Here is a 238,656-nt window from a genome sequence, read left to right as displayed (position 1 = left end):
TATTTGATTATTCTCATGCCATTGAAAAATTTTCAGTGATTCTAGCAATAGTGAATATTTTCTTTTAACCATGAAAATTTTTTTGATTGTCCGGTATTTTCATATATTTTAATGTTATTCGAAAATTAGGATGAACTTCTGGGTAATTTTTGCTGCCATCTAATGTTCATCAAAAGAAATTTCATTGTTCTATGACACTGCAGATAGATGGCAGCACATTCATTTTTAGTAATCACTGAATGTGCTCAAAAATAATGCCTAAGGTGAGCAAAACTGCCTATTCCTATTATGAATAAAAATAACTAAAAAATTGCTAAATGGAGTGGGGAAATGAAACGCTATATATACTGCAAATTGCAGAGGATCAAAATGCAATTGAGAAAAACTTGAGCATGACAAATATTTGAAAGATGAATATATTTTTGGTCATAATTAATACGATATAATTTCATGGCCCCTAGGCTGGAATCTTTGGCAGGCCCGCAAACCAGACTTTTCACGAGGCCCCTCAAAAGAGAATTTATAGCGTAAAAAAACAGAAAATGATGATAACTGTCCCGGGCCCCAGGGCTGGAGTGCTATCAGCCCCACTCTTACGGGGGCCATGTATAATTTATATGGTGGGGAAAATAATTTCGGTCCTAGATTTCAGTAAATAAGGGGTCTTCAAACACATGACTCACGGACCAGTTGGCGTAGATTGGCTTCCAGATTCGAAAACTGAAACGAGGACGCCTGTGGGCTTACCTTTTTAACGTCACTTTTCACAACGGATAGCGTCTTGAACCACTTAACGATCAAGGACGTACTATTGCGTCCAAACGCCAGTGGGAATAAATTCAAAAAGTTCTCTATGTTTTCTTTCCTCTCTCGTCATCACCGTGAAGCTTTGTTGCCACCCTACGAAAAAAAAAAGTAGTTCTTTTTACTTCAGTGATGTATCCGTCTACTATATACATCTAAGAGCAAAATAGAACAGGTTGGTGAGTGTGTGGAAAGAGAAATCTATTTCGTACCTACTATAATGTATTACAGATGAGAGGGGTGTGGAGATAAGAGTGTAATAGGTAAGTATATTTCATCTCTCTCTCTCTCTCTCTCTCTCTTATACTTATTATGTATTATACTGTTTTCCTTTCATTTGTTTTTTATTACTATTCTACTTTTTTTTCCTTCCTTTTTCTAACATGCGAGGTTAGGACAAGGTTACCATATTTATCAACGATTCGTCAAACAAAGATCATCCGTATTTTTTGTCGATCACTTGTAAGCGAAGCGGCTAAGAAACAGCATCGAGTTTTGTTGCATCCTGATTTCTTTGTTTTTAAATGGAAGAGGTAACACCTTCCTTCCCCTTCCCCTTCAGGACATGGCATTAAATGTTGGTGAGCAAACAATGGTACTCTTAAAACTGATGTTGGGGGTTTTCTTCTTCCGGAGCGGTTTCTCGGACTGTCATATCATCCTGAAGTAGGGCAGGGCCGCAACTATGGGGGGGGGGAGGGAGAGCAGATGGGGCCGTGTCCTTGACGCGTTCCCAGAGGGGGGGGGCACAAATTTCAACCTGACCTTCAGCATTACAAGGGGGGCTCCAAAATGTGTACTTGACCCAGATGACTAAGCATTTAGTTGCGTCGCTGTCCTGGAGCAAGTGTGGCCGAGCTGGTCATAGGCACCGGAACGTAGGGGCTGAGGCCATGTTTGAGCTTCCCCTCCCTAATAAATTTTGTAAGGGGGCTGAGCACCTCCAATAATTTCTGATAAAAGAATTCAATGCAGAATTAGTGAAAAAAAACCTGATAAATCAATGAGACGTAATTTCTGGTAGAATTTATTTCGAAATCAATAAAATAGTGATTGAACAGTTATTGAGAAAAATTCTTCCAATATATAGTGAAAAGAAGAGTGACTTCGAAATTACCGAAATAAATGATTAAAGAATCATTTAAAGTGATTTCAGATTAAAATTAATCTCAGAGTTAATTAATTTAATCAGTAATTAATCAAAAACTTTTCAGAATTACTAAAAAAATTATTTCAGAACTAATTGAAATTGATAATTAATAAAAGAAATTATTTCAGAATAAATACATGTCTGCAATTATTTTTGTTCTTTTTCAGTACGGTGTTCCCTGTTGAGATGTCACTAGGTGGCCCGCGAGCTTCGTGGAAAGTTTCAGTTTAGCTCACTGTGTCCGAAAGATTTAAGAACCCTGCAGTAAAAAAGCAAAATTCAAATAGGCTGTGTTGGAAATTCGTGAAAACACGGGACATTTTTTTAAAAATGACGAGAGAGTCAAAATTACTGGAACGTCCCAGGAAATAGGGGTCATATGGTAACCCAATCGTTTGGTGACTTTTTCCTGCCATTTAACCATCAACAAAAGGAACGAAAAATAATTTGGATTATCAAACAAGAATGGGAGATTTCTTCCAAAAATGTCCTGTCACAGGTCACACAGTGAAAGCTCTGCGAAAAATTCACTCACAAAATTATGAAAAAAAAGCATCCACTCACTGTTGAGAACTGGTTATGTGAATGGTGATGCAAAGCTTTGGTGAAAATGCTTAGTGAATTAATGCTTTGCGAAAGATCTGAAAGCCAGAATTCTGTTTAAAATGTGTTGAAATCTGAATTTTGGTGAAGATCTTATTAGAGTCAATGCTTTCTGGAAAATACGTAGAGAATCATACCTTTGTGGAAGATCTGGTTTTGCATGGGCGGAGATACTGGGGGGGGGGATGTACAGTGTCGCCTTAAGGCATGGGCACACCCTGACACGGCCTCAGGACATCAAGAGAAGAGAGGGCCTCACAAAAATTAGATCTGGTTGAAATTTTCGAGAATTTGCCTTGTAAGGCCTCAGAAAAATCACTTGGCCCTATGATGCTGTTAAGACGGCTTGTAATCGTGTCTGCCCCCCCCCCCCAACCTCTCAAGTCTCCGCGAATGATGGTTAGAGCCAAAACTTTGTGGAAGATCTGATTAAAATCAAAACTTTGCGGAAGATGGGTAGAAAATCAGACTCTAGTGGAAGATCTGTAGGATAACAGTGTTTGAGAACATCCACGCACATAAAAAAATAGAGAGAGAGAGAGAGAAATTAAACTCTTTGAGGAACATCACAAACATTTCAAGGTCGTTATCCCGCACCGACTCGGTTTTAATTATGAACCGTATCCCCTCAGTAAATAAATACCTTGTTGTACCACTGTACAGCAATACCCCTACCGAAGTACAATGGTTTTTATTATTTCGGATCATGAAAGAAAAGGAAGCCACATGAAGTTCTCGCTGTTTTATGAGGAGGCATACGCAATAACATTGCCAGCACGTCAATCAACAATACAGTAGTTACTGCTCTGACAGTACTCCTTGCGAATAGACGTATATTCTCTGTCTTTCTGCTGATTTTATGATTTGTTGTAGCTCTCTCTCTCAGAGCTTTCTCTGAACCTAACTTATGACTAGGAATTACGAAACCCGGGAAAATAATTTTTTTCCTTTATCATTGGATAGTTATTATGGTCTCCCCGTGGAGTGAAAAAGGAATAAAGCATGTGTCGTAAGAATATAGATGCAGAAGAGAAAAAAGAAACATGCAAATAATATGTATCATAAAATCTGGGACATGCGCGCAAAATCAGTCTCATAAAACAGCAATTTTTTTTCCTCCCTTTCACTCCTATAAAGTTTTTTTTAGTGATAATAAATTATAATTAAATTCAACCATAAATAATGATGATAAAAATGGTATTCAGTATTGAAAAAAAAAATCAAAACGCAAGAACAACACGTGTATTGTATTCTACGCATTAATGATTCATACAAAATGACTTCTGTACAAATTTGAGCAAATCATAAAGTCCGGGGGAAAAAAGCATCAACAAACTGAATTTCGAGAATTTGTGAACGCTATTAAAATATACATAAATGATTTTCTCCGAGTTGGTTTGAATCCACGGAAGGAGGGGGAATCGCCCTTCCCGAGAACTGGGTGTTCTTGGAAAAATCAGTCTGGCCCGTAAAATATGGGATGACCCTCCGAACCTGCACAATAAATCACTTCTTCCTATCTGCTTCCGATGCATCTCCCTGGTTACGTGTCTGTCTCAGATAACAGGAGCGGCTTAAGCGAGGGTGCAATGGGTACAGTGCACCAGGGATGGCAGCTTAGACTTTAGTTAGACATCAAAATTTTTAAAAATTTCTTACAGTAAAAATTCAATGACATCAATAATTTCAGCCGTTCCTTAACGACGGATATGTTGAGAAAACTTGAGGGGAACAGACAGGGTCTTTAACCATTACATCAAAAATAAGAATGTGCTCTGTCACAAGGGGCAAATATGCGTTTTGGTGCTCCCATCCAGTAATTTTTCTGGAACGGTCAAATGAAGGCAAAGGAAAAAAGTTCGGTTTCTCAAATGGCTGGTCCCTGAAGCACCAGGAACGCCTTTGAGAGAGAGAAATAATTTTTAAATAAAATTCGCCTCGTTGTATAGGATAAGTGTGTAAGTAATAATCAATAATCAAGACATCAATAATAACTGTAACGTGGACAAAGTTATCTGTAGGATTAAGAATGATAAAATAACTCTGGACCAAAGAGCGAGACAGTTTCTCTAAAAGCGGGACGTATGGTCATGCACATTTTGAGGAGTTAATTGTGTACAGTTCTGAATTAAAAAAATCGGGGTTATCCATTACCTCTCCTAGACGACTAAACTAAATTGAGCACTTAATGAACTCCATTAAATGTAAATTTTATGTTTAATTTTTGAGCGAAAATTCGGTCGGGAGAATGGGAACGTCTAAGGGTAAAATAGATTACGTAGGCTGTATGGGTACTGCAAGGAAGAAACCTTTTTCAAAACGATAAGATACACGCCTAACTTAGTGACGTCACAGATACCCGTTCTTGAACCTCCCCCATACTTAAACCTCCAAGAGGTAATGGTTCATCCAATACCACACCAGAAATAGTCTTCTTTAGTGTGGTGTTGGTTTATCCCATGGTCCCCGTAGCCTAAAGCTCTACTACTAAACCACATCTGCACGTCGTCCATATTCCTCTGGGGATCCTCTAACGAATTGGTGCATGTAATGATACCTGACGTGAAGTTTGTTTCAGTGTAATGCTTGATATGTGTAGTGCTGCCATTTGCCATCAATTTTTCTAACTATGAGTGAAGTGTAATATTTGATGATTTTACCGTTGTAGGCCTGTTGCTCGTTGCGCCAAGACTTTTTTAATGGGAAGATCGGCTCACATTTGCGCCTCGAAGTTGGGAACCACAGGAAACCAACTTCAGCCGACCACCACTGCGGTGACGGTGGGGTCCCGGATCCTCGCGATGCGAGTCCGTGATTATGACCACTCGACCACCACAACGGCAGCCTAAAGCTCTGCTAGTATCCTTCACGAGTCGTCTTTAGGGGCGGCATTCGAGGTTTTGTACACTGGTGGCAGGCCCGTAACCGAAAAGCACGGCCCGGGGGCTCTCAAGAGAACAGGTAGTTCTCACAGGAATGAGATCTGGTTGAAATTTTCGAGATTTAGCATACCAATTTGGTAGGGCCTCAGAAAAATCGCTTGTCCCTGAGGCTACGATACTCTGACTTCGTGGTCCTGTGTAAAACAGCCGAGGCTTCCTTCATCTACCGGGTGACAGCAACAATGTTATTCAACAAATGGATATCTCATTCTCAATCTTGAGTTAAATCTTGCAATGCGCTTCTGTAGAGTTGAAACATCTGTTTGATGTTGAATATCATTCGAATTGCAGATTTCACTCCGGTAAGACGCGTTCACGTCTGGCCTCCAGGAAGGGCTTCTCTTTGAGGTCTAACCTAGACTGAAGTAAGTATAACAGTTTCTTGGGCTTTGGGACTGACATGGTTAGGTAGCTTTAGGAGGATTTCCCAATAATGTTTTCGTTTGACGTTCTTGTGGCTCGTTGTCCTCCCTGTCAGATAGGGCTCAGCTCTGTGGATCAGCGAGGTACCGGGTTTCTTGACCTCCTGGCTGGTTGAGTCGAGAACCCTTTGTGTTCTAGGATATCTCTCGCATCATTGGAGGTCAGTTGCTCAGCTACTTACACTTAACATCGTGGCAATGGTAACACTGGCTACAGGGGCGTAGCCAGAAATTTCGTTCGGGGGGGGGGGACCAAAGTGACAGAACAATGGATTTGGCCATCTTTTTCCCTTTTTTCGGTCATTTTCTCACATTTCGGGGGGGGGGGACCAGACCCCCCAAGTCCCCCCCCCCCGGCTACGCCCTTGACTGGCTAGTGTCTTCTAGTTACTGTGCCAGTTGGTGCCGGGTTTTGAGGTGGTGGGTTTACTGGCCCAGAGCTGAGCATAAATTATTTACTTCAAAACTATACAAAAATTGTACAAGTTTAAAATACGGGATTCCATAGCTAAGGCCGATTACGCATTCGCTGAATGTACCGGAAGACTCTTGCCCTGGGCCCGTGATACGGTTTAGACAAGTGGTTATCGACATTTGGAAGCCTGCGGCTTGGTTTATTTTCTCTTGTGAGTGGAAAGCTCGGTCATACACGTAACTGATGGGGATATAAACGGAAAAATAAAATAAAACGGTGGGACCTGGCAGTCGGCTAAAGTTGGTTTTCTGCGGTTCCCAACTTCGAGGCACGAATGAGAGCCGATCTACCCGTTAAAAAGTCTGGCTAGCCGCAGAGAGCAACAGACCTACAAACAGTACATATTGTAATTCAATCATAACACATCACTCCCTTCAGTTCCGAAATATAGATGGCAGCACTGAAAAATCAAACAGAACATACATGTGCACTCAGACCGTTACACTTCAGGTACAGTACCTTACTGACTGTCAGGTACACACAGTTACACTTCCAGCACAACTCACTAGGTAGTAAATCGCCCACATAGATGGAGATAGACCTGTGTTGTACTCGGTTTGAAAGAAAGTGTGTCACAAAAAAAACCCTATTTTTATACGGACACTCTATCCTAAAAAACGCAATTAGATAAAGTTGTTGCCCTGTCTCTTCTGAGGGTAACGGAAAAAAATTTCATGTTTTTAAGTGAATAATTTATTCACATTTGAGTTCAAAATCGGAGAAAAGTTGGGAAGAACAGCATAAACTAACAGATAATGCTCCTTTCCCTCATTCATGTTATTCTTTCCAAACTTTTCTCTGATTTTGGAACTTAAATACCTTGGTGGGTATTCGCTAAGAAACAATAATTTTTTTTTTTTTTTTTGGCTTCAGAAAAGACAAATTAACACCTTTCTAATATCTGGGGTTTTTTTCGCCACCTAGTGGCCATATGGAAATTTAGATATTTCATTTTGTGGCACATTGTATTTGAACTTCCAAAACTGGTACGGTGATTTTTGAACACAAGTCTGAGCATTTTTTAAACTGGAACTTCTACGTCGGATGATTGGTGAGATAAAGGCCGAATCAGGACTTAGAGAACATCCTGTATAAACTGGTCTAATTAACGCTCGTCGTATGCATAAAATAAAATGTGATTTCATTCAAACTGAAGTTATTTCATATTTTAATTGCGACCAAAGTCGTACGGATTGTTGTCGAATGCGGAAATGGTAGACCAGGGTCTTCAACGCAAGGCCCGCGGGCCTTGTCGAGCTTTTTGTGTGGTTCGCGGATCATTTTCCGAAAATGGTTGAAGACATTGAAAAACGATTAATTCTAGAATTGAAAGAAATAATCTCGGAGTTGATGTAAGAAATAAAAATTACGTCAACGGGCTTCATGTATTTTTCTATCTATTAACGGTCACTCCCCGTTAGCGGACACTTTTTTCGGTCCTAAGGATGTCCGCTATGCAGAAGTTCTGTTGTACATGGAAATGTGATTTGTACTTGTGACGTCGAATTGTACAATGTTGTCGGATAGGGATTTTCTATAAATCAGGGCTCCTCCCTCTTAACGTATGCCTCCAAACTTTGGTCACGTGGACATGGACTTAGGATATATGGGTCATACATATCCACTTAGAGCCAGGGTATGGGTCACGACCTACAATTTATTAGCAGGGGCTTTCGAGATGAGTCGTACAAATCCACTTAGTGGCCCGTCCAAGATCTGTGGGCTCAGCCCCAGGACGTGGTGGCCATGGCCCGTGGCTAGTAGACAGCTCCCGTTAGCAGCAGATCTCTCATGGCAAACCTCCAACGCTTCTGCCGCTGACAGCTCAAGTTAGCGGCAGGGGCGTTGGAGGTGCTCATACTGTGTCCACTCAGTATTCTTTTAGAGCAAAGCGCGGGACTGAGTATCCCCAGAACAGTGGTCATGGGGACAATGCCACCCCCCCCCCCGTTTTCGTAGCCGACCAATCTAATGTATATGTATGTGCAGTATATGAATTGACATCATTATCATGCTCCACCCCCAGCTTTCATTATCGTCCCCCCCCCCAGCCTGTCATGTCTATCTTCGCCTATGAAGGGGGTCTCATGATAATGAGATTTGGTGCTATGATTTTCAAGAGTAAGTGTAAAAATTTGTAATAAGGTACTTTTTGTAAATTAGGAGCAGCAGAATATCAATCTACCCAGAGGCCCATGGTGCTGTTGAGACGGCCCTGTCCTAGAACCAGAGTGGGCGTGTGACAGGTGCGGCCGCACCGGGCCCAGCGTTTTTGGAGGTCCTGCACTTACGGTAATGATAATTTGTTTCGCAAATTCTGAGTTTTGATCAATTGTAGAAGTACAGTATTTCTTTCATTTATTTTGGAGTTATTTCTTTCATTCGTTCATAATTTTCATCAATTCTATAGAAGTATTTTATTTATTCTTCTTTATTCTGAAGCTTCATCATTTTGGAAATTCTGAATTTTCATCAATTCTGGAATTATAATCCAGAGTGCTGGGAATATCTCTGTTAATTATTTTTCTCATTTTTGATTCATCGATTCTGAACTTACATTGTCCCAATTTTATTTGATTTTGAAATTATTTCTTTCATCAATTTTTATTAAATTTTTTTAATCGTGCAAATTTATGTCTATATTTTTTTGTATAGAAATTTCCCAACATTTTCCTATATATTTTGTTATAATGTATGAATTTTTGAATGTGCCGATTCCTCCCTTTCACACAAAAATACAATAAAACCCCTCTTTACGGACACCCTTCCGATGCGTTCACCCCTCTTTTACTATTTCCCGTTGTATAATAAAAGTATGCATTTCAAATCCATGATCAAAGGTCACCCCTCTTTTACGTAAGAATTTTTTTGTTCCGCCGGTGACCGCAAAAGAGAGATTTTATGTATATAAAATCAGGGCTGACAGAGACAGAGAGAGATAAAGAGGGCCCCCGAAAGAATTATGGTGATTGTCGCCTCGCTATTATTTCTGCATCGGCCCCGCGTCCCTACCTAGAGCTAATTTAGAAATCGAAATTTCCTACACAAGACTTAAAGCAGGAGCATCCGCAGGTCTAAGCCTGTGAACATTAAAGAATATGAAAAGAATAAGTGAACATTATTTTTGAGCCCCCCCCCCCATTCGGCTAAGGGACCCCGGGGCAGCGCCCCGGTTGCCCCGTCCTAGTTGGTTAGTCGTTTTTTTTGCACCCCCCCCGGAAAAAGTTTAAATAACGGGCCCATGGAAAGTTTGTGAAAATTTCAACCAGCTCGCATTTTTGTGAGGTTCCTCTTCTCCTGAGGCCATGGGCTGTGTTCGAGTGGGCCCGTGCATTAAGACGGCGCTGTCCATGGGCCCCAAAAGAGTAGAGTTGACAGGGCCTCGGACAATTTTAGCATTTTTTTTGTTTTTTCCCCGCTATAAATTCACTATAGAGGTACCCCCAGGGCCGTCTTTAGAGTATCATGGGCCCTGGACCACGTGGTTTTTCGGAGGCCCTACTTGGTAAATCGTGGAAAATTTCAACCGGATCTCATTTTTGTGAGGCTCTTTTTTTACTGCAGGGCCGTCATTTCAACTTATTCCAGGGGGTGGGGGCAAAGCACATGTACTCAATGTATGTATATATATATATACCATTTTTAGGGTATTTTCAAAAGCAGGACCCCCCCTGCCCGACCCCCTAAATGACGAGCCTTGCCCGGGTGGGCCCATGCGCTAAGACGGCACTGGGGACCCGTGGAAAGTCTGGCCTCTGTGGGCCCGCCAAAGATCCCAACATAGGGTTCCTACTTTGGGAGTTGGGGGGCGACCATGCTACTGCCTTCCGCATATGGTCCGCGGATCATAGGCTGAGAAATGCTGATCTATGACACAGAAAAAAAAGGGAAAAAAAATATTTTACATAGCAATATAATAAATAGAGGGCGCCAGAAAACTAAAAGAAAAGAAAACAGAGAAGAGGAGAGGAGGTCACGTGGCCGTTCGAGAACAGGAGGAGGAGCAGACGAGAGAGAGAGAGAGAGAGGGTCGCTAGGCGCGGGGCGCATGCGCGTCCACAACACAGTGTCAAAAAAGTTAGCAAAGCAAAAGCATGATGTGAGCGCCATTGCGAGTATTTTTTTAAAATAAAATTTGTTATTGGGGGAAATTTCGTAAGTTTTTTGTCGGTGGAGACGTATTTGATGGACAGTTTTAAGCCGGACACAAATCGAAGGGTTACGGCGGCGTCCGAAGAGAAGGACGGCTAAATGGACAGTGCGTCCATTATTACCCAAGCAAGCCGCGAAGAGGAACAACTCACCAACTTTCCACCAGATAGAGGTTAGTGTACGTACGTACGTTCAAAATGGCGAATCATCATCATCCTTGTTTTGGCCACTCTCTCTCATTTCGCCTCCTCTCCCTTCCTCTCTCAACCCAACCTACTATAACACGTAACATCAAATAATAATTAAAAACAATTATTCCCGAATTATTGTGACGATCAGTTTTTTTTATGTCGCTACTGGTGTTTGATTGGCTTAAAAAAAAAAAAAAAATCCTCATGCTCCTTTACACTCTTGGTGTTTGTTTGTAAATAATATCTCGATTGTTGATGGCGCATGTGTTGTTGTTGTTGCCCTGAGTAACAATCGTTATATAATATTGTTATGTGGTGAGGCGTCAAGAATGTCATAAATGAACATGGATGTGGATCTCATTAAATGTTTTTCTTCAGTGATTAGTCAATATGTTTTCTTGGAGGGAGGATCCTAATGTTGAGAAGATGAGAGTGGTTAAACAGGTTGATTTTTTTAAAATTGAATATGGATTACATATTAAAGCATTACAATTTGTTGAAATTGCAATGCAAACCTCACAAAGTGCATATGCAAGTGGTTCTTAATGCACAACATCCTCACACTTGCCCTCCCCCCCCCCCCCCCCCCAATCTCCTTGAATGTACACCCACAAAAAAAGCATTATCTATCATCCCTGTAGCTTAGACTTGGTGATATACTGGTATGGTATCGCCAATAGTTGTACTTTGGCATCCTATAAAGCAGATTTACTGGCAAACAGCTCACCTGCAAACTGATGGTGAGTGAGTGGGATCCCCAAAGCAGAATATTTAGCACTGTTCTGCGACAAGCCCTCAGCTAACTGGAAATGTTCTGCGGTAAAAATCCCCATTCATGTAATAGTGTTTTTTGCACTTTTTCTTAAAATTCTTCCAAATTGTTCTGCAACGTATGTCCCAGATTTTGGCACATTCTGCTTTGGGGGGAGTGGATCAGCAGTCAAGTGAGTCACAAGGTAGGGAGTGAACAAAGTTTATAGTCATCCACTCGTCACTCATGGTTACTGACAGTTGGTAATTCACCCACTCAATTTCTAATACAGTTACTGTCTCTTGCCCAATCACTTGGCCTCATATAGTTGCTCACTTACTTGGTTGTTCACTCTTTATAACTTTTTTGCCAGCTGATCCACTGATTCTGTCACTCGCATATGCATTCACTTGCTCAATCACTGTCACTTACTCACTAATGATGAACTATCTACTAATGAATTTTGCTATCGGTGAATATCTGGATTGTAACAATCATTTTGCAGTATTATGTGGTGATACATTACAAACACCATTATGAAACATGGTTTTGGATTTCATTAATGTTTTTCGGTAAAAATTAGTCATTGTGTTCTTGCAGTTGGGTCCCTAATGTTGATTCAGAGTAGTTGAACAGTTTGGTGGTTTTTTTTAAAATTATGGGTGGGTTCAGGGTTAAAGCTGCGGTCGCATTTTTCGCAAAATGCGAAAGAAAATCGCAGAATGCGAAAAAAGTAGTAGCCACTTTTGCAAAAATGTGTACATGAGATACACAATGAGTAGACATCCGACCATCAATCATTACATTAGGGGTCATTCAAGTATTACGTCAGCATCGGGGGGGGGGGTTCGGATTTGCTGACTTTTGATGACAAGGGGGAGGGGTTTGAAGGTTGCTGACGTCATCAACCACCCTTTTTGAAGGTATGAAATATTCTAAGCTGCTGACGAAATTTTGCTGACAAGGGGTGGAGGGGTCAAAAATGGCTAAAAATCTGCTGATGTAATACTTGAATGGCCCCTTAGCATTGTAGCATTTGCTAAAGCTTTTCCCCTCATTTTCGCTTTTTTTGCGAAAGGAATTTTTTATCCAGCTTAAACCCTGGGTGGGTTGCATATTAAAGCATTAGAATTGAATTTCATCTCATCATTTGTAGAATTAATTTGAAATTGTTTGGTCGAAATGTATCAAAATTGCACGATGCTATGTACCAATGCGACCCTAACAAAACGCATACACAAGTGGTTCTTGATGCTCAACATTCTCCAGCACTGCCTTCTCTTTAAATGAACACCCACAAAAGAAGACAATTGAATGAATAATGTTGTTTGAACCCAAAATAGCAAAAAGAACCACGGCTGTACACGTTTCGGAACTATAGGAAGTTCCTTCATTATCTTTTTTTTTTCCTACCCACAAAATAGCATTACTGATCATGCTTATAGCTTTGATTCGGTAGATGGCAGCACTGAAAAATCATACACAACACTAGATACGCACTCAGACTGTTAGGTATACACACACACTTACACTTCTGGCACAACTCGCTAGGTAGTAAATTGCCCATGGCGATAGACCTGAGTTGTGCTCGGCTTGAAAAAAAAAAAAAAGAAGCTTTGATTCGGTGGTATACTGGTGTGATGTCGTCAGCAGTTCTACCTTGGCATCCTACACCAGATAATGGTGTAGGATGCATCCCTCCACTGCTAGGGAAATTCACAGGTGAACAATTCATCTGCAAACTGACATAGTGAGCGGATGAGCAGGGGAATGATTGATCCTCCTAAGTAGAATGTTTTGCATTGTTCTGCAACGAGTCCTCAGCTGACTGAAAATTTTCTTGTGGTAAAGATTCCCATAATAGAGTTTTCTATACTTTTCTTAAAATTCTTCCAGATTGTTTTGCAGCAGCACTAATTGTTCTGTGACATATATTGCACATTTCGGCATATTCTGATTTGGGGATTGATCAAGTGTCTCTTGGAGTTTGTGAGTAAGCCATTTATATGGTCACTCACTTATGCTCATTGATTTGCACTCTATCCCCCAAAGCAGAATGTTCTGCGACGAGCTCTCAGCTGACTGGAAATATTCTGCATTAAAAATCCCCATACATGTAATAGGTTTTTTTTGCACTTTTCTTAAAATTCTTCCAAATTGTTCTGCAGTAGTGCTAATTAATTACGTCACAGATTTTGGCACATTTTCTGCTTTGGGGACTCTATCATTTACTTATGCGGTTGCTCATTTACCTAATTACTTGATCACTCATATGGTTGCTTACTCACCCACAGGGTTGGCAAAAACCCAACCCACTGAGTTTTTCAGGTTTATTCAGGTTTTTTGGTGGTTTTTTTTTTTTTTTTTGTGTTTACTGGGTGACACTGGGGCATCAGGAAAGCAATTTATATATTCTGTAGCCCACGTAAATATAATAGACCTAGTAAATATATGGCAATTATTTATGTAATTATATAGAGTGGTGGCTCATTACAGAAAATGGTGGGGGGGGGGGCAAATTGTTTTACATCGTATTATGATAATGGATTTATAAAATCGGTTTTTCTTTCATGCTTATTTGGTGATATACTGGTATGGCATTGCTAACAGTTTTACCTTGGCGCCCTGAAGCAAATACCACTTTCAACCATTCATGCATCTTGTAAAGCAGATATCACTACTTTTACTTAACCATTCATGCACCTTGCGAACATTCCTGTATGGAATTTCTAATGAATTGGTGCATGCTGGATATTGTATGTGTGGCCTTAATCCAGGGGGCTTGATAAGTCCTAGTTGCAGAGTCACCATGGCAATCTAGAAAATCTGTATTAGCACCTAAAATTTTCTATATGTAATTAGTAAGTGCATCTTACAACATGGAAACAGAACATTAGGTCTCAAAGTCAAATAAACATAATTCACTGTTGTTTTTGGGGTGGGGAGACCCCCTACTTGGGACTCAGATTTGTCAGTTCCAAAGCTTAGAATATTTTAAACATTCCTATATGAAATTATATGTAATTTCTAATGAATTGGTGCATACTGGAACCTATTGTGTGTATGTTTGGCCCTAACTCAGGGCTTGATAAGTCCTAGGTGCCGAGTTGCCATAAAGAACTGAAAAATCTGTATTGCAGCTTAAAAATGTCTACATGCAATTGGTAAGTGCATCTTTCAATATGCAGATCTTGTCTTGAAAATCAAATAAGCACAATTCAGGACCATTCTTTTTGAGAGAAAAACCATGCTTGGCACCCAAATTTGTTTCAAATTTGTGTATTCCTTCCCTAACTTTATTTATGATGTTAGGGGTTATTTTCTGTAAAGCAGAATACATTGGAAACTGACATACATGCAGGTGCAGATCCAGGAGTGAGGTGATCACTCTCCCCTAAGAGCCTGATAATATAAAAAGATGTCTGGTCGTGTAAAATGCTGGACAACAGTGATCAATACACTATATTAGGGCTTGGCAAAAACCAGGTCACTATGGCAGATTTTCATGTTGGGAAAATTTTAGTCACCCAAGCACTTGTTGCAAAACATTCTGCTGTGTTGATGAAATTTGTATCTTTTATTCGATTGTGGTACATCATGGCTTCACATAGGTAAATTGACACAGACAGTTTGATGGGAGGGGGGAATTAAGCAAGTGAAATTTCTTTGCAGCCAAGCAAATTATTACTATAAGAACTGTCAAATATAATCTATTTTTCTGGGATTTTCCTTTCTATGTTTGAAGAAGACAATTGGTATAAATTCTGAAATTTTGTGTCACACTCCAATCTAGCAATCGTACATAAAAAAAAAAAATTTAGATGCCAATATCAAATTTTTAGTCACCTGTACCCAATATTTTAATTGCATGGTGACCCGGCACCTTAGATTTGTCAAGCCCTGCTCTAGCTTGGAATCATTTCAAGTATGTGAGTGACCTTAAATGTGTGAATGGCATCACTAGGCCCAGGGCCAGACTTGGTCATTTGGCAGCCCAGTGCAAGAACAGTTTTGTAAATTCCTTTTACCCTTGTAAATTCCATATATTCTTGCACTTCCTCTGATGCAAAAATACTTAAAAATCTAAAAGTAATGATATCATCCAACACGTGGGAAATTTGCTCACAGAATTTTTTTATTATTTTTATTTATTCAATATTGATTGGCCGAGGCCTATACAAGAGGATGCGGAATTATATATGGCAAAAATGACGATTAATGGTAGGAGAGAATTCGGAAATCGTGGTGCAATCTACAATATTTGATGGTAGGTTGTTCCAGTCGATAATAGTTCTTGGGAAAAAGCTAAATTTGTGACAATCTGAAGAGGCAAAGATGGGCTGTAATTGTTTGGAATGATTGAGCCTAACAGAGAAATGAGAAGGTTTGATTAGAATATTGGAGGTTTCAATATTAAAAAACCCATGGAGGATTTTGTAAAGAAAAGTTAAACAAGAGATAAGTCGAAGAGAGGAGAGCGGTTGGATATTGAGTTGTCACTTGAGTTCTGTTATGGAGACAGATGAAGACCAACAGTTAAAAATGAGACAAGTGGAGTTACTTTGGATAGATTCTAATTTGTCTATGTTGGTTTGGGTGTGGGGATCCCAGGCTTCACAGGCGTAGGAGAGGGCAGGGAGAATATATGTTTGGTAGCACAAGTGACGAACATGACGGGTGGAGTATTTTATGTTACGGCGAAGGAAAAATAGTTTTTGGAGACATTTATTAAAGATATAATCAACGTGAAGGTTCCAGCGGAGATCGGTAGAGATTATAATGCCCAGATATTTATAATGAGAACATCAGAAGTCAAAGAGTCGTTTATAGAATAGGGGAATTCGTGGGAAATTCCTTTATAGGTAACTTTCATAAAAACAGTTTTTGAGAAATTGAGGGGTAATTCCCAGGTTGAGCACCATTTGGAAATAATGTTAAGGTTGTGTTGGAGAGATTCTTGGTCAGAAAGATTGGACACTGTTTTATAGATGACACAGTCATGAGCGAAGAGTCTGATGCGGCAGTTTATGGAGTCGGGTAGATCATTTATGTAAATTAGAAATAATGGCGAGAGGACCGAGCCCTGGGGTGTGCCAGATTTGACATGAAGGAAAGGGGAGTTTTGGTTCTTGTATGAGACAAACTGGCTACGGTTAATAAGGACACCCATTTCAGCAGTTGAACATTTAGTCCAAGGTTAGAAAGTTTTAGTAGAAGTTTATTATGGTGCACCCTGTCAAATGCTTTGGAAAAATCTAGGAAAATGATATCGGATTGGAGGTTTTTGTCAATGGAGTCTGTTAAGTTATGTATGAAAAGTGTTAATTGGGTACATACAAATAACGATGATCGAAATCCATGTTGGTTAGGGGAGGAAAAGTTAATCGAATCGAGGTGGGTACGGATATTCTTGGCAATTATGTGTTCTAAGAGCTTGCAGCAAGAGGAGGTGATTGCAATAGGTCTAAAATTGAGAGGGTGGGACAGTGAACCAGATTTATGGATGGGAATTATCTTATTAATTTTCCAGTGATTGGGTAGATTAGAAGTATTCAGTGAGACATTGAATATAATGTGGAGATAGTTGCAAATTTCATCCGCGCAGAATTTTAGGATATGATTCAGGATAAGATTCAGGAGACCAGCTTTAGAAAAGGAGATGGGACAGAAGTTATGAAGTGAATCAAAAAAGACGTATTGTGGGGGGGGGGGGTGTAGGATTAGAGGAAAAAACAGATGAGAAGGCCCGGTTAAATACGGAGGCAATATCAAGGAGAGAGGTTAGGTCCGAGTTGGAAGTTTTGAGCGAGGAAGTACCTGCTGATTTGGGATGGAGAAAATTCCAAAATTTTGAGGGATTTGTTTTGAGATAGGAAGGCAATGAGTGGGACAGGTAATTGGATTTGTGGCGAGAAATAAGGTCTTCAAGGTTACCAGTGGAGATCGAGATTTTGTTTCTGAGCGTAGAGGAGTCATTAAATTTGAGTTTAGAGACGTCACGTCGAATTCTTCTTTTGAGATGGATAATGTCACGGTTGATCCAAGGGTTAAAGAAACTTTTAGAGGAGGAGCACTTGGTAGGAACAGTGGCTTTGCATTTATCGATAACAGTTTTGAATTTAATCCAGAGAAGTTGAATATCGTTAGAAGAGGAGATGAAGTCTGGAAAGTGGGTATGAAGGATATTTTGCATGAGAGGGTAGTTGGCCTTGTTAAAGTTGAGTTTTCTGGCTCGATAAAAAGGAGGGATAATATGATGAAGAAAGAAATCTAAAAAAGCGATTTTGTGGTTGGAACAGCCATCAAAAACTGAAAAATGGGAAACTGGAATTTTGTTGGAAACTGCACTTAGGTCTAATGTGGAGTTTGAGTGATTGGATATTCTTGTGGGTTCCAAGATGGTTTGGACGAGGTTAAATTTTAGGAAAATGTCGAGAACTCTATTGTTAATACCATGGTTTCCCGAGAGGGACTGCATTTTATTCCAATCTATACCGGGTAGATTCCAATCACCGGCTATAATTAGATGAGAATTATGAAATCGGTCCAGTATTGTTTCAAGTTCAATGAAGTAGTGAGGGTCCGAGGCAGGGGGTATGTAAAGGGAGAAAATTGCAATAAGAGTGCAGTTGTGATGATGCCATTTGGCACCGACAATTTCAATATTTGATTCAAGAGGGATTTCAATTAGGGGTATAGAACTGTTGAAAACAAGGGCTACGCCTCCTCCTCGTGTGTTTCTATCTTTACGAAAGGCAGAGAAATTCGGTATTGCTGATATTACTATGCAACCAAGTTTCTGTAACCGCAAGACATTTGGGATTATGAGCCAGTAGGATGGATTCGAAGGAAGATATTTTATTAATTATGCTTCTTGTATTAACTGTTCCGATTCTGAAGAGATTATTTTGGGGAGGAGAATGGGAGATTAAGGAGGAGGAAGGGTTCGAGAAGTGGAGACTAAAGGCAGAGGAGGTGAAGGTCAGAAGGAGGAGTAATACTAGGAGGGGTTTGGGAAAGCAGGATAATATCATTAAGGCTGGTATCCCAGAATGGAAACAATAGCCAGTCATGGCAAAATGATAACTTAATTATAGCATTACACGATTTCATAATTCATGGAACATCACAAAAAAGTGAAGTAATTGAACAAATAACTATAACATACTCAAGAAATGTTAAATATGTTGTCCACCGTGTTCTGGCTATGAGGTGAAAGCACAAAAATTCTTGTTCAACAGATCGGAGTATGTCATGATGTGGATGCGCTTGCAATTCACCTTTATTAAACCAAACACGTCCCCATGTTAATATTCCTGAGGAACTTCTAACACATAGGGGATGCGTTGAAGCTTGCAATTCACCAAAGTTTGCAATCTGACCACTGTTCATAACCATACATGAACAATAAGATGTGAAGTAGAAACAATATTTACAACAAACTAAAAAATTGAAAACAGTGTTTAAATAAACAGTTATATGAGTGATATTAATTTACTATCAGATTTCCAGCCTAAAACCATAAATTTGGTGAAACAATTAACTTAAAAAAAAACCAAATGACACCTTTTGAAATATTTTTTGATTTAGTTAGTTTTATTTTCTGCTTGTATTTTTTTTAATACGTTAGTATCATGAAAAAAACCAAAGGTTTCCACATAACATTTTGAAACTTGGAGGTTTTGGATAGTTTCAGATACTTTTGGGCAGTTTTAGACAGTTTTTCCCACATGTCCTGCCCTGGTTATAACATGTTCTAGTCCGTAAGACAATAAAATATTATTGTAATCTGAACAAACTCTGTTATTAGCTAATGAATTTATGTTGATATTACCACAAACTAATATTTTGGTAGACTTTGTGGACAGCGAGTTTAAGACAGAATCAAGTGACTAAAAATCTGTTCACATTAGAGCTAGAAGGTCGATAATTGATCCAACTATTAAGCTGTCCTTTGAATTATTATAATTTACTTCAATCCATATTGATTCACATTCATCGATAGCTATTTCTGATTTTCATTTGTAATTCAACTTATTATGCACATACATTCCAGAGTCACCATGTGAGCTATCTTTTCTAGATGAAATTAAGAGTTCAAAATCTTTAATACCCAAGTAATTACATTCTACTTTATTAGTGACCGTGATTTCACTTAACGCGATAATTTTAAAAGGTGTTTTACAGCACGTCAAAATTTCAGATGAATCAAAGTTCTTTTTAAGGCTTTGTATATTTGCATGAAACAATGATCAATTTGAAGCATTTGTTGTATAATGGATAAATTTCCTCAATGCTAAAATTTCTACAATTGCGAAGAGTTTGTACTATCCATTTTTTTAAATTACGTTTTAAATTTAACTGAAAAAATTCTGGATAATACTTATCTTTCAAAAACCTTGTCTTTCATAGACCTCCTTTATATCGTATTTGGAGCATAGCTGGAACACTCTGCTCTCCTAGTCCTTTCGGGTGTAGATAGCTCCATTCTTCGTCCATAGAAAGCGCTAATCGTAAGTCGTTTTTGCTGCCAGGGACAGGGTGTAGATCTCTTACATCCTAGGTGTCAGTTGTTCACCAAAATAGATCCTTGTTGCTTCTCCTGGAAATCCAAGATCCTTGGGTGTAGACTGCCTCTTTTTCGCCTTAGTATCTGCTCCTTGTGCCGACGGTTTACAAAACGAACTATAATTGGTCGCCTTTTGCTTTTGTCTTTTCTGCTTCCGAGACGATGACTTGCTTCGATGTTGCTTTTTTTCCACTGCCACTTCCATCTTCTCCGCAAGTTTCAAAACGGTCTCATCCGTATCCTCTCCTTTTCCTTCAGGAACATTTCGGATGATGAGGTTATTTCTTCGTGCATAGGTATCCATGTGTTCAAGCCTATCTTCCAGCAGTTGGTTTTGGCGCCACATTTCGTTCTCCTCCCGAAGTTTCCTATTCTCATCTTGTAATTTTGCTCATGGTTGGTTTCAGCTCCTCGAATTTCTTGCTCATGAATTTGACACTTTCTGATAGATTACTCAGTGAATTCAAGCATTCCAGTTTTCCAAGTGGTATCCAACGCAGTCAGCTTAGCCTCAATTCAGTCGACTGCAGACAGCCTATTCTCCATAGTGGAAATCCGCTTATCAAGTTCGGCGCAGGTGGTTGCCATTTCTTCAATCGGTGCAAAAGAATGGAGAAGAAAAGCATACGTCTTATCTCAATGAAATCTCAGTAGAAAGTCTAAAGTGTGTGAATAGCTGGGCTGGACAAATTCCAGATGCCAGGGCAACTGGAAAATTGGTTTTGGCACCTAAAATTTTATATGCATCATTGCTAAAATGAAGTGTAAGTATGCGACAAATTTTTTTTTTGATTTCGTAAGAATGTGTCTTCCAACATGAGAATTTTTTTTGGTCGTAAAGTCCTGGAAAAGTAAAAAAAAAAAAACACTACTCAGGACTGTTTTTCTTAGGGGAAAAACATGCTTTGCTCAAAATGAATTTGTCCGGCCCTGGTGGATAGCACAACTTTTATCAAGATGCACATTGCAACATCAGTGAAGCAGCTGCTGAAGAGCCATTTATATCAAGATGACACAACACTTAGCTCACAGGTGAATGCTACTTGCAACTTTTGGTTTTGGGGATACCCCAAAATGTTATGTGCAGTGGTCGGATTGCAAACTTTGGTTAATTGAAAGCACATCCACATCATTACCATGGCATGGGCCTACTTTGATCTGTTGTTGAACAAGCATTTTTGTTCTTCCACCTGACAGTCAGAGCACTGTGGATAACATATTTAACATTTCTTGTAGAGGTTGTAGTTGGGGGCCATTCAAGTATTACGTAAGCAGATTTTTAGCCATTATTTTTGGGCCCCCCCCCCCCCCCGTCAGCAGCTTAGAATATTTCATATCTTCAAAAAGGGTGGTTGGTGGTTGATGACGTAAGCAACCTTCAACCCCCCCCCCTCGATGCTGACGTAATACTTGAATGATCCCTTGTTTGTTGTTTGTTTTTCAACTTTTTTGTTGTCAAATAGTTTTTTAACCCAATAGATATGCTAAATAAAAAAACACGTACTTTTATGTAGATTAAAGGGTTTTATATTCAGAATTATAATTACTGAGAATTTATTTTGATATTTTAAATTTTCTGATCTGCCCAAAATTTTATTTCATGTAAAAATTCTCACACAGAATCTGTTAATACACTAATTGAACTCATTTATTTTCATCTAAAAATTTCTTACCGCTCAGGTTATATAAATTCAGAGTTTTAAAGAGTACTTTGAACTAAAGCAGAGCTGACAGGACTTGATACCCAAAGCATTTGTTTTGCACATTTAAATACAGCTTCAATTGGAAAACCATTGCATTATAAATGCTAGTAAATATACTATATCATAATGCAGAAGTAAGAATAACTAAGTTTGACTAAGGATAAGTTACAGGAGTTTCTTAAGCTTCATGTACAAGCTAAAGCTAGCATTGCCAAATTAAATGACATTTTAGTTCTACAATTTAGTATTTTGATTGCTAGATATATTTTAATGTTATGCACAATAAGAGTATCTCAGTGATTATCTAGGTAATATAATAACAGAAATCAACATCACATAAATGATGTAATAAACTTTTTTAAACACCTATCTGTTGTAAAAAAGAGTACAGCAGTTGGTTTATATTAATGCACACATATATAAGCAGTTAAAGAAATTTTGGAAGGTCAAGAATCATCTTGAGTCAGAGAATGTCAAATCATTCCATACTTTTCCTTCCAGTGTTTATGCTATGCTTTATTCAAATTGTATATTCTATAAGAAAAAACCATATATATTTTTTTTGTCCACAATAATTCTGTAGAGTGTAGAAAATTATTTTAGAATCACATATTAAATATTTATTCTTTGCATAACATAGTCACTCTAAACATTACATGCAATTAACGTGTCCATTTCCAATGGTAATTTTTATATTGAAAAGCAATATTTGAGGTTTTTTACAGTTTTTGACATTTCATCATGAAAAAAAATGCCATGTATCAATGAAATTTTGCTGGCTCAAAATGTGGTAGACAGATGGCAGCACCAATGTAATACAAAACAAGAGTAACTCTGACAACATAAATACATTAAGGCCACAAAATCCCTAGAGCAGCGGTTCTCAACCTTTTTTGATTCGCGGAGCCCTTTCTGGTATATAATTTCTGTGGAGGAGCCCCTTAGGCCTATTTTTCATTCATTCATCAAAGTTACTGATTTTAATATTATTCAAAAATACTTATAATTATTTTTTTCTGAATTTAGTTTTTTGTATTTTTCTCGAGTTGCCGCGGAGCCCCTTGGAAGTTCACACAGAGCACCGGTTGAGAACCGCTGCCCTAGAGGAATGTTTATGAGTGCATGTACAGTTAAAAGTCTGACACTACGATAGGCTTTGGTTTCAAAACAAAGTTGCCATAATCCTTTTTGAGATGCAGTTGGTGTATTCCAATTTAAACCATTTGGAGTTAAAAAATAAATATGATTACAGATTAGAACTCTCAAGTTGTGTGGAATACAGATTTCTGCCTTCATCATTATTCACCGTCACATGTGAACAGGGTTGGGTTTCTTTCAGGACAGTGGAAGAAACTGGAAAAATGAAAAACTGAAAAAATGTGCATTAATTACAGTTTAGTTGAAGTACACATAATTAATGCCTGTTATTTCACCTCATTGGTTGTGAAATATCAAATATGTTTTAAAAATAATATTTTTTTAACATTTAATTATAAATATTTCCAAGGTGTGCAATATAAAAAAAAGTATGAAGTATCAGTTTTGATTGTTGGAAAAAACTTATTGCCAGAACATTTTTTGCTGCATTGTTTTCCAGCAATGGCAAAAACTCACCAACTCAAAAATTTATTGATTCTTATAGTAAAGTTCAGCGAGAAATGTATGTTTGTATTCAAAACTACCTTATTTACATTAAAAAAATAAACAAATGCATAGTAATGCCTCACATGCATAAATGGGGAAAAATCAATTTTTGTCAGGACAGTTTTTACCGGTTTTTACTACCTATAGCAAAAACTCGCTAACCCTGCAAAGCTTTAATTGTGTTGAAATGGTTCTAAGTTATTCTGCAAATGCAGCAGGTTTAAAAATAATATATATGTTGTTGGATTCATCCACTCCACTTTGGAACAGCCTAATGGCTGCCATAACAAAGGTGGTTTTGTTACGCCATGTTACACTGAAGGATGAAAATGAACAATTCATTTTAAAATGGTTATATTTCTTGTCAAAAGTAATTTGAAGTTCATGAATAAATAAAGGACTTTTTATTCAAATATACAACTAATAAAACCTTTCAAAATTGATACTATGTTAACATTACAGTTGATAAAAATCCTCCTGCAACAGCAGTAAATTAAGCTTATGATTGCGTGAATGTGAAAGGAAGTAATTTTTTAGAAATCAGTTTCTTCCACACATTTCTTCCTCTTGTTTTATTCAAACTCAGAAGGAGCTTCCTAATCTTGGCAGTGACATACCTGATGAACTTGGTAGGTACTTCTAAGAAATGTATGTGCAAGCAAAGCACCAGGACCAGATGATATCTATCCCAGGGTCCTCAGGGAATGTGCTAATGAATTGTTGGGGCCAGTCGCACAAATATACAAGAGTAGTGTTGTTGAGGGTATCGTCCCAAGAGATTGGAAACTTGCTAACGTTGTTCCGATATTTAAGAAGGGTAGTAGAGAAGCGGTGTCAAATTAACGCCCAGTGAGTTTGATGAGCTCCCTCTCGAAAATTTTGGAAATTATCATCAAAAGGTAGTTTGTGAAGTGAATAGAGAATAATGTATTGTCGGATAATCAGCATGGGTTCAGGAAGGGGAAGTAATGTATAACTAACCTCCTTTGCTTCTATGATCATGTAACTATGGCTTTGGGTAAGAGCAAAAATGTAGACGTTGTTTACCTTGATATTCAGAAGGCATTCGATCGGGTCCAACATGGCAAACTCTTGAAGCGTTTACACGATATTGGAATTGGGGGCAACTTGCTGAATTGGATGAATTGTGGTTAAGAGATAGGTCGCAACGAGTTATGGTGAACGGGGAATTCTCTGGTTGGACAGACGTCACAAGTGGAGTTCCTCAGGGAAGTGTCCTTGGCCCCATACTTTTTTCACTTTTTATCGATAAACTCGATCAGGGTATCGATGGGATTATTAGCAAATTCGCAGATGATGGGAAACTAATGGGGGTAATCGGCAATGAAAGCGATAGGGAGTTGCTCCAGACCAACTTAATCGGGATTGCAGCATGGGCAAATGAATGGAGCATGACGTTTAGCGTTGATAAGTGCATGGTCGCTCATTTTGGTTCAAACAATCCACGGTTCTCTTACGAGTTGAATGGTGTCACTATCCCGGATGCAACTAGGGTCACTGATACTTTCTCATTGACGAGCGACTTAGGTTTTCTGAACATTGTTCAGCGGTGGTCAAAAAAGTGAATAGAGTGCTTGGTCTCATTTTCAAAAAGGTCTCTTCGCGTTCTCCTAAAGTCATTCTTCCGCTTTTTCGAGGCTTAGTTCGTCCTGGACTGGAGTATGCTGTAAGGTTTTGGAGACTATACCTACAGAGAGACATAGACTTGGTTGAAGGGGTGCAGAGAAGAGCTACGCATGTCCTTATTGGCACACAGGGCTTGAGTTATGAAGAGAGACTTCATTTTTTGAATATGTTTACATTGGATGAACGTAGGTGTCGAGGAGATATGATCGAAGTGTTCAAAATTTTCAATGGGATGGATAGGATGGACCATGAACTTTTAGTACACCGCCAATCGACTGCTTTTACAAGGGGACACCAGTATCGGTTGGTGAGGGACAATGCAAGGTTATGGTGTCGCAGGGAATTTTTCTCTAATAGGGTTGTTAATAAATGGAATAGCTTACCCCCTGAGGTAGTAAATTGTAACACAATTGACACATTTAAAAAGAAATACGATAAACATGTTGGGGTAAATCGAGAAGCTATCCATTCTTAGAATAAGACAACTATACGTATTATTTATGGGCGTTGTATAATATTTTATCATGTGTATATATTGTTTATAATTTGTGTTAATTGCATTTTTAATTGGGTTGCTGTATTTTTGAAATATATGACATCCATATTTTTATGGGCATCTTTTTATCAGCCACCTCATTGGGCATTTTGCCTGTTGTGGCGTTGTATTTGTATGTCAAAATGCTTTTAAGCACCCTTTCAAGTTCTGCTGAATTAAAAAAAATTTCCTCGTCTTTTGCATTTATTCTAAGCTGAGAAATCGATTGCAGTATACAACTGCTAAAAACACTTTTGTTTTTCAATGTTGCACTGCAGTGAGGAAAATAGGGATTTTTATCATATTTTCTGTTGAGATATAAAATTTGATAATTTTTTTAAAGATATTCTTCCTCCTAAGAATAATCTTTAGAATATTCTGTGGAAGGACTATATTATTAATAACTTGAGAATATTCTCTAGAAGGACTATTTTTATAAATTACTGGGGAATATATTCTCTTATCAAAAACGATAAGAATTATTCTCAAGTTATATATATTAATAATCGTCCTTCCAGAGAGTATTCTCAAGAATATTTGTAATAACATGTATTATAATAAATGACTTGAGAATAATTCTTATTATTTAAGCATGCATATACTTGCACGCACTGTTTTTGTTTATTCCCCCAAGAATCGTATAGGCCTACACAGAAAAAAAACAATCCCCAGTTTATCATTAGGTAAATTTTTTCATTCAAATTCTTTTAAAACTTTCGTACTATATGTTTCCTCATGGTTTGCTAAATTATTTCACTCAGCTTTTGTAATGGATGATTCAGAATTTTTGAGCAATTAATACTAAGATTTTCAAAAGAATGTTGATTTATTGCAAAACATTCTCTTCACAATTGCAATGTCCCCACTTGATTCTTGGTGTTTTTTTTCGTTTGTGCAATACTTTGAACTAGTTTTTGTGAATGGAGTTTAAAATTATATATATATATATATATATATAATTTTAATCTTCAATATGCCCCATGAAATTCTCATGCAAAAAGGGGAAAATCGATGATGAAATCAGTCAATACTAGCCCTATTTATTTACTTGGGACCACTCTTCCTAAAATGTCTGAATGGAGGGTGGGGGAAGTTATCAGGAAAACCCTACTTAATTCAGCAACCCCACAAGACAACTGTAATATCACGTAAGAAATTAGAAGAAATTATGGATTTTGTGTGTGTGGATATTTCTCTGAAGAAATTGGGGAGGGCGAATCTTTTTTCCGATTAACGATTTTTTCTTTTTCCGCCTTCCCAGATTTTATCAGCTCGCTAGTTCACGCTTTTTTTTAGAGATAAAATTTATCATAAGATTGGCTACAAGTTGAATCCTATCTTTGTTGCTTGAATGTTCTTGTTATTCCGCCCACTTTTAATATTTCATTTATTAAATTTTTTTTTTCAAATATTGAAAAAAAAAAATTGTAGTGCTAACCGTGTGTTGAGTGCTCCCATTGGTTTTTCTGATGGTCTTGCTGGGGTTTTGTGTGTGATAAAACCAAGCGTGTGTATATTTCATTTACATCTTATCTCTCTCTCTCACATGTACTTCATCAGTTCTCTTACTGATAAGATTTCTGATGGGATCTTTTTTTTTTATCTCGATGGTTTTAATGTAAGGAGCTTGTGAGTGTGCATCCTTTTATTCTGTTTCTGTTTATCATCTTGTTTTATTACCATCTCTTCTATCCAAATTCCAACCAAAATACATCTATGCGGGGATAATGTTGGAACATTTTGCAAATACCCCTTAAAATTAGCATTTAGAGACTGCTTTCTTAAATGTTCATTGCTCTACCCACAACTCATGATTTGAAATCTGTAAAACAGGAAGCTCTCGTTACTATTTGTCCACTTCTATTCCGTGGAAGCGAATGTTTTTCTCCTATATCTCGTTCTCTCTCTATTCAATCAAAACCTCTGAACATGAAATGTATTTATTTGCAGATAGAAAAACATTGTGCGCTAATGTACGAAAACATTAAGAAATTGCTAAAGAAACTTGACTTATGTAACTAAATAGATTTACCGATTATGAAATGAAATAGGGCTATTTAGAAACGAAAATGACACAATTTATTATAGACATTGATTTGTGATTGCAACGCATGCTTTCTTGTCGAATTGTTTTCCTGTTTTATCCGAATCACTAACGTTGAAAATGCATTCAACAATTCTTTCCACCATTCGTTTTTGATACTGAATGAATCTCGATGATTCTAACTAGCTTGCTTGGTTTAATGAGCTCTTTCTCGGAACACTTGAAAATAAAAAACACTATTCTGTAACAGGTGTGAAACACTGAAAAGTTACCGTGTGTTTGCGCGCCTCCAGAATAATAATAAATGATGAATGATAATAACGATGGAGCTCTTAACAGTGAAAACTCTGTAAGACACGAAACAAACTTGATGCGCAGTCTGTTTAATGGAACGTCCTTCAAGAGAAAGAGAGTTGAATACGAGAAGTTGTGCAATGGGCCTCTTTCCCCGCCCACGACATTGTTTTAACAATTCGGTCTCCAGATGAAGAGAAATGGTGGTATCGCGCCACTCTCCCTACGATTTTTATCAACTTCGACGTCATTTTCTAATGAACAACCTAGAATGACAGCGTATGTTATTATGTGCTTGTGTTGCGTGATGGCATCATGGATCGAAATGTTCGCTACCTTCCCTTTCCTTCCATTTAGCCTCCATCCATCACTCAACCGGTGGTCCTCTTTATTTTTAGTAGAACGTTGTACATAATTGCTTTTGCCATTTTTGCATGACTTTTGTTCCGCTGCCTGAGATTCTACGTTTTCATAATAGAGGAAAAGAAATGACATTACTATTAATCATTTACTTTTTTGTTCTTCAGCTTGAAAAAGGGGGAAAAGAATCAAAAAATGAAATTATTCTCTTTCCTTTGGTGCCTGGAATCATCTTTAATAGCCCATTAAGAAGAAAGTTGTAATACACTAATTGCGTGCATATGACCATGTAGATATCATTCATTTAATGACCCCTCCTGTTATATACTCCTCGGGGTGCATCCATTATTGCACAGAAAAAATTTTCTGCTCCGGTTCGATTTCCTACCAATTTTTTTCTATGTCGTGCTTGTTTCCGAGCTCAGGAAGTTTCGCCCCCTCGTGAACGTTGGTAAACAATATGGTGAATGCATGAAAGGCTCACCACATGAAACTTTTTTTGTTCGTCTTTTTTAAAAAATGTTCTCCACATATGACTGGAAGTCTAGCTAAGTGGCCTACCTCATTGGAAAAGAAGGAGAAAAACCCTCGATAAAAATTAATTTGTCATTTCCTAGTTGTGATGACTTTCATGGATATCGTAACATATTCCCTCAATGATAAATATTATTAGCTTCCATAGTTATTAATAGCCATCGTTTTTCATGAGTGTGTGTATGCATGTGTGCGCTTGATAAAGAAATATAACACGTGGTTTCATACAGGGATGCATTGATACAGTTTATTTTTGTAATTATCTCTGTCTTTTGGAGGAAATTAAATTTGTTGAAGCTGAAACGCCTTATTTTCAAGTTCTTTCTGTTGCTGTCTGTCGAACGAATTTATTCCTGGATTTTTCCAGCTGCATTCTTTCTCATCTTTCCTCTTAGTTTTCGAGTGGATGGATGTGACGCAGCTGTCTGTCTCCCATCCCGAACCTTGATATATTAGTGATATTTTTTTTAATATATTTTTCCGCAAAGAAGAAAACTTATATCAAAAATAACTCACCTGGTTCAGATTTTTTTTCCCTACCCGAAACGTTTGAAAACTGAAGTGAGAAAATCAACTTTTGATCATTCGTACACATTCCGGTAATATACTGCCAGATTCTCAGTACGTACTAGATAATTATATTTTTAAAAAAATGAAAATATTCCCGGGAATAAAAATGTTCTAGTTTTGATGTTATTCGACGTATGTATCAATTAGCACCACTTTTCTTGACGTCGTTAAATTATGAGTAGATCGTATTGTTATTACGCGAAAATGTAAATAATTTATTTTTATTCAATTCAATTAATGAAAGGGATTAGATCGTGATCCATTTGTTGAAGTTGTTTTAAATCTAGATTTTTATCGAAGTACTTCAAGTAAGAGGGTCGTTTATGTTTTCCGAGTCTCGAAAATTAATTAAAGACCACTCCTCGGTTCGGATAAAGTACAAAAAGAATAAAATGATGACAGTTTTTTCAAGGTGTCGCAGGCAGTGAGCATATATATTTTTAAAGGTCTCCGTCTTGAACTTATTTCCCGCTGCACCGGTCGGAACGAGTTTTGGTTTTTGAGTAACGTCCAAGGAATATATATATATATATATATATATATATTTTTTTTTTTTCTTTTCCAACATTTGATTTCTTGCGACTGGGTTCTGCTTCGTCTTCACGGCGTCTCCAAGTCTGTCTCGCTGAGTCACTCGCCGCACTCAGAGTTTGAAGTGAGGAGGACTGGGCTATTTCTAAATTAAGTTTTAATTAATTAAAGAAAACTACGCCCTTCAGTTCTTTTAGAAAATTTATCCTTCAAAAAAATTGAATTTTCACTTTCGTGGAGGAGAAATAAACGCCGATAAAACTAGCCTATATTAGTTTTTTAACGATCGAATTTAGTTCCCAAACTTTTTTTAGGTGTGACCCCCCCCCCTTTTTACAGGAATTTTATCGGTGACCCCCCCCCCCTTTTTTTTTAACAAAAGTTTTATGGGACCCTCCGCCGCTCCTGGTGTATCATTCAAATTAAAACACCGCTATACAACCAAAATATTGTCTTCATTTCTTTCTTATCGTTTTTAAATATGGGGGGGGGGGGTGTCCTATAAATTCCTTAATACTGTAGTTTAAAATTTCATAAAAATTGAAAGAATTGGTGTTTTTTTGGAATACGGTTCACGAAAAATTTATTCACAAGAAGTGGGGAGGGTTTGGGTACAAGGGGAAAATCAAATTTCTGTCGATAGAAGGCGCTGCGCGAAAGCAAACCACTGTAAATATGCAAATCAGGGTCCTATAAAATGTAGGGTGTACGGCTAACAGCTCATTTCTTAATTTTCTCTGTTACTGGCGCTTATATAAGGTTTTCATTGTGATGTTGGCATTAGTGGATAAATATTGATGAAATAGTTTTACCTCAGCTACGAATCGCCGGCTGAAGCTTTGTGAACGTTTCGGACACAGAGGAGAATAGAGAAAGGTTCAGGCCCAGAATTCTGTGATGTGCTCGCTATCGACTAAAGTTTGAAATAATTTTTGTTCCTTTCCCCCCAAAAAAAATCCCCAACTTTTTCGCAAACCGTGTACCAATTCCTTCAATTTTTATGAATTTTTAAACCATGTATTTTCAAATTTACGGGACACCCTGTATATTGCTTACTATAGGTGTAAAATTTTATTACACTATAGGATACATCCAAGTATGTTGAATACTTTAGTCAAAAGATAAAGCATTATATATTGGTTTGATATACAATTATCCCTCACTTATGCGCTTGTTCAAAGCACAAGGAAAAAACGCATCAGTGAGAGGGTATATAAGTGACAGGTCACTATATTCTTATTTTCATTGAAAGAAATGAAAAATTTCTTATCGATGGTCTTATTTTGGAAATTTTCTTGCACCCCCTCTCCCCGTTCATTAACGTGGCCTTCTGAAAGGGGTCGTGACCCGCAGTTTAAGAACCACTGAATGGCTTTTCTTTGATGGCCAAATTATGTCATTGGTTTTGGTCTAAATCAAGATCCTCAGTGACCTAGAAAAATGAGAAATGGTCGGGTAAAGTGTAAAATATCTGTGTGTGTATTTGGTTGAAGTCCGGGGAAATATGTGATAAAAGTCAGGGTGGGAGAATCTTGTAAAAATAAATAAATTTCAAATAAATTTGAAAACATTTGAAGATTTGAAAGCTTAAGATTTAAAATTATATATTTTTTCAGAAATTTTTATCAGGGAAATGATCAAGCAGATTTTGCTTGGAACCCTGCAATCGATTTTTTTTTTAAATCATTAAAACTGTTTTTTTTCCTTCTAAATTTTTAAGTTGGAAAAGTTTGCATGTTGAATTCAGAAACTAGTGATTTTTTTCTTTTGGACAGAATTTAATCAGTAATTTATTGCGTTTTTCTGGAAATTTAATGTATCTGATGAATGAAATAATATCGGAGACAGACATGGGTAGTATATCAGAAATAAAGTTTTTAAAACATTAAGGACATATGTTTTTAAAATAATACAAGTAAAATAAAAGATAATGAATTGTTTGATAATTGTAAGAAATAAACATAGTTTATTTAATTTTGTTTCAAAGTAATTGCAGCTTTTACTCTTGCAGTATTGATGAAGCTGGGAGATAAATATAAAAATGACGTCAACTAAAACAAAAAAAATATGCATTAAAAATCTCTCTGAAGAATAAACATACTGAATTTGACTTTTGAGTTTTTATTATTATGAGACTTATTTGAGTTTTATTTCTTAACGTGTTTTAAAAATACGACACTGTCTTTAGACTTATTTTTAAAAAAAATCAGGAGGGGGAATCGTGCATGTTGAAGAAAAAAAAAATTAAAATTCGATGAAAATATCATGGAGATAGCAACTCTTATCGGAAGACCGATTTCTACTTTCTACGATGAACAGAGATGTGGCACACTCTAATTTACTCGAGTCCCGAAACCCAGGTCATTGGCCAAATCTAGGTCCTTTTTGAGGGAAAGTGAATCCCTCTAAAAAAATTAAAGTATGTCCCGCCCTTCACCACCACCATCCACTGGTATCCCTGTGAATCAAATAATTCATTTCTAAAAACATGTACAATCCAAAGGTTGATCGAAAAAAAAGAAAAGAGATTTACTTACCAGCTTATAACTAGGTTCTTTTATTTTCATTGTCCACTGCTAGGGAACGCGCCCTATGGAACAAGTGAACCAAGTTTGTATGGGTCCTTTCCGAAATTCCGGGTATTTGACGCACATAGCGTGTCAGTGGCATCTGTGGATGAAGATCAAAATCATAGCTTAAAATAGAGAAATGAATGTGAGTAATGGAGATCCTAATAGTTGAGATTTAAATAATTTAACATGTGGATAATTTTCATATTCACGCTTTTAATATTCTCCCTGAAATCTGGCGAGACTTGGTCTGTGGTTACCCGGTTTAATTTGTTTGCATTTCGACAAATTTTATAATTTTTTTTTTTTCATTGTTATGAGAAGTATGATTTTGTTTTCATATGCGTACTTACGTCACCAAGTTATAAGTTCTATGTGCCCTTGACATGTCATGCTGAACTATGCTGGTGCGTATAAACATTTGGAAACATTAATATCAACGCAAGTTATTTTGAATGATTGAATAGCTCTACAAAGAGGAAGTTCATCACTGTGTCAATTTTCCAAAGAGATTCCGGTAGGAGAAGCCTACCATTTATTGTTTACATTGTGTTTTTGTTTACCTGTCCTCTTTGTTTTTTTAATATTCTTTTTATACATATATGAAAACAAGTGAACTAGGAGAAACAATTTGTTTTTTCTCGTGATATGGGCGTTATTTTTATTTTTTTCGTTTGCGTTTTCTTCGATAAGATGAAGTTCCATCTCTCCAAGTAATCCTCACTGCTAGCTTCGAATGTGAAAGTTGGCTTGTAGCCAATAGCCCCGAAGGTTTTTCTTACCACCTCCCAGACAGCTGTTGGCTTTGCTTCTGATGATCTTTTGCACTTTTCCTCTTGGTTGGGCGAAGTGCGTCTGTTCGGTTTCCATCAGCCAAGATTTTTAATACACGGCTCTTGAAAACGTTACCAAGTTTTTGGTATTAACTTGATTTTTTTACATAAACATTTATCAAGGAAACATTTTATTTTCTGGATATTATGCTGAGGTGAACTCGGAAAGAAACGTCATCTTGTCTCCGCCGTGACACGAACTCAGGCCCTCTTGCATACCGGGCAAGCATGCTTTTTTTTTCCGAGTTCTCCTCAGCATAATATCCAGAAAATAAAATGTTTCCTTGATATATTGGGCTGAGAAAAAGCTATTTATCTTATAAAAATTTATTATTATACATATTTTTATTATTTATTTATTTATTGGTTTTGTCGAATTGCTTTCGATCTGCGTAGTATCCGTGATCCATTTTTCAAAACAGTGTACATAATTTACCTTCTATATTTCAAGACACGTTTTGGAAATTAGATGTTGATGGAAATTTTTTAAATCAAGTTGTTTGAGGAGTAGGTCTCGTTTTATTTTTGTGATACTGTATATCGACGGCCCAGTTTAAAAAGAAAACAACTCAGAATTCTGTTTTGAAGATATCTGCATTTAAAAGATTCACTTTGTAACTGAATGGGAATTAACTCAAGATTTCATTACAGTAGGTAGCGTATAACCAGAGTTGTTACTGTTTAGAGGTATTTTCCACCGTTCTCATGGTGTGCATAACTCAGAATTGCTATTTTCTGAGTTGTTGCCTTTTTTTGAACTGAGCCGTCGATATGATTATTTGTGGGGAACAAAAATCTATTCGTTAATAGTTGGTTCCTCGGCGAATTTCTATTTTTGCTGTTTTGCAAGCACTTTAACCGTTAGCAATCCTGCCTTGCCCTTTCTTTCTATTGTAATGACGTACAATAGAACGTATGAAGACTTATTTTTTCCGTGAAACACTGGCTGTCATCACGTCTTGCTCGTTTGAGATCTTAACAATATTTGTGCTGGGGCTATTGCGAGGTAGATGCTCAAATGCTATTCGATTGAGGTGGAGAAACGACTATCTATCTATCCAGTCGGTCGATAGGAATTCGCTCTCGTTGTTCCGAAACGCTGGATCCGCCGCTTCTCAAGAGGAAGAGCGGCGGCAACAGCATATGACGCACTTTCGGGATTAAGCTCATCCTAGGAACATGGTTAGTCGTAAAAACATGCTCAAACGTCTTTGGTATCTCTTCGGGTTTTTTGGGAGGAGGAGGGAAAGAAGCAATGGTCTGTTGGCGTGAGAAACTATACGAAATATACGAGAACCAGGAAGCGACGTGACGTGTTTTCAAAAATGAAGTTCGCGTTGTCGTTTTCTTTTACTTTTTTTTTTTGGTCGTCTTGCGCGAAAGAGTGCGTTTTCTGGAGTGAGGCTGCTTATGACTAACTCTGTTTTAGCTAGCAATAAAAATAGCTAATAAGAAATGAGCCTCTTCGTTTTCAGGGGAGGATACTTTTTTGTTACCTTCTCATTCACTTAGTCTTAGATTTTTTTTCCTCTTTTTATTTTGTTCCAATGTTTAGTTACAGGGTAAGGCGATGGTGTGGGTCCGTCCGATAAGGCTTCAACAACGGCGACCTGCCTACGCAAGGCGTACCTTCACTTAGTTCATAGCTGATGAGCAGGTGGCTTTGGCCTCCATTCAGGGAAGGATACTTCAGCTGTGTTTGTGCACAGTTGTGCATACATATTATCTGGTATCTCTCGTTTGCTGGGTCGCGTGTGTGGAATTCCAAGCATTCGTAAGCTTTAAATGCGGAATGGATGTGTAGACCTACCGCCTTTATGTAAAAACAAATGGCAGTAGCTGAATTTCACGTTTGTCAAACGTTTTCAAACTTAACGAAATTATTGCAACGTGTGCTTTCGAAACGTTTTGTTGATGCGGTTATAGTAGTTTTTAAAACTGGAGGAACCGATCAACTTCGATGAAAGTGAAACATGTTATTGTGGATTTTTTTTTGAAAAATGAATCTCAACATTACTAATGATGGACAAAAATTTCTTATAGAAATTCCACAGCTGGCATATTGTCCAACGAGGTGGCTGAAAAAAAATGCATATAAAAAAATATGGATGCCAAATACAACTAAATTACAGCAACCCTATAAGAACATATATCACGAAAAAAATTAATATGTAGAATATTTCGTTGTTTAGAATCTCTTCTGGTGAATAATCGTTAAAAAAATATTGATATCAACTGGACTTGCTGTATTATTATTTTAATACCAAGTACTCAACATATCTATTCTTTTACGTAGGTATCATATTTTATGTATCGTGACTGCTGTCCCAAAATAGGCCGTTGACTGTCGGAAAGTTCAAAGAATTTGTTTATCTTTTTAAACATAGGAAAAATTTAATGAGAAACTTCATATTCAGATTTTCCGAGAAGCCTGTTTGTTATTTTTGCGAAAAAAAATGAAAATAAGAGATGATATGAATAATAATTTATTCAGAACAGATTTTTAGTATTGTAGTCGATTGTCCTGTGAAAAATGTGACTTTTTTTCATGTTTGACGAAAACGATTTTTAGAAATTCTCAGAATCTTCTATGCAGATTTTGTTTACCCCATTTCTACGTTTCTCTTTCTGTGGCGTAACTTTGACTGCAGTGATTATAATTCTTGAATACGTGACAACTGTGTGTGTGTGTACCTCCTTGTTTTACAAGTGTGCATGATATACAATATTTTGTTCGGTTGAAAAGGGAAAAAGTAGAATGTATTTTTATTTCCTTGAAAATTAAATATGTCTTATTGTTTTGTTTTCGAAATTTTTTATTATTTTTAGTAAAAAAAATGACCAAATATACGTATCGTACGGTACATAAAGTACAAATAAAATTTCTTTTACAGGAATTGCATAAAATCTCAATTTGGTGGTTATTTTAATTTATCATATGTTCCCATCCTATTTGTTTTCAGAAATCCTTTTGCCGACACTTAAAAAAAAAAACCGTGTTAATGCGAGTTTTAGTTAATACTCATCAGCGGTTCTCAACCTTTTTTGACTCGCGGAGCCCTTTCTGGTATATAATTTCTGTGGAGGAGCCCCGTAGGCCTATTTTTCATTCATTCATCAAACAGTTACTGATTTAATATTATTCAAAAATACTTATAATTATTTTTTCCGAATTTATACTGTTTTTTGTATTTTTCTCGAGCTGCCGTGGAGCCCCTTGGGAGTTCACACGGAGCACTGGTTGAGAACCACTGGTTAACATGAAATGGTGTGTTGTGAAACTAATAAAACAACTAATGGCAGTAACATGGATGCAATTATCACGAAAAAAATACGCCAACACGACAATGATCCCGAATCATCTCTGTCGTTATCGGACTTTATGTATGCCAGGGATAACCGGCCACTTCACGAACTGACCCGCCATTCGGACATTGGCCGGGTCAATATTTGACGAAATTGGCCAATTCAATTTCGGGCTTTGGCAGTAACCATACATACCTCAGATGGAATTCCTTTAAGGTATTTTAGTAAAAACACATGAAAAAGTCGAGTCTTTAATGAAGATGATGTCCAAATTCAATTTTTATACATTGTTCAGCAAAATTTGAATATTGGGGGGGGGGCGTGCTTGTGTGTGTGGTTTTTTTTTCCAGTTCCTGCAGGCAATTACTACGTAGTGCTTGCTTTCCTTTGTTTCCATTTTTTTTTTCGTCATTGTTTTCGCCAGTAATAATAATCTGCTCGCGTGCCTGGCGCATTCCACACATGTCAAGGTCATAGAAAGACAATACTTCACGATCAGCGGCGTATGAATAGAAGCGGGAAGGACCACCCTTATCACTCGCCACATCGCTGCTGTTTTTTTCATATTACGGAGTTGTTCTTTCTCTTCTACTCTTTTTTTCATGTCGGTGGTGGTATGTGTAGAAGCACGTAAAAAAAATTTGGATAATTTATCATTATTTTTTCATCTGCACAGTTTTTCTTGAACGTTCTTACACATATTTTTTTCTCTGTTTCATGCGCTTGGTACATATGTGTAGGCCTATATATTTTTGTTTTCACATGCTATTTTAAAGCTTTTCCTGGATTTTGATGTTCTTGAAGAAGGCAAACAATTGGGGGTGACTAGTGTGTTATTTGCCACGTGATATGGTTAAGATTTTCAGGCGATAGATAGATATTATATTCCCATAAAATTTTTGCAATGTACTCTTCATCAAGGCTCTTTTGTTTCGTGCGTTTTTTTTGCAAAAATTCGAAAGAACGTCGTTAAGCCATATAACAGTGACAGCCATTTTATTCCCTCTAGAGTACGTTCCACTTTTCGTGAAGCTCTCGTGATGCTGCAGACGTGTTAACGACCAGATGCCGACTAATCAAGAACTAACAAAACAGTATGCAAGACTGTCGTTCATATTTTTGCTCGTTTTTTCTCGGGTTTGGAATTTATTATCTACCAGCATCTATAGACCATCGAAGTACTTTTATTATTTTTGGCTACTTCTGCTACTTAACAGTACATGCACCTCGTAAACATTCCTCTGAGGAATTTCTAACGAATTGGTACATACCGGAACGCGTGTATTTGCGTGGTCTTGAAGTACTTATGTTCTCCGAGTTGTGCTTGTTTCGTGTTATACCGATGCTGCTTACTATTTTAGTTGTTCGGCAGCATTCGATCATTTAGGATTACTTGTGTTCATTTTGCCGCAAAATATTTTCTAAAACGTCAGTGATACAACGTATTTTTTAATGCTTCCAATATCTTTGTGATAAATTTATACATATATAATTGATTTTCTGTCTTCTCTATACAAATCTACAATTTGTAAAGAGCGATCGTTGCCAAATTATGCTTATATAGTCGAATCCCTTTATAACGAACTCCAAGAGACCGAAGAAATCACTTCGGTGTAACGAAATTTTGTCATAAAGGAATTCCAGGTTTTTGCATTGTTCCTATGTAAACTTACTGGGAGGATTGGAAACGTGTTCATTAAAACGAGATTTTCGCTATGACGGTAGTCATCTGTATATACGCAACAGGACAAGACTCAAACGATAGGCTACTTTAAAAATTCGTTAGAATTTTTAAAGTAGAATTTAGAATATGCCTTTACAATGGTTTGTCACTTCTTCAATGCTCCCAGTATATTGAGAATTGATTATCGCTTCTCGGCCTTTTGGCTAAGATCAAAGTGATATTGAGAAAACCCGGGTAGCGCCGGGTTATTATAGCTATTAATAAATAATAAGAGAAGGGATTGTTGTTTTTTTTTTGTTGTTGTTTTTGTTTTTTTTTTATCATTTCTTTCTTTAATATTGTTTTAATCTTTTTTTTCTTTGTTGAATATCGATGAAAATGGTTGCTCTTCCTAATATTGTTTCTCTTTTTTTCCCTTTGTGGAATATCAATGAAAATGGTTGCTTTTTGTTTCTTTTCTGCATTTTTTTACGTATTGCTGGATGTCATGTTGTTCCGTGCAAATAGATGGAGCATAGAGTAAGCACATCACATCATTATCGTATATGTACGTTTTCCTTTCTTTTGAGGAAGAAAATGTTTCACGATAGGCTGATCAACCGTTTCTGAGGCAGTTTTTTTTTAAAAAAAAAGTCGTGAGATATCACATAGTCATCTTGCGTCTGCATAATGCCAAGAGATTTTTTTTAATGCTACCGACGGAAATTCCTAACAACGTGCTCCGGCAATGTTTTACCTCGTGTTTCGACGAGCAGTCTTCCATCCTACCGTTGATATAGAACCCAGACAAGCTGCTGGTAAATTTGACTTTCATAATTTGAATTTAGTCGTGTTTTAGTAATAATTTTTGTTCCGATGTAATATCTTAAAAACATTAAGTTGTACCCTAAAATTTCGGTCCAAGTTTTTGTCAGAATTGCTTTGTGACTTGTGATTCTCTCCTGTGTGGCTATATCCTCTTCTGGCTTGTGTCCAGGAACAAGTGTTTTCATATGGTTTTCTTCCTTTTTGTGGTGATTAGAGATTCTTAAAAATCTGGATCTAAAGAATTGATTCCGAAATAATCGAATAATTTTAAAGTCAAGAATTGATGTCGAATCCAAATATCACGTGTTTGGAAAAATTGACAGTCAACCTAAAAATATTTTAACTACAACTTTTTGCGAAACTGATATTCGAACGAGGAGAAAAATATTCAGGAAAAGAACATTTTTTTTTATTTGAAATGCGACCGTAAAGTTTTTCCCTTTCTTGAAAAATATTTTGTCTTTCGAATTTATTACGGCTGGCATGCAGTTTCGCCGAAGTGTATTGTGCAAGAAAACAATGTAGAAATATAACTATAGCCCTCTCTTTCTCCTGCCATTATGTCCACAACTAATGGTCTCGTTGTCCACCCACCTGAGATATAACGATGGTGGTGGTCCACCTGCCGCTACATAACGAGAATTAGAAAAGTTCCCTTCTCTTACATTTTTATTTCCAGTCGTATAAGTTTTACTTTATTTTTCTGTTAGGACAGCTGTTTCATTCGGGCTATTTATGGTCTTTTTTTAAAAAAAAACGTAGTCCAGAAAAATTTTTAACCACTTTGTCACTATTCGATATTACGTAGAGATGCGTGCGAGGGTGGGCCAAGTGAGTATCACGAATTGATCCATTCCGCGGTCTCTCTATACGTATGTCTCTCTCTCTCGTTACTACTTCTATTCGTCCTTGGCTGAATTGTATGTTTCCGGCAATTGGAATTTGACGACTTGTAACCCGCTGGCTGTAGTTTGTTTTTTTTTCTTTCAATTATTTTTGATTTGTGTTACCATCCGTCTTTGGTACTTTAAGACTTTTTCCCCCGTGTCGGAGACAATTTGAAAAAGTGTCAACCGATGTGTTTTTTGCACTGTGCCTCTTTACACATTAGAAATTTTTGGTTTGTGTCTGTACGCGTATGGCTCATTGATATTGTGTCCTCTCGATTGAATGTGTTGACGTTTTCTTTGAAGTTTCACTTGCTGGTATAGCACATACCGTCAACTTTGATCTCGTAATTTAATGGTGTAGTTCACACTCTATCTATGCGTTTCAGTTTAATTAGTTTTTCACCAAAGCAATATTGAATAGTAGTTTTTTTAGTTTTTGTTCGTTCCATAAGAGTATGCCTATTGGTTTACGACCACGGGTCATCAACATTGACTGACCCAATTTTTACCCTATTGAGATATGAAGCAGGGGGTATATACACATGCAAAACGTTCAGGGACTTTCAGATACTCGAAAATGCCATACTCGATCCTTATGCGAGAGACGAAGGATTATTCTTTGTGGCAATAAAGGCAAATGATGTAGGTGGTGGAGGTAGACTTCCCGAAATTCAAAAGACGGGGGGGGGGGTGAGATAGTTGCTGGTATTCCGTGGTAAGTTGATATAGAATTTCACTATTTACCGAAATGTTCCGGAATCTAGCTGTTTTTTCCTTGAATTCTGCGGTAGTCTTGAATGTATATTGAATGGAATACGACGTGTTCAAGATCCAGTCTTATAATTGTTATTGACTTCATGACGTGTGATGTGGCTATCGGTGAGGGAAATCTAGTCGTAAAATCAGTGAATTCTCTGCTTGTGCTCAGGGAAGTCATTGGCTTGCTGGGTACTATGAATTTCATTAAAGGACGTTTAAAAATTTAATCCACGTATTCCACAAGCACTTCTGCTCCTAGAGGTGAAAAACGTAGGTTCCAGAGTGACTTCACTGCTGTTAGTTGATCAGGTGGTCATAGGCTTGAAGACCATTTATTGAGATGCCGTGCCTTTCACGGTGGGTTAGCTCAAGACATTGTTCCCTGTCCCATGACAGCCCGAAAGGACGTCCAACAACCTCTATAAGCCTTATGATGAATGCATTATCCGTCATGGGATGGAAGAAGCGAACACACCCCTTTAGAAAATCCATTAGTGTGGGTAGCACAGCTTCCGCTTAAGATGGCCAGAAGTGCATCAAGAAAAAAAATCGAGCATACAAAACGTATTAATTTATTCCTTGAAGGGATGGTAGAGAGTGCCCCTTTGAGAATGGGCGGCCATCGATCGCCATTCGATATTCCTTATCTGCCTCCTAGTTGAAAAAGAAATAAAACGTGCACACCTTCGAAACAACTTGCTTATTAGATGATATGCAGCAACATAATTACTTTTCGAGACCCAACTTTATTGAAAATTCCAACATCCTGGATACGCATGGAAAGCATCTGAGAAAAGGTCGATATCTCCCTGCTTACAGCGAAAAATTTGTTTGTCACATTATTTAGTAACTTAACGGTCTATATATTAGATGAGGTTAAACATTGTGTAGCTAGTCTTTCAGGCTTTTAAAATCCTTTCCCGTTTTTTCTTGTTTTCAAGGACCGAAAAATCCGTATCATAAAGAAGCTATCGTTATAGATGGAATAAATTTACATAATGAAAAGTACATTGGGACCAGAGATTAATATCGTTATAGAAGGTACCGGTATACAATATAGGATTTTCACTATATCGTATCAGATCTAAACGTAAAACAGCATGCCCTACTCTTCCACTTTCATTGATAATGCTGGTCAAACATATATGGTAGCTAAAAAGTTAGCTCACCGAATAATTTATGGTTATTTGTGTTGATGGGATGGTGCCATTATATGATTATTATAATTTAATGATACAAATCGCCTTAAAACGTTCTCATTAAACCATTCTATTGCTCTTTTTTTGTGTGTGCCGGGTTTTTGGCCCACAAAAAGTGACAAACGTGAATCGTTATGAATCTACGTGACTGATGATTAACTTCTAGTAGATACGAACTTCAGTCCTACGTTTTCCGAATCTCTGATCCCATCCTTTACTTCTTTTTCTTTAAGTCTTTACCCCTGGCGAATTTTTTTATCTTTGGTTTCGAGTATTCCTCGCCGTGATGAACTCACTCGGATCTTGGGGGAAGGGGGGGGGGGAAAGGGTCTTTTCAGCTGTATAACCTACTATACAAGCTGCTATAGTATAGGAAATGATAATGTTGTGCCCGAGGCAAGGGCGGAAATTAAAAAAAAGGCCGACCAGCTTGATAAGGCATAGCCTACTAGGCCGGTTCGGTTTGGTGTCCGCGTTGCCTGTTGCTATTCGATTTTCAAGATCTCTTGTGAAATAGACTGAAAGTGGGGGGGGGGGGGTCGAACACGTTAAAATCTTGATTGTAGCTATATTCCAAGCAAGCCTTTTGAGTTTCCACGTATAGTATTCGTATTTTCCAGTCGTGTGCAAGTTTTTTTATCTCGCGTGGCTTGCTAGGTACTAGATCATCATACTGCTAGGTATGACCATCCATACGGTCAAGGTGTCAGAGGGTAGAGCATGTTAATTTAAGACTTCATTTTTTCTTTGAGCCACTGAATAGTGTGCTTGACAAATCGGGAAACATTTAGGGACCAGTCAAATTTCTTAAGAGCAGAGGATATTTTCCCCCAGGAGTTTATCCAGAGGCCCCAAAACAGAATATGCCAAAAACTACCAGCGCGATCTGGGAAAGAACTCAAGGGAATGAATAGAAAATGCACAGTATATGGGAATGTTTACCGCAGAACATTTTTCCAGTCAGCTGAGAGCTCGTTGGAAAAAATTCTGCTTTGGGGATCCAGAGCAGAAAGGAATGTGTTCATGCAGAGAATTATTTAATGTGTGGGAGAAATAAATTAAACTGAGAAAATATCGCGTGATGATGAGGTTGAAAAAAAAAGTTTCCAGTTTTCACATGTAGAAACGACTCGAAGGAAGAGGTCAGTTTGTTATGTATTCATTCATTCACCCACCCACAACACTTCTCGTGATGCTGTTTTCCACTCTTCCCTTATGCCTGCTCACGGAACTGCCGTTAAGTATGTAGAATAAATGTGATTTTTTTTTCTCTCTCTGTCACGTGTGTATTTCCCAATGCGTTCTTTTTAAAAATAGTCTTGGGATCATGTTTCATTGTGGCTTTACGTATTTTATTTATTTTTTGGAATTTTTTTTATCAGCTATTTATGTTAAGAGCCAGTCAGGTCAGGAATAATGAAATACATCGATATATCATGCATATAAATAGTTTCATAGATGGGTCTATAAAACTACTTGAAACTGACGCAATAACTAATGTGACTACAGTAAAACGTTTATGGGCTAACTGTTTATATTCCTGATACATAATCATATTACCGTGGCTTGATGAATTCCAGGCACCAGGTCGCCAATGCGATTAGAAAATCGGTTTTGGCGCTAGAAATTTTTTTGGTATTTCTGAATTGGAGTCTAAGGGTGTCAACATAGTGCTCCCGTATTTCCCACTGGTTAAAAACCCGAATTTAAACTTTTTTTAGCTTGAAATTCGGGTTTTTAACCAATCGGAGACGACGCGGGTTTCCAGAATCGGAAATACGGACGCACTATGTTCACACTCTAAAGGTGCGAACACAGTGCGCAGTTTTTGATTATGCAAGGCAGCGCCCTTTGCTGATTGGTTAAAAACTTGAATTTCAGGTTTTTTAACCAATCCGTAACGGCGCCGACTCGCAGAATCGGAAGCCAATGTGAACTATGTTCATACACTGTCACGAGATAGAATTTTTTTTAGGGTATCTTCTAAGACTGTGGTTTCTTAACCTTTTTCGCTCATGCCCCCCCCCCTCTGGGAATTACATTTTCTTTGTGCCCCCCTTCCCCGTCTTAATCAGGGCCCCCACTTTTTTTTTTTATTCAGGAGCGAGATTCTTTTCTGCGTATCGAATTTTTTGAGTATACTTATTGTGAACAAAACTTTTATAAATAATGTCGGCCTGTAGACCCCCCAGAGTAGAAGTTCAGAGAGCTTCTCCTCCTGTCATATTTCTATGCAGTGCAGTGCCATTTTAAGATCTCTCTGGTCATGCCCGGATGAGCATGGGCTCATAAGACCCCGGAGTCTTAGAGGTTTATAGGTATGTTTAAATTGGTCTTATGGGCAGTTCTGCTGGATTCTGAAAGTGGTCACACTTTTTCCCCCACCATGTTTCACTTAAATGCTTTATTTCTTCACATCAGAATTTTTTTTTTCAGAGCTTTCTATGCCCTCCCCCCCCCCCCCCCCCCCGATTCCCTTTCCACTCGAATTTCATCCGTCGTCCTCCCTCGAAATGTCCCATTACTACAAGGTTGTAAATCACAGAAGATACCGTTTTGGATCGCAAGGAATTCTGGCATCTTAATTCTTTAGAACCCGAACTTTTTTTTTAGTAAAACGGTGCAAAATATTTTTTTCCCGACTTTCTTTAGGCCGGTATTATACTATAAAATTTTGATAAAATCCCTTTTATAAAACTTGAAAAATCTAACCAATAAGGTTATTTGTTACATTCTAGAAAATGTAACCGTTGGCCTTATTGGCTGCATTTTTCAAGTTTTGTAATAGGACTTTTATCAAACTTTTATAGTGTAATACCGGCCTTAGACATGATGTTAGTAGACAAATTTATACATGAATTCCAAAACTTTTATGCTATCCTCAGACTCAGGTTCCGTAATCACACACAGACAATTTATGCTGCCAGTACCGATGTTTTGTTTTCGCTTTTAAAATATATTTCTGAACATTAACATTGGATATGTTATATAATATAATATGTTATATAATATAATATGTTATATAATATAATATGTTATATAATATAATATGTTATATAATATAATATGTTATATAATATAATATGTTATTATAATTATTATAAATATGTTATATATACTACACTCTCTGGAAATAGATTACTAAATCTGAATATTTAACTTTTTTTAACTTTAATATTTTTTCAATGTTAAATTATTCAGTACATGGCCCACGGAATGACGCTTTTGAAAAATTGTGATGTATTGCAGGAAGTGATGGATGTGGCTAGAGTTCCGGTGACCTCTCTGAATGGTTGGGATGGAGTAGTCGCAAAAAGGCACCTATCTCCATAAACCTATATTTGCTAATTATAGTTTTTTTCCCTTTCAAACGTGCATTACCTGTATATATAGAGAGTGTGTCAGTCAGATGTGTTTCCTATTAACATCACTCCACCCAGTTTCGTTCGGACTCAATTAGGTAAAGGCGAGTTTTTTCGCAATACTGTATTTTTTTGAAGGCCATGGCCCGACTGACCGTGGCCTCATGGGAAGGGGTGGACGGACTAACTTTTCTTTCTTCCCCTCATTTTTTTTTTCGAACTCGAGCTTTACCATTGGAATAGTCGGTCATAACCTCCGTGATAAGTCGTGCCGTGAAAGTTCATTCTGCTGCTCCAAAGTTTATGAAGTTGCCAGACTTTGATAGATGTGAAAGTATTTTTATTTATTTTTTTTTCACTGGGCAACTACCATGGAAGGGGGAAAAACACAGATACATTACTCTTATTTCTGTGTTGTTGCAACTCGAGTGCTTTCTCCGGGAACTAGTAAAGTGCTGGTATGTAAGGAGAGGGTTATACGTGGAAAAAAGAAAAGTAAAAGAGCCTCGTCAGCTATTTTGTTATTTTACGAAACGGGGCTAACAGGCAATTCAGATTCATTGGTCAGGAATGAAGAATGAGTCTTGTTGCGTTTAAGGGGTGTTATAGCCTCGTACAAGTGAGCGTATGTGTTTCAGCTTGATAAAACTGTTGAGCGAACACCAAGCGTACATCTCGGGTTTTTTTTTTTTCGTCGGGCTGTTTTTAGGCGACCTACTTGAGGAAAAATTGGACGTTTGGCTCACTAATTGAAATCCTTGGTAGGAGGTCCGTTAGCCTGCCGTGCCGCCCTCTTCTCCATAGACAGGGAAATCGCATCCCACGCGACTGTTTCGTTTGCGGTTTCCTATATGAAAGGTTTTTGTATTTGAATATATATATATTTTAGGAGGTAGTGGAGTACGTCGCTCTGATTCCGTCGATATATTATTCACACCTTTCACGCACGTAAAAGATGAAAAATTTCGTATTGCCTGGGCTATCTCCGCAGTGAAGGCGGAGATGGAAAAAGTACGCCACTGCACCGGAACATTCCTGAGTGGTGCTGATTGGTGATGAATTACGTATGGGAAAGGCATGAAAAAATTATTAGCCTACACGTATGCTTGAGAGCCCTGATTTGCCTCCCTTTCTCTTTCAAGCGATAAACACTTTTTTGAATATTTATAAGGAAATCAGCTCCCCATACACATAATTTAGGTTCTTATTCGCCGATTTTTCGTTCGTTTTAATGGTTTTTTTACGCTCTTTTGAAGGTTGATCAGATTTCATGGTTTGATGACTTTTTCAAGCTTAAGGATCTATTTTCGGAACACTCAGACTTAGTCAAACTGTATTTTTTACATGAAGTTTTGACGCATTGACGGGAGTGCTCTTCCTAAATAAATTGCACTTGCTATTTTATGAATTATATGGAAGCACAGATATGTGTTGAACAATCTAACTTGTACATGAAAGTGATCGTCAATCGTCACAAGATATGTTTCCACCTGTTTTTTGTGGTGTATTTATGCAGATTGTATAGATTTTTCTTGTCTATATTTAGCTAGTGGGAAAACTTGAATGCAATGAACGTGGAAATTGAGAAAGCTGCATGGAGAACTAGATTTTTCTTTATGTGCATGATTGTATTTAATTTTTGTTGTGGTATTAAAATATACTCGTATGGTATTTATCGTTTACACACTAGTACGTGTGCGAGTTGACCTTTACCGATCTCGATTACTTTGACGAGATTTTTTTTTTTTAATTATCCCCCAGTTTTATTGAAACCGCACTCGTTTGATTTCTGTGGGTTTTTTAATGCAGGTTTTCTTTTTCTTTATTTTAAATCATTCATCTCTGGCAGGTTTGCTGGGACGTCTTGGTTTTCGAGAAGCTGCGGTAATTTTTTTTCTCCTTATTAGGTCTTTTTGAGAGGTCTTTCACCTTCTAGTTTTGATTATCAATTTTAACCCTCATCAACCACAGATTACATGATTTTTTTCTGATGCAGATGTTTGATCCACGAACGTGCGCTTCGTGTGTTGTGACGGCTTTTTTTTTTTTTTTTTTAATTATCCTTACATAGATATTTTAAGTTTCACTTCGCATAGTAAAATCTCCCATGTTTCCAGTTATGTAATAGTGGAGGGTAAGTTTTCTTCAAGTGATCGAAAAGTTGGATCAATGAACCCGTGCTGTTTTGAATGAAAGCTTACGTGCACGTGTCTCTTCAGTTTGTGTGAAAATTAATCTGAAATGTCAGCGCACAAGCTCTTTTTTTTTTCTCGTAAGTTTAAGAATCATTGCTAGCGGATAGATGACATGGTGATTTTTAGGATCTGAGTATTATTACATCTTTTACTATACTGAATGAAGAATTTTCTTCTGTCTTGACCGTGAATTTAATGACGCAAAACTCTTCACGCATCAACGAGAATTTTTTATTTAACGATCGTATCTCATGATTTGACCATGCTATTAACTTACTCATGTGGTGACGTCATCCTTCAGTCATGTTCTGTCGGCACCATTAGTCATTATTTTTTTCCAGGAATGCCGGCGCCATGCAATGAATGCCAATAGTTCGCATGATCTTGGTGCAGTAAAATGGATCAATTTTCCTCAGACACGTCTATGTGTTTTGTATTTTTCGCATAACACCCGCAGACAATCGCTCTGTAGTGGGTGTCGAAACTCCTTTAAATGTTGTTGGGAGAGTGGAAGACTATTTTTATAAAGAATGGAATCTTATATTATGTCTCAAGATAACGTTGCTGGAAAATGGGATTTTTTTTCACCTATAAATTCCCGTGAGTATGAAGTTACTCCCAACTTGGTAAATATGAATTTCTTAGATCAGCTGTGACTGCAGTGTGCTGTGGAATTTTTTTGAGCTTGCCATTTATTCTGCGATTTTTATTTTTTAAATATGTGCGGTTATCGTGTAAAACTACTTCCATCAGTGTAGTTTGATAATCCCTGTATTGGTTTCGTTATTCCCGAGGGAATGCTTTGAACTGATTTAGAAAGCAGTATGATGATAGGCGTACGTGTGCCTGGTTGTGAATTCTTTACCATGCGAAATCAGCCCACAGGGAAAATGAGTGAAAGAAAATTTCAAAAAAAAAAACTTCCGTGGAGATAGAATGGCTGGTTGTTTCAGAGTTGCTGCGGTGTTTTTTTCTTCTCTTTTCAGGCAGGTAGGGAAAGAGAAGAGAAAACCAGAATAGCGAGTTTAACGTAGTTTGTCGTCTCCCGTGTAGTTTGGTGGCCCTCTGGGCGTCCCCCCCCCCCCCAAATAAATAAACCATCCGAAGGGAACTAATACCCTGAAATGCTTCTTTCACCTGCGATCTATGACTTTTGAATACTTCTTATGAGAATAATTTCTTCCTCCCTTATCCTTCCATGGGAACAAATACTTGGGAATTAGACTTCAACCATGGAATTGAACCATTAAATGGAGTAATCTCATTTCCCCACCCTCCTCCCAATGCTTCTATGAAATTTTTAAATCGAGATGGGGAGAATAAAACTATTACCACTAAGAATTTTTAAAAGATTTTTTTTAACGAAAACCACAATTGTCATTCCCATCGCGTTTTTTTAATTTTTTATTTCAAATCTTTTGATCATTGGAATAATGACAACAAAAACAGCGTGTTTACTAATTTGCTATCAACATGTGTATGAAAATCTTAATCATTGTTTAGTAAAATTGAATCAATTGTTAATGGGCTGGATGAATGATATTTATATGTACAGTCGAACCCCGATATAACGAACTTCGATTCAACGAATTCCTCGATTTAACGATTTTTGTCCGAAATTCTGGAAAAAACAAAGGTCAGATCTCTATTTCACAAATAAAAAACCTGTATGGCCTTAGGGCTGCGTCAGGGATGCATACCTATGTATTAACAAATAAAAACCCTTGATATAACAATTTTTTTTTGAACTATCCTTAATTTTTTATTTCTTGTCACTCAAAACCACAATCCAAAGATTTTACTACCCAGGATTTGACTTTCAGCTCTTTAGAGATAAATAAAAAAAAAATGAGAGGAGGAATCTGTACCTTTTTGAGTAAAGGAGACACATAAAGCCATTTAGAGTTGTTCATGAAGGTGGTTTCAGATGAACTGGAACATCTTTTCTCGTCTGCTAAATTATTTGGTTTTCGACCCCTAAGATATAAAAAACAAGCCTGCCATTCGGAACTGGCAATAAATTGTAGGTCCCTTGTAATCAGAAAATGAGGGTGATGCGACAACCCCTGAGAAAATAATTCATATTTGAACTATGCCACACTAGTCAAAAAGGAAGTAGCTCCAGTTTTATAATAAAAAAAAATCAAAGAACAATTTCAAGTTTCACTAACAAATTTTTTCCACTTATTTCCTTTCAAGCTAACGATTGAAGATACAGTAAAACCTTTCTTTTGCAGACACTGATGAAACAAAAAAAAATTGTCTGTAAACGATGGGTGACTGTGACATCATGAGTTAGAAAAGCATAGTTTTATTATACAAATACAACGCCACAACGGGCAAAATGCCCAAGGACGTGACTGAGAAAATACGTGGAAATTATTTTGCGCCATATAAAAGAGGAATGACTGCATTTGAGGGGGGGGGGTGTCCATTAAGAGGGGTTTTACTGTGCTATCTCACACACACACACACATCATACCTTCTTGCTTCCTTTTTATTGAAAGATGTTTTGTTAAAAGAAAATACATTTCGTGTTTTCACTATAATTATAACTCAAATATATAATCAAATTGGGGGGGAGGAAATAGTGCTACCTTTTTTTTGCAGCAACCCCACCCCAATTAATACACAAAATATTCACAAAATCATCAAACTTTTATAGAATACAACCCTAAAGCAAAATAAGCAGAAAAGAAACAGCAGAACAATCTCTGTAAGAATTTTTAAAAAAAACTGTCTTCTCTGTAGAAAAACCAGCTATTATATGGGAACTTTTATCACAGAACATTTTCAGTCATTTGAGAGTTTGTTTCAGAACAATGCAAAACATTCTGCTTTAGGGGAGTATAGTATATAATGTATGTGAGATCAGGGTTGCATTTCTGGCATATGCAGCTGCGCCAGGGTTTAAGCTAGATAAAAAAATTGCTTTAGCAAAAAATTGAAAATGGAAAAAAAAGCTTTAGCAAACTGCTACAATGCTAATGATTGATGGATGGATGTCTACTCGTTTCATACCTCCTGTACGCGTTTTTTTGCAAAAGTGGCTGCTGCTTTCGCATTTTGCAAAAAATGCAACCGTAGCTCAAACCCTTAGCTTCACAAAGTAGAACATTTTTGAATGACAATACGTGTATTGCTATTGTTTTTGATATGTAGTTGGGCTGTGCGTCACATAAATATTTGAATGCACAGGGACATAACCCTAAATTACAGACCTGACTTAACTACATTTTACTTTTGCTATCATTTCACCCTTGTGCAAGATTTTTTCAAGGTTCGGGGAGGGGAAGTTTGACTTCCCCCACCCTCTGGTGTGGGGGGGGGGTTTATGTTTTTTTACTGCAAAAATATACTATGATCTTTGCTTCGGGGGGGGGGGGGGGGCTATTTGTATACGCCAAGGGCATTACATTAATCATTTGGCTAATAAATATGACTTTAATATCTCTTATCCTTAGTGTTCCATTTTTAGATGCTGAGTTATTTAGGTCCAAACAGATATTTAAAAATTCATGAGAAAAATATTTTGCACGAGTTTAATTTGCCATTGTATATTATTTATTCGTCTTTTTTTTCTGTTTCTCTCAGCATTGACTGTCAAGAAACCGAGGCATAAGGGTTTCCTTCATTCATTGTTGTGTTGTTTTGGAGCAAAATCCAGCCAACCTAATCCTCCAATTCATGCAGAGGAAAATGGACAGTATGTATCAAAGGTAAACAAATACTCATTTGTTTAAAAATTTCCATGTTCATTTAAATCAACCACAGGTGTATTTGGAGATGATTTATGTTAATTCATTTTCATATTGATCGTATTGCATATATAGGTGGTAGAGTTTGTGGTGGAGTTTACGCTACACTTTCTTTTGCATAAAAATTTGTTACAGTAGCGCACCTACATTTACATTCCCAAAAGGGGGAGGTTGCAGCTGGTACAAAATACAAAATATCATTACATGCTTTCAGAAGAATAAAACTAGGTGTTTAAAAATAGAATGAAGAAAGTTTCCAGCAGAACATTGTTGTAGTGGTAGCGTAGGTGTCAAACTTGGGAGCCTTTGATTTTTTAGCTTTATTAAAATCTTGTTGAAAACATAATCATTTTGATTTTCCATATATTTATGGAAAAGTTCCTGAAAATCCTCAAATTGCACTTTGCAAAAATAAAAAATTCCTAGAGAAATTTTTCAGTTGTAGCATTCCTAGGGTGACCATGTTTCCTCAACCAAAATGCAAAAATGAAATTAGGATTTCAGAAGCTGAAAAGATTATTGCCAAAAATGGGCAAAGTTCCCAATTATTGCTAAAATTGACAATGGCGGGACATAAAGCGCTGCTACCAAATTACAGTGCATTAAAATCAATTTCTCTAAAAAGAACAGTTTAGCTAGACAAATGTGATAAATATTTAATCATAATTATCATAATATAATTTATAAGTCGCAAATAATTTTAATCTTTGGTTTTGGTGAAAAATTAAAATTTAAGTGGGTTTAATTGCAAATACAGAAAAAACAATGCACCTGAAAAAAAAGTTGAAACGACCATATTTAGGGAATATGGGAATTTCCCAGAAAAATAGATCACCCTATACTGTCCCTAAAAGTACTCTATTTTTCCCTCGTGTTTGTAAGACTTTTTGGCAGCAAAATATTTTACCACATGCAGAGTTACCAACTGCTACAGATGGCCACAATCAAATACGAAGGTACAAGAGATATTCTCAATATTGTGGAAATTGTTTTTTTTCTTCAAATTGTATATTATATATTTTTTTTTTTTTCCAAAAAATTCAGGTCCTTTTGTTTCGTGTTATATTTTACTCATTATTATTTTATTTTTTCTGAAATTGCATTGATTTTTGCAGTAACAATAAATTCTTATATACATGTGAGAGTTCAAGCTCAGACTTTAAAAGGGTCGGTGATAAAATTTGTCCTTTCAGCTTGTATCTTTTTTCCTTTGTATATATCCTACATACATGCTCTTGCTGGAAGTTTAGAGAAATACAATGACAAGCTTGCGATCCAGGCTGGCATCATATTATGATGATAGGGTGAATAACAAGCATCATCATAATGATATACAACATCAGACTTCAAAAAATCTGAAAAGTGTAAAAAAATATGTGAAATCTGTCTACCAGAAGGGCTTGTGATTGGTCTCCACATCCGGTAAAGGGGATTTTGGATCCACCCAAGGCGCTACTGTATTCCCAATCGCTCCAAAAATTGTTTTCACAATCAAAATCACCTTGCTGTGAGCTAAAAACAACTTTTTGAGCAGTTTAGCATGGTGGGTCTGGACCCTGGTTTATTTGCACTGATCAAGTGCCCGATCAAGCCCGTGGAACCTGTTAAGGGGAGGATATTCTGCTGTAGGTGCTCTGACACGTTAGGTTCACAATGCATGCTCGCACATTCCAACACGTACCAATTTGTTAGAAGTTCCACGGAGGAATATGGATGAGGTACATGTGTGGTGTAATAGTAATAGGTACTCTGATATGAATGAAGAAAACTGAACACTCAGTGTTGCAAGACGTATATATATGGCCCACAAAGGGCGTATGAAGGGTAGGATTGCATTGAATCTTCCTGAATTAGTAAAGAACTGGGTGACCTCACAAAATTGTTTTGGGAGGGGGTGCTCATACACCTAACCCCTAGGTCTATGAGGAGCTGCATGTAAATGAACATTCAATTGCAATTTTTTTTAATCAATTTTTTTCATTGGACTATGATTATGTTGTCCGGGGGGGGGGGGGGGAGTTGAGCTTTGCCCTTCCCCCATGGCAAAGCTCAACATTCATCACTACTGAGAGGCTTCATGCCAGTTGCCAATATTAGCATGTCTGCACATGACAAACTTATGGGTGGGCAATGCCCCCCCCCCCCCAGTGTCAATAGCAGAGCCATCTGATCTAATGTTATGCATATATGTGAATTGGCAGGATCATCATCATGCTCCCCGCCTCAGCCTTCTATGTCTATCTCCACCTATGTGCAAACTACAGATTTTTAAAGTCTAGGAATTTGCACCTATGCAGTAGGGTTTACGGAAAATTCCCCCGCTAGGAAAATTCACAGACAACAGTTCGATGCGAGTCAGAAAGCCAGGGAGTGAGCGATTGAGTGAGTGAGTGATTCAGTAAGCGAGTGAGCTACTGAGTCCATGAGCGAGTAAGTGAGGGAGTGAATCAATCATTTGTGACACTACTAGGTTAAAACTAACTAATTCACTCACTCCCTCACTCCTAGGTCACTCACTCACATACTCATTAGGTCACTCGCTCCTCACTCACTCCCATGCTAACTGACTTGCATCAAACTGTTGTCTGTGAATTTTCCAGACACGATGCAGTTGTTTCAGTCTTTTAAATATGTTACTGCAGAGGATTTTTTTAGTAAAGGATAGAGAGGAGCTAAATATTAGATGCCAAATCCGAACAAGGTGTGGAAAAAATATGCTTTTGTAGAGAGACTTGTCGTGTAATAGAGTATCTTTGTAGCGAGATTTTTACAGTGTCTAAAAAAATTCATGCATGGATATCAGGATACTTGTGTGAATCAATCATTTGTGACACTACTAGGTTAAAACTAACTAATTCACTCACTCCCTCACTTTGAACGTTGAAACTTCCACTTATTTTTTGAGAAAAACAGAAGTTTTTGTAAGCAATGCATCTGTAATCCCATGCTCGTAATTTAGCCTACTGTTGTATTTTGACTTGGAGTTTATGGTTTTCTTTTTTATTTTAGGGCAAACACCTGTTGCCTCAGATTAAACACCAGGACTTTCACAAGATATGTCTGGTCATTGACCTTGATGAAACACTCGTTCATAGCTCATTCAAGGTTAGTATTTGTGAGACTTTTATTGATATTAATAAAGAGATGACTTTGTTCTCCTTCTCTTTTAAAATTTTGATTATCAGGTATAGTGAGCATGTGTGTGTGGTCTCGTCAAATGTCCAGTATGGTACTTATTCAGTAAAAGTTAAATATTCAGTGATATCGATTATTTTTATACTTAACTTTTTTAAAGTGTTTTCTTTTAACACTAAAACATATATATCTTTAAAAAAAGGTATCAATCATTTGTGCAGTGATGCTTTTTTGACATATTAGACATTTCATGAATATATACAACCTCTACTCTGTGTGAGGTTATGATAATAAACAAAGACTTAAATTTTCAATAATTTGATATAAGTTTATTTGATGTTGCTTATAGAAAAGATTTCTTGAATTTGGAATAATGATTCCTGCTACTCTTTTCCCCTCAAGATTTTAGAAAAAATGAGATTTAATAATGGAATGTAAATAAATAGGAAAGAGGGAATTGATGAACAAATTTAATTCTTTTGGTCGAATTACATTTTTAAATGAATAATATTTAAACCTTTTGGCACTTTTATATTTTGAAATTAATTGATATGAAGCAGGGTTGTTTGGGTTTAACCAAGTGGTTGTTTTGAAATGCAGTGTGACTTTTTTTTTCCAAAATCATATAAAAAGTGGCCCATCATCTTGGTTTATTATTATCCAAAAAAGTTTCCATTCTCTTATTACATTTTCTATTCTTGGGATGCATTTTGATGGTACATCTTCAAATGGTATAAGATGGGATGAGTGTTTTTTTCCCGCAAAAAATCTCATAAAAGTGACCTGAATATTTATATATTTTTTTTCATATAAAGTATCTTAGTTGCTTTTTTAAAGCTATATACTTATACAATCCAAAATTTCTTATTACATTTTCTAACCTTGGGCTATATTCTGATGCTTTATCTTTAGCAAATTCATGAATGAGGATTGCATCACACATCTAAATGTAGTGGTGCATTATCTCACAGGTTTTTTTTTTTTTTAAATTTACAAAGAATCATTAACTTTACCATCATGCTAAAGGCAGGTGGTCTTATTAACCAATGAAGACACCAGCTGCCCCTAAATCACAAAGACCAGTGTACTAGTAGTGTGCCCCAAGTGGTGTGGTGGTAAGATGCTCGTCTACCTCTGTGAAGGTTGCTGTCATGGTTCTGTGTTTGAACCCAAAAGAGGATATAGATATTTTCCCTAATGAACTTGAGCCGACCACCAATAGACAGCGCTTTCGCTTCCAACACATCTCATTAATGGCTGTAAATTGCAATATAGCGATATGGCCAGAGTTGGTGTTTGGTGATGTAGTACAGTGTTTCTTAACCTTTTTTTTTTTGTGCGATGGCACGGATGATACTAAGTAGCCAAGGAATGTCCTCTACGTCTTTGCACCGACTTAACGCACTGACGAAATGTTCGCAGCTACCCTTGACTTGGAAACCCTAGTGGTTTTTCTTACAGCACGTGGCGTCCTTGGCCGGGCAGGAATTATTTGTCATGAAACTTTGCTCGTCTGCACCAAAAACAAGAAGCTTCATTACTACTGCGGGCCTCCTGACTGGAATCTTTCGAGTCCCGGTGCATCGAACTTGAACGTCAAGGGAATGTTCGAGTGCCAGCTAACTTGCAAGTCAGCCTCTACGTCTGCAAAAGTCTATGTGATTAAAGGACCCGATCATCGAAGGCCCTGCTTTTCCTTCGTTGATTGCTCTTGTTTCTTGGACTCTGAGCCATGGCTTCTCCGTGGATTCCTATGACCCTGGCCGGGTTCCTGGTTAGCTCTGAGGTTTAACGCAGGGTTATGTAACTCCTGCTGCTTCTTGACCGATTCGTATTTTCTTGCTATGGTCGTAGCTTTCTCCAGCGGTAGACCTTGCTCCCGCTGAAGCTCTTCAGTCTCTGACACCCACGACGATGTAGTTGCGGATCGTCTTTTCTCGGAGAGCTTGATACTAGCATGGAGAGCAGGGATGAACTCTACTGGTTCTACAGAGTGTTGAACACGGTTGTTGAACTTGGCCCGCTCGTATGACATTTTTCCTGGGCAAGAAATGTCCATCAAATGCTAAATCGTACTTCTCCTGGTCCGCTGATGGCAGGTGAAAAGAGGTGGAAATATCCTCCACTTGACCACCCAACAGGTAGAGAAGCATGTTGACTTGGTCTTTCTCGCCCTTCTTCGCTAGCTCTGACGCAGCGCAAAATCTTTCGAAGCGTTTTTTTTATTTTGGCCATTTGGATGGCATTCAAAATGAAAACGGTTCAGGACACGGCACTTGAAATGTCTACAACATGTTCTTAGCACTAACCATAGACTTATGTAAAGCGGCGATTTAGGCTTAGTTATTCTAACATTAATCAAGCTAAGACTTACTCAACGACATTCGAAAAGTGGATTGGTGGATCTTTCTGGGTCCTGCAGCTGCCACCATGCTTTCCTTGGCCTCCTAGACATATTACGATTTAAGTATACGCTAGAGACAACGAGAAAAACTTATATTCATATTTATTTACATAGACGCCTAAACCAGAGTGTTCGACATACTCTCATGTCCAACAGTCAACAACCTATCCTCTTCGGCTCCATGGCCTTTTTACCCGATCCGATTATTATACATAATTTCATTTCACTTCCGACACAATAATCACCCTGTATATTGTGAATTATCACTAATTAATCTGCATTAATTATGCTTTATTAAACATTGTATTTACCTAGTTTTTGTGCAAAATAACTTCCTAATTAAGCATGTCTAAAGTAACTGGAGAAAACATCTTTATTATATGATTAATAATACCATTAAGAATTTTCAAACATGGAATAATTCCTCAAGTTAAGCTGCAAAATAAGTAAATTACAAAGTCGGTTTTTGTCAAAATGTAAGAAATATTTATAAATTAATATGGGGATAGTGTTAATTATATTAATAAACTTTTTATTTTAATTAAAAGAAATTTGAATGGTGTTTTTCAGAAATTTTATTGTTTTCAGTGTAAATGCTATTCAAGCCAAAAAAAAACATTATTTTGTTTGTTTAAAAAAAAAATTTTTACCAACCCTGATGTGGTTGAAAAAAATCAGACACACACACTCTACATTAAGGGAAAATAAATATCAAATAACTGATGTGCTTTTATTTATTTTTTTATTTTTTCAAACAGCCCATTAGCAATGCTGATTTTATAGTTCCTTTAGAAATAGATGGAGCCATTCATCCAGTAAGTACTACTTACTATATAAGTATTTTTCATGTGTATGTGCAGTCAAACCCCTTTGAGCGGAGAGAAACATGCATGTGAGCAAATGTTCATCTTTTTACGCAAAATATAGTGAAATTTCCTTTTTATAAAATATTACTTTTGGTAAAAATTTAATCTAAATAATATATAATAACAATTCAATTTTAAATTTATCGTGAAGTGAGAGGTGGCCATGATGAAGGGAAATGGGTATATCCAAACTACCTAGGTTCACTGAAAACACAAAATATCAAAGAAAAGTTTGAAGGCACCATGTGTGAGATTGGTACACCATGAGACATAGAAAACAACATTTTTGAACGATAATGTAAGCCATTTTTTATCATAACACTCTTGAGCTTGATTATTTCATTATTATTTATTTGGGGTCCCTTAAGATCATATTTCAAGCACTTTGTTGGAATAACACTATTCAGTCACACATAAAAAAATTATTTTAAGTTGTGCAATTTTAGTCAGTTATTGTGAACAGTTCATGAGTCATTAAGAACATTGCAGGAGCATCTTCCTATTGGCTGACCAATGATCACAAGAAAGAAAAATTTTCTGTTGGGCTACAAGTGTCTGCTCGTCTGTTCACATTGTGGGCAGGTAATCACCAATGATATAGACAGAACCACATGCACCGGAATATCTCACAATATTGAGAATGTATGTGTTGCGAGGCTGAGAAACAGCCCGGCTTTGTCCAGGCAAGGATAGGGGAAAAAAACTTGATGTCACGATAGCTGCTTAGAACTACGAGCACATCTACTTGACCTATATTGAAGATAACCATCACTTCCTTTCGAGAAATTCACTGAAAACTTGAACTGATGAACAAATTAACAGCAGATGCTGTGCAGAGAGTATGATATTTCACTTGAACAAGGCTAGTATAGTCATAGCTGCACCACATGAATTGGAACTCTAAACGTCATTCATAAACCCTCTTGAATAATTAATATAACAAACAAACTGCGAGCAAAAAAATAAAAATAAAACTCAAAATTCAGTCATTAACTGGCTCCTGAAGGAGCTATATTCGTTAGCAACTACATCTTACATGCAAAAATACTGAACAAAGACTTACAAGCAAGAGACTGAGACAAAAAAGGACGTTCAAAAGTTGAGAGAATTTAGGGGAAAATAGATTTGTTAAAAAGGGTGTGCATAGGTCTGTATAGAGGAGTACAAAGTACCTATATGCCAAGATTAAAGCTTAAGCGAAGGAGGAAGAGCGAAAAAGAAAAAAAACACCCAAAGATGGCATGTAGTATTATTATTATACAGTAGAATCCCATTATAACAAACTCCAAGAGACCGGAGAAATCACTTCATTATAACAAAATTTTGTTGTAAAAAAATTCGTTTTTTTTGTATTGCTTCTATGTAAACATATCTGGGGGATTAGAAACGTGTTCGTTAAAATGAGGTTTTCGCTATGTTGGTATTCGTTAAAACGGGATTCGACTGTATATCACCATGTATAGAACTGAATTTTAAAAATTACAGAAAATTCTATTAATGAGTGGTAAATGTAGTGTGAATTAGTATGGGACAAACATTTTGATGTTTAATTTAATGTTATAATAGGCGAATATGGGAATTCATAATAACAATAATAATAAATGCTTCAACATTATATATTGAAATAATACACCTCAATATTTCAAATTTTTAACAAATCCCCATGTATATTCATAATATTGTTCACAACTTTAATTTTTCAAATTCTCTGTAACACTTTGAAAATATGCATATATATATAGCTTTTTAATGGCAAATTTCTACTACCAACACTTTCTGAACGTTTTGTGCTAACAGGCAAAAAATAATAGCAATATAAAATTTTATTTCCACTTAGGCAGTGTTATTTACCTTGTAATTTTGAAGATCTTTGAACCCAAAACAGACATTTAGTTAAACAGCTTTTATCCAGTAAAGCAATTTTTACTTTACCCGGCGCTGCCCAGGTTTTCTTCAATGAGACTTTTTAGATCATGTATCTTTCTTTGAGGGACATGCAAACTGTGTCTAACTAGGAGAGAGGGAGTGGGGTCAGAGAAAAAAGCCTGATTAAATGCTGTGGCGATATCAAGGTGAGAAGTCAGATCAATGTTATCAATTTTAAGGGAAGAATTGCCAGCTGATTTAGGGCGAAGAAAATTCCAAAATTTTGAGGGGTTAGTTTTAAGGTATTGAGGCAAGGATTTAGGAAGGAGGCAATTTCAAGAAGAGGGATGGAGCTATTAAAGACGTGGAGGAGGCGCCCCCCCCCCCCCCTCACAGGTATCTTTACGAAATGCAAGGTGGTAAGAATTTGTAATTGCTGATTTTAAAATATCAAAGTTTAACTCTAGAAAATTGTATAATTTATTGACGGGAGTTAAAGATATGCTTTCATTTTATGTTTCAAGGAAAACTTGTCTGGCTAGAAAAAAATTAAATACATAATACAGTATGTACATTGTACTTACAAAAATACTGTATATGGTTTAAACCTATATTTATTTTCTTATTACATGCAGCAAAATAATAGGTTCATTTGCCTGTTTTTCTGCCATTGAGAAATTAAGTAAAATTGTGCAATAAAATTTAGAATAAGATAAAAAATCAACCATGTGGGAAGTGGGTGCGAGTCTCACCATGTGAGATTATAGCAGAATGGAATAAGGAAATGGGGAAGATGGGAGAAAAACCACCATCCAGTCGACTCGTGCGACTGCAGTGCACCTTTGGTTTGTCCCGTTTCTAGATATAGCATTAGTTAACCACCAGGTTTTCCATAGAAGTGGCAACGCTTCATCTTTAAACTATTTATGTTTCATACTCTTTCTTCGTCAAGCATCAAAGGTCAAGGTTACACTCAATGAAGGATTTTGACAACTTCTTTGGGGAAAAAAACAGGTGGAGTTGAGTTCAGTTGTTGTAATGAATTGAATGTCATTAACCAGTCATTATATTGGATAAAAATGACATAGTGGAAATAGAAAAATGTTTGGGACTTGTTATGTTGGTCATTATAACGGAATAGTCGTTATAACAGACATTATAACTAGCATCGACTGTATCTTGCAAACATGTTATACACTCAAACCTGTTTTTGTGCGGTATATGAAAACTTCAATCAAATTACAACATAATTGACAAAGTTATCAATAAAAAAAATTTAGTAGGTTTGATCGGCCATTTAGTGTTTTTGATATTTCATCATATCGTTATGCTAGCACATGGCATCGGCAGAGGTTTAATACTTTCAGTGAAAATGATCTTGTCAAAATGATTCAGGATGAAATCGTAAGGGATGATGACATTATAAATTATGTAACAGATGTTACTGATGGGCAAGAAGAACCCGATTATATGACAGCAGATAAAATCTATGCAGGACTCTTTCCTTCTCCAACTTTGCAGTAAATTAGAAGGTAATTTTCTTGCAATCGATGTTAATTCCGAAGGAACTTCAAAATTCCAAAAGACATATACAAGCTTCTAGTGAAACAACAGTCGTCACAAAAACTGATCACTGACTACATGGTAACTGAAAAAAAGTCAACTCAAAACGAGTGTGAGGTAGTATCTTCAAGTGACGAAAGTGATTTTGAACCAATTTACCACAAGAAAATTTGCGTATTATCAGATTACGAAGGATAATGGTTATACATTTTTAAAAGTTTTGTATGTGTAAAATAAGTACATATGTAAACAAAATATTTAAAAATGTTCGCATGTGTATTTTCTAAATCAGATTCCAAAAGGTTTGGCGAGATTCCAAGTAGCTACCAAGCCTCATGTCTTGATTTCATTTAAAAAAGCAATTTCTAGTTATTTCATAAGGTTTTGAGTTATTTTCTACGTGAGACTTTTTTTTTATGCGGCCCCTATCCACCGCATAAAAAAAATACTTTTTAAATGTGTTGCGAAAAATATTTTTTATGGCTACTCGTGAAGTTTTGTGCGATTTTTTTTTTTTTTTTTTTTTTATGCGGCTCCTATCCACCCAACAAAAACAGGTTTGAGTGTATATAAAATGTTATAGGCCATGCCATACAAGCTTGCAGGTTTGAACAGATTAGAAAATGTTCCACACACACACAAGCGCTAATTTATTTATTCAATATTGCTTGGCCGAGGCTAAGCAATATTGAATAACAAATCAAAAAATCTAGACGCCAACCAAATTTTTTAGGAATCACCTTTTTTTTTAAATTTTCAAAATACATGTTTCTAAATAATGTGTTTGTTTTCTAACTTTTTAACGATTTAATGGTCCTTTTTCTATTTTGGTAGACACGCTAACATAATTTCTAAAACTTCAGCATTTTCGTCAAAATAATATTAAAAAGCTAAACTAAAACTAGGTTAGAGTTTTAACTTCAGATCAGTGTTTCCGAAGGGGACAATATCGCCCCCCTGAATAATTCCATAGTCCCCAGGGGGTGATAGAAGCTATGGATATAACATAGGATCCTATGGGTTTTCTTTTGACTTGGGCAAGATGAGAATTTTCTGAAGAAGTTGTGTCTGTGGCGATGGAACAGAAAGTTTGTAAAACTATGCTTTAGATTGAAGCCAAGTTATCAGTATTAGACTACCGTGCACAGACATATTGTTCCTTGTTCTCGTATAGAGCCTGTCTGAAAATGCTGGGTTGCTTGATAGGTCAAAGTAGCCCACAGCCGGTTTATAGAGTTTACCATGCCATAAGTGCAACTTTTAAAAGTTTTCCCTGCCCAACATTACAGCTGATTATTCTATAAGATTCTTATTTCAATGTAAAATTTCTAATTTTACTGAAATGTTTTACTTAAAACAGGTTTATGTTCTCAAGAGGCCTTATGTGGATGAATTTTTACAAAAGATGGGTGAGCTCTATGAATGCGTTCTTTTTACAGCAAGCCTTGCAAAAGTGAGTTGAATTGTATTGAGTTTATTTTCTATTTGTTATATGCTTATCAATATTGTTAGGTAGATGTTTTTTTCATATGAACCTTTTTCTTTTTTATTATGCTCATGTGTGTATATGAAGTTTTGTGACTGATCTTTGGAAAATCTCACTAATTCCTTTATAATTTTTTTATACAATTTTTTGGTAAAATAATTTATAATTTTAAGACAAAAAAAAAACGTCCCATTTATAAAAAATATTTACTTGAACATTAAACAAAAACTAAGTATGCGAATAGGATTTTTTGTACAGAAAATGTTTGTTCGAATTTTTGGGTAATCTGAGGCACTGAAAATTTTAAGATTTCCTTCTCTAGACCCTTTTTTTCCCCCTTCCAAGAACCCAACTTCTTTTTTTTCCAAGAATGCTATGTAGTAATTTCAGTTGGAAAGAGACTAGGCAGCCCTATAACGGTAACGTATAATAAAATAGACTCCCTTGAATGGATGCATAGACTATTTCAACTTTTGAGGGGGGGGGGGCTGAGTTTGACCATTTTCTTTGCAAATGGTGGACAATGCCATTGTCCCTAATTGCTAACATTAAATCATTGGAAAGGCAGTTGAAGGCTATCAATCAGTGTCTCAGCGCCGTTCACCATTAATCCCATCCCCAACTCTTCTTAATGACTTTAATCTTTTCACCTTTTTCACATTCTTCATTTTTTGAACCACATCGTGCAGCTAAGATCTATACTCTGTGTTGTTTGTAATCGTCGTGAAATGATGCAAAATGACTTTGAAAAACACAAGTAAAAAAAAGTTTGTCTCAATGCTATAAAAAGACTGGATAGAGGTCTAACCAATTAAAAATTTTGCTAATACGGTAAGTATGGTAGTCTTTTTTTTAAAGTAAAACCAACATTTTAATTTTTTTTATTGTCTTTTTGGATAATTCAAGTTTTTAATGATCCGAGGTGGCCTCGACCCCCCCCCCCAATCCACCTTGGATTATCGAGACTCTGCTTTAATTGTGATACAATTTCATTAAAAAACTGCCTACAAAAAGTTTCTTGATTTAATCTTGTCATATTTTTCAGTCTCAGATGCATCATTGATTTGTGTAATTTTTTTACCTCATTTAACAGTATGCTGATCCAGTAGCTGACTTGTTAGACAAATGGGGTGTTTTTCGCTCACGTCTTTTTAGAGAATCTTGTGTCTATTACAGAGGCAATTATGTGAAGGTAAAATTTACCCTTTTTTAAGTTTGTCATTGAATTTAGTGATGTTGGCAGCTCCTTGTGTTTTCTGTATTCACTTTTTTAAAATCGTAATTTATTTTTGTCACTTTCTCAGTTTCACTCACTGACATTTGTATGTTGAATAGACTGAATAATATTTACTTATGGTGGTTAAGATGTTTTCCCAGTCATCTGATCAGCTGTTGTGCGGTCGTATGGGCATTGTATTGGACTCTCATAGTGAGGATCCAGGTTCCAACTCAGTTGATGCCATTGTGGTGGTCAGCTGAAGTTGGTTTTCTGCAGTTTTCCAACTTCGAGGTGCAAATGCAAGCTGTCTCCCATTTGAAAAAGTCTCAGCAGAGAGCGAGCAGACCTTTAACATAATACTTACATAACATGTAAATTCAAGCGTTTACCATCTTTACTTCAAAATATGAAAGACAGATTGCAGCACCAGCAAGAACACGAAACAAACAATTCTAACAACAAAAATATATTAGGGTCATGCATATCAGGGTTTAAGCTACGGTCGCATTTTTCGCAAAATGCGAAATAAAATCGTAGAAGGCAAAAAAAGTAGTAACCACTTTTGCCGAAATGCGTACAGGAGGTACGCAACGAGTAGACATCCAACCATCAATCATTACATTAGCATTGTAGCATTTTGCTAAAGCTTTTTCCCCCATTTTTGCTTTTTAGCGAAAGGAATTTTTTATCCATCTTAAACCCTTATGCATACTCGCACAACACATTCTGACATGTACTGATTCGTTAGAAATTCTACAGAGGAATGTGTACCAGGTGCATATATGGTTAAGTAGTCATTTGCGGTAGTGGTTATTTGATCAACATACTAGTCTAAACATTGAATTTTTTGCATATTTTGTAGACATTTTGAATCATACATACATGAGTAATTTTTCTTTTTCTCTCGTGCTTTTATAATGTTAAAGCAAAAGAAGTACAGTCGGCCCTCCGTATTCTCAATTCCCGTGTTCGCTGTTTCTGTATTCACTTTTTTTTTTTTTACCACTCAGCAATCGACATTCACATGTTTTGTTCAAAAAATTTGAGTTGTGCATGTTTAGGATGGCTCATTTGTCTAGTGCTACTGATAATGCTTCAAAAAGACCAAAAAAAGGTGAAAACTTTACAAGAATAATTAGATATATTGACTATGCTTGGCGAAAGTAAGTCAATTACTGCTGTGGCCTGCCATTACGAAATCAATGAATGAGATATATCAGTGAGATATATCAAGAAAAAGGATCTGAAATTCAATCAGCTATAGCTGATTTCATGCATTGCTATGTGAAACTGGCTGAAAGGGTGCTCTTCTTTTGATTTGGGCAGACAGTGCTCGCAAAATAGAAAATGGTGGAAGATTTCTGATATAGGAAATCGTGATTTCGGAACAACGACGCTTGGCAGTTGAGTGATTAGGGTGCTAACTTTTAACTATGCAGGTTTGGGTTTGAATCCCGGTTCGGGCGTGGATGTGTGTGTTTACCAGGGCCGTCTTAAGAACATCGTGGGCTCCCAAGCCAAGAGATTTTTCTGAGACCCTACCTGGAAAATTCTCAAAAAATTCAACTACTACTCATTTTTCTGAGGGCCCCGGGCTGTGCCTAGGTGGGCCCCATGCGTTAAAATGGCACTGGTGTTTACGTATATTAACAAAGTTCCCGGAATGTCCCGAAAACTTTGCATCGCCTATGAAATCCATGTGTTTCTCGTATAAAAAAATGTAGGTTTTTTTTGTTGTTGTAGGTACAAGACTGCTACAAAAAAGGTATTCCAATTGATTGTAATATTTTAATGGGAAAAGGCGAAAATATTTTACTCTTGTAAAGGGAAGTGCTGGTGAATCATCTATTTCATCAGAATTTTATGCAAGTAAAAGTTGGTTTCATAGGTTTAAAAAACTCAGATTACGCAATGAGAAAATCACCAGCGATCAAGTCGCTGCTGACCAGGAGGCACCTAGAAAATTTCCAAAGACTGTGCGGAAAATTATTGAAAAGAAGTGTTTTGCACCTCAGCAGGTGTTTAACGCTGACGAAACTGCACTATTTTGGAAGAAAATGCAGCAAAGAACACTGCACAAAGAACCTCACCCAAGAAGAAAAGCAAATCCCTGGTTATAAGGCAAATAAAGATATAGACTGACTGATGTTTTGTACAAAAGCGTATGGGTAAATGATAAATTCCACCATCATTTTCAAATCCGCGAGCATTGAAGGGAAAGGATAAGTCAAAGCTCCCAAACAGTATTTTGGATGAACAATAAAAAAAAAAGCTTGAACTACGAAAACACTTTTCCTGAATTGGTTAATTGCTACCGCAGGGAGTCTCCCGACGAGTATAAAAAACAAAGCTGCTGTTCGGAATCGGCAATAAATTGTAGGTCCCGGTCTAATTAGCCCTCGTGTGCAGAAAATGACCGTGGTGCGACAAAAATGATCAAATGACCTGAATTGGTTTAAACGGGGCTTCATTCCAAAAGTCGGGAGATACCTTGAGAGAGAGTGAAAACATTCCATTCAAAATTCTTCTGATACTGGATTAAACCCTTGGACACCTAGATGTCGATGAGTTTAATGGCATTACTGATGAAGAAGAAACAACAAAACAGAAATCACGATGTTCTTTCAGAAAACATCACCAACAATTGCCGCACCCCTCTTTTACATTCCTTTATACCTCTAAGTCACCCTGCTCTTCTCATGATGTTCAATAAACGAGATAAACAAAAAAACCTATGGTTTCGATTATTCATGGATTTCCCGTATTTGCAGCAACCCCCAGAATGTAACCCCAGTGAATACGGAGGGCTGACTGTATTGCAGTTATGTTTAGTTTATTCTTTTTTTTTTCCCTACATCTTTGAATGTTTGGACTAGGACTTCATTGTATCTAATTTTAAAAAACCTAATTTTTTTCTTTAGGATCTTGGAAGGTTAGGGCGTGAGTTACACAAAGTTGTTATAGTGGACAATTCACCGGGCTCCTATATCTTCCATCCAAATAATGCAGTGAGTTATTTTGACTTGACTATTCTGGTTACTCAACATTTATTATTCTAATGGTTGGCACAGTACTAAATTCAATTGAAAGAAACCTCAAACTCGACATAAGATGACTAAACCCACTTAAGTAAACTACAATTTGTACTATATTATCACAACTAATTTTTTGAAATTGCCCGTGATTCAAGCGAATAGCTAGTTGAGAAATTTTTACGCCATTGCTGCCATATATTTCAACAATTCTTTGTTTCATTGTTTTTTATGTTTGTTGGTCAAAAATAGTTTTCACACTTTGGGAGGGGGGAAGGTCACCATCCACTGTTTGAGACTTGAAAACTCAACCAGGGGTGGGAACTCTGCGCCGCACTGCGCCAAAACTGCTCCAATAGCGTATTTTCGCATTTTTCTGCGCCAAATAGTGAATTTCGCTTCAGTATGCCCGGAATTTCGGAAAGGATGCCAAAAGTTTTTTTGTTCCTGCTAGCCACGAAACGTTTCTTTACGAAAAGAGCGTGTTTTATTCCACTATACTTAAACTATCAGCCCCTGATCAGGCTTTCCATTGCGAAACCCCGATATTGTCCGTGATCGTGGAACTGAAGATGACTTGCAGTGCCTTTCAGCTTTAAAGTGCAAATTCGAGTGTTTCCGTTTAAAAGAAAGTCATCACTGGAAGCAGCAGAAATTACTGTAGTCGATTGTCATTGCGTTAAATCCTGATGTTTCGTGAAAAAAATTGTCATTCCGGGAGTAAAAAGTGCATGTCTGCCGAATTACGAATGTTAGTTTAGAAACTTTGCCGAATAACGAGTGTTAAATCGACAATGTTGCCGAATAACGAGCGCTAAATCGACAATGTTGCAGAATAACGAGGGTTAAATCGCCAATGACGCCGAATAACGAGCGTTAAATCGCCAATCTCGCCAGATAATGAGTGCTGAATCGCCAAACATCGAGTTGATACTTCAGAAATTTTCTCCCATTTTGCAACAATTTCTTTCCAAGTATAAAAAAATTAAAAACTTATAAAAAATTTTTTAGCTCATTTGAAGTGCTGCTGTTCAAGGCAGCAAATAGTGTCCTCAGTAAGCAAAAAATCATCTTAAATAGACGGGTGCAAAAAATTTTATGACAGCCGCTCTTTCAAACAAGGTGTCAAAAGCCTAAAACACCAAAAACAAAAATCAAGCTGATGAAGAGATGTTTCATAACAAAAGACAGTGCAGTTTTATTTTGAAAGGGGTTGAGGGTTAATGAAAATATTCTTGTTAATTTCACTGCTCCAATTTATAAATATCTGCTCCGAATCCCACATTTTGCTGCTCCAAAATTGCTCCAAATCCAGAATCTGCTGCTCCAAAATTGCTCCAAATCCAGAATTTGCTGCTCCAAAACTGCTCAGAATCCTGAATTTTGCTGCTCCAAAGCTGCTCCGAAATGGACTTAGTCACTTCCCACCCCTGCTCAACCCATGGACTATGAAAGTTAAAGATAAATATGAATGATATCTAAAATTTTTGAGTGAGAGTGTTATTATAGTGGAGTGAGCTAGATCTAAAATTTTAAGTAAGAATGGAAAACTTTCCTAATTTTCAACAATTGCACTGCTCATTCACAAATAACAAATATTTTGGGGTATTCTCCCCCCCCCCCTCCCCAATTCAAGATTATTTGGCAAATTTTTATTTAAAAAGTTACAGGCAAATTTTTTTTTTTTAATAATTTGATGATGACATTGGGGTATTCAACTATGTATGGGTGCATAAATGGTCATTTAAAATTATGAGGTTGAGTGAAATTTAACCTTTCTACCTTGACAAATACTTGAGTCAACATTTTTATTCATATCTTTGGGATGTCGAGTTATTGATTTTCCACTGTATTTTGACTTTTATAATATACTAGCTATAATAACCGGCGCTGCCCGGGTTTTCTTCAATGAGGCTTTTTTGGATCACATGATATCTCCCTCTCTTTTTCTTGAGGGACATACAAACCGTGTCCAAGTTAACCAATATGGCGACCTGTGCGATTCATGAAATAAACATATCTAGATTTACACAGAAACATAGAAATGAATATATATTTTTCTTTTTTTAAGGGGGCGCTAGGTATTTCGATCCCCCCCCCCCTGAACTTCAAGTTATCCATCTGTCTGTTCCAGCTTCCAAAAATCCTTAGTTAAAGCTGTGGAATTTTTTCGATGCACTTTTCACGGGCTCATAACTAATTTTAAAATATCCTAACCCACATGAATTTATGCAAATAAATATCAAAAGAGACAATATGGAGACATTAATTTTCATACTTGAGAAGATATAAATGAAATCAATGATATTGCTCGAATATCCAACTCAAAAGTATAGGTTTGGCTAATTACTTCGTATTTAATCTCCTGGGCTTCGTATATCTTTAAGCGAACTGAATATTTCAAAAAAAATCGAGAATTCAATACAATTTTTAAAATTATTGATGGGGTGCAAAATAGCACTAATTTCCGCATTTCTGCAGTAAAATCGACAATTTTAGCACTGATTTCTATGAGGATCACCCTTTTCCTGACTCTCAAAGCGATGCTGATGATGATTATGACGTCTATTCAAAAAGCCTCATTACTGAGAGTATATTGAAAATGTGGCAAACCATTATAAAGGCATAAACTATTATACATATACTAACAGGATTAAAGAAGTGACAAACCGTTGTAAAGGCATATACACGTCTGAAACGCATTGCTAGGGAACCACGGTAACCAAAGTAAACGTTCGGAAAGTGATTGTTGAGGCCCAAAAACCATTGTTGCCGGACAGTTTTTTGCCCATTTGGGGCATTTGCCCTGGACTGACGAAATTTTAAAGTAGCCTATCGTTCAAGTCGGGTCCCATTTGGTATATATGCAAGATTTGGCGACGATCGATCTAAAATTGTAGATTTGTATAGAGAACATACACACACAGACAGACAGAAAATCAATTTTATATATATAGACTAGCTATAATACCCGGGTTTTCTACCATGAGGCTTTTTTTATCACATTATATCTCTTTCTTTGAGGTCGTGTCCAAGGTAACCAATATTGCGACTTCCTGTGTAACTCATGAAAGAAACAAATCTGTATTTAAAGAAACGTAGAAATGAATCTATTTTTTCCCCCGTTTTTTAAGAGGCACTTGGTATTTTTATTTCTCCCCCCCCCCCCAACTTCAAGTTATGCATCTGCCTGTTTCTGCTTCAAAAAGTGCTTAATTAAAGCTGTGAAATTTCTCTGATGTACTTTATGGGCCCATAATTAATTTTAAAACATCCTAAACCATATAGATTTATGCAGATGAATATTAAAAGACAATATGGAGACATTAATTTTCATGCTTGAGACGATATAAATAAATGGTTGAAATCAATGTTATTGTATGGATATCCAACTCAAAAGTAGGTCCGGCTAATTGCTTCATATTTAATTTTCTTGGCTTTGTATCTCTAAGTGTATCTCCGTATTCCTCAAAATGATGCTGATGATGATTAATGATGTCTATTCAAAAAGCCTCATTACTGGCCAGATCAAGAAAGTGGCAAACCATTATGAGGGCATATACATGTTTGAAACGCATTGCTAGGGAACCACAGTAACCAAAGTAAACATTCCAAAAGTTATTGTTGAGGCCCAGGAATCATAATTGCCTGACAGTTTTTGCCCATTTCGGGCATTTGCCCTGCTCTGACGAATGTTTAAGGGGTCTCATACCTTTTAACATGGTGAAAAACTAGCGTCTGATAGAAATATCATTAAAAATACTATTTAACCATCAATTTATTCCAAATGTTTTTCACGTGTTCTTGATTGTATGTGCTATCCTATGCTGGTATAAAGTTTTACGTATCTTAGATACTTAATATTTTGTAAATTTCCAAAAAAGGCATTAAAAACAGCTTCTGTGCATGATGAAATACCATGACATCAATGTAATTGAATAAAAAATGATTAAAAATAAAGGAAACTGTTTAATTCATGAAGTGAAGCAAAGGGTTGAGATTTCATTAACTCAATCCTATTTAAAATTTCATTTTAAATGAGTCAATGAAATCTCAACAAAGATATGAGATCCCCTTAAAGTAGCCTATCTTTCAAGCTGGGTCCAGTTTGGTATATAGGCAAAATTTAGCGACGATTGATCTAAAATTGTAGATTTGTATAAAGAACACACACACACACAGAAAATCAATTTTATATAGATAGATCTTGGCCCCTCATGCTTGAAGCATGAATGTGGAATGTCTTAGGAAAAAGAAGTGTGGGAAATGACGTTTGAATGTTTACTCTACTCATGTTACTTATTTTCTTAAAATATTTGTAACTTGTTTCAATAGGGATACACATTCGTATTTCAGGCAAAACTTACATAGCAGAATATGGTATCCAACCAGCTGATAAAAATAAAGTGAACATTTTCACATTCGTGCTTCTAATCGGGGGATCGATATGGCATCCTTTTTTAATATGTAACATATGACAAACCTTATATTAATGTTATACATTATTTTTATTGTAATTGATGTTTCTTCGATTATTCAAAAAGGTTTTCTGGATGTTAATTCAGATATTTCCTAATAATATACATTATTTTTTTTCATTTCTAAAAAGGTGCCTGTTAATTCTTGGTTTGATGACATGTCCGACACAGAGCTCAGAGACCTCATACCATTCTTCGAGCAGCTGAGCAAGCTCGATGACGTATATTCTATCCTCAGAAATTCAAATCCTTCGACTGGAGCAGGCCCTCTCTCACCAAGCACATTAAACGGATCCCATTTCATGTCGCCACCGCCTTTAACACCACTGCAGCACATGAATGGCTCAATGCATACATCTTAGCAGCAGTTTTTTTGTTTTGGTGAATGTGTCGGCATTTATCATGGTTTTTTTTTGTATGTGTGTAAAAGAAATCTGTTGAGAGAAAGAGGGAAGAGTTTAATGAGTTTAGTAGCTGATCGAGCCAACAGCTCCCATGTTCTTGCCATGGCAACAAGTTTTATATATATACATGGTTTTTTTTCTTCCTGCCATAAGAATGTTCTGGTGCAATTTGAAAAGGTTTTCCGCTAGCGGATTTGTCTTAAAAAACCTTTTTTTGTGTTTTAATATGTATAATTTCAATACGCTCCCATAACATTATACTTAAAGGTACCTGATTATGGGATTTAAAGAAAAATCTTGTCTTCAAGGCAGATGGACAGCTTTTTTTGTGAAATTGTAATTACTGTACATTTTATGTGTGAACTGTGCCTTATTTTTATGTATATTTTTGTTGTAGAAGTTTGACCTTGTACATAGGTTTACCCTCCGTTTTATTATTTTTTTTCAAGTCCCGCATGATTTATATTGTTGCTAGACTAATGCTTTTCTTTTCCCTTTCCGGTATTTTCATCATGAATTAATGAATCTAAAAAAAACATATCATAATTATTAATTATTTGTGGTTTCTTGCTACCAGTGATAATTATGTACAAATTTCATACTTAGAGCTGTTCAAATATTTTTCCATACATTGCGTCTGGGAACACAATACTTTCAAATTATTTTAAAAAAAATTAAATTTTCTAAACCTTTTTTCTCTAATATGAGATTATTTTTTATGCATGAACTTTCCTGTAAATAAATAAATATTTATATAATTTTATATGTATCTAGAGATTGCCTGATTTTTTTTTTTCGTTGAAAATCAAAATAAGAAGTTGATTGGGGGAAATAAATAAGGATTTCGCTGGATTTGCTTCTCACACTTTAATTTGTATCAAAGAAATGTGATGGGAGTATGATATAGGTTGAAGTGGGCTTAAAAACGCTGTTTTAGTATTGCATAATAGATGATTCATCTATAATCAGAGAAAAACTCATGGCAGTTTTATTAAATGAACATATTTTACTTTGAATCTGAATTACTCTGCTGTAATTATCTATTTTGTTGGTGGTGTCAGGGATTCAATGTGGTAACTAGAAATATTTTGATCTTAATTTGTCTTAATATAATTTTGTCGAGAACTAGACAGTCAGTACAACTGATTAATCTTTTCAATATTTTTTGAACTGTGTCCCAATGATTTTAATATACGTATACATATAATTTAAGAGGGTTATGTGTGTCTTGTGTGTAGCTCCTTTACTGAAGCATACAACTGTGACCATGTCTTGTTATTTATAACAGCAATGGGTTTTATATAAGATGATTATTGATTAGTGAAATTAATCATGAATTAATTTAATGGATTCATTCTGTTGATGAAATGATGTTTTGGTTTTTATTGTCATTGTGTAATATTTATCAAATTTGCCAACAAACTTCAATAGGGCTAGTTCCTTTTTTTTAATGAATGTACACACCAATTGCTGAAGGTGTTTTACTTAACATTTTTTCTTAAGTGCTTTTACAAAAATTTGCTTTGTTATAATGTGTATGAAAAGTTTTAATTCTTTTTTGATTGTTGCCATGGCAAAACAGAATAAAATTATTTAAATGACGTGGAGATGAAAAACCTTTTATTGGCCTCCAACTCAATTTGTGCTCACAATCGCTATGCATATCTTTAAAAAAAAGTTTCATCACTGTTGTCATCATTGTTGACATTGTTTTATTTGTGGATGTTTTTTTTTAGAAGTAAAAAGAAAAAGAAGCATTGAATCGTGGAAAGCAATCAGCCGGTAAAATCTAATGCATCCAGCACGTTTATTGTGTATAACTGCTGCTATTTACTTTTATTTCCCCTGTTGGTTGAAATCACAAAAATCAAGACTTCCAATGTGAAAATGTGGTTGTTGATCCAGTGTGTGTGATAATTCAGCAGATTGCAAAATCCATAGTGGTCGAACGTGTGTGTGTGTTTGTGTGTGCACGCATCACATTTTCCTTTTTTAGTTTTGTTTTTTTTCCCCCATGGACACCAATATAGTGTGCGCTAACATCTATAATCCCCACTTTAGTCTTTTTTTTTGAAGCAATTATTGTTCCTCCTTCAAAAATCGATGAACTTGCGTGGGGGGAAATTGCTTCAGCAGAGAGCAAATTTTAGTTTTAGCTTGTTGTTAAATTTGTTGACATTATTATATATGTACTGATTCTATACATGGAAATCTTTTTGTTCATCCTCTCCTTTGTTTTCTTTTTTTATTGTGGTTATGTTTTTTGATGCATGATGTTTCTTGTGCATAGGAATAAGTATCAGAAGGCAAAAAAAAACGGTGATTTTAATTGGTCGACAGTAATAACATGGGCCCAAAAAAAGTTTTTTGTGACTGTGTATTTGGGTGTGCATCATTCAAGGCAGTTTTTACTTTCATTAGAATTATGTGTTCAAAGAAATAGATTTTCCTTCACAGCCTCAAAATATTTTTTTCTCCTTTACTAGGTTTTCAAAGGTCAATTGAGAAAATAATTTTTAAGCTGTTCGAATAGTAATTTTTTTGTCAAATTTAAACATTTGTAACAATTTATACTGTTTTGACATAGAAACAAAAAAAATCTGTGTTTAATATGACAATTATGTTTTTCCGTAATGTTTGTCAAAATGGGTTTTCCAATTCTGTTACGCAAACATATTTTTGTCATTTTCCTTTAGCTTTTTTATTGAAATGAAATTATTTCTTTGCGCTTCATGATGATCAATAATGAGTTTTAAATTTTTTTTTAAGTTTGAACAATTAGAAAAAAGTTATTTATAACAAATTTGATTTTATATATATTACAATAATTGGTTATAGTCAGGCAACATTTTTTTTTCACAAACTTATATGGACTTGAACAACTAGATCGTAAAATCAAAAGTATGTAAATGAGAAAGACATTGAAAGAAATGGCATATTTGCAGTGTTGTTTTATAACATTGGGTGTTGACTTTACTTGGATATGAATATTTATTCTCTATATAATACATAGGAATGGCTTTTTGTAAGTTTCATTCAATAACGGCTGAAAATTTAAAAATTAAGCAGCATAGTAATCCATAATAAATATCTCTTTTGTAACTCCAGCAGAACCTGTCTAAATTGACAAACCAATCATCGCTATGTAAAAATGAATTCAGGAAAGAAAATACAACTGCCATAACATTAGCTGAGTTAGGTCTGACTGTCCATGTACAGTCCCATTCAACACATATAAGCTCTAAAAAAAGAAGCTTGTGCTGCTTCTGTAATATAGTGGTCTAGCACTGCATGTAAGAGGACGTGTTTGATTCCTTGTTGAGGGAAGTGAATTTTCTTTCCTGAAATTCATTTTTGCATCTATGGTGTTATAGTTCCCTCTCATTATTTTTTCATCTTTATGAGCCTGTTTTTTGTGGCATGAAACAGCAATATGGCATATATATCAATGGTCTATTTAGTTATCTTTCATGCACTGAAACAGTTATTTCGTACAGCGATCATGCAAGTAGGCAGCTTATATAAAACATTGCTGGTCACTATAGATGAGAAATCTGGTATGGTAGCCCAGGGCAATTAAGATACTCGCCTAAAGCATCAAAGGATGTTCAGAGGTATCGTGGATATTAAACCTTGGTTCATGTGGATTATCAGCATCTCATGTATTTTATGATTTTGATAACACATGTATACATAATTATTCATTTATGTATATTATGAATACAGCATGCATATATGATGTGTATAGGACTCAATTAGTTGTTGGAAGGAATGTTAATCATTCAATCTTCTGAGATAGCATAGCTGCCAAGTCTCCCGATTTTTTCGGGAATCTCCCGAATTTTAGCTTCATCGCTCGACATCCCGAAAAGTTCTTAAATCTCCCGAATTTTTACGAAAATCACAAAAATCCCTAGTTGTCCCTTAAAATTCCCTACTTCATTAAAAAAAATCCCCGCTTATGAAAACAATCCCTAAGGAATTTCTTGTGGGGCATCTTTTTTTCCCTTTCGGAATGACGTCACACGTCGTAAATGGGGAAATTCCCTTTTTAAGGAAGTTTTACAAACCCTCTGATGGTAACAAGAAAGTTTTGTCTTATCGTGCAGGGAAATGGCTTAGCAGCCAATAGTCCTGGATAATAATTGAAGGTTATAGTCACGCGCATGTGGTCAAAATTTCTTTTGTTATAACGTGCCATATAACAAAACACGAATACTGATAAGCAAAAACATATTTAATCAATTTTAAAGATACTTATTCCGATGAATTTCCTTTCATCAAACGTTCCAGAAGAGGACGACTTTTCCTTTTTGTACAAGTTGTGTTACGGACATAAACATCGGTCATGGAAAGACTGCCATCATCAGTCGTGAAGTGAAAAAAAAACATCAAGCAAGTGTCACAAAAAGTCAGTGTTCTTCAAAAATTGACGGTGTTTTCCTTCATCTTCCGATGATTTTGGGGTCATTCGCTCAGAATGTTTGTTCACAGCGTTTCTGATTGAACACTATTTATTTTTACATCATTGAAGTTTTGGCCTCCAATTTCACTTGTTTTTTTGCGTAGGAATTTTATTCCCAAGGGTTTAACTTCCATGTGTGTAAAATCCCTATTTTAATTTGACTTCAGTTTTTGAGTAGGTATTTTATTCCCTACGCTCTAACTTTTATATTTGGAAAATCCCTATTTTATTTGGAAAAATCCCTATTGTATTTATTAGGGAGTGGTTTTAGCATAAAATACGGGTTTGCGCGAAAATCTCCCGAATTTTCATTTTCAAAAGTTGGCAGCTATGAGGTAGCATTAACCTGGTGAAACTGCTTCCATCATAAACAGATTGACAGCCAAGTTCAAAATGAAAACTCAAAAACAAATTGCATTTATGAGTTATGCACACCATGGGAACGGTGGAAAATGACTCTACATATCCCTGACACCAAACTCTGCTTATACACTTCCTACTGCAATGTTAAATCTGAGCAGGCTCCCATTGAGTTCCATCCAAAGTGAATCTTTAAAACGCAGGTATCTCAAAACAGAATTTTGAGTTGTTGCTGTTTCGAACTGGGCCATCGAGACACCAAGAGAAGAATGTTTTGCATTGTTCTGCAACGAGCCCCCAAGATTTTTCAGTGGCATACATCAGCTTTTTTGTATATTCTGCTTAGGGGTAGATGATGAATTGAGTAGGCTGCCGAATCACTTATAGATTATTTGCAGTAAATGGTGGGATGAAGGGAAATTTTTTTCTTGCATACAGAAAATATATTTTCATATAATTCAAGGGTTAAAATCTATATCTGTACAAATCTATTTGTCCAAATGTGAACATTTTGATCAGGCGTGTATTTTTTTTCAACCACATGGCCTGACACTAGCGTATAGGCCTGGGCATGCATTGTTCTAAATTGGGTATGTAAGAATATCTAATAATGCCTAGTCTAAGAATGAATAATGTGTTAAACATCTTGCAAGAGACAAAAATTATCTTTGGACCCCTTTTTTTCAAACATAATTTCGCTCGAGCTTATCTCTTGTTATTCAGGATTCAAATAATTTTTTTCCAGTCAAGTAATATGTTTCATAAAAATGTGATGAAATGTTATTTTTCTGCAAATGTTATGTGATTGCTGTAATATCAGTTGTTAAAGAAGTAAACAAACTATGCAAAACAGCATTGATCCAATTTCTGAGTGGTCCTTGAATGATGCACACTATACAGTTGTTGTTATTGTAAATATCTTTGATAATTAACTGCCCTTCTTTCCCCCATTATTGTTATAATCGATAAATGAAATTGTATTAAAGGCAAATATGGCAGAGAGTGTGTGGGTTTACCTTTCCTTTTTCATTACCCTTAATTATCGAAGGGAACTGTTTTTTTCTTCGAAAGTGACAGTGATGACTTTGGTGACTAACATACCATGTATTGTGGCCTTAAATAGCCTCACGAATATGTGTGTGTGTGTGTATGTCCTTTTACCTTTTTTTCCTTACTCTTCACGAACACTTTTTGAATCACTTGTTTTTTTAGCTGTTAATTTTTAGGTGATACAGGTGGCTCTCTCAATCAATCACAGCTAACGTTTTATTTGATTCATTTTTCAAAAAATCAAGCAAAGTTATATCATTTTGGTTTTTAAATGGTCGTAAATACATGAAGTAGTATAGATCTAGTTTGTTAATAATTAATGAGGAAGATTATAACGTCAAATTTTTTATGATAGCCATCTATACTATTTTTACTTTTGGTTTTTTACAAGCATGGATTGTGTAGGAAAAGTTTTTGTTCGTATCATCTGGATTTCTTCAATCTATTGTATGTGTATATATAAAAGAAGAAAAAGCAATAATTTACTGCCATGTGATACTATGCTCATCTCAGTGCGTGCGTGAATGCATAATTGTTTTTAGATGTCCTTATGGGGTAAAAGGAAAAAAAAAATTGAGATTCATGTGTAGCTATTTTGATCCAAAGCAAATATAGTCAAAGCCTGTTTTAGTGGATCAGACAGATTTGTTCGGTGAATTGTTGAGATCATGAATATACATGTAAGGACTTTGTTAGATCAGGGTTCCATTGTATTTATATGTCTGTAAAGCTGGGTCCAGACCAACCTTACCAAACTAGAGCGCATAAACAAGCCAATTTATTTGATGTATCAACACTGGAATTCAAAATTCATTCTTGTTCAGCTGAGTAAGATGAGCAAAGCTTATCATCCTAATCACCCACACTAAGGCACCTGTAAAGTAGAGTATACTCATTGTCCATCTTTGAAGAAAAATATAGGTTTGCTGTTCCAAGTGATGTCTCAGACACTGTTGCGAAAAGAAAATGGTGTAGTGAACAGCAATTGGCTGCCTTTAAAAAAGGGGGGGAAGGTGCAGCAATGGCGCCTTTTAAGTAGAGTGGACTTATTGTTCTCTATCTTAAAACAAAATGGTTGGCTGCTCCAAGTGACTTCTAATCATTAAAAAAAGAGTAGTATAGGTAATGGAGCGATTGGCTGTGGCAAGATTATTGTGTTACACTTTTGCTCCAAGATGGCGAATGAGTCAGCCTGGTATTGCAAGGAGTTCTAGCCAGCATTGGGCTGAGCTTCTCTTCCAAACATATTTCTGTCTGATTCTGTGCTGCATGACCTTGTCAGTTCGGACCCGGCTTAATGTAAGAGCAATAGTTTTAGGAGGAAGCTGCTCAATGTAAACAATTCTCCTTTATAAAACAAGTGCCAAATGAGTTTTGGTAAGCACGCTTTGTAAGACTCGAAAGGTCTTCCATCATATATATCGAATACTTCGGTAATAATTAGATCAGAGTGGGAAATTTATTTTGATAGTTTCTTGTACCGTATTGCAATGCATTTCCGTTAATCTCTTCACAGACCGAATTAGAGTGTATTTTGATTTGAAAATACTTTTAGATGCCTGACTACGGATCAATATTAGCCATACATAGCAAATATAACTTGGAACAAAAAAAATGAAGTTTTTTTTTATTCAGAACCATTCCGTCATCGATGAACGAGTTTTATTAAATTTAAATTAGGTTTATGGTTGCGTTGACATAATTACAATCATGCAATGGTGTTGATTGATAGAGAGCCATCTGGTAGTGAATATCACAGTTTGTTGATTGTAGAATATTCCCAATTTCCCGAATGTTACGTTTTTTATTATTATTTTTCTGTCGCTTGATTCCAGCATTAGCACTGCTGTTGTACATTTGGAGGAAGAAAAAGATGTAGGAGGACTACTTAAAACGATCACTTAGGTCCAGGCCCGTGCCTTTCGTTTCTATAAGAGTTTTGTAGCTTGGACTAAGTGCAGCATTGTATGAAATTTTTATACCATAGCTTTGTCTTTGAAAATCTACGCCATTTTTGTGATGAAGGGTAACTGTGTAGCATTAAAAAAAATACCTGGGCAGACTAATCGTTTGCTTGTTTTTTGTATCGCTCTCATGTTTTTCTCTTTGTCATTTCTTTCTCTCTTGCTTGATCTTTTTTTTTCTTCTCATACTGATCAAATTTCCATAAGCCAACTATTGAGAAGTAGTTTGTGATTCGAACTAAATTATCGCCCTTTGAAAGCAGTGATTCCCAAATACAGTAGACTCTAGATTATCTGGCGGCCAAAGTTCTACAAAATGCTCACTTCTCCTGCCTCCAAACACACAATCAAAAAACCACCCTTTTTATACCAAAATCTGTTCCTATTCATATTTTCTGACCTCTAAGTGCAGGCAAGTACTTAATATATGTTTATTATGTACTGAACATCACTTTTTAAATATTTATTACAGAAGTAATAGTTCAAGATTAAAAATATTGGACACATTTTAAGTTATAGGATAAATTTTTCCGTCTATCTTGATTGCATGGATGCATAATATTATACAGGGTGTCCTGTAAGTCCTAATTCGACCTTTATCGCATCAACCGTTTGTCGCAGAGGTATGGTTACAATTTTAAAAATGCTCAGTGTGTTGAAAAAATCACCCTGCACCAGTTTTGAAAAATCGGAGAAAAACTGCAAAAGGAGCGTTGTCCATTAGTTTATGCTGTTCTTTCCCAACTTTTCTCCGATTTTTGAACTCGAATGTCGCGGCGAATATTGCAATTAAAATGGGTTTCTTTTGTTGGTTTCAGGAGACAGGGCAACAGCTTTGGGGCCGTTCAAGTATTACGTAAGCAAATTTTTAGCCATTTTTGACCCCCCCCCCTTTTTCAGCAAAATTTCGTCATCACTGCCCTCTGCATCCTAACGCATATTGGTGGGATCAGGAACGTACGCGGGAAAGGGGCATAGGGGGCTCATGCACCCCCTCTCCCAGACGAAAAAAAAATGTTTTAATGCAAAAAAATATTTTTAAAAATTAAAATTTCGAAAGAAAATACCCTTTATATGTTATAATCGACTTCTGTCAATATCAATGTTATTTGAAGTGTCATAACTAGAGCCCGGATTATATGCACTTGCATATTTTGGCCTTTTTCAGCATTAATGCATATAAATGCATAAAATCAAGGTATTTTCAGAATAAGTGAATATTTGTGAAGGTTTATTGAAGTTCAATCACTTTCATAGTTTTTCAAATGAATATTGCTCTCACTATTATCATAACATCGGTTTTTTCCCTCGCAGGTAGGACCTTTTTTTTTTCGTTCAAATATCAACTGTTTCAGCGTTAGCGTCAAAAATGTTCAATTCTTTTAGAAATAGCCTCGAAATGTTTTTTACTGGTATTTCGTTACTAAACACAGCCAGACTAACTAGAAATTAAAAATGCTTAAATAAAAAGTTATTTGCATATGAAGTTCTGAGGATAGTTTTTTGTAAATGAATATGCACTATAGAAAATATGCATTTTAAAACATTTGCTCTTTTTTTTGCATAGTGATTTTTTAACGCATATTTTCTCATTTTTGGTACATATTTTGGAATTTTTAATTTTTTAAATAATTTTTTGAATACAAAGGCCACAACAGGCAAATTGTCTAACGAGGCGGCTGAAAAAAGATACCCATAAAAAATATGGATGCGTGTAAAGATAGTATACATTTCGGCATTTTTAAGTGCATATAATCCGGGCTCTAGTCATAACTCAAAATTTCTCTAAAAATTCATTGCGGACCAAATGTGGCCCTGAAGGTTATCGGATGTAGCTTGGCCCCCACCCCCCAAACCTAATTTTGTAAAAATGAATTAAGCGGCACATTTATAGATCTGTTAAATGACCCGCGGCGTAATTCCAGAGCATTTAAGTGGCCCATGGCGCATTTTCAGATCACTGAAGTAGGCCTCAAAGATCACCTAAGTAACCCGCGACGCAGTTACAGAACACTTAAACGATCCGCGGCACATTTAGAGATCTCTTGAGTGACGTGACACAGTTTTAGAGCACTTAAGTGCCACATCACTAAAGTTATTCCCAGAATACTTAAGTGATCCGTGACATAATTACGGATCACTTGAGTGATGCGTGACAGTTCCAGAGCACTTAAACGGCCCGGAAACATTTCCAGATAACTTGAAGGATCCGTGAAACATTTAGCGATCACTAAAGTGGCTCTGTAGGCGACTTATCAATAGGGAGAATGTTAGTTCAGGTGCCCAATAGCTATCCAAAGGGTTTTTTTTTTTCAATTTTTGGCGCACCGAATAAGATGCCATTAAGAATATTTCATATCTTCAAAAAGGGTGGTTGATGACGTACCTTGTCATCGAAAGTCAGCAAATCGGAACCCCCCTCCCCCATTGATGCTGACGTAATACTTGAATGACCCCTTTCTAATTGGAAGTTTGAAAACACGAGCACCATGTGAAAATTTTTATTTTGTGCCACACTGTATTTTCACTCTAAAAATTGTTACAGGCTGATTTTTGAACACATTCTGAGCAGTTTTTAAACACTTCGACGAACGGTTGATGCGATAAAGGCTGAATTAGGGCTTTCTGGACACTTTATATACATTGTACACTATGAACACGCATCGTACGCTTTTAAAACAAACAAAACCTTAACGTAAGTTTAATTCTCACAAAAATTATTTAAATCTATTTCACTCTTTATTGATAAATGATAACGCAAATGTCAAAAGGTAGACCTAAGGTGAAAGAGTCAAAACTGTTTTTGATTTTTCAGAAGTCCTTGATGTAGATGACTGTGGGCTTCTCCCTTTAACGGCCGTATTCGCCAACTCAGTTTAAACTGCAATTGCAGGCAGGTGAAAGGATTGAAGATCGAAACGGATTGGTTAAATTGAGAATTTTAACCAATCCGTATCTCGCAAATCCTTTAACCTGCGATTGTAGTTTAAACTGTTGGTGAATACGGCTGTTAGTCATCTTCCGCGACTCAATGTCCCCTCCACTCGAGCAATAACCAGCCCGGTTTTGAAGGTGCTAGCACAGCCATTACCTCCTAGAGGTTCCACCTGTATCTAGGAGGTAGTGGTACAGCGGGGAAGATTTTAATGGCGGATTTTGCGTAGTCACACCCCAAAACCTGTGTTTGTGGAGCTTTGAATCACGGAGAATTATGTATTGATTAAGCCGGATAGTGTTGGTGTTCGGGGAACAACGAACCTCAATCATCCCTTCTAGAGCTCGTGTGCGCTGAATGGGACAGCATGATGGTGGTCAGACCTGAGGGAGTGAACTCTGGTTTTCGATTCTGTCCGCTCGTTACGGGTTGGTTAGAAAACCTGAAATTCAAGTTTTTAATCAATCCTTGTTGGGAATGTAATTTTATTTAACATTCCCATAAAATATTTTCCGTCTTGTTTTTAACAAAGTCAATGTAATAGATACCGATCCATATTTCGTCACGGACTTACAGAATCGGAAACCAGCGTGCATTATGCTTGCACCTTAACTCGGGCCAAAGCTCGCAATTGCTGACGCTGCCATCAGATGGCGACTTATCCATGGATGATATTACTCTTCAATATGGGTGGAGATACAGGGGAGGGCCCTTCTCCTGCGTCGAAGGCGGTGCCTATTGATCTAATGTATATGCTTATACATGAATTGACATCAGTATGCCGCCTTCCCAGACTCACGTCTATCTCCGCTATCCATACGAGGGTTTCAATAGCTGGCTGGTGCGAGGATATTTCGTAGTGATCTAACTACGAATATGATTGCAGATCGACGAACTTAATATGAATGGAGCATGACTTTCAGCCTTGACAAGTGTATAATAGCTCCTTTTGATTCGAACAGCTGACGTTTTAAGAGTTGAATGGTAAAACTAACACAATTCCTTGCAACATGAATGACGTGACTGCAGGGCCGTCTTAAGAGTATCATGGGCCCCTGGGGCCAATTGATTTTTCTAAGGTCCTACCAAACAAATTTTCGAAAATTTCAACCAGATCTCATTTTTGTGAGGCCCCCCCGGGGTGGGCCCATGCCTTAAGACGGCACTGCGTGACTGATTTCTATACGTGATTTCGATTTTTTAATTGGAAATATGCCTCTAGAATCAACGGTAAATGCAGCAAGGATAATTAGTTATGGAGGAAAGAACAATTAAAATTTTCACTTATTGTATCACTGCTGAATGGACTAAATATAGCTTTATGGACTCGTCAACAGTTTCCTGCTAATCGTTATGTTTTTTGTACCCCCCCCCCCCCCTCGGTGCTGACGTAATACTTGAAGGACCCCTTAGCACAGAGGATGTACCAACAGCTATATCCGATGAGTCGTCGCCTGCACCACACTCCCTTCGCCACAATCGATCGACTACTACTGAACCCGTTGATTGGCCTCCACGTTCGCCGGATCTCTATCCGTGTAACTTTTTCCTATGGGGTCACCTTAAATCCACTCGTTTATGCAATGCGACGCCTTTCGACACACCGGAGGATATCAAAGCGCGGATTGTCGTCGCTGCGACAGACCTCAAAATCGTGCCCGAGTGGCATGGTGGTAAGATGTTCGTCTACCATCGTGAAAGTTGTTGTCAGGGTCCCGGGTTCGAACCCAAGGGAGGATATCGATAAGATATTTTCCCTAACGAACTCGAGGCGACCACCGATAGACAGTGCCTTCACTTCCAACCCATCTCACTAATGGCAGTAAATTGCAATATAGCGATATGGCCAGAGTTGGTGTTTGGTGAAGTAGTAGACATCAAAATCATTCCTGGTATCTTCGAGCGCGTCCGGGAATCGTTTTTATGTCGTTGTAGACTGCAATGACGTCTCAGCGGTCACCACTTCCAACAACTTGTAACTTCAATTTTCTTGAACAATTAACGTTATATTTTTTTTCCGTCTCACCCCCAGTTAAGAACCACTGCTTTAAGCGGTATTTAAAATTTCCCCGATCGTATTTTAACTACTACAGTGCAAATCACAAAATCGCCACCTATATATGCTCAAGAATATATATTTTTTTCGATTAGGCTTGTAAATGTAAGCTTCCCCAACACCGAAAATAAAAAACAAGAGGAAAAACTATCGTTTTGTGTTACTTATGCTGTGCGCATAATCCTATACTGCCTAGAAGGGAAAAGAAAAACATCCGTCTCTCTTCTGTAATCAGACTGAATGAGGCTTTTTGGATCACGTGATATTTTGAAGGAAATACAAGACAACCATATATGGCGACTGCCTGTGCGATTCATGAACGAAACAAATCTAAATTGAAGAAACATAGAAATTAATCGTTTTTTCTTCTTTTTAATGGGAGTTAGAAATTTCGAATTTTTTTTGTAAGTTCAAGGTATAGATCTGTTTTCCCTTCAAAAAAATGCTTGATTAAAGCTGCGGTTCTTCGATGTAATTTATATGGACCTATAATTAATTTAAAAACATCCTAAACTATATGGATTGATGCAATTGTATATAAGAACATGGAGACATTCTTCATTTTCCCGCTTGAGAAGATATAAATAACAATTTGAAATCAATGTTATTGCATGAATGTCCACCTCAAAAGTGGGTCTGGCTCATTATTTTATATTTAATTTTCTAGGCTCTAAACGAGCTCAATATTTCGAAAACCAAAGATTCAATTTTTAAAATTATTGATGTGGCCACAGGTTGGGGGGAGATTTGGAAAACACGTTCGCGAACAAAGCCTGCCTTACAGAAACAGCTGGGCTCGTCATTGCTGCAATGAGAGGTTTCCGCCGCGACGGAAGCAACATCGAATATAAGGATATCACGTGACCTGTTTAATACACAGATCCCGCCAGTTAACATGGAAATGTACTGTTCAATCTAGATATAATTCTCTTCTATAAAAAAAAAACGAGAACTTCTAGAGATAAAAAAGATGAAATTATCTCTAACATTAATGCAGGCATTATTTTTTTCATTTATTCCGGATTAATTTCTTTCACTAGTTCTGAAATAACAATTGCAAATCTTAGAAATAAACAGTCCCGTTTTCCCTCGTTTTATTTCGAACTCCTATGCATGGCATAAGAAAATAACGGGAATTGCGTTGATATCTCGTCATTGCCGGTGTAAGGTGAAAGAAAGCGTCAACCTCGGGTGTAACGACAAAATTTCAAGAAATCTACTATGTCGTGAAACCCGAGTTTGGCAGTGATAACATGCTCTCTTTCCTAATATTATTACATTGTAATGCAATTTTATATCCCAAAAACATTCCTTATATATATTTTTTAAGAATGAGATATTTATTTAAACAGAAAATTACAGACACAAATAAGCAAATAAATAAATAACAGACACAAGTAAATAAATAATAAATGCAGAAACACACATGATTATAGAATACAAATATTATGTTATGAGTGCAGTCTTACCCATACTGGCCACCAGAATAAAATTAGCCTAAATAAAATTATTATGCCTTAACAAATACTTTAAAGTAAATTGTTAATCAAAATACAGTGGCAAACAAGACTATATGGATAATAAATTTATTACATCACGATTTTATTGCTTGCATTAAGATACTCGAGCGAGGGGTGAAGAGAAAGAACAAAGTCATTTGGTGACAACAATTTCAGTTGAAAATAAATAAATAAATTTGTACTATATATCAAAGAAACCGAAAAAAAGAGAAGTTTCTTTTACGCTAGTGGTACGTTATTTGAGTGGCGAGTGTAAATATGAAGCTTCAAATGTTGCTTCAATGAGAACTTCTTTTGGCACAAGTGACATTTGTGGGCTCTTACGCCGGTATGAACCAATGAATGTCTGGTGAGGTTCGACTTGAATTTCGTCTGATAATCACAGAAGTTGCACTTGAACGGGAAAGGATCATCCTCCCCATAAATCAGAGATTCTATCATTCTTTGCTTCTGCATTTCATTTGGCTGCGCAAGGAAATCTGTATTGGTTGAATCCATTTCTTGGAGAGACCACAGCTCTGATGTATTATCTTGAGACAAAAGAGGGCGCTTGACATCACACCTGAAAACTGTTAGTTTGGCTTTAATAAAATAAGTTTTAAAAGGAAAAAACAATGCAATACAAACTAATGCAAGGTGATAAGCTTCAGGTATATTTATATTACCTGCAATACAGAAAAATAAAAAAAACCAAGAACTTAACTACAGCTGATGAGCAGAAAATTACGAAATGGTGTGAATATACTCAGATTTGCTATAATTACATTAAAAAAAACATCAATTTCAACTTCATTTCATATTTAAAAATGGCTATCAACATTCTCATATCTTATTGATATACAGGGTGTTCATAAACTGAAAAAAAATTGCAGTGACAATAGTGCCCATCAATTGTTTCAACAGTAAAAAAAGATGTAACAAATCATAATCCTGTACAGATTAATGAAAGACTCAAAGTGATACCCAAGGGTGTAGTTGCACAGTTCATATCACTGCAGAGAGCAACAGGCCTACAATGATACAATTATTCGATCATCACACTTCATTCATAGTTAGAAAAATTGATGGCAGCATTACACATAACAAGCTTCACGGTATAGCTTCACAACATGTACCAATTCTTCAGAAGTTATGCAGAGGAATATCTGCGATGAGTATGTGTAGGTTTAGTAGTAGTTCATATCAGTGAATGAAAGACGGGAGCACTGATTTTTGTAGACCCCGGTGTCATATTAATCTTGTCCATTGCAATAAGGATTATTAAGACGAGATCTACAGATGACCAAAGTCTACAGATGTCTCACACCAATACTTTAATGTGCTCCCACAAGAAAAGTCCTACAGATTTAGGTCCGGTAAGTGTGGAGGCATGGGCAGAGACATGGGGGGGGGGGCAGCTTCAACGACCGATTTAATGTATATGCATATATATGAATTGACATCATCATCGTGCATCCCCAGCCTTTCTCTGCCTATGTATTAAATGGAGGCCAGCCACATTCAATCTGTCATTTGGGATGTCTGACATTCAGGACATATCATGCAGTTGTGCTGAAGCATGTGAAAACCACACGACTCTCTATGTGATGAGTGGAACAAGCTGCAACAATCAGAAGCACGTCTCCAGGAAAACACGGTAAGCTGCACCACTCAGACGTTCTGGCATAGGTAAGGTCCCACCAGCCAATTGCCAAAGAGAACCTGCCCAGGTGTACATGACAAATCTCAGCTGGTGTTTACGAAAGGCAGTGGCATCAGTGAAGACTTGCATTTATTGGCACTGTTTCTAAGTTTCACTTTTTCTGACACTCTGAGTGGATTGCAACCATTGTAAATATTGTTTGTCTTGATGGGTATTATCACTACTACATTTTTTACTAAGCAGTTTACGAACACTCTGAATTCGGGCCATTTCTATACTTTGAAACAGCATGCCCCCATCCCAACCTTTACATGCCTTGGCAGGTGTCTTCAACCTTTCACTTAAAGTGGGTCAACTGACATTTTAATGAAGCCAGCAGAACCCCCCTCCTGCTTCAGAAATGCTCTAATGTCTGTATTGAATGGGAAGTGGGATGTCTGGTAACAAAAGTAAAAAAAGACCCCCTTCCAAAGAAACACACAAGTAATTTTTTCACAATTATAGCAGGAGCAACTTTAACATAGCAGCTTGTTGATTGTTCCTGGCCACCAGGGTGTGGGACCATTGCTTTGAAACGTTTTCAACTGACAATTGATGCCACCAATGTGCAGTGAAATCGAAGCTAAATGTACCAATGAAATCTATATTGTTAACCCTTGCCTGTGTGTGAATTCCAAGACACGGTTATTATAAAAACAATTCTGTATAAATATTACATCTTATGAATAAAAGTTTGTCCACTATGCATTGGATCCCCACATTGAGAAGAATGAAGCCTTCAACCCTCTTCAGTCGAAAGCCCCAAGAGTAAAATGATGCAACTCCATCCCAACTGACCAATGGGAGCATTCCTGACAGACGACGAACTTCATCAGTGAACAGTAGCTATTCTGAAAAGAGCAATCCAATCCAAACTGAGTCGATGCACAAATATGAGCTAAGACTTACTGATGATGCCAATCACTGATGGGTATTATGAGTGCAAACTACTACTAGGTAGCGTGAACCTACGCTACTAATTTACTCTCTTCTGTATGATAATTCTAATCAAATTATAGAATGCTCAATCATATTTTTTGCCAGTTTGTTACATATAATGGAGAATGATATGTTCAATTATATCAGTCTACATTATATAAAGAACTGGCGGTTGAAACCTTTTTGGATCCGAGGTCATCTCGGTGTGATCCAAATGTAATAAAGTTGCTCACGTAAATACAATGACTTTCATTTTAAAAATGTTCTAATATCAATGAAAACTGACATATAATTGAAATAACATGATCTGATCAATAAATTGCAAATTCTTCACGATGACTGCACGTGACACTGTGCTGGACAAGTCACATTTGTAATGTGCACTTCACATGTATATTTTCATGTTGCTAAATTTTTGTTTCGATATTAAGCAAACTCTGTAGTTCAGCTGTTTTATATCTTCCGAAAAACAAATATCATCAAGGACGTCAAGACTTGAAAAGAGCAAAGGAGACAGAAAACAGCAATTCTTGCTCTCGTGGTGCAACCCGGTTAACACTAAATCCACCTGGTCTTTGTAGAGCCCAGTCTTGAATTATTTTGCTACTAGCATGTTTTTTGCCCTATTTTATGAATTTATCTAGTAACGTTTAGAATTATTACTCAAATATACAAGCGATGGCCTTATAGTTGCATAATAAAGCCTCGCATAAACTAAAGATAGAGAGAATACAAGCAATTCTTGGGATCACTTCACACAACATTGTCTCCTGTTCTCTTTTAAACCTCAAAATGAGGAAAAGGATTCTCCCCCGTAATTATTCTGGGGTTCCTGGATATTGTATTGGGGGGGGGGGGATAAGAAACTTTTGCAAGAGCATCTGAACAGCTTTGTAAGCTCCCTGGGCAGAGAGATGCTGTAAGAGTTCTCTTACCTGAAAAGTGTCAGCTAACCCAATTTAGAATATTGCATAATAGAATGAGGGGTCCTCTTGCATCCAGAGGTGGCCCATGTGTTAAGACAACCCTGGCAATTAGTCTAGTTTTAGCCCACACGATGATTACTGATTCACCTTGATTCGAACAACACCTGGGACCATTCTTACATCAGGGAAAGAGGCCACTATGGCAGCTGACCAATGATTGGCAGTGAAGGTATCAGGGTCCTGCAGGCACCATATTAGATTGCTGCATGCTACCTAGCTATTTTGAGGTACATAGAGAGAGAAGAGAAGAGAAAGAGATAATTTGAGTGGAAGTTGCATTTATTTTTTTATAGGATGACAATGCTTGTCCACTTACAACTGAAACAGCAGACGAATATGTTCGAAAAGGGAGGCTGGCAAATCCATCCACCCGATATATATATACAGGGTACATAGCTAACAGCACGAACTGAAAATTACTGGCGGACTGCTGACCCTAGAGGAATACTTCTAATTAGAAAAAGTATCCAAATGACATGTAACTGTCAGATAACTCATTCGTATTGCGAGGGGTTGTATAGTAATTAACAAAAAAAAAAAAACTTTTTATGTGGACACCCTGTGCTTAAAACCCAATTAGAAAGTTGTTACCCTGTCTGTCCTGAGACCAACAAAAGCAATTCCATGTTTCCAAGTGCAACATCTGCTGAGATATTTGAACTTACAAAAAAAGGAGGAAAGATGAGAAAAAAAACAGGATAAAAATGAGGATAAAACACATTTTAAAACTTTTTCTAATTTGAAGTATGCCTGAAGGATCAACAGTTCGCCAGTAATTTTTGGTTCATGCTGTTGGCTATGCACCCTGTATGTGACAGATGAATTTGCCAGCTACAGACCTGAATCAAACTTAACATAACTCTTCGTTCGGCAACCAACAAGCACTTCAAAAAGTATCACGAGCAGGCTGGAAGTATATCAACCCAATAATTTTCATACTCAACACATTGCAAGAGGAGGACAGATCTCGGTCCAATCTCATCTGACTGGAATTTAAAACTTATTCTTCAGCTGCAGGAAGTTGCCGAGCCTGAGAAACCTTTGTCGAATTTTAAAAACGGGGCGAAAGAAATGGTGCTTGAATGCGACAGAGTCCCCCAAAGCTATAAGTGCTTTGGAGGTAGTTAAAGTTGCACGGAAGTCTGTTTCTGAAGGTGTTCGACCAAGGGGAGACTTGACAACATCTATCAGGATTAAAATTAAACGTTTTTATATAGTTTTGCAATCACAAAGAACTAATACATGAGAACATCATCTGGAAGTAGAAATACAGCTCATAATAAAAACATTAATCAAATCAAGCAGTCATTTTAGTAGAATGAAATATTTTCCACGTTAAAAAAAAAATGACAAAAACTTCAGGATTTGCTAAAGAAAAAAAAGGGTTTTTTCAAACCACTTAACACTATATTAAAGAAATTTTCTTTATTCAAAATTTAATTATAATCAATTAATGATATAACAATAAGAAATCCACAACAAGGAAAAATATTTTAAAATATCGTTTCTGAATGGGGAAGAAGGAATAAGGTAAAATTGTTCAAACAAAAAACTCCAATCATCACACAAATGTTCTCTTATTTATCAAAGGATAATTATATAATGAATATTCAGTAACACAGATTATAATGTTCCAAAACCATAATATTCTTTGATTCATTCAATAGATAAGGCACTTACGATAAATACACCTCGAAATACAAATGCAATAAATAATTTTCAAGTATATCTCAAAAACAAGCACAATCGAATACAGCAGATTGCAGAACATTAAATACACAATGAGCGAAAACTTTGTTCACAGTTTTCGAACCAAACCATGGGAATTTAAATAGAATTGGGAGGTGAGCGTAATAACTTGAAATGCAACAAATGTGTAAGCTCTTGAGAATAACAACCACAGCAGTACCTTGACTCACAAGCAAAGCCGTAGTGAGAGGGAAGACGTAGGGGCTCTGGTCCCAACCCCTGAAGTGAGAAAATGATGGGGAAAAAAAGGGGGGGGGGGAAGATGGCCAAATCGAATGTTCTATCACTTCCCCCCCCCCTCCCCGAACGAAATTTCTGGTTACGGGCCTGCTCACGAGAGTGATTTAGTTGGGAAAACACCTCACTTCACGAAAAATCATTTATTCTGAATCAGTTTTGTCCCCAAATTAATTCCTATGCCATTAAATAGTTCAACATCACTAAGATACTTGTAATGTGTGTGTAGGTGTATTTCTAAACATAATGGAAATATTTTTTGCTTTCCAAGAAAAACACAGTTCCAATGCTCTCACACTTCCAACTCGTTCAAAGTTGTCGAAACTTTTGAGTCCTGAAAGAGATTGTCCTTGTGATATCAACTTTTAAGTTAAATATTCACTTGCACCTTGAAGAATTTTTGGCTTTGAGATGAGTGCAACTCTCAAGGCATCACCGTATTTATATTAAAAATGCAACAAAATGTCTCTTAAGAGGGTAATTCTTTGTTTTACAGAAAACTCGTCTTTTGTAAGGAGTAGACCCTCAATAGAGGCAAACCAATATTTAGGAAGGGGAGACAGATAATGCTATCAGTCAGCTACAGCTTGCTCAAAGCAAATTTTCTTGTGCCGAATGAAGTCTTTTACGTTTCATGCTTGTTTCTCAACTATTTGCTTGGAAGCTGGTACACCCCACTACAAGCATTACTCAGAAACAAACTTCATGGAAGGTTCACTATACATACACACACAAATATGTACCAATTTGTTAGAGGTTCCGCTGAGGAATATGGATGAGGTGCATGTCTGGTTTAGTAGTAGTAGTGGTACACCCTCACTCATAAATTGCATGACTCGTAGGTCAAGGTACTGTTGTAATATGGCAAGGCACATATATTAAAACAAAATTTGAGATTATATTAAAACAAATGAGAAAGAACGCAAATAAACCAAAAATATGAAGAGGACAACAACTAGACACGTTTCAGATCTATATCAAGTTCCTTCTTCAGTAGCCAATAAAAATAGAAAGATGGTGAAAAGGCCACAAAGGCTCCTCCATATAGCGTGGGAAGGTATTTGCTATTCAAGACAAAAAATCAAAATGAAAATAACTTTTTTTTTTGTCTTCAACAGTGAGCAACTCCCACTATGTGAAGTCTTTGCCTTTTCGCTATTTTTCTATTTTTATTGGCTACTGAAGAAGGAACTTGATGTAGTTCTGAAATGCATTCACAGTTGTTGTTCTCTTCATATTTTGGGTTTATTTACATTTTTTTTTTCTCATGTGTATTATCTTACCCAAAAGGTAAGTTATTTCTAAAATTTGATCCATTCACTTTGCTTCAGCTCTATTTAGAAAACGATATGGTCATCACAAGAACAATAATTTTTCATTAGTTCAAGAGGATGAAAATACTTATTTTATATAGAGAGCTAAAGACACCAGTTATCTGGTAGCAAGAGCTCTGCAAATTGCCCAAAGGTGATATACTGGGTTGTTGTCAGCAATAAGATAAGGTTTTTGGAGCTGGCGCAACACAGAGCGCTGTATACTAAGAATGATGGAGAAAAATCTCTGGAAGCTAGATGTTTCAAAATTGAGATTTAGAGGCACAAGCTGGATTATACATTCAAGAACTATTGGGAGTGGTTCAAGTGACATGAACCCGCCTGGGATCCTGTGCCTATAGCTGGTGAAATATTGAGAAAGATCTAAAGTGTGCATTATCCCCATCATCCGACACAACAAAATCATACAAAAAAAAAAACCCCACTGTACAACACAGTTTCACATCAGTCCAAAAAATTAAAAAAAAAAAAAGTTCTATGATAAACTTGCTATATTATTACGATTAATGACTCTACCTTGCCAAATATTTTGAACATTAATTCCGGCAAAAACAAAACAAAAAAAGCCTCATGAATGCAAATGTTTTTGAAGTGCTCAAAATGATAAAAAATTGGATTTGCGTCAAACTCAATGAATAAAAATACACTATTATGACCTTGAGTATCCAGACATCCTTGAAATTTGGATGAATCTCAGAGAAAAAAACAGTTCACTTGCATCATTTTGAAACTTGAATTGGATGGAACATGCGAGGTATCTGCCTTTGAGATGATGATTGGTTGTCATCGCTGTGACAAACCAGTTTGCCAGGTTTCCAGCTCTTAAACATTTAACTATGCAGGAAGCTATCATACAATGGAATTGAGGGAAGGGGCAACTACTTAGGTGAATACAGAGGTGGGGAAGGGGCAGTACCCCCCTGTTCAGTAAAACAATTATATTATTAACATAAACAGAAAGGCAGAGGTAGATTTCGCCCCCCTCAACCCACCAGTATACCACATACCCTCAGTTATTTGCTATCTCCATTCCCTGTAATGAGTAAGTACCCATTCTAGCAAACTTCAATACAACCCTGATCAAGTGGACTGATCATCACTGTGGCAAATCAGTTTGCTAGATTTCAAGCTCTTAAATATGTAGCTATGGACCATGCTGTCATGTAATGGAACCGGAAAAGGGGGTAACTTTGGAGGTGGATACAGAGGGAGGAGCTATAGTAGAATAATAAGAATAGCAAAACAATTGTATTATTGACATGGGCAGGAAAGCAAAGGTAGACATTTGCTTCCACCCACTATACTACTAAACCACCCATGTACCTTGTCCACATTCCTCTGTGGAATTTATAACAAATTGGTACATGCTGGAATGTGCATGTATGTGTTGTGAATCTAACGTGAAATCTGTTACTGTGAAATGCTTGTTATGTGTAGTGCTGCCATCAATTTTTCTTACTATGAGTGAAGTGCAATGATTGAACAATTGTGGGGCTGTTGTTCTCTGTGGTGAAACTTTACAGAGGGGAAAGCGGCTTGCACTTGCGCCTTAAAGTTGGGAATCAAACTATACCAAAACACCACTATACTACATACCCTCAGTTATTTACCCTCCCCCTTCGAGGAGTCAAAACAAGTACTTCAAACACCAACTCTGGCCATATCGCTATATTGCAATTTACTGCCATTAGTGAGATGGGTTGAAAGTGAAGGTGCTGTCTATTGGTGGTCGCCTCGAGTTCGTTAGGGAAAATATCTATATCCTCCCTTGGGTTCAAACCTGAGACCCTGACAACAACCTTCACGATGGTAGACGAGCATCTTACCACCATGCCACTCAGGCACAGTGTTTCCTTCGAGGAGTCTGTATCCGCTAATTGTGAAGTCCAATGACCTGAACAACCCTGACCATGTAGACCAAATATGCCGTCAGAAAAAAAATTCCGAAGAGGACTGGGCAAAACACAGGAAATTATAGTATTTGATGGGGGAAACTTAGAATTTTTGGATTCAATTGCTGAGTTGCCACCTATAAGCCTCAAATTAGCATCAAGAATGGCAAGTGCAGCCTTATGACCACAGCGCCATATTCTGAAATTTTAAATGACTCTGATCTGTCCACAGTGTGGCAACAGTTCAGCCAAGGCATGTTTCAACATGATTGGGCACCAACTTCAACTGCTCATGGCATATGCAGCTAGGTTTCTTGAAACGGGTGTTCAGAAATTAGACTGACCTGCTCAGAGCTGGAATCAGTCCTGGTCCCCTTACAAGAATGGCAAGCAACTACCAGTGCCGTAACTAACTATTCTTGTGCTCCGTGCAAGAATTTACATTTAGGGCCCTTCCTGGTCCCCTCCTAAGTGGGCCCCTGTGCAGGTGCACCTGCCTAGTTACAGCACTGGCTACTACAATCAAAACATTCCAAAAATAGGTGGATAGCTTCCTGAGAGAGTGACAGTGAAAAGGATGAATCTACTGGCTATTCGTTCCTGCAGCACGTCCTATTAACCTAGAACCTTGAGATGTCCAGATACTCATGATCAGATAGCGTAGCAACTAATGAACAATCATGAAATAAAATTACTTTTAAAATATACGCTAAATAATAAATATATAAAAGCATAATATAAAACCAAAACTTCATATTCAAGAGTCGTCTAGCTTTGCATGCCGAATGACATGGCGCTTAAAATGCCCCTTGTGATTTGTCTTATATTGGCAGTAAATGCATACGAAACGGCATGGCTTTGATGTCGAGCTCACTTGATTTGATCGCTGGCATGATGAGAGCACTGCAAGCAAACCCACTCTTTCGAGACCTAAAAGTTGAAAAATAAATAATATTTCAGACACATTATACATATTTGAAAAATAGCATACATAATGGCTACACAATCGTCAATGACAATGTTAAAAAAAATTAAGAAAGTCGATAAGAGTGAAAATTATGCAAAAGGGCAATAATAATAATAATCATATATATAGAGATGTCGCGCGACTGTGCATATTATAGGGAAAAAGAAGTCAGTGTCTCGATGGTATGGTGGTTATTGCTCTAGAACGAATATCAAGGCTACAAGGTAGGCCACCATAGCAGTGTAGTCTGAAAAAGTAATTTTGAATGAGTATTCCCACTCCTCAATGAAATTTGCACGAGTAAAATTGAATTTGGATGTGTATTGGCGAACACTGCACAGGAGACTACCGACTTTTCTTTCCAAAGCTTGTATCTCAGCATTAATATCAAGTCTCTTTCCACTAGTAATATGATTATGCATTTCAATACTTTTTATTACAATAATGATGAAAAAAAACTTGTTTAAAAACAAAACAGGGAAAATAATAAATTTAATAATAAGATTTGTCTGTGACAGCAGTGAACACGAGATTTCATTGAATGTTAGAAAGTTCTGGAAATAAGTCCCAAAGTGAATTCAGGACTTGTTAATTACTGTATTTACTCAGATACATTATAATGCTCATCTTCTTCTGGCTGAAATTAATCTTATTAACCCAGGAGTGCATTAGAACTGGTAACGATATTAAGCGAAAACTATTAGCTGAAAAAATAAGGTGTGTGTTAGATTTAAGTAAATGGGGTATTCATTTTATTTTTATACTTTTATAGTACTGAGAAGATATCTCTTTTTCAGAAGATTTTTATTTCTGCAACAATGAGCCTAAATACATATACACACGGCCACCTCCCCCACTGAATCGGATAAATGAATACTCTGTTAAAATGGACGAAATCCCTTCGACACACGTCAACTGTTAATACACAAAATGTTTTCATTGAAACATTTGGAATTAATGGAAAATATATTACTAAGATTAAAAAAAACCAAAAAAAAAAAATTTGAGGAGTTACTGGCCTCCAAGTATTCAAGTCACCTTCAATATGTACATTATTTTACTTTTGTTCTCCGTTGAGCCAATAGAGGGTGCTAACTTTTCTAATGAAATATAAAAACCTTATGTATTGTAATTGAAAAATTTTCACATTTCATTTTTGTCTGATTTATCCGAGAAACTTCATTAATATTAATCCTTTCTCTCTCAGTTTTCAAAATATACAAACTATACCAACATTGTAAAATGACAATTGAATTGTTTCCTGGATATTGTATGCTGGAACTGTTGATATTCGATTAAGTGGGGGCCGACTGTATGTGGTAAAGCTGATTTGTTAGTGGAACATATCCTATCCTTCCCCTTAACTTCCCATTTGCTGAATATTGGAGACAAGCCTATTCTATGAAAGGAATGCTGCAGCATTCTAAAGAGACTTAAGTTGATTTATTGTTCTACAAGGTTTTTAATACAGGCTCGTGAAACAAATCATGCCAGAAAAAAGGGTAGAACATCAGTAATCCTAAGATTCCCAAATGCATTATGAGTGCAGCATCCCAACAAATCTTGAAGCACTCTTCAGCGGTACCCTAAGTTATTCGTACACTGGTAGGGCATCAGTGTCTAAGGCAGAGCTTGTCAAATTGAAGAAAATAATTTAACAGGAATTTTTTTTAAGAGCCATGTCCTTTTCTCATTTTTTTAAATAAAATATAACATTTTTTTAGCTTTTCTGGACTTAGTGACCTTTACCAAAGTTGGGCAACGTGCTGACATAAATTTTGAAAATTTTCTATAGTTTTTAGTTCAGAAGTCTCACCTAAAAAATTAAGGCTCAGAACTTAACCAATTTATGATCAAGGACATAATATTACATCCAAACACCTGTGGAATAAAGTCAAAAAGCTCTCTTTGGTTTCTTTTCTTTCTTCTCAGCACCATCAAGCCTTGCTGTAACCCTCGGAAGTTGTTCTTTTTACCTTCCTTTTCATTACTATACAATTATTAGTGATTTTTCCCTCACATATGATGTATCCTTCTACTATATGCGCATAAGAGCAAAAAAGAACCAGTTGGGTGAGGGTGAAAAGAGAAATCTACTTTGTTTAACTATACTTCCCCTTATCTCTATCTTTTACTTGCACTTATGCATTATACTGTTTTCCTTTCATTTGTTATTTTCCCTTCCAACTTCACCTTTCTTTAACGTGTGGTTGTTAGGACAAGGTTTTATCACCCATTCATCAAATAGAGATCTGAATTTCTCACCGAAAACTTGTAAGAAAAGCGGTTAAAGGGACAGCTTTATTTTCAGAACTCTCATAACACACACACACACACAAAAAATAAAAATATCACATGTGTAAAACAATTTTCCCCCCCAAAGAATCTACAGTAGAATTTTCATTTTCGAGATGAATACATTTTTCAAATCAATATCCAAGCCTTCGCTTGATCTTCATTGCTTCGAAGAAAAAAAAAAAGTGTCTTGAGGCTAGAAGTTACAAATCAGACAACGATAAACGATATCGTAAGAAACCATTCTATCCTTGATGAAAATTTTGATGTATTTTTGTGTAGATATCATGCCACTCTTACTCGCACTTTAACAACCTAAAATAAATGGAAATATGAATATTAGTTTGAGTAGGTTTAGGAATCAGCCCAGTTACAAGAGAAAAATAAAAAAAACAATATTGACTACGCTTGCAGGGTTCCCAGCAAAATCGGCTTGATAATTTCCCTGACCAAAACTCTAAAAAAATAATTAATAAATAAGAGTGACTGAATTCCCAAAAAATTATATAGCAGACTCTCGCTAATCAACCACGTATCAGACCAGGGCTTGGCAGATTATCGAAACCGCCGGAAGTTCATTGAAAAAGTCTATTTAAAGAATACAAACTTCTGTGAACTGACCAGGCTCGTCATTTGAACTTTTTCTGGGGATGGGGTTGGGGTGGCAAAAGAGGATATATATATTTCACTTTGTTTGCCTCCATTTCTATAGTATTTTTAAAATTTTTTGTGAAAACCGGGAGGGGGAGGTAATCAAATTGCCTAAAATGCCGGATTACTGGGCAGGCCAGACTATCAAGTCTACTGTAATTCAAAATCTAAACTTGCCAATTTTTTTTTGTTTTTTTTTAGTTCCCCCCCCCCCCCCCCCCCGGAATTTCATCAAATATTTGCATATTTCCCCAACTTTTGTGAAATATTGCACATTTTCCATGACTTCTTCCCATGGATTTCCCTGACTTTCCAAGTCGCTAGGAACCCTGGCTTGAATATTTTTCATTTAAAATATTATTGTTAAATTGTAACAATGTTGATCTATGAAAGAAAAAAAGATGGGTAAATAATCAAATTAATAACATACAAAAACAATAAACACAACACATGGGATAATTTGCTGAATCATCAATCACGGAAAACAAGCACAACGAGAGATTTACACATAAACAAACACATCACACAGAAACACAAATCTCACTTATACTAAAAATGAAACAATAATAATTACGTATAACAAAAGCTCATAAAACAACTAAAATTTCAAAACAACAATCAAAATTTCAAAAAGATATGCATAAAATTAAACAAAAAAAAAAAACCCCTACTGTAAATAGCAGGTTTACACACAAACATTGAAGAAAACAAATTTTGCAACTGGATGGTGAAAGATAGTATATAAAAAAATAACAATAATTATAATGAAACACACTGGCATAAACAAAACTAAAAATACATACAGTAGAGCAGTGTTTCTTAACCTGGGGCCATATGCCCCCCCCCCCTGCGGTCCTGAGATATCCAGGACCGCTGGGGGGGGGGGGGAGGGGCACCAGTGAAAATCAAATGCAAGCGGAGTCATGACAAGTGGTGAAGGGAGCCCGCAGAGAGATATGAAATCATTTTCAAGTGAAATATGTTGGGGAGAAAATGTGACTAAACTTTCAGAATTCAGCAGAACTGTCCATGAAGCAGGAGCCATCTAAACCTAGGGCGCCCCAGAATATCATTTTGCCCGGGGAGCCATGATAGTGAGACGGCCATGCAAAGAACCCCCAAAAGAAGGAAGTTCACTGAAACTCCAGTAAGGTGCGATGTCAGTAGGGGCGATTTATTGTGTAGGTTTGTTGGATCGTCCAGCATTTCGCACATACCTATTATTCCCATATAATTTGTCCCTTGAGAAAGGTGGCAATCTCCCCTTCCCCCCCCCCCCTTTAAGTGATCTTATCTATAAAATTTTTGTTCATTATCAATTTAGTTTGGACTAAACTAAATTCAGTAAGTAGAAAAAGTGTTTCGCTCCTTCATGAGGGTGGGGACCCTAGGTGCCACGAGAAGAAAATGTGGTTCAAAGTGAGCCATAAGCTAAAAAAGGTTGAGAACCACTGCAGTAGAGTCTTGCTTATCTGACATAAACGGACTGGCAGAACGTTGGATAAGTGAAAATGACGGATAATACAGAGGTGTTAAGAAAAAGCCTATTAAACGTCAAACTGTGTTGTAATTTTACACATTATGAACCTAATAACTTGTTTACAACAACACAATAGAAAAAATGAACTTATGAATGAGTTCAGAATATTCTGAAGTTTAGAACTTAAAAAGTTCAGTAACGTGATGATTTAAAGAATTTTTTTATCGTAGTCTGCTTTCCTGACGAGTACCATTTCTTCGCTGCGAAGTCTCACCATCCTTGCAGCATAATTATTTTGATTCCTGTAGCTTCTTCTTGTTACTCAATGTATTTTATTGCACTTTCTACAGCTTTAACTCCGTTGTTATGCGAAATTCTGAGAGGTTCAACAGTTGGTGCTTGGTCTTTTATTTTTGCAATGGAATGTCGGATAAACGAGACTCTACTGTAGTTCTCTTGTTTAAAAAATGTCCTCACTCAAGACATTTTCCCAGAATTATAGAATTTATTTCCCCCATTACTAATATAGAATTTATTTCCGAGTTGAGTCAGCGCTGCAGGAAAAAAAAATCGTAATAAGGTGACACCATTTCTATATTATATCCTGGATTTGATAGCGAGCCACAAGCATGCGCTGAGAGATTGGCGAAGTGCAAAAATTGAATTGCCACCAAAATCTGTAACCACCAATTCTGTATGCTTTATGAATGTCCATTTTCAAGAAATGTTGATTTCAGCGATGTTTTGCAAACAAAAGGCTTAATTTCTCCTGAACTAAAAATACCAATATGGTTTTTATTGTAGGTTCTTTCAGAAGCTGGTATAATGGACAAGTTTTTCGTATATTTGACTGATTGAGCTGGAAAGGTGTTTGCGAATCAGAGATTAAAAATTGCAGGCAACAACTTGATTTTGCACTTCTGGATTGGATTTTAAATTTGTTGGCGCAAGGAGATTTTGCACTTCTCTCTCAAGATCTCTCATTTTCGCTGTTTTTCTTTCCTGGTCTGCAATTTTCTTCTATCAAAATTTATTTATTGGCTAATAGTGTTATTTTTTCTGTTCTTTATGTGACTATTTATTATTATTTTTTGTTATTGTCTGAAGGCGGCTACCCCTAGAGGTCACTAGTAATAATAGGCTTTTCAATAGAGTGCAGCGTTTGAATCAATTAAGCTATTACTATATTTTGAAGTTTATTTTATTTTTTTGCTCATTTATATCAGGGGTTTTTAACCTACGGGCCGCAGCAGTTTCTGAGAAGAGTTGTACCAATACACTTACAGCTAGGGATTCTTAGTCTACTACTACTAAACCATACATGCACCTTGTCCATATTCCCCTGTGGAATTTTGGAGCTATGGCTCACAAGCCAAACTTGATTCTCAGGGGATTTTCCTAGAAGGGTCACACAAAGCCACTTACAGTCAGGAATCCCTGACCTATAGGTCATGACCCAAATTTGATTAGCACAGGCTTCCGAGGTTGGTCGTACAAATTCACTTTCCGTCAGCTTCTTTAGCTACTCTTACTACTGAACCAGATACACCTTGTCCATATGATTGTTGCACTATAATGTTGTACCACCTTGTCCAATGGGATTTCTGAGCTATCGATTTTTGAATCACCGCTGAAAAAGGTTAAGAACCCCTGGTTTTTATGTTGTATCATACACTCGCTTCCAAAAGTTAAGCATGCAATGGTTTATATAACATTGTGACACCACTTTCATCTTGCCCCTTTAGATTGCACGGTTAGTGGAACACAAATGCATGGTATTCACACATACAGTTTCTTCATGTGGAGCCGTCGAGTACTTAGTGTACCAGCAGATAGTGTCTTATCAAGTGTTATTGCAACCCTTGAAGTAACGGTTGTGGAGGATTCCACTTAGATACTCTAGCAATATATCAATTACGAAAACAATTCCCAAGCAAGTCAAACAGCTGACCGGAGACGTGGGTCCAGTCAACCAGGATTATCACTCCCATCTGATGATCGGTATATTGCTATAGTACCCAAGCGGAATCCTCGAGTGACTTTCACCACTGTTACATCCATTGTTGCAGCATCACTTGATAAGACAATATTTGCCAGTACTGTGTGCAGGAAGTTCCACATGAAGAGACTATGCGGCCGAGTACCATGCATTTGTCTTCCATTAACTGTCCAATCCAGGACATGGTTGAAGTAGTGCATTGTTATGTTACATAAGCCATCGCATGCTTAACTTTCGGAAGCGAGTGCATATATCATTTTTTGAATATGTTACACTGTTTTTCTTATTAGAATATTACTCTTTTTTAGGTTGTATATTCTTATTTCTATTTTTTTTATCATGTTTTTATTGAACCCAGAGCATTTTTTCTCCTCTGCTCTTAAAGTTATATTATTTAAAAGAAAGAGGCCTGGTTCTTATTATTTTCAGTCCCGTATCTGGTCAAAGAATGTAATATTTTTAATCTCGGTCCCTTATTTTAAGTCCCTCGGTCCCTTTGTTTAAGAATGCTATTTTGTTTATCGTCATTCTTTCATTTTAACAGCCATGGTATTATCCCTCTTTTAGCAATGTGTTGGCGACTTTTTTATTTCGCAAGAAAGACGTCCAGAAGCACGACTTCTTGTCATGTTTTTCTAACTGAAGAAAAACAAATCTGACACATCATTGTCCTTCCTGGTGCTAAAACATGATATTTGTGCATTTCTATTATCTTGTCTACAACCATAGGCCTAGTAAATAGCTCAAATCGTGGGAACAACCTATAGGATATAATCAGTTTTTTTTTTTCGTTGGCGATTTCCTCTCTTGCCTGTTGGCACTTTTCTTTCTGGTATAGGATGTCATATTTTTAATCTTGATCCTTTATTTAGTCTACAAATATTGCTTTGTTCATTATTGTCATTCATTTTTTATTACTTTTTTGTTTCAACAGGTTTTGGTTTATCCCTTTCAAGCGATCAATTGGCGATTTTTTTTCTTTGGCAAGAAAGACGTCGGAAAACACAACTTTTCATTCTGGGTGACTTCTCATCATGCTGTCTGGCATTTTTCTAGACAAATTGAAAATATTGCAAACACATCGTCAGAAAGGGATTATACTATAGCTGTTACCCAATTCACACACATATCACATTTACTCTGACATTTTCATAGCAGCAATAATTGAAACAAAATAAGGCTAATACCCAATGGCAGGGCCGTAACTGGGGGTGGGGATAACTGCCCCGGGCAGCAAAAACTCTAATTACGGCACTGCCAATGGGCTATATCAGGCATCTTCAACCTGGTGCCCCCTAAATCACCCAGAGTGCTCGATGTTTGTGTTCGATTTCGTGCTCACGAGCACTTTATCAACATTCCCAACTGTGATCAAGTTTGAAGTCAATGATTCCCATTTGTACTCCCCATACAAATTGCATTGAAGTCAAGCATTGGTATGTCAAACTTATTTCAAGGGCGTTCTTCTTTAGATGATGGGTACAGGATGTGCTTGTGAGTACGAAAATATTGAAGACCTCTGGGCTGGCTTTACTGGACATTTCTTTACACCACGTTTTAGATTAAGCCAAAACATTGATATGTCGCAAACTTCACTCTTATCCCTGGTGCTAAAACATACATATTTTGGGTGGGGTGTTGCTATCATCCAACCTTAAAACCCTAGTAAATAGCGCCAAATCGGGTCTGGTTTGAAAAAAAAAATCGCCAAATAGCGGTCTCCTACATACTGGGAATTCATCCAATATAATTATAATCACAATTATATAAATATTATATGAGTAATGAGAGGGGATATTCGTGCATAGACACATTTAGGATTTAAATCAATATTTTCATTATGAGTTTTAAAGTTTCATGTACATGTATTATTATACATAATGAGTTGAATATAGTTATGTTGCACGATTGTGATTGGAGACATTTTTTTTTCATTGATATTGAAGACAATGGCAAGGAGTGGACAACAACAAATTATACAAAAAGAAAGCACATTATTAACTCATTAATAAACAAATGTAAACAATGCTTTTTCAATGAATACAAATACACAAATGAATTCAATTAAACGGTAAATAAAAGACGCTTAAGTATTTAAAAAAAAAAACGGTAATTGTTTTCCACGTATGGGAGACGGATGTAAACAAAACCACGCCTCATATTTAGATAGCTAGTTGCTAGACCTAAAATTACTTCTTATACCTGAATACAATACTAAAATATTGCGCTATTTCGTTTCCTGTTTTTATTTATTCCGCCATATTAAGAAGTTTTTTAAATTAATCAATTATAATTTAATCACTTGGCAATGAAATGTTCACCACCAATTGCAAGTCTATTTGAGGGCAAAAAATACTTCCATTTATGGAATGGGTGCTGGTATCTAGCGGAAGACAGATGAAGTAGAAATCAGAGTCTTTTTGATTTCTTGTACGATTTTGATACAGTAGATGGCGGTACTAGTATCGTCCCAGAAATAAACTGCCAGCTTTCATACTTCCGATATTTATCCAATAGATGGCGATAGAGGTCTCATACTTGAATTTAAATGGTGAAGATGGGGCGCGAATTTCGAATTATTTTTGATTCTTAAATTCTTCTCTTAATGATTTGTTTATCAATTATTTTATTTGTTTTCTGCAAATGCGTCTGATTTTCCCCCCCGCCTCTAAATTTCAAATTAATTTTTTTTGCCTCATAATGCAGTCCACGCAGGGGCGGCTCGAGGAAAAAGATTTCTACCCGTGCGGGACGTTTTTGTCGCCCCTCCCTGACCAAGTGTGTTTGGTCGATAAAGCTTTTTTTTCCGTCCTTCCAACTCGGACTTGGCACCCCTCTTACATCGGCCAAACAGCCGCCCTGGGTTTACATAGGAAGGAGCGCGGGGGACGGGACCACGGAAACGATAAAAAAATTCAAAGTATTTTCCAAATTGTTTGGAAAATATTTAAAATTTCTAAAGGAAATGTCTGTGTGTTAATGCTACCTTAATCAATAAATTAATTTAACACATTTTTTGAAGGTTTGTAATACAAAGTTTTTCTATATTTTTCTCATTTATGTCTATGCAGAGGCGTATTTACGGGGGAAGGAAGCTAGGTGGCGATAGACATGCCCCCCACCCCCCTCTCAACATCCTGGAGCAGGGTCCCTAGGCTGAGAACTTTGGTGGGTCCCAGGAAAGACTTTTTACGGGGCCCAATATTAATGAATCTATTATAGCGTGGTAAAACAAAAAAATGATGAGAGTCGTCCACGGCCACCCCCCGGAGCTGGAGCCCTGTCAGCCCAATCCTTGTTGGGGATGGCCATGGCTATAGCTCAGGACGGTAAGTTCGGGGAGATAGCATGGGCGGAGATACGTGGGGGGAGGGCGTGGGGAGTCGACTGATCTAATGTATATATGAATTGACATTATCATCATCGTTCCCCCCCCAGCAATAATGACCGTGACCCCTCAGACTTCTCCGTCTATGAGAGACAGAAAACTATATTAATTGGTGGTCAAGAACACGGAATTAGAACGAGCAGTGACATCAGAGCTGGGGATGTTACGGTTCCTTGAGCACCCACGGTAATTTGTGACAGGTTTTAGCACCTACAGCATTGATTCAAAAAACGAAATTTCCTACGAAAAGACGAGCACTTACAAATTCCAACTACTTCTGACGCCCCCTGAGATGCAAAAAATTCATAAATTCATCGCTGCGTCCATGTTTTTATGACTTCGTCCAACGTTAATAAAGCAATTTTTCGCTATTTTTTTCTTCCGAATTCCTGCTCCCTTTTACACTCTTAAGTGAATGGGGGGGGGGGGGGTAAAGGCAGAATGGTGTAAGTCGATTGATCCTCATTTTCAGAAAAAGAGGGTTTCACTAGAATTTGTTGCCATAGGTTTCCATGTTGAAAATTTTGTGGTTTCACAATCTAAGGGGCGACCTATTGAAGCTGAGATTTAGTTCATTTTTCCTTTCAACAGATAAGCACTTCTATAGTCCGTTTCAGGTTAACTTTGCAGTGAAGAGGAAGCTACGAGGGAACCTCATCACTCGTTGCTATGGCAACAAAAGCCTCTTAACCAATGTATCGATGCGCGGCCTGGGTAAGGTATGGACGATTTCTAGGATACCGCGAAAATGTCGTTGTGGTTGCTATAGATTTTTGGATAATGGTAAACAATATTTTTTTCTAATTTAAAAATTTCAAACGAAGAAACATCGGTTCAAAACGATATTTTTCCTTTGTTTTTCACAAAATCATTAAAAAAATTGAAATATTCTGTATAAATGATCATCATAAAACTCCGATTTATGGGAACTTTATTTTGCGGCGGAGGAGTTCACTCTCTACCTTTCTCTCCACTGCAAAGTTAACCTGAAACGAACTATAGATTGCATTTCTGGAATTTAGTCAGAATTGTACAAAATGTGACTTACACTACTGTGTGACTTTAACCCCCCCCCCCCCAATTGTATTAGCGATTTCGACTTTGGAATGAATCCTGTGGGCAGGATAGTACCTAGTTGGTTGGGCAGCATGAGCACCACCTCTAATCAGCTGGGGCAAGCATTAATTTTGGTGCCCCGCTTATATGTTGGAAGAGAGGTCAAAGGGTGGAATTTTCGTCCTCTCCGGTTTGGCGCCTGGGGCACTAGATCCACCTTCTCTCCTCTGCCTGTGGGGCACTCAAGCATCCAGTGCATCCCCCAAATAGACGTCACCGCTTTTACTTGAATTTCTGCCCGAAAAACGGCAACACTTATCCAAATTTTTTTTTTTACCCTTTTTTGAATTTTCGTTCTCCTGTTCTGAAAATATATAGTATTAAATTCCTCACGTATGGAAATATCTTTATAGAAAATATTCAATCAGTCATATGAACACAGAGGGTGAAACATTACGCTAAAAAACAGAGAGAAAAATCTACACAATATATAGCTGTACTTAGCTTTTTATTTCCACATGAACTGAAATTAAAGCTACAAATCTGCACATGTTAGCATGCGTTTTTTCTATAATCCTGATTGCTCAGAAAATGGAGGGGGGGGGGGAAGAAGAAGAGGAATCATGGTCTCTCTCTACAAGGTAGTGCCGTCTTAACGCATGGGCTTATCCGGGCACGGCACGGTGGCCTTAAGTACAAGGGGGCTCGAGGTACTGAGATCTAGTTACAATTTTCGATAGTAAGCTGATTGGTTGACAGGCATTTATAGCCTGGTTGTGGCCTCCAGAAATCCACTTCGCCCGGGGACCCATGATGCACTAAAAACGGCCCTGCTAGAAGAAGGAGGCTGAGAAGACTCTATCAATCAAACAATACTTTGATCAATGCGGCACCTAATTATTTACCGAGCTGAAAGAGTATAACTCCGTAAGATACCATCACACCCATCGTAGTCAGGATAAAACTTCTGTTGACGTTGAACATCCTCCATCCAGTGAATGTTATGCTGGAACTATTTATGACGGCGGCCATCGTAAGGTAGGCCAGTATGTTAGAATCTCCACCGAAGTACGAGCCGACGTGACCGTCAACGCCGACAGATATCAGCCCGTCTTTCCTCGGCAAGTCGTAAGCGATTCGTGTCAACGCTCGTTTCAAGTCGTCGGAATTCTCCGAGACCCTAGATGCCATCATCGTCATGGTCAGGAAAGCGCCGGTGGTCACCGTAAACACGGTGACGTTGGTTAGTATGGTCGCGATGCTCTTCAGCTCGACCTCATTCGAAATCAAGACGCTCAGCGTGTAGAACTGACCGCTTATAATGAGACAGTACAGCAGGAACACGCACGGGCACAGCACCCGGTCCATGTCGGCGACCGTAGCGCACAGTCGGGTGAAAAATCGAGCGTACAGAAAAATCGAACTGGCGGTCGCGGCCGACTTCCTGGCGGCCGAACCCGTGATCCTGAGCACGAGTTCGTTCGTGATTCTCTTGAAAATGTTGTACATCGTGCAGCAAAATGTCAGGGTGAGGATCGGCACGCAGTAAGCGAAGTACGTCTTGATGGGTAGGATCAGCAGCAGGATCACATTGGACCAACACTGACGGGCGGTCGCGCTGTTCCAGCTGAACAGCAGCTGTTTCCCCGCCCCTCTTGTTCTTTGTGTCTTCAACAGGTTGTAGAACTCCAGAGCGGAAGCGAAAACCGTCACCACGATGACCAGGGAACTAGTGAACATCAGGTACAGTTTGTGTGGCCTGTAGACGTTCACCGAGTGACGGGTGACGTCATCGTACAACCTGACCAGCCTCCTGACGACGATCGGTATCTGCCGCCGGTTGAAGTAAACGACGAAACGCACCGTGACGGCCACGAACATCGATATCGTGGTGGTGATGTGCAGCGCCAGGGACCTGTACTTCTTCTGCCAGACGAAGACGTGCAGGATCAGGACGACGCAGGCGATGACGTTGATCACGACCTGGAAGGTGTTTTTGCAAGAGAACCCGCCGATCCTCTTCACCTTATTAGGTTTCTTGTCACTCGTGTTATCGGGATCGAGCCGATCGAAACATATTCCGCCGATTAGAAATATCTTGAAGAGGAAGTTTATGTCGTCGACTAACCTCTGAGACGGCGATTCCGATTCCCGATACTGGTGATCGACGGCCAAAGGACGTACCATCATTCGTAGAATAAAAGTTGGCGAGTTCAAAATGCGTCTTCCAAGTGAAAGTCTCATCTAACCTGGTTTGAAGTCTCAGAGCTCAAGCACGAGAGTGTGCGATATGACCGATCCCGTCTGTGTGTCTAAGCTTCCTAATCTTCTCAGTTTCTCTCTCTTTCATCCACTTGAACCATCACTGATCGATCGATGGCGGACTTTCATTGGTTTCTACTGAAACGTAATTATTCTCCTGTCCTATGAAATAACAAAAACCTCACAAAACATACATTAGTCTGATGCAACAATGGAAGCGTCAAAGTACATGATTGAATGCTCAACCAAATATACTGCCGAGATTTTGTTGTGGGAGGGAGGGATCAGGAGGGTGATTCAAAGGCTTTTCCAGATTTTAGCGATCGCTCTCGATCAAATGAAGCTATTTCGGGGATGAGAAAAATAAAACTTCATTATGAATGCATGATAAAAGACCACATCGTAGGGCATTGGCGCTGAATCGCTTCTCTGTGGGTGACTGCCGATCAAAACAAAACATAACGATCGATTAGTTTATGAGTGTACATAGCTGAATGGAAATTTATGCTAGATACAAAATGGACATCGGGAATGAATTGAAATGTCTGTAAGTTGTCAAACATACGCCGCCGATCACTAATGGACTGGGTCCCTGCTCCAATTTAACGAATGAAACGACTAAAAACCTGTCATCTGCAAGAAAATCTGCGGGGTTCTCAAAGTTTCCTGTAAGGTTCCCTAAAAATTATCGAGCCTGGAAATAGGATAGTAACGCCAGTTTTGGCGATTTAGCTGTTTTGTCTAAGCTTGATGACAACCTTATGGGTTCCCGCAGGATTCTTGTTAAATTGCAGAAAAAAAAAAAATTCGACTCTTCGGACAAAAAGATTTGTTGCCAAATGGGGGAAAAAGCTGGCTAAATCAAGGTGGTTTATGCAGGGCCTGTTCCTCATAAGTTCAAATATGAATGTCAAATGTCAATACAAATGTCAAATATGAATTTTTGGGGAGCCCTCCCCTCCTCCCCATATGCACAGGGTGTCCCATAAATTCGTTGTTAGTTCAAAATTCATAAAAATTGAAGGAATTGGTATATTTGAATGCGGTTTGCGAAAAAAAGTTATTCTCAAGGCGAAAAAATAAAAGGCGTCAAAGGTTAAATACGTAGACTGGTCCGCTTCCTGGAGCAGCACCTAATAAATGGTTAGGTTCCCCGGAGGCACCCAAGTCTTTCGGGACAATGTACTTACCTCACCTAGCGAGAGAGCCTGTGCGTTTCTTGGTTTCTATCACTATCCTATCACTGTCGACAGGGCCAAAGGGGAAACTAGTCCGACAGCAGTGACTGGACTTGAACTTTTTTTCAATCTCTTCTGTGTCCGGAACGTTCGTAAAGCTTCATCCTGAGATTCGTGGCTGAGTTAAAACAACTTCACCAATAGTGCTTTATCCACCGTCACAATGGAAACCTTATGTAAGCACCAGTAACAGGGAAATTCCGAAATGAGCTGTTAATCGTATATACCCTGCAAGATACCATTTATTACTATTTTATTTATTTCTATTTGGATTAACTAATTTGATTTGCATAGTTCCAGTGATTTGTGCTTCTGTTCAGCACCTTCTATCGACAAAAATTTGAACTAAATTTTTTTCCTGAAACCAAAAAAACAAATATCTTCATGAAAATTAACCTTTTTGCAAACGTATGCAATTCCTTCAATTTTTATGAATTATTGCACTATTTACGAATTTATGGGACGTGAATTGCTCTTTGAGGCCGGGGGGGGGGGGGTATCGGCTCGTACGCCGAAGGCATCCTTTAATCAGTTCTGGATTTGTTTCTTTCATTAATGCTGAAATTATTTCTTTCATTGATTCTGAAATTATATCTCATTAATTCTGGCATTATCACTTTTTCTTTAATGCTGGAATTATTTCTTTCATTAATTTTGGAATTATCTTTTACTTTAATTCTGGAATTACCACTTTCATTAATTTTGGAATTATCACTTTATTATGCTGAAATTACTTCTTTCATCGATTTTGGAATTATCTCTTCCATTAATTCTATAATTTTTTCTTTCATTAATTTTGGAATTATCCCTTTTTCTTAATTCTGGAATTATTTCTTTCATTATTAATGCTGAAATTACCGCTTTCATTTATTTTGGAACTGAAATTCTCTGTTTCATTAAAACTAGAATTTTTCTTTCATTTCTTTTGGAATCATCTTTCATTAATGATGGAATTATAACTTTCATTTGTTTTGGAACTGAAATTATCTCTTTCATTAATTCTGTAATTATCACTTTCATTAATTCTGTAATTATCCCTTACATTAATTCTGGAATTATCACTTCCATTAATTTTGAAATTATCAATTTCGTCAATGCTGAAAGTATCTGTTTCATTAATTCTGGAATTATCTTTAATTACTCTCATGAAAGGAACAAATCTAAATGAAAGAAACATAGAAATGAATCGATCTGCCTGTTTTTGCTCCAAAAAATGCTTGATTAAAGCTGCGGAATTTAATTTATATGGGGCCCATAATTAATTTCAAAACATCCTAAACTATATGGATTGATGCATTTGGATAATGTAAGACAACACGGAGACATTAATTCTCATTTTTGTGCTTGAGAAGATATAAATAAAAATCTGAAATCAATGTTATTGCATTAATATCCACCTCAAAAGTGGGTCTGGCTCATTATTTGATATTTAATTTTCTGGGCTTTGTATCTCTAAGCGAACTCAATATTTCGAAAATCGAGAATTCAATTCAATTTTTAAAATTATTGGTGTGGCGGAAAACTCCACTAAATTTCCGCATTTCTATGCTAAAACCATAGACTTAAGATATAAATAGACCGCGCACGCTATTCATAAAACTTGTCGAACGTGAAGAAAAGATGAGCAGTATTGTCGGGGAAAGAACAGGTTCTGCGCTATTACATTTGGCGCGTTTTCGCAGAAGCTACGATGTTGCTGTAACGAAATTTGACTCAATTCGATCAAGTTGATGAAAACTTTCCTTTATTTTTTCAATGAATTTCACTCATTTTTATGTGAAATATTTAGGGAGTATCAGATTTGAAAAAATAAATTCTATAAAATAAACAAATATTGGAAAACCGAATTTTTTTATTTTCCATTAAGGGATAATTCTTAATAATTTCTTAACACATGGGTTTTTAAATTTTAATTGAATATATAATATTTGAAGGAAGTGAATATAAACAGTATAAATTTCATGAAATAAATTTTTTTGGCACAGTTTTTAATAGCTTTCTAAATATCTATACACACACAGGAAACAAAATATTGTATACAACAAATATATAATGTTTATGTTACTGTAAATTTGATACATTATACATAACATGTTGGAGTAAAAATAAATGCTAGAAAATCGTATATGTTGTAAAGCCTAATTCATTTATATTTTTAAATATTCTCTTCATTCACTTTGTCGCTTTTAATTTCGAAAATTTATTTATACTAGGGGTTATTGAAACAAAAATATATCTTTCCAGAACATTACAATTACTCTATATACTCATGATTAATGTATAATTAACTATAATGCATCATATTATGTTATGTAATGTAACACATTCACACTCATGCCATATTCAGTCATGAAATAATATTCAAACAATAAGAAAAAGTTTCATTTCTAACATTCCTGAAAAACCTTTTATAACCTCATCACACAAAACTGTAAACACTTACATAATATTTCAGGATTAAAATAGATTTTACTCAAGAAAATTACAGAATCTCATCATCAATTTCTCTAAATTATAAGAATTAAAATTCCATGTAGAATTAAAATTCCATATATATATATATATACACACTTTAAATTATTACATATATACTCTACATGGAATTTTAATTCTTATAATTTAGAGAAATTGATGATGAGATTCTGTAATTTTATATATATATATATATATATAATATTTTAGGATATAATATTTCATATATATAACATAATATTTACACATGCCACACATATATATATATATAAATGTGACATATGTAATCTCTTCGCTCCAAAAGTATGCATATGTTAATCTTAATTTAAGGTATTAAATCGTTTTTAGAATGATTCTTTTTCAAGATAACATCTGAGGTACACAATATATGACTTCAGGTCTTAGTACAGATATTGACTCAAAAAATCAATTGAATAATTAATTTTCTTGTTTGAAGAGGCAATTTCACATACAACAAACATAAATTAATGAATAAAAATATTTCTTTTCTGTAATAGTTTTATCTCAGGTGTGAAGAGGGGTAAAAATACTATTATTTTTAGAGGTTGTTATGCATTTTTATGCCAAACTGCAATTGTCTAGAGGGGGGGGGGAAGTTTTCCTCCCATTCTATTTAAATAGAATATTTTTCATAAATTTCTCCTTCTGAAAAGCATATTTTCTTCCAAGTTGAGCAAAACTCGAATGAACTCACTAGCTCGCCAAATCTCGCCAAATCTTGCGGAGACGTATATTTCAGTTAAAACTTCATAAAACTCACAATTTCAATCATTTATTGCCAAAAATTGTATTAAAACATTTAATAATGATTCATGACATTTGAATTTTACCAAAACTTGGAACTTTAATTGAATTAAATCCAAAATGGAGTTGTTAAAAACTGAGATTACGTCAGAAATCCATTGCATCGTCAATTTAATATTCCAATTTTTAATTTATAAGAAGGGGAATAAGCAAAAAAGTATTCCCTTGTGAAAGGATAATGTTCCTCCTTTCCTAAACCGTTCAGAACATCCGAAAGCTGCACACGTGGTGACCATTCTAATGAAAAATAAGACAGCACGTGTAGATCGTCATACGAGTAGCCATAAGGAAAGCATTGCCAGCGAGATTCCCTGACCAGCCTTTCGACCGGAGTCACGTGACTCCGGATCTTTGCTTCACATTGTAACCCCTCGCGCGCACTCTATAGTATTATTACTCTGTGGCTAAAACCGACAATTTTAATGTTGGTCTCTTTGGGGAATCATGCTGGTTTTCACGAGTCACGTGTTCTTACGACGAAAGATGTTGGGGGACACTGTTCTCAGCACTGCCAATACCTTCTAGAGCTGCTCTAGAAGGTATTGGCACTGCCAAGGCAGAGACCGATGACGTCAGGCTCCCTCCAGTAATATAAGCTCGATGGTCCTTTGTGATCTCCTAAAGCAATCCTTCCACTTTTCCGGGGCCTAGTTCGTCCTGTAGGCCATCAGGTTTTGGAGAACATACTTATAGAGGGACTTGGTTGACGGGGGAGGGGGGGGTGCAGCGGAGAGCCACGCGTGATATTGATGGCACACGAGGCTTAAGGTATGAAGAGATTTTTTATTAAGCTTTTAATTTTTTGAAAATGTGCAGGAAGAGTGCAGGTGTCCGGGGGATATGATCGAAGTGCTTAAAATTTGGGGGGGGGGGTGGCTGACAAGTGGGGTCCGGGACAGTTCTCATCATTTTTTGCTTTTGCACTCTATAAATTAACTACAGAAGGGGCCCGTGAAAAGTATAACCGGGGGGGGGGCAGCAATTAGATCCCACCCTAGGGACCCCACTTCAAGATGTGGGGGCCATGGGACCATGAGTGTTATTAATGCATCGTCAATCAACTGCTTTGACAATGGGGAACCAGTATCGATTGGTAAGGGTAATTCTAGGTTGGGGTGTCGCAGGGAGTTTTTCTTTAATAAGGTTGTGAATAAATGGAATAGCTCACCCCCAATGGTAGTAAATTATAACACAATTGACATGTTTGAAAATAAACACGATAAACATATTTGGATAAATCGAAAAGCTCTATCCATACTTGGATGAGACAACCATGATTTTTTATAGGCAGTATATTTATATTTTATCATAATTATTGGTTTTTTATTGCTCTTTTTTGGGTCACGGTATATATTTGACATCCATACGTTTTGTTAGGCACCTTTTTCAGCTATCTCATTGGCAGTGGCGTCAGCACCGTGAGTGCTCGACCCACGGAAGTATTTAGAATGGGTCCGAGCACCCACAGAATTGAATTAGAAATCGAAATTTCCTACCTGAAACTCAAGAAACCAAAGGTTCGAAACACTTCCGACGCCCCGGCATATTGGGCATTTTGCCTGTTGGGACTTTTGTATTTGTATCTTACTTATTCGCCTAGTGAAGTAATTTGCGAGATTTTGCGAGATAAAGGCCCGTTTGCATTGAAAAAAGGGGGGGAAAAGCCTGTTTGAAACCGAGCTCAAGGATTTTTGCTAAAATCCGTTTTCATAGACCGCATTTCAACCCCACTTTATTAAAGTCGTCAGAGATTCGAGGAAAGGGATTATGGAAAAGGAGGTTACAACCCTCAATGATTCGCAAGAAATAAGGGGGCAATGCCTGATCCCCATTTCCTCCCTACGAAGGAAAAGAAGTCAATTATCGGATGCCAAAACTTCCAATGCTACCGCAAAATTGCACATGTATATCCGACACATCGTTCCGGATCCACGGCTGTGGCTGATGCGAAGATAAATCCAGTACCGAAAATTAAACTGCCATTGCGGGGAATTGAGCCCACGTTCTCTTACTTGCCGGGCGAGCGCTCTAGAGCACTAGGCTACAGAAGCAACGAATCCTCTCTCCCTAGAGCTCGCGTGCGCTGAACGGGGCACTAGCCAGACCTCACTGTTAAAACACTCACTATCCATTCAAACTAAAGCCCACTATTTCTGACACTGCACCAATCACCAATTTTGGTGGCAGTGTCAGAAATAATGGGCCTTTGGCCTGAGTTAGTTCTGGCTGTCCATGTACGACCCAGTTCAGTGCTCCATCGTGGTCACCGACAAACAGATCTCTGAGCTCACGAAGCAATGTGTTTCAATGGGTCTTTCACATCCAAAACCAGGGATATATGGTTTGGATCATTTCCATCTTTCATGTCCATTGCTTTGAACATTCGCAAGCGATCGACACCAACGAAAAAGTCCCGCGTCTACCCACAAAATATCTTTTCTTTGCGTTTTTAATATTCAGAAACACGTTTTTATTTGAAAAATGACTCGATAAAATGTCAATCGTGTAATTTGACAGCCGCGTGGTTTCCGAAACATTATCTTTGATGTCCTTAATTAGTATTCAAGGTACGATCGATGACAAGAGAAGAGGAGAGATAACTTAATCTGGATCGTGTCGATCCATTCTCATTTCGCCTTATTGGATTCATCATTCCACGTGGAATGCGGAGGTGTAGTTGTAGACATACGCACGTCTCTCTCTCTCTCGAAGGAACGTGCCTACCCTGGAGGTTGTTTCATGGTCAAGGTTCTCTCTCTGGTAGGCAAATGACCTCTGAGGAACCATGCACTGTGTAATTAAGCTTATTTAGGGCACAATGTACAAGTACGTGAGAGCTTGCCTCGTGTTCACAGTGTTATTAAAAATAGCCGGGGTTGATATTCAATAAATTTTTAATCCGAAATTTCACTTCTCATTACTGACTTTTCTTCTAAATTTAATTGAATTTTTGAAATTATTTTTCCAGTATTTTTAATTATTTTTTTAATATTCAAACTATAATTTTCAAAAATTACAAAAATCAAAATTTCGATTACTGCAAATCACCGTCTTTTTTTTTTTTACTGAAAATGTGTTTCCAGTATATATTCAAATTTTCTGATTCTTATAATTAACTTTTATTTTAAATTTTATGATTATAGTTTTTGTTTCATGAGTATTTGATTTTTATGAGTTTTTTTTTTCAATTTTATAATTGATTTTTTCCCCAATTTTATGTGATCAATTTCTTGTTTTCACCTTTGTGATAAAATTTGTGTTTCAAGTTTATGATGGTAATTCTTGTTTTCAATTTGAGATAACTTTTTTGGTTCCACCTTATGATTAATTTTACAATTTTAAAATTACTTATTGTTTTCACAATTTTATGATTAATTTTTGTTTTCAATTTTATCAATTTTTGTTTTCAATTTTATCAATTTTTGTCATCAATTTTATGATCGATTTTTACTCTCAGTTTCACGAGTAATTTTTGTATTCAATTGCATGACAAGTATTTGTTTTTAATTTTATCATTATCATTTGCGTTAAATTTTATGATCGTTATTTGTCTTCAATTTTGATTTTTATGAAATTCTGTTTTCACTTGATTCGATTGCCGCAGTAATTAATTTTTGATTTTCATTCAGATGTTTGTTATTTTTAATTATTCAAAGTTTTGAAATTTTATAAATGGCAAAAAAAAATTGAAATTATAAAAAAAATTAGTCTAATTCTAGATTATTATCCTAATCGCGAGGATCCGGATTCAAACCCCACCGTCGCCGCAGTGGTGGTCTGCTGAAGTTGGTTTTAAGCGGTTCCCAACTTCGAGGCGCGAATGCGACCCCATCTCCCTGTTAAAAAGTCTCGCGGCAGAGAGCACAACAGGCCTACAACGGTACAATTATTCATTCAGTACACTTCACTCACTATGAATTGAGAAAAAACTCATAGTTTAGAAAAAAAATTGATTGCAGATGGCAGCACTACACATAACAAGAAACTACACATTACACAGAAACAAATTTAACAGAAGGTTCACTATACGTACACACACACATTCCACCATGCACCAGTTCGTTAGAAGTTCCGCAGAGCAATATGGATGAGGTGCATGTCTAGTTTAATAGTCGTCTAAAATTCTAGAAATTTTTCAATTTTTTCTAAAATTTACCTTCTCAAATTTTCAAAAACATTTTTTCATATAAATTTGATTTAAAAAACTCAACAGGGTTCAATCTTATGACTAATTCTTTTATGATTTATTTTTGTTTTAACAGTTTCAACATAATTTTAACTACATAACTTAACAATAAACATAATTTTTGTGTTTTCACAATTTTATGATTAATTTTTGTTTCAATTTATGACTTTTTTTTTGCTTCCAATAATATGATTTTTTTTAACTTTATGATCAATTTTTCTTTTCAAATTTTTGTGGTAAATTTTTTGTTCTTAATTGCATGTGATTATTATAATTTTTTTAATTTTATGATTATTTTTCCCTTTAAATTTACAATTGATTTTTTTGCTTAAAATTTCAACAACTTTTCGTTCTTGATTTTGTGATAAATTTTTGTTTTCAATTTTACGATCAATTTCTGTTTTGAATTTTATGATAAATTTTTTGTTTTTAATTATGCTACCAATTTTGTTTCTTAATCAGTTTTCGTTTATAATCTTTTTTATTAAACAATTTCATTTATAATTTTTTTTATTAATCATTTTCATTTACAGATTTTTTTTTATTAATTAATTTTCCTAATTTTTTGTCTTGTGAACACTCTCTATAGGTTAATTTTTATGTATATATTTCTGTTTTTCAATTTTTATAAATCTTTTTAATTTTCGAAACAAAATTTATACATAAATTTAATTTTTACAAAAAAAAAAAAAAAAACTAACAAGGAAGTCCCAGGGTCCCCGGACGAGAACGAGCAATTGTTGATTACGCGGAAAGGGATGATACTCCAAGAAAAATGGATGAGCATCAATTCGTGCAATAACTTCTTCCTCTTAAGAGTAAAAAAAACTCTCGTATCATTTGGCCAATCAACAAAACAGAAAATGTGATGATTAATTTCTATTTTCACAATTTTATGATTAATATCTGTTTTCACAATTTTATGATTAATTTCTTTTTTCACAATTTTATGATTAATTTCTGTTTTCACAATTTTATGATTAATATCTGTTTTCACAATTTTATGATTAATTTCTGTTTTCACAATTTTATGATTAATATCTGTTTTCACAATTTTATGATTAATATCTGTTTTCACAATTTTATGATTAATTTCTGTTTTCAGTTCTATGATCAATATTTGTTTTCAATTTTATATCTAATATTTGTTTTCAATTTTATATCTAATATTTGTTTTCAATTTTATATCTAATATTTGTTTTCAATTTTATATCTAATATTTGTTTTCAATTTTATATCTAATTTTTGTTTTCACAACTTCATGATTAATTTTTGTTTTTGATATTTTAGGAATTTTTTTTCCGCTTCCACTATTTTATGAATTTTCTTCGATTCCAATTTTATATGATCAATTTTTACCTTTTTACAATTTTTGCTTTCAGTTTTATGTGATCAATTTGAAAGAATTGAATCAAATTTTGAATCAATTTTCCCTTTTAAATTTTATGTTTTTTTGATTTAATTTGTTAAATTTGATTTACTTTTGTTTCATCAATTTCATGATCGCAATTCCACGACTAATTTCTGTTTGCAATTCTATGATTATAATTTCAATTCAATACGATTATTTATGAATGACAAAAAAAAAAAAAAAAATTCAATTATTATTTATTCATTTCTGTGGAACTTCAAAATAAAAAATTGAATTACATATTTTTCATATAAATTTGATTAAACACAACTCAACAAGGAAGTCCCAGGGTAACGGACGAAAGTGAGCAATGGCTGATTACGCGGAAGGATTTCCCTCCTAGAAAAATGGATGAGCATCAATTCGTGTAATAACTTCTTCCTCTTAATGAAAGTAAAAAAAAAAAAACTCTTTCGTATCATTTAGCCAATCAACAAAAAAGAAAATGCTTTCTTATATCATTTCCATAATTTTTCCCTTTCCTTTTTTCTTTGTCAAGTGCAGACGTAAGTGCCCTCTGGTGTTGAAAAGTTTTGCGGCCGAGACAGAGAAAGAAAAAATTCTTCACTCTTTCTAACTTCAGTAAGAAAAGATTCTTCTCACTTTTTGCTTGTTATTTCTTAACCGGCTTCTCTTCTAATGTTGATGAGTTCGTCCAAGAAACTATCACAATAATGCTTGGATGCCTCCTATTTTTCGTCATTACAGGTAAGACGTTACTCTTTAAATTTAGAATAATTAATGATCAATTAAATTACTCGTAATTATTTTGTCGCATTTGCGAACACGTGGAATTTGCATTTTATTCTGTCAGTCTTGAATAATTTTGTTTCAGTGATAAATTTTAATTTACGTGTTTTTTGCCCCTCGTTGAATCGTTTGTTTTCCAGGCACGGCCGGGACCCCCCCCCCCCTATGATTTTTATCTGGTGCTGGGGCCCGTTGATGCTATTGAGGCACCACTGGGCGTATTTGAATAAATCGTACACCATTTGCGGTGTTAGGAGATTTATGTTAGAGCTATATCAAGCATCTAATATATCCAAATATACCCAATGATGTTTTTGAATTTTGTTTGAATTTGTGTCGAATATAATTCTGTACGTTTTCAAGAAATTTGAAAATGTACATGTTCGGCCCGCAATTAATGCGAATTTATCCGTTTGAGTTCATGGGGGTTTTTTTATTTCGGACGTTCAAACCGGATTAATTACCCTTATTTTAAAAATTCAAACAATGGGTATTTGTAATGTATTCCCTCCACACACACATTAGGCGACATACCGTAAAACAGGAGACCGATAGACCGGGAATACCCGTGTTTTCCGGCATGTTGGGAAGTTAGTCAAATTCTGGAAAATTCTTGAACACATGCATTCTAAGAATCGATTGAATTGGCTAAATCTATACTATGATCCTTAGTAGACCTTGCTTTTCCCGGTATGCCGGAGAATGCAGTAGTTTTTTGAAAACTGAATGAATAGTTTCACTGCAGCCAGGGTCCGTTTCTAACAAGTTTGGGCCCCTGGACAGACATGAATATTTAGGTCCCATTAAGCATTCTGAGGAATCACGAAGTATTATGCGACAATTGTACACATGAGCAGGTTCGTCTTCATAGATGTCTTGGGTGGGGGGGGGGGGAATGTCAATTCACATATACGCATATACATTAGATCAGCCGGTTGTTCCCATGGTCTTCATAAGAGCATTATGGGCTCCCAGGAAATTGATTTTTCTGAGATTCTCACTTGCTTAAAAATGCCTACTTACCAATTTACATGCTTAATCTCTAAGATTTCAACCGGATCGAATTTTAATGAGGCCGTGTCCGGTTGGGCCCATGCGTTAAGACAGCATTGCCCATGAATGCTAAGGCCAATGTCAGAAATGGCCGAACTTTAGCAGTAACGTACCTTTTTAAAAATAGATGTAAAATAAGCAAATACATTTTTTAAATTCGTCTGTTCAATTTTCCAGAAAAATTCATCCATATGAGACGGCATGATATATAGAATAATTTTTAAACCCTGAGCACGTGCCTCATTAGACCTTGCGAGAAAATGGCATCCATGAAGTGTTGTATTTCGTTATTTTTAACGTTCAGAAATTAGGCCTCGCAAATTATTGCAACTCCGGTGATATGTAGTATTTCTTTTCAAGAAATTACAATCTAATATTTCAATACTTCAATTCTGATAGTGAACGTGAGCACGTGCTTAAGTTTGTTTTCCCCTGGTGGCAACGAAATACGTCAGGTGTGACTGCCCTTTATTTCAAGTATCAAATGAAGGGCAATCTTGCCTCAGTGGGCCGTGCGGCTGTCATTTAATGGGTGTGGTCATTATTTACAAAACCGGCCGCGGTTTACAGATTCATCTGAAGACAACTTGTTGCAATATAAACCGTTGAAGGACCGTAGCCGCGCAACAACCAGTGCAGAACACACTCCCACGGCTAGATACTGCAGGAGCAGCATCCAGGAGGCTTTGGTCTTTACCACTGTTTCTTAACATTTTTCGCCTATGCTCCCAGTATTATCAAGGGGGCCCTCCAGGAGCGAGAACCTTTGTACTTGTAGAAAAAATGATAGCGTGTAGCCCTGGGCCCAGGAACTATGTCAGCCCCACTCTTATGTGGGCCATGAGAACTATCAAATCAAGATACTAAGAGGTTTTGTGACCGCACTTGGAGAAGCACTAGCTATTACTTTCAGCTAACTTGTTAGTCGCGGCTCCTTTGTCCAATTCATGATTCATCTGTAGGCTAACTCCCCAGAATATTTTAGATGAGGCTGTTTTGTAAATGAGATTTTGAAGGCGTAAACAGGCACATATCAATCTCTACAGTTCACTGCGACACCCTGACAAAGATTGGATGATATCCCTAAGAACCGCGGCGAACACTGGGAAACATTGCCATACTGTGATCTTCGATTAGTATGAATATGGCTCGTAGATGTAGATCTCGTCTCCATGGCAACGAGGCCCCGGGTCATGTAAGAAAGGCCGGTGCAATGGGCAAATCTGTTGGAAACCCGAAAGCGATCACCTTTTCCCTACCATATTTCTTGACATCTAATTTTTTTTCGTAGCTCTTTGGCCAATTTTAACCTTGTCACCGCGCCCCCTAATACGCGTCGCCACCCTTGTAGCACGAGAGGGGGGGGGTGTGTATATAAACCAAGAATAGTTCGATCTTCGTATTACGGGTAAAAAAAACGGGACACTTCTGCAAACGCAAAATTACATCAGTATTTGTTTGGACAGTATGAGGACGCGTGCTGATATCGTACGAATAAATTGTATTGCGGCCATCTTTGGCCATAGACATTATGCATCAAAACATTGAATTGATAAGTCTCCGGCACAGATCTGGATTAGAACTCGGCCATAATTTGTATCGTCACTATTGTAGAGTCGATAGCAGCTGTTTTACAATTGATCAGCTTTTTTAGCTCGACTTAACAATACTTTGATATAAGATCCGCATCAGATATCACGAAACCATCGAAGTCCGATAGGCATTGCAGATTTCTTGATATAATTTGCGTTTTTCATCTTTTAAAAACGTCTTCAGCTGCTTTAACCAAAAAATAGACACCAATGAATCGGATGTTGATTCCAGAAGACGAAGACTTGAATGGAGAAGGAAACATTTGCCATCCGGATTTCGGCCATATCCAAGAAGCTGTATCTATGTTGCAACGTTTTCACATGGCGAAATCTTGTATTGAGATGACAAATGATATAGATGACAAATGAAATTTTCAAGTCTTGATCTTCTGGAATCAAAAGGTAGGGAGCCTAACGCACGTGTGTGTACACCTGCATTCAGAGAAGTCTTCCGATTCATTGGTCTCTATTTTTTGGTTTACCACTTTGGACGCAATATTACGTCTTTGATCACAAACGCCAGTGGAATAAATTCAAACACGTTCTGTTTCCCTTTATCGCAATGGTTTGTTATAACCCTATTTTTTTCCCGCTTTTTCTATACCCCCGATAGTGAACTTTTTCCTACACATGTATCTTCTACAGTCGAATTCCGTTATAACGAACGCCAAGAGACCGGAGGAATCACTTCGTTAAAACGAAATTTCGTTATAAAGGAATTCCAGGTAACCTAGCTAGTTCCTATGTAAACTTATTTGGGGGATTAGAAAAGTGTTCCTTAAAACGAGATTTTCGTTATAACGGTATTCGTTAAAACGGGATTCGACTGTCTATATATATATGAGTGAAACAGGTAGGATGTGGGTGAAAAGAAAATCTCTACTTTATACCTACTCCTATATTGTACTATTTTACTTTTACTTTTTTTCCTTTTCCTAACGTGCGGGCAGGGCAAGGTTACCATATTTATCGCTGATTCGTCAAATATAATCTGAATTTGATCTCTATTGACACCCTATTCTTCGCTTACAAGCGTTGGCAATCGCTTGTAAGCGGGGGGGGGGGGGGTTAAAGCAGCTGAAGACTTTCTTTTGAAGATGGAAAACGCCGATTTTTTTGGATCAAGAAATCGGCAATGTCCATCAGACATCGTTACTTCTGTGGTTTCGTGATATCGGGTGATTGTAACTGATGTCGCTCTTATCAAGGGATCAAGTCGAGCTAAAAAAAGCTGATCAATTGTATACCAGCTGCCATCGACCCTGCAATAGTGACGATAGAATTCATGGCTGAGGTCCGATCCAGATGAAATTTCTGCAGATGAATTTGTACGAATAGAATGTACTGTTTAAGTAAGTAGAAGAAAACCACATGTGAGGAAAAAACATGATCATCAAACTACGATAAAATTTCAGTAACATCATGTAGATCCAGAATCCGTCGTAGGCATTTGTTCCTCCATGGACATACAGTATTTATTATAGGCCCAGAATTTTGCTAGCGAAATAAAGATCGCAAAAAAGAATCTGATCTTTATCGGTGAACAGTTCTGCAGATTTGACGATTAGGTCGCTTTAAGAGTCATCACCCCTTACTCTAATGACAAGGGGTATCATCTTCACGATGTTCGAAGCACGTGTTTACAGTGTGTGTACGCAATTTAGAATGTCCGAAATTCAAATCATGTTCCGCGTATGATATCGAGACCAACCATTTTCTTGCCGCTCGTTTCTGCAACCAGCGGAGCGTTTATCGCCGAAGTCGTAAGGATCGGTTTCCAGTTTCTAGAGATGGTGGTAGTTTTTTTTTTTATAGCGCGAGTGTTACTTAGAGTCGAAAGATAATCTGTTTTTAGGAGGTTTTTACTCTTTGGCTTGTTTGTAAAATGTAGGGTGCGAATGACTGACCTCAAGTTACTTCAGATGACGACGACAAGCGGCTACTTTTGAGGCCCTTTCATTAAAACATCCGCTATCGCATCAGTTGACAAGTTTGAGAGCATGAGATGATGGCCCTTTTTTATTTCTATTTCCCACTCCTCGTTCCTGTGCGTAAAAGAAACAGTGTGCGAGAGTGCAAATGACCAGTGGTGCGATGAATCTTGAATTGGAGAATCTGCGATGGGTATCCACGTGAGGTAATGTCTTATCTCGGTGTTTCTCAACCTTTCTGAAGAAATTTGACGGACCACCTGTGTCCTGTATCACGGGACATCCCTGTAATTTTCATTCCGATTCTTCATGCATTTGTCACGTTCTTTCAACGATAGTTATTTGAATTTGTGGATTGTTAAAGTCGTGAATACGGACAGCGTTTTCGTAATATAAATTACATTGTATGGCAAAAATTATAAAAATTCATCTCGCATATTTGTCTGGTTAAATATTGTCCACAATTTTTGAAATTTTAATAACGATTGGAGATTATTCCTACTTCGCCAATTATCATTGTCAGATTTCCCGTATTTTACGGGTTATTTAAAATCAGTTTACCGTATTTTTCTCAAAGAAATATGGTCATCAAATCATTTGAATATTTATTTCATGAACTATATTTTTAATTACTGTGATTTGTAGCAGTAGCAGCCCTTTTTATTTCCACTCTTTAGCAATTTGAGCAGTAATTATCAAATGGCATTTAAAGCAATAAATAGCAATTTTTGGCGAAATTTAGGGATATTTCGTGTTCAAGGATTGCAATTTCCTGCGTACCTCTCGATGTATGATGAACCTAAGTTTGAAAATATAATTTTATTCGAACCCATATGGATATCACGAATATAGATTACAACGGGTGAATTATTAAATTTATATCAACTGTGCCTGTGAACGCGGACCATAAGTCGAGAAACGCTGTCTTAGCCGATTTGTTTTCTCACGACATTAATTGGAGTAGACAAACCTTAATTTCACATTTAGCTTGAGCATCTCACTGCAACATCTTGGCAACAATATTTTAAAATTAAATCGCATTTATTATTCTGACCGTGACTTATTAAGCGGCGCGAACTGCATTAACTGTGATCATATCGGGAGTTTCCGATGACAATAACCGAATAACTATATCCGGCAAAGTCCCGTTACAAGTACGGTCACCGTACATCTTCTGGTCGAACGGGACAGCTGTTTTTCCTTTCCCACATGTGTCGCAAAATGTTCAATCGTTTTCCTTTTTTTTAAAATTCTGTTCTTTAAAACGGGACTTTTCTCCTTTTTGAGCTAAAATCCTGCATTTTTCTTGCTATTCAGCCATTGAGACGTTAGAACGGAATTATCTAATGTATATCACGAATTACGATATTTTTTTTCAATGTACAATACTGTACGTTTCATAGATCCCTTTTTTAGAAAGTCTCTCGCGAAAGATTTGAATCTGGTCAACTGAAAGAAACTGATCAAGAATTGAAGAAAAGACTTTTGTTTGCTTTCGCTATAGGAAGGCCATTGGAAAAAGCAGCTCTACACGTACATGGACCACAGCGAATACTACGGACAGATTACGACTTTGAGTACAGAAATGTTTGTCAACAAGGGATTGATGACCGCTCACACCCAGAGCTGTCAAGAGAACGTCTTGCAGCTTAAACCCATTTTTGACCGCTCCTCAAATTCATGACCAAATTGCATTTTTTTTTAATATACCTATAACTGGTTATTTAAAATAGCCAATCTTTTGAAATTTCTCAAATATGTTAATTTAGCATGTTTTTCTTTGTAATTAACGTAAATTCAGAATTAATACTTTCTAATTAACAAATTAACTAATTAGCGATTATGATATTGGGGGAACCTCATGTATCATGTGAAAATGTAAACATTTTTTTTCTGTTCATGGTTATGGAAATAAAATTAGATCGAAAATCGTTATTAAATTTCCAAAAATTTCACTTTTTTAAAGCCGTAAAAAAATTAAATTTCTTTGCAAAAATTTTTAAACATGCTATGACATTCATTGAACATTTTTTTTTGTAATTTCCAAAAATTTTAATTCCGTACAAAAATTTGGATAAAAATTAGTTGAAAACAATTTTCAACAAAGCGTTGCGCAAATGAAAGTCGGTCAAAAATGGGCTAATAACGACGATAACTTTACGGGGAAATATTTCTTTAGTTAAAACCCCTCTCAGCTTCAGAATGCGCGAAAATTTTTTCGACGAAAAAACTTTATAATAGTGTTCCAGATCAGTAAAGTGGCCCGTGCCACGTTTCCCAAAAGGTTGAGTACCTTTGGTTTAGAGATTGAGTGGATGTACCAAGGAATAATTTTAATTTCATTATTTTTCAAATTTTAATTTCATTATTTTTCAAATTTTAATTTCATTATTTTTCAAATTTTAATTTCATTATTTTTCAAATTTTAATTTCATTATTTTTCAAATTTTAATTTCATTATTTTTCAAATTTTAATTTCATTATTTTTCAAATTTTAATTTCATTATTTTTCAAATTTTAATTTCATTATTTTTCAAATTTTAATTTCATTATTTTTCAAATTTTAATTTCATTTCGATTTTTCTTATACATTTGCCCCGTTTTGTCAACAATACTTATTTGTTGATAGTTATTAAAGTCGAATTTGTGATATTTAAGTCGTGAATACAGTGTTTTCATAACATAAATTGCATTGTACGGCAAAAAATTATTATATTCATTTCCCATATTTGTCTGGTTTAACGTTTTATCCGCAATTTTAAAAATGTAATTACGATTGCTGGTTGTGCCTAGATCTGTCAATGTTTTCGATAATTGTCTCATCCCTGAAGTGACACGGACGTAGGGAAGTCTAGCAAGATCAATCGTAAACGGGTCTTCAACCTTTTTAAATACCGTGGGCCGAATTGGAACTTCCCGCGGGCCACATTCTGAGCTATGACGTAGGACATAATAGCATTCTGAGCTGTGACATAATAGGACCGACGGGGCCTCTGAGTTTTAACAAGGGCTCCAAAAAATTGAGTATACTTCATTTATATCCTGAAATTATACCTATCGATTTTTTATAATCAAGTTTTATTAGTTCCGAAATAATTTTTCATCAATTAAGGAAGAATTTCTGGAAAAATGTTACTTTAAATGTTTCTGAAATTACTTATTCCGGTAATTCTGAAATTATTTCCTCCATTAATTCCGAAAGTATTGCAACAATTCTGGAATTATTTTATTTCAAATATGAAATTTCTTTCGCACTGATTCTGAAAATGTTTTCAAAAACTGATTCCAGGACTGCTAAAAGAAATATATTATCCTTTTACGTAATTAGAAGTTTTCATCAGTTACGAAATGGAATTTCAAATTTTTATTGAAACTTTCAAAAATTATGAAATTTTTCTTGGTCTTTTTAAGCGTTTCTTCTGTAATTAGGTAGGTACACTATATCACTTTAGAAGCAGAATTTCCCCCGAAAACTGTTTGGGTTTCGTCTCTCGCTGGCCTGCGAATTTATAATCAAATTATTTCATTTCTTAATCGTCTATAAATTTTAGCAGTTTTCCTATAAATGATCGTATAGACACTTCAGAAAGCTCCGAGGGCCATACGATGAAGACCCCTGATCTAAAAGGATATCGATTGTATGTTTGATCGCAGGTTGAATCTAGAGGAAGTAGTAAGATCTGAATGATATATGTCCCGTCTTTTACGGGACAATGTAAGATCTACATTTGTCGCCCTTCCCGACGCATTTAGATCCGCGTCTGTTGAAGACCTACCGATAGTGATCGATCGAGCGATCCAAAAATTTGTGATACGCAATTGAAGGTAATTTATTTTTTTCCACCGCCTTATCCTCTGGTGTCAGTAACCGAAGTTCGTGATTGAAGATAAGGTTATTTCTCGGAAGCTTATCAAGTTCCATTTGGCAAAACAGTTATTGATTTCATCGATAGCATTCGTAGATCTGTCGTCGCTCGAGTTATTCTTCGATTTGAATTGTTTCTAATCTTGGGTATCGAATTACGATCATGTTCTATTATATGAATTTATACTCAGCGTGGCCATTCGACGTCAGACGATCGCATCATCGCACGATCTAAAGACCCCCCTCAATACCCTCAGCGACGTTGACAACTCGCCCCTCCTCAAAAGCCTCATATTTTATCAGAGAAGCCCAGATATTTTGTGAAGTTGATTGTACTTGGTACCTTAAAATCAGAAGAAATTCATTAACTTACTGAGTAGGCTAATGAAGTCTTCGTTAGAAAGGAATAAGATTTATGCTTATAGACTCCCTATAAGCATTTTATAGGGGTTTAGTAATTTCTATTTTGCCTAAAAAAAAAAAGTTCATCCTTTAAGTGGTTTTTAAAACTTCTCTGATCCGCATTATAACTGCCACCTTGAAAATCACCGAACCCTCTGCAAAATACCACATTTTGTTTTCCAGGAACACTTCCGATTTCAAGCAGGTGATAGTGCTTTCCTCCCAACTCCGAGAGTAATAAAGACAACCAAGGAAGAGAAATACTTTTTTTTTCTATTTATACTATACCCATATTCCTAAAATACCCCGCAAAGAAGGGAAGTGCCATTGTTACCAAACTTTGAATGAAAGCTTACTCCGCCCGATTGGCAGTTGATCTGACTGGTTTGGGTGGGGGAGTAAAAATGTTCATAGGTGAAGCAAGCATCGTTACAAACTCGTCTGGGCTCAGCATTGCAGAAATAAGAGGGTTTTAAGGAAGACATATCTCGTAATTTCCAGAATACGAGTTAGGTGAGATCTCGTCAATGCCGCTGTAAGGGTTGAGGTGGAATAAGTTTTTATCCAGTTTTTTCCGGGCCTGATTTCCTCATCGGCAAGTGGGACATTTTTCCCATGAGCCTAATGAGTTTGAGTTTAAATTTTGAACGAAAAAACCATTTAGTCGCAGGATCCCCGTAATTTCTGATTTGCCAAGGATCCCCTCATTTCGAGATTTACGGGGAAAAACTACGAAATCGTTTTTTCTTTCCCCCGCTTGTCTTTGCTTGAGGGGTCGTACATTAGAAAAATTCCGTAGATTTAAAACTGGCTGGTACATTACCAAATTAGAAATAACATCAAGTACACGTATGCAAAATTGCACTTCACTCAGCTTGAAAAAAATACCAATTCGTTAGAAATGCCCGCAGAGGAATGTAGACGAGGGGGGTGCATGTGAGGTTTAGAGTAGTCTTCTGTGACCGAAGACTTGCGCTAACAATTCATCGACGGAAAAATCACCGCTGGGAAAGTTCAACGACAGCAGTTCATCACCAGTGACAGCAAGTGACGATTTAAGCAAGTGAGTGAATGTGAGAGTAAGTGAATAAGCAAGCGAGTGACCCTTCGAGTGAGTAAGCGATCGTATGAGTGACTCACTTGCTCACTCGCCTTCTGACTTACTAACTCCCTGATTAACTTGATCAATCCTTCACTTGCTACTCAACCATGCATGCACCTCGTCCATATTCCTTTCAAAACTTCTTACGAGTTGGTACGTGTTGTGAACCTACCGTGAAGTTTGTTTCTGTGTAATGCTTGTGTTATATCTGTAGTGCTGCATCAATTTTCCTAACTATGAGTGAAGTGTAATGATTGAATAATTTTATAGTTCTCTAGGCCTGTTGCTTTCTGTGGCGAGACTTTAACGGGGAGATCGAGCGGCGCGAATGCGAGTCGAAGTTGGGAACCACAGAAAACCAACTTCAGCCGACCACCACTGGTGGGGTTCGAACCCAGGCAGTTCCGTCTTAGGGCATGAGCCCCACCCGGGTCTAACAAAAATGAGAAGTTGAAATTTTCGATAACTTTCCAGGTACAGGGCTTAAAAACATCACATGGTCCGGGTGCCCCATGATGCCCCAGATTAAGACGACCCCGAATCCGGGTCCTCACGACGCGAGTCCGCCACAGCGGCAATCCCTCATCTACTCATCCACTCACTGCTACTTTGGCGGTGAGTTGTCATGTCGGTGAATTTTCCAAGCTGTGAATTATTGTCGGTGAATTTTCCGGCGGCGAATTGTTGGCGATGAATTTTCCGCCCACGCTCACATCCGCCCGGTCCTGATCCAAAGAACCCTCTTGAGAACAATATAAAATCCTTTCATGACTTGAATACGGGACGCTATTGGCTAACTTAACACGATGCCCCGTCGACCTACCTGGGAGGTCATTTCGCTGCGCTAATCTTACCTGTCAACATGATCGATCGCGGAAAAAGAAAACCTCCATAAAAAAAGACGAAGCTGAAATAGCCAAGGATTATACAAAAAAGATTCAAATATGGAAAGACATTTTTGACTATATTCAAGGAATTCACATATTTTGACCTTGGTGCAGAAATTTTAATTTTTTGGACGTGGTCTTTCACATAGAAATTTGAACCCGATTTCGGTCATTCAAGCGTCCTATTTGCTTACGTAAAGATCATCCTTTTCTAGTTGGCCGTGACATCCGATTACGATCATCAGAATCTGCCAAGACGGTTTCGGCTCGAATGAGCTCTTGACAGCCCCGAACATTCAGCATTAACACCCATCTGACGTGAGCTGATTTTCTAAAATATACACACATATACGCCTACGGGAATTCCCATACGATTCTAAATGCAGTGGAACCTCGATTATACGACGTTCAAGAAACCGGGTCGAAGCGTCGTATAAATGCGTAAGTTGCATAACTGAGACCCCCAACGGATACAAAATATCAATTGAATTTATTTGAAGGCGGGGGCTCTGCCCCCTTCCGCTTTTGGCGGCCAACCTCCCCTTTCTTCACAACATATCTTGTTTATTTCGTCCCACTTCATCAGTGCTATGAAGTGGCATGTGAAAGCACCAACTTGCTGATGAATTTTATAATGCGATTCATCAAGTACCCTCCAGAAAACTTCACCCATGAGGGTTCCCCGTCTGGAGCCCTGTTGGACTTCGAAAAAATTTCTCTTGTATTAATTTTACGAACTAGTAAATTCGAGGGCCCCAATCAAGGACCCGTGATCCAATTCGCAGAATTATAGCGGGGGCCCCAGACTGGTTTTATCGCGGGCTTCCACTGTGGCAAATTTTATAGTGTAAAACAAGAAAAGATTCATCTAGGGCAGTGTTTCCCAAAGTGGGCAATATCGCCCCCTGGTGGGCGATAGAACCTACTGATTTAACATAGGATCCTATGGGTTTACTTGAGTTGGGGGCGATGAGAGGAAAAAATGTTTGGGAGACTATGATCTAGGGCCTCCAAAATGAATCTTGTCACTTTCCACGGGGGCGCCCGACTTGGAAGCTTGTGGACCACCCCCCCCCCCCCCGTGAGTGAAACGAAAAATTTTCATTTGTATTCACTTTACCAACGCATAAAATCCGAGGCCCCAACCAATTACCCGGGATCTAGTTCGCATAATTTTATTGGGGCCCCAGACTGGCTTTATCTTGGGCTCCCGCTGTTGCAAATTTCACACAATGCTAAACAAAAATCATCGAGATTCCTCCAGGGCCCCCGAAATGAAATCTGTCAACTTTTCCATGGGGGCTCCGACCTGGAGGCTTGTCGGACATCTCCCCTGTGAGGGCCACGAAAAATTTTCACTTGTATTCATTTTAATAACGAATGAGATTCAGGACCCCAACAAATTACCAGGGACCAAATTCGCAGATTTCTTATGGAGCCCCAGACTGGATATATCTTGGGCTTCCGTTATTGCAGATTTTTTAATGTTAAAGCTGCAAGAAAACAAAATTCATCAAGGGCGCCTAGAAATAAAACCTTTTAACTTCCCCCATGAAGGTTATATGTGCAACGACCCGCCATGGGTACCCCCGACCCTGTGTGTTGGGAGCACAGGTGATATATGTATATGCACACGGGCTGACGAGCCGGAACGATTCTTATCACTTTGGCCCGGGAGAAAGGTGGTTTGGAGCCCGTCAACTATCCCAGCCTAGGGGCACTGCTGCAGGATGTGGGGGCCACACCTCTCGGTACATACACGTAACTTGGCCCCGATTGGTCGAACGGTTCCCGATATATTCAAGTTGAATGAAAACTTGACCCAAAATCGGGACCGATTTCCGCTACGTTAAAAACGGGTCCTTTTCGAGTTTGTGATTTTATATGATAGAGTAGATATTCAAATAAATTCAATGTTTGATTGCATCTTGCGTGTGCACTGTTTACTGCGTACATGATCAACCCGTATCCCTCGGGGGTCGTATAACGTGGCCCGCGAATTCAGATTTTATTTTGCAATAATAAACAAGGGGCGACTCGTTTCCAGATCACAATATCCCGTGGCACATTTTCCTGATCGCTTTAGTTATCCACGGACTATTTACAAATCGGCGCTGTTCGAGATCACTTGAGTGACCCAATTCATTGGCAACAGCCCCGGCAAATTGTCCAAGGACAATTTACAGCCAAATACATTTCGGGGGTGGGGTTTTTCCTTATTGTAAAAAGAATATTTACAGAAAAATATAAAAATATTATATACATTATATATAAATGACACGATGCAGTAAACAAATGATATTTATACATATCCATATATTTCAAAGTCCGTGTCACTGTTTGTCCCGGGGCGAGGTCCGTGGGGCCGTGCCGTGGTGATCCCTTGCTCTATGTGCCTTATCGCCACCCACCACTTGAGTGACTCGCCCGCGGCGCTGTTCCAGATCATTTAATTAAGTTGCTCGCAACACATTTCAAGTCCAAGAAGTGGCCTCCCACTCTCCCCTAGAGGTTGAACAACCTTGGTCTACAGAAATTGCGCGCGTTTCATGGATATTAATGGCGTTTTATAAAAGGAGTTGGAGTCGAAATGTGAAAACGTCGAATAATTGAGGTTTTACGTCGAATGAATGATTTATTTTAACATTGAAACGTAATAGGAAAACCAATTTCGACCGAAGCTAAACGTCGTATAAATGCAGAAGCCGTATAACTGAGCAATGTATGAAGTCGTATAAACGAGGCTGGACGGTAGAATTTTATGAAGTAATTTACAGGCGTCAGTCGGGCTGACGGACAAACGAGGGATGTGCGTATGTATATGGCAAATGGGGGGGGGGGTTGGCGGCAGTGAGTAATGAATAGTACATTAACGCACACTCTCTCTCAAAGAATGATGGCTCTATTGGCCTTGCAAATCATTCGTAACGAGCTCGGAAGTCGTAACAATAAAAAGGGCAACCTGTGTCCATAAACTGTCATTACCCACTTACCAATTCTGCACCCCGGTACAGCTATAAATTCGGCTATTAATAGCTGACGCTGCATCTTTTTGTTTTTTTTAAAATGCGTACAAGACGTGCCAAAAGCAGCAATTTGCGAAGATGTTGGAATGAATGGCACACACACAGGCACGTTAATACAAAACGTTACATGCTTCTTAATTTACGATCTGAACATGAGCACCAAAGGGAGGGGGGAGGAAAAAGAAGCTATCGTGTCTATAAGACAATATGACACGGTCTTCTCAACGTTCGTGTTTATTATTAATGACTTTCGGTTCGGCAAACTCGACCGGCATGAATGGGAACCGGAAATCACTAAAGTAGGCGTGGATCCACGATGTCCCGTAAAATGCGGGACACAACCAATACCCCATATTACCAGGCGCTTGTATTCGTCACTCCTGGATTCACGACCTTCCAAGTCAAAGAAACCACTTTCCCTCCCGGTCTTCCAATCCGTCCGGCCACACATTGCTCAAAGAACGCCAACAGTTAAAACAGTGCCCAAATATTCACCGAGGAATATTGCACCGGTGTAAAAGAGGTCGATGCAATAAGAGAAATGCAACTGTTGTGCGTGATTTTCAGTAGTGCTGAAGTGTGATCGAGGAGGCACGTGGGAAAAATGTACAGGAAATGTGCGAGAGCCTCGGGTCGGCCACCCCTGTTCTATACAGTGGAAATTTTAGACCTGAATTTTGAGAATAGTAAATTCGTTTTGAAAGGCACCCTTTGAAATTAACTCTTTAAGCGGCGCTGACGGATCTCGCTTCCTTAAAGGGCCCCCTTTTGTTTCAGCATAGAGAAGCCCAGATATGTGGCGAAGTTGATTTCTTGATGAAGTACCTTTTTAATTAGATCTGTATCTCATCAACCGTTCATCGTAGAGGTATGGCTCTAATTTTGAAAAGTGGGGGGGGGGGGGCGCTCAAAGAAAGTTCAGAAATCGCCACGCACCAGTTTCGAGAATGAAAACAGTGTCATAAAATAAGAGATTGGAATTCTTATGCGGTGTTCCCTTGTTTAACTTCCAATTAGAAAGTTGTTGCACAACCTCTGCAGATATTTGAATTCGAAAATTAGCAAAGTTGGGAAAGAACCACAAATATTGGCAAACTAAAGTTGTCCGTTAGTTTATGCTGTTCTTTCCCAACTTATCTGATTTTCTATTTCAAAAAATATCTCTGCTAATATTACACTTGAAATCATGGAATTTTTTTTTTGTGGGCTTCAGGAGAGACAGCCCAACAATTTTTTAATTGCAAGTTGGAGAACGGGGTGAGGGAAACGTATAAAAATTGAAATTTCATTTTGACTCATTTCACTCTCGAAACTGGTACGAAGTGATTCCAGAACACAATTTTGAGCATTTTTTTAATTTAAAACCATCTCTCTACGCCAAAGGGTTGAGATAAAGGCCGAATTAAGACATACAGAACACTATGTATCAATATTTAAACACATTTTTGAAGGTACATACTCTGGTATCCTTGATTATGTATTTCTTATTGATCAGGCATACAGGCTCGTCCCTTCAACCCCTGTGAATTCCACTTCTTAGCAAACACATAATCTATACAAAAATCGCAAAGGGACAAACCTTCAGGAGCCTTCCTCTTTGCGGGGAAGTCGGTATAAAGTACGAAGTGCTGAAAAAACCTCCGGACCGTTAAGGGTTAACCCACTCGCAGTCATTGACGTGATGGCTCGCGTTCTTAAAAGGTTATTTTAGCAATGGATCTGAAGCCCAAATATTTTGTAAAGCCGATTTTCAAACATTTTCCCCCTACAATCCTTTACCTTACAGCTGCCTGCTGAAAATCGGAAGAAAGCAAGCCTACTTAGAAATGTAAGGTAAGTTTACAGGAGTCTAGCGATTTCTGCTGTGTCGTTCATAGAATTGAACGTCATAATGAACCAAATTTAGTAGGATGCTCAATCAGTCGTGAGGGTTGACATGGCTGTCGAGTGATTTTTACCTTTGGGACATTCAAGCAGCTAGTGTGCCGTGGAAGGATCTGAGCAATTTTATTCAGATAGCCACCATCTTACAGAAAAGATACGCATTGTTGACATCGAAACAATGTCGTGAATGCAAATTTGGAACGAACCGCTCTAGTCTGGATGAAACATCCTAGTTGGATAGTTCAGCTGTCTAAATCGAAATTTAACAACCGCTCTTTATAAACTGGCATATTTGAGTGACGAAAATGCCGAAACATTCTTAAGTGTCTGCAGTTTCGTAACTTTGTTTCTCAACGAGGATAATGGTAACTCCTGCTTAAGCTCTCGATTTTTCTCGCCAACGTTTCTCGTAACTTTTCGGTAATCATATTTTAGTGGAATTTCCTCCTGGTTTTCTTAATGGATCATCCATTCATTCCCTGGGACAGACCTGAAAGGGTTGAATCATTCCGTAACGCATGAGGGTGGTGGTCGTCAACGCCGCTCTTCACCTAGAAGTTGACACAGAAAACTACCACCAGAAATAGTCACCTCCCAAAAATTCTATAACCTCCAATAATTTCTTAGCGAGAATCGTCGCCGCCGAAGAAGAACGTGACAAAAAAAAAAAAAACCCCGCTTCAATTAACTTCTAATTTAGGGTGTCTTTTAATGACTAAGTTGATGGTCCTTGGGGTTCGGTTTAATTACAGTCTTAAGAAGAGGGAAAATGACACGCCATGTCATTCTTTTTTAGCGTGTGTGTGTGCGTTTATTGTGTGCTCTGTGCTCTAATTTTGAAAGAAAAGCATTACCATTCGAACTTTTTTTTTAATTGCTGCTTAGGGAGTTTGACGACCCAACATTCTTTTTCACCTTGAAACCGAAAAAAAATCATCTTTTTTAGGGTACCATGAGATGTCTAGGAATTCGTCTCTACGCCATTGACTATATACCACCCCCCCCTAAATAATTTTTTTAGTGTTGTGTTGCGTATGTGGGAGAAAAGTAGTTTTCTGGGATTTCGGTAGATCCGTGGTTTATTCTTGCGGCTGCTGCTATTTTCAGCTGAGATTTCAAGAGGGGCTGAATCAGTCCTCCTAACTGCTATTCCTGTTTTTAGTCTGTGAATATTGTTTTTTTTTTCACTTTCATTTCAGCCTCGAGGCCTCTGGTAGTGGTTTCGAAACACTCTCTCCTAGAGCTTTTTTGACTCGCTATGGCCATAAATTATACAGTCGTTGTCTAATTTATCCAGCCGTGTGTTTTAAGAAGAAAAAAAAACAATCTTATTTACGAGACGGTTGTCGAACCTTTCCCTCAATTGGACCGAGAACACATTTTGGTACATGGTGAAATGCATATGTGGTCGATCCATCTTCTCGTTTCTGGAACCTGTTCGGGAACCGAAAACCTCGTCTCTTACTTGCATGAAAAATTAAAGCAAGGGAGGTATGATGAGAGATGTCTCAATCTTTTTTAAAGCCTGACCTTCGTGCCCATTTTTGTAATTTTTTGTTTTGTAAATGCCTAAGTCATCAGTTACCAAGTCTTGCTTTCGGGAAGCTGATAATAGCGTTATAAATGGTGTGAGATTGGCTTTTTTTATGTGGGGGGGGGGGGGGGAGTTCGGAGTAACTCGTGGCTAGTTTTCAATTGAGTAATGTGTTTCAGCTCCAAAGGGGAAAAAGGGTGAATGATCGGCGAAATCTTTGCCGAGTTATTTTCGGCACAATACTCCGTTTGTTTTATTGAATCTTGGAGTATATGGTGTCGGTAGGAATGAATGGAAACTCATTGAAAAACTTTTAGATTGATATCATACCTTCTACGTGCGATTATTGTTGCGTTTGGGGTGTGTTGAATTCGTCATGGGAAGAATTTTTCGGCTCGTTGAAGGCCTAAGTACCACAAATAGTGTCAACCCTGCAATTGTTATTACAGCGTTGAAATGTGTATAAGTGGATAATTCTGTGACTTCACTTCTTGGGAATCGTTTTAGAATGTAAACGAAGAACGGTTAATGTTAGCCTTCTATGGTTCATCCCTATAAAAATGTATCGAAATTACTTTTTTTTTACAAATACAGATGTAAATGGGTGGTGGTAGGATATTTTAATTGAAACCCTGCATCAGCATAGCAATTTAATTAGTGAATTTTTTAATTTGTTACAATGGCCAATTAGCAACTTCGTCCAAGAAATTTGGATTATCTCTGAGGAATCGGCAATAAATGCGCAACCTTGTCTTAACCTAACAGCAGGTTAGAAAAGGGAAGGGCAAAAAGAAAATATGAAAGGGGAAAAACTACAATAGAGAAGTTAATCACTCCCATCCTACGTGTTTCCGTTTCGCTCTTACATGCATATGGTAGAGAAGATATATAATGTAATTTTTCGCACACATAAGGGGCCGTTCAAGTATTACGTAAGCAAATTTTTAGCTATTTTTGACCCCTTCCCCCCTTGTCAGCAAAACGCTGATTTCCTCCCCCCTTGTCAGCGAAATTTCGTCATCAGCCCTCTTAATCCTAACTCATATTTTCATAAAGGGTGGTTGATGACGTAAGTATTATCGAAATCCCCCTCCCCCCTTGTCATCGAAAGTCAGCAAATCGGAAACCCCTCCCCCCCCCATCGATGACGTAATACTTGAACGGCCCCTAATGTGTGGGGTTTCTATAAAGCTTCGCGATGAAGAGAGGAAAGAAAACCGAACCTATTTGAATTTATTTCACTGGCGTTTCGACGCAGTATTACGTCGTGATCGCAAAGGGGGGTTAAGGGTAAAATATACAGTTCGCCTTTGTTATCAATAAATTCATAGTTATTAAACTTTGCTAACGCCGGGATTACACTATAGAAGTTTGATAAAAGTCCTTTTATAAGACTTGAAAAATGCTATCAATAAGATCATCGGTTGCATTTTCTAGAATATAACCAATAAGGTCATTGGTGGCATTTTTCAAGTTTTATAAAATGGATTTTATCAAACTTTTATAGTGTAAATACCGGCCTAAGCGAGATTTGATCTTGAATTTTATTTCCTATTTTCTCAAATTGGTGCAATTTTTGTCTCTGAACACGTGAAAATTCGTAATTAATGAAATTCCGAAATCGGTGGCAGTTCGTAATTAATGGAAATGATTCCTGAATCTGGCAATTCCTAATTAATAAAAATACAAGAATCCCTGAAAATTTCGAAATCAATGGAAAATTCGTAATTAATGAAATTCCAGAATCGACGCAAATTAAAATAATGAACGAAATAATTCCAGAATCGGCGTAAATTCTGCGGGCCTCCCCACAACGGAGGACCATGTCAGCCCACCTCCTAAGGGCGGCTCTGTTATACAGCACGTGGTTCTCTTCACACTGACATTCGGTAAAAATTGACTTGGCAGTGGAATTTCCTGGAAAGTATCGCATCCTTCGGATGGAATAGTGTCAAAAGGCCTTTTGTCGAAAAGACTTGGTAAAGAGACACTTTCAATTAACCAAGGGCATCATCATCGCAGGCTACTTTAACTTTCATAGAGGAAAGAGCCTCTTCTAGGCGACCTTTTGTTTTGTTTGGTCTCGTTTGCTCTAAATTTGTTCCAGACGCAAAGACGGCGTCTCTTTCCTTTTGTTTGGTTTCTTTTCTTCTGTAGGAATATCAAGTTGGAGGCAGGAGGCGGCGACGCCAGTTTCAGTTTTAGAAATAGACCAGAAATTAAAGCGAAAAGAAAAACCAACCGAGCCACGTGGAAACAATTACGACTCTCGCAACCAACTCATGCTCCAGTTTTGTTGTTTTCTCAATAGGGAGATGTTTGTGATGTAATGGCTTGATAAATAGTCAAATTTCCATTATTTGTGAAGCGATATATTATTATGGTGACCATTTCTATCCGTGTTATGGCTACCGAATGGAGCCGCCTGATGACTGTCGATACAATTTTGCTTTCGCTATGCTGATTTGATGGGGAAATGAAAATTCTCGGCTCTGATTGGGGATAAAATAATCATTAAAGTATCCGAATGCGTTAAAAACGTCATTTTTAAGGAAATATCGATTTTTTTCCTAATTTTCATATTTTATGAAAGCCCAATTTTTATTTTAAGGTCGGGATTACACTAAAAATTTTATAAATTCTTTTACCAAATCTGAAAAACGCAACCATTAAATGTATTGATGCACACTTGGTGGTTGTATTTTTAAGTTTTATAAATGAACTTTTCTAAAAGTTTCATAGTGTGATCCCAGCCTAAAACTGGCCTTGTCACGAACAAAACGATTATAACCGATGTTACGCCCACTTTAGTGTCGAGTTTTTACATAAAGTAATCCGTGAATTAAAAACTTCGAACGCGTTTTACGAAGAATGCTATTTTTGACATTTTACATGAGCTATAAACGTGATTTATAAAAAAACCTATTGATACACAGCCTGGTGCAATAGAAAATTCTCAAATATTTCCTCCCCTGATGCAATGAAGCACCAGTGGCATAGGCTGGCTACTCAGTGGCCCAATGTTCCTTTACGAATATTTGCTTCCAGAACACTTCCTGTCGATGCATGTCGTGACTTGGCGTTCTTCGACCAATGTGCTGCCAGACGGATTGGAAGATTAGTCAAAGCAGCAGCGTTCCTTCCCAAAGGGAAGGCTAGAATGTCCTGGTTGTTCCCTTTGACCAGCCTTGCAATACCTTCCAGCCTTACGAAGTATTGACATCAGTGTCGTCTTAACGCATGGGCCCAGGGACATCAGTGTTGTAAAATCACTTGGCCCAGGGGCCCATCATGCTCTTAAGACGGCCCTGATTAACATTCCAGCCTTCAACATGGAACGGCCGCACTACTCGCCCATGACCAATATTTAAACGTATTGGGTTAGGGTGGACTAATAATGCAAGGGATGGGACTTAGTTTATTGCCGATTCCGAACGGCAACGTTCGACGTTTTGCTGCTTTTTGTACTCGCTGAAAGATTGAGTTAGTTGCTCGGGGTGGACCTCCTGCGGTAGTAAGTTTTTCTGTTGTACACCTTCTCAGGAAACTTTCAAGGGTTAATCTGGTATCAAACTCGTGACACCTCCCTAAACATCCTTTAGTGCTATGGGGCCGAATGCATAGATGTGTCGATGGGGGCGTGTGTTGCTTAGACTAATAGCCAATCACGTCCAGTATTTCAATGGAACAGACCTTTTTTGCATATTGATAGTTTAGAGCAGTGTTTGTGTGCGTCGCGGCTCCTATGGGGCGTCGTGGCGAATTAGATAAGTGTTCCTACTTATGCTTTGAAATGGTTTTTTATAAGTGAACTAAACAGGGAATCCACTAAGCAGGGAACCGCAGCTTCATGGCAAGGGAGCCACTGCTTTAGTGGTTATGAATCCCAATTGTGTATCGTCCGACATAATTTACAATTATGTAATTTGGATATCTTGCGGGAAAAACTGTACGCCGAATGCATCAATTTAACCCCTATATTCGGCAACGAGACATCTCGCCTCCATAAAAACCTTGTTTTAGCATTGACAATAGATATTTTATAAAGCTTTCTCAATGGAGAACTTTCCCTGTACTACTTAGTTTGCATTTGCTGAAAATCGGAAGAAAGAGCTACTTCATTGAAAATAGATGGCATTTTGAAGGGGAATTTAGTAATTTTCAATTGCAGCACAGCAGGGTTGAATCTTGAAAAGAAATTCCAGTTTTCCAAATTTCCGATACGCAACTTAAGCTCTAATTTTCCACCATTTGAATGCGATTCGAAGTTTTAAGCTTTCCTAGGAAAGCTCTCAAAGATAAGCCAAAGCTCAAGTAACCGAAGGGACCTCCCGCCATTGGTTACGAACCGGTTATGCGATCGTTTAGAGAAATGAGGTTCAAAACACACGTTGGAGGTTGATCGCCTCCCATCAAAATTCCATCCTTTTAATTATCTGCTCGAAGACCCCCCGTAATTACGATATTAAAGTGCACGGCGTAAATTCGGGAGGCTTGTACTGACACCCCAACACCAAATGGCGGCGGCGGTAGTGGCGAGTCTCTCTCGAAGTGGCAAAAAGTGTGGTGGTTTTTCTTTTTCCGCCCAGTGTTTCACGGCCATTTAATGTTCCTGCTGCTGGTGTTAGCAGCCTTAACACTTTTTATTTCTCAAGTTTTATGCGGCATCTAAGGGTGTCTTATTATTCAGGAGAGCGTGTCATCGTTCTTGATAGGTGCAGAAGAAAAATTGTTTGGGGGTTCATGTTTTAAAGATATATTTTGGCATTTCTCTCTTGTTGAGCTCTATATAAAGAGGCTTTTGCGGCTCATGATAGATGGTCCTCGTGTCCTGTTCATATGCATATAAAACCACTTGAAACAGGGTAAGACATGTTTTCGTGATCTTCAGATGTCCCGACGCAGACTTATGTGGAAGGGCATTTGGAATGGGAAAACACTGTTTCTTGATATATACGATACTAAATAAATGAAAAAGTTTCTGTTGTGAGTTGTGTGTGTGTCGATCATTTGCGGTTTCTCATTCCATTTAATAAATTTAGAGCTCCCCGTATGGTTTTGAGATTGAGGACATAACACCGAATTTCGTTTTAAAGTTGCATTAAGTACCACAAAATATTACAGCTTCGAGGCGCGAATACAAGCTGGTCTCCCATTTGGAAAAGTATGCCCGCAAAGACCAGGCAGACGATACTGACATAACACGAAAATTCAAGCATTACCAACTTCAGAAAGTTGAAGATAGATGGCAGCATGAACATGAAACAAACGCAACTCGACAATATATATAACGTTAGGAACACACATGCACTCGAAACATTCCGGCACCTGCCGATTCGTTAGAAATTCCGTAGAGGATTGTGTACGAGGTGCACGCATGTACGGTTAAGCACTAGTAGTAACCACAAAATGCGTAACCCCGTTGGACTGACAGATTACTAAAAATATGAATCTGGATGTTGGATGACTTGTATGAATGCTCTTGCTCATATCACTATTTTCGATTTGTATGACGTTGTTACGAAACATACCATAGTACTTCAACTCCAAACCATCTTATTACCATCATTCTTCCAAAAGACAGCTTGATTCATTTGTTGACACGGCTGCATTCCGAGGGTGCCAGTTCGGTCGCCCCTTTAGATATATATGATATCCATATTTTTTATGGGCATCTTCTCAGCCACCTCGTTGGGAAATTTTTCTATAGTGGCCTTTGTATTTGCCGGACTCTCGTCTGCATTCCGAAGGCACTAGTTCGGTCCCCTTCAGCATGCTAAGTGCTGACCACCGGATTCACGCTATTCTATTTATTCATAACCCTATTAGAGGGAAAACTCCGTGACACCACAATCTATACTGGTGTCTCCTTGTCGAAGCAGTTGATTTGACGATGTATTTGTAGTCGATTTTATCCATGCCATTGAAAATTTTAAATACTTCAATCATATCCCCCTGACAGCTGTGCTTTTTTGATGTATGAACTTTCAAAAAATGAAGTTTCTCTTCATAACTTAAGCCCCGTGTGCCATCAACAGCACGCGTTGCTCTTCTCTGCACGACCAAGTCTATGTCCCTCTGTAGGTGTGGTTTTCAAAACCTGACGGCATTCTTCAATCCAGGAAGAACTAAGCCCAGGAAAAGTGGAAGGATCACTTTGGAAGAACGCGAAGACACCTTTTTTGAGAAGGGGCCGTTCAAGTATTACGTCGTCATCAATGGGGGAGGTGGGGGGTTCCGATTTGCTGACTTTTGATGACGAGGGGGGGGGGGTGGTGGTTTGGATAACGCTTACGTCATCAACCACCCTTTATGAAAATATGAAATATTTTTAATGGCATCTTACTCGGCGCGCCAAAAACGAGAAAAACCTTGCGGTAGTTTGTGGGCACTTGAAGTAACATTCCCCCCCCCCCTTGATAAGTGCCCTACACAGCGCCACTTTAGTGATCTCTAAATTTTTTGCGGATCCAAGTGCTCTGGAAATGTGTCCGGGCCGCTTAAGCGCTCTGGAACTGTGCCACGCATCACTTAAACAATCTGAGAATGTGCCGCGGGTAATTTGAGTGATGTAGAACCGCACTGGGGGAGCCGCTTAAGTGCTCTAAAACTACGTCACATGTCACTCAAGGGATCTCTAAATGTGTCACGGATCGCGTAAGTGTTCTGGAACCGTGTCCCGGGTCATTTAAGTGATCTGAAAATGTGCCACGGGCCGCATAATGTTCTGAAATTGTACCACTGGACACTTAAGCAATCCGTAAATGTGCCGCTTATTTCATTTTTATAAAATTAGGTTTGAAGAGGGCAGGTCACATCAGATAACCCCAGGACCATATTTGGTCCGCGGGCCAAGGACCTTTATGTGATTTATCAGTATATGTCTTATATAGAGGGTGGATCGCAATGAATTTATTAGATAAATTTTGAGTTCATTGCCTTCAAATAACATTGAAATTAACAGAAATTGATTATAATAACATTTAAAGGTATTTTCTTCCGAAATTTCAATTAAAAAAAAAAATTTTTTTTGCATTAAAAAATTTTTTGATCGTCGGTGGGGGCACGAGCCCCCCCCCGTGTTCGTCTTCCCCCCCGAGTCCTGACGCATATTGGTTTGATAAGTGCTGATGGAATTTTGCTGACGGGGGGGGGGGGGGAGGGGGTCAAAAATGGCTAAACATTTGCTTACGTAATACTTGAACGGCCCCGAATGAAACCGAGCATTCTATTCGATGTTTCGACCACCGATAAACAGAACTGTGTTGCAGCAACGTGTTTTCACTGCATACAGAAATTGCACACGTTTGATGGATATAAACGACTTTTTTCAAAAAATTCGGAGTTCAAGTCTGAGTGAAAACGCGTCGAATAACAGGTTTTACGTCGAATAAGTCAATTATTTTTAACTGAAATATGTAAGAACCAATTGACCGAAGCCAAACGATGTATAAACGTGAAAGTCGTATAACTGAGCGATGTATGAACGAGATTCCGCGGTATCGGAATCGCCGTGCAGAAAGATAACATTTACAATTGTTCCTAATTAACTTCCATCGTTATTCTTGGGCAAATTCATTACTTCAGGATCAACCATTTTCATGTAACATAATTTTGGTGAAATTTTCGACAGGGTCATTTTTCATATTCGAAAAGCTAGATTAACCCTTTCGATTTAATGCTCAAATTATTGCGGATTACCGTAACTAGTTTTGTTTTCTTTGGATGCTTTCTTAGACCACCTTGAGGGTTATCGCGTTCATCAATGGCGTAAAACTCTTCGATGGCAGGTGCAAAAGCTGCTGATGAGATCCGTTTTTCTGTTAAGAGGCAAATCTCATGTGGGTGTGATTATACAGAGAAGTAAGCATAAATGTTTTCTCTCTCGGCCGATGCGTAATTCCAACTAAACGCGTAATTACGGGTTTCTACAAACAAGCGAATATAATTTTTGCTCCGTAATAGTTGTTGTCGAGCCAATATAACAACGTGACCTCGTTGCTTTCTTTTAGAACTATTTACTCAATGCTTATTTTTCTCCAGCTCTTTTGAGTTATCACCGGTTCTTAACGCCAAGAAAAATTCTCTTTTTGAAAAGGAATTGCGTAAAATATTGATGTCCTTGGTGTTTGTGTAACTTGAGGTCAGAATCGGGTCCTGCTAATAATTTTTAGCTTTTTTTTTTCACAAATTCTGTAAACTGACAGTAAATTGGGCGTTTCTTTCTCATGACATGCGTATAATTATGAGCTTCTTCCGTCTGGAAAATAAATAGGTAATTGTGAGCATATCTCCTATCGGAAATCCATCAACAAATTTTAAAATTTGAATCGTTCCTCTACACCCGCTTTCTTTAACGAGCTTGAGGGCGAACACCGATAGATGGCACCTTCATTTCCAACCCAACCCAACCCCCCCCCCCTTCGCTTTCAAGCTATTGGACCCTCTGTTTGACGAATGTGCGATAAATATGGTAACCTTGTCATAACAGCTCGTTACAAAAAGAAAAAGGTGAAGAAAGCAAATGAAAGAAAAAAATATAATAGATAAGTAGATACGAGAGAATAGATGAGAGTAGGTATAAAGTAGATTTCTTTTCACACTCTACCTACCTGTTCCCTTTCGCTCTTATATGCATATAGTAAGATACATCTTATGTGGGCGAAAAACCACTAATTGTGTAGATATAAAAGGTGAACTTCGCAGGGTTACAGCAAAGCCTCGCGATGATGAGAGGAAAGAAAACTGCTTGCTTGAATATATTTCACAGGTGTATGGACGTGATATTAAGTCCTTGACCGTAAAGTGGTTAATGGCAGTAAATTTCAATATAGTGGTACGTCCAGAGTTAGTGTTTGAAGTAGTAGTATTCTCGTCTACAGCAGTTCTCAATCGGGGGATGCCGGGACAGCCTTTTTTGAGGGTGCGAAATGAAAAAAAAATTGATTACCGTATATACTCGTGTATAAGCAGTTTTTTTTGTGGAAAAATTCGTTCAAGTGTTGGGGGGGGGGGGGTCGGCTTATACTCGGGTCAGTTTTTGATGAGAAAATTTCGACCCCACAATCAGTAATTTTTGTAGTAGTGTTCGAGAAATCGTCATTATTGGTATGGGATATGTTTAAAACCCCGATAATGTCACAAACGAGGCAAAGAAATCGAAAACATCATTGGCTTTGATACCAGGTGGGCTAATGTCGATTGTAAAGCCTTATGTGAGCATCAACAAGTCTTTCAAAGACCATTTGAGGAATTTATGGATCGAATGTGGATGAGTTCCTGTAATAAAGAAAATATTAAAAAGTTGTGCCTTGAAGAAACCCGACATTGTCCTAGTGTGCCAATGGGTACATGAGACGTGGAATTCTGTTTCCACCGATCCTTCAAAAAGTGTTGCATCAGCAATGCGATGGACGGAACTGAAGATGATATCCTGTTTGAAAGTGACCAATGGCGATGGCAGCCCAGATGAAGATGAAAACAAAGATGCCACACCCCCTATGATAGATTACGATGAGCTTGGAGACTCAGAAGAAACGGATTAAAAAGTTTGAATCGTTTTGTATTGTAAATTTTCGTAAACTATTAATTTTGCATGAAAATATAATTTTTTTTTTTCCCTGAAATGCAAGGATTTTTTGGGGTCGGCTTATACACGGGTTTTCAATTTATTGCGATTTTGGTGGTCCTGAAGTGGGGGGGGGGGGGGTCGGCTTATATACGAGTATATACGGTAGTTATTCAGAAAAATTGAAATAAAAATTGAATTTTTTGAGTCTTAGAAAAAGCATGAAATTATAGATATTTTGACACCTTTTATCTAACTTTCGCTTGTAGAAATGTTTTGCATGAAATTCGCGTTGGAAAAGTTCCTTTTTTCGATTAGCGTTAGATCTTGTTTTCCATTTCGATTGCGAAAAACCACCATCAATACGTAAAATATTCCGCTGTTTGTTAGCATTTGTATCCCGTGTGAATGATGAGCTTAGTTTTGATACTGTTGAGCTTTCGACTCATGCGAAAAGTAAGAAAATTTAATAAAGTGCCGAACATATATATACAGGGTGTCCTGTAAGTTCTAATACTGCCTTTATCTCAACAACCGTTCGTCTTAGGTGTGGTTCTAATTTAAAAAAGATGCTCTCTCAAAATGTGTTCAAGAATTAACTATTTTCATTCTATTTCATAAAATACAAAAAATCAATTTCTCTACGGCCCCCAGTCCTTTATTTTCGAAAGTTAATTCTTCCCGTCTCTTCTGAGTCCAACAAAAAAAAAAAAATCCGCGTTTCTAAGTGCAATATCCTTCGGGATATTCGGATTCAAAATTTGGAGAAATATTGGAAAAGATCGGCATAAACTAACGGACGACAACTTTCCAAGATTTATGGTGTTATTTCGCAACTCTTCAATTTTCGAATTAAAATGTCTTGTGGCAAATACTGCACTTGAAAACGTGGAATTTTTGTTGGCCTCAGAAGAGGCAGGGCAACAACTTTCTAACTGGAAGTTGGAGGGCGGGGGAACCATTATTAAAAACTATTTTTCATTTTATATATGCTATATTTTCACTCTTGAAGCCAGTAGAGATTGATTTCTGAACGCATTTTGAGCATTTTTAAACTGGAGCCATACCTTTACGACGACCGGTTGATGAGATAAAGGCAGCATCAAAACTTATGGGAGACCCTGTATATTATTGTACCGGCTGAAATCAATAGGTGAATTCATTGAAACTTCTCAAATTTTAAATGTTCAAACTTTTTAGTTTAATTTTTGAATTTATTTGAAAAAGCTAAAATTAAATACTAACAGTAGCCCCGAAAAATTGAAGTAATGAGTTGAATTACATACTTATATCAATTTTTATGTAATTAAACAGCAGAAAGACAACATTAATAGAAAAGAGCTTCCCGTAATCCCTCGGATAATGCGAAGTTGTATTGCACTAGGGGTGTGGGATGATAATATAAAGGTTAAGAACCGCTTGACTACAGCAAGGGGGTTCTTGAAACCATTTTCAACCGCGACCACAAGTCAGCAAAACGATCAATTTAGAGACCATCAGTCTATTTTAAATTATCGTCTAAACATTTTAACCAGAAGTTTTTAGTTTCGAAATCAGTGGAAATAATTCCACGACTACTCAACAAGTGGGTCAGTTAGGCCCGAAACAAGCAGCCCCCCCCCCTTCTCCCCAATTATTCAAAGCTTTCGCTAATTCTGAAATTGTTTTTCCCTCAAATTCAGGATTTTCACCAATCCTAGAGTTAATGAAAATTTAATTTTTTTTTTTTTTGCCTTTCATTGATAATCATTATTCCCGTGCATTCTACTACCATACCATTTTGGATTGCGACTCTTCCCCAAAAATGATTTTATATGCAGTATCTCAAGAGCACCCACAAAAAGTATCTGGGCCCGTTTCGGGTCACCGAAATCATAGACCGCCCCATGAAACCAGGGATGTAACCAATTCATAACCGGATTGTGGGTGAATTTGCAGGACCCATCTCGGGAGCTTTTTCCTATCAAAGTTTGGGTAGTGACCTATAGGTTAAGAACCCCTGGTCTACAGGATGAAATTTTCGTCTTTGAGACTTGGTTAGGCGTAATATAAATCCGAGATGAGGAAAATCGGTGATTTGTTTCGACTTATTGCATGGCCCAGTCGGTTGTGCAGTGTAGGCCTCAAGAAAATGATCTGCCGAAAACTTTCGGGAGCAAAAATTTAAATGGACGGGTAAAGAGGCCTCGGAAAAGTAACTTGCCCATGCTCTTAAGACGGTCCTGCCTGTGATCAACTTTTTTGCAAGTCTTACCCTTCTAATTTAGAATTCTGGTAGCTGAATGTTCACCGATCATCCTGTTCAACAAGCCCTGGATTAAAATTTTGCCTATAATGCTGTCAAATTTCCTTCAAGCGGTGACCAGGCGCAGGTTCAAGGATTAGTGTCGGAAGTTCATGTTCTTTTGGAATCACGCTGACGGGCCTTGACGCATTTTATTACCTATCAACGGACAGTCACCATTGGGGGGGGGGGGGGAGTGCGGTCGCAACGGGCCCCGCACTTACTATAATTTCTTTAATAAATTTTGAATTTTCACGGGTGCTGGAATTGTCCATTTTTCTTATCGCTTCAGAATTTTTAAGTTCCCATCTCGACTATTTCTTACATTAGACCTAATTTTAATTGGCTTTAGAATTATTTATTAAATTTTCTTCAGTTCAAAATTTAAATTTTTCTTGTTACATTCAGTTGTCTATTTTTGTATAGATATTTTGCAGCATTCCTGTGCGTATTTTTTTTTTATGTATGAATTTCTGGATGCCGATTCCACCCCCCCCCCCCCACGCAGAATATATAAAATCGGGGCTAGGGCCCCCTGAAATTAAGACTTCGGGTGTCCGCTATTGAGATTCTACTGTATCTGGCTCTTGGGTGGGGGCGGCACGATGGATCCGCTCCCGGCGATGACAATCGTAATTACGACACTTCAGAATTTACATTAATGAAATTACCTTACCGGAAACGATAATGAAAATACACTTCCGCTGGGCAAAATGTTTGTTTTCACTTTCCCACGCGGGACGGATCATCTGGGCGGAATTTCGACGCCACGTATTATTCATAAGGTTTGCAAACCATAGGCGTAACCCTAAAAATTTATAACGTCTTCTCCCCCACTAACAAACACATGTGAGAAGAATATATGGCAAAAGAAAGGTGCCATGCCATTATCTGTAATGAGAATGGGCGTTTAAGAAGTCTCGATGAGCCGTTAGTTTCGTTGCAATTTTTCCTACCGCACAACAGGGGGTCAGTGAACAGGATTGCAAAAGAAAAAAAGCAAGATGGCGGCTCGACAAGTCATCTCTTCTTTGGACTTGCATCCGAGAATTCTCATCCGTACGCCCATTTCAAACCAAGACGAATTTCGGAACTCGCCCTCGCGAAAAGATACGATATCTAAGCACCAGCAATTACCCGTCCGATTCTTTTTTCGGTCGGTCGTATTCTCACCCACGCGATTTGCAGTTCATCGGTGCCGAGGGGCCCCTTTCGGTACCGTCTTCGCACTTACCGAAAGGCACAACACAATGACAATTGCTAATCTTCTCCCCCTCTCTGCCTTATTTGGATTGCGCATTCTCTATCGGATAGAGGAAGGAGACTGCGAGGTTTGTGTGAGTGTTATGAGGAGAGAAACCTGACCATGGTGTGGTTCACCTTGGAAATTTTCTGTATCTTGGGGTTCACACGAACGTTTAGCCATAATTTTGAGATCTAAAAATCTGATTTAGTCAAGGGCCCCGTGACCCGGCAAAGTTGTGTACTTTAGCAGAGGTTGATGACATTCAGATCTGGTATAATTAAGTTCCTCAGAGGAATATGGACGAGGTAAATGTGTATTTTGTTGGTCTGTTCTCCAACTTATCGCTCTTGAACAATTTAGGTGTGCTCAACCCTTGTATGATTTCGTGTCTACAGAGGGATTTACGGAAAATTCACCGCCATCCAATTCATCAATAGAAAAATTCACTGACAAGTTCATCACTAGAAAGTGAGTGAGTGATCGAATTAGTTGGTGAATGAGCTAATGCGTGACAGAGTGAGTAACTGTATCTGTGATCGGGTGAGTTACCAAGTGAATGAGCTTATGATTGACCGAGTGAGCGACCGTATTAGTGACATGGTGAATGATTGAGGCACCAACCATGAATAGATAAATAAATGAAAATGAGCCAGTGAGGGATAGAACGAGTCAATGATCGTGTGAGCCATATCATGAAAGACCGAGTGAATAAGTGATTGAGTGACCGACCATACGAGGGACTCGCTCATCTGCTCTTTCAATAACTCCCTAACTCATGCATCTGCTCATCCATCTCTGACGATGAGTTGCGTGGCGGTGAATTTTCCCAGCGGTCAATTTTTCTTTCGGTGAATTTTTCCTTACACGCTACGTGAGTACGAAATGTGTTGAGCATACTTGGGTGGTTTTGTGTACGAGGTACAATCCTGATCTGTACCCTTTCATACATCAGCGATACGTGGCTGCTCTTTTGAATGACAATGAGCTTACGTCTCCAGAAACTTTTGAACGCCTCCCCTCTACTCATGATTGTAGTCATTGCATTACATATTCGTGAGGGAAGCTAATCAGAGGATGTGCAATATGCAGGTTTGCGTGAGTGGAATAGGGAGGAGCCTTGTCTCGCCCCCCCTCCCCCGCATATGCAGTCAAAAATTGTAAACTGATTTGGTACAAGAATTTTCGGCAGTCGGGCATTTTCGGCAGGTAGGGGGGGGGGGTCTTTTGGGTTCATAGGCACCGAAACCTGGGGCTGATGCTATTTGCACTCCCAATGAATTTTGTTAGAAGGCAGTCCATTTCAAAATTTTCTAAAATTAAGTCCAAACTTAATTTTCCGCCATAAGAGATTTTTCAGCAACAAAGCTTGCTTATGGCTATTTTTTTGGCGATGACCGTTTGGGTGTCGGACATCGCATCCCGTATTTTAAATGAGGAAATACTGTCAGCCAAAGTGTAAAACGTGTTGTGTAGGAACTCGTTCACACTTAAAGGAACACATTTCGTGGGTGGAACCCTTTGATGGGCCACACAAATGCCGCTGTGTGATCATAGTGACGGACTTGCATTGAGAGGACCAGGGGAGTCACGGTTGCTTTTCTGTTAATTTGGGTCCAATTACGAGGCACGAATGCGAGCTGATCTCATTAGATTCTAAGTTTCTTTATAAATAGCTAAAGTAGGAAGAAAATTTGGTTGCCGTGTGCATTTTCAGGTTAGATTGAGAAATTGCCATGAGGTGTCGTTTGGGGTAATTCCGAACACTTTGTTTGGTGGATGCAATCAGATTGCAGAGACTACACAAAATTCTGTGATTTTTGCAGGTAGCGCTAGGTTTTAAGCCAGTTTCAACTCTGCTGTTTGATGCTATTTTTTAAGAACATAGTTACTTAAATTTTTAGAACATGAAAATGTTCATATCAATTGAAATAATTACTAGCTTTATGTATATTTATTATACATAATATTATTTACCTTAGTTGTATATTTTCACAGGAACAATCGATTCTAGAGTTGATTGTCATTTAAGTAATTAAATTAATTTAATAAACTACGTAACGGGAGCTACATTACTTACTTTGCTGACCCCGCTCGGTAATTTCGAACAGCGCGCGTAAGCTCTTACAAAAACAATTCTACGATTCCGTGGTTTTTTAGTAGGTAATGAGACATGGTATCCACCCATAGTAAATTTTTTCATGAACTATTGCAAATGAGTAATTAGCGACTTCCCTTAAGTGTTCGGCATTATCCCGCTCTCCCCTACATACGTTCACTTCTAGCGCAACTTGATTCGGTAGTAAATTGCCCATGGCGATAGACCGGAGTTGTGCTCGTTTTGAAAATACCAGAGTGTGTGCCACGTATTGCCCGCGTGCCGGAAGTTGTACGCCCCTGACCCGAGGCTTAGCTGCACCCATACAGGGTATTCAGAATAAACTTTCCTTACCGATAAAAAAAATCTCGATCATCTCCCAGAGGCTTTTCCATCTACGAAATCGTGATGAACGCCATGTTGTATTTATTTCAAACAAAATGAATGATTATCATATAAATTGTTTTCTGTCTGTTTACATTCATTCAAGGCTGGTTTTTGTAATACAAAAAACAAGCATTAGTAATGTCTGCATGTTATTTTGCATCAAACGGGAGTGAAAGTAAAAATCAATAACTCTTTACCTATCAAAGACGAGCACGATCTCAATATCCCATTTCGCAATTCTTCTATTGTTCGGAAAAGCTGGTAATTCGTATTTAACGTTAGGCACCCCGAGAGGTCATGCCTTTCTTTTATTTAATGAAGGCCACGACCGCTCCCTTGTTTTCATTCTGTTCCTTCAATAATAATAAAAATAGAACGCGTAACATCTCGTCAAACCTTGATTTTTCTCGGGAATCGTAATAACAAGGCTCGCGTGCCAGTTCGAGACAGCCGGTCATGTATTATTCCTGCCCGAGATAATACGCGTATAATTTTTCGTACGCCCACTTGCTTTGAAACACTATCTTCAACTCTGCACACATTGGAGCGAGCCATCGATCAACTTCGACGATCGTCGACCCCTTGAGGATACACGTATATTGTTTCCTTGTTATAATATGGAATTTCCACGAGAGGCGTTACATTGTCCACTCCTTACCAATAGCGCCGAGAACGATTATGCACTTAATACACCGTGTAACGTCTCAAGCTATTCATTGACTAATGAAAGTGAAAAAGTCGCCAGAGGCAGATATTAAATGCTTCAAGGGATCCCGATAACCGGTTTCCATCTGGCTTTTCACTCTACAAGTTTGAGAGCGCACCATAAATCATTATCTCCTCATTAAAGTCATTTTCAAAGTCCGTCCAGAGTCTGATGTCTGCCGCGCAGGTTAAGTGCAGTCGTTTGTGCCTAAATTGGCATGCTTGGCTTTATCGACCGACCTTTTTAGCCTTAGCCCTTCAGAAGAATCCAGTCCTTAGCCGAGGACAAAACGAAATTTTACTTGCCAAATGGAAATTGTCCTGACTTTAGACGAGCTTTCTAATAATTATCAAGTGATGGCGCATCGAGCTTGGAACCTTTCTCCCACGCCCGTTGCCTCCTTCCGGAGCGTGGAATATTCGTGGATAAATCTTGCGACGAAATTCTCCATCGAATGTCGTGAGTTTAGTGTTTTGGCGGTCTGTCTTATTTTGAAGTTGAAATGGATGGCAGATGATGACTGAATTTTCGTGTTCCGTCTGTCGTGCTCCACCGGTCATCTCATTTACGAGTTCAGCTAGTCACATGCAGTATAGTGTCCGCCTTGAGGTAGGCTGTGTTTTTGGATCCGTCAGTTAAGTGAAACCAGGGAAACTAGCCGCACAAACACACAATATAGTGAAATTCAGAACTCGTGTTCTATCACTCCTCCGTTTTGCTCGTATCTAAACAAGCGATTTTCGTCTTCAAATGCATGGTCGTAACGCAAGCGGTGACCCCAGACAGCAGTCATAGAAAGCATAAAGTACTGGTTTTGCCACTTACCGTCATTTCTATGGAGGGATTGCAAAAAAGATAGATGGAATGCTTGCCCTGGCTTTCAAACCCAACTATGGTGCTGTGGACGGAATGCTCTGGATGTTGACTGCGCCGAGAGTATTTTCCAACAAAGCGCATGCCAGACCTGGAAACCTTTTTGAGATCGGACCGGTGTCTATGCGAAATGGTCTTTCCTTCTCAGTGATAAGCAAGGATAAGGGCCGTAACTAGTCAGGTGCACCACCACAGGGCGCACTTGGAAGGGGCAAAATGGGCCTAAATTCAAATTCTTGCACAGGAATGCCTAGCTACGGCCCTGGCAAGGATACAGGGTGTCTGCTTCAGAATCTGAGACGAAACTGAGCTGGAAGAGATCTCGGTAACGGGATAAAACCGATGGCAGGATACAGGGCGTGCCAGGCGGAAAGATGCCTCATGAAGCCCGTTATTCACCGATACCGGATCAGTCAGACTAAGGTTTTCTGATCTGTGTTATGCCTGTTGACGGGAAATACGTCAGGTGCAGTGTTTGAACTTCCAGGGCGTTCTTGTCGGTAGCGCCATACATGCAATGCATGTCAGTCTTGTTCGTAGAACCTGCCATCCTTTCTACAATCCACGATAGAAATAGCGATGCGTTGCACAGAAAAAGCGTTTCAAGCGTTCAATGACAGCGCCGTCTAGCTGTCGTCTAACTCCGTCGCTCACGTTATGACCATGCTTTGACGAAAATTCGTTCTACGTAGGGTGTGACCATACGTCCCGGTATTTTGTTTTTCTGGGTGTCCCGACTTCTACCGTTTTTTTTACACGAAGCCAACTTGAATTTTTATTCTTTATTGAAGTCAATGATTGAAATTATTTTTTTACTCGTAATTATATGATTACAACTGTAAATATAGGAATATTAATCTCCCAAATTTGCCTTGGCGAACTTTTTCCCCGTGGAATTCATTTTAATCCACTGCAATTTGCAGTAACGCTTTATTTCCCGCCATTGTGATTTTTTTTTTTTCGTAATTTCAGCAATATTTGGCAACTTTGTTCAGTTTTGGCGTCATCACTTATTTCCCCATATTTGGAAACCCAATTTCCCGAGGAAATAGTCAGCCTAGTTCTACAAGTTTGGTCCACGGATGGACTAATCCTAGGCGCCAAGTCGCCGTTGCGACTGAAACAAATTGATATTGGCGCCTAAAATGATAAGCACAATGCTTTTTCTGGAATTTATAGCAGCATGTCGGCGAACATGAAAGAGGGTCACTATGCCTCCTGAAAAGTCAAAAGAAGCATTACTTTGGACTTCTTTCTTCCAGTAAAATATTTTCCGTCACCTGGATTTCTTTACTATTTGTCCAGCCCTAGTTTTGTCCGAGTTTTTTTCCTGAATCGCCCTCTATCCAGGGCCGTCTTAAGAGCATCATGGGGCTCCCGGGCCAAATGGTTCTTCTGAGGCCCTACCACGCAAATTTTCGAAAATCTCAACCAGATCCCATTTTTGTGAGGCCCTTTTTTTTCTCTCGGGCCGTGCCTGGGTGGGCCCATGCCTTAAGACGGCACTGCCTCTATTGTTGAGAATATCTGACGAAATGATTCGAAGGGAACGTGCCCCAGCAGTGTCCATAGTTTCGGCGGCAACAAGGGCTGATTGCAACCTATTCTATGGGAAATGATTAGTATGTACTTGATGCGTGTATTTTTATCAATAGGCACTAGTAAAAGTAGCAATCAACTTAAACGGTGTAATGCATAGCGGGAAGATGGCAGCGTGTGTTATATAAAGAGATTGCCGATTCTGTTGGCCCCATGTTGAAAAATTGCCCAACCTTCGGTGTTTGATATTGAAATGAGCTGCACCCCCTTAATCGTTCGCCTCCATTTTATAAATACATTACACGCTAGAGGCTCGTTCCCGAGCGTAATTTGAAGTGTAATTAAATTACTACACGGACTTCGTGATCTGGTTCGTGATTAATGAATACGAAATTGATTATGGGTAGCCACACAGATGGGCTCGAACAGGTTTGGTCGTTTTTTTTCTGGCGCGAGTGCTCGGAGTTTCCGGCCGAGGTGCCATGATTCTTTCTAGGAACTTTATTGAGCACTCGATGAAAATAACGAGCACTAAACATTTTTTTTTCCTTAGCGGGCTTTTCACTTGCTTAACCCGTTAAGCCGGAAGTTTAAAGAAGAAAATGGCTTTCTCTCAAGTCACACCAGGAAGCAAAATAATTCACGGTATGAGTTGAAAGGTCAAGTTCGAAGAGAGGAGTCCATTTTGTGTCTCCTTCGAAGGATGAAGACTCTTGAAAGTGGATCTTATCACTTGAATCATTTCTAATGCTGCTCGTGTCTCCATTGAGTTGGCGGCATTTAGTTATATTCTCGAAAGAAAAAAAAAAAGCTAAGCTGTTTATAACGTCTCTTGATGGAGTCCGTGGCTGAACTGCAGATTCGGGTTTTTTTTTTCCTTGTAAGAAATTCAGCTCCAGGGTGGAATGGATTATATAAATAATTAGTGTGTATGTAACGCGAAGCTTGCGTATAGTCGGTTCTTTCTGCTCCCGCGCGTCTTTGGGTTGTACGTCGACAAACAACAATTAAAACAACTCGGTCAGTGTTTATCTTCAAGGTCTCTACGTGATCATCGGTGTAATGTTCGGTTTCGAGGATAGGTTGCCGCCGTGGCTTATGAATCGTCAATGTGGAGGTGGTGTGCAGAGGCGCATTTATGGTTTTGCCGCCATTTCCCCTCTCATTCCAGTCCTGATTTTCTTGACCACTTATTCCTCGAATTTACCTCCTTACGCATAAACACGCATGCTCCCCTCCACCGTTTTACTACGCTGTATCTCCTAAGTCAGCGGTTCTCAACCAGTGCTCCGCGGAGCCTTTGGGGCTCCTTGTGCACTCTCCAGGGGCTCCGCGGCCGCTCTAGGAAAAAACATTAAAATTGAAAAATTTATATTTTTAAATAGTAAAAATAAATTAGTAACTTTAATGAATAATTAATTAGGATAAGTCACGAGCGAAAGAAGACGTAGGGTGGGAAAAAAATCTGCTTCGCACGTACTCCTATCAACTTATCTATTATACTGTTTTCCTTTCATTTGTTTTTTTCCCTATTCTTTCTTTCTCCTTACCAACAGTTACGTTAGGATTATCGCCGATTCGTCAAATAGAGATCATTCGAATTCCTTGCCAATAGCTTGGAAGCGAAGGGGGTTAAGATGTCACTAAATTAAATGTTTGTTGGCTCACGGGCTTCGTGAGAAGTTTGTTTGGCCCTTGTTGTCTGAAGGTTGGAGATTCCCTCCTCAGCTGTTAATCAAGCATCTTTAGCATCCGGGTGCTTGCGAGCAACTGGTTCAAGATGCGACCAAACTAGATAGACTTGGCCCAGAGGTATTTTTCTCATGATACTGGCCACTAAAGACTATTCCCTTCTGCTATTTACATTTCCATAGACAAATGTCCATTTGAGTTTTGGATGTTGTCCAAACAAGTGGCGTTTCATTATTACAAAAGTAAATTGTCCTTCACGAAGGCTAGTTTATGAAGACGTGATGACATGAGAAAACATGCTCCTTGATGATTGAATTCTTCAAGAATGACAAACGTTAACGAGTCGATTCCAATTTCTCGCGATTTCCTCTGGGTTCCCAAGTCGCGTTATACGTGTTTTTGTTTTTTTTCTCTTCGAAACTATAGTTTCCGCGTGTCGTAATAATTATCCCACCCACTGCGCCATGATAATTATCCATCCGCTGTTTCACAGCTTGACACTGTCCGGACATGGGAAAGACACCATTAAGACAGGCTCCATGCTGAGTGACAAATAAGAAAATGCGTTTTTATGTTGTTGTCGGTCTTCGGCAGATGAAACGGAATCCATTTGTGTTTTCAAGGTCTTCGTGCGCTGAAGTTGTCTCGATGCAAATTATAATTATGAAATTGTCTCGTTGAGACTCGTGTCTAAGCTACAGAAATTATGGGAGAATGACGAGAGACAATGGACCGTAGTAGAAACCTACGCGTGTCGGATGCGTTCGTTCGCTTCTCTTTAAAAATTAAAGAACAAATGAGAATGTGTAGTTTTCAATGAATGGGATTAGATTCTTTCCCATTTGATAAGTTTCTACATGCGCCGGTAGATGGCGCTAACAGGCAATGTATGATGTAGATTTATGTAAATCAGGCCTTTAATGAGAGACAAAAATTGAGAAAAGTCTGCATTCCGAAGATTTATTGAAAGGAAAAATAAACGGCCTGGATTATATGAAACTGCCCGAAATATTCGGCACGGTCTATGGGGTGACTTCTAAAAATAGATTTTTAAAAATGCATATATATCTCCCTCTATAATATTGCTGTTCGATCAGTTTTTAATTAAAATATATAAAAACCGCCAATAGATGGCGTTGATATGAAATGTTTGAATCAGTTTTATGTAAATATGAGGCCGTCGATTGAATAGACGTATATCGTGAGGTGGAGGTTATGCTGAACACTTAGTGTCTGTAATATAGATCTCATTATTGAATGCTTGATTTGAATAAATGGGCTTTGTATATTGCACGTCAACTCCATCTACCTGTGATTTTTGGGACTTTTTGTACAGGTGGGGACCATCTTCCTTTACCCCTTTTTTTTTGTGCAATCCACAATGTTTCACATGTTTCTAATTTTTCGAAATTTTAAACTTTTGATGAACATCCCCCGTATTTAACTCTCGGCAGCAGTGACAACATAGTACGTAGCACACTTTGATCGCTTCTCGACCTTTTCGCTAAGATAAATGACCGAAATATCTCGTCTCCTTAAAACATTTCGGCAATGACGAGTAGAAGGCTTTGTTCGCAAACACGTTTTCCGTCTCCAACCTGCCAGATCATATGTCAGACGGCGGAGTCAACTTTTGCAAGTTTGATAACACGAGAAGACTGTTTCCCCCCCCCCCCTTCCCGTCGGGGTAGTATAGGAATATGCGTGAAACAATAGAGAAAGCTAAAGTATCTCTTCCTCCGTTGTTTTTTTTTTTTGTTCTTGAAGTTAGCGCGCTCCCATCACCTGCACAAAAATGTAAAATATTATTAAAAGGTGGTATAGTTTTTTTTACAGATTTTAGTGAATTCCACTGCGGTCCACCCGCATATAATGGGGGTCAGTGAAATGTTAACCCTTAAAGCGGCTTTTAAAATTTTCCTGATCCGCATTATAACTGCTAAATTCTAAATAAAAGCGTGTTAAAAACCCAGAGATATTTCGGGGTGACACCGAAATAAAGCAGATAAAGTTTGACGAGATATCTCGGCCTTGTCCCGCTGAAAGCGTCAAAAACCGCTTAAAGTTTGTTCCATCCCAAACTTTGCCGCTCCCAAACTTTGTTCCATCACCCCCTTCATCAGAAATTTTTTCCTCTCATCACCCCCCAACTCACGTAAACCCATAGGATCCTATGTTAAATCAGTAGGTTCTACCGCCCCCTTTGACCATTCCATCGCCTACTTTGGGAAAAACTGGCTTAAAGTATTGAATTTTCTTGTGGATGACTCCATTTAATTCCCCCCCCCCCCCACTTTACGGAAATCCTACTTTTTCCGTCTTCTATAATTAGAGACGAGAGAGAGAACAGATTTTTTTCCCTCACCCTACGTGTTCTCTTTCGCTCTTACATGACAAAAATGAGAAAGGTATATTATATGCTGGAAAAAAATCATTAACATGAGTATAGAATAAAGAACGAGAGAAAAAACTTCACATGGGGTTACGTTAAACCTCCAACTTTTTTTTTCTGGTCGCGAGCACCCTTACGGAAATTTTTAAATACGAATGCACGATATCGGGGTGACTTCAATACGTGAATGCAATTCGACAAGGTGCTTAACGTTGATCAAGTGCTCGCTAGCACGAAATCGGACATGAGCATCGAGCATTCTGGGAGCACCGTGTTGAAGATCCCTGCGCTAAACCTTCGCGATGGTGAGGAAAGAAAAAAACGGACTTGGATCGAATTTATTCTTCTCTGGCATTTGGACGAAATATTTCGTCCGTGATCTGATCGTAAAGGGGGTTAAATAGTGCAATAGTTATGTCAACACATGACCACTTGAGCCTGGAAAAAACTGGTCATGACTGTATTATACGAACATATACATGTATCATATATTTAAGGAGTTGATGTTCTTGTAACGATCGACATTCAAGGAGCTCCGCTTAATATGATCATTAAATCCTTTGGAGAGAGCGCCAATAGAGATTTCAGTCGTAGCGACCAACAACGATTTTCGATTCCAGTCACGCGGATACTAGATTAAGGAAACCACAATTTGAAATTCATGGCAGTTTTTGCGTGTTACCTCGTGAGAGTGTGTACATACGTAATAAGTTATACGCATTACTATACGTCTAATCAGCTAATTAAAGTGCTGGGAATATAGCGTTTCCATCTTCGGAACTTCCCACGGAGACTGACGTAATATTCATCACTTTCTTTGATGTCCGTAAACACGAACCGGATTCATTTCTTCACCACTTCGATTCGCTTTTTATGATCGTAATTAACTCCTTTTATCAATCTTTACTGGTGTTTAACTTGTTTCTTGTCAGCCTTTTGACCTTTGTTTACTGCATTGAACTGGACTTGTCGCATTCCTAAATGTACCTAACCTTAACAGCAGCCTTCTACGGTTGGGTAGGATTCCTACCACGAATTTGGGCGAAACTTCAGGAAGTGAATTTCATGGGCTATGGTCTAACATGTTGGAAATTGCGTGTATTTAATGGTACCGCGGTTTGATCCTTCAACTAAGGTTACCAGATGCCCTCATTTTTGAAGTAATAAGCGTCATTCTACGTTTTTGAAAGTTCTTTCTATTGTCATTTTCCTGGATCCGTATTTTTTCAGGAAGTAAAAAATTTGTAACAAAAACCTGCCACATGGACGTTTCGTCCGCCCTGACCATTTGAGTGACTGAGTGACCAAATGAGTGTGCAGTTGATTGTATGAGAGAGTTAGTGAATGACGATATGTACAGTATTTATATATATCGCACTAATGCACCTTCAATAAAGTTTTTAACAGCCCATGCTAGTTTGTCTCCGGAGTGGGTGAAATGCAGGGCCGTCATTTGGGGCCGGGGGCCGTTGCTTCCCCTGGCTTATGAAAATACACTAAAAATGGTGTGTATATATACACACTGAGTACGTTCTTTGCCCCCCCCGGGAAAAGTTGAAATAACGTTCCTGGTGAAATGCCTTTCATTTGATCAATCACACGGTAGCTCATGCTGTCGGGGCCGAAACGTGTTCTGGGGGTAAAGTTTCCGTAAACCGCTCTCCTTGCTTACATCTCTCTGCTGCTACACAAGTTATCGTAGATTCATATATAGCTCATACAGAGGGTGGTCGTAAAATAACTTGGCCGATGTACCACTATACGAACGCTTAGTGGCCGCGAAAATCCACTAACGCAATAGAAATTCGTGGTGTACGTGTTTCGAAGTATATGCGCTCCAGAAGAGCAACAAAAACCTTATTCTCGCGGTTACGGTTAAGGCAACAATTTTGAAAAATTAAAATGACACGCCTTTTTAATGTATTGCTTATTGATAAAGTGGAAAACACGCACATACCAAGAATGGCGTTTTAACGGTATCTGTAGCACCACAAACAACGACGCAGACAAAGCTCTCGACGAAGGATTGATGCGCTAACCATTTGGTGGGAAACTTCTTATACAACCAAATGTTTCTGCGTATAGTGCCGTCGTTTATGGTGCTACAGGTACCGTTATAATGTCATTTACGGTTTTTTTTAAACACTCGATCACTTTCAATGCATAAAAGTGAGTGTTGCTATTTGAATTTCGCGAAATTTTGTTGCTGTAACCACAACCACGAAAGGTATGTTTCCGTTGTTCTCGAGTGCATACTCACTCTGAAACACCCTATATTTCAAATTTCATTGGTATTCATTGATTTTTGCGGCCGCTAAGGGCTTATATATCGGCAAAGTTGGTATATGACCACCCTATACATAGCGAACTGTTTTGTGGAGCATCAATGTCTATAGTTCGTAATCCATCCTTTCTAACGCCTCCGCAAACCAACTTATCACCCAATATTTAGTAAACGTTGCAATAAAATTGCAAGTGTTTTCTCACGCAATATTTACAGTAAAATGCTATCCATCTGCTGCAGATTCGCTAAAAATTCACGTAGAGAAAAGTAGCCAAATAAACTTTCAGTTATCGAAATGCGAAAGGTTAAAAAAGGCTGAAGTATACAAGTACTAAAATGCAAAAAAAAATGCAGCAGTTTCTCCGGTCACCAATAGACATTGTGTAGCCTAATTGCAGATAACGTAATAAATTAAATTCGGAATATACGGGGGGGGGGGATTTACTTAGTTCTCCCTCAGCTGCATTTTACTGGCAGCGAATCGTTGATTCCCGGAGGCATACTTCCAATTAGAAAAATTATCCAAGTAACGCGGAGAGACTTCTGTTTAGTAGTAGCATGAATGCCGTACCTGAACATGCCCCTTGTACACATTCTTCTGCGGAATTTCTAACAAATCGGTATGTTGTGTGTATGAATGTGCATGGCCCTAGCATATATATGTATGTTCGACTTTAGCTTGTTTCGTTTGTTTGCTAGTTCTGCCATCTGTGTTCCACGTTTTGAAGTAAAGATGACAAATTCCTGAATTTTCGTTATGTTGGTATTGCGTTGTAGGCATTCATGCTGCAAGGGGTTGTATAGCTATTAAAACAAAATTTTTTTTTTTATATGGACACCTTGTCTCAGGGTAACACTTTTAATTGGCTTTGTCTCTTCCGAGGACAAGCAGCAGGAAAAAAATCCACATTCCTAAGTGCGATAGACGTCGTAATATATTAGAGACGTCAATTCGCCGAGATATTTGAATTCAAAAAACAAAGTTGCTAAAGAACAGCATAAATAAAGGAAAGCAGCTTTGTTAGTTTTGCTGTTCTTTTCAACTTTTCTTATTTCGAATTCAAATATCTCTGGGGAATATTGCACTTTAGTTGACTCTAAGAGACAGGGCAACAACTAAGTTTTTAAGACGGGTCGTCCGTATATCATATAAATGACTATAATTGTATAATAACTATACGACCCCCTTGCGACATGAATGCCGTATCTGAAGTCTACGTTATATGGATACTTTCTCTAATTGGAAATATACCAATCTGTAGGATCAACGGTTCACCAGTAAAATGCTGCAGGGGAATTATGGAATCGCCCAGTACACATTTTTTTTTAAATGTTAATGAATTTCATTTTTCTGTATTTCCAGGATACTTCCTACCCGAGGTCTCGAGCAATTCTTCATCGACTTCAGACAAATGGTAAGAGACATTCTTTTCCTCCGATGTAACCCAAATAGACTTTTCCCCTTGTTTATATTGGCTCAAAGTGAAGGACTCTTGAAACCCCCTTCCCCTAATGTCTTCTCGGCGATAACACCCGAGCTTTCAAAAAGATTTCGGGATGTTTACATTAACTTTACTCTTGAATGTTACGAGAAAAGTGTCAGGGATCATATATATTTTTTGTATAATGACGTGCACAAACCTGCATGTTCCATCTCGTAGGAATTTGGAATTGACGTTAGTGCTGAGACGTAGCTGAAGCAATTCGTTTCGATTTATTTCAATAAAAATGCCGATATTTAATTCTATTTGTTGTTTATAACTACGCGACTTAAACCCTACTCGTGCTGCCTTGCCATGTACAGTACGCACAACTTTTAACCGAACGATGGTGATATCTTGCGTTATATTTATTGTATAAGGTAGCATTTTTCTTCGTTTATGATCTTCCATAAGTGTATTAATACAAATACAACCAACCAGAATCCTACAATACAGAATGTCCACATTACTGTACCTCTACATCAGAGGTCAACCTTTTTCTAGTCGCGAGCACTGCCTGTATCCATCAAGAGAAAAGCACCCTTTCGGGAAGTTCGACATACGAATGAATGAATAAATACAAATACAAGGCCACAACAGGCAAAATGCCCAACGAGGTGGCTGAGAAAAAGATGCCCCTAAAAATATGGATGTCATATATTTCAAAAATTAAGTTAATTTCTTCTTAAGGAGTCATCTAGATGTTGAAACTAGATCCAACTTTTGAAAGTTCAATAGTAACCAGATTGCTTTTTTCCATATTTGGATTCAGAATCTCAAGAAATACCGAATTTCATCAGTTTTGAACAAACAGTGAAATATAAATTATGAGTGTCGTAATGTTAAACAGTAATGTGAAACAGTAATTGCTGAAATAATGTAGGTATCTCATTAATTTTTATTTTACATCATAGCTGCCAACTTTTGAAAATGAAAATTCGGGAGATTTTCGCGCAAACCCGTATTTTATGCTAAAACCACTCCCTAATAAATATAATAGGGATTTTTCCAAATAAAATAGGGATTTTCCAAATATAAAAGTTCGAGCGTAGGGAATAAAATACCTACTCAAAAACTGAAGTCAAATTAAAATAGGGATTTTACACACATGGAAGTTAAACCCTTGGGAATAAAATTCCTACGCAAAAAAACAAGTGAAATTGGAGGCCAAAACTTCAATGATGTAAAAATAAATAGTGTTCAATCAGAAACGCTGTGAACAAACATTCTGAGCGAATGACCCCAAAATCATCGGAAGATGAAGGAAAACACCGTCAATTTTTGAAGAACACTGACTTTTTGTGACACTTGCTTGATGTTTTTTTTTCACTTCACGACTGATGATGGCAGTCTTTCCATGACCGATGTTTATGTCCGTAACACAACTTGTACAAAAAGGAAAAGTCGGCCCTCTTCTGGAACGTTTGATGAAAGGAAATTCATCGGAATAAGTATCTTTAAAATTGATTAAATATGTTTTTGCTTATCAGTATTCGTGTTTTGTTATATGGCACGTTATAACAAAAGAAATTTTGACCACATGCGCGTGACTATAATCTTCAATTATTATCCAGGACTATTGGCTGCTAAGCCATTTCCCTGCACGATAAGACAAACAACTTACAACTTTCTTGTTACCATCAGAGGGTTTGTAAAACTTCCTTAAAAAGGGAATTTCCCCATTTACGACGCGTAGCCGGTCAATTTGTCGCAATCAACTTGTCGCGCTCAACTCGTCGCGCATCAATTTGTCGCAGTGCCAATTCGTCGCGGTACAAATTCGTCGCAGAGCCAATTCGTCGCGATACAAATTCGTCGCGGTACAAATTCGTCGCGATACAAATTCGTCGCGGTACAAATTCGTCGCAGAGCCAATTCGTCGCGGTACAAATTCGTCGCAGAGCCAATTCGTCGCGGTACAAATTCGTCGCAGTGACAATTTGTCGTGTAACCAATTCGTCGGGACGTCAATTTATCGCAGAGTCAACTCGTCACGCGATCTGTATGTAGGTTTTTTTGTCTCATACGTGAAAAAATAAACATGAAGAAAAGTTTTTTTCCATCAAGAAATGCACACAGTTTACTAAATTTTTTTTTTTGTCATTTCGAAAAAAATCATCGAAATTACATCGAAATTAAAATTACAATTGATATTAATGTTTTATTATTTAATTATTGTAAATGTTAAAAAAATCATTTTTTCTATGATAAAATTTTAAAATTCTGTAAAAAAATGTCGGTGTTTATGATATTCCCCAAATTACAGTACAGCGGAGGCTGTCTTTAAGTGTAAACTTGTATCTGTCCCATGTGGAATCGAGACTCCCACCAACATTAACCACTACAGTATCTCCACAAGAACCTGAAATAATTAATAATTTAATTTAATTAATATTTCATTTTCACCGGATAAGCCACACTTGTCGCTTTCTCTCGAGATTTGCATTACTCGTAGCGAGGGGAGTTGGGGCGCACACCGAGATGATAAATTGCGATCACATACATTTTCAAAATTTAATTTGCACCGGATAAGTTGCTCAAGTTAAAAACTCAAAAAATCCAACCAATAAAGTTCATAGGTTACATTCGAGCAAATGCAACCGATAATCTTATTGGTTGAATTTTTTAAGTTTTATAAAAGGACTTTTAGAACACTTTCATAGTGTAATGCTAGCCTTAGATATATTGTCGGTAAAAAATTCCTCAAAGATGTATTCCCTACATGGCAGATACATATTCAATAGTGAATTAGGGCCATTCAAGTATTACGTGAGCAGATTTTCAGCCATTTTTGACCCCCTCCCCCTTGTCAGCAAAAATCAGCAAAACACTGACCCCCATCCCCTCCCCCGTCAGCAAAATTTCACCAGAAGCTTAGAATATTTCATATCTTCAAAAAGGGGTGGTTGATGACGTAAGCGACCTTCAACCCCCCCCCCCCGCCATCAAAAGTCAACAAATCCGAAACTCCCTCCCCGATCCTGACGTAATACTTGAATGACCCCTTAGGCAAATTGTGCTTTGGGATGGGCATTGATCCTAATTTATCATCTTGGTGTGTTCCCGCAACACCCCTCGCTGCGAGAAATGGAGATCCCGCCAGAAAGCGGGAGTGCGGCTTATACGGTGAAAATTTAATTTTGAAAATTTATTTTATCGTAATTTATCATCTTGGTGTGTTCGCCCAACGCCACTCGCTGTGAGAAATGGAGATCCCGCCAGAAAGCGGGAGTGCGGCTTATACGGTGAAAATTTAATTTTGAAAATTTATTTTATCGTAATTTATCATCTTGGTGTGTTCGCCCAACGCCCCTCGCTGCGAGAAATGGAGATCCCGCCAGAAAGCGGGAGTGCGGCTTATACGGTGAAAATTTAATTTTGAAAATTTATTTGATCGGCGTACTGACTCTGCGACAAATTTGTACCGCGACGAACTGATTCTGCGACAAATTCGTACCGCGACGAACTGATTCTGCGACAAATTTGTACCGCGACGAACTGACTCTGCGACAAATTTGTACCGCGACGAAATGAGTCTGCGACAAATTTTCACCGCGACGAACTGACTCTGCGACAAATTTGTACCGCGACGAACTGACTCTGCGACAAATTTGTACCGCGACGAGTTTGTAGCACGACGAATTGACGCTGCGACAAATTGATTGCGACGAATTGTCGTGCGACAAGTTGATCGCGACGAATTGACCTAGACCCTTTACGACGTGTGACGTCATTTCGAAAGGGAAAAAAAGATGCCCCACAAGAAATTCCTTAGGGATTGTTTTCATAAGCGGGGATTTTTTTTAATGAAGTAGGGAATTTTAAGGGACAACTAGGGATTTTTGTGATTTTCGTAAAAATTCGGGAGATTTAAGAACTTTTCGGGATGTCGAGCGATGAAGCTAAAATTCGGGAGATTCCCGAAAAAATCGGGAGACTTGGCAGCTATGTTACATGATCGATTCTAACGAGCCAAACATAATTTTGTCACTCATTTTGAATTAGGGTTTTTTGAATGAGTTATGAATTATTAAGACATTAAAAATTTATGAATAGAAGCATACATTAATTTTCACTTCATTCGAATCAGCATAGTCGAAAACACAACAGAATCAATTTTCATTCCAATCTGACCTCTATTTCGCAAGATATTGAGCGATTATATGAAAATGACGACTTTTAGGGACCATATACTATGTAGATATAAATTTGAAACTCATTTGAAAAATTTCTCATGACAAATTATGCGAAAATGTTTAAATATGGAGCTCATAACTTTACTGAAATGGGCATCTATTATTTTAAGTATACGGCGATACGACAAATAAGTCATCTATCCAGTTTTACATATTCTTTTTAAGTATTCGAGTAAACAATGAAATTTTGCTCCAAGTTAAGGGTAGTGGCTATTAGTGGAGTCGCCTCCTGATAAAACCACGGCATTTCGTTTCATCCGTATTTTTTTTAGCATTATTAAAAATTTGAAATTGCAAAATGAAAGTTATAATATAAACTAGTGCAATGTCCAACGGAAAATTCTTATTTGTTTTCTAAATTCATGAAGTTGTTATCACAAACAATTGCTTTTTGACACGCATCGTTTGAAATAATTATGGTACAAATATTCGTTCAACCACAGATATAAAGTCACTAAAATGAAGAGCAATGAGAAACGTTTGTTTTTCACTTTCATAAAGTAAAAACTATATTTTTTAAAAGCACGTGATCCAAACACTAGCTTAGCGTATGGAGTATTTATCGTTCGAAACTTGTTTGTCTTTTCCCCCCTGCAATCAAACCTTCAAATTAAGTTTCTCAATGTTAAGAGCGTCCTCAAACACATTTTCACTCGTATCTGTTTTATACTTACGGCGATGAAATTTTATTTTTAGGGTAAATGCAATGCGATAAATCAGATAAGATGGAAAAAAATTAAGGGGTTACATTGAAAAGTTTGAACAATAATATATATGTAGATGACCCCTCATCAAGACGAATTGCACATAGTCGGGTAGAAAATCGCAAACCATAATTTTTGGTGAGAACCGCTTCATTCTGCAACTTTTAGAACCCAAGATGACGCCATCGTTCGGTTAAAAGAACGTACAGTACGCACAACTATCTCTTCGTGTTCTCAATGTGTCGTGGCTTCCAAGGATGTCGTCAGGGGCGTCTGGTGCAGCCGACGATATTGAGGTGATATAGAGCACCTTGATAATGATCGATATTATTCTCAATCGAATACACATCGTTTCATTGGTAACCAATCACTTTTATTCACTGTAATGAAATCGGTGTTGGGGTAATTGACAACATATTCGTAAAGGATATCGCTACGTGTTTCTAGTGGGGTTATTCACCTCGCTCTGACGGCCACCTACGCAAAGGGGGGAAATATTCTCCCTTTCCCTCCAGGATTGCCAAAGCAGCTTTCTGTCGAAATTGGCGTGGTGGTGCGTCTTCTGTGGTGATTCACCACAATATTAACATTACAGCTTTATTGAACAGATATCGCGTCTTTTATTTCGGCAATCACTAGATATCTTACGTCCTTGAAACCCCAATGCCGAGCTCACACCTAACCACCTAACATGCTTTCCATTTACCTCCCCCCCAAACCTGTCACATCAACTGCCAGTGGGCGGAGTCGGCTTTTGTTCAAAGTTTGATAACAAGGGGGAGAGATGGCGTTTTCCTTTCCTCTCAAGGATAATGCACGTATAAGGAATTGTGATCAATCGGATATCAACGATTCTTACAATATCCGATTATACGGGAAACAATTTAATTGTCATTTTACAACGTTAATATAGTTTGTGTATTGAAAACTAAATGACCAATATGAGTATAAACGTTTTTTTCGAATAAATCTAATATCAGTAATGAAAATCATATTTAATTGATCACAATACCAAAGATTTTTACTTTTCGTTAGAAAGTTAGCGCCCTCTATTGCCTCAACAAAAAATAATTAAAAGTACGTATTGAAGACAACTTGAATACTTGGACGCTAGTACCCTACTCTCAAATGTATCATTGTATATTAAGGTAACATTGTTTTTATTTCAAATGTTTCATTCAATAATGTGTTTAGAGCGATTGTTGTGTATCGACGTATAAAGCGTAATATTCGATTAGGTGGAGGAAACTCGTTGAAATTATCATAATTTATCATTTTAGGGCAGGAGAATTTTATTCGTTTAAGCGGGGCCGACTTTAATAGAAAAGCCGGTATTTCTCCCTTTCTATTCTCACGTTGGGGGGGAGGGGGCACAATGATCTGCAAAAAATCGGGGGAGGAGGGGTGGAATATTCTTGAAAAGTATGACATTTTGTAGAAGGTTGTGATTTTCACTGTAGAAGTAACAGTGCAGATCAGGAAAATTTTTAAAACCACCCAAAGGGTTAATAAAGTAGCTCCGACATGGCACCATTACATTTCACAGAATTCTATCGCTATAACGAATTCGGCGTTAAAGCGAACCATTGTTTACCCTATTGTTACCTTATGTATGCAGCGTGATTCAGAAAAGATGGGATAACTTCACAGGGCTGGCGTCCGCGAATTTTATTCCCTGTGACGCAAATTTGCATACGGTTTAGTCTTCCCCAGGTTACATTTGCATGCATGGCGTTCTTTTTCTCCCGATAAATTTCACCAGGAATGACGTTTTAACGTTTGTGGAGCGGCCGTTTCGAAACACGCTAGCGCGTTTGCGTTTCATGTTACATCATCCATTCTTTTGATGGCAATTGTTTGTATTGGTGCGCACTATCACACCTTAAAGTTTTCCCATCTTTTCTGAAAAGCCCTGTAAAAGATTCGTTTATGGAAAATTTCTGGCGCTAAATCGGGATGCGCTACAATTGGATCAACTGCATGTCGTTACTCATAGGATAGAAAATGACTTTTAAAGAACTCTAGCAGCCGCAAGCATTGAAAATTTGAAAACCATGCTTATTCGAATTACAGCCATTATCCGACTTACGGACGTGATCCGTTCCAAGCATCGTCCAATATAGTATAACCCAGTGTTTGGCCAACCAGATCCACCTCCGAGGGGACGATGGAATTGCCCAGGAAGGCAATAGAAGCTATAATACATGATCCTATGGGTTCACTTCAGTTGGGGTGGGGCAATGAGTAAAACTTATGAGAAGGGGGAGGCGATGGAAAAAGTTTGGGTAACTTCGGTTTAACCATTAGTTTATCGAAATCATTTTTAGGCCGGTATTACACCATACAAGTTTGATAAAATCCCTTTTTATAAAACTCAAAAAAATTCAACCAATAAAGCTCATAGGTTAGATTCGAGCAAACAGAACCGGTAATCTTATTGGTGGCATTTTTCAAGTTTTATAAAATTACTTTTATCAAACTTTTATAGTGTAATACTGGCCTTAGGCCGAGATTATACTGTAAGTTTTCTAAAATTTCTTTTATAAAATTTGAAAAATTCAACCAATAAGATTACCGGTTCTGTTTGCTCGAATGTAATCTGAGCTTTATTTGTTGGATTTTGCAAGTTTTATAAAAGGGATTTTATCCACCTTTTTTATAGTGTAATCCCAGCCTTACTCGCATGAATTTTCTAATACGGGAACAGAAAAAGTTTTAGTTGATTGTATCGTGCCAAGGTGAATCTATAATTCACTAATAGCTTCGACTCTCCGGGTTCGTAACTCGAGGAGTAGCTGTAGTTGAAACTGGTGATCGTATGTTCGCTTCTCCTTAAGAATATGCACATTGCCAAAAAGCCATCACTAGAGGAAACGTCTTTTCCTAGGTCTTGAATTTCGAGCTAGAAATTCTCGAATCATTCTTAATTTTCATCAGTTCTGTAATTAGTTTCATTACTTCTGAATTTTCATTGCTGCTGAATTTTTTTTCAGCTATTTTTAATGCAACTCTAAAAATTTCATTAGTTTCGGGAATCGTTTCCCCCTCATTTGTTTAAAATTACCTTTTTACTGCTGAATTTCATCGATTTCAGTGTTAATTTAGATAAAATTGTTTAAAATTTGTTACGGATATTTCTCATCACTTCCCGTATTTTCTGAAATAATGGAAACCGATCCCGCCGAACAAAATAGGAAATCGAGGAGGGGTTGGGGGTTCTTGAACATTTTTGGTGCCCTGAAATTGTTGACTCACCTGGGCCCCGCGTCTGGTGGAGGCAACTCTGAATACTGGTTAATATTTTGTTTCGTCAGATGTTACTTGACAAGTGCTGAGTGAACTGTAAGCGCCAGTGGGTTTCCTGCGGTTGTGAAACCTCTAATTTTCAGTGCGTTCGCGCTCATATAAAAGTTGAAATTAAATTTTTGTACCCTTTACAAATTGCATTTAAGGATTTGAAATCGATCCCGATTTCATTCATGAAATGAAATCATTGATTTCAATTTTTCTCAGCCACCTCGTTGGGCATTTTGCTTGTTGTGGCCTTGTATTTGTATTCATTCATTCGTATGTCGAACTTCCCGAAAGGGTGCTTTTCTCTTGATGGATACAGGCAGTGCTCGCGACTAGAAAAAGGTTGATCTCTGATGTAGAGGTACAGTAATGTGGACATTCTGTATTGTAGGATTCTGGTTGGTTATACTCAAAACCATCCAATGTAGAGGTGTCCAAGCTGACGGGTTTTACTGCATTGGTCTCGCATTTATCATGTGCAATTTTTTTCGTTCAAATTTGAATGCATAAATGTTTTAATTAGCTGCTGACTTACTGGATCACTTTATTTAGTGCCAAAAGTTATTTATATATGCAATGATTGGTGGTTTGCTGACAATTGGCAACAATTTTTGTGAATTGACGATGTCACATGATTTCAATTTGTATTTTTCTTGCTAAAATATGGTTACCCAAATTTCGAAATATGTTGTGAAATTGATTGTTTTTTATATAACAAATGTCTCTAAGCCATTAACCTCGGTTATAACGATAAATTTTCAAGGAATCTTGAAGTCGTTAATAAGCAGTTTGGCTTTATATCGAGGTACCGATCCAATTGTGCTAATTTTTTTAACTTAATTTTCTCAGGGTTTCACTTCACTCGGGTAACGCCGCTGAGTTGCCCATCAACTCTTCCACCCGAAGAGAAAATGTTCACATTCCAAAGACACAAAGGACTAACAATATCCGGGGCGTTTTCCCCGAGATAACCGTTAAAGTGTACGATCCGTATCCTTCAGATACACGGGTTCTTCATTCAGTGAAAGTTCACGTTCAGCCACCATCTGCCGAACAGCTGACGCTCTTGTCGCCTTCAATGAGGCACCTACGTATATCTCCGAAAGGTCCCAAACCAGTTCCCACCGACAACTTCATCAGTGCTTCGTCCAACCTGATGCAGTATGACGACTTTCCTGTCGGGATGAAGAACCAGCCTCGAAGTAAGTTAAAAAGCGATATTTTTGGACAAATCTCTCGGATTTTTTTAAAGTCTAGTTACAATTAATTGTGCTTTCCCTCGTCCTGTTCAGCTCCGGCCAATGGGAACAGGCTGTCTGACAATTCTGCACAACCGCCACAGAGTGTTACCGTGAACGTGAGCGACCAATCTGATCAAAGGATTCGGAAGAAGTCCGGGAATCCTAAGAAGAACCGCAAAGGCAAGAAGCGGATCGGCAACTCCGTAAAGGGTTACTTCTACAATGGCAGGAAGACTAATAAATCGCCAAAGAAATCTCTATCGCCGCTTGGTGTCAAATCAACTTCGTTCACGTTCCACTCGCCAAGGAGAGTATACGTTCCAGTATGGAGAAAAGGTAAGTATTATAAAATCCTATGACATGTATGACGCCAGTTTGGCGCGTTCTGGCTCCTTCCAGATCTCTTCCGTCTATAACATCCCTTTACGTACGGGCTTTTGGCAACAAATTTGCACTGTCTTTGAAGAACTGATGGTAATTTAAAAACTTGTTCCCTTGTTCGCATCTTAGAAATAGAAGGGGGGGGTGGGAACTACAGTAGATTTCTTTCGCCCTCACCCTCTTTCTCCTCCTGCCCATGAGTTTTTTGTTGTGTATACAGGATAGCAAGGAACGTCCCTGGGTCGCATTTTACTGGCGAACCGTTGGTTCTAGAGGCATACGTCCAATTAAGGAAAAGTATCCAAACAACGTGTAGACAGAACTCCAAGTCATTCATATTGCAAGGGGGTTGTATAGTTATTAAAATATGAACTTTTATACGGGCAACCTGTGCTCAAAAATCCAATTAGAAAGTTGTCCTGTTTCTCCTGAGGCCAAGAAAAAATTTCACATTTCTAAGTGAAGTGCAATATCCGGTGAAATGCTCCAATTCCAGAATCTGAGAAAAGTTGGGCAAGAACACCATAAACTATTGCAAATACTGATTCGATGACGCCTCCGAATTTAATGCCTCTTTCCGTCCGGGGCAGCTGCATAGGCGGAGATGGACTTGAAAGTCTGGGGGGGGGGGTACGGTGATGTCAATTCATATATACACATATACATTAGATCGGTCGATTTCACCTTTGACGCTTGGGGGGTGGGTGGGTGGGCAATGCGTCCCCATGCAAGGATAGGATACTTGAAGTTTAAAAGACGTGGTCACGTTTAAACTACAAATTTCTTTTCTACACCTTCCTATATGGCTCGCTTTCTTTATAGATAGGATTTGGTGTCCTATACCTCTTCCTAATGTAACAAAATTACAGCAAATTAATAGCGTTATTGCAATATTGACAAAAATTGACATGGTGCCTTTTTAACTCCGGCATATTTTTCAGATATGTATATATAGTACAGAAAGATACATTATATTGTGGAGTAAAAATCACTAAGGGGAACTTCCGTTCATAGGGTTACAATAAAAAAACCAGGGAGCGGGAATTTCTTCCATCTGCTTTAGAACGAGCTTCACGCGGAGGCTTCCTGTTATAAGTGTTGGTCATCATCCCCTAGTAAACTTTTTCGTCGTTTCGAAACCAGTTGCCGACATTCTCAAAGATCTTATCCCGATTCTCAGATTAATATTCTGTAGTTTTCTGGTGAGGTTGCCAGTTTCCAACTTTAAGTGATAACTTTGGGACCATATTCAATAGCAATGGGACTTCCGGCCAATCATTCTCATTTGGTGCTCAAAATAGGTTAAATTTACAAAATGCACCACAATGAAAAAATCGTGTAAAACTAGTCTTAAATTTGGGAGCAAAGCCCAACTGTGATTTAACATCTCAACCTTTTTTTGTGTCGCATAACGCTATTTAGAATAAATTTTTCATTTGAAATACATTGGGACCTGCGATATTGGACAAAATGCATTTTGCCTATTTTATAAAAGTTCGGCAAGTATACGAACAGGGCCTTCAAATTACTTACGTCTTGTACGCATACTTTTCGGAGCCGTGGATCTTGAGCAACCTTTAAGGATCCCTGATTTAAGGAACCTGTGAGCTTTGAAATGAAACCACCAGAATAGTGCACATTTTGTAATTTTTTAGTTTTTAAATATTTATACGTTAGTTTCGGTTCTACCTGCACTGAAAGTACAGGGAATTCCCCCACCCCCAAAATTCGTAGAAAATTTTAAAATTCTTAAAAATTGAAGAGATCTATTTCAATAAGGTTTTGCGAGAAAGCTATTCTCTTATGAGGGGGATTTTTTAAATGGAATAAATTAGTTCAAATTTTTGTCGGTAGAAGAAACTGCACAAAAGCAAATCACTTGAAATTTGCAAATCATTAGGGATACGTAAATGCGAAATTTACGAGATAAATGCGAAATTTGCCAACTTTGACGAATAAATGCTGAAATTGGGTTTTGTTTTTTTTTTTAACTAATTTTTCGCGAAGTCTAGGTAATTTATACTTTTTCAAGTGGAAAAGTAATTTTTCTCAGTACTTGTGAGTGTGCTTGAAAGGGAAACCACAAGCATCACTTCTTTTTCCCTTTGTGTTAGATGTAAATACAGTAGAGTTCGGTTACACATAGCCCCTAGGTGTTTCGAGAAGTGTATGTAATAACCGACGTGTATGTTATAAGGGAGGTGTTGAAATTAAATTACGTAACAATGACATATACATTATTGAGATTGTCGTGGAAAAAATAACTTTATGCCTCACATAATTGAAATATAATGTAGCATGAATATATATAGTTTTTGATTGGTACCTGGAAATTTTGGAAATTTATTTAGAAAACGAGATAATATACAACAACATGCAGGTATTTTTTGAAATGTTAATGAGATTTTTTTGAGTTTATGCTAATGGTTTTTCCCTTTGAAGTTGATAGTATTGTACAATTAAAAAATACAGAAAAAATAATCCCACTGATGTTCATGAATTCCCCAATCAATAATACACTTAAACTAGCCACCAGTACTCCACCAATTTCAACTTGAATTGAGACCACCAATAAAAAAATCACAAAGTTATAAAAACAAGTAAAAATTCCATAGACGACAAAGCATAGACGATACAGTTCTGCACAGCAAGACAGAATTTTATTAAATGTCGAAAATTAAATTGCCGAAATAGTTACATTTATGATCGACAGATGGCGCTAAAGTTTGTCAATTATAATCAGTGCTATCTGTTGGTTTCTTTTCTGGTTGTTAATATCCAGAGTTTTTTTAAGCAGGGTATGTTATAACAGAGATGAAAATGTATAGACGTGAATGGGCCAAATTTCACAACCGTATTTTTTATCCACCGGTTATGTTATGAGTGTACCCGATTGTATATGCAACTTTTTTTGAAACTCGGTCTCATTCCTGAATTTTCTTGTTACTGGCACTCCCTTTAAGTTTCCATTGTGACGTTGACCATTGGTGTATAAAAGGGGCTCGGTCGATTGCGCCGAAAATGGGAGTGTTTGTATTCCCCCAACAGGTCGATTGTGCCGAGTCTGGACATAGCGCTCACCCCGATTTCAAAAAAACCCAATCGACCTATAAACGGTTTATCTTCGGCGCAATCGACCTACACCCGTGTAAAACACTCAAGGCTGAAGTAGAACTTTAGCAATAATCACCAGCCGAACGAACGTTTCAGACATAGAAGAGATTGACGAAAGGTTCAGACCTAATCATTCCCGCCGGACTGGCATACAGCATCCTCTATCAACAAAATTTTAAACCAATTTTTTCTAATAAAAAAAATCCTCGTTCATGAGAATTTTTCCGCAAACCCCCTTAGTTGTTTAGTATTAATCTTGAACTATTTACACGAATTTGAGATACCCTCTAATTTTAATATATCCATACAAACCACTGGCAGGCATTATTTTGTGAAGGGTGTCCCTGGCACTCTTCTGTTTGGCACAAAAAGTTCGTAGATCATTGGAGGTCCTGCTTTAGGGGATATTCATGGTTATATTCCAACGATGGTGTTGAGAGATTCAAACCAAATTAGACTGGCTGCTGTTGGCAATTTCAGCTGAAAATAAAAGTATCTCGTAAAGTTCGAAACTAGTCCGGTAAAATTCTATACTTGAGATTAGAAATCAGATGAATACGCGACTTCCAGCATACGTTTGGCGGCTAAAATAAAGCTTTATGTAGTCTGTCCCGACGCATTTGCATAATTTTCAATACGTTTGAAGTAAATGCTTCCCGAATACCTATCGTATTTACTTCTCAAATGTGTTGTAGTTTCCACCAGGATCGTCAGCTTGTATTTCATAATCGATATCTGGTCCTCCAGAACGTGGTGACCATGTCGCAAGCTTGTGTAAATATTGCAATACGAATTCCACAATTCGGAAGGGTTGAGCGGCAGCACAAAATATGTGAAGGAAGCGTCAAGAGGACGTTCAACTCCTACGTGATTGTGTCTAACAGAAGCCATCCTCGTTGATGCATTTACTTTTAATAAGCCTCATGATCTATCATCTTGGCGCCATCTGCCGACGTCTATGAAACAGATACGTCCTGTTTTCTTTCATTTTCCGTTTAAAACATAGAAGGAAAACTAATATTAACGCTGATATATTTTTGGTTCGTTTCAGGAATTGTTTGGTTTTTACTTTCATCGCCTTTAAACGTCGGATGATTATTTGGCGTTAAGGTGGCGTTTACTGTACGCACGCAATGATGCTGCATTGTAATATTCGTCCAGTCTTTGGCGTTCAATTCAATGTCAAGGGTTAATTTCCTTTGTTTAGCATTGCTTAGGCTGCTTTATTTCCCCCTATATCCTTTGATGGCGCCCTTGTATCCGTAATACTGTCATTTCTCAAAGGTTTGGCGTAGCTGGAAGCATGAATAGTATCCATCTACACTACCTAACACCTCGTATCGACGGGCAGATAGTTTTGGTCTGCTGGTATGGTCTCCAACCCACCGGCTGTTTGTACTCCCATTATTGGGGGAGAAAGATACATAAATATTTTATATTTTAGACAATGACGTAATTTGCACACCTTGGCAGTGAATTGTCGATTTTCTTATTTATCACCATTTTATTACCACCACATTTATTACAGCTTAATTTCTGTACCAAGATGACTATTCAGTGCTAATGATTTTCGTGTAAAACTATTGTTGAGAGTCCCGATCTCAACCAAATCGAATCCAGACCAATGTGTCAGAATTCCATAGCTCGAATCCAATCTATTTTTTCGAGTAATCAAGTTTCGAGCTGTTGAACTCGAACGTGCTGGTCCGAACCTCAATCACCCTTTCCGAAACTGCTTCGCACCACTTTTTTTGTGACTGACTCTCTTCCCGATAGACAATCGCCAGTACCGCGCTACTGCCACAAAAGTATGAAAAGCGTAAGGCTATTCTCACGGCGATACTGATGTGGCCTAGATGCAAGGAAACTCCGTATCCAAGCGACTCTCCCCACACGTATTTTTATGGTGTCGCTCATACGGCGATACTAGAATATTGACTAGGAAAACCTAGTGGCCGGTGACAGCATATGCTAACCACTTTGCACAAGTCTCGCGATTCCGAAATATTTCATTATATCCTTGTGATTGCTTGTGAAGATTGAAAAACTGAGCCAGTCTCCTTTATTGGGTGAGTAGCGCAGCAGTGAGATGCGCAACGCCTTCTCGGTTTGCTTTCGTAGTCCCCTCTATACTCAAAACAAGTGCGGAAGTATATCCTGGCTTTTGGGAATAACTTGAATTGGATATAATCGTAGTTAAGATATTTGTCTGTGGTGAACGGGGACTTTTCTGATTTAGGTGTCATAAGTGGAGTCCCTCAAGTAAGTATCCTTGGGGCCAATTTTTCACTTTTTATCGATAAGCTCGATCAGGGTATCGATGGGATTGGTAGCGAATTAGATGACGTGAAGCTAATGGAGGTAGTCGGGAATCCAAACGATAGGGAGATGCTCCAGACGAACTTGAATATAATTGAAGCATGGGCTAATGAATTTAGCATGATCTTTAGTGTTTATAAGTGCATGGTCACCCATTTTAATTCGAACAACCCACGTTTCACTTACCAGTTGAACGGTGTCGCCGTCCCGGATGCAACTAGCGTCACCGATTTCGAGGTGCTTAGGTTTTCTGAACATTGAGCATTTTGGCCAGCGCTGAACAATTCCATTCTCAAAAAGGTCTCTCCGCGTTTAAAATAATTTTTAAGCCTTTTCGAGGCTTATTTCATCCTGGACTGAATTATTCCGTAAGGCTTTGGAAACCATACCTACAAAGGGACATAGACTTGGTTGAAAGGTTGCAGAAAAGAGCTACACGTGCTCTTGTTGGCGCACACAAGGCTTAAGCTATGAAGAAAGACTTTATTTCTTGAATGTTTACATTGGAGGAACGCAGGTGTCGGGGGGGGGGAGAGGAATATGATCGAAATGTTTAAATTTTCAACGGGATGAGTTATTAATACGCCGTCAATCAACTGCTTCGACAAGGAGACACCAATATCGTTTAGGATAATTCCAGATTATGGTGTTATCTCGGAGTTTTCCCTCTAAATTAGTTGTTAATTAATCGAATAACTTACCTCCGGGGGTCTTCAATTCTAACTCAATTGACGCGTTTGAAAGTACGATAAATATATTGGACTAAATCGAGAAGCTATTCACATACTTAAAAAGATTTTGTCAATTTTCTATGGGACACACACTCTTACTTTTTATATTGGGTTGCTGTATTTTGGTTGTAACTGACATTCATATTTTTATTGGCATAATTCTTTTAGACACCTTGTTGGGAAATTTTCCTGTTGTGGCCTTTGTATTTCTCTTAAGATTTCGACCCACCTCGATCGGCAGTGAATTGCTGCATTGAGATATGACCGTAGTTGGTGTGCGGTAAAATAGTAATCTCTTGGGTTTTGAAGTATTTCATAGTAGCGCCGCGTGAATAGGCAACTCGAGTTCCCCGCAGTCTGCTGATCTTTAAGCCTGTGTGAAATCTCCATGTGTGTATCTCCATGTGAGAACGCCCTTGACATTCTAGACCAGTCTTATAAAATTGTCTTATATCTCAGAAGAATTTTAATCCCCTCCTGCTAAGACAATCCATAGGAACCATGTTGTTACATCTGAAGTGTCTACCATCCCTCTTATCAAAAAAAAAAGTCTCGTCGCCAAATTTGAGAATCATTGTTCTAGCCTTCTCGGTTTATTTGCCAGTATAAAACCAGTGGTCTGATACCATACTAGCATAAAATATTTCGCGCCCGTGTAAAAATACCAACTGTCAATGTCCGTAGGTATGTGAATAATCATTAGTAGCTAATGCGGAGATAGGTACTGCTGGCTGTTTTTCCGCAGCTAGAATTCTAAATTCAGTTTGCTTTGGCGAGATCACTGCAGGTAGATTTCACACGAGCATCAGATGTATTTATTTGGGGTGACTGAATGAACTGACTGACCAGAATTTTAAGGCGATGCCTGGCCCTTAATGCGGGCCATCTGTCAAATTGACTGTTGCAACTGATGACTTGTCGAAGTCGTTTGCTTTACCGTTTTCAGCGAACATCGCGCTGATCTACCACTGAATGCATGTGGCTGGATACGATCGGTCCACTGGTTTTAGATTTCCCCGTGTGAATGAAACTTCGCAAAATTCTACCGTGTTATCTAAATAGGAAAGACCGTCTCCTTATCTAGAAGCCGCTTAATGGTAGACGGCTGTTTCGTCGCGGTCTTGTCAGTGTAATGACGTTAATCAAGTGAATTTTTACTGAGGGGAGAGAAAAAAAAGTACATCATAAAAAAAACCACACTGTGGTGTCATCTGTCCGTTGACTTTTCTCTCCTTAAAGTGACACAAATCAAGTGAAAGATGACATTTCGCGTCACACGGAGAGTTGAAGCGTCGTTTTTTTCCGCAAATAAAACTTGCTTCTATAAACTAGAACCAACATGCCTTAACCTCAGACGTTTAATAACGTAATTGCAACTTGCCACGTAAGATGCTGTTGTAAAAGAGGTAATTGGCCGCTCGTGCATGGAGGAATGGGAGAATTATAAGATTCCTTCCTTTTAGCCACTAAAAGTCTAACGGAGATCATTTCTCTTCTAATCTAGCCAAGAAGTGTCTGAGCATTCATTCTGGAGCAATGGGTCACCCGATATCCCACTTTGGGTTCCCCCCCCCCAAGGAAAAGACCATTCTTAACGACATTCACAAACTGGAGATGATTGATCGGCGGTGATGTCGTCAAGCCGTCTTCTGAATCTCGAGCGTATTCGTTAATGCCAATGTCTCTGTATCAGTCATTGACCTAAGTACAGTAGACTCTATACTATCCGGCCTGAAGGGCAGGCTGCATAACAAAAAAAGCCGGATAAGCCGGAGTACTATAAATACTCGCTTCATAACCCACCCATACCATTTAAAAATGTCCTTTTTATAACAAAACCCACGCTTATGTTCTCTAACGTCTCAGTATAGGCCAGTACTTCATAAATATTATGTACAGTACATTGTGTAGCGTAAGCAGAACTTTCTTGGGGGAAGCAGTTAAGTTTTTTTTGTTTCCCAGTGTCGTTCTTCACTGCAAAAATACACCATAATCTTGGCTCTAACTCCCTTCCCAGGTGTACACCTATGCAGGATGCCCAACAATAAAAATATCCCACAACTTATAAGATAAATTTGATATGATAACTTTTCGTTGCATGGGAAATAAAATCGTGCAAACTGTAGTACGAATACGTACGCAACGCGACAGTCAAAAATGGCTAAAAATTTGCTTACGTAATGCTTGAACGGCCCCTAAAAACCTTTATATGGATAGCGGAGAGTGACATCCCAGGCCCGTCATTTGTGGGGGGGGGGGCGTTGCCCCCTGGCTTTTGATACACTAAAAATGAAATATATCTATACATGCATCGAGTACATGTCTTTGTCCCCCCTGAAAAACGTTTGCCCCCCCCCCCCGGAAAAAGTTGAAATGACGGCCCTGCGTCATGCTCGTAAAAGTGAATTATTTCTCATTTTACCACGGAAAATCATCGCGATAGTCGCGAGCCTACTACATGTGTAAAGATGCGTTGTTTAAATTCGTTTCAGGTAAATCCGACTTCGGCAACTCTACGTCAACGAGCGCAAGGTACTGCTTGCAATGCCCGTCGAATCTGACTCTGTACGTGGGCGAAAACAAATCGACTGCGATTGTTCCTCTCGCGAGCCTGTCGATCTGTAAGAGGTGTGTATATTAATAATGGTAATCGTTTTTTTTTTTTTTTTTTGGGAAATCCTCTGAATGTGAACTCTCTCTCCATTGATGCACGTTTTCACCTTAATTGTTCTTGTTTTCGTTCGGAAAGCTTAGCAAGGCGGAAAGGCAAACTGAACTTGGCGGTGATTTCTGGACCGCCGCCGGGAGCTCCGTTGTCTGCTGGCGAATACCCGACGCATTTGATAGCCTGGAAACTGGGAGGGAAGGTTTTCTCTTGCCAGTACCTGGTCATCGTGAAAGGTAAATTATTTTGTCCGTACACTTCTTTGTTTCGAAACTGAGAATGCATTTGGATACCGATTAGTCCTTTTGCAGGAAAACCTGTTAACATCCCTCTTTGGACGGTTTTGAATGGATCCGGCCAAAATCCCATAATACTATGCCGGATACTGTTTATTGAAAACTGGCTGTTTGTCTCAAGATATTTTTAAGAAAATACTTTCTCCTCAACGGAGACATTAACCCACGCCCTTTCGAGTTACGGATGAGTGCGCTACCACTACGCTACAGAAGCTTATAAAAAGTTTACTCCTTGGAGCGTATATTTTACTGTCAAATCTGCCAATGCCCGAGATCGGCCTGTTCGCGAATTGGCCAATCTTGTAAATTGACTAGGCGAATGTCCGAATTTCGGGCCCTGGGCAGCCTGTTCGCGAAGTGGCTGGAGAGATCCCTGATCGAATTCCGAAAAGTCATGATTCATGGCCATTAGGCGTATTTTTTCGTGATAATTATGTTCGTGTTAGCTATCGAAACCATCGTATCGCAATCACGATGCGGTAATTTTTCTTCAAAAGTTGACAAAAGAAATTCGTTTTTCCTCTCGTCACATGGAGCTAATCCAATACTGCTACTAGATATAGCTACGCACCACACGTTAGTGATGAAAAAAAATGTATTTGGGGAGCCTACCGGATAGTCTTGCATCAGCACATTGACCATTGGTCTTCAGCCACTTCGTGAATTGGCCGGCCAGAACCCAAAACTCTCTGCTAATTAGACTTGACCCAAAACGCTCTGCCAATTCACTTCGGGCTTTTGCAGTAAGACATATATGCCGAAACGGATGGACGAAGACTGCAATCAGCTAATGGATCGTAAACGACATCAAGGTTACCAGATGGTAACATGCAGTATGTAGAGAAAGATATCCTTTTGCCAATACGAAATATACTCAAAATTTCTCTATAGCGTAGTGGTAGCGCACTCGTCCGGGATGCGAGACGGCGTTTGTTAGTCCTCGTAGAAGTGAATTTTTCTTTCAAAAAACTTGGCATAAACAGCCATTTTTTAGTATGTCTTGTGTTTAGAAAAGGTTGTCTCCACATAATCTCTCGACAATACTTTACCTCGGACACTCCCAACTTGAATAGCTTTTAATGGAACACTTGATGTCCAATTTAAAACAGGTTTTACTGTAATTATGGAAAAAGTGCATTTCTCAGTGAAATTGGGAATGTGTCTTAGCAGAAGTTTTAATTTTCTCTATTTTTGTCTTTCTCGTAGTGGAGTATTGCCCTGAAATACGACTTGAAGATGGCCTCCGCGTAACTTGTGACAACGAAAACGTCGTCGGTTCCAAGTGTACTTTCGAGTGCACGACGCCCGGTGAAGTCGTAGGCGGTGTTGTACGAACCACGAAATGCATAAAGAGCAGCGAAGCTGATGGAGCACCAGCTGAATGGGACCATCTCGCTCACCCACCACCGTTTTGCGAAAAAAGTGAGAACCTAGTCAATCTTAAAAATCCAGTATGAAATATCCGGGAGTTATATTACCTCATATCTTTAGTGTCGGAGTAGGTTGAATAGGATTATTCAAGTTTGACCGTCTTAGTAGCATGAACGAGATATCTCGACTCTTTAGAAGCTTCGTATTTTCACAATGACAAGTCTAAATATTTTGTGAAGTTTATTTTTCGATAGAACACTTTCCTCTAAACATAAAATTGGAAGAAAGCGTACTTCGCAAGCTCGAGGCATTTTACACTATGCCGCAGAAAGAGTTGATGTATGGGATCCGTCAATTTGCTGTTTAAGATGAGTCATGCTTGTTGTATGGGATCCATTATTTTACAGTGTAGGGTCAGTGATGTTTTATTGTATGGATCCATCATTTCAGTCTGGGATTAGTCTCATTTATTTTATATTCTTCCTTTTACCGTCTGAGATCAGTCACGTTTTTTGTCTAGGAGGGATAAGTGATATAAGGATAAGTCTAATAGGATAATTGATGACTTGCAAACGGTTTCCGGGTTATTAGGCCAAGGTCTAAGATTTCCTTCCTGACGTTTCACCCACATCTGTGGTAGGCATCTGAGGTTATTCGGACGTAAGTCTCCGCGGCAAGCGAGAAAGGCTTGGTACCTTGCCGCGGAGACATCCGAATAACCTCAGATGATGCGTACCACAGATGTGGGCAAAACGTCAGGAAGGAAATCTTAGACCTTGGCCTAATAACCAGGAAACCGTTTGCAAGTCATTGAACGCCGGCCATGAAAGCCTCGGACAATATTTCAATAGGATAATTTTTCATATTTCAATGTAATCTCATAAATCTAGGACGAGTCACGTTGATGTTCCCCTTGACTGAAGAGCTCAAGGATGGTGAGACGGGTCGACTGCCAGAACTTGATTCATTCTTAATATCTTGGATATAATATTGAAATTATCATGGTCTTTTTTTCAGAGTCCACACCTGAACATCGAACGGTGACGGATCGTGTCAAACCCTGCGACGCCTTGTCCACACCGGCTAACGGTAGACTGATCTGCAATTCGTTGGCGCGCGACGGTCTTTATACGTCCGGAACCATATGCCAGTTCTTCTGCTTTCCCGGGTTCGATTCGAAAGCTAACGATACCCTTTTCGTTTGTGATAAGGGCACCTGGGACCCAGAGATCGAATTATCTTGTACAGGTGAGTAATTATTATTGAAGGGGCCAATATCCATAAAAGATGCTTGGTCCCCGATTTATAATTAAGATTATATCGATTCTGATCGCATGTGCCATTAGAGTTGAGCCAAAACATTGAAACAGTCGATGGGTATGAGTGTTGCCCTGGAATCAACGTCATGAAGGCTGTAGATATTCTCGTCAGTTCTTGTTTTGCCTCGATACTGTCGAAATTATAGATCCTTTCTTATCGAAGTGTCAAAATTTTTCAGTAAAATCTACAAGTGCGACTCTGCAGCACCGCTGGTCACGTTATTCAGAAGTTAGTACGGCCGCTGCTAGCATCTTGCTGGACTATCGCTATACGAGCGATTAGTCCATAGCTGCCAACTTTTGAAAATGAAAATTCGGGAGATTTTCGCGCAAACCCGTATTTTATGCTAAAACCACTCCCTAATAAATACAATAGGGATTTTTCCAAATAAAATAGGGATTTTCCAAATATAAAAGTTAGAGTGTAGGGAATAAAATCCCTACTCAAAAACTGAAGTCAAATTAAAATAGGGATTTTACACACATGGAAGTTAAACCCTTGGGAATAAAATTCCTACGCAAAAAACAAGTGAAATTGGAGGCCAAAACTTCAATGATGTAAAAATAAATATTGTGTTCAATCAGAAACGCTATGAACAAACATTCTGAGCGAATGACCCCAAAATCATCGGAAGCTGAAGGAAAACACCGTCAATTTTTGAAGAACACTGACTTTTTGTGACACTTGCTTGATGTTTTTTTTTCACTTCACGACTGATGATGGCAGTCTTTCCATGACCGATGTTTATGTCCGTAACACAACTTGTACAAAAAGGAAAAGTCGGCCCTCTTTTGGAACGTTTAATGAAAGGAAATTCATCGGAATAAGTATCTTTAAAATTGATTAAATATGTTTTTGCTTATCAGTATTCGTGTTTTGTTATATCGCACGTTATAACAAAAGAAATTTTGACCACATGCGCGTGACTATAACCTTCAATTATTATCCAGGACTATTGGCTGCTAAGCCATTTCCCTGCACGATAAGACAAACAACTTTCTTGTTACCATCAGAGGGTTTGTAAAACTTCCTTAAAAAGGGAATTTCCCCATTTACGACGTGTGACATCATTTCGAAAGGGAAAAAAAGATGCCCCACAAGAAATTCCTTAGGGATTGTTTTCATAAGCGGGGATTTTTTTTAAATGAAGTAGGGAATTTTAAGGGACAATTAGGGATTTTTGTGATTTTCGTAAAAATTCGGGAGATTTAAGAACTTTTCGGGATGTCGAGCGATGAAGCTAAAATTCGGGAGATTCCCGAAAAATTCGGGAGACTTGGCAGCTATGGATTAGTCCGTCACTGACCCACTCAACCACCACAGCGGGTAGATGGCAGCATCAGTGAACATGAGACAAGCATAGCTCTGACGAAATAAATGTTACGCGAACATGGATACACCACTTAAGTTCAGAAGAGTCCTCATGAAAATGATATCTAGGTGGAATTTTTCGGAGTAATGCATGTAATTGGCAGGCAAGCTTTTATTAAAGTTATTAACTTTTGGCCACAATGTGCGCTTCAGGACACAATCATTACTACAGAGCCAACTGAAGAGATCATAAAAGACATTGCCACGTTGGCGAAACAGGTGGCTGAAGAAGGGTTCAATGATATGGATATAGAAAAAGTTGAATAGCTAATTAATAGCAATTCAGCATTGACCGAGGAGGAATTAATGCAGTTCCTAAGCGGTACCAGATGATCAAGATAAAGTGGAAGACAAGTTCCCAATGTGTAACATAACGGAAAGACTTCGCAAGTTCAAATCAGTAATTATTTTCATGACATACTTACGTTTTTTACATGTAGAAAAATTGGTAGAAGAATTGCCAACATACTCCAACACATACTTGAGACATGAAGGAACAACGAACAAAAATCACAATGTTATTTCAGAAAACATCACCAACAATCGCCGCACCTCTTTTACATTAAATCTATATCTGCGTCACCCTGCTCTTCTCATGATGTTCAGTAAACGAGATATACAAAAAACCTACGGTTTCGGTTATTCGCGGCCACCCCCGGAACGTAACCCCGCGAATACTGCGGGGCCGATTGTATTAATTTCTTTATACTTCATACAGGTATTAATTCCATGCACCAAAATACCGGTTAATATACCGAAACTAACAACCAACTTTATTTGAAAATTATAAGTTTAGTTTTTATTCGATAGGTGGCAGTAAAGGTATAATTTTTTATAATTATTCTCTACAATTTTAGAATCGATATCGCAAAATTTTTTCTCTGACGAACATTTTACGTATTGTATAACCGGGGCATATATAATACATAATTTTTTAAAATATTTTTCACGTTTTTATGCGTCTTTTCTTTTCCTATGAAGCCCCTTTTATGCTACCACCAGGATATACTATTTCGCTGGAAGTGAGGTTTTCCTCAAACTGCCCAGTTGCAGTAAACGAGTACTAATACCGTGAAAATTGATTAAAATACGTTAACTAAACGTTTGTATAATGGCCGCTAAAGAAACCATTTCTGTAGAATTCCACACGTTTGTAGGAACACTAGCAGCAGCATCGATGGAAAAAGATTTTAAACTTCAGTTTCTTTTACAACCTAGTCGGGCATGTTGTCGAAAAAAATACAAGCACGGTCTAAATTCTTACGTATCTCGGGGAATAGATTCGTCCAGCCCTGCTACGTAGGGCTAATCAAATTATATGGTTTTTGTTTTGTCTTGACTGTCTATGATCACAATTTTTACTCCAGATTCTTTATTGTATATATGTATATCATTGTTATTTTCACATAAATTAATAAATTTCCGGATGCACCCATCCCCGGGAAAGCTTTGATATCTCTGAGATGGGAAGTGGGGTGTGTCCGGTCCTTCAATGTTCAATGTCTTGACTGTATCAGATAGTTTTTCCATAAAGCTGTTTAATGATCATGATCAATGTTCTCTCGCAGCTGCCAGTTGCCCTCAACTGTCGACACCCAAGCACGGTGCCATCAAGTGCCAAACCGTGAACGGTCACGTCGCGGCGACGACGAATAATGGATTGCATCAAGGGACGAAATGCTCGTACGACTGTGAAGAAGGGTTCGTCGTTCCAGCTTCTCAGTCGAAGCTGAAGCACGTCGAATGCGTCGGAACGGAATGGAACCAAACTACGGCTCCGGAGTGTAAGCGTACGTCCGATTCAGATGAAACTCGTTAATCACTGAAACCCTTTTTTTTTCCCCCAATAACATTAAATCTCGCAAAAAAAAAATTACTGTACAGTGAGACCTCGATATAACGATAATCTGTGGACCAAGGAAAAATATCGTCGTAGAGAGGATACCGCAGCGCAGTCATTTTCTGCGCACGAGGGCTAATTAGACCGGGGCCTATAAAACCTCCCTTAGAGTTGATAAAATTTAGTTGTTCCCACACTGTAAAGTGGCTTACCGCGCAGTACTCGTACAAAGTATCTTCATGGCAACTTCGTCTGCACTTACGGTAATATAATGTATCTGCCATCCGAAAGACTGACTTTTTTGGAACTGAAAACCCTGATTGGTGATACGGAGGTTCCAACGAGTAGTAATAACTCGTCGACACCACCATCACTCTGCCGATTCAACGAGCAGTAGTGAAAAATGCCGCGGCTAGATAAGTTACTTTTGGTGACACCTAAGTTCACCTGACTCCTTAAAAGGGGCTTACGAGAGAAAAACATAACTAGGGTCCCACCGGGATTTGCCAATAATAGGTTCACCCCAGTAATCCATAATGAAGAATTAGAACGCTTATGAGAGAATTTTTTGGAATCGGCCATTTTATCGAATTTCTATAAAAAATACTGGGCAAACCGTTCTGAACTTTTTTTCTGAACTTTTACAAAATATTGCTCTAACTTTATGCAATATTTCTATGCATTTTGGGGGGAATGGTACGTATATATTCACGAAGATACAAAATGTTTCCTATAAAAATGCCAATTTTCATTGCATGTTTATTGTTAGGCGGATTAATTATTAATAGGCGGATTTTCAACAAATTTCTAAGAAATTTACTATACATGAGACATCCTGTGCCAGAATTTAGAATGTGACAATTTGTTACTGGCATTTTTAGTAAACGATTTCTATTCGCGCATGCGCCAGAAATTTCTATTTTATGTAGGGGAAGGGTGGGCATAATGGCCACGCTAAGGAAAAATATTTTTTTTCGATAAGTAAATATTGAAAAAAACTAATGAAAGTTTTATGTAAGTTAGTTTAGATATTTAGGTTCATGCAAAAAATATTATTTTGACTATATTTCCATTAGTTTTGTTGGAAAAAAAATTTCCCGCAACCCTACCAAGTGGCCATTTTGCCCGACGGGGTAGGGCAAAATGGCCACCCAGTGGCCGATTGGCCCGATGTAAAAAAAACTGTTTGATTGCATTTTAAAGAATATTAATGTGTATTCTCTCTCATGAAAGCAATATTGCCATTCAATACAAAGGTTGTGAAACTTTTTAGTATATTTTAAACTCATTTTACATAACCGAAATTATTTAATTCATTTTAAAATTATTGGCGTTTAAAAATTTCACATTTTGCTAGCTATCGTATTTTATTAATTTATTTACAAAAATCACAGATGAACTCATTGTCGTCTTCCTCGCAACCGGCACAAGCCTCGTGTGTCCAATGTAGACAGCTTGAGCATCTGATCCACCCTTCATTTTGTTTGGACTTTGGAAAACAGTCTCCACAGAAGAGGCAATCAGCATCACTGACGTCCTATTCATTATTTGGTTGTCGGATACATAATGCGCCTTATCTAAAAATTCCAGTTGAAAATTCAGAAAGCTTTACCCTTTATCGTGAGCTGTAATTTAAGTCACTAGTGAGAGTATATGGATGATTTTAGGGATTTTCCACGAATTGGTGTTTAGATTATTTCATGTGGATTTATTTCAAAAATAAGCCCCCGGCTTCATGCGAATGAGCGAAATACATGTAATAAACTTTTTTTTTAAACATTAGGAAACAATAGAAAAACCACTGCCTCAATGGATACATGGCACGCTAGTCAAATGTGGCCTTCAAAATCATGTGGGCCACAATCTCAAATCCATTTTTGCAAAAATGAACTCAGCGACACATTCCTAGATCACTTGAGTGACTCTTGGCATATTTATGGATTGCCGCGACACATTTACAAATCACTTAAGTGACCAAAGGCAGTTTCAAATCCCTCAAGCGCCCCGTGGCACAGTTAGGTCACTAAAGCAACCTGCTGTACTGTTCCAGATCACTTAATTAAGTGGCTCGCGACACGTTCTCAAATCATTGAAGTGGCCCACACACTCCTAAAGGTGCCCCCCTTGCCTTAACGTGATGCACTATATACGAACTTCATCTAGAAAACACTCCAAAGAATGAAAGCGGAAGCGCCGTTATATCCGAGGTCTCGTTGCATTTATTAGCGTGATTCATTGGCATTTTTTATGGGGGAAAAATTAGCCCAGACCGCGATTTTGACGTTATAGCCAAGGTGTCGTTTCAACAGAGATTGAATGTGTTTGCATTTTACAGAAAAAGTTGACCCAAAGCCTGGCGAGAAAGAATGCGGCAACAGGACGTTATTCGTCGCCCGCGGGACGTCGGTGCCAATGTCTTTCCCGAAATTCTATACTGAAGACGAAAGCGGCAACAAGAGGAAAGTCGACGTTAGTTGCTCCCATGGACTCGGGAAGTTGGTTCCGGGGACGCACATCAACAGGTGCACTGCCCACGACAGGGAACTGGACACCTATGGACATTGCAGCTACACCGTCGAAGTCAAAGGTCTGTCTGTTTAATTATAAATATATAAAAAATAAGTAAAATAGCATAAAAATTTCAAAATTTCTAATTTGAATGCGGTTTACGGAACAGGAAAAAATTCGTTTTTGTCGGTAGAGTGCGCTGTACGAAATCAAATCTGTCGTTCCACCCGAGAATTTATTCAATCTCTTGCGTCCGAAACGTTCGTAATGCTTCAGCCGGCGATTCGTGGCTGATGTGAAACTTCACCACATTAGTGCTTATTCATTACCAATGTCGACATCACGATCAAAACCTTACGTAAGAGCCAGTGACAAGAAAATTCTGAAATGAGCTGTTAAACGTACCCCCGCGTTAGTCGGCATGCCGGAAAACGGCGAGGGAGACCAGCATACGCGAGTACCCGCAATTCCAGGCATGCCGAGGAATTCGAATCGGATTCTGGAAAATTCTTAGATGTATCGTAAAAAATCAATTGAACTGCGATGATTTTTAAACCTCGATTATTCCGGCATACCGGGAACGAACCAGACCCCAACGTTAAAAATTCTGCTCGAGTTTGGCAGCACGTCGGCTAATGCGGAAGATACGATAAAACCTGAATTTGATGAGACGTCAATTTGCTAACGTGCGGCGCTGCATGTGTGGCCTATTTCTTGCATCATTCATTAATACATTATATATGCCCCGTAATATTTAGTTTATGGAACAAATTAAAGTGAAATTGCAACAAACGTTATAAAATTCAATATTTTTTCTTTTAAGAAATGCAGATCTACATGTGAATTGGCTCCTTAAAACCCAACCATTCCTCTGTTACATGAAGATAAACGTATAATACAAATTATAGTGTTCTTTCCACCATATATCGTGCTGGAAATTATAAGTGATGGTAAAAAAAATACACGCAAACAAAAAAACTAATAGTAAAATAACGCTAATAAAAACGATGGGAAAAAGCTTTCTCGTATCACTGTTCGATGAATTTGATTGGGATTCATCTGGATGATGATGAGTGGGATTTCTGTTACGTTATTTTGACGAAAGTTGAATAACAATTTTTGATTCCTCTAATACGCAGGATAGACTTCACGCATAGTCTTTTCTTGTTGGCGTAAGAGTTTAGGCCTGCGATACAAATGCTGCTAAATACCACGAAAGCGTGCCACTTTCGAGCATAAGCAACCAATGAGATTATTGGTAACATTTGCCTGAATGTTACCAATAGCCTCATTGGTTGCATATGCTCGGAAGTAACATTTTTTTTTTTTTTTTCCGTGCTGCTTGGTTAAGGTTTACGAAAGAGTTATTATCCAGCGAGTAGCACGGGCCTTATACTCATGTATTGAAAGATTAATATCCGTTATATACCAAAACAAGCTCTTGATCTGCTGATAATGAAGATGACTTTTTTAAAGAATTTATCTGTAGATATTCTTGATCGTAGTTCCTCTGTTTGGAAAGGCATTTACTTAGTTACTTCGCTATAGTCGCCGAATCACTTTTACCCATTTTTCTCAGTGTTACTTCGATAGCTGCGTATAATTCTTCTGTGTTCATGGAGTTCAGAAGAGGTTTCACTTTTCGCGGCTTCACTCTAGGAACAGAGCTTATTGGGTTTTCTAGGTCTTTTGATGGCAAAAAAAAAAAATTATGATGGGCCTGGAGCAGTTTCATCTAAATCTTCATGTAAAAAAAAGAAATATATTTATAAAGCTATAATGAATAATCTTTAAGAAATAGTCCCTTGTATCTTGCCACTTTTTGCCACCGTGTTTTTAACAGCCAGACAATATTTCGAACATATACTTCAAAATTTTCCATTGATGCCTCAGAAATATCTGTATTGCCAATTTCTCCGAAAATAAAATTTTGAAATGCCTTCAAATTTTGTCGTTTCCTACCCATGTGTCAATGACCAACGAGTAATTTGTTGACGCATCAGGAGGGGGAAAAAAAGCTTTCCGTCCGCAGGTTTCTGCAGGATTTTGAAGTTTTAATTGGTCAAAAATGTTAGCTATAACTTGTATATGGTCAGAGCACTTAATAATATACTAAAACCTCTTATAAGAAATTAGAAAAATAATTTGTGATAAAAATCACTTGTTTTACGAAGTATAAATATCAGTAAAGGATGTGAATTTTACCACTGAACAAAACCACCGCAAAAGAAAATGTGATGCACTGGCCAAGCAAAGTTGACCAAATGAATTGGGTGACGAATTCCCCTGTGAGCCCTTTTCAGATCAGTCGAAGATTTAATTGTCCCCCTCAGATTGCCAAAACAATACTGTGCGATGGGTGTATCCGGAAATTTTATTAAAAACAACGGAACATAGGCTCTCTATCGACGAAAATTTGAAATAAATTCTTTTTCAGTACAGTACCAATAAATACTCAGAAATTTTTTTTTTGTAAACCACACTGAAATACACAAATTCCTTCAATTTTTTTTTAATGAATTTTTATGTTTACGAATTTATGGGGTACCCTGTATTTCATTTTTACGAGACAATCTCCGAACTTGTGCATTTGAAATTTATCATGTGTGATTATTTTTCCATCACAGCAAAGTCCTGCCCGTTGCCAAAAGGGATCCGGAACTCGAAGAGAAAGTGTTCGCTTTTTGGGAAACCAATCACAAACGGGTATTTCCCTCCGGATACGATTTGTAAGATCTCCTGCGAAGAAGGATACATGATCTCCGAGAAGATGAGTTACGTCTTCTCCAGGTGTTTAGCCAATTCCAGGTGGAACAGGTCATGGAGACTTTCTTGCAAGAAAGTTAAGGCTAAAAGTATGTGAAAGTCACACTTTAAACATATGTATTGATACTTGCTCATATTCATTGTTCTTAGAAAATTGTTAATGTGAATTTATTACGTATATGTATCAGTGCACTGCAGTGTTTCAAACACTGGTTGAGATAACGCAGTAAGTATCAAAAACTACTAAGGGGTCATTACTCAAGTATTACGTCAGCATCGATTGGGGGGGGGGGTAGTTTCTGATTTGCTTATTTTTTTAATGACAAGGGAAGGGTTGCCCCCGCTGCGTGTATGGTTACAACTGCAGTAGTACTTGGTTATTTTGAACTTTTACGAACTCCCCTTGAGTTTTCTATCTAATTTAATGTTGAAATTTCTTGTTTAATTCGAACTTTTTCGAATTTTCTGGATAATTCGAAGTTGGAGGGAAAAATCAGGATATTTTTAGGGACAAATTTAGTTTTAAAAACTATGCAAGAAGCTTCAGACTTCGCTTTTCTCGATCAAGTTGTTAAACCTCAAATCTCTAAGGTATATTAAGTTTGAAAATTCTGTTTCTCTATTTTTTTTGATAGTTTAATGCCTATTTTTAACATAGTTCAGCTGGAGTGCGTCGAGACTGGGTACCACTTAATACTGATTATGCTTTTCAATCTATAGATTAAAGTGTAACATTCAAAACCTGTATCTTTTTGTCGTCATTAAGGGCGGTATTCACCGACATGGTTTAAGCTATAGTCACAATGTTTGATAAGAGATCGACACGGATTGGTTGAATTCAGGGGTTTTACCAATCTATGTTGATCTCTTATCCAAAAATTGTAACAAGGTTTAAACCATGTCGGTGAATACGGCCCTAAGAGAATCAAAGTTCAGATTTCAATACGGTAATGAAAATATATTTCCTGGATAGCATAAGAATGATGAGCAAAATTTTTGGAAACGGATCATTATCATCCATCACTGAACTGTTTCCGTAAATCGGGTTTTGAACATGGTCAAGGAATTCTGCAGTGATGCTGATTCCACAACAGTGGAATAATGTAGCAGATGAGATTAATTATAATTATTAAATATATTTAAAATTTGCGAAACTGTTTCGTAATTGATCAAATTTTAATAATTGATAATTATTATCCTGTGTGAATGTTGATTAAGTTGCGATTTGTAGTCATGTTACAAATCCAGGATAGATGAATCGGATAATTTGAACTTTTTCCAGTGACTTTGGATTTCAAATTAACCAAGTTCGACTTGTATGTATTACTATGACTTGCCGTGTGTGTGGATGCGTTATCTTGTTGAAACTCCCGCTGGGGACTGGCTAGAAGTTCACTAAATAGTAATTATCCTCTAGCGTCTATGTAATACTGAGCATTTTGACTACCTCTTTAAAGAGGTTATTGATACCTCGTCTTGAACAGAACATGGCCCGCAGTTCTGGCTATTTATACTTGCGTTGTGCAGTAGAGCGCAACCCGAACCACACCAACTTGTTTGTGGCTAAAATAAGTAATTCTTTGCGCAAACCGTTGCATGTATAGTTTTCCCCTCATCTATTTGACCGATCCAGGTTCCACTTCTCACCGCTGAAAATAATCGAATTTCATTTTGGTCCATATGGTACACTTACGAGCCAACTATTCTTTGTGTTCGCGTTTTGAAAGTTGATCACAAAAGTTGGTTGTTTTCATGATTTTTTCCAAATACTTTGGTACCTGTTTCTCGTATACGTCTGCGAATCATCCATTTACAATGAGTCCAGGAAAGGTTTTAAATTGCTGCGGTAGTCATTTGCGAAGGTGCTAGTCTTTTGAATTAATTCTGCCATTTCATCTACAACGTGGCTTTCCTGATCAGTGTTTGGCACTATATACAGGGTGTTCTGTTAATGGACCGACAAACTCAGACGGTTGTTAGTGAACATCAAGAGGAACAAAGATTGCGATAGAACATGGTGTCGCAAACCACGTTGAGGGGGTGAAAATTGCGGAAAATGCATGCAGGCTTCGACGACACGCTGGAATGACAAAGTACAATAATAACTACAAAAACATTTATGATTAATTATTACGAGAGTTGTTGCACGTGGCATCTCCCCGCATCACGCCGTGCTGGGTAGAAGGTATACGTCTCCCGGAGATCGATCGTTGCGAAGGCAGTATGGTGTGGACAACGCCTCATCGGATATTGCTGTTGGTATGTGCTAAGTGCCCATTGCCATCTGCTCGACCGTAAATCAGATGCATATCGGCGTATTCCTCGTTCGTGTAGTCTCGCCATCACGGTACTCATTGAAACACTAACTGCTACACGTGCTTACTACCGCAATAGCGCTAATTTACGTCGTCCACAGTGCGTGATTCTACCCTCCCCAGCGCATGCGTTTCGCGACGTTGCTTACGTCAGGTATGGTGAGCGAACGCATTCAGCGATCAACTGACATCAACCTTTCGTCTTCTCTGAACTCGGAGCCTGCATGCGTTTTTCACCCCTCAACGTGGTTTGCGACACCATATTCCATTGTAATTTTTGTTCCTCTTGATGCCTACTAACAACCCTCTGAGTTTGTCGGTTCGTTAGCAAAACACCCTGTGTACTACCTGCAGATATTACTCGATAGACATTTTAGAACGCGTTGTAAGATAAACTGTTTCGGAAATTCCAGCTATCCGTTCAATTCAAATTTTCATATTCAGTCAACTTCACAGAACTGTTCTCCTTACTCGCAGCATTTCAAATAACTGATGCTACCGCATAGAGGCCTAGGGGCTGGAGCCATTTGAAACTATTTTGCCCGGTAAATTTTGTGAGAGATTGAGGTCCGCCAATAAATGTTGAAGGAAAAAAAACAATGCAATGCACCTTCCTGCTCCGGAGTTACTAGAGTCCCGTATGTACGCGACGATCAATAACTTCCATCCCCTCCAATGTCTTTTCATGTCGGAGCCTCTGTGCTACCGCGTGGAGACCATGAGTACTGAGCACGGGTGACGTCATGTCACGAACTGCATATTCTGACGATCAATAGCAAAAATTCTTCATAGTGTCTGAACTTCAGCAAACACGAATTTAACACTATTCGTAAAAACTTATTTCTGTTACAAATTACAGTACGGCTTTTCGTATTCAAATGTTCGAAAAATATTTTTAGGGAACACAAGCATTTAATACTTTTTATTCAGTAAATACTTTTTTTAAAATTTAAGAGCGAATTTCAAGTTTCAAAACTTGCAGAGTCAGACCTACAGTGAAACTTGAAGTTTCAGGGTACGCAAAAACTATCGGTGTGCCTTTTTGGTTAAATTTAAAATTTTTCTTCTCTGGTATTCGACAAAGCCGAGCTGGTCTGTGTTTTTTGGAATAGCCAAAAATGCAATCGCGGATCCGTACGAGAATCTTCGACTCTAGTTTTTCCCAGGGTTCAATTGTGATGAAAAACGACAAACTTTACATGATAATTTCTACCAAAAGTATTCGTTTCGGTAATCCCGGTTTCATAATCTTGACAGCTCATCCAAAACATTCATAAACCGTTAAAAAGTGCATTTCTGAAAGAAAGTGGCAACATCCCGTTTTGAAAATAAGTTTCTCGTATGGGAAATCGAAAAGCATCGGGGGAAATGAAGCTGCAATTAAAAAAAAAAAATTGAAAGCTTAAATATCGACCGCCAGTTGAAAGTAGTTTTCCGAATTTTGACACGTCTCCGCAGAGAGCATGCAGATCTTCAACATACTTACATACCATGAAAATTCAAGTATTTACTATCTTCACATCCAAGACGGCAACACCAGTAAAAACACGAAACGAGCACAACTCTAGGATAATTTTTTTTCGTTACAGGCCACACATACATTCGGAACCACTTACCGACATGCACCAGTTCGTTAGAAATTAAGCAGGGAATGTGTACGAGGTCCATGTTAGATTAAGTACTTTAAATTGGCAAAGGGGAAAAAAAAAAACTTTAATCGCAGCGGTTGTACGTTATGCATTCCATTTACGTTAATCACGCATGAATGGGAGTCTTGAAGGCCATAAAACGTTGCCACGGGTGTTCTTTGCTACGAACTTCTCTGCAGCACAGCAAGTCATTCCTGCCTTACAATAACGGGAATGTTCGGAGACTTGTCTTCATGCAACATCTTGTATGAAGACACGGTCTCTATGCAAGATATTGCAACAACCCAGTATTGTGTAAGTGACAGTCCAACGTTGAAGTTCAAAATAAGTTTCAAGCAGATGTTTCGAGGGCTAATATAGCACCGTCAGTGGTAGAAAGTCGATTATGGTGGAGACTACTCGCTTGAACAAAGCACGTGGTTTGCCCAGTATTGGCCGACAAGTGAAGGAAGTGCTTTGCAGATGTTTGAATAATTAGATTGTCGGATGTCTATATAGCTTTTCAAGGAAACTAATATTTTCTGGATTTTGTGCCTGTGAAAAATTTTCTTCCTCGATATATTGGGCTGAGAAAACCCGTATATCTCTACCCTCCCACCTGCAGGTCATTTTCTGAAGTCAAAAGAAGCTACTAATGCTTTTCTTCAGCACCTCGTGTCACAGTGCGTGAAATAAGGAAGAGTCGTGTCTCCAGTGGTGGAGATGGGATTATGCTTGCCCGGAATGCAAGAGGACCAGAGTTCGATTCCCGGAAAAGACCTGTTTTCCGAGTTCACATCTGTATAAAATCCAGAAAAAAAATCGGCAGCTTTTCTCAGCCTATTATGTATCAAAAACTATATCCCTAGCCTCTTCATTCTCCGGATTTGAATCTGACTTCGGGTTGTGGGGGATTCCCGTGAAAGATCGTGGGAGAATCGTACGGAATGTGCCCGAATTGAAAGCAAACGTAACGCTCTATATTCGCAGTATTTCCTTTCGCTACAAATGAACGTGTTATAATGCGCTTTTAACATGTGATAGACGGTATACTACTCTTCATTCATTTGCGTCAATGTATTTTAGGAGGGGGACGCATAGGACCTCGGCGCATTTATAGGGGGGGGGGTGCTTGAGAGCAGGGCCGTAACTGCCCAGAGTGGAAACATTTAGGGGAGCGGAAGTTTTAAGTGTGAGAAAACATTGAAATTCGATAATTTTGTAAAGTTGTGGGGGCGGCAAAAATCCTAGTTACGGCCCTGCTTGAGAGAAACCGATGATTTGGGCATCTGAATAATAATGAAATTCAATACTTCACTTCAGCTCTTTAATGCTTCGCAAATCTTTCCGATAGTTGGAATATCCAATCGGAATCCATCAACGACTCGCGATAATAGCTAAGAGTAATTTTTTTTTTTTTTTTTTTTTGTAGAAATTCACGTTCTCTTCCTTGTCTTATTGCGAGATACTCGTAAGACATTATGTGAACAGCGAGAGGCCCAGCTTTGTGGCACGAGTGGGTGGTTTATGTCCGGAAGATAAAGCTGCTGTCACCACCTGCTGAGAACTAGCAGCCAATGTCAAGATCCACTTGGAAATTCAAAAGCATCCACAACCCCCGGCTGTGCTTACATGTATATGTAGGCTACAGTGTTCAGGTTCTCCGTCGAGTAGCTGACTCGTATAAGAAGCGAAAATATGTCGGACAAGCCTCTATCGTTCTCATGGAGTGGCATTTCAACCAAATAAAAAAAAATACACGAAGCTTGTCTTGTATATCGGGGAGGGGGGGGGGAGAAAGAAATGTTCATTCTAACCTGCAGTTGCGTAGCTGGAGGAGTGACAACATTTGATTCGTTTCGCTTAAAATCTAAAATTCCCCGCATTGTCATCCTTTATCTTTTCATAAATAGCGGTTTCAGAATCAATTTTACGGAAAACTCGCCATTGGGAAAATTCACGGACGACGGCTTGTCACCAGTGAGTGACCGAGTGATTGAGCTAGAAAATGAGTGAATTAGTTTTTTACGGACCGGGTGAGTGACCGTAGAAAAATACTGAAATTGTTCTTCGAAATACTGGACATTGCCAATAATTACCAAAATGATGCCCAAAGTAAGTGACAGTGTGAATGCGCATGCTGAACGAGTGAGTGAGCAATCGTATGAGTGACTAAATAAGTGCCTGAGTGAGTGACCGAGTGAGTAAGCGATTGAATGAACTAACTCCCTGACTCGACCATCCACTCACTCCCTTTATCGACGGGAATTTTCCTACCGGTGAATTATGTCGAATTGTATAGCAGTGAATTTTTCTTTCGGTGAATTACGTGGTGGTGAATTTTCCACACGTGATCGTGTCATTAATCAGCCTTAAATTTATTTATGAAGTCGATGTATTGATTTTCGTATTAATACACTACAATACAGGACGTTCAGACTGAAGTTATCCTCGCTGTGCTTTCGTGTGGTCATAGTGAAGGACTTGGATTCACATGCACACCTCCTTTACTACTCATTTGGTTGTAAATTGCCCTTGGGGGTAAACAGTTCTCAAACCAAGAAGGCTGAAGTTATCTAAAAGATGTAATGGCTTTTAGGAAGAGAACCGCCCATGATTAGTCACGAGTTTTTAGTAACTCTAAATTAAGAGCAACTCGACTTTATTTGCAAATTTAGTTCATTGTGAGCACCATTAGGTGGCTCTGCAGATATCCAAGCGGTACTTGATCTCTTGCCAAGTGTTAAATTGCCTTGTTAAATTAACTGCTGCAAAGATGCGCTGTTGATACGGATTCGAAGGGCTCCCCATTACACTCGGTTCTAACACGACATTCAACACGCGTCACTAACTTAAGCCTTCAATTTTCAAGCATTGAAATATCCAGAGGTGAAAAATCTTAAGGGGGGAATATATTGAGGGAACGAGGTACTCTGGATGCTATTACATGAGAAAAAGGTAATTATCAATATTAAAAATATGGGATGTTGCACCTCAAGACACACTGTATTTGTGATTTACATAGATTTGAATAGTATAGAAATGCCATTCATTATTTGCCATCAGGGGTCGGTTCTTGACGGTTTTCAATTATAAACGAATAATATTTTGGTACTAGTTTCCTCGAAGGACTGGTTATATTTTTTGGAGATGATTACAAGGAAGAAAATTCATCTCTACCCCCGACGGGGACTCGAACCCCGACTTGTACATACGAGATTTGTTCAAAGTATTCAATTATTTTTAGTGTGTTAACCAATAAAGCTAGGGGGGCTTGGTTTGGCGCACGTGTTTAGGCAATCCTAGTGCGCATGCTTGAATTTTTGCTTGCCTGCAGAAGCTGCCGTAAGTGAGAAGTGTTGGATTTTTAGTTTTTCACAAAATGGCACAAACTCGAACAATGCTACTGTTGTATCAATTATAATTAATGATGTGTCTCCAGTGTGATCTCCAAACGGAATTGCTTCCGCTCGATCGTTAGCAGCTTTGGTGGGAACTTCGAGATTCTCCTGAAGCCCAAATCCATCAGTCAATAGAATGAACGGATCAAATGCCGATGCAAGCTTCGGTTGCAAGTTCTTTGATCGTGATTCGACGATCCTGCGTCACTAGAGCCCTCACTTGGTCAATTACGATCTCATTTCTGGATCTACCAGCGTGCTTCTCTTCACTGATGTGCAGCCACCTTTTTGAAGCGGTTGTTCCACTTTTTTATTTGTATGGTGCCCATTTCTTTATCTCCGAAGGACCGTTGAAGCTTGCGGATCGTTTCCACTCTGCAATTATCAAGTTTCACACAAAAATTTAATGCAGTAGCGTTGTTCAAGTTCAAAAACCGAAAATGCAACGGCACTAACACTTCCTCATGCAATGGCGGGCTGGCAGCTTCTGCAGGCAGGAAGGAAGTTCAAACATACTTACTATGATTTCGTACGTATGACAGACTTGCACCAAATCACGCCTTCCTACTTTCATTGGTTTACGCATGAAAAATTACTGTCGGACGCTTTTTGAACAAATCTTGCAAGTAGTAATTGGAGCAATCCCCCAGCACTTTCACAACTAAGCATGTGGTTCTCTCGGTGTAAGCCATTTCTTTTGGATACCTCCAGCCCGGACATCTTGTATAGAAAACTGCTTTCCGAACAACGTTACGACGCGAGTCGAATCGTAGGATCCGATGCTTTATTTGTGAAGTATAATTTATGTACAGCAATCTCCTACGTTAGTGTTCAACTTTTTTTTTCACGTGTACCTCCATTCTCCCCCCCCCCCCCCCAAATCCAGAAATTCGACCCTTTCTACTGGAATTTATTTTTAAGCTAAACAAAAGTACCCTGTTTTGCAACATATTTGCACTCTGTCCGAAATAACTCGACCTATGCTGTTCGACCATGAAATACTATCGGAAAGATCTCGCCATGTCTTACCATAGACGTGAGGCGTGCTCCTATCTGGTGTATCCAGATAGGAGCCTCATGCATTATGATGTGCCTGATTTATAGCAGAAAGTCTCGGCGCGAAGCTTTGACGTCACTGAAGTCACCATTGGGTATAGCAGTTCGACGTTTGTGAAATCGTTACTGTTTTTGCAGTACATCCAATGAGTGTAGATGAAATGGGTGATTTCAGTGACGTCATGAGCTTTGAGCGGAGGCTTTTTGCTATAGGTATCGGCCTGGCTCTATGTTCGGTTCTGAGAGAAGTCAATTTTTTCCCATATTTCACTTAAAAGCGTTTTGTTCATAACTGGATTCCTCCCCCCCCCCCCCACAGATCTGTGGGACCCCTTTACCATTTGTCATGGGTTTCCCTTCAATCGATTTTTACCTGTGGCCACCTTAGAATATTTCGGGAACGTAACCCGGGATGGGGGGGGTGTCATATGGCCATTCAGCTGAGGAATTTAATTTCTACTCCAAGTTTTCAGTAAATTTTGCCCATAAATTAACTGATTTTTCATTCTCAATTTTTATCTTCATTGAATCTAGCTTGTTCAGATTCTTTCTTGGACTGTTTTCATTCAAATTTCTCGCCATATTCACCGTAGAAACTTGCGTCCATAGATTTAATGAAGATTTACTGCATTCGCGTTAATGGATAAATTCTTTTTCAGCTTCTTGCCCAGCTCTTGATGCTATTCCCAATGGTGAAATGATCTGCAAAGCACAAGCCGGTACTAAAGACCATTCGGTCTCGTCCGTGTGCGAGTACGTGTGCAAAGATGGTTACGTCGTGCCGAGCAGTCAACTTCCCTGGGCAACTAGGCAATGTCTTCCCAGTGGCAAGTGGAACACAACAAAGATGCCAAATTGTGAACGTGAGTCAAATTCCACACTAACCGTAAATTTGCTGTGTAGTTTTTCAAATAAAGATTTAAATTTTTTAAGTGACATTTCTTGCGATTTCTTTTCTCTCCCCCCACCGTAAATATAGTTGTGATTGCACCTAAGCCGGAGAATGGTTCGTGTGAAGACTCAGAAATTGCGAGTGATGACCTGTCCAATGTCACGTTTCACGCTAGGTTCGAGTTGAAAAATAAGAGTTACGTGGATGCCGACTGTTCGCCGCCAACTGTTGTGAATTACGGACTGACGGAAGTGGTATGTTCTGTGTATGACGAGGAACTTCGGGTACCCGGTACCTGCAATTTCAATGTCGCAGTCACTCGTCCCAGCGATGATACGTCTAGCGTTTCTTCTACCGATTCACCAATATCTGAAGGTGGGGATTTTTAAGTTTGTAATTGACTGTCAGCGGGGCCCATTCATCGTATGTTCGGGCTCTGGGGAAACATATTTCAGGCTTACGTATATATATATACGGTCTTTGAGGGTATGTTATCAGAGGTTGAATGCTGCTACTTCAAACACATTAAAATGTTCTCTATTCTATGAAATCGAGGTAAAGGACTAAAGATTTCTTGAACCAACGAAAATTAGTGGGGCCCTGGGCACGTGCCCCGTTTACCCATGCGATAAACGGGCCCCCCGACTGTCAGTCATTAACAATTTCAATTCTAATTGAATTTAAGGTATCCGACTATCCATACGCTATATCCGGTATCTTTCCTACCACTTTTTTCCATAAAATGTTTATGGAATGAACTCTATGTCGAAGGTAAATGGTACCATCTACCGGAAGGGAAATTTAAATAGAAGACCCGTTTAAAATTTTTTTGATGAAAGTTTTTCAACCACTTCGCGTACAAGGTTTTGGCATGAAATTTGGATAATCTTTACTTGACGAATAGACGATAAATCGGGTAAATTTGTGCTAACCTAACCGCACGTTAGAACAAGAAAAGGGGGGGGGGGAGAAAAATAAGAGGAAAAGTATAATAGAGATAAGGTAAATGAATTTTTTTTTTTGGGCCCACTTTTCACCCTCGCCCTACGTGTTCTCTCACTCGGACATGTATAGTTAAGATACATTTTATGCGTGGGGAAAGTCATTAACATTTCTATATAAATATATCTAACCGCTTTATAGAGGTAGTTACTATAAAACTTCGCGATGAAGTGAGGAAAGAAAACACAATTTGAATTTATTCCACTGACTTCTGACGTAATATTACGTCCGTCATCGTGAAGAGGTTAAATCACCTGACGATACTGGGTGAATTCGAAAAAAAGTTGCATATAGAACGCTTTAAACGCTCATGACTCGGGGAATATTCAGAATCTATCAGTGTTTTTGTATGTCTGCGGGTAGATCTCGTTGAGACAAATTCAATGATACTATTCTGGTCTGGGCACCAGGCTCGCAACCATCTTTCGTTATGAAATTGTTTTACGCTATATCTCGAGAAGTTCGCAGACAGCATTGGTATCGTCTTTTAGCTATTCCAGGGACAAATCCGATGCTACTAATTTCATTTTGCGAGTACCTACAACACAAACTTGCGGCCGTGTCTGACAGCCTAACCCCTCCCTTTTTTTTTAGCAGGGCTTTCCATGGAGCTCGCTTGTTTTATGAAGTGAATGTGTTAATTATTGAAATAGGATTCAGTGTCCTATATCAATGTGTAATGCAACGAAAGTAAAGCAAATTGATAGCGTTATCTCATTATTGACGAAAATGGACATAGGGTCTGTTAATCCGACATAAGGATTTTTGTAACATTTTTGATAGGAAGTGGGTAAAAATTGAAACTGTGGGTGAAAAAAAAGTGGACGAAATTTCGGACTGTTTTCCTGTCAAATTTTAAGCAAAATTCATGCAATATTCTAAACACGACTGCAAAAAATTCTACGAACAAAGCTTTATTTCCACAGTACTTTCAGCTAGTAATGATGCAGATTATGAACCAAAATTTACAGGATTCTGTGGGTATGCTAGTAAGTTGCATCCGAATCTGTTGATGTACGTGCGTGGGAATTTAAAATTTCATTCAACATAAATGTAGAATGTAAAACAAATTAGACTGATACGTGATAGGCCTTAGATTTTTGTTCCCAACTTCACCATTATATGGCGAAATATATTAAAATTTTGCAATGAATACAATCAATAGATGTTCAGAAATAACGCTCCAAACTCGAGTAAAATACCAAAAATTAATTTCCCCGTAAACACAGCGTTTGAAGCTTTTATTCACCTATTTCATATAAAAACGCAACACTGTATTCAAGTAATTTCTGTTCTAAGTGTCATACACACACAAAACAAGGCCTATTTTGGAATTGCAAGAAACAAGGTTTTCACAAAAAATGAGAACAAAATCGATATTTTCTTCCAAAATGACAGTCTGATACCTTAAAAGTTTCGGATATTTTGCTGACTCTGGTCAAGTGATGAATAATTTTCTTTCAGAGGAAGACCAACCTCCAGTTCTGATTGGATGCCAAGACCAGATCGCAAACGCTCAAAACTCATCTGAAGTGTCGTTCCCGCAATTCGTGTCTAAATTGAACGAGACTCTGAACGCGTCCTGTTCGTCAGTGGATTTCAGTAACGCCATTACCCAAGACGTTCACTGTATAGCTACCGATCCGCAGACTAATCTGACTTCCAACTGCAATTTTACCATCACCATCGAGGCGGATGGTGACGTCGCTAATACGACGTTGATGCCCGACAGTGATGAATCTATAAATGACGTTGAAAGCACTACATCCAACTCTGCCGGTGATCAAGGTAAGTATTCTTAACATTCACACACAGAAATATAACGTGCTATCGTAAGCCGAGAACAATCTAAAGAGAGAATAGAATAAGCTTTCTTTACCGGAACTTACAGAACTATATAAACTTTTCAGGCCTATGCCCAGCGGAAACAGCAGGGGCACGCATTCAACATACTTAACATAAAAATTCGTATATTTATCATCTTCACTTTAAAATATGGAAGCCTGATGGCATCAGCAAGAACACTAGAAGGGGGCAACTCTCGCAACATGAATGTTATGGGCCGCAAACATGCACTCAAAACCCATTCTTGCATATACCGATTTGTTAGAAATTCCCGTGAGGATTGTGTACGAGGTGCATATGTGGTTAAGTATTAGTAATGGGCATACGTGAGATCGATCGACTTTGGAAGGTCAATCTTGCGCATCGCATAACCATTAATATTTAACAGCATGCGTTTTCTTTCGGTGTTTAAATTTTTTTTTGGCAAGAGGTCCCCAGACTTTGCCCTCCCCCCCCCCCCCCCCGTGCGCCTCTAGATATGTCGTAATCAAGTCGTTTTGTCTACTCATGCGGCGCACACCATCTTCGCAGTAGTCGACGTTTTACTGTAAAAACGGGACACTCCATGGCTAGGGTTTAGAAATTCTTGACCCATCAGGAAAGTGAAATTGTATTTCTTTAAGTTGTCATAAAATATTGAGAGTAAAGCAACGCATCCCCCCACTTATTCGAAAAAGCGACGCTAGGTCGGAATGTTTGCCCACTGTTAATTTTGCACAACTTCATAGTGTAAAAAATTGAAGTCCATTCTCTTTTGTTGGGGGAGGCGGCGCCATAATAATCAAGTGAATATTAATAAATGGATTCGGGGCATGTCTCATCAAGTATGGACTTGATAAATACATCTGACACACATTCGGAGGAGTTCGTGTTGTAAACAAATATTTTATTTTAAATTTTTGTTATAAATACAATTCACTGCTACTTACAATCACGACCATGAACGGCAATTATGAAATGTTAAGCTTCCATGTTTACGCGGGAAGGTGGGAAGAAAGACCAGAGGAGTAAAAACAACTGGGCGAGTGGCGCGAAAAAAAGTAAACTGTACTGCTCTTGCGCAGTTAAGGCAACACTCGTAAAATCCCATTCGCTTCGGATTTGGTTGGTCGCCTGCCGCTGTCACCGGGAAGTCACCCAAGATGTATCTAGTGGACGACGTTCTTCAACTTTCTGTGCAATCGGATCAGTCTTGCGAATACATACAACTGCGAGCGACTTGGTTTGTCATTTCAAGTGTACGACAAGTGACTTAATTCAGCTTTTTGAAATATTCCGTATTCCCCAGCATTTCACCAAAATCGAGGGACACCCAATTTTTGAATGTTGGGGGGAGGAGGGGTGTATGGTCAGTTCTCCCGGCATGCCGGGAAAAGCGAGGTTTAATAAGGATCACTATATGCATTCAGCCGATTCGATGTTTCACTGTTCTTCAAGAAAAAATTTTCTTAATTTAGAGATTTGTATTTCCATATTTTTTTTTAATGATGTGGAAAATCCAAATCTGATCCATAATGAAGGAAAATTTTAAAAACCGCTTAAAGGGTTAATTGCGATGTCGAGAAATGCCAACTATTCATTCTAACATTTACTGATTAAGTGTAAATTAAAAAAAAATACCGGTATAAATCGTAAGTTTGTCAGTGTAATGTAATCCATAATGCAATAAGTTGAATACTAAACGCTTAAAAATTCAAAATTTCATTTTTATTTTATCTATAAATTTCATTGAAAAGTTCTAATTTATATTTTAATGAGTGATGTATTGTTTTAAATTTATACGATGAATTGAAGCTGACGGCACTTCGCTTAAGCGGTCATAATTTCATGAAAATTCGAGTAACGACTTATCGAGGTTTTACTGTATACGATCGAACTAGCTGTTACACCCGTGGCTTCGCTCGCGTGAATTTGGTAATCTGAAAATTGGCGATGATTTTCTCCATACAGCATTTGAAGGCCTCGTGAGCCTCCCTTCCCCCTTGAAGGCTGATTTTTCAAAGAAATTCTCTTAGTGGGTAATAATAAAATCTATGACAATGTGCTGGGCCACTTTCTTTCAGCATGGGGGGTATTCGATTATTCAAGAGCCCATCAGCTTTTGGTTGGGTGCGTCGCAGTTTAAACACTGAATATCGGGACCTTGTTTCTTAGTTACTCCCTCACTGGATCATCCTATTTGAAGTCAGTCTTCCCATATTTCGACCGCTTCTTCTCTCTCCGATTGCTCTCCCTCTGTGTCGTATTCTTAGTCTTTTATTTCCTAGGAGAAAACCCTGGCGACGCTGTCTTCAGCTTCTGCCCTTGCCCTCAGCCTTTCGCTCCTCCTCAGTTGTTGCGTTTCATGTGGAGTCTGGATGGTCTCATCCCTCCTGGTGTGATGTTCCTGGTTGGCCTCTAGGAATTTAACAAGGTCCTTGATGGTTTCCAGGGCTTTTCCATCTCTCTCCATCCTTTTGAACCATTCATGCTTCAACCGAGGGAGCGGCTTAACCAGGTGGAACTCTGAAGTCTTTTCGCACTCTGTTGCGTAATGCAATGGTCTTCCAACTCCACACAGATACTTATTGTTTGAGATCCCGAAGCGGAGGAAGTGGGTGGGAAACGGCCCGTGGTCTGAGAAGAATATCGTCGTCTCTCTGCTCCAAGATATCTCTCTCCACTTTATTTTGGGCAGGATCCTATGGATTAACTTTCCATGTGTGGCGGGGTGGTCCCAGAATTTCTGCCACTCTCCAAGGATGTGAATATTTATTATCCTTTTCGCTGTCGCTGCTGGAATCTTTTCCAGGAGGATCGTACGGCTCAAGGTTGCTACCTTGGCTAATCGGTCCGCCGCCTCGTTCCCTTTTCCTCCGAAATGGCCACGAACCCGGGCCCTGCTGACGGTCCTGGCGCTCTCGTGAAGGGGTGTCTCATGGCTTCCAGGCTGGATCGGCTGTCTGTGTATACTTTGGACTGGGTAGTTGTGTTTTCCAAGCTGCTTACCGCTTCTCTTAGAGCGAAGAGCTCCGCCTGGAAAACCGTGCACCCTGTCAAGATTCTCTGCTTCCACTCCTGGGTTACTACGTCATCCTCGTATCTCACGGGGGGGGGGGTTGTGTCACGACATTTGTTCCTTTCATAATAAAAGAAAGAAATAATGAATTATTGTGTGAACGTATAAAAGCAAAAAAACGCTTTGAACGAACACGATTTTCTCAAATTGCAAGTTTTTGAACTCATCCGTGAGATTTAAAGAAAACTACTGCTCCAAAAATTCTGAATTTTTACAGAAAAGTTTAGTCGATGTGTGTTAGTAGAATAGACCTCGGATTTAGCAATCGACTAATGGGAAGTATTTTTAAAAAAAATGTTGAATTTTTAGATTTTTGAAATATATATATTCTTTCAAACTTTAAAAATTCATAAAATTCTAACGAATCATCAGATATTCAAGTTCGAGGTCCATTTTACTAACCCGTATTGAATCAACACTTGTGTAAAATTTCAGAATTTTTGGGTAATTCTTTTTTTTTTAAATCGTACGGATGAGCTCAAAAACTGCAATCTGTGAAAATCGCGTTCAAAGTGTTTTTCTTGTATGCGTTTTCACTATAATTCATTCTCCAAGGTTGAAATATTCTATCTGCTTTCATAGCTTAGATGGTAGAGCACTCGTCCGGCGAGCGAGACACCTGGGTTCGTGTCCCCGTGGGGACAGTGATGAATTTTCTTCCTTGTAATCATCTCCACAAATAACCAGTCTTTCGATGAATCTTGCACTATAATTCATTATTTCTTTTTATTATGAAAAAACAAATTAACCGATTGATACGAATTTTTCATTATTTTAATTTGCAATTGAATGAAATATTTTTTGAAGTCATTTTTGAAAATTCCACTTAATTGGTCGATCGTGACACCCCTTAAAACGAGAAACAAATGACAAATTGTTCTTCGCTGGAAATTTCTACCTACTCCATTGATGAATATTCACTCATAGACACGTCTCCCAATATCCATATACCACATTCTATATTCTTATTGAATCCCTAAAACCTGTTTGTGCAAATAAATCCTGCACTTACACGCATGCAAAAAATAATCTAACTAGAAAAATATTTTTCACTTTTGGTGAATCCTTGCACTGGGGGGAGGGGCGAAAGAGCCATTTTTTGGAGGCCCTACCTACTACTGCTACACCACACATGCACCCCGCCCACACCCACTCTCCCCGCGGAACCCCAATGAATCTGTGCATGCGGGAATGTGCAGTGAAACCTGACGTGAAGTTTTTTTGTTTCTCTGTAATGCTTATGTGTAGTGCTGCCATCTGCCACCAGTTTTTCTAACTATGAGTGAAATGTTATGATTGAATGATTTATCGTTGTAGGACTGTTGCTCTCTGTGGCGAGACTTTTTAACGGGGAGATCGGCTCGCATTTGCGCCTTGAAGTTGGGAACCACAGAAAACCAACTTCAGCCGATTACCACTGTGGGGTTCGAACCCGGATACTAGCATCGCGAGTCCGTCACTATAACTTAATGATGCTTGAGAGCAGTACGAAAACTCATTTCCAATTTTTTTTTTTTGCACAAATTACGATGTCAATTTATAAAAAATTGCCCTTTTTTTTTTTCAACCGAAAGAAATTTATCCCCGCTAACATCTTGAAGAGAAAACATTTTGTTGCCGATATATATTTCAGCAGTTAGAACTCAAGTTCTTTTTGTCGCTTTCACTTGAGAATAGTGATGAGTCCTTGAATTTTTTTGCATAGCTGGTCATTTTAGCGCGTTTGGAAACTGGGTAAGAAATCATTTCAATCTATCTCAAAAATTTCAAATGTTTCAGGTTACACTGAAAAAAAAAAATGTTGCAAATGTAACTAATTTGCGTTTTTTGATTGGGAAACCGCAAAACGTTTTTTTTTTCTCATATTTTCCCTCAATCCCGATTCTAAAAAAGATGACGCGACTGAAATTTAAGCTGGTAATTTTCCATATGGAACTTCAACTCTGAATTGGGCCACAGAATTTTATCACTTTCAGACGCTCTTCGTTAAACAGCTTGTATACAAATTTTCTTCTGAAAAGTTCTCCCGCGACGTAAAAAGTTATGGAACCACTGATTTAGACTAATTTCCCAAACTTTTGTTCCGCCCCTTCCATAATTTTCTATCATCGCCCTCGCGCTAACGGGTAACCCATACGATCCTACACTAAACCCATAGATTCCATTTCATCGTTCACCCCCCCCCCCCCCCATTGATAATTTCATCGCCCCACGGGGGTGATATTGCCCACTTTAGGAAACACTGACTTATAGACTTGGAGTAAGTCTTATGAGCTTTACAATCAGCTAATTTATTATATTATGCTAACGTCTTATTACTCGAACAATGTATTTCATTAGGATCTAAATTTTAGTTGATACTTATTGCCATAAAATTTGAAAATAGTATATTTTTGACTACTTTTATAAATTATTCAGTTCATGTCTTTAAAATTTTTTCCGAGGGGCACCGATTGAAAAACCATGCACTGGAGAACTGGGGCTACATATTCAAAACCTTGGGGGGGGGGGAAGGCCTTGCCTCGTCCCATTCAAATACGTATTTGCATTATTGAAAAAGAGTGAAATGGTCTGGAGACGAAAATTCGAACATTTTCAGTCGGAACATTCGTGAGAATTTTTTCAAATTTCACATTTGTGGATAAACCAGGTTGAAAGGGTTTTTTTTTTTGACCAAATTTTTGGGAACGGTAACTTGTCGAAAATTCCCGAGAATGGATTTTAAATTTTTCCAAATTTTATCTATAATCCTATTCATGAATAAGGAAACCCCCAACTTTTTAGGGACTTAATTTTTGGCAAAAGGGGGTACCTTATACTCGTTAAGATACGATACTTCGATATCTTCTCCCATGATTGCTTGCTTGGAAATGAAAGTTTCATTGTCGGTCTCGGCCTAATTTGGGGCCGTTCAAGTTGTGTCGTTTTACTAAGTTGATAAATTTTCAAGATTATACGTGTAATTGGGTGTTCTGAAATTTAACATTTAGCCAATCAATACTATACAGGGTTCTATCGCTGAAGTGAGAGGAGTGATGGTAGACGACACAGCCGGACAATGTTTTTTTGAACCGGTGTCAGATTTTTTCATTACTTTGGTCTTTTGCAGCGGCATTTGCGAGGAGTTGAGTCAAAGTAGTTCATTTGTTCATTTTAGTCTCGCCACGGTCATTTTCTGCACACGAGAGCTAATTATACCTGGACCTACAATTTGCCGAATCCAACGGCAGTCTTTTTTTTTTATTAACTCATCGAGAGGATGGTGTGCTATCCCCCCTTGATAAGGGACTCCCTGCGGTAGCAATCTTTCTGTGGTCATATCGCCGTTTCTCTTGTACCCCTGTATCAGTAAAGTTTCTGACAAGGACGAACCGGGAATCGAACTCTCTACACCTCTTCTAAACATCCTTTGGTACTTCAGACGATTATCTTATCGATCTGGGCTACCGCTCCCTCAAAGTAGTTCAAGTATAACAAAACGTTTCTTTCCTAAAAATCGGTGTTCCTTGAAATTTTTTTGCTTATAAAGGTAGTCCCACGAGAGTGTGCTAGGGGACCCTTGCTAAGATAATTAAAGTTAATAAAAGTCTAAAGATAAGTCTTTGGACATAAACCGCAAAAATAACAGCGGGCGTGAAGTAAACCTTACTTGTTCGGTCATTTTCAAAGGAAGACGCTCGTTCCGCTGCCTTTTTGTATTGAAAGCCATAAAAATTATTGCTTGCCCGAGACGACCGCGGATCCTGACAGAGACTTTTAACTTTAATTTTCTTACCAAGGGTCCCCTAGCGAACTCTCGTGGGACTGCACCTTAAGAAGCAAGAAAAAATCATTTCAATGGAAATGTTTTTGAAAAGAACTCTTTGTAATGGAAAATTTATTCAGTGACTTAGTTGACCACTTTGATTGTCAACCCTCCATATATCGCCTCATTTAATGCCTGAATTTTGACAATTACGAGGTATCTCGTCTAACTTGTGATGCGTTTGTATTTCGGCAATGATATAGCTCGTCTTTTTAAAACTTTTTTAACGGCCAATGTTCCCAATTGGGAACACACACACTTTTGATTAATTCAAAAAATATATATTTTTCTTTCACGAAAATAGCTGATTTTCCCCCCCCCCCCGAACATATAAGGTTCTGAACTTAATTTAGGAAAGACAAAAGTTATTCGGTTCAGCTTTTATCATATCAATTTATTATCCTAAAATCACCCATTTTCAAGGGAAAATATTAAGTTTGTTTCAATTATTAAAATAGTTTTTGTAAACATACATGCATCTCAATTTCTTTTTTTCAATTATAGAATATTGCCAAGAATGATAAATGCTCAGAGACAAAAAAAACATTAGTTCGAATTCCATGGAACTTTTCCTATGATTGTTCCCAATTGGGAACATTGGCCACTACTGACTATTGCACTATTCTAAGTTCAATGCAGAGGAGTGGCATTCCAAAAAACAATTTATTGCTTTTTCCCTCCCTTTGGTGTCTCAAAAGGAAGGAAAAGTGTCAAATTTCACATTCCTATGTTTACATGCAGCACCCCTTTTTCTATGACTGACCTTGCCCCTCCCCCTGCCTTCCCTCTGTTTTGAGTGATTATGTTGGTCTTTCAGTTCTCAGTTGATATCTGGTCTTGTGACTTTCTACACCTCTTTTTATCATCTTTCTTGTTGTACTAGTAGCTTATTTGACTGAGTTCGAGATATTCTGATCTATCACATCTCTCTGATGAAGAATTCCAAATGTGCCAGCTACTGCCTGATGAAAATGAGCGGGTTACAGATGAGGAAGACATCGATTACAACATGCTTGTCCTCGTCATTCCTGCAGATGTTTCTGGATATCTAAGTTTTTTAAGATCACCACGTAGTTCATTTGTGGGTGGATTTGCAGATCCTATCAACATGCCTTCTACATCAAAATTTCCTTGCAAAGATCAGATAATTACCCAGTCAAAAAATAAGAAAACATGTGTCAAGTGTCAAAAGACTAAAATTCATGCAACCGAAGTGGGAAAAAAATACTGCATTCGACCAAAATATAGGAAGCTAACCTACTGAACCAATCAGTCGTAAGTTTAAGAGCTAAGGGCAAGCCGACTCGATTGATATTTTTTTCAAATTTTTATCGCAAGAGTACCTCAGTTACTTGTGCGACATAAATATTTGTCATCTCAGCCAACATGAATCGAATTTGAAAATTGAGTGCAAAGAAATCGCAAAGTTTTTTGGATTGCTTTTTTGCTAATGAAAAATTCACACATTTAGTTTGGGTTGTTCCATGATAAACTAAGCATCGATGAATCAATGGTACCGTATTACGGTCATCATTCAAGTAAGATGTTTATATGGGGGAAACCGATTTGCTTTGATTTTAAAATTCGGATGATTTGCTCAAACAATGGTTTCACATATAAAATGGAAATATATGCTGGTAAGCAGTCATCGGAGCCTGTGCCTTTTAGGTACCAGAGTTGTGAATAATATTTTCTCTTTATATTTTTGAATATCTTTTTAACTTACCATGAGATCCATACATGAACCTAAACCCGTATGTATTCTTTTGTGAATTTTAGACCAGCATTTCAGCTCATGAGTTCTTTATTATAATCCAGATATACATGCCTTTTTGAGTATATTCGAGAGAAATTTATTTCCATCATTTTTAAAATTCCATATGTATTTAATTTTTTGAATAAATTTACTAAATGATGAATTTTGTATCCTGTACAGATGGCTTCACTGCGAAAAATGTTTAGTCACATCCGACCAGTGTTCCCAATTGGGAACATTCGAGAAAACGCATAGGGAAATTTTTTCTTAAATTTCTCGATTGATATCTCTTATCTAAAAAAATCAGGAGGAGAAATTAACAACAAAAATAATGAAAATCAGTTGGAATCTGAATTCGGCCGGTAAAAGGTTAAAATCCTCTTATTTCGGCAACGCTGAGCCCAGAGATGTGGTTTTTTTTTTTCTCGCTAACATGTTTTCCGACCCTGTTGCTCGAAGACTTTTCCTCCCTAATTTTCCTCACTCCACATGAGAGCAAAGTTGCCAATTTTTTGGTGATTTCTGGTGATCTAAAGCATGTATTCCTGAAATAAATGGGTTGTGAACCTAGATTCGATTGCGGAAATTCTGTCGTGTAATATCCCCCCTCTATCATTTTAGGGGTTCAGTTCTGAAACAACCAGTGTTTTGATTTATCAAGTTGTATCATGAAAGTTTTATGCTACTGAAATTCCCGTAATCTTACGTAAAATTTACTAGAATTAATTGAACGATAAACCTACAGAAAACACTGGAAGTGGCTAAAAAAATAAAATTCTTTTGAAGAAATTGTGAAAAAAAAGTACCACGTACCAAAACAATTCGTGAACTTTCTGAAACAGCTCGTACATTAAGGCAGCTCGAGAGACGCTGTTAATATCAACCATTTTCAATCCACTGCTGGATGAAATGAAGGCCTCTAAATTCTTCCATTCTGCTCTGTCGGTTGCTTTAGCCGACTCCAGCCACTTTCCGGATCTCATCAATCCATCTTGCTTTGGGACGCCTTCTCGGACGTTTAACACCACGGGGGTACCAATCTAGAATACCTGTGATCCATCTGTTGTCCTGTCGTCTTGCAATATGTCCAGTCCATTTCAAACGTTTAATTCTTTCCATTCTTTTGTGTGGTTCCTTATCCAAGTGATTCGTTTTCTATCTCTCCTTGCCTAGCATACATCCTTCCATGCTCCTTTGCGTTCTTTGTGTTATCTGTAGCCTTTGTATCGTCTTACTTGTAAGTGTCCATGTTTCAGTTCCATACGTCAGTGCTGGTAGCACACACTGGTTAAACACTTTTCTTTTCGGGCATAATGGCATGTGACTCTTCAGAATTAGTTTTTGCCAAAAGTGCTCCATCCAATCGTGATCCTTCGGTTTATATCATTAATGATTCCGTTGTCCATGGTAATTTCTTGTCCCAGATATACATAGCTTTTTACTTCTATCTCTGTGTTGAGCAAGATTGCCCTCTTCAACGCAAAGGGATTGAACATAACTTTAGTCTTGCAGATTTATTTTCAAGCCCATCTGAATACTTGCCTTCGCCAATTCTTTTATCATTTCTTCTATTTTGTCTGGATTACTGCTGATAACAATGTCGTCTGTAAAACGCAAACGGTTGAGAAATTCTCCATTTATTTTAATTCCTTTTTCATCCCAATCCAGTTTTCTGAATACTACTAAAGCAGCGGTAAAGAGTTTTGGTGACATAGTATCACCCTGTCTGACTCCTTTTCCGAGTTTAATCTTTGCTTTTCCTTTATCCAAACGAATCATTGCAGTTGCTTTGTCATATATTTTCTTTATTGATGTAAGTCTTCTCTATCCCAATTATATCTAGAGCTTTAACAACAGCAGATGTGAACAGTCAAAACGCTTTCTAAAAATCAATGAAGGCCATACACAATGGTAATTCGTATTTTCCTTGTGTCTATAAGTATCCTGATTGTTTGGATGTGATCCATTGTACTGAATCCACTTCGAAATCCTGCCTGTTCATTTGGTTGAGCTTCGTCCAATTTGGATTCAAGCCTATGTCAGCACTTCGGTGAAGATTTTATAAATTACTGATAGGAGACTGGTCGATAGTTCTTGATAGCCTCCTTTTCACCATTTTTGTAAAGAACAACCATCATTGCGTTATTCCAGTCTTCAGGCAAATCCGATTTTGTAAGACAATTTGTGAACAAAGCAGCTAGCATACTGGCAAATTCTTCTTTAATGATGTCTATTGGAATCCCATCTTCACCTGGACAATTCCCTTTTTTTTTATACATCCTATAGCCTTGTAGACTTCGTCTTTCAGCACAGGTGCTACTTGCACTTATTCGGCTCCATTTGTTAATATAGGAGGGGTGTTAAGTCTAAGCCTAAGGGTATTGCAGTCGACTATCAAGTTATTTCTAAATGGAATTAAGTTCCATTTCCCCCACAGAGAAGCGAGTTGAAGGTCAAAACAGCTTATTTCCAGGGGTCGGCGTGATTGGCTCCTGTTAACCTATTACTAATAGATGGGAAGGTAATCATTATTAAAAAGGTGGAGATTGAAGTAACAGGAAAGGTAGCTAATTCTTCAATGCTCACGCTTCTACTTCAAACCCTTTTGCTCGTGAGCACTTCCTCCTTTCTATTTATACTGCCCATAGGCTAAAGAAAGGGTTCCCGATTGGCATTTATACAAGGAATTAGTTAACTTTGAGTGGTATTTGATAGTTTCATCATCCAAATTGATCTAAAATTGCACCTTCAAATACTAGCTTTATTATTTCAATAGCAATTTTTATAATTTGCAGGCATGAAATCATTGGAATTATAACCTATGCAAAAATTTTAGTTGACGATTATTTTTAATTTTACACTCCGACAACAGCATCAATAGCATTTACGACCTCGCCGACAATATCACCGTCAATAACGGTCTTGCAGTCGTTTGCTAAATCGACCTTGACGGGACCAACAACAGCGCTAGGCTTGGCGGTACCACCATTGACGACGGCAGCAGCACCAGGATCGGCGGTGACAGCAGCATTGGGCTCCTCGGTACCACCACCACCACCGACGACGACGACAGCACCAGGCTCGGCGGTGACAGCAGTAGCACCAGGCTCCTCGGTACCACCGACGCCGACTGCACCAGGCTCGCCGGTGACGGCAGCAGCACCGGGCTCGGCGGTGACAGCAACGAAGACAGCAGCACCATCAGGCCCGGCGGTACCACCGACGACGACAGCAGCAGTAGTAAAAGTCTCGGCGGTGACGGCAGCAGCACCGGGCTCGGCGGTACCACCACCGACGACGGCGGGACCACCAGGCTCGGCGGTGACAGCAGTAGCACCAGGCTCGGCGACACCACCGACGATGGCGGGACCACCAGGCTCGGCGGTGACGGCAGCAGCACCGGGCTCGGCGGTGACAGCAATGAAGATAGCAGCACCATCAGGCCCGGCGGTACCACCGACGACGACAGCAGCAGTAGTAGCACCGGGCTCGGCGGTGACAGCAGTAGCACCGGGCTCGGCGGTGACAGCAATGAAGACAGCAGCACCATCAGGCCCGGCGGTACCACCGACGACGACAGCAGCAGTAGCACCAGGCTCGGCGGTGACAGCAGTAGCACCAGGCTCGGCGGTGACAGCAGTAGCACCGACGACGGCAGCACCACCAGGCTCGGCGGGACCACCAGGCTCGGCGGGACCACCAGGCTCGGCGGGACCACCAGGCTCGGCGGGACCACCAGGCTCGGCGACACCACCAGCACCGACGACGGCGGGACCACCAGGCTCGGCGACACCACCAGCACCGACGACGGCGGGACCACCAGGCTCGGCGACACCACCGACGACGGCGGGACCACCAGGCTCGGCGGTGACAGCAGTAGCACCAGGCTCGGCGACACCACCGACGATGGCGGGACCACCAGGCTCGGCGGTGACAGCAGTAGCACCAGGCTCGGCGGTGACGGCAGCAGCACCGGGCTCGGCGGTACCACCACCACCGACGACGGCAGCAGCACCGGGCTCGGCGGTGACAGCAATGAAGACAGCAGCACCATCAGGCCCGGCGGTACCACCGACGACGACAGCAGCAGTAGTAGCACCGGGCTCGGCGGTGACAGCAGTAGCACCGGGCTCGGCGGTGACAGCAGTAGCACCGGGCTCGGCGGTGACAGCAGTAGCACCGGGCTCGGCGGTGACAGCAATGAAGACAGCAGCACCATCAGGCCCGGCGGTACCACCGACGACGACAGCAGCAGTAGCACCAGGCTCGGCGGTGACAGCAGTAGCACCAGGCTCGGCGGTGACGGCAGTAGCACCAGGCTCGGCGGTGACGGCAGTAGCACCAGGCTCGGCGGTGACGGCAGTAGCACCGGGCTCGGCGGTACCACCACCATCGACGACGGCAGCAGCACCTGTCTCGGCGGTACCACCATCGACGACAGCGGCGGGGACAACGTGACATAAAATGCCAGTATTCCAACTATCAAATAAACTAATTATCTAGTCATTGTGTATACTTCAACTGTTAAGGAAACAATTGCATACGAATTATAATTACCGTTCGCATTTGAACGCGATACATCAATTCGAATCGCCAATAAAAGAATTTTAAAAGGATCCTAAAATAGAGCCATTCGTTAAACTGTTTTTTATATCGGACATTGTTTCCGATATAATCAGAGGTGAATAAATATTTGTTCATTGCAATGGCTATATTTTTGATCGTTTCATAGTCGTTTAGGCTGGGTTTTTTTTACATTCGTTTTTTCACGAAGGTTGGTTTTTGAATCTTTTAAACCACGGGAAAAGCGTTAATTTCCCAAAATCACTTGCAAATTGTTTCGCACGTGACGCAACAAACTGCTCAGCTTTCAGTGATAAAAATGTGGCCATATTTCCCGGGGCATTCCCGTATTTCCAACGAAGCCAACTTTAATTCTAATTTTATCCTTGATTTCAATTATTTTTCCTACACACAAATTGCATTATGATAATTGCCACTGTGAATAAGAATATTCATCTCGCATTTGTCATGCGGTTTACTCAGTCGAATTCGTTTGAATTCGCTGCAATTTGCATCAGTGCTTAATTTCCCGCCGTTATAGATTTTTCGGCGATTTTAAACAAGTTGGCGACTTCGCTTACTTTTGCCATCGTTTTTGGCGATAACTGCGATGTCAGCCTAATGGAAAGGAATTATTCCGCTTGAAAACTTGAAAACTCACAGGTTAAATTGGGAGGAAGATGGCAAAAAACGGGAATCTGTGTCAATTTGTCTCGTTGACAGATTGTTCATTTCTGAATCGGCACAAAAATGTTTTTGTAATAAAGCTAACGAACTAAATAAACAAAGTGCATTATGGCGATATGGAGGAGAAAGCTGATATTTCATCGGGTATAACCACATGCAGCATCTTCGATTCTCGCAAAAAACTATTGATCAAACGTGGAAAATTAAGACTAAAATTGCTGAAAAGAATCAGATTTTCCTAATCAAGATTTTTGCCACCTTCCATAACGTCAAAATTCGATCATTTTAGAACGGTATTCTTTGTACCCACCTAAAATTGGTGCCGCTTGGCAGTTGCCGCTTCCCCCAATTCCGGCCCTGCTCTGGATCACGCATATAACGTTCTCATTTAAAGCGGGTTTCTTTTCCTGGCTTAGTTTTGACCATAAAATTCTCGTGCAGATTTCCCGTTGAAAGCACTTTTCCCGCTTACAACGTTTTTCCATTGATTGGGGGGGGGGGGGAAGGTTTAAAACGCTTTAGAAGCGAGATCCGCACACTATGCATTTTCACGACAGAAACCTGAACCTGACGGAACATGCGAGATGAATATTTACTCTCAATAATTGTAGAAATATAATTTGTAAGTGTAAATTCATTAATGATTTTTAGTTGAGATTCAAAATTGAAAGCTCCGGGAAAAAAAAAAAAATGAGGGACATTCTCATGAAATGTGGAACTCGATGGTTTGAGGATTTTAAGCTGAAATTACGGGATATGTACGGCCACCCTACGGAGAAGGCTGAAACTGTCGCTTAAATGAGTGGTCTTTAGGAGAGATAAAATCCTGATTTCTGCCGTTTTAACTAGGGGGTCGTTCAAGTATTACGTCAGCATCGATAGGAAGGGGGTTTTGCTGACTTTTGATGACAAGGGGGGAGGGGTGGTTTGTGGATAATGCTTACGTCGTCAACCACCCTCTAATGAAATATTTTTAATGGCATCTTACTCGGTGCGCTAAAAACGGGAAAAAAATACTTTCGATAGTTATTGGGCACTTGAAGTAACATTCCCCCATTGATAAGTGCCCTACAGAACCACTTTACTGATCTCTAAATGTTTCGCGGATCCAAGTGATCTGGAAATGTGCCACCACGCATCAAGTTATCCGCAATTATATGCCGCGGATAACTTTTAATGTAGAACCGCACTGGGGGCCACTTAAGTACTCTAAAACTACGTCACATGTCACTCAGGCGATCCCTGACGCATTTAGAGATCCTTAAGTGTTCTGGAACTATGACCCGGGTCATTTAAGTGATCTGAAAATGTACCATGGGACACTTAAGTGATCTGTAAATGTGCTGCTTAGTTCATTTTTACAAAATTAGTTTTGAGAAGGGCAGGCCGCATCAGATAACCCCCAAGGACATATTTGGTCCGTGGGCCAAGAGCTTTATGCGATTTACCATATATGGCTTAGTGTGGGTCGCAATGAATTTATTAAAGATAAATTTTGAGTTCATAGCCTTCAAATAACATTGAAATTCACAGAAATTGATTATAATATATGATAAAGGTATTTTTCCGGAATTTCAATTAAAATTTTTTTACAATAAAAAAAAAATTGATCGTCGGGGGGTGCACAAGCCCCCCCCCACGGGTGCGTCTGTGATTCAGGGGTAGAGCTGGGGGGGGGGGGGGGGGGTGTCTCAAAAATTTCTAAAAATTTGCTTACGTAATACTTAAACGGCCCCTAGGGAAGTGTACGAGTTGTCAGTCGCCGGTTTTGACGGGATTGGCATCGTTAACTACCCGACAGTTTTGCACAGTTTTCGTGAGGGGCTAATTTTTCTCGCCAACATGTAGGTTGCGTAACTAACTAATCCCTCCGCAAATTACGGGCGAACCGTTGATCCCGGCCAATTAGAGAAAGTATCCAAATAGTGTATATATAGACTTTTCAGATACGTCATTCATATTGCGAGGGGGTGTATAGTTATTAAAATTTTTATACGAACAGCCCGTCCTAAAAATCTCATAGCTGTTGGCTCTGAGGTCAAGAAAAAAAACCCACGTTTCTAATTGCAATATTCGCAGAGATATTAAAATTCGAAAATATCTATAAATGAATCGCAAATTATCCCTGAAAAAGTGGGGAGGAAGCGTTGTCCGTTGGTTTATGCTTTTCCCCCACATTTTTAAATTCAAATATCTCTGCGAATAATTGCACTAAGAAACGTGAATTTTTTTTATGTTGCTTTAGGATGCAGTCGAACAATCTACTAGTTGGGATTTTATAACGTATAAAAAGTTAATTTTTTGAAACTATACAAACTCTTCCCCCCCCCCCCCTGCAATATATGAATAACTTATCTACACATTATTTAGATACTTCTAATTGAAAGCATGCCCCCAGGATCAACGGTTTACCAGTAAAATGCTGTGCGGGGAGGTAGCTGTGCACCCTGCATATTGGTGAGATAAATTGGCTTGCGCCTCAAAAACGGCGCAACTCTGATATTTGGGTTTGACTTTTACTTACCCACAAGACAATGGGCGGAGATGTGGGGGAGCGTCAGAGGTGGAGTAGACTGATCTAATGTATATATGAACTGACACAATCGTGCCCCCCCCCCCCAAATCAGACTTCCATGTCTATTTCCGCCTATGCACAAGACCTTTCCAACAATACCACTTTCGTCAAAATCGGCAACTGACACCACGTGCACTGGTAGTTAGTAGTTCAACTACCTAAAAATATAAGGCTGGGATTACACTATAAAACAGCGGTTCTCAACCTTTTCCGACTCGCGGAGCCCTTTTCAGTGAATAATTTCTATGGCAAAGCCCTGTTTAGATTATATGGCGGTGCCCTTTTAGGCCTTTTTTTTTATTTATCAAATTTATTGATTTCTTTTATTCTCGAATGGCCGCGGAGCACCGGTTGAGAACCACCGCTATAAAAGATCTTGTACAAAACTTGAGGGGAAAAATAACCGTAAAGCCTACCGAATACATTTGCTTTCGAATGTAACCGATACGCTTATTGGTTGCATTTTCCAAATTTTATACAAGAATTTTTACAGTGTAATATCAAAAAAAAAAAACCCCTATTTGATAGGTGGCAGCAATGCTGATTTTTCTCATATTGTTACATTGAAATACCTGCTGCCATCTAAAAATGTTGTAGAGGGTTGGTTGCCTCTGCCGCAAAATCTCCAATTGCCGTCGGCACAATAAAAATTACTATTTTGTGGAAACAAAGCACATAGTAACCGGTATCACGGTACATTAAAATACTTGGTGTCATACCATATACTCATTTTCATGCTGCACGCCAGTTTAAAACCAACGGTCAGTTTTACTTTGAATCATAACAGTTTTGATTATATTCGATAGGTGGCAGTACTGGTTCCAACACAATGGTTTGAGCATATATAAACAGAGTATAAATATGAAGTTTTGGTCTAGATATAGTTGCGGGTATATATATATATAGCATCTCCTATGAGAAAAAAAAGGCTGGGGAGGAAGCCCCGGTTGAGAACCGATGTTCGTGTGCACTTCTCCGTGGCGACTCAATGAAATAAAATAAATCGGTAAATTTGATTGGTAAAAAAAGGACTGCACACACGGGTTCCGCCATAAAAATTATATACTGAAAAGGGCTCCGCGAGTCAAAAAAAAGGTTGAGAACCGATGGTCTAGAACATAGTTTCCCAACCTTTGTCCCATCGCCCCCCAACGCAATATAACCCATAGGATCCTACGTTATACATGTAGCTTCTACCGCCCCCGGAACATTCCATCGCCCACGTTGGGAATCACTGGTCTAGAACATAGTATCCCAAACTTTTTGGTCCATCGCCCCCTTCATCCAAAATTTTCCCCCCTTATCGCCCCCAACTCAAGTAAACCCATAGGATCGTATGTTGAATCAGTAGGTTCTATCGCTCCCTTGGACCATTTCATCGCCCACCAGGGGGCGATATTGCCAACTTTGGGAAACACTGGTCTAATCTAGAACATAGTTTCCCAACCTTTCTTGTCCCATCGGCCCCTTCAGAAATTTTTTTTCTCCCATCGCCCCCCAACGCAATCTAGCCCGTAGGATCCTATGTTATACCCGTATCTTCTACCGCCCCCTGGAACATTCCATCGCCCCAGTTGGGAATCACTGGCCTAGAAAGTCGAATTTCCCCCCATTTATACTGGCCCCCGCAATTGGTTGCTAAATCTCCCAACAGAGAGCGTTTTATGCTTTTCAATTTTGGGGCCATTCAAGTATTACGTAAGCAGATTTTTAGCCATTTTTCACCTTTCCCCCCCCCCCCCCCGTCAGCAGCTTAGAATATTTCATATCTTCAGAAAGGGTGGTTGATGACGTAAGCAGCCCCTTCAAACCCTCCCCCCTTTGTCATCAAAAGCCAGCAAATCCGAAACTCCTCCCCACGTTTCTGACGTAATACTTGAATAATCCCTTTAAACCTTTCGTTTGCTTCTGGAAACAATTTCTTGTTCCACAAATGTTAATGATCAATACGAAAATGCAACATACGCACTGGTGGCTCAAAGGACTTTAAAGTGGGCTGTATATTTGCAATATATAAGACTAACACATTGAAATGAAATGTATTTTTTACTTGCTTAATTGAACGACCAGGCAACAGTTTTTAGTGCAGAACTGGGGGGGGGGGGGGATAGAAAAACTGCTACAAAAATGTGTTGAACTTGACATTTAACTTTTTTAATACTTGTTTTAATATCCGCAGAGAAACTTTTAATTTGACGCGTTCATTATTTTGGGGGAAAATGAATGTCCATAAATATTGTTCCTGATAATTTTCCACAAGACGCGGTTCGACGGACAAACACAGATTTATTTACGGAACAGGTATTTACAACGTAATCAGAGAGCTAACACCTTTCTCGTATAACTGACTGAATCTCTCCTTGTGCCTCTCTGAACCTGCCATCTTGTGAGCGCCGCACTATTTATAACCCCACAAACTTCGAGAAAAAGAACATTCCACAAAATTCTATTCTACAGTTTCCTAGTCGGCGGCGCTACCGTACGAAGGGGTTGAACGAATGTCTGGAGGGGCGGGACTTTATGGAATGTTCTCACCAATATCATGTTCCTCCGATGAACCGAAACCGGCATCAACCGATTTCGATATTTCTGAGAGCCATCGAACAAATCGCGCCATCTATCGCCTACAGATCGTAACATTATTCATCTCTCATCTGAAATGCTCATTTTTTTTTTTTTTCACTGTGAACTTCATTTTATTCTACAGACTTACTGTAGCAATGTTATTTCCCACCAAGGCTTATTTAAAAGTAATACAGGGGGTGATTTCATCTGCAACTGATGAGAATTGGCGATGTCCTGTATTTGTAATTTCAATTTCCTTCATTTTTATCCATGAAACATGGTCAATCCAGTCACAATGAAACAACTTCATGCGCTTGCAGATTGTACGTATTTTCCGTCAAAAAAAAAGAAAAAAAAATGGTTGAAATATCGTCAGCCGCGGTTGTAACAAAATTTCCAGGAATTTTCGATGTCGTTATAACAGAGTTTGCACTGTACTGTAATTAAAAATAATCAACATAAGAATAAAGACGCTCGCATCTACACGTAGCGGGTAAAGCATAAAGTTCATCAAATGACAAAATAATTCCGATTATATAAACCGATATCGTTTGACTCGCTGATACGTTTAATACTACTTCTCACCACCCACCAACTTAGGCGATATCGCTTTACGCAATTTACTGCCGTTAACGAGTTGGGTTGGAAATGAAAGCGTCATCTATTGGTGGTCGCCTCAAGATCGTTAGAGAAAACATCTGGTTCGAACCTGGCACGTGACGGCAGCCTTCACGGTGGTAAACAATCCTCTACGAGAATGTGCTCGCTTCGCGAACCGTTATTATTGTCATCTTGATACACATGAACTGCATTTGATTAAATCAGGAAAAACAAATGAAAACATTTTTTAGTGAATCACAATAAATCCTTCGGATGAATTTGAGAGGAAATCGAACACACAAAACTGCGTAAATCAGATTCGAGTGTAATTAAGTATATCTATTGTTAAACTTCGCCAGCAAAAATTTCACTGTGTGACGTAATGGTTTATCACTCATTTCGGCCAATCACGATGCGGATAAATTTCTATAATGTCGCTAGGAATGTAGGGCTTGTTTATAAGCAAAGCCGGTGCACTCATCTTTCTCCATCTATGGAGCGACAGAACCGGTTTTTGTTCAAAGTCATGTCTAATCACTAAAAAAACTCGGGGTAGGGAATGGCGATCGTCTATTGTGATAATACTGACGTCACGCTTCACTCAAAGATGGCAAATAAGTCGATCAGCTTGAGGTGTCGAGGAACTAACTCTAGTGCATAGGTCAGCCTAATATTCCAGTGGGAGCTTTATCAATTTCTAAAGCTCCATGAAACCCTAGCTTGACTCATCTGTCAACTTTGAGCGAATTTTGACGTCAGTATTATCGCCATAGCCAGTCACTGTTCCCTATCCTGCTTGTTTTTAATAATTAGACGTTACTTGGAGTGGCAAAACCATTTTTTTGGCTCAAGGTGGGTGATAAAAGTCTGCTCCTCTTTTTAGGTGCCTGAGGGTGTGAATATAACAAGCTAAAAAAACGTTGAAATTCGGGTTTTTAACCAATTGGAGACGACGCGGGTTTCCACAATCGGAAATACGGACGCACCATGTTCACACCCTTACAATAGACTGAGGCTGGTCGTCGATTGGAAAGTAGCACGAGCGATAACCAGTCGCGTGGGTACACAAGACTACTATAGCTTTCTTGCGCATACACGAGTCTTGTTCCATTACCTGTTTTTGCTCATAGTAGTTTCCAGTGGACGATAGGCATGAGAAAGCAGTCTTGCGCAAACACGCGAGTTGTTATCGCTCAAGTAACTTCCAGTGACTTGAAGCGCTAAACGTGGTCGTGCACTGGAAGTGACTTGAAGCAATTAACAAGTCGCTCGCAGTTGTCAGTATTTGCAAGACTGATTCCATTGCACAGAAAGTACAAGAATTTCGTTTATTAGCAGCGATCTTTAACCTGGTGATTTCCGGCTACAATAGCAGACGAGAAAAGTTTCCGATTCCTGTGGGATTACACAAAGCAGTGCGTTTATTTTCAATATTTTCTCGATTATATTTAACGAGCACACTTGTCTGCATGGAATGAAGTCGCGAACTGAGTAGCGTTAAAGGTCGCTTTCAGTGGACGACGACATCGGGCGCAATGTCTCACGTTGTCGCTTCCAGTGGACGGCCGGCCAGCTTAATAGTCAATTTTAAGGTTTTTACACACCGTACATTAAAGAAACTGTCATGATGATGACTGAAGACGTCGTATTTTCTGTGTGTACTTCCAGAAGACTCTCCCCAAGTCGTCGAACCAGGATGCGTCGACCAGATCACCGAATCCGGCTTCAACTTCAATGTATCGCTTCCGGAATTCGTGACCAGTCGCAACACGTCGGCCGAAGTCGTTTGTTCGCCGGTAGATCCGGAAATATACGATGTCCAGACCGTGTCGTGCGAGGCCGTCGACCCGGAAACGAACGCTTCGTCGAGCTGCGAATTCAAAGTGACGGTCGCGAACAGCAACCTCAGGTCCCACGACGTCATGGAGGACATTACGGAGGCCCTCACTCGAGAAATATACGCTTCGCTCTCGCAAAGTAAGTATAAAATCCTTCTCTCTTATAAGTTTTGGGACTCATAAAAGTCAACATTGATGTAAAACAAGCGTGCACACCTTTTGAGTCTGAAGGGCCAGATATGCGGAATATATTTCTGCTGCTGCTCGTGGGCCAGAAACTGGTACATATAGGGTGGCAATATGATCCGTAATTCACGAGACATTCCTGTAATTTTGCGTGTCCGGCTTTTTTTATGAAAATGCCCGGTTTTTCCCGTATTTTACACGAAGCTTGAATTCTTTATTTTTCACTGAAATTCAAGGATTTAAATTATTTTCATAACTTATTATTTTTGAATTTCAGCGTCACGCTGGTAATTAGAGCCGCTATAATCAGGACTCTAAATAAATATCACAATTAATTATAGTCATAATTAAATATATGACTGTTCATCTCTCATATTCGTCAAACATATACCTTTTTCGTGCATTACATTATATCAAGGAAACATTTTATTTTCTGGATATTATGCTGAGGTGAACTCGGAGAGAAAGGTCATCTTGTCTCCGCCGGGACTCGAACCCAGGTCCTCTTGCATACCGGGCAAATTACATCTACGCCACTGGAGACACGCCCCTGCCTTCCTTATTTCACGCACCGTGGCACTGAAGTAGAGACATTAGTAGCCTCTCTTAACTTCAGGATATAATGATATCTCGAGCTGAGAAAAAGCTATCTATCTCTCTAATTACATTATAATCTGTAGCAACTTCCAGTAGCTACCCCCCCCCCCCACCCATTATTTCTCGCCATTGGTGACTTTTCAGCAAATTCAGCAATGCTTATCCCTTTGGAATACGTGAGGACCACGTTATTATTATTTCAGCGATAGTTGACAACTTTGTTTACCTTTGGCATATCTTTGACAATTTTTTTTTGGGGAGGGGCGGGGGTTATACAAACTTTACTTACCTTTGACTTTTCATTTCGGCTATAATTGGCAATTTACTCACGTTTTGACTTTTTTTGGTCTGTAACAGGCAACTTTATTTATCGTTGAGAGATATTTTTTTTCCATCATTGTGCCGATGTCCTATATGGATCCGGCTTTCCGGATAGAATATATATATATATATATATATATATATATATATATACATATATTTTAAGGTTTACCACCGATGCTTTTCTACTCGAACACCTTTCGCGGGCCGTACGTTTTGTACCCCTGATTTAAGGGCTTTTTTTTTCTTAAATCTGGGACTGTATCCCGGACTGTTATGGGGTGTCCGGAGTGTTGTATTTGTGTTAGTCTCTCACGTAGACCATTGATTCCTTAATCTATTAATGTCTATTAATGCTTATTGATCGATTCTTTATGAAAATAGCTCTTGATTGTGAGACATTGGAAGCGCCGTCTAACGGTCACATAAACTGTTCATCACCCGACGAATGCTTCGTTGAATGTGACGACGGATACGGTTTCACGTCATCGTACCCGACGCTCTCTGAAGGACATTTGTCCTGCAACAAATCGAATGGACTATGGAACTTCCAGAGCGAAATCGAGAAAATACCTGGCTGCTTGAGTAAGTCACGTGACATTTTAGAATTTTCTTGAATTTTTTTTGTTTGTATGTGCAACTCCGCGTTTACGGTGATTAAATCACCATTGGTCCAGATGGTCGTCTTTAGTAAGGTGACTATTCTTGATTGACAATGTCGCATTTCGCTTTCGTAATTTGCATGGACAGTGTCTTCCGCCATTCCTTCGAGTCGCCATCTCGAATCATATCGGTTTTGTGTATGCGTTTCGTGTTGCTGAATGGAATTGTTTAAGGAAATCGAAGCTGCTCACCCTCAGTGAAATTAAGGGCAAAACATAAATTTATGTATTTGTACCTTTTTTTTTATTTGTCCTCATTAGGGATAGATGGAAAAATTCGCTTCGAAAAGCGAAATTCGAGGCAATCCCACCCCTTCAGGTAAGGGGACTTGTGTACACTAATCTATTGTTCCGGATGATTTTTCACAAGACTTCGAGATCGCAAAGAAGTGGTTCGACGGACAAACACAGATTTATTTACAGAACAGCAATTTACACAGAAGCTGATTAGAGAGCTAACAACTTTTTTCCAAAGTTAAATCACAACTGACTGTTCATCCAGTCTCTCTCTCTCTCTCTCTCTTCGAGCCTGCCATCTTGGTGAACGCCACGCTAAAACCCTGGTAAAAACTTCGAGAAGAAGAACATTCCAAAAGTTTTATTTCCTAGTACCAGGTTTGTGGCGCCATTGTCTGGAGGTAGATCTCTCTGGAATGTTCTCTACACGCCCTCCGCCAGTTCTCCACCAATCGCACATCCTTGCGCTTAACTGAAACCGGTATTAACTCTCGTTGCCAACAGATGATTGCGATAAAGAATTGCGCCATCTATCCTCCATAGTTCGTAACACTATTATCAAAAAAGGAAAATATACCGAAAAATACGAGACCCCTGATGCATTTTGACTTACTATGAGTGCCGTCTTCTCAGGATAAATATAATACAGTAAAAAATACAGTCTTAACGAACACCCTTCAGATGCCATCATCCCTCTTTTATGGCCAAGTAATAATTTTCTGTTGTATAATAAAAGTATGCATTTCAAACTTCCTATTAACGGTCACCCCCATCTTTTAAGGACAGATTTTTTTGTCCCATCAGTTTCCGCAAAAAGAGAGGTATTACTGCCTAACCACTACCTGCTGATAATATAATTGATATAACCACTAACCGGTTATATCGCACTTGGGTTGGATACTAAATCTTAACTCGCAGCGCATTAGACTACTGACACGTAGGCGCTCAGCTTCATTCTGACTATGACGCTTGACTTGATCAGACGTCTTTTTCTGTTGTGCAACCGGTAGTTAAGAGATAGTTAAGCCGATATTGCCATATGGCGATGTGGCCCGGGTATCTATCGGTAATTAAGAGATTATATTTATCTTCTACTACTTTACCGCGTACCAACTCCGGTCATAAATCACCACATGGCAATTTCCAATCCAACCAGTGTATTTGAGTAGGAAATGAAGATGCCATCTATCGGTGGTCATCACAGGCTCGGTAGGTAAAGACCTTATTTCCGATGGTCTTGCTCGGGTTCGAACCCGTGGACCTTGACGGTAACCTTCGTAATGGAAGACGAGCATTATGCCACTCGGGCATATGTTTATCCTCTGAAGAGACGGCACCCATAACGTGTCGTAAGGCATTAGGAATTTCGTATGTTTCGGTGTATTCCCCCTTTTGTGTGGTTGGTCTTGTTTTGAGATTATATCTAACAAAGGAAGTAACACATTACTCTTCCATATTACTCTATTACTCTTCCCCCAAGTCATCCAACCTGAAAAGATGACTTAGCTTTGCATTCATTTTTCTCCATTATAATGATGGGTTACGCCGTATAACTTGCATAGAAACAAATGAAACTTCTTTTTTCTAGTGATGCAACATTTAATAAAAAATTATTAACTCACACCCATAAGGGGCAGATAATGCAAAAAAAAAAAAAGAACTCTCCGGAATTTCCTGAGGCCGTCTCACCCATTTACTAGCTTTTCCGTCACTCTTGGTACTTTCCGGCCATACTTTTCACAGATCTGTTATTAATACCTGTCATTGTTACGTTTCTTGTGTATTGATTGGGAATTAAAAATAATGGATGTTACTTCTCACGACATGGAACCCGGACACTATCGATGTGATTCAAAATTGCGTCGCCGTTTTTTCTGCATGGCATGTGCCGGAAGATTCCTACGCATGCGAAAAATTACAAAAGAATACGTTTTAAAAAATGTATTCATACCAACGGTCCGTTAGGAGTCATTCAAGTATTACGTCAGCATCGGGGGGGGGGGGGGTTTGAAGGTTGCTTACGTCATCAACCATCCCTTTTTGAAGATATGAAATATTCTAAGCTGCTGACGAAATTTTGCTGACGGGGAGGGGGGCGAAAATGTCTGAAAATCTGATTACGCAATACTTGAATGGCCCCCTTACAGTTCATAATTACGGTCCTAAATGTATTCCCGTACGGGGTGATTATAAATAAACTGACACTACATTCACAAACACACACAGACGTATGTAGCGCCCATTCTGATGAAACTTTTAGAAAAGAAAGATTCAATTAAACTCAATTTCAATAATTCAATTTTTCACCACCGAATGCAAAAAAGTGGTACCTTTTAATAACAGGTATGTTTCCCGTGTTCCGAATAACGTATATATACCAAGTTCCAATGAAATACGTCCACCACAACGGGCGCTACATAAGTCGGAGTAGTGTCAGTATAATTCAACTGATACTACTCGGCACGTCCTAGAGATAGAAGGCCTCCGCACGCTGATCGTGACGTCAGCAAGTAGTCCATTCTCACTCAGACAGAAGATTCTACGCCAAAATAAGAAACGAAATAGAATACTGTAATTTTAAAAATGTGGCAAACTTGCTAGGTAGTCTTAATGACGTTACAGATGAACTTGGCAACCCGCGCGGAAGCCTCCTATCTGTAGGTGCTGCTGCACTACTCCAACCTAAATAGCTCCCGTTGTGGTGGACGTATTTCATTGAAACTTGGTATATACGTTATTTGGACCATGGGAAACAGATAATGCGATAAGAAAAAGTCACTTTCGTACCTGGTGGTCAAAAATTTAACTATTTTTTATATTGAGTCTTTATTTTTCCCTGGTCCATATATCCTACATACATTCATCAAATATCTCCTTAAGAATGGGTACTGCATACGACTGAATAGTGTCAATTTATTTATAACCACCCTATATGCATTCATTTTCTGCTCAGGGGAGCTTCTGTCTACTTCTGTAGAGGTATGGCTCGGATTCAGCGCATCCGTCGATAACTGTTCGGCTCTGGGTGAACCTGAAGGAGATCTCATCAGGCAGAAGCTTCTGGAACTGAACAACGAGACGTGCAATCTGATAGATTGTGACGCATCCCTGGTTCTCAACTGTTCTTCCGACGAAGATGACGACGAGGAAAACAACAGCACCGTCGTCGTTGTGACGTGGAACCTTAAAGTAAGGTTGAGTATTTTTCTTGATCGGTGTTTTTTGCATTTCGCACCAAATAACGAAAATAAAGACTGTGATCCGTTGTAAAAGCAGGTTAACCAGTCACCTTCCGTCTTGTTTTCGTAGGCTTCCTATAACCCTAAAGACTACAAGTTCAATAAGAAGGTTCCCGTTGCCGAGACTCAACTAGAATCCGTGCTTGAAGACACGAAACAAGCCGTCCAATCGGAAGACAGTGATTTCAGTACGTATCTTCAGAGCATCGGGCTTCAGGTGATGCAAAATACGTTTGGGAGAGGCCATATGACTCTCATCTGTGATGAAAGGGGCTTTTTCGTAGAATCTGAAACAGATCAGTGCAGTAGGTTATATTCTTTTTTACCACAGGACTAACCTTTAGCGGTAAAGACCCAATGCGATTGGCAGGGCCGTCTTAAGAGCGTCATGGGCCCCCGGGCCAAGTGATTTTTCTGAGGCCCTACCAGGCAAATTAATTTTTATGAGCAGCTTCCTTCTCTTGCGGCCCCCGGGCCGTGCCCATGCCTTAAGACTGCACTGTCGATTGGGTGGTTTCATTGCGGATAGAACACCATCATTCCCGCTGTGCTGAAGATTCGTAGTTATTTTAATTTCTTATTGACTTATTGTATTGTTTAGTTGAATGCGCTGATGGGCACATGGAAGTGAAGGGAAGCTGTGTGCCGTGTCCACCTCAACATTATCAGGATAAGAGCGGGCAGACCGAATGCAAACCTTGTCCGACAGCTCTTCCATCAGACGAAGTCCCCGCTGGATGCTGACAAAGATAGTGTACAGATGCAAGTTAGTATGATATACTATATTAATTTTTCTCTGGGAATTTTTTTGTTTTGTTTTTACATTGAGAAAATAAATGTTCCCTCCAGGGAACCCCCGTATGGCGAATATAATTCGCCAGGGCCGGGTTAAGTCACTCGTCTCTCATACGATATTAATTTCAGATATTTAAGGATTATAGTCCTTTTTTTAGGGGAAAAAAGCTGGATCAGACAGTTTCCAATCCGCTTTGATTGGAAAACTATTCGGTTTTCTTTAAGTGTAGGAGCGCCATTTGCTGTGAACAGATATAAACGAACCATTACTAAGGCGGGCGATGCCCCTTTTCCCGTATTTTTTGGACCATCTTGAGTCAAGATGGCTGAAAAATACGGGAAACTCGCGTAAAATACGGGTCATATAGTCACTCTACTTATTACCATTAACCCTTAGTTTTTATTGCGTTACATTCAAACACACTTACTTGCTAACTCGAACACTTGAGTGAACTAGGAAATGACCTTTTTCGTGGCGCGCGTCACTTTTTTTCAATGACTGTCACGTGTTTGCTAATGATCTGCATTTTTAGAACTGGCACAAGTTTACTTGTGCAGTGACGAGCGTGACCCCTTCCTTGGTCAGGGAATCTTAACTTTTTGAGTTCCTCGGAAGGAGCCCCCTAATGGTCAATTAGATAAAATCCAACGGACATTTTTTTTTTTCAGAACAATATTCATAGCATCATGATAATATGAAAACAATGTTTTAATTGTTTTCTCATGCGAAGTTCGCGGAATCTCCAAAGTCTTTTCAAAAAGGCTTCTGGTTAAAAACCTATTGCCTTATTACGGTAATTACATGCATCTACCCGAAAACGAATGACATCTTAAGGGGAAGTCTCGTACCTTTTTAACATGGTGAAAAACTACGCTCTAATAAAAATATCATTTAATCATTGATATATTCCAAAATTTTCATACATATTTTTGATTATAAGTGCTATCTTATTGCAGTACAAAGCTTTCCCTATCTCTCTCTTGATTTTTTGCTACTTTTCAAAGAAAAAAAATTCATTAAAAACCACTTGTGCGCATGTCATTAAAGAAATTGAATAAAAATTGATTCAAAATAAAGAAAACTGTTCAGTTCATGAAAAAAAAAGCAAAAGATTGAGATTTCATTTGCTCAATCTTAAGTATTTAAAATTAGGTTTAAATTCAAAAATTTTAAATTTCAAAATTCAAGAAAAATTCAAAAAACTCAACTTTGAAACAATCTTTTTCTTATGAATTATGGTCTTGCAGGCTCCCAAACCTATATTTAGTATAGTAGGTGCTCTTAACTTAGAATAGTAACGATGTGATGAGACTTTTGTCTCGTGTCGTTTTGCATTTTTGGGCATAATTGCTGGACGTCCCACGTGTACGAGATTCGATCGTTCGCATGGGGGACATGCATTGTATAATGAAGCATTCCAATTACACACTGGAAAACCATTTTGCGTGTGTGTTGGGGGTGACTCGGGGACAAGCACTCGAAATCCTCGGGTTCCGGTGTCAATGCTCAACATGGTGCACGTAAGATGAACTTCTACCGATATGTACATTGTACATAATCTGCACTGCGATTATCGACTCAAAAAATGAAATAAAAATTCGACCTCTGAAAGAGTGACAAACTGAACGTTTTTGCGGAAATGAGAGGACAGCTTAATAATATTTTACAGGAACGAAAAAAATGCTCATGTCCCGTAAAAACGGGACGTGTAGTCTGCTTGTTAAAATTGGTAGTGGCATGCTCATTGAAAATAATGTTGATTGCTGCGTGGGTAGGAAAAAGGTTGGCCACCCCTTGCAAAAACGATTGTTTTCGAATCAAAACAGACGCATTTAATATGTATGCAGTTTTTTTCGTTTGTTTTTGAGGGGGGGGGGATTACATTTTAATAGAGGGCAAGTACAGCCCTGAGTTTCCTCAAAGCGTGCAAATATGTGTGTGGGGAAAAACCAAATAAAATGAACAGATTTTTGTTCCGTGCGCAGTGAAATTTTTCTTCCTAGAAAAGAAAAAAGGGGGTAAAAATTCCTGAAAATGGGAACAAGGGAGAAATTTCAAAAACTTATAAGGACACTTAAAGTGATATCAAAAATGAGGACATGCCCTCATAAATGAGTACATGTTAATTAATAAGGATGTCTGGGGTAGCCACGTCCATATACGTTGGTTGTATATTGCTAATTGATTTCGGAATCGTTCCGGCAATACAAGTCACATAATTAAAAATTTCCACTTCTTCGTCTGAGGCTCATCATCCACTGGAAGCGACAACGTGCGACAAACAACGCGAGTAACATCAGCCGACATCGAGTCAGACGACTAGGGGGGTGTATGATGTCATCAACTGAAATCGACCCTTACACACTACCCAGTTCGCGACTGCACACCGTACAGACGGGTGTGTTCGTTAATAATCTTGAGTAAATATTGAAAAATTAAAAACTTTGTTAAGAAACTGATACACAGGACCTGTATTCGTCACCCATCTGCCACCAACTCAGAGAAGGCGTTCGCGTTACGAATAAATAAACATTTAATTGATTAACCTACTACTGTACTTATCATTACCATCCATGAACGGCAATTATCAAATTACAGCTTCCACGCGGGGGAGAGGCAGTAGAGAAGGAAAACAAACGGAGTGACACTGGTGCGAAAAAAATATAAACAACCGTACTGCGTCTGCGCAGATAAGGCAAGACGCGTAAAATCTCATTCGATCCGGATATGGTCGGTCGTCTTCTGCTGCTGCTGTCGCCGGAAGTCACTCGCTCAATGTCATTTCTAGTGTGGACGACGTTTTTCCTCCTTCCTGTGCAATGGAATCAGTCTTGCGAATACAGACAACTACGCGCGTGGCTTACTTTATTGCTTCAATTACTTATCGCTGGTAATGGACGACCGGCATGAATCAGTTTTCAGTTTTGCACACTCAGACATTTTTGAGGTGATGGGGGGGGGGCACCTTTCCTATGGAACAAAAGTGTGTTTTAAGCACCGGAAAACACGATAATTAAATCTGCTGAGAAATAAAGAGGTTCTCAAACTTGACGGGATCACCTGGAAAATGAATTTGAAAACGGGAAGCGACAGAAATACACCGTTTATACTGCATTGGTGCCTGGGAAAGCAATCAATTTTCAGTCAGACATAGTCTGGCCATATTTGCTGGAGGAAAATACAGGAAATTGAGGTTCGAAATACGGGGAAATACGTGACATTGCCAATTATCGCTAAAAATGATGCCAAAATTAAGCAATGTTGCTAACTCATGCTAAAAACCACAGAAAAGTCGCCAATCGTGAAAAATGAAACGCCACTTCAAATTGCAGCGAATTAAATATAAAAAGACAAATGTGTGAAATGAATATTCTTTTTTGTAGTCGTAAACGGGGAGCTATTTCTGAAGGACCCAAATAATAAAAAAAAAATTACCGTAAAGTAATTTCTGAGCTAGAAACATAATGTTAGTCATTGATTTGAAGAATAAAAAAAGGCAAGTCGGCTTCGTTAAAAATACGTGAGAAACCGGGAGATTTTTCCGAAAAAGTCGGCACAGCCGAAAAACAGAAAAAAACCGGGACCGTCCTGGGAAATACGAGACGTATGGAAGTCAGACAAAATTTCAGAATTAGTCCAAAATTTTTGCAACAGGTGACACTACTGTTTTGGAAAAAATAAAATTACGATACTTTCAAAACATTTACCTTACAATTTGCACTAATAGCATCGTGTAGTCTCAAAAGAAAATTCCCAGAAGTGTGTTAGCAGATGGCGCTGCAGCGTTAATATAACGGTGTTTATCATTACATCCTAGAACCTCTAGGAGGTAATGCGTTTACCGGCAACGAGGTGACACTGGTGTCTGCGAATATTGACAATGTTCCGTATTTCGAACCTCGATTTTCGGTATTTTGTTCGAGTGAATATGGTCAGTTTTTTGATACTTCTGAAGTTTCGATTATTTTTTTAATCGTAGCGCCATCTAACGCAAAAAATCTGTAACTATGTTTGAAATTGTGTATGACTGCATATGTACTGTTTTCTCAGGTGCCAATGCAGTAAATGGTGCTCTTCTTTTTCATTCACTTTTTAAAATGGTTTTCAATTTTGGGACTTCCTGTATACACGTACACGTCAAACTTGAATGCATTTTTTTTTTCCTTTACAAGGCATGTGAGCGGACACCGTGATAATACGACCTCAAGATCCTGCAAGGAATGCGTCCGCGTAAAAAGTGCCCCGAAACCGTGAATGATGGTCTTCGTGAGATCGAATTTAGTTACAACCGAAGAATAAACTGCTGTCCAAGCTTGTGCAAAGCCTATTGTATGTAAAACAAAAAATAAGAGAGACACACCATTGCCCCCGTTGTGAGGAGGAAAGCCTTCAACTGCGCAGACAATTTTTATACACAAATGATCAAGAAAAAAAATAATAATTGTGTATTTTTTTGCAAAACCCTTCATTGTATATTATGGCTGTTTTCATATTTTTGTAAATAAAATGCTTCATTTCTTAACTGTTTCGAGGTAATTTTTTTTAGTTATTTTGAAACAAGCATCTTCAACCTGTGTGTGCTCGCGAGCACTTAATCAACGCCCCAATTAACCCAGGGCCGTAACTATTCTCAGTCACCCAGAACTGAATATGGGAGCCCCCAGAAAAGTATACTTATTTTGCATAATAATAACCCTTTCTCAAGGGGGGGCCCCCAAGAAAAAGTCGGGCTCAGAGAAAGCACGCTACGGCCCTGAATTAACTTTCACGATCACAGAAAAAGTATTTTGTCCAAACGACAGCGGAATAAATTCCTGTTCCACGTGCTTTATTATAACCCTACGAACCGGAGTCGATTCCCCCCCCCGTTTTTTTTTCTATGCTCCTGTTGATTTCCCCCCACCCCCACATATAATGTATCTGCTTTCTACTATATATGTAAGAGAAAAAGAATAGGATGAGGATTAAAAGAGAAATCTACTTGTCTATTATTCTGTTTTTCCTTTCCCCTTCATTTTTTAACGTACGGTTAAGTTTGGACAAGGTTGTCAGATTTATCAACGAATTGTGAAATATAGATCATCCAGATTTGTTGCCAAACGGTTGTACGTGAAGGGGTTAAACTTGTACAAAGTGCATTCAAGGATTAAATTCATCCCGATTTTCATGTCTTATTCAAGTTATACTTGCAGTGAGTGTTTTTTTCA

General features: G+C 38.4%; 2 protein-coding genes across 5 annotated transcripts; both read left to right on the top strand.

The window, feature by feature from the left end:
* The first annotated feature begins 10,396 nt into the window (after positions 1–10,396).
* Positions 10,397–78,086, top strand: hzg (CTD small phosphatase herzog). 2 transcript variants are annotated; one of them, XM_089245104.1, is made up of 8 exons: positions 10,397–10,720; positions 51,121–51,245; positions 54,294–54,389; positions 57,582–57,638; positions 62,479–62,571; positions 63,698–63,796; positions 66,745–66,831; positions 71,465–78,086. In XM_089245104.1, exons 1-8 carry the CDS (start codon positions 10,648–10,650, stop codon positions 71,693–71,695), a joined length of 861 nt encoding a protein of 286 aa, XP_089101230.1. In that variant the 5' UTR covers positions 10,397–10,647; the 3' UTR covers positions 71,696–78,086. The 2 variants fall into 2 exon arrangements, with proteins under 2 accessions (XP_089101230.1, XP_089101231.1); XM_089245105.1 differs by lacking the exon at positions 10,397–10,720 and adding an exon at positions 38,872–39,111 and having other exon boundaries at positions 71,465–73,340.
* A 41,594-nt stretch (positions 78,087–119,680) lies between these two features.
* LOC149077327 (uncharacterized) lies at positions 119,681–237,971 on the top strand. Of its 3 annotated transcripts, none has more exons than XM_089245101.1 (20): positions 119,682–119,843; positions 163,591–163,642; positions 172,752–173,104; positions 173,195–173,479; positions 182,181–182,316; positions 182,438–182,589; positions 183,856–184,071; positions 185,038–185,268; positions 188,280–188,501; positions 190,887–191,138; positions 193,687–193,914; positions 202,885–203,088; positions 203,205–203,492; positions 205,584–205,907; positions 227,242–227,550; positions 228,900–229,100; positions 232,368–232,603; positions 232,724–232,958; positions 233,255–233,419; positions 237,622–237,971. In XM_089245101.1, exons 1-19 carry the CDS (start codon positions 119,810–119,812, stop codon positions 233,395–233,397), a joined length of 4,101 nt encoding a protein of 1,366 aa, XP_089101227.1. In that variant the 5' UTR covers positions 119,682–119,809; the 3' UTR covers positions 233,398–233,419; positions 237,622–237,971. The 3 variants fall into 3 exon arrangements, with proteins under 3 accessions (XP_089101226.1, XP_089101227.1, XP_089101229.1); XM_089245103.1 differs by having other exon boundaries at positions 227,245–227,550; positions 237,622–237,761; XM_089245100.1 differs by lacking the exons at positions 227,242–227,550; positions 228,900–229,100; positions 232,368–232,603; ... (1 more) ...; positions 233,255–233,419; positions 237,622–237,971 and adding an exon at positions 217,456–219,287 and having other exon boundaries at positions 119,681–119,843.
* The last annotated feature ends 685 nt before the right edge of the window (positions 237,972–238,656 follow it).

This window comes from Pholcus phalangioides, unplaced genomic scaffold (genome assembly GCF_987345545.1).
Source record: "Pholcus phalangioides strain wild (caught in Gottingen) unplaced genomic scaffold, Ppha-v1.0 ptg000015l_1, whole genome shotgun sequence".
NCBI lineage: Eukaryota > Metazoa > Arthropoda > Arachnida > Araneae > Pholcidae > Pholcus > Pholcus phalangioides.
This window is presented reverse-complemented; position numbering and strand designations above follow the sequence as displayed.

Excerpts from the sequence above, each read along its gene's own strand:
- hzg (XM_089245104.1), top strand. The coding sequence starts at position 10,648 with ATGGACAGTGCGTCCATTATTACCCAAGCAAGCCGCGAAGAGGAACAA. Across the intron at positions 62,572-63,697 it reads TTACAGCAAGCCTTGCAAAA|TATGCTGATCCAGTAGCTGA; the intron begins GTGAGTTGAATT and ends CTCATTTAACAG. Across the intron at positions 63,797-66,744 it reads ACAGAGGCAATTATGTGAAG|GATCTTGGAAGGTTAGGGCG; the intron begins GTAAAATTTACC and ends TTTTTTCTTTAG.
- LOC149077327 (XM_089245100.1), top strand. The coding sequence starts at position 119,810 with ATGCTTGGATGCCTCCTATTTTTCGTCATTACAG. Across the intron at positions 191,139-193,686 it reads CTACACCGTCGAAGTCAAAG|CAAAGTCCTGCCCGTTGCCA; the intron begins GTCTGTCTGTTT and ends TTTCCATCACAG. Across the intron at positions 193,915-202,884 it reads CAAGAAAGTTAAGGCTAAAA|CTTCTTGCCCAGCTCTTGAT; the intron begins GTATGTGAAAGT and ends ATTCTTTTTCAG.